The following is a 288,358-nucleotide window of genomic DNA, read 5'->3' on the forward strand; positions in this document are numbered from 1 at the left end:
ATTGCCACAGCAATAATTCACATAGAACCAGTTTTCTTTCAAAACACTTCAGAATAGCAAGGAGTTGGGGGGAGGGAATTTATCAGGATGCTGGAAAGCATTAATACAATTTATTAGACAAACCCTGTGTGGATGCAATGGCAGGTCTGCTATCAAAGGCAAAAACCTTCAGGCATTTTACATCCCATAATCCCAATGAAAGCCTGTTTTTGCAGATACCCTGCAGTTCATGAATCACTGGCTGTAGCATACAAAATCCCCTATTTAAGTAATTACAGTACAATACACAAATCTGCACAGTGGCTGATGTTATATAAAATATTCCAAGGCAGTCTCAAAACTGCAACATAAAAAAAAAAAAAATCCCAACTGGAAACAAGTGTCTTGCAGTAAGCATATATTGTGAAGTAGGGGATGCTCTGATCTAATCATAGTAGGTCTGGCAATAGGGGACCCAAGCAAGCCATGGACAGAGAATGGCTCCTGTCTCCAGACATTGTTTTCCATTTGTTTTCACTTGGGCTTCAGTAGACCCTCAAGCTCCCCCTTTTTACATAGTTGGATGGTCTTGTTATCACCACCTTAGTTTTCAAACATCAAAGACCACAGAAAGATCTCACATCTCAATCCCGGCCTTGGCCATGCATTGTCCCAATAATGGGTCTGGCTTCCATTTCTTCAGCAGAATGAACCAAAAGCCTGGTATTTTAGGAAGATACCTAAATTCCACCAGGCGGTATGAAGTCTCATCTCTATACTCAGTTCTGATTTATCTCCACACCTGAGCAGTTCAGCTTCTACGTTCAGCAATAGGGAAAATAGGCTTTCTTTCATGAAGAGCCCTTATTTACCTAACTTTGGTTTCATCTACAGACTGCATATTTCACCAAAGCTTGTACTCTTTAGATGCTATATAAATCAGACTTGGAAAGACAAGCAGGTGGCATTTTGCCAAGTCACCTCCAGATCAGACCAGCAACTCTCAGTCATACCCACATAACCAGAGCACCAACGAAAAAGGATAAAAAAGGGCAGAACTGCATTATGATTTACAGAGCATGATGAATGTGTTCAATTCGGATTAATTAGAAAATATGTTCTACTCCTCTACTTACAATTTAAGATCTGGCAAAGGTCACAGCAGAAAAAAATCTGAACTGGAAAACAAGCATTACTTTTATTGTAAGGGTTTTCTGACTTCCTTTTTCAGAGGAAGTACACAGTCCTTCAGTGGAAGTCATGGTTTTAGAAATGTTGGTCTGAATCAGATGTAGCATTTTCAGAGATGTCCTGTACCTCCCACAAGGTCCAGCTCTTCAGTATGGACTTTATCTTCTTGTTCTTGGTGCAAGGAATCTGCAGAACAATTGGAACTTGGTTTACAAAGAGAAAAATGATAATGGCCCACAAAACATAAGGTCAATTGACGTTTTGGAAGTGGTTTATGAACTGGAAATCTTTCTCTGAAGTATTTCACTACAGCCCAATAAAACATTACATGCTGGCAGAATTTTATCCTGTTAAAGTTGGCAAAGGTTTCTTCACCAAAGAGTAAGTTTTGTTCAGGCTTAACTTACTTTCATACTCCCCCCAAAATCAATGTAATTGCTCAGGTGCAGGTTGACAGGTTCCTGAGACAGTCTAAATTAAGTGACCCACAGCAACCGAGGCACAAATGCTAACTACACAGTGAAAACAGGTAGGAACAGCACTTATCATCTCATGCAAGGGCTGTCTGCGTTAGGTTTGTGTGGAGCTCCCAAGGCAGGCTGTTTAATTGGACATAAGTTTTTGTTTGAAGGAAGGCAGAGCCATGATGCATAAGGCTTTCCCGGGTTACGTCTGCCTTTTGCTACAAGCATCAGTCACAAAGAGTGCAAGCAGTTTGAGTTAAAGACATAGTGAAGAGTCTGGCAGAAATTTGGACTGCTCTGTATGTGGGATGTTGCGATTCCTCCAGCTGCAATTCCCTAGGATGCATGTCACCTAGCCAACACCTGACAGGAAATATTTAGGAGGTCATAAGTCTTCTTTAGAAGAAAATTACAGCAGAAAGAGGTCCGATATAACAACTAAAACACGAGAAAAAGGTTTCTCACAGTTTGTGTGCTAGGTGCTCGGCTGAAGTCCTGGCTCCATAAAAAGTCTTTTGCTGTGCACTTCTAGGAGGCCAAGTTTGTAAAAGTCTAGCTAGCTTTCATATATATTTGACTTGCTATGTTGCTTAACATCATAGTCAAAGAAGAGTAGATTCACTCTCACTGTGAAGAACAAACATAGTGCCCACTGTTCGGTTTGCATAGCCCTGTGCACCTCAGCAGGCAGCCATATAATAATATGAAGAAGGTGTCCCCATCCTTCTCATTTATTGGATTTATTTGCCAGAGACAGTGAGGCAGAACTTTGAGACCATTTTTTGACATAGTTGATGTCTTGATGCTGATTTTATTTTTCTCTAAAGAGTTTTATTGACTCAACAGAATACCAAGATTTTTGATTCAGGGATCATATTGCTACAGCTTGACAACTGATTTGTCTGCTACAACTGAGATAAAGTTGTACCACAGTATCTAATTATGCCTTTTCATATACATATAGGTTGTTTTATGGCTTTAATTTGAAGAATAGAGCAAAAGATTCAGCCTTATGAAACGGGGTAGTTGTGGCTGTCATACAGATGTTTTGCTAAAAAAAACACTCTGACTCACAGTCAAAGTAAATCAAAGAGGTGGGAAAGAAAGGGTGCAGCCTATTCACTCCTACCATTTTATGTCAGCTTAGCAAACCCATTGCTGTCAAAATTGCAGCAGTAACCTAACAGACAAGATAGCCAGTATCTTCTCCTCATCTTCTCAGCATCTAAACACAAAAACCAAGAAACAGAAACAGAAGTTAAAAAAGCAGGCAATTTTTTCATGAGGCATGTCCAATGCCTAATACCTGCCTTTTTCCTGTGTTCATGGTCAAACTATCAATGTGAATGAGCACCGAAATGAGTGTACATCCTGGTAGGGTGGATGAGCTCATGATTTATGAATGAGATTAGACCAGATCTTCCAGAAAAAACAGGTATTAATCTATACCCATTTTCTTGTACTTCCCCTTAGCAGCCATCCTTCCAAAATGATAATCAGAAGAAAATAGCATTAAAAAGAAAGATAAAACGCCCACAACTCTGCTAATCACTTGGAATAGTCTGTATACCCACCAACTGAAGCAGGGATCTTTGGTCTATTGTGGTGTATTATGTGACTTCAAGAAAATGAGATGGGAAGGTAAATATACAAAGTAGGATTTAGCAGGGCGCTGGGTGAAGAGGGACAAAAACCCTTCTTATGGTTGTCAGTAAAAAGGAGGGTGACACTTTTACAGAGTTAGAGGAGGTCAATAAATCACCATCCTTATCTTGCAAACAGAGCCTGTGACTTCAAAAATTAGCTCATTTATTCTGCACAATTAAATTTATTGAAGTGTGACAGAAAAAGTTTAGCAGTCGCTGATGCAGAAAGGCAGCAACAACAGAGGCAGGCAACTGACTGAATGACACAATTAGTTGATTTTCATTTTATTTATCAATATAATTATTGAATTGTATTTATCCTATTTCACAGATTTTTACCATTATTAGAGCCTGAGTCTCAAGGGAAAGAATTAGTTCAAATTTTCAGTCTAACTTAATGTGATTATAGAGCTGCTAGTAAAAGAAAAGTTCTATAAAGTGCTATACAATCTTGTATTCAATGTCACCCCACCATCAGGCTCTGAAATCCAGAATCCTTTCACGTAAAGGCAGTAAATTGAATATGAATTGTGAATTCCCTAGATGGCCACCGAACCTATGTTTGCAGGATCCCACCTTGATATGCTGCTTCAAAGGAGCCAAGATTTCTTCTGAGTCTTAAACTCAGGGATACATTTCTTTCTTAAAAAAAAAAAAAAAAAAAAAAAAAACACCAAAAAACCCCCCCCCAAAAAAACCCACCCCAGAAAACCCCACTACACCCTCTTTGTCCCCGACCCCTACTTCAAGCTTCAGTAAACTTATTTGGAAATGTTGTGAAAAGAGTGCAGGAATACCGGAGAAAGGCTGCTGTGGCAGAGGAGCAGTGGATGAGTATGGTTCTTACACAAAATTATAACATTGACCATTTTGGTACACACTGAAAAAATATAACTCCAAAGCTTCTGACGAGATTTTTTAAAACAAAATAAAAGCTATTGACAAATTAGAAAGGTATCTGTTAGCAAAAGTCACTTTTCTTCTTGTCCAGTCCAGTTTAGAAGCATCTAGACTACTCCGGCTAGAGTTGCTCCGGCTCACTTCTTGGCATGCCTTTTTGTCATTCACAATGTCTGCTTTGGTTTTGAACTTGTAAGAGACAGAATGAGAAATGCTGGACCTGACTCATGCACATATTCCACCCTTGCCTTCTACATACATGAGGAAGCAAGCATATATTCAGCAGTAAGCTACATAATAATTCATGTCCTTTCTCACAGGTTCAGGAAATTAGACCACATGCTATTGCGAGTGTCTAACTTTTCCAATGTTTTGAAAGACTATTTCCATTGCAACTAGCTTATTCGGTTCTACCCTCCACTTCCATTCCATAAAAATTAATTTATTTGCTCTGAGAAAAAGAGCGTACAGGCCAGTTTTCTAAATGTTGGTCAAAGTGTCATGGAGCATTGCCTAAAACATTAAAAAATGGAGAGGGCCCAACATAATTCTATAGCCATAATTAATAAGAATTAATATTATTACTTACAATTAATAGCTGACTTTGGGTGATAAGATACTTCAAGAATTCCCACTGACTTAAACAACATATTCCAGTTACTGGGATCTTGATGTCTGCGTAGGCTCAGACTATATTTTGGGAATTCAGTATAGTGACTTCTGCAGGAATAGGCAAGAAGGGATTTTTATGTTTGTAAGACACATAAATTATTAGAGCTAATAAACTTGATCTCACTGGGACTATTCAAGTTAAATTTGACATGCACTATCTATGGAAAAAGGGATCAAAATAAAGAAAACCATATATCGTACATTTTCTTTTGTGTGTTTCCTTTGGGTAAAGCTTGGAAAGTTGCCTCCCCATTTATGGAGAATTATATACCCCACTGGGACCTGGAGTTGATGGAAACCATTCCATAGCAGCACCATGCAGTGATCTGCCAACCTCCAGACATGCAGAAGCAGAGGTGGACCTGTCTCCAAAGAGCCTTCACTTCAGCAGAAGAAAGGATATAACAAAGGGACAGATGGGAACAGAAAGGGATCAAAGAACAAAAGATAAATTTAATGGCTTAACTGAATGAAGGTGTTTCCACTTCAGCCAGGGCAAGCAGAATCTTCATTGCTTTCGCTTGTATTCAGTATCAGCAGAGGAGAATAGCATACCTTGAAGGACTAACTTCTTACAATCCCTGGGGAATTCAGCAAGGCTCTCATCATCAGGGAGAAGCTCCACATGAATGCAGGAAATGGGCTTCTAGACCTGCATGAGTATTCAGCAGTTCAATAACTATGATTTCACTCTTCCATGGTACTTTTCACTCCAAGAATCCCAAGTCATCTTGCAAAGAAAGAGCATCCTTGTGTTATGGGATCCCAATTTGGGAGGTAAACATCCCTTATCCAGAGGCCCTCAAAAGAGGTAAGAAAAGCTTTTGAATATAACTGGATTTTACTAGAATATAAGTTAGAATCCTTAACTTCTCAGAGCAAAGTGGACTGGCTAGGTCAAACACAATCACCATAAAATGGATAAAAATAAATTTTTCCCTGCCCACTGCATCCTTACAAGGATGCCTTCTAGCCTGGTTTCATTCAATTCAGTCACTATTTGGACCACAGCAAGCCATGCATAGCCCCTTCTTGTCCCTATGAAGCTGCTTCTTCCCATCCCAAAGACACTTGATTGTGAGTCTGCTTCTTGCTTATCTCTGCTATCTCCCAACCTGCCCACTGGGCTGGAGGCCTCTCTTACTGAGTGGTTTCTCCTTCCATGTCTGCCATACCCTACCTCTTCTGTGAAATCACCTCCTCCTTGACACTACTGCATGGATATAAAGGGTAGAAGGACCCATCTTCCTCTCACAAGGGTTGCAGTTGAGCCAACTATGTCTTTTTAAAAAGAAATCTAACCCATAAACTGAGAACAAATAAAGCAGACACTGTCCATCAGACCTTGGCATTATCTTCATTTTCCAATTGGGAAAGAGGAGCCAAGAAAGGGAGACATCCAAGATAATAAAGATTACCAGGAGACCTCTGCCTTCCAAGGTGCCCTGCCTGACTCTCCAACCCCACTTTGCTGGCTTACACAGCAGGCCATAAAAACTTAGATGAGTCCATTTTAAAGTCTTTCATGTGCTGGAAACTCTAGCAGAGCTTACACATTCATCACTCAAAAGGATATTGTTCATGTGCATATATAAAGCACTGGGCTTGATCCATCTGATGTACAAGATTTTGTGTCTTAAAAATGTCACAAGCCTGGAGGATGTTTTTCTCCACTTACAGCTATCAACATTGCTTTGTTTTTCCCTCTGTTTTCCAAAATAAAAAGTTAACCAGGGCAGTCTTGTTCAGGGATGAATTTGATTTTTGATTGACTTCACAACCTTCCCAGATTAACCCTGGGGACTGCTGTATAACCATCAGGCCTCTGAGCTGACTTTTCATTCCAAATCAATGTTTTCTAAATAATTACTTACCCATGAACAGGTCATAGAGGCCCTATGGCCCTATAGCAATATTTTCCTCCCCCTTCCATATGCAGAAATCATTACTCAAAAGGGCAATGTGCCTCAGGTTTCCAGACTACTCACCAATTCATCTTTTCTTTAAGCCATATTATGCATAAGTATTAATGTGCAGCACCAAAGCTGGAGAAAGCCTGTCCAGCTCTTCAGAGGAAACAAATTAATTGAATACAATCAATGAGAACAAAATGCAGAGGAACTCTGAGTGTATGAAGTTCCTGAGCCCTTCCTAAGCTTTTCGATTAACAGGGGCCCAGGCAACAGTAAATAGCAGTTCTACAAAGCACTGGGAACAGTACCATGTCATTTCATCTTTCTATATATCAGTTTTCTTATCCAAAAAGTGAAGATTTACCAGTCAGCCTGAAACACTCAGTACTTCAGTGCTACAGGAGGCTGCCAACAGGGATTATTCCAGGCCTGAAACTGGAAAAACTGAGGGAAAGGGAGAGGATCACAGAGGTGAGCCCACGGCATGGCGGAGTGCAGTCGAAGAGGTAGAGTTGTGCAACATTTTAGGGTGAGGGAACCCACTCCTCCATATGGTTTCTTCTGGATTGAACACCACCTCCACTTGGACCTGTCCCAAGTTCAAAAACAAAGCAAAATTCCTTTACAAGAAAGCTCAAATGCTACAAAAGCTGGCTCTGCTCTGTTAACTCCAGCTTCCCCACCAGTTTTCTCCACAGCACTTCCTTTGCAGCTTCACTCAAATTATTAATAGCTCTGCATGACAGATCTGACCTTCACCTAGGTTGAGCTTAGTTGGTGGAGGGGTAGGTTACTGCTTCTTCAAAGCTAGTGACATGGACATGACAGTGGGCTGTATGTCAGTTGCAAGGGACAATAATTGGAGCCAACACAACCAAGAGTGAACAGGTAGCAGGGCTGGGGCCTGAGTTCATGAGTCTTCTCCCATGGCTCTGATGAGACTATGCAGAGCAGGATGTGCTCAGGGCTTGTACCATCCTTACACAAAGTTTGACAATAAATGAGAAATATTAAAGGAATACAGCCTGAAACAGCCAAGTTAAAACTACAGATGATTATGGCTAGAAGTCAGATCCTAAAGGAAATGGAGAATAAACTGAGGAAAGCAGGACACTGAAAGCCTCCGTAGGAAGTGTTGTTTTTTCCTGTGCCTAATTGCAAACAAGATAAACCAATACAGATCAAACAAAATGTTCCCTCCCACCAACTCTCAGAATCTTTGAACAGTAGGAAACCTACCAGTCTGAGGTTGAACAAAAAAACATGCTTTGAAAGGAGTGATGTGACTGAGGGATTAGGCCAATACATAGACTTTGGAAGAGGAAACGCTGTATTTAACATCCATTACTTGCCTTTATATCATCTAAGATGTCAGAACACCGTCTGGGTCTCCTCTCTGCATCTCAGTCACCAGAAGCTGGCAGTCAGCAGAGCACCCTGTTGCTGAGCAAGGAGGTCATCAAGAAGACAGAGCCAAACTCTTCACAGTGGTGCACAGTGGGAAGACAAGGAATAAATTGAAACAAGAGAAGTTCAGACTGGCTATAAGGACCTTTTTTTTCCTGAGGACAATCAGGGTTGCCCAGAGGTTGTGAAAGCCTCCTTGGGGGGTTTCAAGGCCCACCTGGATAAAGCATGGGGAACTTGATCTCATCTCGTGGCTGATCCTGCTTAGAGCAGGACGTTGGACTAGAGACTCCTGAGGTGTTTTCCAACCTGATTTATCCTATGATCCTACTGCACTGAAATTGTTTGCCTACTGCATATTCTCTGATCCTGTATGAGAAAAGAAAGCAACTCTACATTTGGTAGCAAGGACACTCTCTTGGTATTGGATTATCTGGGTTCTGGTCCCTTTTGTAATGGCAAATAAAGTACCACTACAACTATGTTACAATTGAGATCAAATTTAGATGTGTAATACCTCTGTATTAATACCCAAGTTTGACTTCAGTGTGTCAACAAGCAAGTGATTTCCAGCACAGAAAAGTTTGCATACTGTACACTGCCGTATATACTACATACAGTATGGTGTTTTACTACAGTGACCTGTAAAAAGAAAAAATACATGCACACCGGAAATTAAGCTTCATCTCCTATGGCTGGAACTGTTCAAATATCCAAGGTTCCATCAGACTCTTCCAGCTCAGCGCCATCTTCCCTTGCATTTCTGGGGGATGAGAACATAAGGAAATGCCATTCCTTTTACAGCTAAATCATGCTATTACTCTAACTACTTCTGAGATATTGGTACTGTTTGTTCTAGCAGCAACTTTGAGGAACTCAAACAGTCACATATTGCTCAGAGAAAATACAGAAGAAAAACAAGCTGAAATTTTGGTGGAGACCTTAATTATGAACACAGAAGGTGAAGTACATTTTTCTTCTTTAAGTCCAGAATATCCAGCCTGTACAACACAGCAAGAATTTCTAACCCTTCTCAAGCAATGTCATTGATGCCAGATATTTAGTGCAATGATTTCAGCAACGAATGTCAAATCTCTCTCAAATATTTGCATGCTTCTTAGCTCCTAAACTGACAAGCCTTAATTTAAGCAGATATAAGTGAAATCTGCCACAGCACATGTTGGTTAAGATATTTAAATGATACAGGCCACAATGAGGAAGACACAGAGCACATGCAATCCTCATTAGAATCAGTGTGGCAGGGGCTCTTCTCATTGCAGTTACTTAAATAATAAATTAATTAAAAACTCCTCAAAAAGCCCAAGCCCAAAACTATTCAAGATGTGTGGGAAAAATGCCACACTCTTGCAATCTGCTCTTCATGGAAAAAATGGCAGTCCTCTCTTTTCATCTTTATTCCTCTTTTCCCTACAGAACCCACGTGGAGTATATAACACATAACTAAGCAAATGAGGCAATGGAAAGCGCGAGGATATTAATTCCTCCATTATACCTCTGAGCAAGCTCATGTCAATAGACCCCAGCAGCGTAGGTAGTGGCAAACTTAACTGCAGGTCTCATCAAGTTGCTAAAAGAATTCCCTGGTCTTTCTGACATGAGTCCTTAATATACCGTACCCCTCTCAGTCCATACTCTTGTGTTTCGCCCATCCTTTAGAGATACAGTAAGCTTCATAGGACAGACACTATGCCCTTTCTATTTTACTTTTCTCAGGAAAGCACTACATGTCAGCCTGTATCTATCTTCTCTCCCCACACCAAAGCCTTTTGAACCTGTTGGCACATTTCAAGTCAACCTAGAGGATTAACAGATAAAAGATGAAATTCCACAAATATTGTGAAAGTAAGAAGGCAGTACGGGAAATAATTGTAGTGCTCTTAACAAAAGAGACCTCTAAGAACTCCTCTTTTATTGTATTCATTAGTCACCAGAGAATCCCCAGAGGCAAGCACTTTGAGGAATTTCCCAAGCACAGCCAAACCTTGGAATAGAGCTCATACCTTCCTAGACACAGGATAATTCAGTCACAAGATCCAAAGCCATAAAAAAAACAGACTTCACGTGTACCGTTCATTAATTCCAGATATCAGACTCTGATTCCAGACCTGCATTTAAATAGAACTAATTGGTTATCTCCACCTGTCAGTTGAAGTCCATGGAGGACAAAAGACTGGATCTAAGCCTGCAGTTAGGTGCTCACAGTGCCACTCAGATGGAGTGGAGAGGCCTGACAGAAAGCAAGTGATCTTCTGTCCCTCCCCTAACCACTGGGTTCTCGTCCAGAGCACTTACTGAGGCACCTTTTTCTGCTGAGCATTTCCAGAAACACAACTGTCTTGACTATGTTGGGCCAAATGTCTTGGAGCCTTCATACCCGAGAAGCCATTTGGGATTTACGAACTAGGTCCTCTAGTGCTCACGTTGACTTACATGGCTGGTGGAAAGGGGATAGTCCTGTTGCATCTGTCTTGTTACACAACCAGCAACAGCCCAGTTCCTAGGGTTGAGCAAGACTGCACAGGTAGGATTCTCTTTTTTTGGATCTGGTCACTTCCTGCTCAAAGTGCCTACATCCCAGGTAGCTTTCAGAAATGTTCTCTTGATCTGAAGCTGAGGGAACTGGAATTGGCAGATGATGATAATGATTAACTACAGATGCCCTGTTAATGCCCTGCTGAGATGATGAACCAATAAATTCCCATCCAAAGATAAGTGCCTAAGAAAATGGAACGTATTTGGAACATGCCAATCTCTCTCCACTGACTGAAGAGGCAGCCTAGACCATTAAGCCTCTATCTGTTACACAGGTACCTTTACAATCTGTCCTTCAGACTCCTAAATGTCCAACTCACTTCTGAAATCCTTCGGACTGGAACCAGTTTTATCTTTAATGAACAACCCAGACAAACTTGTCAGATTCAGCTGGAATACCTTTCAGACTCTATAAATAATGTTCACATCTCTACATTATAAATTTAGTGCAGAATTTCAAGTCTTACTTTTCAGATGCCAAATCCTTTTAGTAGAAAGCTTTTTAGATAATAGGATCTTTCTTGTATAATGCATTCATAAATTTTCTTCAGTGATAGGGGTGCAGTTCAAAGATAATTTCAACACTGCTGATTAGTTTCTTAATTAAATTATTGTGTTTAAAAAGGGATAAATAAATACTGGTCACCGTTTAAAGGGAAGCAAAAGTGGGTCACAGAACTTGAAAAGGCTACCCAATTAAATAAAAACAACAAAACATTGCATTTTTCTCTCTGGAGAAGCGTGTTCACAAACAGCTAGTATGATCTGTCTCCCTCCCAGGAGGTGGACTAGAAACCCTGGGCTGATCTTTCATGAAAGAAGGGGTCAATCAAGGGTGTTTTGTAAGGTGGGGAATGAGATTTACAGCAACATAACCAGCTGGCCAGTTCATCATTACACACTACACATGTCCTAAATTAGGAGAGGATGAAGCGGGTGGATACATTACACTATTTCCCGAGAAGCATATTGGGTGAGTTGTTCTTGTTCCAGTTCTTTGAGACTCAACACCACATCTCCCAGGAATCTGTAAATCATCAGCAGGTGATATTTGTTGGCTGTCATACCACAGACAGTCAGAGCCACTTACAACTTTTACCAGGCGTTTTCTGTTCATGTTTTTAAAGTTCTCTTTTCCAGGAAGCTGCAAAACAAACCACAAACCAACAAGTAAAGTAGCACAGCACAAAACAAAATTCCAGAGATAAGAGGCATGCTGATAATATAGTCTTTGACATTTGTTTGGGAGCATTGCTGAGTTAAATATCAGTCCTTTACCAGATTAATAAATGTATGTCTGCTCTCTCTCTCTGTTCACCTATGTAGCCCCTGTCAGTGCAGTATCTGAACACTCCTGGAAACACCAGTGAACTTACCCTTATAGCATCCCTTTGAGGTAGCAACACACAGAGATTAACAGACTTGTCTGAGGTCAGATGGGAAATATGTGGTAGAGAAAGGGCCCCAGAATTCTGGGTCCTCATAACCGTGGCAGAAGCATCTACGTTATAGCGTCCCTCATCTATCTGATACATAAAAGGTTGTTACTGATTGCCTCTGTGGCGGGAACAAGATTTGCATCAAAGACAACCATGTTGGAGATCAGGGAAATCTTCTAACTGCAGAGAAATGAGGTATTGGGACAGGATATTCACAGCAATGCTGTGGCATGTCCTTCATATAGGTTTTTAAAAAAGGGCTGATAAATAATTCTCAGCCAGGGGTCTTTTGAAAGATTGAACTGGCCTGTTGTGTTCTACACTGCGGACATGACAGCCTAGGATATTACCTAGTTTGTTGCGCTATCTTTAGCTTTGCAGTGCATATCAGAACTTGAGTGGTAGAAAAGTAATGGCGACATTTATTATCACCACAGTAAAATAGGGATGGGTCTAATTCTGGTGTGTCAGAAGATGTACAAAATAATATACCTCATCAAAACAAATCAAGCAGCTACAAAGGACCAGGGACAGGCTCTCTCAGCAATGTTGAACCACAGTAAGTGGAGTGTGAGGGAACATCTCCATATAAAGAGACTAGGGCTTTGGCATGGACTATAGGTAGTATGTAAGATGTACTGAAAATTAAAGCAACTTTCAGGAATTCTCTCAGCAGCCGATCAGTCAAGAACCCACAAGATGAAAAAGCAAATGAAACTGCCACATCTGCATGGAAGATGAGATCTGTTATGGGTCCAGCCCAGCTCCTTTTGTAATTCAACAGAGCACTTCCATCTGACTTCAGGAGCTTGGACTTGGTTTCCCCCTTACAAAAAGTGACCCAAACTTCGTATTTTATAAGGGGCTGAATTCCTAGGGAGTGCCAAGAAGTTTAGCACCCTCCAATGGAGTCTCTTGTTACAGCACATTTGTGTGGGATTTCTGAATATCTGGAAGCCTGGACATGCAAAGTCATGGAGAAATAGCAACTGCACACATCCAACAAGTCAGATGCAGCCAGAGTGCACTCAACTTACTGTACATGCACTCAGCAACTCACAATGCAGAAGCACTAAAACGCAGGCATCACATTTCTGAGCTAGGCCTTCTAGTCAAAAAAAGTATCCTTGCATGTATTCTTGACTCACATGACCCAGCCATAATTTTGCAATGCATCTTCCTGCCCTTCCTTGTTTGGATGGGGCTTGCCTCTACCCTGTTTATAGAGATAAAATAGTAACAGTGAAACAGTTGACATAAAGCATGTGTTCTGAATTATTTATGTGTTTTCTGGTTTTTTTTGTTTGTGTTTTTTTTTTTTTTAAACTGGAACAGAAAAAAAAAAAAAAAAGAAAATAAAAAGAACAGAAATACCAAACATACCTGCCTAGCTATGCAGCAGAAATGGACTTGAGGATCCAGTAACAAATACAGCCTAGTGTAAAACCATGGTTTGCATTTTGTGGAGAAATACGTCATGTCATGTATGGGTATGTGAGTTTTCCATGCATTAAGCAAACATCACCATATGCTGCAGGTCAAAAAAAAAAAAAGTATGTGCGTGTGTAGAGATACAGATATCTATCTCTTTCTGCCATTTCTAACAGCATGCAGAGCTCAAGTTCATAGCAGGATCTGGCACTGAGGAACCAACACATGCATGTGAATGTGGCCCAGCAGAGATGGATACATTTGTTTGTATATTTCTACTGCATCAGGGGTGGAATATGTTGTTCGTTTCTTCTCTTTTGGCTAATTTGGGGAAGGCTCAATCCACTAAGCTCTAGCAGCATACCACCCGACAGGGCATTCCTGACCTAAGCCACAAAGTCCTCTGGGTAGCCAAGCTGCAGGTATATGCCTGAGAGTTTCCACAGCCCAGCTCACCACACTACAGGATCACAACTGTGATAACATGATCTTCCCTATTCTCTAGGGAGAAATCTAAACTAAAAGCTTTTCAGAGCTACAGGCCTCACTTTTCTGTTCATGGGAGAGACCATTTATCTGTGGTCATGGTATGCTGTGTTTATATGAAGATTATATTCAGCTGTTCCCTTTCCAAACCTTTTGATACAAGTGCCGGTAGATGTTCGCTAGCCTGTCAAGGATAAAATGAATACAGAGGAATGTTGGAAAGACATCAAGCAGAGAGGAACCTGGATCACAATAATGAGATATCAAGTGTGGATAAAGATCCAAACTTATCTAGGGCCTGGGGTTTAGTTGGCCCCTTTCTGTCCACAACGTTGATGCGTACAAAACTCTCTAAATTTTTAGACAAGCAACTTCTGTGATATTGGCCATTGAGGAATTCATGCTGGTTTTGGTAAATGCTGGGAAAATTGGCCTTTTTGGCATGGAGTTATTACTTTTGCCTCTGGGAAGTGAAGAAAGTAAAAATAGATCAGTAACTACAGCTTGAGAGAGAGGTTTACATAGCCCATGTAAATGAAAATTTTGGCCAGACTTCTATTCCCAGCTGTTTCATCTTCATACTATCTTTTCAGCTTTACATTAAAGATGGCTCTTATCAGAGAAATCAGACTCAAATCCAAGGCTAGATGTGGAATATTCTCCACCTGGGTCATCCCCTTTTAACCCGATGCCTGCCCATTACAGTGCTTAAGCCGTGGTTCCAAACCAGCCACAGCTTCCAAGCTGCCTTCTTTCAAAAAAATTTAAATCTCTTTCTAAACTTGCTGCCCATAAAGCATTCCTTAGCTTCAATTTAACCTGGCTCCCCGCAGGCCATCCCACAGTCACTTCAAGAGAATCTGTCCTATTTCTCCATACTTTCTGCCTCCTGGAGTTAGTATGTGCTGTTCAGGAAACAAAAGCAAACGCTAGTTTTCTAGCGTGACATGACCTTATAAGTCTCTTGCAAGCCCATCTCCTCCCCTTTCTCCCTGTAAGGCCAGAAACCTGTTGCTACAGATTTTTGGTACTCAAGGCTGGACTCAACCATCAGAGTGATGAGGGGGGTACGCAGCAACACAGCTGCTCTCTACTCACATGGCGAGTGCTAAAGGGGAGGGTACCGGCATCTCTCTCCCTACCTTGATAAACATTGCTGTCCAGATATTGAAACTAGTTGCAGATCTCCCCTTCGCTCCCACGATGAGTGGATCCAGACTCACTGACTTAAAATCTCCATGTTCCAGGATCCCTTTCTTGTTTTAACAAAGACAATTTCAAAATCTGGTAGCTTGGGAACGCCCAGGGCTCAATACAAATTACTTGAAGTCCCAGTGGAAAACAGATTCTTCCGTTTCAATAACATACAGTTTGTTTAGAGAGCTGGCAATTCAGACGAGACTGAACTATGGTTCCTGCCAAGCCTGGGCCTCACACCAGAGTAACTGGGGCAGTGAGTAAGGATTTATTTTTTCCCACAGTGGTGGAACAGAGACATCATTCATGTAGATATGTTTCCCTGTTTTAAATGATGGTCATTAAAAGATGCCCCCCACACTTCAGGAAGCTGAGAGCACCTCTTTGTCTAGTCACCTGCTCTTGAAAACTCCGATCAGGTCATGTACTTCCAGCAGTCTCTTGGTTCGGATACCTCTGCTGGCCTTTAAAACACAAAACAAAGTTCTCCTAAGGTTATGTAAAAGAGAAGCTCAATAAACATTATAGATGGAAAAACATTTCTTCTCCGCCTTCAATTAGCACCTGGCAGCCTCTTCACTAGTTTCATCCATCCTCACAGATAAGCCCCACACTTATAACAGTCCATTGCTCTCTCAGAGACCTTCTCCTCAGTCTGCTAGAGGCTTATGCTAAATACTGACCTAGCCTCAATCCCATCCAACCATCACTACCTTTAAACACCTTGCTCACTTGCTAACTGCATGGAAAGGGGGATTATTCCTTGCCATCCTCAGCCCAGCAAAGACCACCCTTGTTAGTCACATGAGTCCGACACCATACAATGTCTCAGGTCTTCCTTATATGCAGTGGTTGCTGTTGCAGCCCTTACAGGAACGAAACGTATTCCCTCTCTCCTCAGGGAAAATGCCAGCACCACAAAAAGCCTACCTTCCCAAACCACTCAGGAGTTAGCCCAGCAATCAGCAAGAGCCAGAAGCTCTCTACAGAGCCCCAGAGCCAGGACTGCCACTAGGATTTCACAGTGTACAACACAGGCAGATGTGGCCAAAAAAGTCCAGCTGCTGCCAAGCTGGTTGCATTTTGGGTACAACTGGGTCTCAAGCTGGCCAGCACTTTGAGGTGGTCTTCTCACACCTTTTCCTTAATGTGAGCAGCCCAAGCATGCCAGAGGGGTGAGGATCTGCACAGATGTGAATCCAGGCTACTCAAAACAGAGAGAACACAGATCTGAGAACAGAAAAAAAATCCAGTCCCCTCCACTCCTTCCCCACTGCACCTTCCTGGCTGCTGTGTGTTCACATGCTAGGGAGCTCCCAGTCCTTCTCTCAGTCCAACAGTCTTCAGTGCGCTCTGCTCAGCTCCAAGCCCTGCACCATTCCCGCTGGTTCCCAGGAGACGTCCTGTGAGGACCACGTGGAGATGTTGTGGCCCACTGTCACGCTCAGGACTTTCCCATGCGCTCTGCTTCATGTTTGGGGGTGTCAGGGAGAACGGGATGCCCCACACTGCCCTCTGTAAAAACTCTTCTGCCCTCCCCAAAGCCTTCTGAGAAGCAGACGTTCTCCTCTCTCTTCAGAACTGAAGCAGGCAGAATAAAACAGCCTTCCTCTTTGCTGCTCACCCACAGCTTTTATAACAAAACAAAATATGCACTACCTGCAAACAGAGTAGCTAACTCCCCCTTCACAGCAAATTATACAGCTTTCCCTGGCATATTTTTCCACTCAAACCATCCCAAGAATGAAAGCAGTAAGTGGGCACCATCAGGAGGCTGGGGACAAGTACCAGAACAGGTTCCACCACAAATCACTTGTGTAGCCACAGATACACATACAACGATGAGGACACAGAAACACCCATGAGGAAATCGACCATTTTGTCATGGGAGCAGGGCTTGAATATTGTGTAGTAAATAAGGCTAGGGGCCACACACTGAGCAGTAAGGAAAAAACTAAATATTAAGTTGCTGCTCAGTAATTGAGCACAGCCCATTCTGTACACGAAATAAGGCAGGGATGAAAGAGAGGGAAAATAGCAGAAGCATATGTAATTAAAGGCTACAGCAGAAAAACATTCACAAGGGGACTAACTGAAGATACCAGGGGTAACAAGAGTTCTGGCATTCGCTCACTTGGAAGTGTCATGCACATGCGTATGTGAGAGTGTGTGCGTATGTACGCTGTGCACATTTGATTACCCCATGCACAGGTAGTCCACACAAAATCAGTGGCCGAGTCCCTTGAGAGGCTTCTACAGGGAAGGGAACTTAGGTTGGAGGAACAAGTATCAGAGCTCCAGCAGCAAAAAGTTATGCAGAATGTCAGAGTAACTTTATACTGCTCCTGCACATATATAATTCCCACTACTGCAGAATTTAGGTGAGTAAGGTGCAATTACAGTCAAGTTGTAGATTATCTGCCAGAAAACAGCAGCCTTGCCTTTGCAACTCTGAAGGCATCCTTTAACTAATTTCTTTTTTAATGTGTATGTGTTCAGCTTCAGTGTGAGCAATGGCTGGAATAGGAGAAATTCACGATACCTAACTTCTAGTGATAATCTTTAGTGGGAAGCTAGACACCTACCCATCATTTATACCTTTACAAAACTTCCTCCAGAATGCTGTTTGCCTGCAGATCATGCACTTCAGCTGGCTTTGACGAAAACCAGTTGTTCCAATTTCTGGGACAGGCTAGAAAGAGAGTTAGTGTAGTTACTCTTCCCCGAGGCAAGGCCTGGGTAGAGCTGGAAGAAACAACAGCAGGCAGTGAATGGGAAGTGGAGGTAGCCCAGGCAGGAGAGGCAGTGGAAGCAAGTACTGGGGCAGCAGCTGGGATGAGAGGGGAAGTGGTCAGTTTTAGGGGAGAAGAGAAAATAGAGAGGTAATGCTGTTCTCTCTAGGCACTTTACTGCGAATTACAAAAAGGTGCATGGAAAAAGGAAATCAGAAGGCAGCCCTTGTTCCTCTCATTTTTGGCAACCTGGGAAGCCTTGTTCTGCTCGTTAAAAAGATGACCAGTCTATAGTACAGCGAGAGAAGGGGACCAGCCTGGCCATTTATTTGGGGTACCAGCCACCCCTCTTCCAAAACTCACCAACACTGCCAGAAATTTTCCTACTGGTTTGGGCCCACGGGGGCCAGAAAGCCAATTGCTAATCTCTAACACATGCGTTGTCTCAGCAGTTGCAGTGGGGTGAGGCACAGGGGTTTTAATTTCTGCTTTACATCCTTCCTGCTAACGCCTAGCATGCCTCTCCCTTCACCACATGACTTTGCTATCTCCATTCCTACCATTTTCTGCCTTCTGTTTCCAAAAGTCAGCTGCAGGGCCAGGGAAGGTGGTGAAGTGCTGTGCGGGAGCAAAGCCCAAACATGGCCACTTAAAGCAAATATTATTTTTCAACTGAAAGACTTTTAAAATTTTTTTCCCAGTTTATTTTTAGAACAATGGTAAAACATACAAATCCTGGAGGCCTCAAGCACTTTCCTGCTGTGGTAGTGACTTAATTTATTTCTTTAATTTGTTAAAACCTCACCAAAAAAAATGTTATTCTTTGGAGACTTTGCTAGCCCAAGTTTTGCATGTATTATTTGCTGCAAAAGATTAATGAGGTAGCAGAGGCAATTTTTAATGGATTCCCTTGGTTTTCTCTCACTCTCCCTCACTTTTTCTTTTTTTTCAACTCACACGGCAGTCCAGCTCCATGAATCTGCTAAGTGCTCTCCACAGACAGGATACAGGGTGCGGGAAGAAAGTAATGCAATCAAAAAGCCTCTTTCACAACTTCTCCCCTTCTCTTTCACCACCCAGAGATACCGTGTTAACCACCGTGCTGCACCAACCTCCTCCAGATCAAATGCCTCTGCAGCCCTTGTCCTTTGCAATGCTCTGAGGGAGCAGACGGAGCCGAACACCCTGAGTTTACTGGAAGGCTGCGCGTGTGACAACAGCTAATCCTACACATAGTTCAGAGGTGCTGTCAGCTAGCCAGGAGATGCACTGAGGCCCTTCTCTTGGCTCCGTTCGGAATCTGCTGACACTCCCAGAGACTCTTGGGGAGCATTTTGGAGCTCGGCCACAGAAACCTTCCCATTGACCTGCTCCTCTTACGGGAACCAAGCGCTGCCTGGAGTGTAGCAGCAGCACAGGCTTTGGTGGTGATGGCTAAGAATCAAATCTGGTTTTCTTTTCTTACCCAGAAAAACCAGGCTCTTTGTCAAGAAGATGCACTATGCTTAGAGGCGTCTAAATCCTTTCTCCTCTCTCAGCCCACCTGCAGCCTCTATTCCAGCACAGCTCTGTAGGGGAGATTTTTGCCTGACAGGAGTTGAAATGGAGAGAGAGATGAGGAAAACGAAAGTGAGGGAGCACAGGGAGAGTGGGTTAAGATGGGTCGGGGCAGAGAGAGATGTGACAAGGTGATGGGATAAGGGTATGTGAAAGGGAAAAGAAATCACAACTCCCTGCTGCAGAAATGAGGAAAAGGAAGGTGCAAGTCTCTTGAAAGGCAGCCAACAGAGGCCTCCACGCTTTGTCCAAATGCAAGGCTGATTTTTTAACCTGAATGAACCAAAGAGAAACTGTGAGCAACCACTCTTCTATCTTGCCTCCCTGCCTTTGGGGAGATCTGCTCACCGCTTTAGGGCTGGAGGCTCCTATTTGCAGAAGGACTGAACTACGAAAGCCCTTCAGCATGACTGCGGCCAGGCCACTCACCACATCACGGCGCTCAAACCACTTGGAGCAGTTTGGAAATCTGTCCAAACTGAACTACTAGAGAGAATACACACTAGGAACTGAGTCAGGGATACTAACTGTGGTATGATTTCATTCAAGCAGATCAGCTGGTGGCCCAAGAGACACGTAGGGTCTATAGGGCAAACTCATGCAGCTCAGTATCTTTTTTGCCACAGCCTCAACCCTGACACTGTCAAGACCATTGCCAAACGCTTCTGCATGTGCCACTGGTGTAGCACTGAGCTTCATAATCTGCATTTGTGCCTGTGTCAGAGTGTCTTGGTCACGATCAGCCAGATTTCTGCAGGCATTTGCATGCTCTGTTCCGCACACCTAACTGTCCTGCTTTGAGCATCGGTCCCACATAGGCACAAAAGTTCTTTAAGAAATCTGGCCCCTACAGCATGCCATTCAAGCAAAGTAGATTTTTCTCACCCTGTCTTTTTTTCCTCAAGTGGTAGATAACACCAGACAGAAACAACAAAGCAGAGCAACAGTGCAGGAATAAAGAAAGGACGTGAGAGTACCTGTCTGGAACAGCTGGCTCAAAGGCAATAACACACAATAAATAACCCTGAACACTGAAAGACAGGGCTGTCATTCTCTGTCACGCCAGAAATGTCATAAACCACAACAGAGACGTGCCAATGGTTTGAGGATACCACAGAAGAATTTTTATAGCACCATATTTCATAACTTCTTTCGCTATCTTGTGGGCCCAACTTCCTGATCTATGTCTGCCTCTACCTCCCCATTCACTGGCATTTACTCAGAAACTCACGGTCTCCACTGCAGGGGGTGTATTCAAGTTACTGGTTGTCCAGCCCCAGAGGCAACTACGTCACTCCAGTACACATAAAACAGAGGGCTTCATGCAACATGCTTAGTGCTGGGATCCAAAGGAAGGGCTGCTGAGGGAGACAAAAAAAAAAAAAAAAAAAAAAAAAAAAGATAGCTCAGTTCTGGTTCAGACTATGAAGCAAGCTCACCTGAGAGGAAACATCCCCTGTGTATTTATCAAGTGTCAGAGGCAAGACTTCTGCCCACACTAACTCTGTGCTATCAGACAAGGTAGCTTAGAGCTACTTCAGGCATTTCTAGATGAGCTGCAAGCACAGCTTATCCCCTCTAGGCTACCCTGAAAAAAAGTATAAACAATTACATCTACCAACAGAAGTTTGAAATGTACAGAGGTAGCCCTAACACCTTTGAATATCACTGACCGGATTCCCCAATATATCATTTTGATCAAAAAAACTTATCAGGATTCTCCTTCTGCATTTTCTTTGGGATTTTTTTGAATGGGATGACACACGATCAACAATAGCACATAGGTATAGTAATGGTACTTAAATAATCCCATACACAGCAAAGATTCCCATACGCATTCATTTAAAGTTGGCCTGCGGCAAGCCAAATATACAAACAATTAGAGATCTGTAGGCATGCCAAGAAATATTTGTGCAGCATATAGGCCCAAGAGAAAATATAATGAAGATTAAGAATATTATTAACACGTATATGGAGGTAATAGTATTTGATGGATTTCTATACGAGTGCCTCTGTGATCCTGGCAAACCCCAGAAAAAAGGACTGGATTGACATTTTCCACATTTACCAACAGCTGTCAAATCTGTAGCACTGCAGTAGCGCTAAGTATCTGAAATTTAAATGGCTGCTAAGCCATCTTCCTTTGTTTTGTTACACAGTAATTACGTCCACCTCATTCACTCAGTTCATGACAAATGTTTCTGTTTCGCTGACATCCCATTACAGTCTTTGGCACACAAAGCAGGTGGTATCAGAAGTGCAAATGCTTCCTTATTCTTTGAATTGCTCTAAACTGCTGTATGATTTTGTTCATTTTAAGTACCCAGTCTTTTGATATCCTGGCCAGTCCATTGCACGCTCGTGAGTTAACAAGACTATAGGCAGGGAGAGAGGCAAGGAAGGCCACCCAATTAAAGGGAGAAAATGAAGATCAAAACAGGCTACTGTGCTGTCGTATGGTCAGGTACAAAACTGTACCTGGTGCAGTCACTGATAACAGGCTAGTTAACACCGCACCTGTCACGTTGCCTTGACCTTCACCAGTCACCTGGCTCTAGCCTTATGAGAGCTGACTGTCTTTTAAGTTAAAAAGGCTTAGATTAAAAATATTAGTAACCCTGGAAGTCCTCAAACAGCTTCACTGAAAACAACAAGAAAAGGAACAACTTTGAAATTACAAGTCCTGTGGAAAGGACTCTGCATAATTTGATAACAGACACAGGTTATTTTCTTCTCCATTAAACCAGAAGGAGCTCAGCACTGAAAATCCATGCTTGCTTGAGAGATGGGGTGACTAACCCATGTTGCATTTAAGCGTGAGGTTACCCAGTGTTCAGATCAATCCTTGTAGCTTCTCAGGTGCAAGCTGCTCCACACAGCATGTACTCTTCTTCTGATTGTGCATCCAGAAACCACAGCATAAGCAGAAGGTCACAAGCAGGACTCTGAAATGAAGTACGTCATCAACATCCCAAAATGGACATGGGTCCCATTGCTCTAGGGGTTAATGCCATGGGGTGAGAGTTTCGAAACTCAGCGTTCCTTTTCCTTCACACAGTGTGTGTGAAGCGAGGGCAGGGAACTCACTGGTAAGCAGAGACATAGGCCTTCGTTAAAACATCATGATGAAAATCGTCTATATTTCAGAGAGAGCTCACACCTGAAAATTGCTAGGAAAAATAGGACACATCTTATTTTCAAAAATGAAAAAATTACTTCAATGGATTCTCCCTCAGGAGTATTAAAAGAAGGATTGCCTCTTCCTGAAAATGGAGGGAGCTGAGAAAGGTTCACCACACATCATAGCAAATAAAGGTCTTGTTAAAAACAGAAAACAAACCACAGAAATTATTTGTTGATGTGTTCTACCACTTTTGACCAAAATTCCTGTGTGTTCGACTGCCACCAGAGCATTCAGTGAAGGAGAAGAGGGAGCTTAAAGGGCTAACAGTCCACCCGCATCACTAGACATCCCAGTTCGCAAAGAACTCTGGCCACTTTACCGCCTGGTGAACTTGGTATTTTACATGATGAGCTGGAAGGAATCCACCTTAAATAAGATAGCTAGGAAAATCCAAATAACTGGAAGAAGAGTACAGGTAGGATTTTGTTACCTAACACATTAAATAGTTCCACAACTGGTCTCTCAAAAACAAAGGAAAAAAAACCCATTAAAATGCTGAATTTGGCTTCCACAATGCAAAGAACAGCTGGAGCATTTCTGCATGACTTAGCTTAATGCAGAAGATTGGAACTTTTAAGTTCCCAAGGAAAACAAACAAACAAAAAAAAAGCAGCAAAGTTGCTGTTCACTTTCTGCTATCTGTACCAGTTACCACCTGGATCCAACTATTTGCCACCTAGGATCCATCTATTCAAAAATCCACATAATTAATTAGTATCAAACCAAAGTGAAGGGTCAGCATCACAGCTGCACATATTAATGTTTCTGTCTGTGAAATATCTGTACTCTAGGAGTGACCTTTTGATGAGAGAAGACTGTTCCTTGACTCCCCAAGTCCTAAAGTTTAGACTCACTGGTTGAAAAAACTATTTCCCATGAGAAGCCTCTCATCAGCTCCACACCCCACAAGTCTGGCAGTGAAGTGCATGTAAGATATAAACAAACCCAGGGAAAAAGGAGAGATTTCTTAGGCGTTCTTGTAGGTTCAGCAGGTTTCACTAATTTGCCTATTCTGAAGATATTCAAGACCCCTTTTCCATTTCTTCTTTGATGTTTTCCTGAAACCTACAGCACAGCAAACAGCGCACTAGGGAGGACAGCTTTTGTGCCAGCAGAGTTAGCAAGGGTGGACATAGATCTTATCCCAGCGAGGGACCCGCACAGTCACAAGGCAACAGCAGGACAATGACGCAGGAATTACATACCTGGAATTATCAGCTGGAGCTCTCCAGGGGTCAGAAGAGCAAGTGCCCCAAATTTGCCCCCACGTTCCACGTTGCTTCCTATGGCGTCCTCTGACAGACCCAGACATGGGTATGGACACAGTGCGTACCGCTGGATACTATTCTTTCGGACACAAGTCACACCACCACTCATGGCCAGGCACTGGCACCTGTTCCTGATCTTACAGGGCTGTTTCACCTAACAGCTCCCAACCTGACTTCCCGAAGGCAGCAGGGGACAGATGCTGAAACCCCATCAATCCAGACAAAGTCAACGTGACCTGTGGATGCGGTCCAGCTCTGCCAGGAAGGGCCTAACAGTGAGTGTGGCTGAGGAAATATTATTGCAGCCTGGAGGCTCTCTCATGCAGGGTTCTATTTTGGTGTGCCATTTCTTGTTGCATGAGCATACCCTGGGTGTTTTGGGAACTCCAGCCACAGAACCACTTAGTTCTAGGTCAGGGTATTTTTACTGATACAGGTTTCACCATCCTGATTTGGGTGCAAATACTTGTGAACGTTGCAGTATTATATACTGTGTAATCACTTGCCATGGCCCAGAACATATAATGTGCCTACTGAAAAGCACAGTAAATAAAATAACAGTGTTTCTTGCCAGTCCAAACAAACATTTTTCCATCGCTAGCAGAGCAAGACAGTACTAATCTACAGAACTGCAGTGTTTTAGGACTTCATTTAATAGTAGCAAGAAAAAAGTCACACTGCGTGAAGTGACACAGAAACATGCATGACAATTTTGTCATCAACGCAAAAGCAGTGGTTATATACAAGGAAACGTTTATTTGATCCATTTGCTAACACACAAATCAACTTGGTCTAAAACTATTTCATAATACGTTTTCTCAAGCAATGACCCAATTTGAGGTACACTATTTGAGGTCATCACTGTATCTCTTCAGGCAAAGAGAGCCATTTGAAGAACCAACTGTAGCTTCTCTGTCCACAGACTGCGAAGTTTGCACCAGGAAGAGGACTGCAAGGAAAATAAATTAACCTGTTTTACTTGATCCATGTTAATTATTTTTGCTTGAAAAAAAAGAAAGAATCTCTGACTTAGCTAATGGGAAATCCTTAAGGGCTTGGATAAAGAAGTCATATGTATCCACTTGCCCTAACCTTTGTTTGGCCTTTTGCCTAAGTACAAGGGGCATATCAGTTAAGTATCTGATGTCTTCTCTCTGGGAAACTCAGTGAGTTAATAAGTCATTTCAAACTATTATGATTTTGATGCATGGAAAAAAAAAAAAAAAACAATAACCAAACAAACAACTTGGCTTTCCTCAGACAGTACAGCTGGGTAAGTACAGAATTTCCCGGCACTGTTTAAGCCTGGGTGGGGTGGGAAAAAGAAAGAAGAAAAAAAAAGAAACAAGTGAAGTTTATAAAGAAGAAAAAAAAAAAAAAAACACCAAAACCAAAACAACAAAACAACACAAAACCAGAACAGAAATCCTGCCAGGAACTCAAGAAATCTTTCCTTCCTTGTTTCGCTTATGGAGATCAAATAATCCAATTTAAACATGAATCCCGTTGCAAAATGCTGATGACTCTACTCAAACTAGGGTAGCTAAGGTGCTGAGAAGCCACAAAGCTCAGCTCTGGTCCTTCAGATATTCATATAAGAAAGAAGCTGATAAGTCTTGTGCCTGCAGGATCAGCACTCCAGACAGTCCCTTAAGGAGGAACTGACTCTTGTGTATGTCTATGGCCAAAATCAGCTATATCCAAGTCCTCACTGTAGGCCTCTAGGCACTTCTGCAGTACAAGCAGAAAACAGCAACTGTGGATGAGATCATATAATCACAGCAAAGCCGCTGCCATGTTCCAGGGAGATCTCACCCCCCAACAGAGGAACACACAGGGGATTTCTAGCATCTTTCCCAATCTGTTACACTGCAAAGTGAAATGGCATTACCGTCATGTAAATGGGATGAGACACTTCGCTTGATGCTGCAGTGGATGAGACTGTGCTTACAGCTATGCCTGGCCTTCAGGTGGGAGGATGGACTTCCAGTCTCAGGAAAGGACTTTCTTATTGCCTGTTAGCCTGTAGCCATACCCTCAAATCAAATCTACAATTTCATTGCATAAAATCACCTATTTTTCACCTGAGCACCTTAAAAAACAAAACAAAACAAACAAAAAAAATAAAAAACAAAAAAACAATCAGCACGTGCTTTGCAAGCCCTGCAAAAATCTACAAATCACACTGTCCCCACTTACAAAAAACAAGCAGTGCACAAAAAAATTAAGTCAACAGAAGGTGTGTGGCAGAAGTCAAACCCACTTTCTGAGTCCCATTCATGAAAAGACCAGCCTTCCTTCCTTTCACTTTCACTGTGGCTTCCCTAAGCTACAAGATTTTTCTACATAGGGTTTGCAAAAGACACAAATATCACTTAATATGCACAGGAACAAATTCAGGACCGTGCCTACACACAACATGTGTTTATGAATATTTGTTCCACATATTGATCTTACCAATATTAGTGACTCCTCTGACTTGCTTCCTGTGGCCAAGCAAGAGCAAATAATTTTTTAAGAGAAGTCTGAAGTTAGGAAATACATCATGCAGATGTACGCAAGCCAGTACCTCCTCCACACACCCAAGTTTAGCAGGCAGATCTTTCAGAACCAGCTTGCAGGAGGTGGCTCTGCAAACACAAAGACTTTTTAAAGCAACGCACAGGTACAGGGATGATTTTCATGTCAAGAAGACAATGCTAACTCCATTAAAAAAAAAAACCTGCTTAATGCAGTGGTTCACAGACCTGTGAAGTCAGAAGAGACCACTGGGATCACACCCAATGCAAAACACAGCCCAGGGGATTTAATCCAGTGATTCCTTCATTAAGCCCTTAACTTTCAACTAATCTCAAACCTGTCTTCCAGAATGAAAATCAACTCAAATTCAGAGGCTTCAAGGCTACATTGACACTGCCTTACGTAACACAGACCTGGAGGCAGGCCACTAGACCATGACTGTGCAGCCATATTGTTAACAACCTACTGCTCAGCCACCTCCAAATCCCACAGGGCTTCTTGTCACAGAGTAGGAACCTTTCCAGGAAAGAACTTGGCCAACCTACCTGTCAGGAGACATTTCTTCAGGTTTGCCAGGATGGGCATTGGCAGATTCAAGCCAAGCATGGTTGTATCTCAAGAAATACCCTATCCTGAGCCCAGCCTATTCATAGTGCAAGGATAAGTCTCTTTCCCAGATCATCGCAAAGCTGATCCAAAGCTAGTGTTCCATTTGGATGCGAGATGAACTGGAGAATGACTCCAAACTTGGAACCATGCTCAAAAGGCAGCCCAACCATAGCCCACACGCAGGAAAATCCATCATCACTCCTTTTATCGTGTTCCCTCTATCTGAAGCACTCCCATCAAAAAGCAAATGCATGAAATCCCTCCTCACTGAGGGCATAATTCTGCAGGTTAAGGAAATTATCAGTATAACGCTGTTTCGGGGGAAGGGGTGCAATTATGCAGTTCAGCTCTATTAAAATCAGCCATATAAACTGAACACTGACGTAAGTCATCGTAGTGTTTGGCCCACTTGCTCTAGCAAGTTTCTGCTTTGTACTCGACTCTGCAGCTGCCTTGCACCTCTCACTCCTCCTCCTTTATTGTCTTCATGTAAATCAAAAATCAATCAAACCTCATTTCATCAGCAATAAATCAATCACTTGGATCACTTGACTGTAAAACAATGACCTTGTGGCTGCAAAGGCAGAGTATGTGTGAGCACATGGATGACAGCAAGCAAAAGAGAGAAAGAAGTATTTTTATATATGTATTTGCTATAGTTCACAGAGGTGTTTTTTTTTTTTTCCTGGCCACATCTGAGCTCTCCAGAAGGGCTGTACTAATAGAAATTCTCATTTCTTGCTTGCCAGTCACCCCCAAACAAATCAAAGCCTTCCTATCCTCTTTCAGTGTTATTTTCTCAGATTGTATGCAGTATTCATACCTTTTTTCCTGAATACAAACAAGTACAAATGTCAGAGGCAAACTAGAAATGTTGGGGCACACACAGTACATTTGTGGCTTCTTCTAAAGATCAGATCATATCACCACTATAAAAAAAAATTAAAAAAAAATTTAAAAAGCACTGAACCTCCATCTACCCACTAACAAATCAAAATAAGGCAATATCTCAAACTTTCCACAAAGCCTCATATTACCTCCTATCGAAGCCAGGAGGCCTGAGAATCCCTCCTATTGTTTCCCTTGCTAGCACTGCATTCCTACAGAGCTTCTGCATTTGTTCAGAGCTTCTTGTTGTTGTTGTTATTGTAAAAGCGAAGCGTTACACAAGACAGAGAGCTTGACAGCTTTCCCACAATCCTCAGCATGTGGGAATAGCAAGTAACAAAGTGTAAACACCTGCCAACTGGTGGTTAGGTGTAAATGTCTCTGTTAACAACAAACACTGCTGCTAGCAGTCATCAGAGCAAAGCAGCAAATCTGTTCCCTTCTCCAATGTGGAAAACACCAAACAATAACAAAAAAGGCACCTAATTGCTTGATTAAGATGTATCAGTGTTGGAAACTGCTGATCTAGAACATTGAATCTCTGACATTTACTTCACTCTTGATTAAACAGAAATGCTTAAAGCTAGCTATTGTGCAGGCAGAAGCCCAGAGCACTGTGTACCATCCAGGGAATTGTGACAGCAAAACTTTTCACAAAGAAACAAAATCAGAGCCATCTCCTCTCTGCTGTTTCATAAAAGCATCAGCTGCTGAGACCTCTGGCTATTATGAAGAAGGGATAGAAGGTAACTCCTTGATTCCCTTCTCCCCATGTGGAACTTCCAGGGAAACCTTGTGAAAAAGTCCAGCTCCTGCTCTCGAGAACGCTGCTGAACAGGAAGGTCAGGACTGTTTCTTTATGGAGAGAAGGATTAGTTGTGTACTTTTATAAATCATGTTTTCAGCTGGTGATTTCCTAGGCAGTTTCATGAGCCAGGTGGCACTGATTTATGACTGATTTGCATGTGACTGACGTCTGAGACCTGAGGCTAAAAGCCTGCTTACTCTAGATTTGTCCTCAGTAGCCACCTTGCTTGTTTTATTGCCCTTTCCCAGTGACAAAAAGGTAAGGGAGAAGTGGGTCAACTCACTTGTCTCAAGTAAACTACAGATTGCCTTGTCAGAAGGTAAACTCCATTAATCTACACTACCCACAAAAGCCCAACAGTCCCTACTGCACACACAGGAACTCCAGCTCAACTGAGGAGGGACACTAATCCTAGTTTCCATCAGCCTGCGTTTCTTCAGTAATTGCTATTAGGAAAACAGATTATCCCATTCTTGCAGGGTATTTCACATTTATATCTTTTCCCTAAAGATACTATCTGAAATACTTCAGACAACCATGATTGTACCTGGTTAATCAGCTGGTGGCCAAGACAACAGATAATTTTAACCTACATCAGTTCCCCAGTCTAGGTCACAGGGGAGGAGGAGGGCGAGTGGAAGGCAATGGTCACTTCTTTTGGTGGCACTACCAATTTATGCCAGTGTTAATGATGCATGAAACAAAAGGCTTTCAATAGTCAGCACCTTGAAACAGGGGACAGGTGTTCTCCTTATTTCCTGAAGCATCAAGTATTTGAAAGTTCTACAAGTAATAGATGGTTAATTGGCTCACAAAAACTGGCAGAGCATTGTTCTGACTCTAAGCAACATCATTCACCAAATTGCTACGGTGAAGGCTCAAACATCATTCAATTAAAGTTTCCTGCAAATGGTTATAAGGGTAGAAAATGGACAAACAATTGTTTAGTTGGCCAAAAGTGGCTTTCTCCACTAGGAATGGGTGAATCAGGTAATAAACTTGCCTGCCAGCATGAATATTGAGCTATTTACTGGGCCAGATATTGCCAAACAACAGCTGGAAAGATTTTTTTTGCTGTAGGAGGTTTAGGATCACCTGCACCAGAAAAGTACTAGAGGAAAATTTCCAAGTTTCATGTGAATATTCAAGCCCCTCAGCAGCTGAATTTAGAGACTCAGCCACACGGTTTCTGTGACTCAGCCATTTGTTAGTCATCCTCTGGCCATGATATCTCAGGAAAGTTACAGATACCCATAATTAGAAAGGCATTCCCCCTCCTTCTGTCTCCTTTCTGCCTGCTCTCTAGATATCATGTCCTCTCACTCCCTTACTTACCACAGGTCATGTGCTATTTCATTCCCATTCCCTTCCCAACTAGATTTATTTCCTTACAGTCTCACCCATTTTACTCCCTTACAACAGTCTCTATATCTTACCCCACACGCAGCCTGCTCCAGATTAACTGATGCCCTCGCATCCCTTTTCTGAACCCAGCAGCCCCACCCTGGTCCTCACCTCTCTCTCTTGCACAGGTTGTTATCAACAGCTGCCCTGTGGGCTCTCACAGGCCATATTCAATTCAGTGCCATTCTTGCACAGTCTGGGAGCACAATGCGAGGGAACTCGGTTGCTTCTGTCTAAATCTATCCCGGACTAGTTTCTCTAATTTGTCCGAGTTGTTGATTTGTAGAGCTGGCACTTCTGTGCTTCCCTCAAATCAATGTTGCTGCCCTATGTGTTATTCCCACTCTTGCACAGTGTTCCCTCCATGCATCATTCTACCAGCTCTCCCTCCTTCACTGCATCAAACAGCTTTCTTGGTTTTGCCTCTCAACCCACTATCTTCTCTTCTTGCTGTTCAGACAGTCAACTCCCACCATCCCTCTGCCAGTGATAACTGCACTGATCACAAGCAAGTCTCGTTTTCCCTGTACTCCATAACAGATTTCGCAGTTTCGCAGTTTTTCCTTATTCTCCATTTGGTAAAGAACAGAGATCTCTGAACCAGCAAAGCCACAGGGACAGCCGTCCTTATTCAGACTGAGACAGCAAAGGTTCCGTTCACTAGGACAATCATTCAGGAGATGCTGGACTGAATTATCAATGTCTGATCTGGAGCAGGCAAAGGGGAAGACTTGAGTGTGCAGCCCTTAAATCTCAGATTTACACATCAGGTACTAAGGAAGCAGGAGAAGACTGGGATGGACAGGAACACGCATGCCCTTCTCACACTCAGCATACTCTGAATATGAGGATGAGAGTCTCTCTCACGCAAAACCCATCCCTTTTAAAACTAATGAGTAATCTTCCTCTAAGAAAAAAACCTTTCTGTGGAAAATTTCCAACCAGTGCTAATCTCTCATCTCCTTCAATGCCATAAACATCCCACACTGACAGCTGTAATGCCACTGCCAAATTCTTCCTGAGTTACCCCTTCTTTGGTGATAGAAGATACGAGCTTTGTTATTGGTTCATTCTCCCACTCTTTCCTCCCGAACACACACACATGTATTTTATCTGAGGATAACCCCATCTTCTTCAGGACAGGATATAACGTGACAGCCCCTTGCCCAGCAGCACCCCTGCCCCTTGCTGGCGTTGCTGGGCACTGCCAGTCTGCCAAGGCAGCAGTCTAGCTGAGATCCTATAGGTCTGAACTTCGTCCGTTGTGTTTCTTTTTCAGACAACCAGCTCCAAAGTAGAGGAAGAGTCTTTCTCTGTGTTCAGACACCTAGTAGTACCCTGAGACCACAATGCTAGAATACTCCAGAGACAGAAGAGCTAAATCTAAATGCAGAAAAACCAGCATGGCCTAGTTGTTAAAGCACAGAGCACACAGTCTGGATTCCTCTGTTGTCTTTGACATGGCATTTCTGTAGTACCTTGGCAAGGACACAAAGTAAACTACCCGGTAGCAGTTCCCCCCTCCCACAGACACACAAAAGCCTGTAAAAGTGTTGCAAATAATCGGCACCTTTGGAAGTCTCCTCCTCTCCTGTGCCCCAGTGCTCTTTCTGCAACACAGGGATAAAGCTGTATCCACCACACAGTCTGGCTCCATCCATCACTTTACCAGGTGCTGAGCATTCTGGCAAGCTCTGATTTGGTGTAGGTGGGGTTACATGCTTTCCCTACTGACACACGCACATTCCTATGTTTAGTTTTAACACTAACAGGTTAATGATGCTTTCTTCTCTAACTATATTCAAATGATGACTGAAAGCTACATATGCATAGCGTTTTCCCATTAGGTCAATAGCAGCCCATAGAGGAGCACTTGCCACTGGTTATTTACCTGAAACGGAGCAAACAACAATTGGTACAATATGAGCTCAAAGAGGGAGGAATATAGAGCACCTGAAACGTACTGCCAACAAAGCGATCATCAGCAGGGATGGAGTGGGCACCTGACTGCCTGCCCTGTTCATTGACCTCACTGAAGGACTCAGTTCCCATGTATTCAAAAGACGTCAGCAGAGCTAGCATTCAAAGTTGTGCATACAACTATCTTAGAAATAAATTACTCTCCCTGCACTTCAGTAAATAAATCCCTTACTTAGCAGTCTTTGAAAAAAAGAGATGAGTTATCCATTCTGTTCCACACCAATCTTATTAGTTTCCACTATAGGTTCTACCATGTTACTTAAAACTGGTACTGATTATTTGTCTAATTGAAGGGCAGCTGTGAAAGAAATAGTTCTGTTGGTGACGGGATGGAGGGCTGAAATGGACGAATTGGAACAACATAAAGACAACAAAAGCCATAAGCATGTGAAAAGTACTTCAACACCTACCTCCTCCTGAAGTCAGCGGTGTTGGCCAGCTTGGATGGTTCTTTGGAGGGTTTGAGGTCTTGGTGCTAGGCAAGGCTTGTTTCTGTTCCTGTAGATCAAGGCTCCAGCATTGCACTTTGATATCCAATAATGGGCACTGCTTGCCTTTCATCCTTCACCAGTGACATGCAACCTTTTCACCGTTGAAAATCAGATAATCAGAGGCTTAATGAAAAGGAATATTTTGGCGTGGTTCTAAGAATCACTCAAGTGAAAGGTGCATAGGTTTACTCTCCAGACTAAACGCAAAATCTCTCCAGTCTGGAGTAATCAAAGCAGTCTTGCAGAATCTTGCTACTGCTAGTCAGGTACTGAACACTGGAGTTGTCTTGACCGTAAGCACTAAAATCCAAAGAACAGACCTAGCAAGGGGCAAATACATAATCACATATCACCATCCCTTTGGGCTATACAGTTACCCAAAGGCTCTGCATTTAAGGCAGAGCTAAATTTGTCATCTGTGTGATCAGATCCTTTGTAAGAAAAGGACAGCATAGAAATAGTCATCTCTTATTTCTAGCTCTTTCTTTGGCTTCTACTCTTCAGCACACAAGATGATGTCTTTCTTACCCAAGGTTGCCTCAAGCATCAGTACAGACAGGGCAAGTCTCCAGATCCCTTTCTGTCCTGTGTCCCATGTTTTAGTTTTCTGCCTGTGAGAATGCAGCCATTTACAACACCAGAACTATGGGAATTCCAGCAGTGAACAAATGGCCCTGTAAACGAAGGGTCTTGGGGCTATTTGCATCTTTGGGGGATTTGGATGTACTGCAGGGTGAGGCTAGGCCTCGTTTTAAGAGAAGGCTCCAGCCCACACCAGTGCCAAGAGGCTGACTAATGTAATTATTTCCTTGCGAAGCAGCATTTTTCAAAGTGCTGATTCTTATTAAGAAAAAGGAACGGATTTGGAGCTCATATTTTGATCTGGTGCCCAGGATTATTTGGAAATTCTTTTTCCTGGAACGAGACTTTTTATTCCAAATTTCTCCATGGTGGGGAGAGAGGGTTTCCTGGGCAGAATTAGAATAATGATTACAGCCTGTATACAATCAGCTCTAACCACTGTGGAACTCCAAAAATGAATGTTATTGCTCAGTGGCTTCATTGAAAACAGAAGTATTATTTAACCAGAAGGATGGCAACACATGGAAATAGCTCATTATCATATTTTCTCCCTATTTGAAATGTCACATTGAGTATGTATCTTTCACGTCCACTACACTTTAATTAATTTGGACTGTGTTTAAATATATTACACAGCATGCTTTATTACAAAATTCTGACACATTCCCATTGATGAAACAGGGCTTTCTTTCAAATACATGTAAATGGCAGTGGGAGTTACCCTGCCTAAATATTGTTTTAAATACAATAAGAATACCACATCATCTCTGTCTCAGCCTATGTTTTTCTGTGGTATAGAACATATATAGCAAAACCAATGTAACATCCAAAGCTTGCTTTTATTAAAGGGACAATGATGTTAACATTATTATTCCAGGTCTAAATCTTAACCACTTACCTTATTTACATAATTGCAAGACAAACATATATTTTACTCAATGGCTGAATAAGATTCCAGCAGTGTGATTGCCTAGGAATTAAAAAGTAGAATTGCAGGGTGTATGCATGAGATGAAAATGGCTTGTTTTAACACAGCTGGTGTATCTTATCTTCTGTGCACTTTCAAACCCAGCTCTTACAAAGGATAGTTGTCCTCCTCCGCCCAGGTCTCCAGCAAAATGGAGGATTTATTTCATTTGCAGACCTTCCTCTGGAATGCAGTCACTCCAAAAGTTACTCCTGATTCATACTTGTATAAGCAACGGGGGGAATCAAAGCAGCTTTAAAAATCATGTAAATATAAGAGAGTTCACTCAAACTTTAGTGTTTCGTGGACTGAAATCTTATCGCAGATAGAACTCTATGTTGAATAGGATCAGGGATTTTGTAGAGGTATGACTAATATCTGACTGATAAGATATCATCTCTCTGCTATTGTCTCTGTTGAGGCACTCAAGAATTAGCTGCTGAACTGCTGTACGACCATCTTAGTTTCAATCGTCTTGGGTTCAGCAAACACCTAATGATATTCTCCCTTAAAACATCTCACCAGCTGCCTCCTCAAGGCAGTTCTATCCCACTCTATCGTGCCAGTCCCACTAGATGCCACCAAGTGCTGATGGTGCTTGTACCAGGGAGGTACTTGTGCACTGTTCAGCAACAACTCAGAGCTAAGGTTGGTGAAGGAGATCTGCTTCATTCACTGGGAGCCAACTGACTGGTGTGTCTCACACAACAACCTCTGCATGACATTACAGTCAATCCCAACAGCTGGTTCTAAAACGTGTTCCAGGGACAACTCTTTGGACCCTTGCTTCTTCATCCATCCTCGTAAGAGAGCAGTAATCAAAGCTTTATTCTCTGAATCATGTGGTTTTTAATTTTTTTTTTTCCCCAGCAGATGGTCTTTTTCCAAAATAATTCCTCAAGCAAAGATTCTTATCATGAGGAAGGTAATTCTGTTCTGAAACAAACTCCCAGATGGGGCCTTGTGGAACAGTACTCCTGGAACACACGTGTGTTGTTCCTTAAAGGGAAGCCGTTAGACTGCTGATCACTGTGCGGATGCTGCCATGAAGGAACAGCAGGAATTTGCTCTGTGCTGTTAGATACTCTGCTGCTACTTCTTCCATCCTGAGTGTTCTCTCCTCACCCCATGTAACCCTTTCCTCAGGAAACATTTACACGAAGAAGAAAAACGTATCCCAGCAATTGAACAACAACAAAAAAGTTGCGTTTAGATACAACACATAACGTCCGTCTTTAAAAATCTGGATTGGTTTTATATTTAATTCATTCAGTGAATTGTAATAAATGAATAAACATAATTTGGAGAAGAATAAAAAAATAAAAAAAATAAAAAAATTAACTGCATTGCTGGAGCCAAAAGCAATAACTGCAGCTCATTTTCTCCCACTTCTTCACTCCTTCGGACCCAAGCATTACCATTGCAATCCTTTTTTTTTTTTTATGTGTTTTGTTTTATTTGCTGTCTGCATTAAAGGAACACTCCAGTGTAATATAAAAAGATACTATAACCACCATGTCTAATTACAAAGAAGATCTAAGTGTCTAATACAAAAACATGCAATAAAAAAGAATAATTAACAATCAGATTGAAAGCCACCACAACATGGCAATCCGATGAGGCAGGCTAGGAAGCACTACTCAGCTTCTCCCCTTACAGTGTATGGGGAACCAGAATGCTTTGGCGTGTGAGAAGATGCTAGATAATCTCATCTAGGCTCCCTCTCCCACGAAAGGGAGAGCTTTTAAGCACAGCTTTTCCTCCTTGGTTTCTTTCTAACTTCAAGAGCTTGCTCTTACTGTTGCTCCGCCCGCCCCGCTGATTCCCCAGAGTAACAAATGTGAAATTTTATCCTTTTGACTGCTTTACACTTTTAGATTTTCCATCAAAATCATCAGGAACTTATCAAAACAAGCAGGCCAACTTCCACCTCTTGGCACAAGTCAATGAAGCATTTAGATGTACATGGAGCACAAGATTGAGTATACAATTGGCAGCTTCCAAAGAGGAGCAGATCATTTAAAAGTGTTCCTGAAGGAGCAGTATTTCTTTACCTGGCAACAACCCCGACTAAGAGCAACAGTAAAAATACACAGAGCCTTACCATCCACAGTTTCACTCGAATCAACAACCAATTTGGGTTTGTTTTGTAGACCTTTGAAAGCCCAAAGAGCGCCTTGTATTAAAGGCCATTCGTTACTCTCATCCATATGCAAGTGGATGGGAGTCTAATGGGCCAAATTCCAGCCTGAGAGACTGTTTAACTATAAATCCTCTCACCAGACAGAGGCATGAGTGACTTTGTTGGATTTGAAAATAGAAGAAACAAAGGGAACCATTTTTCAGAGGTTCTCCACATCATCAACCTGGAGAAACAACCATACTGATTTAGCAGAAGATACCCTCCAGAAAAAGAAAAAAAAAAAAAAAAAGATACTTTTCTTTGCATCTCATGTGTAGGACTTCATGTACACTTGTTTCTGTGTGACTTGGCAGTGCAGCAACAGCTTTTAGGGAAGATACCAACAGAAGATTCATCAGCAACCATATTGACACCTGAAGAGGCATATGCTCCCAGGTAGTATTTTGCCTATTCCCTTTAACCTGACATTTAAACCCACAAGGTATAGATATACCTTGGATAATGCCATTTTCCCTGTATACAGATTTGTGTGTTATCTGTGCATTTAAGATAATTTCAGCACTGGGCAGATGTTTACTAAAATCCAGATAATGATGCTATAATTATGAGATAGACAAACAGAAACATGCCAGACAGCACCAGTTGTTTTTGCTATCCTATTTCTATTCAGCTTTTGAAATAAGTATTTTTTTTAGCAGAGGACAAAAGGCAGGAGACAAATAATACTTCTTACAAAAGCATTCTCTATAGATCAGTTCCTGCTAAGTCATCTTTTTCTGTTCACAGATCTCATTCACTTTTCCATGTTGATCTTGCAGAAGTGACTAAATAGCTTCAACAATAGAATTACAAGTGTTCTGAGGAAGGGAGAAGCTTTTAGGCAGATACAATATGTTTTTTTCAGAGGCAAGTCTGTTACAATCAATTGGCTACAAAGATGACGTGAACATTCAAATCCTCCTGCAATTTCAAAATGTGTTGATTTAACAAAGGTTTAGGGAGCTTAAGTACATTGCTCAGGATAGATCCTAGTCCGGGAGAGTTCTGACTACATACGCCAGGGAATGATTTCCTCCAATATTTGCAACAGTGTTCATTTCTTTGCTCTAGTATTCCCATTCTGCATGCAACTTCCCTTGATTTTATCGTTATAGCAATTAATTGTCCTAAATGTAAAACTGTACTGGAAACAGAATTTAACTTGGACAAATCGGACTTAATTTGCAAGAGAGTCACTGCAACATAACCTCTGCTGAAATGTTTACAAACTGCCTGTAGAGGAGAACTAAAAGCCAAGAGAGATCACAGAAAGAAGTCTGCAGTAAAAACAAGTTTACCAAATGACATATGCCATGCTACACCATGATTGTACTCTTCTGTCTCCAGGGTCTCCAGTCCTACCAAGATGTACAGTATTTGATTTCAATTCTATACACTGCACCTTCCATTCAGAAGGAAAAAAAAAAAGTGGATTAATCTGCTATAAAGTGGTAGGTGTGCAAAATCTAATTGCTACCAGCAGCCTGATGCAAAACCTTGTGTAAGTCTAAGAAAACTTTATCCTTTGTTTCAGGCAGCTTTATCACTAAGATTTGTTTGCTCTTAGGGTTTTACCTCCAGTGCCCTAGTACCTGCATGCTCCACCTGTGTCTCTGAGACGACATGATTCTCCCTATGACTTTAAACTGCATGACTTACTGTAGCAAAACCTAATCCAAAGAAGAGATACAGATTTATCATAAATTCAGTCAGTGGGTGTGGTCCCCACAGTAGAACTTTCAGAAGCAGAAATCCTAGCTGCTACCAAATGAAGTGAAACACCTCGCCGTTTCTAGAAATATCAGAAAAAAAAAACAAACCAACAAAAAACCAACAAACCAACCTTTTCCTGCCTCCTCTTTGACAAAGCGTACAAGAAGTGAAAAGTGTGTCAAAGGTTAACAGATTATTACCTTGACAGGACAAGGTGCTTTTTTAGCTTTGAATAAGAGATTGAGCTATTAAAGTAAAAACCTTAGAAAATTTATATACTTATTTCTAGATGACTCTAGAGAATTCATGGCAAAGGGAGTCTGTGATGATGGGCTCTTGCTGTAGAGGGAAGCTACCGACCAACTCTGAGAATGTTCCAGGAATTCTGGTGTTCACTGGGTTCACAAAATAGAGACAACACTGCCAGGCACAATATCCTGTCTAATATTACTAAAAACTTTAAAAGCATGAAAATATGAACATGTTCTCTTACAGAAAGAACACACTGCTCTGGGCACACTAGACAGTACTTAAACCCAGCAGTATGCACGCACTTTTACAAACATAATATGGTCTTGCTCCCCAAAAGTTTTGGTTTTGTTTTTTTTGTTTGGTTGGTTTTTGTTTGTTTGTTTGTTTTGTTTGTTTGTTTTTTTAATCACCAACACAAAACTGAAGTGTTCTGAGAACGAGGAGGACATGGACAGGTTATTTTTCAGTAGAATTAATAATCTATTTATAAGTTGAATTGGTTTGTTGCTTATGGTTCCTGGACCAGCAAGAAACAGTGAAACTGCTGAGTGATGCTGCTAATGGTTTGGCAGGCTCCATGAATAAGAGGGGTACCTGCTCGTACAAAGAATCACTCTGCTTACTTGCAGGCACAAATCGGGCATCCAGTTAAGGACTTCATTTGGCATCCTAAAAGCTGTGTCTGGCTATCTGAAATTCTGAGGGTCAGTTCTGGAGGAAAAAAAACCCAAACAAATCGTAAGGCATTTTAAAGAGGCTACCAAATATAAACTATATAGTACAATAAAATACATATATAAATTGTAAATGAAAATATGTGACATACACATCTGAGGCTAGAAAGAATGGAAAAGGAGGGCTAGACTGGGAGAACAGAGCATGTGTCCAAGGTGGGTAGGTATGATCTAGGTTACTCTTCACTTTATAGAAGAATCAGAACGTTTCTGAGTAGAGGAAGACGACAAATAATGGCCTTAACAAGAGGGAGCACATGAAGGTCAAAAAACACATGGGTCTTATAGATACTAATTTACTGATTTAATCCAGCATTTTGAATTCACTAAAGCTTGAAAACTTAGATGCTGGAAGCCATTAAAGAAGAATGCTGTGAAAACCAATGTATGAAGAAACTTGAGATGTTCACTGATGACAGCATATGAGCAACAGAGACCTCCACCCAAATAATATGTTCCATTTTTACCTCATTAGGCTGGATGGAATGAGGAGGTGGCTAAGAGCTGAACACTAATGATCCCAGTAATCCGTAGGCAGAAAGATCCATAATTCTGATGGAACTCTGGGAAATTATAAAGAAAGCAGCTATTAAATTACGGCATCCTAGAGATCACAGGGAATTTGGGGCTAAACAATGGGGAAAATGGAAGGAGCAAAGAAAAAAATGAAAGTCTGAATGAATAAGATGACAGAATTCATCGGATGCCTAAAGGCATCCGATTTCTCAGTATCTCAGGAAAGCAATACGGTTGCAAGCAAATCCTATTGAAACCTTGATTATTGCTTTTGCTACTGAGCTCATGTCCCAGTAGGGCATTCTGCTTGAATCAGACTCTAATGTGAGACATTTTAATTGTGATTGCTGGGCCAGCAGGAAATGGTGAGCCTAATGGACTGGTAATATTTAAGTCAAGTCATCGAAGAGAGAGAACATGCAGAGCAGTGTGGAACACCGAAGAGGAAAAGAAGTGACAAGGTAATGAGTTACCTGGGGTCAAAGAGGAAGGAAGCTGCTGGTAGAAGCAGGGGGAAACATACCTTGGAGGAAAGGAGGGTGACCTCCTGCTTTTGGGTTGTTGGGATTTTTTTAAATATATTTCCCCAATCTGTTGTTGGTGGTGTGACCTGAGCTGTCTCAGTTTAAGTTCAGAGTGATTTTTTGGCTTCAGCGTGATTTCGTTATAGATGCATATATCTAGCAGAATCCACAACTAAATTCACCTTAAGTAGAGAATAGTGCAAAAATTATTGACACACAGAATCACTAAGGTGCAAAAGGAACCTCTGGAGATTGTCTAATACAACATCTCTGGTCATAGCAGGGGCAACTAGAGCAGGTTGGTCCAGTAAGGTTTTGAGTAACTCCGAGGATGGAGGCTCCTCAACCTCTCTGGGCAACTTGTTCCAGTGTTCAACCGCCTGTACAGTAAAAAAAAAAAAAAAAAAAAGTTTTCTTATATTTAAACGGAATTTCCTGTATTTCAGTTTGTGCCCTTTACCTCTTGTCCTTTCATTGGGCACTACTGAGAAGAGTCTGGCTCTGTCTTTTTTACCCTTGCCCCATAAGGTATTTATACACATTGAAAAGACCTGCCCTGAGTTCTCTTTTGTCTAGGGTGAACAGTCCCAGCTCTCTCTGCCTCTCCTCATGTGTCAGATGCTCCAGTACTTTAATCATCTTCATGGCCCTTTGCTGGACCCACTCCAGTATGTCCATGTCTCTCTTGCATGGGGGAGCCCAGAACTGGACCCAGAACTCCAGATGGGTGTCACCAGGACTGAACAGAGGGGAAAGATCGTCTCCTTCGACCTACTGGTGATGGTCTACCTAGTGCAGCCCAGGAAGCTGTTGACCTTCTTTGCTGCAAGAGTGCACTGCTGACTCTTGATTGATTTGTCCTGGTCAACACACTCTCTTCAAAGCTGCTTTCCAACTGATTGACTCTCAGCCTGTCCTGGTGCATGGCACTGTATCTCCCCAGGGGCAGGAACTGGCATTTCCCTTTGCTGAATTTTATGAGGTTCTTTTTGACTCATTTCCCCAGCCTGTTGAGGTCCCTCTGAATGGCAGCACACCCATCTGGACTATCAACAACTCCTCCCAAATTTGTATCATTTGCAGTCTTGCTGAGGATACCCTTTGTCACATCAATGAGATCATTAATAAAGATGTTAAACAGTGCTGGCCCTAGTATCTTTCCCTAGGGTACACCACTAGTGACTGGCCTCCGGCTGCTGATCACAACCCAGCAGTTCAGCCAGTTTTCAGTCCACCTCACTGTCTACTCATCTAGCCTGTACTTCTTGAGATTGTCTATAAGACTGTTGCGGGAGACACTATCAAAAGACTTACTGAAGACAAGATAAACAACATTAACTACTCTTGCATCCACTGAACCAATCGCCTCACTGTAGGAGGCCAGCAGTTGCTTAAGCATGACTTCCCCTTCATAAATCCATGCTGACTACTCCCCACCATCTTGCTGTCCTTCGTATGTTTGGAAATGGTTTCCATGATTATTTTCTCCACAGCCTTCTCAGGGACTGAGATGAGGCTGACTAGCCTATAGTTCCCTGGATCCTCCTTGTCCTTATTGATGATACCAGTGACATTTGCTTTCTTCCAGTCTTCAAGAACCTCCCCCAGTCTCCATGATCTTTCATGTATTATTGAGAGTGGCCTCACAGTGACATTGGCCAGCTTCCTCAGCACTCATGGGTGCATCCCATCAGGCCCCATGGACTTGGGTATGATCAATTTGTTTAAATGTTCCCCAAGATGATCCTCCTTCACAGAGGGCAAGTCCCCCTTGCTCCAGACTTTCCTACTTGTCTCAGAGATCCAGGATTTCTTGAGGAAAATCATACCAGTAAGGACTGAAGCAAAGGCGGCTTTCAGTACCTCGGCCTTCTCCATGTCTTTTGTCATCAGGTCCCCTGTGGGCCCACATTTTCCCTAGTCTTTCTTTTGCACCTGATATACCTGTAGAAGCTCCTCTAGTTGCCCTTCACATTCTTTACCAGATTCAACAGGTGGTATTTGGCTTTCCTAACCCCATCTCTGCATGCTCAGACAGTGTGCCTATATTTTTCCTGGGTCACCCATACCTGCTTCCACCTCTTATATTCCTCCTTCTTATGTTTGAGTCATAAGGTCCTTGTTCACCCATACCAGCCTCCTGGCACCTTTGCTTGACTTTCTGCATGTTTGGATGGACCAATCTCAAGCTTGCAGAAGTGATTCTTGAAAATCAACCAGCTTTCTTGGACCCTTCTCATCAATGCTGTCTAGAAACCTCCTGGATTGCTTTCATCTTGCTATGTTGTCCTTCCAGCAGATATCAGAGTGACTAAAGTCCCTCATGAGTACCAGGACTTGCAAACATGATGATTCTTCCAACTGTCTGAAGAAGACCTCATCTACTACTTCCTCCTGATCAGTCAAATCAGTAGCAGATACCCTCTGCGATGTCACCCATGTTGTTCTGCCCTCCAGTCATGATCCACAGGCTCTCAGCTGGCTTTGTCCATCCCTAGACATAGCTCCATGTGTTTTTGCTGCTCTCATGTATATAAATAAAAGATAACTCCCATCCTTGCTGTCTGGACCTGTCCTTACAAAAGAGACTGTATCCAGCCATGGTAGCACTCCAGTTGTGAGAGTTATCCCACCACATCTCTGTGATCCCAAGGAGATCACTGACCTATAACAGCATGCAGACCTGTAATTCTTCCTCTTCATTCCCCTGGCTGTGTATGTTAATGTAGAGGCATTTCAGACAGGCACCCAGTTGTGCTGATTTTCAAGATAAGGTACAAGTGCTTCCCCCCCTCAAGCTGTCCTGTAGGCACTTCCTTATTTGTGTGCATGCACTTGGGGTGAGCCTGCTTAGATTCTGTTTTGTTGGTTTCAACAGGTCTGTCTTGTCCACATCACCCTGCACCCTTTCCTTACCAGCCTGGATGACCACTTCCTCACTTGACTGTGGGTCATTCTGTCTCTCCCCTGTCATTCCCAGCTTAAAGCTTTCCCCACCAGGTTGGCCAGTCTGTTGGCAAGGATGCTTTTGCTCCACTTAGGTGGATCCTGCCTCTTCCTATCACTCATTGATCCTCAAAGAGGGTCCCATTGCAGCTTTTCTTTTCAAGCTCCAATTACCATCCCTTCTCCAGAACAGCAAATAAGACAACTATTGCAGAAGATCAGCAAAGGAAGACTCAGCCTATTACATTTGCAGAGAAGACTATGAGGGGAGCGGGGTGACTATGTTGTGTCAACAGTCCAACCTGGTTATATCAAAATATCTCACAGGGTTTCTCCAGTATAGACCATTCTCTCTTAAATATATTTTTCCCACTGACTATGGCAAAGACTTGGCTCCAAAAAAGCAACGTCCCAACTAAATTTAAAAAAATCCTTGATATTTTTTCAGGATTGTTTATCACAGTTGCTCACAAACTGTTACAAGACCTAGATTTGAACAGCAGCAGCATAAGAGGAGCTAGCATGATATAGTACAACTACAACAAAGAAACCTTTTTGCACATTAACTATCCCAGCTGATGAGAGGGAAATGCAGTACTTGTCAGAAGCTAGTCAGAAATCACCATACTGAAAAAATTTATTGTAAATTTTAGAAAAAAACTTCACATTTTTTCCAGGGGCAAGCTTAATAGCATGCATAAGCTGAGATACACATTTATAGCCCTCCTTTTCCTCTCTCATTATAGTGCACACCCTCCTGCCTGTGAACAAAGATCTCTGTAAGGTAAGAGTCACAACAGGTGGTAAACACTCCAACATTTAAGGGCTTGTTTAGATGGTAAATGAAACCAATCCAATTAAATCAGTTGTAAATCACACCCTTAGCATTTCAGCAGTAGTTAGCATGAGGCACAGATTTCAGAGCCATTTCATATAGCTTAATGTGATTTCTTTTATCAGCTTAAATTACATCAAAACCAGGGTCTACAAATAGACCTTGGTCAAAATATTATGAATTAGAATGCAGTTATTTCCTTTGGTTCTAGTTACCACATAGACTAATCCTAAGACTTTATAAACACATGCACACAGAACACTCACTGGTTCAGTGGGAAGACAGGTTACAAATTACTCAGTACTGCCAATTAGTGAACAAGCGGAAAAAAAAAATCTGCAAAAAGTAAAGCAGAATGCTTCACAAAGTGTATGCCATTTCTTTTATTTAATAAGTGTCGTAACTAATACTGTATAGCATCTGACCAAGAGAACCAGTGAACATCCTGTAATACTAGATATTTGAAAATATATAAGAATATATAACATATAGGAAAAAAATTCTTATCACAGCACTTTGTTAAATATTTAGCAAAGACCTGTGTCAGCTTGAGATACATATCAGCAAATGGCAAATGAGGGAGTTTTTATGCTGATATATTGACATGATTGCTCAGCAATACTGCAAACAAGTTTCTGCAGGACCCCCTAAAGCAAATCAGTGCTACTATAGACACAACCCCCTGTTAAGTTTTCTACCAGCATTTCTGTGGTCATGTTAAACCGGTGCAAATGGGCAAGAACAAGCAAATCTTTAACCCTGCATATTCTGTGGAAAGTTTTCAAATAACTTCCTGTGAGGATTCAACAGAAAATTTTGACCCACTAAGCTCATTCGGTCAGGGAAGAAAACCTGTGCCACGTGACCAATAACAAACAGGTAGCATGGCTTGAATTACCAATACTGAACACCTCCACAAACCACAGAGTAATTTACAACACATCATTCAGCTGCAAAGACTTTTGAGGAAACCATAGCCAACTGGGAGCTGTTGCGTAAAGAGACATGTAGGCAAGATTCATATAAGCAATTGATTAAGCTTTCACACATACATAGGTAATGCAGCATCTAGACTATTTCCACTCTCCTGTGGGCAAGTGGGACTGTTTTCCATGGAACACATACAGCCCACGCTCTGGCACGGAGCAGCTTTCTGTATCAGGGAATCCTATGCAATGCTCTGCAGGGGGAGACGGCCAATAAATGAATACAACTTTGCAAAATTAGCGTCACTGGCCTCCACTCGGAAACCAGTCCTCAAGGTACAAAATACTGCAGTCACAGTCAGGATGACTCCAGGTAGATGCCATATCCACTATGTCCCAGGGGTTAAATGTGAATCTCCAGGTGAGTTTTTGCCACTCCATAATGACCTTGTATTGTCAGATGCTGGCTCGGCAGCAAAAGACATGGAAAGGGATGTGACTACTCTGTAAATATACCAAAGGAGGAAGTATATGAGGGGAGGAAAGAAGAATGTAAAGACAATGTTGGCACAGCAATAGGGAGAAGTCATCCAGAAGTATGTTTAGATACTAGGAAAAAAAAGGTCATAATCTTCAGGAAAAAAAGTGACTCCAAGGCAGATTTTGCCTAAAAATAACAAGGAAAAAACCCCTTTCCTCATTTTTAACATGGAATTTCATCAGTTGATACCAAGCTTGATACAATGCAGTTACTTGTGACAGGAGGGGACAGGCCTGGGAAGGTCCCTCTACTCCTGCCTAAACACAGACAGACAGACATAGACATGGGTTTGTTATATATAGCAAAGTGACCCTCAGAAGAGTAAGATCACAAAGGCAAATTTATTTTCTCAAGGCAAAAAACCCAAACCAGCAGTGCGTAGCAAACATAAGCAACTGCGTTATAACGTTGGCCATCACTTTTTCAAAACATTGGCATGCTGTTGTAATGCAGCTATTATGAAGAAATCACACTGTGAAGCAAGAAGCCTTCCTGCAAACCAGGATGGGAAGCACAGAATCAGCTGCAGTTTTTTCACTGCAGGGGTTTCTCTAAAGAAGAAAAAAATCTGATCATTGGTTTTGCACGCACTAAGAAAAATTCAGTTTGCAAACAATGAACATCCTTTGTGTTCAGCGTTGACAAAGCAATTGATTCTAGTTTGAGATTGGACCTGTGCCACTGCAAAAGCAGCTCGTCTTTTCTGTTCTGAAAACTACCGTAATGAAGAGCTTCAACAGAGGGGATTTTTATCATTAGACTCGGGCTATGTTTTCTTTCAATTTCTCTCATTTCACAAAACAAAATGTATGGAATCCATGATTTCAGCATATTGAGAAATAAAGTAACTCTGAGATACTGCAGAAAATGTTAGGCCTTAACATATAACAAATAAATAACTTCCAATATGCTGTTATCTTCCTCCTTAACGGGGTTTTCCTTGCTTTCTCCACTAACATTCAGGAACACATTATGAGAATATGGCTTCCCATTGCATGAATACAAATGTTGATGCAAGAATTTGACTCTCTTAAAAGAAATCATCTCTTTTTTAATCAGAAGATTCAATGGATATTTCTTCCAACAGGTCTCAGTATGCATGCTATACACTTGGCGGAATAACAGAGAAAACCACATATAAGTATCAGGCAAGAAGCAGGGTCATACAAATGAAAAACATGCTTAGCATGCCAGAGAGCCTTTTTTTGGACCCTTATTTGTTCAAGTGTTCACGCTCTTTCTCAAAGGAGAGACCTTTGCATGTCCAAGCAAGCAGGATGTGTCCTCTTGGAAAAACTCTGGCCTTCAAATAGCATCTTTATGATAAAGTATGAGTAATTCCCTGTAAAAATGGGGACCTTGCTACTGGTTTCTGAGCCCAAAAGCTTCTTTTTTTCCTAACTGTGTCAGCATGTCTAATAAAAGATTTCACTTCTCCCTGCAAACCGTGCATCTCATATCCTCAGACCATCTTGACTAGAACAACCCCACTGCATTAAAAAAGACTCACAGCCTTAAAACTTGACAGACGTTTCTTTTTAACACCTTTTTATACAAAAGCAATAACAGCAGGTAGTAAACCAACACTGCCACACAGCATGGTGTAGGAAGGAAGTGCTATAAACCCTATCACAATTATTTCAGTGAAAGACAAGGCCATCATTAGTGCTGTATTGATCAATCTCCCCCTCCCATCTCCACTGTTTGGAAATTCATTCACATTATTATTGCTGTTCCAGACAGTATTATTATAACAGACCTGCATTATACAATAAAAGGCTTTGGTATAATTGACATCTGAAGCACCAGGGAGCTTGAATGTTTGCTACTGGTTAGAATGTGGTCTCCAGAGAGAGACTTTCCTTCTCACAAAAGGGGCTATCACATAGTCATTGCAGTATGTAAATCAAATCCTCAGTGACTGCTGTTTTTCCATTACTTGTCTGTGACCTGGAACTAAACCTTTGCAACACTGTGCTGCTGATTATCCACCTCTGGAACCCACAATAATGCACTGCAACGATGAACCAACACCTATAAAAGGAGTAAAGCAAACGACCTGCCTGGGTTAAAACAAGAGGAACCCGTTTACTTTTTAGCCTTGTTAAATAGGAAATTGAAAATATAATCCCAGCGTCTGGGCCCTAGGTGCTGTGGAAAATCTCTGATTTCCACACATAGCTGGGCACAGGCCAGACACAGGAAGCACAGGTAGATTTAAAGCATGCATTCCCCCCATCCCTCAACCAAATTAAGCTTTTGCCTGAGGTGGTCATTAAAAGACTCACATGTTGCACATTAAAGGCCATGTCAAAATAAAAGACAGCCATTTACATAGGGTTTCTGCTAAAAAAGCAACTGAGTGCAGTGTGAAAGCCCTTGCATGCCTGGGACCTCAGTCTGGCAGGAGGCTGAACACGGGAGCTGATGCAGGCAAGTAGGCATACAGCCCTATTGAACACCATCCCCCACTGGCGGCTATGCACTGAACAAAGCACATGAGCAAAATCAGGCCCTAGCCCCTAGACAACACATTAGAAAGACCAATTTTTAAAGTCTGTCCAGTGCCAGCTCCCACTAGTGGTAATGATTTATAAGGGGTAATTAAGCCCACAGCACTGTCCTCTACATTTACCATGACATGGGGAAATTCTGCTGCATACCCTAAAATACTCATAATTCACCAAGTTCATACTCTGTGTGAGCAGGCCTGAGGAAGAATTCCACCCACGCATCGTTTGCATGGCTTCACCAGCCCAAAGACCTCCAGATGACTATATAAACAGTGACTCCCTGTTCACATCAAGCTCCCTGGGTGACTGTCAGCTCCCCACACCGCGCATACCAGCTGTGTGGGGCACATCCAAAGAGCAATACATGGCTTCATTCCCTGTTGCTATCACAGCTTCATGGAAATACTACAAGCTGGCACAGGTCGCAACAACTTATTCTTAAGCCAGGACCTGAAACAGCTCTGCCAATACCAGAACTGAGGAGAAGGAAGAAGAGGGCAAGGGAGAAGGCTGAGCAAACAACTGCAGTTGTCTTAAAGGTAGCCAACCCTTGAACCCAATGAAAGGTAGCTTTCCTCGGGACACACGAGGGAGTGTGAGGTCCTTTACCCTCATGCCAGCCACTTCCAGCAAGGTACACTGAGTTCACATGGCAAGAGAAAGATCACACTACTGCATCCACAGCCTGCTCCCCTCCCTAAAAAGACTACTTTCGCCCTCAACTAGGCAGAAATGAAACAATTCTGCAGCATGGACCAGTGCCTCTTCCCCATGACAAACTGGATGCAAAGCCTGATACCATGCTAGTGGCTTGTCGCTGCTTGGCTTTGATTTACTGGGCTGGGGTGGTGGGGAAGCAGGAGGAGGAACTTCTTGACCTGGTATGGAGTGTGCTTCCTTACAGTCAAATGAAAACCTGGTGCTTTGTGAGCAGTGAATCAGGGAAAGGCAGGAGGGGGCTGCTTGCCATCCTGTTGGGTTAAACAGGCAGGGAAGCAAGAGGTGCTGGAATAGAGGCCAAATTCAGGAGAAACAGGATAAGTTTGCTGCTTGCATGCAAGCAGGGCACATGGATCTAATTCTGCCCACAAAAGCCAGCAGTGACCTAGCTAGTCCTGAACTTAAGAAAAAGAGGGGAGGTGACTAATGGAGTGCACTTAGGAGGAGGCAAGAGACCAAAAGGCCCAGCTGCCGCAAGGAAGGCACTGGTCTCAGTTTTGCCAATCACTGACAATCCCCTTGGCTCCCTCTGACAACAGTGGAAGATACGGGTGTACACCGAACTGAGTAGATGATCCAGCAACCCCCACACACCAAGGCAACAGTGCCAACATTTGTTTTCAATATTCAGGAAAGCCAAGCAAATAAGACTTAGCATTTAGTACTAAAACAAAACAACAGAAGTCATGTCCCTGAAACCTCAGTGGTGCTCTCCTGCAATTATTTCAAACAAGACCGATCTTATTCTCCTGTATTTGTACTCGGCAGGGGGAGGTGAACTGCCTGTGATGTCAGCTTAAGAGCTCTGCTTAGGACACTGTCATAATTCTTGTCTTTCTTTTTTGCTAATGGTTGCATACCTTTGATTAAAACCTGCATGGTGCATTAAAGGCTAAAACAGATGATGAATGCCACGTAGTACTTTGCGTTAGATCAGAGTTGATTAGAATTTTTGATGATCCAGCAGCTAGAAGAGGAAACTGCATGAGCAGTGAAAATATTCAGCTGTTACTGTTGTAGGAGGCAGTGTCTTTTGTTTGACACAAGATACAAAACAGTAACTAAATGGACAATGTACTCTCTTGGTCAATGAATGGCTTTATACCACAAAAGAGCTCTGTAAAGAAAAGCTGGTGAATTAATCAGTCCAAATATTTGTAAGACTTCTTGCTTGTTTTCAAGTGGGCAGCCCTCCCCCAAAAACAGTTTTGGAGTCGGATGCTAGTTAGTTTATTTTTCATCATTGCAAATATAACATTCAAGTATTTTAAACAAAGAAGCAAACAACAAAGCAGTGCAGTAAAAGTTAAAGATACTGACCTAAGTGCATATCACATCAGCATCCAGACAGATATCTTTAGTAATCTCTGCCAGCACACCAGTTAAGCAAAACACTATTGCTGCTTTGGGTGAAAAGATTTAGTTAAACAGGACAGACAAGTTGCAGAGAAGGAAGCTGCCTGATTAAACATATTACTGGCAGAAAGCTGGCAGTATGAGCAGACCAAACTTGCAGCAGAGGGAGGTTCACTTTCTAAGGTCATCCAAAATTTGGTAGAAGAGTGCATAGAACAAGCGCATTGAATAGGAACAGAAGGAAAGAGCCAGAGATGAAAAAGAAAGAGAGAAAAGAAAGAAAAAAAAAAAGGCAAACTGTTTTTATGGTGCTGTCTCCAAACAAGGAGAGTGGATTTCATGTTCTCTTTGGTGGTCTTATTAACTAAAGAACATCAGGATTTTTTTTATATGTAGCTTTTAAAGATCCCTTCCTCCATAAAACAATTTTCAAAGAAAGGCAGTTGATGCAGCTATTTTGCAAGACTGGGCACAAGTTATTACCTCACTATTTGTAAAAATGCTGCTAAGTATGATCAGTTACCTTTCTAGTTCAACTGAGTTTCAGTAACCTTTCCAGCACAGTACAATGATGTTGCAATCGTTTCTTTCGCAGTTAATGCCCTGCATTATACACTTCTAAGCTAGATCATGGCACTCTGATCAATGGATGGCTAAGGTTACAGAGTTGAAGAGAATTTAAATCCAGGACCTCCCTACTTCCACTACAGCTTTAGAGCAGAGCTGGATGCAGGAACACATAATTTTGAAGAAGTATCTGTACCTTCAGGTTGACAGGCCAGCTATTCTAGTGTTCAAGTTAGAGTTACCTTTAGAATCTGTTATATGTATGTAAATCTGGAATAAACCACCAAATCTCCTCTTAGATTCAAGAAGGGAGAGCTGGGTAGAAAGCACACTTTGAGAAGCCCAGAAGTAGTAGAGGAAAGCCACAAAGGCCACAAAGTGTAACACTTCTATCGGTATCACATAAAAAGCCACTTCCACAACTGCAAGAAAGCTGTAGGTTGCTCTTGCTCCAGGCTTTCCTAGGATGCAGGTTCCAGCGATCTGAACCCTCCTGGACAAATGCCCTGCTCACCACGTAGACAGCTACAAGTCCTTTCTCACGCAAGCTCGTGTTTGAATCCCATACAGAGGATGCTGACCAGACAGCAGTCACTCTCTCCTGTGTGTACTTCGGTAATCTTAGGTCCTTGCTTGGAGGATTCTCTCTGAGGCAAGAAACTTTCCTTGTGCATCCCATGAAGGCGTGGTTGCCCAAAGCAGAAGGAAGCCATCACAAGGCCTACTTATCTTAAATAATCCTTTGGCACATTGCAGAATGTCCTGTCACATCTAGGCCAGTGTGAGCTGGGAGATCTCCTGTCAGAGAGCATCATTACTGCTATCCAGACAGGCTTTTCCTAAAGTAGGCAGCTGTAATCAGAGAAAAAAAAAAAAAAAAACAAAAAACAAACAGCTGCATTTCTAGCTTCAAAGCATACCTAGTGCTATCTCCAAAGATGTATCCTTTTCCAGTTTTTGCTACCCACAGCTCCGTTGCAGCAGATTATGTGTTTAAGATGCGTAAGCAAAAAGGAAGTTGTCTTGGGGGGCAAGGAAGAAGGCAAAGTACTGCAAAGTATATCACAGACATCACTGACAGCTTCAAACAAAACTAGTACGACAAGCCAAAGAAGTAACTAAATAATCTCTTCTGTTACGGAGATAATGGGTTTTGATTCCCCAAAACTGTATCAAATTTTGTATGTATTTGCACTGTGTTATGATTAAGCACTCTTTCTTTCCCCTTAACGTTTGAAAGGGAACACACTCCAAAGGCACACTAGCTAGATTACATGGACACATTATAAGTTTCACAATCTTGAGAGCATCCTACTTTGATCTCAGAAGTTGATTGTTGGAGCCCCACAGAGCAAAAAGATAGCACAGGAGGGTCTTTTCACTGATATACACATAAGGAAAAAACTTATGAGATTTCTGTGAAATTGCTTTGGTTTAGAATTTTTCTCAAGTGTTTCATTTCAACTATAAATAGAAAATAGAATCTCATGACAAAGATGTAGTTGACATAGTGTGCAATTTATCATCTGTGAGCACATTTCAGAGTACTTGTCTCAAAGCTGACGTGCTGTGTGAACTGTGGAATATGACTATTTTAATATATTCCATGACAAATGCAAGCAAAAGTAGCTGGGATGCAAGCAATCGCCAAAGAAAATTCTCCATCGGCTCTTCTGATCTGGACTTCTTTGTGATAACAGATAACCTTGTAGAGCCAAAACTGTTCCAGCACAAACGGAAAAAGCATTGCTTCTCTGGCTCACTACCTACCATGCTTTTACCATGACTTGTAAAGACCTATTCCTGGAAGTGCACTGTTAAATATATTTGACTTCTTCCCCACATATAAAAATACCACAGACATGCAAATAATCATTAACATATATGTAGACAGCCACTGAAGTCAACAAACTAACATACACAAAAATGAAAGCATCTGATTCCAAGGTTGTCACTCCCTTTCACAGTATCTTTCTCCTGGGAACCATTTCTAGCAAGAATAAAACATAATGCTTTACAGTAGGTTGCTTATGCTAAAACATTCATGTTCTTCCACATCTCAGACAGCAGACCCATGGGTGTAAATCCATGTTTACTCCACTAGTACCAGCACAACTGAAAGAAGCAGCTGACCTCATCTGCTAAAACCCAATGTAACATGTCAAGGGCTGTCAGTGATTTAAGGCTACAGCACCTGGGAGGTGAGGTGTCCTACCTCAGAAAGCAGGTGGTGATTATTATAGGAGAGGGTTCTAGCTTCAGCCCACTTGAGTTTTGGCTTCAGTGACTATACAGTACTGAACGCACTTGGATTTTTAGTAAGATTTTTTTTTTTCTTTTTTGTGCTCTAAGAGGCTGCCCATGTGCTGCAAGGGCAAACTCATAACTTTACCATAGATTAATGGTCAAGTAGTTTAAAGGTTGTCCTGTCCCTCCGAGCCACTTTCCAACTCTATTTGCACAGGTATAAATCGAGAGTGATAAGTCTGGCTCCAGCAGAAGTCTCTGGATTTGCATGGCCATAACTGATAGCAGACCTTGGCCCATTGTTTTTGTTTTACAATTTTCATAATAAAATAAAGCAACAGCAGACAACAGCTCTTACAAAATAAGGCCCTGACCAGTATTTGCACAATTTTTCTCTGCTTCCTGTAGCACCTGCTTCTCTTACACAAACAGCACGTAACACAAGCAGCAACTGGTAACAGCAATAGCCTTATGCTCCAGTGGACACACCACCAGAGGGCAATGGAACACATCGGCTGTGTCAGCATCTTGTAGATAAAGCTTTTTGGCCCCAAGTCTGGGAGCTGAAAAGCTCCTGTGTTAGCCATAAACACACCTAGTTGCTGCCATGAGGAGACCTGGATCCATTTTAAGACCAGATCTGGTCTGTGCTCCTGCTCAACATTACAAGAGGAGGGTCAAGCTGCAACTTCGCTTCTTGTATTGGTCAAACCTTGCAAAGCTAGCAGCTTCCATAGTTGCAACAGACAAAAATTCACAGGTGACCTTAGAGTCTGAGGGAAGTACTTCCACTGGAGAAACCTTACCCAAAGCTGTCAACATGCCATCAGCCTCACGCTCATTCACACCCCTGCACCTCCACGCAGCTCAGGCAAGGGGGAGATCCGAGTTCTGCCTGAGCCCCACCAGCCAGGAAGTGGCTCCTTCAGACGAATTTGATGTCACTTGGGAGGGAATTATGATGTTCTTTGGCACATTATAAACTGTCATTGAGTAGTTTTCACTCGTCTGGGGTGGTTTTCACTCTTTTGTGTCTATTATTTGCAAATGCTGCTTTTGAAATCCAGTCAGAGGCTAAGAATTGGTTATACATTTTTTAGTGCTAAGAGATTATGCATAGAAATGTATGTAATATACCTCTGGTTTCAAGTCACCTTCCAGCATTTTATAACTTTGAAGAGCGCTACGTGGTCATTGATTCACTACAGATCAAAACCGAATCTTGCGTTTGTGGGCGAGTAATTTTCTAATGACACCATTTAAACATCATCCTCGGGCACCAGAAAATACTACCTGGAATTTTAAGCACCAGCTACAGGATTTGGGTGTCCTAAGTAAATTCAAATTGACCTAATCCAGAAACTAGTTACTTCCATTTATATGAGAGCACTCTGAATCAGCTGCCTATTTTGACAGTCCATATATTCAGAAAGCCAGATGTAGCCTGGTATAAGTTGTCCTACATGTATGACCTATGAGTAGCTGGCTGATAGCTCTTCAGCTCTGCTGGTCTCAGCTCTGGATTACACCAGAACAAGCTCAGAATCATGCCTGCAGCATCCAGGTATCGACAAAGTCTTCCCTGTTTTCCTTGCCACTAATCTGGGGTCTGATCAGGGAAGGTGTTGAAGTCTGTGGGAGCCCAGGTGATTTCACAACTTTACAGAATGAGCATCTTAATCACACTAAAATATTTCATTAATACAAAGCCAAGGAGTGAAGGCAAACATTTATCAGAAGTAATTAGAGCTTTAAAAAGCAAGTATGCTGTCTGCTAGACAGTACCAACCAGAGTGACTTTTGTCTTCCAGGCATGAGTCAGAAGGTTAGATTAACTTTCAGCACTACTATACTGGCATTAATGATTGATATCTCAAAGACTGGTACCATGGTGGAGTTTGCATGCTTACCAATGAAGGAGCACAACACCAACAGGTACAAAAATAGAATTCAAAAAGGTCTGAGAAAAATAAAGAGTTCAATAAAGTCTGAGAGTGCTTTGGTTTTAACAGAGGGGCTACGATAAGGCTTCTGTAGAAAGAAGGGAAGTAGTTGGGGCACGTAAAAGATTAAGAGATTTAAGAAGTAGGGTGGAAGGGGAAGTAGAGAAGAACTGAGACTGGGATTTGGAACAAGCTTCTGTAAATGTTGCTTTAACTTTTAATTGAAGAGTAAAGAGCCTATTAAATTCTTATGGAATATGTGCATGAAAAGCAGTAGCACAAGTCAGATCTGCCCCATGTGGATGCTGTTTATGAAGCGGCCTCCTTGGAAATGTTCCTCAGACTTTTGACAAATGAACTTTCTGTAGGTTGTACATTTGAACATGAAATGCCTATTGTTTCCATCTGCCTTTGGCTTGTACAGTTCCTTGGGGGCTTAATACAGAGACAGACATTTAGTGGAAAGAAGGGTTTACTGAGTGGCAAAAGCACATTCTAGGAGAATGCACTAGGAGGAAAAAAACAAAACAAAACAAAATAAAAACAACCCACACCCAATCACTGATTTCTACAGAAATGAAACTATTGCAGAAGAAAAACACTTAAAAAAATGCATAGATTTTTCATAGAGTGGGCCTAAAGCACTTATTTATATTTCATCTCTGTATGACATGGTTTTGCTCATCTAATTCCATTTAGAACATTACAATTTTTGTTTCAAATGTCTCTGTGCTGAAACATATTCTCTAAAGTGCCCTGGAGCTGCTGGTATTGTGAATGTTATCTAAATGACTCATTCGAATTTTTAAGGACAACTCAGCTTAGAAATACAGTATTCTGTTTTTCAATTATTTTTATTTTAAAGTTTTTAGTTTGGGGTGCAAAGAAGAAAGATGTCAAACAACAGATAGCATTTGAATGAAGTCACACAATGGCTGCTGTTTTCTAATTTGCAGGATGAAGCCAGACATGTGCAAATGGCACCGTTTCTCCTGATATGCACAGGGTGAATCTTGATTGCTTATGGCATTCCTGCAAAGGCCATTTCATGAAAAACACAAATCTTTCTCTTTGATCAGGAAGCAAAAGACAACTGTCAACACTGTTTCTATTGGGCTGCTACACATTCTATAAACAGCAGAACTTCAACTTAGCATTTCATGCACACATCATCTTTGCACACCTGCATATACCTGTATGGTGAAATTCTAGCTCCAGTGAAATGGAAGTTTTCTTAAAATGCATATTATATCATAATATTATACACACAAACATTCACAAATACTTGCCTGCATATAGAGCTGGTCAAGTTCCGCGTCACGTATATCACAGGGCCCCTGAGGCTGCAAAGCCTATATTTTGAAGGCAGGCTTTGTTATTTTGCTCAAGTAGACAGACTTAAGGGCTAAATTGCATGCTTTTTTGAAAAAGGGTTCAAACTCAGGGGTACCTTATTGACTTCACTGACATTGAAAAGTCACTGTAGAAATAATACTCCTATAGTACCAGCACACAGCAAGGCAGGAATTCATTGCCTATCTAGCTACTTTAACTACAAGAAGAACACTTTAAGTGAATTATCTTTTCATTCACACTGGTGGTTTCTGTACAGAGCCAGAAAGGTAATCGAAGGGGATATCCTTTCAGACAGCACAGATACCTAGTTGAGATCAATCTATAGGATCACATGTTTTTACATATGGAAATGCACAGCTTGAACTGTATTTGTTGACTGGTCTCTGCAATTAAATTAAAGCAAGTTGGACTTCCGCTCAGTAGAGATTAAGCTATTCTCAGGCTGCCAGGACAAGCCCTCTGAAGGAGTCAGGCCATTTTTCAGAACCGAAGAGCATGCTTTCCTAAATAACCACCCCAGCCTTAACCAATCAGACAGTATATAGATATCATTCCCTAAAAATTAAGGCCAAAAAGGATACCAGATGCACCTACTGTGTATTCACAGATCATTAACTTTAACCAAAACATCCTAGTTGATGCCCAAAGACTTTAGTGAGGGAAAAGCACTTCTGTGTTTAGAAAACCTATCTGCCACAGACACAGGGTTGGCAAGACCTGAGGAAGCCCTGCAATGGCAGGGAATTAATCATGTGAGATGTACATGAATGCTCCTAGCAGATGAACCACACCTCATGCTATATGAGGTGAAAGATCCACAGAGCCTGCCAACCTGACCCAGGGAAAATTCCCTCCCAAACCAACTAAGGCAATCCGTAATCACTCTCTATACCACCTACAAAGAGATCTCCTGCTGTGGCCAATCTCTAATGCTGCAGGGGAAAGCAATTAATAACAATGAAAAGAAGCAGCATACAGAAATCTTTGTTCATTGCGCAAGGGGGGACATGAAAAGAAATCTGGCCTGATCATCTTCAGACAGCTCACTGAAAATCTGAGCCATGACATTCAGGTCTGTTAATTTTCTTAACGTGGAGTTGCTGGCTATAAGCTTTTGAGTGCAATGCTTTCCCCTAAAGGAAAGAGATGAGCAAGGCTAGCTGCACAGGGACACAGCCATCCAGCCCAGGCTTATCAAAAGGCTTGAAATGATCACAACTCTCTCTCTGTCTCTTCCCCAGAGGGACACTCTCATGTTCAACAGAGCTCGCAGTCAGAAAGCAGCTTCTTGTTTCAAGACTGAATTAGCTGAACTTCAGCTTCTGTCAGGCAGGTGGAAAAGCCTCTGCCATCAGGTATCTTCTTCAGAGTGGTCTCTCACCCTGCTCTTAAATTAACTGAATACTCTGAATTCTTTAAGCCCCTCATCCCAATACTTGTCTTCCAGTCTTTAACTCATTTTATAGCCCAGCTTGGGCAGAACAGGACACATCATCCTAGAAGGAAGCTTACAAACAGTACTAAATGTTTCACTTCTTCATGGATCACGTCAGCTCTTTGCCACAGCACAGCAGCAAAAATTCAAGTCAAAAAACTATCTGTGATGCCACCTAAGTTCTTCCGCAAGCCACTGCTTTCCAAAATGTGATTTACTCGATTTGCCGTTCCAATATATACTAGCTAGGGCTTGACTGCATTAAAAAACACTGTTTCGTTGGAACAGAAGCATTAAACTAGGTCATCACTCTTTACCTGGCCTTATTGTTTACTTCCTTGCTAATTTTTGCATCAGACTTGACCAGCACATGTCATACACCACTGATTAGATCGCTGATCAAGATTTGCCTGCTCCACCCTTCCAGTGTATGGAGAATAAATTTACAGTAAAAGTACCTGAGAGCCCAAATAAATTATGAGGGGAGGATGCTTGCCTATAGAGACTGTCACAACTGGAAGCAGAGAAAGATTATTGAATGAGTATTTTAGGCAGTGGGTAAGCTATAAAGCCAAAGAATTTTTCTTCGCTCATACAGAGGAAAAAAAAAAAAAGTAGAGGAGAGATTTTGCTCAGGGGATGTCAACTGCATTGCTGATTGAGGTGGAAAATCTGTGAAGGAGCCCCTTGTTAGAACTGTTGGCAGTGTACCATCCAGCGCTGTACACGCTTTCTCTGCACCAGGCAGGGATTTTTCATTTCATATATCATTCACAACTTGCTGTAACCCTTCCAAAAGTCACATTACATTGTCATACACTCCCATTAACACAAACACCTTCACTTCATGAAGAAACTGGCTGCTCTGGAAGATGGACATAGGGAGCAGGCGCTACAGGTGGCCTTTTCACATTGAGATACTCCACTGACACGCTCAGCTGGGGAAGCAGTGTTTCTACTGAAGATGAATTGCATCTCCCCAGCTTTCATCACCTGTCTTCTGCATGGGGCTTTGTACCTGGGTGTTCTGCATCTTTCTAACATCCTTCTCCACCACCAGCCTATCCCATGCCAATCCTACTACTTACAACATTTGCAGCCAAAGTAAACACGAGTTGCTTCCAACAAATAACAAGATTTCTGAAACCTAAGAAAAGCTCAGCAACATATCTTAAACTATTGGCTACAACCTTATTCCCAAAAGAGAGGAAGGCCAGGCCATATCATATTTCTTTCATAGGAAGGAGATCAGTTTCCCCCTCAGCAAAAACACTACAAAGCTGTCAGAAGTAAATGCTGTACTGATGAAGACCTCACTTTTTAGATGAGTTATCAAAGGTCTGACCAATGGAATCAGAATATCCAACAGCAATTTTTGCTCCAGAATTTACACATAACTCTAGTATACTGGCCAAATACCAACCCAGGTAGCTCTATTCTGACACCTGAGGGGAAAAAAAAAAATCTTGCTGCTGACTCTATTGAATAAATTAGTTTTTACTATTGTGTACTAGTGACATATGATATTACACAGTTGCCACACGCTATCCTAGAAGTAGTCATCATGCATGCGTGAGCCTTCTTTGCATCACTCTTACATCAGCTCTTTAAATTCTTTGTACGTCCTGTGGGATGAGACAAAGGTGCTACATAATAGGAGATTAATTATGCTGTTATTTAGACACAATTTTGCTGATTCTTCCTCTGACTTCTATATCCAGTATCACTTGAAAATCAGTGCAATAAAGTAATAGAGCTCTGCATCAGCCCATACAAAACAGTAATTAAACTGAATTGAACTCACGCCTAATGTAAGCAAACAAATTTACAAGCCATTCACTGTCCACATTTACAACAGACAAGAACAAGGCTCAGCTGGGTTAGGAGAAACTGGAAAAGGGCATTTTAAGGTGTAGCTTTTTGCTTTTTGCCAATACTAAATGAAACATGTCACAGGACACACTACATGAGTCCAGCACTACGGTGCTGAATCTACTGCAGGTATAAACTAGTTGCTTTGCTTCCTAAAATCTAACCATTAAGCTGACAGCATTAACCTACCAATCTCATCTTGCTTCCTGCAAAAATGTCCCAATTACCTTTTCTTCCTCTTTCAGAACTGCTTCCTTTCCAAAATTTAGACGTGTCTGTCTATGGAAGCAGTGTTGGAGCCCAAGAAAGCCAATGACCAGGCAATGCCGAGGCATGTTGGCTCTATTACTCTCCTATTTTTCACTCATGTAGTAGCTAAAATAGTACTTTCAGTGGTCAGGAATGCCAGCACATCAGTTCTTCAAATTGCCATTCTAGAGTAGGAAAATGAAATAAACACAAGTCAGACTATGATTTCCAAATTTCAACACCTTCTGTGTTTTCGCCCACTGCCTCTACCTGAATCTGCTTGATAATCATCTTTCAAGGTCAAAGAAAAAAAGCAAAATTTAATTTGACCATTGTTTTCCTTTAATCTTTGCAGGTTCCACATGTCTGATCTTATCAAAGTACGAAAGTATTGCCCTGCTACAGAGACAGAAGTGACCAAGGAATCTGCATGAACATTGGATATGCTTTTTAGAATACAAATTAAGGAAAGGCTGATGGGGAAAGGATCAATTCAGCAACATAAGCTATGTAGTTTATTAAACACAGCACCACCACCCTCCACCCCAAAAACTTCGATATTTTAACAAGCTATCTATTAGTAATAAGGCAAAATGAGATCATACCCATCACTAGATCAATATTTACACAAAGAATAATTTAATTATAAATATCTAATGTTAAGAAGAGTTGTAAAACTGTATATGCCATCAGTATTCAGTTATGACTCACAGGTAAATATTACAACTTTAAATAGTAGTACCAAATATCTCTGGTTTAATAGCAGATTTCTTAACTTAATGTCCAGTTCCTGCAATCCTAAACCCACCTATTGGCTATATAGCCCATGAAATACTGTGTTCAAAGAATAGCTTTAACAGCAAATTGTAAACAGGCTGACAGAAATACATCAATGAAACCTAAAGACCAAAAGAGAAAACAAAGAAAAGTTGTATGACTTTGAGCCTTGGTGGCCCGGCTACTAGAAACTCTTGGATCTTTACCTTAGCCCTGGGAAAGTGGATTGAATCACTAACAAAAAATTTTTCCTCCCTCTAAAGATTTGTAAAGTTCGGGGTTATAGTTATTGTCTGGGCCAACCAGCATAGCCAGGACTGATCAGTGAGTGATATTAAACACCAATGCCAGTGGCATAAGGTGGTATAATGCTAAGATAGTCAAACCCTTTTAGAAAGGGCTCAAGTCATTTGAATGGGCAAACACATCCTGCTCTACTGCTTTACTCAGACATTGTTCCCTTTTACTTTGACGACAAATTTGCTTGAAAAAGTACACCAGGATTTGTACCTTTATAAACTTATTTATGCCTCTGTTTATTCTTTCAGGTTAAAAATCTTCTCCTGATGTTATTAATCACAATTAAGAAAAAAAAAAAAGGGGGGAAAAAAAGGTCTTTCTAAAGATCACGTATTACATAGAGCAACAATGGTTTTCATGTGCTTTCACCATGGGACTCTCAGTTTTGGAAAGACTCCTGAGAGATGGAGTAAAATTTGCACAAGCAGCTCAGAAACACTAACTGCATTCAAGACACAGCCAACTTCTTCTGTTTCATACACTGCTTACCCCCCAGTTGCTGTCAGCATTTGCTTCAGGTATTTTCTGTTGGAAATACTTGCCATTACAAACAGCTAAGAGGAGCACCTATGATTCCAGAAGCAGTGGTGGCATTCAGTTCCCCCAGATTCTCTTATTTGGCACTGTCCATGCTCTGGATGTTCACAGGTTACAAGGAAAGATCTCGGGGAAAAAAATTAAAATAATAATAAAAAAACCCCATCTTATAGGCAGAAAGAGAATTTCAGGAGAAAAAGTTAAATCACTAAAAACTCCACCTTCATCATGGACAGATGTTTTTTAATTTCTTTTCAAACATATTTATTCTATATGCTCTTTGACAACATACTAAAAAATGTCTTAAAGCCACAGACCTAATCAGAAACTTCAAGAGCTGAGAGTTGATGGCATACCGCACTTACTGTTTTGATGAGTTTACACTCCATGAAGAGGAAGGAAACATCCCCCTGCACAGCATATGGCATCACTACAGGAGATAGCAACAAGAAATGACCTTCAAGGGACCATCTGCCAGTTCTGCTCCAGTCACACCTCCTCCTTGCCCACAACATGACCCTTATACCAAGGAGACCAGCAAAGGATGCACATGGGAAACATCCTAAACAGTTAAAGCTCATGCTAGGCTTGCATCATTCACTTCACCTTTGTTAGAGTTTTTCCCATCAAATGCCAAGAGCATTTAACCTTTAACACTGTTGTCCAGGAGCATCTAAACATACCACTGAAACCATGGCCCAGAGGTGGTTATCCATTCCTCACTGCTTCCACATCTTCAAATATTGTTTCAAAGAATAACAAAGGGAGCAAACTGCTAAGACAAAATGTGATCTTTATGGCAGATGGTACCACAGGATAAATGGCTGTCGGTCTGCTGTAAATAATTCATCATTGTCAAGTGTGGTGCCCCAGTCATCTCAGCAGAAGTATATGATACTAAGAAAAATGTAACATTTGTCACAAGTACCACATACATCATGAGGCTTTCTTTTTAACCCAAGACAGGCACAAGAATATGATATACAGAGTCAAGCAAGACTTCAAAGATGCACAAGAACAACCTCCCTTGCACACACACCCCTGTGCAAGCTGAGTGGTCCTCAAACCAGAAAGGAGTAAGGTGAGCGGCACTGGCTTTCCATTCGCTTGTGAGAAGGCGAACAGAGAATGAGAGTAATGGGCAGAAGCCTTGTTCTGTTTCTCTCCTAAGCCCCCAGCATGGTAGCCAGTGCACACTGTGTTCCCTGCACATTTAGGCCACCAGCAATTTATTACGCCAGTCCTAGAGAAAAAGTGAAGTAGGGAGGCAGCTGGGACTCACAAGACATCGCTCAGGCCCACAGCTCCTAGCACAAAGCTTGTGACAGAGCAGCTCATGCCTCACCCCTCTACCACTGCATCCAGCCTCCTGTTTTGGGGTCATATGGGAACAGATGGGGAAACAGGCAGATGGCAAGTGGAAGACATGTTTCTGAATACCGCCCTTATGATGTAGCTGCGTTTCCCTTACACAGCTCTGAACAGTCCAGTGCTACAAAAACTATTATTCCCAAATTACAGGGAAGACCAGCCAAACAAGGAACAGCAGGAGTTGGTGCACAGGGGAAAATCCACAGGGGAAATCTTCAGAACTGTATACACAGAGTTGCGTATTCCCCACACTTGTCTCCCCAGTAACTGTATAGAGACCACAGGCTGCATAACCTGGAAGGGTGGCTTGAATCATCTATTAGTCTCCTACCAGAAAAGGTCCCTTAATCCATCTTAGGTTTGGCAGCACTGAATACGTCCTTAGGAGTCTCCTTCCTCTGCACCTCCTACAAAATACACAAGGCTGTTACAGCTCCCAGCTTGAGAGTATAGCTATTTAGCTCAAGATAAAGTAATTTTTTTTAATCTCCCAAGTTTCTGGCTGCTGTTGCTTGTGCACACCAAGCCACAATGAAAAAGGCTTCCCTAACAGCCATAATGGATGTGGCACAGGATCAGCCCAAAAGATCTCTGACGCTGCCTTAAAGGTTCTCTGACATCTGCCCTGGGCAGATACGTTACCCTTAACAGCAGGCACGGATGGGTTGCCAATGCTGTTCCAACCCGTACAAATAGCAGGTAGATCTGAGATATGGGATCAATATTGCATTCAATAAAATAAAAAAAATGTTTGTGCAATTTTGTGAGAGGATGTGGGCATAAATAGTTGTGTCCCCCCCTTTTTTTTTCCTCTTGTCACTTCTCTCCCATTTCTGCTCATTATACCCACATTACAGCTGTAGCTATATAAATGACAGGCTGTGGCCTAGCATCATGTGACAGATCATCCTACATCAGCTCTGAAAAATAGAGATGCTGTCAACTGTCTGGTTCTCCTCACATTCACTGTCAGCATCAGTGCATTCGGGCTGCATCTCACAGTCATCTGAACAAGATGAATACAGTACTGTGAACATCAGCTTGGGAACCAAGTCAATCAAACATGTGACCACAACCACACAGAAGCATTTGTGCTGAGAAACTGCCACAGAGAAAGGGTTTCCAGTGCTCTGCTATGTACCGCCACTGGTAGTTTTTAATTAGAATATCTGTTCAAGCTAGTTTAAAAAACAAAGAGGGATTTCTGTGGTGAGGCTTTTTATACAGAAGCTGGTAAAGAAAATCTCAGCAGCCCCTGGGGTTGAAGACAACCTCAACATGGACTAAAGCCATGAGGGACAAGTCTTGCTGTTCCTCATCTCACGGGACTAACCTCACTGACAGGCCCCACAGTGAACCAAGGGGATTGATTCTCCTGTGCTACCCACACGAGCTTCTAACAGAGGTGGGTCAGAGGAGATAATGTTGTCTCCTTTCCCCGCTGTTCAGTACAGCTAATCCAGAAAGGAGATGAAATTAAAGGGACCAAAGAGGAGACTGTTGTCATTTAATTTCCATTTGGAAAAGCAGAAATAGCAATGGGCCATGCCATGGTTCAGTGCTACTCTGTTCATGGGACAACATGGCCATGCACTGCCTCCTTTCCTACCACCCCCCCCTCCCTCAGGGTTCCTGGGCAGCATATCCCAGCCAGGACCATTGAAGGCCTTTCCCAAATAACAAGAAGCTGCACAGTGAAAAATAGTGTAGGGGATGAAATGGGAAAATTAACGTTTCTCCTGTTCCACTGTATTTCACCAGACAATACCCATAGTTTTTCCTCCTTGCCATCTTGCCTTTCCCTCTGTCCCTAAAATTTTCCTCTAAAAAACATGTGCAGGTCTTTATTATGTGTACCTCTTATAAAATGCCTATACTCTGTTGCCTGCTACAGGTTGGTCTCAGAGCTGCAATCACTACACAAACAAGCAGGAAAATGTTAACCCATTGTGCCTGTGCTGAAATTGGTTTCAACATCAACAAACCAAAGCAGCAGTCTGGGAAAACAACAGAAATGCCTTTAGCAATGCAGTGATAAAAAGCAGCATTCACCCAGCTGAAGTGGCATTTACGGGCAAATTTTTGAGCACTGTGTCAAAATGAAAAATGTGCAGTACATTAAAATGAGTATCATAAAAACATCGGGGAAAATGCCAAAACAGCAATGACCTTGTAGCAGTCAGAGAACAGTCCTATTCAAAGAGAACAGGACTTCAGCTCAGACAAAAAGAAGACTGTTTCAGCTGTGTTGGGAGGTTCTCCAACCAGAAGATCCATTTGAATTGTCAGTGGAAGTCTGGACTTTGTCCAGCAGCTAACACAAATGTTGAATCTCTTTCTGGGGTGGCAGAACCTCTGCTACATGGTCATGCTACCTACAGCACAGAGGCAGGGGAAGAGGAACTTTATTTTCAGTTGCAAAAGCACTTCTGTCTGTCTTCCTAACAGAAGGGGATGGGGTAAACTGTGAAAGAAAGACTGCACAACATGCCATTAACAGTAAAGTGACTTCAAGATTTCTGGGACTGCTTCTCAGCCTTGCCTAGATCGCCATCTCACTTAGTATCTTCATGAGATTACCATCTCATTCAGGACCTTATCTGAAAATGAAAATTTACCTGAGTCATTTTCAGAGAAGTCAGTCATCTGCACAGCTACACCCCTAATGCCTGTTCATACTCAAAATAGGAGCAGATCAATGATGGCTAACAACCATCTCCTTCCATGAGCATTCCTCCATGACTCTTCTGCCCCAATGTGGCTCCTGACAAAAGGAAAATGCTCCTTGCCTTCTAGACATAGCATGCACCTGCACCTGAGCTAGGCAATGTACATGGAATACGATACCCATTATTAAAAGCAGCAAAAATGAAGACAGTTTACTTAAGTTAGTACAAATTTTCCCCAAATTCCAAAAGATGGCCACTATAATTCCTGCAGGCTTCTCTACCATCCTTCTCCCAGTCAGCAGGGACAGCCACACAGAGGAGTTACGTTCATGTGCAACTGTGGATATGAATCAAATGAAGAGCCTACTCCTGAAATATATACCAAACTGTAGAAGCTACTACTGCTCTGTGATTTGCCTAAACAAACAGATACATTTATTTAAATAGCTCCCTGCACTGTCAGGGACCTCAAAACAGCTCAGTATCAGTGCATGAAAACTATAAAGTGAAACTAGCTCAGAGATGGGAGGGGATCATATAAATTGTGGAAAGTTTCTTCAGTTTGATATCATGTCCCCTGCCCCTGCCATACATATGTAAGAAAATAAGCAGTGAAGCTAGGCTGAGGTCATACCTGGTTCTGTAACATCCAGACCTCCAGACTTAGTCCATTTGGGAGATAAAACAATTCTATTTTAGTTCATGAAAGATAGAACAAAACTGAGTTTCTTCTTCCTACTAACAGGTTTTTTTACCAATAACACAGGGAACCTGCAAGAGATCTTACTTTGTGCTTAAGAAAACAATTATGTCTATTGAAACTTCAGAACAATCTATGTTAAGAGAACTAAGTCTTCAGGACCTAGAAAACTGGACTTTTATTTGCAATAAGGTACAGTTACCTGACATATTATCAAGTTGATGGATATTTTTTAAGTTAGATCTCATTCTAAAATGCAGGCTCTCTGCTGCCAGCATCTGAGTAATGTGTTGGCTCATTAACAGATCTCTTTGTACGAGACGAGGTAGAAGATTATCCCTAAGCTCACGTCTTCTAGCCAAATAGACACATTATTCTTGCTGTGCTCAAAGTTCTGAATGGTCATTTACAGTAAAGGCAACAGCTTTCACTGGAAAACAAGTAACTTGCCAAGAAATGATGAATTAAAAAAAAAAAAAAAAAAAAGCAGATCTATTGCAAATCTCCAAAAGATGAAGCTTTGTCAAGGAACAAACTTGAGAAACACGGTAACTTCATCATCTATCCCATACCTCAAGAGTCCTGCTATTTCTCTGGATTCTACCAAGAGACATACAGAAATGTAAGCATCAGAAGACATGAGACTTTTTTTGGGGGGGTGGGGAGGGGGTGTGGGATTGGAGAGGGAAGAGGGACAGGGAAAGAAGGAAAATGTGATAAAGGTATAGTGCCAAGTAATGCAGTATTAAGATGAGCTGACATTACTAGAACAGATATAATTCCTGGCCCTATTTGATGGAGCTTATTCACTGTGTTCATCACTTCTTATCCAAGCTGTCAGGAAAATTGTAGCACTTGCCATACACAGTCTTAACAAAAAACACACCTTTGAAAACTGTGTTAAACAAACTGAGATAATTCATGACAGTGTTGCTAAACTCACAGGAAACGGGTTTGTTTTCTGACCACTGAGCCAAAATCTTTAAGATTTTTCATGACAGGCACTTCTCATATAACCATTGCTTACGTTTTTCTTGTCAGGAAGCTTTCTCAAATCTCAGTCTTGTGGGGTAATTGCCAAGAAAGTAGACAACTTCACATTCTTCCAGATCTCAAGTGTTAACTGGTGGGTCAAATAGAATCTAGTAGGTCATCCGTGTGCCACATCACCACTCTAGTCAATAAGAAGTAGTACCTAATAGATGAAAAACATTTGGGATATTTGTTCGTGTTCTTTTAAATTAACATTGCATGTAAACCATTCTACATAATTGAGCTCTGGGATACCATTGTGATATTAGGGCCAGTCTCCACTGTCATTACTGCACTAGACTAGCATAAACACAATACCCAGTACGGAGTCTGATCACATTTGTTTGACAGTTGCATGCAGAGAGCATGCCTCTCTCATCATTTACATCTCTGCATGGGAATTAGAATTCTGTCAGTGTCAGTGGAGTCAGACCAACATACAGCCACAGTGAGGAAGAAGAGAAGAGCACCACCCTGCATCCCATACTAGCTAGATACAATAAGTAGAGCTAGTCAAACAGTGAACTAATTCAGAATTAAGTCATTAAATGAGTTAGTTCTGCTATTATTCACCGAGTTGCATTATTCATTCTATGCAGACAATTGCCAGGTCATTTGCAAAATACTTTTGGCTCATGATGATTTCACAAATTTTAACCATTGTTCCTTTCTTCAAAAAAAGCTTCAGTCACCCAATGATGAAACAGGGAAAAATAAAACCAAACATATGAACTGGATAATCCATTATATATCACAAGCATTGTCTAGCTGAAATGAACCTGTCATGAATAATCCATAGACCAAAATAGATGCACCTAATGCTTAAAACCAACACAGTCAGAGATAACAGGCTTGGTTTGCAAACAATAGAAAGTAGGTTGTTTATTGTATAATTTATTTGCAACACATAATTCAGGGTGCTGATCTCTTTCCTAGAACACATTTAAAATAATATCTATTTTGGTAGTAGCAAAAACGTAACAAAAATTAAACACACAAATTAGATATATTTTATAACAACTCAAAAAACTTGAAGGTTTACTTCAGACCTAACAAGGAAAAAGAGTGAGATTAACAAAAATTCTATTCATAGATTCTATATTGCTCTTTCTTCTGGATGATAGACAAGTGATATTCATCACAGTGTCAATAAACTCAAATTTGCTGAGAACATAATTGTCATTGCTGATTAAAAAAATAGCCCACTACTCTCCATCAGCCTCAAGACACCATCAGGCACTTTACTACATTCACAAGACCAGCCTGAGTACTACCTTCGGTAAGGTAGTTTTAGTAGTTAACATGTTATCAAGAGACAGTGTCAGAGAAAAGACAGTAGTGAAAAAAAAAAAAAAAATCTAAATTACTGCATCAATAATGCTTCACCACTATGGATAAAATAGGTCTTTACTCTTTTAAGGATGTATTTTTGCCACCTCCAGTTTTAATCTCCTCAAATGCCAAAGATTAATCAGAATTAGGTGTCATCAGTCGTTGAATGGGAGACTCCTCATGAGAAGTAAGAGCTTAAAGGACACAGGGCAAATGATTCAGACATTTTCTCCATGGAATTCTTAACACACTTTGAAATTTTTCCCCTTGAACTTCCAAATCTGGGTCTTCCCTTAATGATCCAGTTTCCTAGAAAATGGCCACAGCTTGCTTGTTTCATCTGTTTTACCATTAAGTACCTCCTTAAAAAGCTTTCTTAATTTTTTTGGAATTGGAATTACCAGGGTTGCTGGTGATGGGATTTCCAGCATCATGGAGATGGCATGCCTCCCCCCCCCCTTAAAACCTACAACATGGCCTGGACTTTATGTTCCACTAAAACACTTTTCCTCAATAAAAGGCATAAAAACATAGGGTGGAAGTATGTTCCAAATCAGACCATTCTAATCTGCTTCTCTCTTTTTCTCAGTATCTCAATTTACAAAATTTGTCAAACTTCATGTCTGAAACTCAGGGGCAGTTGGGGATGACCATTAAAGGGAGCTGTACCAGACTAAAAACAAGGAGCTGAAAATGTTAGGAGTGGACTGAACACTTAATCCTGCAACATCCTATTCAGGTAAGCAGTTCTTAATAATGTGAGTATCTTAACTTCATGTAAAATTTCACATGAGGAACAGTTTGCAAGACTGCATATTTTGCACATCTGGAATGTTTTCTGATGAAAACCAGGTGTGCAAATTTTCTTTTGGTGTTTTCACTGTAGTTAATAAAGGGGAATAATTCTCAAGGACAACAATGGCAAGTAAGTGCCTGGTGCCCAACAATCACTCTCAAAATACTTGAGGGACCAGGGCAGGGCTATTCACCCACTCTGATGTACAAGGAAGAAAGAATGTAATCACTTTGAATAACTTCCCTCAGGATGTTGGAGACAAACTGAGAAACAAATCTAAGGTCACTGTAGGCTAACACTGCAATTACCCTACCCTCATTTTTCCCAAGAGGTGTCCCTTGTGCCTTTATGAGTTTCAGAAGAGTACTCAGCAGATGCTTAACTTCCAAAATAAAGGCTTATGTCAAGGGTTTGCTCACATGCAAATCTGAAAAGTTAGGAGACAAGGACATGCTAAAGCATTTGCCTGATTTAAAGCTTGGATGAATAGACAAGTCTTCAGACTTTTTTCAAATCTCTTATTACTCTGCTCTGACTCTGAAATACTCAGTGACTCAAATCATGTTATGGACATTATGTTTTACATTATCCGCTCATAAGTACCTCTTCTACTTTTGGCCTAGCTTCTTCTGTTAGCCTGTACATTTTTACAGTTTCAGAAAAAAATCTGGAAAATGTGCTTGTCTTCTACATTTTTTTTTTTTATTTAAAGTTCAGTTTTTCATATTTACCTCCATGCTATGTCCCCTTGGGATATATGAGTCATATCCACAGCAATTAATGGCTGCAAATAATGCAATGTCATGTAACAATATGAAGATACGAAAGCCACACGTTAGAAAACTGTACTTGGAAACAGACAGCTTTCAGTAAAACATGACAATATTCTCAAACATGTACCTAATTCAGATTGGTAGTTTTACAAGGAATAGAAGATTTTGGTCTAAACCTCCTTTAATGTTGTCTGGACCCAAGCATAACCGTCTTTTCTTAGACATCTGTTTGGTTTTGGACCCATATAGAGTGCTTTTCATATACAGGGAGAAATAAAATGCAAAGGGAAAGAGGAAGAGAACAATTAATATGATTTATTAATATGAAATATGCATTAATCATTTGCAAACCATTCTACATTTATCACTTACAGGAAGGCTCATCATTCAAGCCATTTTTGGTACCAAAGTTAATTGCCTGATCTTGGGACTGATCTTCCTTCCCACTGAAGTCAACAAGACAACTTCCACTAACTTTTACAGGAAACCTACCCATTTTGCCAGATACATGCCCCTTCATAACAGCTGAAGAGCTACTCCCTCATCTTTCCTCCATTTCCAAATAAAGTACCTCCTAGGCCTCCTCTTTCATCCTCGTTTTCTCATCATGACATCTGTAGATTCACCCACTGGTTTAGCCTACAGCAATTGCTTCATCACTGAAGCTGCTGAGAACATCACAAGGTTTTCTCTGTAAATCACTTCACTACTTGCTCTTATGTTTGACTTGCACATGTGCAGCCACTACAAATGTAAGGTCTGATCTGAACATACACATTTAATGTTCACCTGCCACCAAAGTCACTACTTCGAATAGTGCAGCAGAGTAAAAATAACACACACTTCCACCAGGAAGCCTACTTAGTAGGAGGATAGTACATCATAGGCAGTACATAAAATACATCATCTATCTGTCATCGTAGCAGATGACATCTGCTATGTCATATCTTTATGTAAGACAAAGTCTTGCTTTGCTTTACCCATCAGACTGGTGACTTCAGAAAAGCTTCTGGTGGAATAAGGGTCAATTGACCATTACCTCCTCCAACAGACACCGGCTTGTACAGAAAAGCTCTTGTGGAGAAATTACAAATCCACAAGCATCTTGGGCCAGGCCAAATCTAGAAGTTCACAAAAGCCTGGGGTTCACTACAATCCAGAGCTTGTACATGAGCTACTTATTCAGGATAGTGGCTTTGACAGACTTGGGAAAAAAACTGGACAACAGGCAGCTAGATCCATGTGACTCATATTTCTTTAAAGGTATTATGCTACATGCATCAGAAAGCAAAGCAATCACACAATTCAACTCTGCGTCACAGAGGTTTTCCCTCCCCACACGCAGAGTACACATTTATCATTAAAATAGTCCCCACATTGTCACTGAAACAGCATTACTGGAAAATTGTAACTAATTCTTTTTTCATGTTTCAGAAGAAACGCTTCCCCACTATTTTATTTAAAATGTTCACATCACTTTGAAGCAATTTTCAAAATCACTGACATTTTTATTTCACCAGAAGCAGTCTTTTCTTAGCCTTCACTAAACAAGAATGTAACCCCTGCTGTTTTCTGTGAATTGGCATTTTCAAAAGTTATTTTGAAAATTATTCAAAAATTGTTTTTAGTCTAGTTTTCAGTGAAACACAGCATAGAAAAGTTGATTGGAGATGGATCCGCTTCAAATGGTGTGTTTTGGGTTATTTCAAACACACACGCACAAAAAAAAAAAAAATCTTTCCCGTACTTTCTGATTGTCTCATTAAACCTATGATAATTTCTATCAAGAGCTCCTGAATGTGCTAATGGACTTCAATTCCCTTGACTTCAATGGAAGCAACACACTTCAGCATCTCACAGGAGGTAACTTGCACCACATGACTAGATTTTCAAAGGACACAGTTTCTCAAACTACCTTTGTCCTGAAAGAATCCAATTTAGTCAGCCCCAAAGCCTGTCTCATTCATACAATACGTGTTTACAATAAAGCTATTTCACCCATTGTCCAGTGCACAAGTTTCAAAACCAGCTATTAAATGGCTGCCTCCTTCATCCACAATATCTTTAATTTGCAAAACTGCTCATCTCTTTACTGGAATGTCACCAGAGCACTTGACCATCGTCTGTTAGGGAGTCTCTAATTCTACCTAAAGTTTTAAGAGCAAACAAACAATAAAGACAGGTTGCTGACAAAAAATAAGCTGGTTATTGGTTGCACAATATAAAAGAGGTTTGAAGAATTCATGCCAAGTTAGAATGTTCTGGATTTGAAACAATGACAACAATAATAAAAATCACAGAAACTGAATTGACTAAATCAATTTTCTTGTAAAAGTGTCACAATTACAGATGGTAACAATCTAGAAATAGCTGCAAAGAGAAAATAATTACAAAGGGATGAAAATGTATTAATGCTCAATCGTACTGGATGTGTGGGAAAGTATATTCTGATATATTCCAGCTGCCCTTAATTCATCATCAGACTGTACTAAGCACCCACTTTTACAAACAAAAACATTGCCTCAGTTGTTGAAATCCTTTATTTAGTAATCTGTGTAGGCTGAAATGTTGAAAATGGTTTCTAAATTCCTGGCTTCTGAATCTGTCTTCAAAGTTTTCTTTGTCTATATTATCGTACAGCTGGAGGCTTTTATCAAAGGTCATTAGATTTACCAATTTCTGTCAAACATCCTAACGTCATTCCTTCCAAGGAAATACCTACTATTTTAGAACTTGCAAATTCAAGGAAATGCCACTTAATCCCCCATTTTTCCAAAATAAAGCGTCACATCAAGGATGCAAGGTAGGAAGAGAAAAACCTTGGAGTATTCTACAAAGTGGGTGTTAGTATGGCTTAAGAAGCTGGAAAATAGCAGAGCAGATTTAGCCAAAGATCCAAACAAAGTCAGCAGACTTTAGGCAACCATAACACCTGTGTCCTTTTTTAGGCACCTGCAATCAAGTAGTGACCCATGAACCACTGCTCAGCTGCTGCATAAACTGTTTGACTACCTCACTGTCAAAAGTTACCTAGGCTGTCAGTATCCTGTGCCTCACATGCTCGCAATTGCCCAGTATGATCTAGAAATTAAACTCAAGCTGTTTGAGAAGTCCAGTCCAGCAGGTGTGCTAGAAATTCACCTATGCATCCACAGGATCAGGCACCTTACAGAGTGGAGCACCACACCTCAAAAGTGCATGTCCTTGCCAGGAAGCAGACAGCAGTGCTTCATGCAGGTACCTGTACAGGCAACCTCCAGGTAATTCCATGTAAAGAGTTGGAAAAGGTAGTGTCATATTCACTCTCTTGGGTTAGATCTGCAATTCCATTCACATTAAATGCAGCCTTGGAAGAAGCATGACAATACGTATTTTCACTCATTTATAAATCACAAATGGCTAGTCTGATACATGCATGCTCGTAAGTGCAGGGAAGGCATTTGCGGTACCCTCTCTTTTGTAATCCCATAAAGGTACCAGGCTCAAAGGAAGTCCCTGACATTTAGGATATTTGAGAGCTGCCAGTATCACTAGAACAGGAAGAAAAAGGCAACACGTGTTGACAGGATGACAGGATGCACCACTCAACAACAATGAACAACTGCAGCTTCTCATGAGGTGACACAGCTACTTAATGTCCCTCGCTGAGATGATGTCTTTTAACCTCCAACAAGCCCTGAACAAGGACAGACAAAGGTTTCCAGAAATGGAATCATACTAATTATAATATTTTGGGGACTATTTGATACCTGTTTCTACAAATGACTACACCATAATGCACAGAGTAACAGATGCACAGACGTGCTACTGCCTGGACTGACAAAAGCAAACAGTACCACTGTATGGATCTGTCTCTCTACATGTGAAAAGAAAACAAAAACTTTATCATGTTTTTTATTTTTCTGCTCAGATCATAAGCTGATCTACTATAGACCATGGCCCAAATAGATTTTATGAGACTTTATGGACCTCACCAAAAATAGCCTGCTCCATTGAGCTCAGCCATAAAGCTAGGAACCACAGGAGACATGTTCCTCACCGTTCTCAGTGCTGTTTGCAATACCTGGCACCATCACAAACAGAATCGATAGAACAAAACTTAGTAAAAGAGCCAGGCTTGTGGAACACAAACAGCAGAGCCCTTCAAGTGTCACAATCAAAGAAAAGCAGAGAAGTTCCACCCTCAAGAAGTGGAACGATTTGTATTTTGTGAAGAGATACATTAAGGGATGAAGTTTTGAGCACACTCACAATGCACTGCATGTTTTCCAGCTGTCCAGGCATTACCGGACTAAGACAGATGTTTACACATGAAGAAGCTCAGCTTTCTTTCCAAGCAATGTACATTCAGAAGACCTGCTAAACACTGGATGCCTTTATGTCACTGCCAAGCAGTTGTAATGAATGAAGCACTTCTCAATCCCAGCTAAGATCAAAACATTACTGGTGAAGAAAAAGAAAGGTCCTTCTGTATTAAATAAACCAAAGCTTCTGCGCTGCCAAACAGTCCTTTGGGAAGTTCAAGTGGAGACTGAGAGGGACATGGTAGAGAACACAATACTCCCTCTTCTGCAGAAGCAAAAGAAGAGTGCTTTCTTCCTTTCTGGGTCTGAGAAAGCGATGTTACCCTCAGCTCCCACATTGTCTCAGCTGGTGTTATAAAAGGTTCCATCTGCTTCAGCCACGGACTCGGTTATCTTCCAACGCTTACTCTATGCAGGCACTCACACTGTTACTGAAGATCAGTGTTCATTAATGAAACTCTATTCAAAGGCAAAAAGCAATGAGTGTTTTAGTCTCAAAAGAATCCCAATGCATACATGCCCCCACCCTCACCATTACTCAGGTTTTTTCTCCGTATTATTTTGAGAACATGAGATCATCCAGATAGACTCTTATCCTGACAGTCTAACTGAACTGAGATCTGGCTTTCTGAATATCAGTAAAATGGGTTACAAGCAGAATATTATTTGCAACTATGCAACAGCATCAGTAACATGATGGTTTTTAATTTTCTCTAGGGTTTATGATCAAGAGTGTGGACTACTGTACAGAATAGTAAGACTTTGGTTACATTCAGTTTATTTATAAATGGGTTTGTTTTGCTTGCATTAGACAAAAGAATTTTATAGTCAGAGGGAAGTTTTAGTTACTGTAGTTGTTACTTGAGCAGAACTGTGCGTGGGTTAATGGATCTGTCCACAAAAGGTAAATAGCTTTAGCCACTTCAAACACAAACTGTGAAGAGTTGTTATACCCCAAATTGTAGCTGCAAAAGGCTCCTTAGCATCGTTTGCCTACACTATGAAACATGTTAGCTATGTAAACTCTACTTCTTCAGAAGATTAACACATGGATAACAAGTTACTGTCATGAGCAGCTCATAAATGGAGTTAAAAAAAAAAAAAAGGCACCAGAACATTAGTTTCAGCAAAACTGTAGCTTAGGTTCCTGCTGCTATTTCCCAACCAGCACTGGACTTCTCAGAACAGTAATCCGTCATAACTCCCTTGATATGTTTTTACTTTGTTGATCAAACTGAAATAAATAGAAATATATGAACAAAACCAAATAAAAATGTTTTTTTAAAGTTCAGTCTTTTGTTACTAATAAAAAGGACTTTAAAAAAAATATTGGTAATTGAACTCACAGTTTCGTGAGGGATTTAATTGTTAACACAAAATGAACATTAAGTTTACCCTTTCTTTAAGGAAAACTTAGATCGGACATTTATGCCAGGCCTTGTAATACCTGTGAAGCATACTTTTAATGTTAACAGCAATAACCATGCCAGGGTTCTCCAGGCAAAATTCTTGGTCTCTTAAGCAGGTGCTTTGAGTAAGTCCCTTTTCAAGTAACTTTTGTCTGCAAACTTCCACCTGAAACATTACTCATTTCCAGGTTTAAAAAAACAAATGTGAAACTTTCTGGTTATTTTCCCCATATACTCCTTCTTCATTCACCAAGTTCCCAAGAGATATTGGAAATATGGAAGAAAGAGTTCTTGAACTGAAGTAAACAAAAATTATTTAGTGAAAACTAAATAACAACACGTAAGATCCCACTCTCTCAGTGAAGCAGCATGATGGATATCTAAAGCTATAGAACAACAAGATCACTTCCTTTTAAAAATCCCAGTGGTACCAAACTGGCAAAGCAATTTCAGCACCTATGGAAAAATGTACAGTGAAACCAAGTCCAATGAAAAAAATAAACTCTTACACATACAGGCTAATTCACCAAAGCAGGCTTTCCCCAGTGCCAGCTGTTCAGAATGAATGCTTGCATTCCCCAGAAACCACCTCTCTAGCACAAGGCCTACCAACCAGCAGAAACACTCACCCTACTTGTCTTGTTTCCTTAACCCTAATTAACATGAACACACTAGCTGTTAAGTCAGGCTAACCTGCATTCTGCTGAGCATCTCCTTCACAGTTTAGGAGAAAGAGGTTGCTATTTTTTCCTAAAATCAGAATACAAAGAAAGGTTACACAACACAACATGCATCACTCCACAGAACAAAGCTCATATATGCTATTGCTGCATATATATACTGTACATAAATAATACTGTATGTAAATGAAGATTGTCAGTAGTTAGCTTTTGCCCTTTCTTCTTCAGGGCAAGCAGAGAGCTTCCTTGATATCTAACCTTTCTTACTCAGAGCTTGTGCATGAAAGAATGGTGAGGTGGTCTGTTCAGAAGATCCTGTTTCTTACAGTAACGCATTTCCCCAGGCCAGCTATTGACAAAAGGGTTGTACCAGATGTAGTCATGCTTTTAGTACACTTGAAGAGTCAAATACAACTAATGACAATACAGAATCCTTGAGCGCAACTCAAAACGCCTGCTTACTTTCCGGTGAATTTTACAGAGTTATGACTATTGCTATGTGGAAGGTGGCTAGCTGGCACAGGATCAAGCAATAAACCAACATTTTCAAACATCAAGTAAGGTACTAACTTTTGTAAGAGTGTGAGCTTCAACCTCCCAGCAGTAACTGCCTTTAAAAAGGGATGCATTTGAAAAAGAAGACAATCTTAAAAGTACAACTGAGCTTAGAACTGGGCTTGTTTTTTAAGCAAATAGAAAAATACCATTTGCATGTTAAAAAAAAAAAAAACTAACAAAAACCACAACTCTCTTTGCTGAGTGGACAAAGTCAATTTAAGCAGGCAAGATCTAGGCACTACTGCCTCTCCTTAAACAATGTAAATAACATACCTCTAACAGTCATTAGACTATCTGTAGATATTGAAATCTCCGGATTCCAGCTGCTACAAAGTTAACTTTTACTGTCATGCAAGAAGTCATACTCATACCAACAAGTGCTGGCTACTGACTTATCTGCTGTTTGAGAAGGAAAGTTCAGCTTGAACTTCCATCATCCTCAGGACCCTTTATCCTTTTTAAAGATTACTGTCAAGCAATGTTTGTGCTCAAAAAAACCTTTCCTCTGCTCTTGGTTCCTTAATTACTTACATATTACCTTAAGATAATCTTAAAACATTAGTAATCTTCCTTAAAGCAAACCCCTTTGGGTATAGGAACACAGAGAGATTCACAGCAAGTTTTTCTTCCCAATCATTTGTACCTGTCTTGCTAAGTACAGTACATCAACTAAGCCCACATCCTGGATTTAAATTTATAATGCTTAGCTCACCAGAGGGATTTACCTTTGCAGGCAGGAAAGAGGCCTGTTCAGATGCATTTTAATGCCTGAATCATTTTCAGAAAAACTGATTATGAAAATTAAGATGATTAGCATTAAGAAACGTATCTTAGAGTTCTGAGTTGTAGCAGGAAAAGGTTGGTTTAGTATGCTTCCCTTTATCTGTAGTTGAGCAATACCAGATACTGTGGGCTTGTCAGCACTGGCCACTCAAGACAACAACAGGGCAGCCCCTGCTACTGATGCGAGAGCAATTCTATAGTTTCTTCCTCTTTTCTTCCACTTCCCTTCCCTGTATCCATCCCCTCTCCCCTAAAACACCCTAAGAAAGAATAGCATTTGTTGGATTTGGATTATACCCGTGGTCTTACATTTTAATCTTCTGGACACTAAACACCACTCACAGGAAAACGCGTAATGTCCTCAAGAAGCTGTTTACCAAGCACAGCCTCATTGACCCAACTTAATTAATGAATATTAATCCAGACAATAACTCAGCAGACAGACAGGGATGCAGTGTCAGCACCCAGCAAGATGAAAACGGGATGCCGTTGTGTGTGCAAACACTTTCATATTAAAGGAATTTAAGGAAATGAAAACAGGAAAGGCTGGGGAGTTCAGCTGGAGGTAGGTTTGCACACTGTCAGATTTCTACTTCTGGACCAAGTTTTTACCTTTTTGGTTATAAAATGAAAAACTATGAGAGAACCTCATTATGTTCTAGTAAGTCTTAAAAGGTAGTAAAATGCAGCTTTCCAGATTTCCTGGTCAGGCAGCAAGAAGCGATTAAACTCCACGTTGCCCAAATTAGCAGTAGGTAACTGTATAATTTCAGTTACAGCACTGAAATGAAGACTGGGAGAACAATCCGTCTTCTTATGTCTCTGTGCTGGCTATGCCAAATCACAGGAGGAAACTAGAAACTGGGTTGTCTACCATACAGCCTCTCCAGTTCTTGCAATCTTATCCCTGGTCTCAGGGTATCTGATGCTTATTTAAAAGCCTAGCTCTTTGGATATACTGCTTAGATGTGACACTTGGTTTTATTTGAAGAGTTGCAGATGACTGTTCCCTGGGAAGGGAAGAAGCAACGCACCACAAATACACATCGGGTCACGGAAACCTACTACCGAGGTCCAGACTTATCTCTCTGCTCTATATGGGATTGTACTGAGCAGATTAAAGCCAATTCAGATTTTTTTCATTATACTGCTTTTCCAGAGAAAAAGTAATTCATGTTTTTCATGAAAGTTGTCTGCTTTTTTAGCTAAACTGACTTTATTTAGTGTGCAATTATACTGGAAAGTCATTGAGTTTTCACATAGGGAGCTATATAGCTCTTTTTTGAGGACAAATATAAGAGGATCAGAAAACATGAGCTAAAAATATAAATGTATTTTAAATACAATGCTAATTTTTCCAGAGCTATACAGACAAAAACATTACTTTGCTGAATAGGTGGTTATGGGATCTGTTGACATGTTTTTACTACTAACTCTCAGCAGTACAGAAGTTCCTTGAGAAGCAAAAACTAATGAAAACCGGATGGTTTCCTATCAATCAGGATGCCACAGCTTGACTCTCTCAGTCTAATACTGTTCATGCTCGAAGCACAGATTTTCCTCCACATTTGCGACATTCATAACATCACTCCTCTCTGCCGATCTCCACTGTCCAGCAATACATTTATGTTGTTGCCTTCATGTCAATGTGGGGATCAATAATGTATCTCCTCTACTTACTTTCATGAGTCATGCAGTTTTGTAAGCTCTGTAGGAACTAATTATCCTTAGAACTTCTGTCAAATTTGGTTAAAACTGGTGAAAGCACTGAGAAGTTAAGCGCAAAAGGAGACATGTATGCACAAATGCACAGAGCATGATCTTTTAAGCCAAGTTTCCTCAGGAAATCAAGCTAAAAAAGGAGTATGGCGGTAGTTTTTTCAAAGCTAGTTCAAATAAGGAGATACATTGTATATCCTGTTCAGCATGCCTTTTTTAAACTATTGGAATGCAGTTGCATTCATAAACAGCTATAAATACTTCCCATAGAAACAGCATATAGTTGCTGTTTCTCCCCGCTCCCAGCCAAACTTCATCTCTCCAAATGTAAGACAAGAGCCTATTTTGGAAACTGAACTCCAGCAATGTGTGTATTCCTGCAATTGGAAAAGGACAAGCTTTTTGAGAAACAAAAGCAACATAAAATGCCCTTCTATCATTAGATATACAGTTTGCCTTCACAGCTAAAAACAGCAGTAATTTTAATGTTGCAGAAGCTATCCCTCAGATAAAAATTTAGCAAAAAGGTGCTTTTATTCTCACCCTAAAATAAAGCAAATTCAACATCTCATACCTGCCTGAAGCTGTTGCTTGTAGATTTATCTCACAGTAAAACAAGAGCAGCTTGTTTTCATGGTGCTTTTGTCTTAGAAAAGTTGATCCATGCCTTTGCCACATCAAAAATAATACATTTTTCTATAATGGCAGGGAAGGCTTCAGGAAACAGGCCATGACAAGCACAGTACAGATTCATAAGGGTGCACAATCCACATTTTCAAGAGATTATTGATTTGAGAGGACTTTTGTCACTAAACTGCAAGCTTGCAATTGCAAAGCAAGAGGCAGGCCCAGCAACACGACTCCACATTTTCTGTTCAAGCAGCAACAGTAGTCCAGGATCTGCTTCAGTGGCACAACTCATGAGGATAAGGCCAGCAGTATACAGCAATGGCTTTCAGTTTTATGTTCACACAGAAGCTCAGAGCACATGACGAGGCCAAGTACTTGTAAAATCATTTAGCTCTTTTCCAGTACTCCCTGAACTCCAATTTCAAGTTTGCAAGGCTGACGTTTAATTGATTAAGTTTAGCCACATACTCCCAGTGTAAAAATCCTGCTTGAGGGAGGGACAACCAAACTGTATACATGGCTCCTGCAAGCACTTAGATGTGCCTGCAAGACCACAGGCTAGTACTATCACTGTAAGCAAAATAATCCACAGGTAATAAGCAAAATAATCCACACCTTCCCAATGCCCTTATGCAGGGAGTGAACCAGACACAGCTAACTGCAAGAAACCCAGTTTAAAGAACACGAGTAGTACAAGCCTGCTCACAAAACCCCTGACTTGCTGCACTTCCACAAGTGGCAAGAGAAGGGGAAAACCCCTTTGAAAACTGAAGAGAGCACAGGTCTTCCCACAAGCTTTAACTCCTACGACTAACAACACTTGGTCGGAGCTTCTGACCAAGGCCACTCTTCCAATACAGCACAAAATTTGGTTTTAAGGCAATCTGTGCCGGATCAAACCCATCAGCAAAGTACTGAACTATGGCCAATTCACTTCCACACAAATGTGTTCAAAGAGAAAAAAAAATTGAAGGGGTTCTAATTTCTAGCATACTTTATGCTGGATTAGGTATTGTCTGTCCTCCCGCATCTGGCACAAACCCAGTATAAATTCCACACTGTGTTCTGCTTAATGTGACACTTGATCCAGATCATATTTATGCTGCTTGGTGACTTGGTACTAATGAATGAGAATCTGATTTAGGAAGATTCTTCCATCTTAAGGTCAATCAGGATAATTATGATCACTTAGCTTTTTATTCCTGCATTACAGAGATTATTTCTGCTAAAACAATGCAGGCCCACAAATTTAAAAATGCTTATCAGCCATAGTTCAGCCCTCTCCCAGTAATCTTTAGAGATTACCGAATTTCACAAATTACAAAAACCATAGCATCAGAACTGTCAGTTTTGTAAGCTTTCTCTCAACTCTTTAGTTCTTCTCTCCACCTAATGAGGATACTCATCCAAACACGCGTGAGGGAAAACAACAGCTCTATAAAAATAACGACTGTAACCAAGTTCAGAGTGCTTATTCATTAATATGCCATTGATAACTTGCAGCAGGGCTGCGTGGAGAAGGCTTATGTTGATTTTCCTCTAAACAAGGTCTTCTGTCACTGCTACCCTCTCCTCTGGGAGCTGTGCACATGTGCTTAGACTGGCAGGTTACTCTTTCCCAGTTGGGGTCATTCCCAGAAATCCCTGCATCCCAAATGAAGGGTAACTCATTCCAGCTCACTGCCTGCTCTCCAGATCTATCCTTGGCCCAGCCCCACACTGAGTGGTGCCTTCCCCTGCAAGAATTTCCTCCAGCAACAAATCCCAGATTTGCAGAACCACAAGACAGCAGGAATTATCCTTTTGAGACCCACATTAGGTCAGGAGTTTCATTTATACATACATATCTGTTCCTATGCAAGAGTTCAAACAAATGGTTTAATCAAAACAGTTCAGTCAAATAAAAAGATTTAGAAGTTAGCCAATTCTTCTTTAGCTTAGCAGAGAACACCACCATTATGTCCAAAGTCCTCACCTAGGCAACTTTAGCACTGACTTCTACTTTATAGGCTTGATCTCTCATTAATGCATCAAATTCATACATATAGCAATGAATATATGACTGAACTGTATTTTTATAGTCTTAGATCTCAACTTGTAAGGTGGATTTGGGTATAAGTTATTAATTCAGTGACCTGCAAGAGCTGGCAATCAACCATAACCTTTTCACTATAGCAACTAGATGATTTATATAACAAAGAGTAGTACATCAAGTCTGATGGGTTTATGATTATATATTGAGCTATTCATCAAAACAGTTTCTCAAAGATCTAGACTCAGTCTATTTTTGTTTAGAGTTGATTTCAGATATGGTAAGTGAGAAATAAGTAACATTTACAGCTTGTCTTCATGGCAGATAAATAATTGAAATCTTCATTTATTATGTGCCATCTCCATATCTGTAAAGAAGAATTTTAAAAGCAGCTAAAAGAGCTGAACAAAACATAGATGCATGCACTGTGCTTACTAAACCAATGAGCCATAACAACCACAAACTAAACCAAACTTACTTATGCACCCATTTCCAAGACAGCCACAGAACGTATTTATTACTGTAAAACCTTGCCATTGGAGATCAAATTTTTCAGATGAGGTGTTCAATTCATAATTTGATATCCAGCGAGTATAACACGTGGTGAGGTTAGTTATTTCACTGAGCAGAGGTATCACTGCTGTATTTCTATGTAAGGGAAAAAACAAACAAAAACACCCCCAACTTATTCTACTTGTCTGTTTTCTTCCAAACCATTTCGGTCAATTATGGCAATGTTCTCAACTACTGCATAACACTGCCACCAAACAGGCAGGTGTTCCAGCATAGAACAGGCTGAGTTTTCATGCCCCGTGCTCTAGTGGAGGTATCTGAGGATTACAGTAAGAACTTCACTCATGCCCCCACCACTTCAACACAGTTTGAGGAAGAGGACTCCTTTTTGACTCTCAGTGTCACCATCAAACTTGAGAATGAAACAATGAAGTCAACTGCAAAGCACCCAGAGCAATCCAGCAAGCTCCCTTGATCCTATACTTGCTGAAGGAAGATGCATCAGAATAGTAAGAGAGTCGAATTGCTGGACCTACAGTGAATTTCTCAGCCTTCCTGTGGATCCCAGAACAGCAGCATTCACTGTCTCTACCCCACAACTCTTAACAGTGACAGAACTTGGCAGGAAGTCCTGGGACTGCTCCCCTCCTTGGGACCAGACTACTTGCCAAAGGGAAGTGCTACAACCACCAGGAGGCTATTCAGACATACTGAAAAGCAAGTAAACCTGTTTGAGGAAGACTGCATAGGTGCTGGTTTACCTAGTGCTTATTATTATTTCTCTTTAACTCCTATCTTCAGTTTCACTGCCTATATTGTGGTTAAAATGCCATTATGTAAAAAGACACTGCACACAAGATAATTGCCTTCAGGTAGCTGGTTTATTTCAGAAATAATGTACCCAAAACATACGTTGGACTGTAAGTCAGCAGCCACCAAATTTCTACTGAAGGCTAATGCATTACACACAAACTCATTAAACCATTACATAAACCTGTCAGAGATTTCCAGCCATTACCTACCACTGAACAAAGGTAAGTAATACCTATTATTCATCCAGCTACTTGCATTGAAACAGGACATAATGCCTTTCCACACTGGCTGCACTGTCTGTATTTTTAAACACCCAAGATATATGTATGTACAAATGCACATGAAAGAACAAGAAAATGTAAATGTGCCTGCCCGCCCCCCCCCCCCCGCCCCGTGTACATATCAAGGGTGGAGAATTTCCTCATTTTGAAGGCCAGAGTGGCATCTGAGAGTTTAACCTGACAGCCTCCATAAAACAGGACACTGATCTTCACCCACATGCATTGTATCCATAACTTGTCATAGTGTTTAGGAACCGCAGGCAAAGAGAAGGACCCTACTGTTCCAAGCGCTGCACAGTCCCAGAATTAAAACTGCCCCAAGCAGTTTGTCCACACCAATCTACCCATCATTTTTAGAACAAATAGAAAAATCCTCCTCTACAGACCTGGCAGCCACAGCACTCTTGCCATGAACTGCCTGTGCTTCAGCCTCAACTTCTTCTCTTGTCCCCTCTGTTCATACTGACCAAGTAGTCCTACGATCTGAGCTGGCACCTCTTTGGCAGTTTTGGACACAGGAGCCAGGCTGAAAGAGAGCCACCCTTGAGAAAACTATTCTCCAGTTCATGAATCTCAGCCTATCTCCGCTCTCCTAATAACGGCAGGTTTCCCATGCACAAATAAAACCTCTTCTGTCAGTACTCCTGATTGACTTCAGTTGATGGAGAATTCCCTTAATGCCAAAAGAGAACATCTCCCCAGCTTTCCCAGGGAACTGCGTTTGCCTTTGAAAATACAAACCTCATTAAGGATTTCAAATCCTGGAGAAAGGGAGAGTTCTCAGGATACTTAATGAGGGAGTCAAACAGAATAGTAGCCCCAAGGAGTACAGGCCTCTGCAAACGGTCTAAAACCAGGCCTTCAAAGCCGCAACACAGCAGAAATTCCTAGAAGGCTCTTCTGCTGGTAAAAGGATGCTGCACACTTATAATTAATGTAAAACTTAATTAGAATCTCTGGAAAAAAATAAATCCATTTGGAGGCAATTATAAAAAGGAGGCAGTTATAACAATTATTTATCATCTCTATTTCTGGAAGAGAAATCAAGGGCCTCATTCTTGGAGGCATTCAACAAATGTAACAAGCAGTCAGGTTCTGCTCGCCAGCACAGAAACACTGAAGGGTTTGCACCCACTCTTATCACCTCCACCCAGTCAGCATTACTGATGTATAACCAGCTGAGTCATACCACAACACAGCTGCTATTTCAGGATCTCTACCTATTGCCTCTCTCTGTGCGTTAGCGTGACTCTTCTGCACCACCATCACCATGTAACCAGGAGACCAGACTGCTTAATACACGGCATGTGTCGTCTGTATTGCCTCGTGGCCACAGGACAATGCCATGGGCCTGTCGACAGACATCCTGATGCTGTGCAAACTTCAGTTGATACGTCATGGAGCACTGGAGGTAATCAGTGCGCCAAAACTCCGCTTCGCATGCATTGGAAAAATATCCTATAGACAATGCTCTTGGGAGCCATCTACTGGCAATTAGGAATTAACCATTTGCATGACTGCAGAGACATCTAAGAGCCACTTATGACTCCACCATGTCAGGCCACCTTCTAAACTCCTGCATTCATAACTGGAATCTTTTGAGGGATCATCTGTAAACTAGTTATTTAACCATAGCTAAGCATTATAGCCCTATTCAGTAGTGATTCCTAGCACTTCACATGCTTAGCATGCTACCTAAACATTATCTTCTTTCCTAACATGTTTGGACTCTAAAAGGTGGAAAGCACTGTAGAAGTCATGTATTATATTAACGTTAAATGCAAGGCCCTAGTAAGCACATGTGGGAAAAGCGGCAGAAAAATCCAGGCCACACAGCAAACTAAAGTGCCATGCTTTGAAGACCCAAATCTATGACTGGAAATACTAGGTAAAGAAGCCAAATTAATTCCCAGGAGCTAGGTGGGAAGAGGACAGCTGGAGGTCACACTGGAACGTTGCCATTGGGACAAGAATGTGCAAGATGCATGTGGACAACCACCCAGAGGAGAACTGGTCTTGCCTTACCGCAGCATGGCTGTGTGAACACAGCCCCTTGGGCTACTGCAGATACATTGCAGGTGGCAAAATGGAAGAGAGCAGATGCTGATTATGCTGCATTTCATGCTTGGATGGTTTAAATTGCTTCCCTACTAAGTGCAGGTCCAAAGGCAAGGACAGGCTTCCAGCGGTATCGTTGAAAGAGCTGAGGGGTAATTAGAAGGAAAAATACGTGTTCAGAAAAAGGGGTTACTTTTCCAGGAAAGAAGGATTTTCTGGTACAGGGACACACTGGCAACACACATCAGTTCCCCAGCCCGAGGGCACAAACTGATCGTATCCATATTATACAAAAGACAGACCGCCCACACACATCACACGTCCACAGTGCAGGCAATAGCATGGCCAGTACATGCAGGTCTCCACCCTCAGTGCCCAGGATTTCCCGTGGAGGGAGCAGAACACACACTCCAAATGGGAGCCCTGGCACCTACTGACTCATGCACAGTGTGGATAACCAGTGGATTAAGAAAAAAAAGTCTGGAGCAGTCTCCCAGGACACGAAGTACAGCGAGACACAAACTAATTCAGAAATAACATGGGAGACAATGCCTACCAGGAAGGTCTTAAAACCAGTGTCTGGGGACTCACAACAAAATATCAGGAAACCAGAACAGAGGAAATGATACTACATTTTGCATGGCAGAAGGTTTCCAGGGCATTCCAAGAGCCTAGCAGACACAGCAGAGGTGGGTACCAAAGTAGGAACCGCCCCCATTTATCATAGTTCTAGAGGATACTGCACTGTAAATGCATAAACCAAAGAATGAAGATAAGAGCCATGAAGTAATGTCATTGCACCTCACGTGCAATATTTTATTAGCCAGAAGGACAAGAAGTTTGTTTACATACACACAGATGAAAAGGTCTCACTTTTCACACCATCTGCTAGCTACAAAGGAGAGGATGGTAGCCTAAATGTCTATGTCCTATTGTGTGTTTCGTACTTAGTTTTAGATTTAAAGCTACATTGTTTTAAAATTAAAAGTAGACCCCAAAAAGGTCCTGTTCATATATCATCTCTACATCAATGCTCAGGTTTCAGTCAGACATCATTAAAGCACCAACTCTGCATTAAGACCTAAAATGCTGCCAATTTTCTGTGTCCTTGGTCAAGGTCCAGTTAGTTTCTTGGTGTGAAGTGGTACTGTTTCTCAGCCCAGTAGTAGTAATGCTCCACGTATTTTTTTTTCCCTCCTCTCTCTTCATGTTCTTCTAGTATTCCATGCCAACATGTCTTAGTGAGGCTGTCTGGCATACTTCTCCGTTCTTTTTAATGGTTTAAAGAAAACATTTTTCATCAAATGAAAGCACTTTGAACAGAATCTATTATGAAGGAGAGCAAAATATTTTTTTTCTCCTCCTGAGTGGCAGTTTTGTTGGGCACTAAATTCATAATTAGAGGTGTCTAAAATTGCTAAATTTAGAAAGTCAAGTAATAGCAGTCCTATGTGGGCCAAAGGATGATCTAAGGATGAGGGAAGCAATATATCTTTTTAACAATTGAAAGAGTTGGGAACGTTCCCACAGTGAGAACATGATTAGCAAATTTCTCTGCGCGCGGGACACTTGGATGCATGGAATATTTCAGCTACAGCAGTAATCCCGCAGTGTTCTGTGCTGAAAGCAGAGGTCAGCCTTAAGGGTATTATATTAGACACACAGTCAGACAAGGCAAGCACCTCAGGGAATAGCTCCTTGCACTAGTATAAACACACCAGCTGCATGCAAGTTATTGCTTCTAAGAGGCCACAGCTACCCCTCCCCTTCTCTCTACCTATCTTTTATAAAACCAGAATTTGATGCCATGCTATTTTAAAACATCAACAACTTTCCTTCCTGCGCAAGCATCATTCCATGTTCAAGTAAACATGGAGCAGATGGGACAACCATTCTCAAAACAAACCACTGTGGGCTCAGCCAGGCCGTTGAGGCACAGGTCTGCATTCAGGACTATGTTGTCTAGCCCTGTCACATAGGGAACTGCCAGGAGGAGGGAACTCCATGCCAGATATTCTCAAAGGATGTGGAAATCTCCCTCCTCATTCTCTGGTTAGTTATGCTGGCCCATGGGTCCTGCTCTGATCTGTTCTCCTTGCCTGTGTGGCTTGAGGAAGGCAAGGAAGAACCCCGACTGTGGTTTATTGCTATGTTAGAAGTCAAGGAAAGGAGAAAGCCACACACTCGTCAAGCAGTCGGGCACGTGCTGACCCCTATGTAAGTAGCAGAGAAACAAGAGGTAGTTTAGAAACTATTTTCTGCTGTAACTTTAAATCGGTTTGCTATTGTAGCTGAGGACCAGAAAGAAGTGTCATTACTGATAATTAGAGATGACCCCAAGCCACAGACATCCAGATGCAAGCTTCTTTGAAGCGCGCTCTGGATCCAAGACTAGGTCCTCAGCCAGTAACTGCACTGCAGTTGCTGGAGCAATGAAACTGTTTTGAGTACAGCACAACAGGTTTCAGAAGATGAAGAAAGGCTGACTGTGGGCCAGGTAGAGTTTGTGGCATGCCCCCCTCCAGGAGCTGTTATTTACCCCTCTCCCTTTTACCAGGTGCATTACTGTTAACTGAAAGAGAATTAAAACACCAGTATGCTGGCAGGGTGCGTGTCTGCCTCTCAGAGCAGCTACGTGATATTACTCACCCCTTTTTCTCACTTCCCTCACAATTGCATTCCTCTTTGTAAATCTGTTTATTACCCTAGGTTGCAGACTCATGTTAGAACTTTGACTCTGATCGTTCATCTGGCTCCACGCATATGAATACTGGACATCTAGACTGAATCCTGCCGATTTCCAAAGTAGTTCTGGGAGGGAGATCCATACAAGGTATGTTCCATGCCTAACCTGGGTGACCAAATATGCTTTAGGCTCACTTGAGAGAGGGCAGTTCCTCCAGCAGGTGATTTGAAGCCGTGGCCTGACTCACCGTCTCTCACCACAACCCACAGAGAGAGACCACCCTCCAAGTGCGATCGCCCATCTTGGATGACTCAAGTTCAGTACTGTGAGTCCCTCCCCTACCCAGGCAGGCAGCGAGTGATTCATCTGCGGAGCTCTGAACAGATCAGCTCAGGACTTGAGATGGAAACTTCTGTGTGCGGGGCCCAGCTGTTTTGGTACAATGACCACTGCTTTTAAAAAACCCAAAAATGCAACCCCACTGCAGCTTTTTGGAGAGCCCAGCAAAAGCTGTAAGTCTCCACCCTGAAGACAGGCGCAAGGCCAGCTGAGTTCCCCAGGGAGAGAGAATGAGACAGAAACACCGTGGCCAAGTCCAGACTGGAGCACGTTCCGGGGTTTTTTCCATTCTCAGCTGAGTGGCAACATATTTGAAAAAGCAGCCTGAACCAGTCATTATTCTGGGATCCAGGGAGCACCACACACACATACCTCACTTTAGTTCCCCTCCCAGTGCAAGCTCTTATATTATGAAATCTAACCACAATTACTCTCTTATAAATAGTGCAGTGTCAAGATCCTGCTGAGTCCCAAGTCTGAAATTTTAAAAAAAGAACATTTACAACTAGTCTTGCTCATTTTGAGCACAACCACAGAGCAGGACTAAGAAGAATTGATTTATAGCAACCAAGGAGTTGATACAACTAGAATAATTCCAGACTGATGAAGGACCTCAGCTGCAAATTACTACTGTTTTGTCCACTCTGTCTTAAAAACTGCTACTTTCCAGAAATGTAGCTCATGTAGAGACAGCTTTTGGGGGGGGCAAGGTGTCTTGTTCTTATATATATTCTCAGCATGATTTAATATACATACACAAACTCAGCTTGGATTTCAAACCAAAATCCAACTCACCTTTTTTTCTTGGTGGCACTGGACAGTGAACACCAGGAATTTAGCAACACCTTATTGACTGTATGCTTCCCTTTTTTTTTAAGCTATAATACATTTGTGTATATTATTACAAAAACAAAGAATAACAACACAATAGCAGAAGTTAGAGCATGGACATTTGCAGCCTATTCTTGGCTGTGTACAGAAATTGTTGTCTTACCTTGGATGAGCTAGCCTATTGCCCTCCAGCTGAGCTACTTCTAAAATAGATGCCTTAAGTATCTGTTTCAGAAGGTGTTGTGAATTAAGGTCTCCGAGTGCTTTGAGATCTTGAGAAGAATAGCAATGTACCAAGTGTAAAATATTTAATAACTAGGAGCCAGAAACAGAAGGGTGAGCTAATTACAAGAGTTGCATAGACATTTGTAAGAGTGGAGAAGAGGGAAAACCAAGAAGAGAGCCTGGGCTTAGTTTACTAAGTACTGCTTGGTGATGTGTACCTCTGAATATCTAAGCCAGCAGTTTCAATTCCAGGCTGAGCACCAGTTTGCCTGCAAACTGCAATGAGGTACAGCTGTTCATTGGGCCAGGAAATCCAAAGGATGATTCTCGCCAGGAATCTTGGGTTTTTATTAGGCACTCAGTGGTGACAGCACCTCTGGATGCTGGAAACATATGGAGACCTGCAGACACGTGACTGCACTGAACAAAAGAAAGATGGTTTCACTTCTGAACTCCCTGAGCCTCCAGACAAAAGGCTGTGCAAATGTTCCAGCAAGATATCCTGGACCAAATGCATTCAATTCATTGGAACAGACAGTAACATTTTAAGTTACTTTCACAGAATGTACCTAATTATGTCATCACAAACTATAAAGGCTGTAAGAACACATGCTAGAGCCAATATCTTGACATCATGCACACATGCTTAATGTCTTACTAAATCTTACAAGTGCAAGAATAACATCTTTGTTGTTAAACAAAGAAGCAATGCTGGGTGTACTTGTCTTAATCACCTTATGTATAAGATTATTTTTTCTAGAAATCTTTACTGTCATGAATGAGTGCATTTATTGCAATGTCACTAAAGCAGCACTATCCTTCCATTTACTGTTTATCTTTCTTTTTTCTAGAAGAAGGTTCTCAATGTGCTTCATAGACACTGGACCAGGTATAGTCTCTGTTTTTCTAATTATTCATGTAAAAATAGGACCATGATTAACTGAAATAGTGTAATATCTCCAAAATAACTACAGTAGTAACAACTAGCAAATATTTTCAGCTGCTTCTGTGAAGAGTTAAGCAAGCAAACCCATTGGCAGGAACAATCTGAATGTTAGGAAATGTTTGTGGAAATCAAATTTGGGACTTGAAATTGTAAGTATCTGCACCCAAATACTGATTCCAAGCACTAGTTTAATCCAATCAAAGTAACCAACACAGCTCAAATTTTGTATCCTGTGTAGTCATAAAAAGCTGCTTGAGAATAACCTACAGATCAAGACGATTTCAAATAATGAATATATTCATGAAAACCTGACACTGTTCAGAGATCATTTGAACACAGGGAAATGAGGTTAAAAGCATCAAATGTACTATTTTTAAAAACTACTTTTGAAGATAATAGTGATGTTAAAATATTAACAAGATTTGCTAAAATACTTGAAAAACATGAGCACTAGAAACATAGTGAATATAAACAATGTTCCAATACGCACATTCACCTCCTATCCCAACACTTCCATGTCTTACCAGATCTCCAACTCTTAGTTGGATGGATTCACCCATTTCCATGTTTTTTATACATCTGGATTGTAGACAAACTCCACATATTCAGTCTTGGGTTAAATGCTAATATTTGCTGGGTATATGCTTCAAACAGTAGAGAAAACTTAATTAACAGAGCAAATAATTTAGGGCAGGCCCTTAGTATTTAAACCCACCATCCCTGCAAAGCTCCCCATGTTTATCAGCATTGTGATTAATGCATGAGTGGTTTTTACTTGCCAGTGTAAAAGATAGGGTCTAAACTCAATGGACAGATGAAGAGATTATACATCACATTTTATATAGTCCCCTCCATCACATCAAATAAATCACTGACCTCTGAGAATCTGCTACAAGCAGGGTGAGCGTAAGAATCTGAAAGCTCTCCATTTTCTAAACAGAAGGGATGAAAGGTAAATCCCCCACTTAGATATGTCCTCAGGAACTGAAAAGTCATGGATAAGGCAGTGAGGTGAAGAAATGCACTACACCTGGAGAGCAGTGTCCAGGGCCACATCTGGAAAATGATCAGAAGTAAAGAAGAATGTTCAAGAAGAGTATTTATGGCAAATATGAGCTAGATCCAAGAACATGAAGTACTGCTTAGTGCATACGGCCCCAAAAGCAAGCACAAATCTTCAGCCTCAAACCTTTCTTTAGGCCCACTAAACTATCATGTAAGACGTGCTAGAAAGGGACATGCCTCCACTGCAGACTTCCGTAAGGCAGATAAAACACAAGGTCTTGGCAGACCAGTGAGGCACAAACATGCACAATAAGACATGTCCCAAGGGCAGCAGCAAGGCCAAGATTGTTTCTTCTAGAACCCCCCAGCTGTCTGGCCTCCAGGCACTCACCTCTACAACCTTTAGGCACACCAACAAATGGAAGATGACAGCTATACTCTTCCTTTTCATTCTTTAATATTGGGAGCACAAGGCAAGAGAGTTGGGCCAAAGCAGCAGTCGCTGTGGCTGAAAACTGCAATTCTGTTGGATCTCATGATGGCAAGGTTACTGTCTCTATGGCTATATGCTTCTCAAGCTTCATCTCTGCTTTCTGGCATGCTACATTTGCTCCCAACTCTATGCTGCCTGTTATGCATTAAACCCACCTAACAAGGCAGGTTTTTACCCTTTTTCTCTGTACCTACTTGACATGGGCCTTCAGCCCAGCCAATGAACATTGTCTTGGCCAATAAGCTCAGAAAAAAGTCCCTACAGCAATTATGTTGTCAGCTTTCTTAACCACTTCAAGCAATCAGTTGTGAGGATTTTCTGACTAAACACATCCTTCCTTCCTATTCATTTTTCATCCTCTAGATTAGAGATCATGGCAACACAGAGATACTGGAAAGCACATTATGCCTCCAGCATGCTCTCTAGGAAGTTTGAGAGCAGCAAGTTCCTAGCTTCCCTGGTCACGCTCAGATGAATCTGCATACCAATGTAAGAAGAATCAATTACAGATTGCTATTTGTCATCATAAACTTCACAGAACAGTTCACAAAAAGGTTTTTGGAAGCCTTTAATTTTGAATTTGAAGCCTTGAAGAAAAAAAAAAAAAATCAATTCTGAACTGGCATAACATACCAGAAGATTTAATATATCACAAGCTAAAGAAGTACACAGGCGTTGTTTTAAGTTGCATACAATTAAATGCTTGTCTGATTGTAATTACTACTTCTAATCCTTCAAAGGCTTAATTCAGTTTTGGTATGTCTGTCTTAGTCCCCACCTCATTTAACCAAGATACTTTGAATTGGAATACACCACAACAACCAAGAGTCTAGCTCTCAGAGTTCCAGTTCTGTCAGTGGCAGTATCCTGCAGAAGCGTGTGAGGGAGCCTCATTCTGCTTCACTTAGCAGTCATGGTCAAAGATGTCATAGCTGTGCATATATTTTGAAAAGTACAGCAGAGAACAGAGAACGCTTGATACCAGTTCATGCACCTTGAAATACCATATATACCATACTATCTGAACTACAGGATGTGTTACCCAGAGAAGTCTGATATTGCATGCAAGGTTCATGAAAACTGGCTAGCAATTTTAGCACCATAAACTACAAAAGAACATATCTGCTAAAGTATTCAACCGAGCGGGAAAGTTTATTACTTATTATATAATCTAATGAACGGTAGTAAAGGCATAAAACTGCCCATGGACTTAGTATCATGTTCTATTATAAAAGAGTTGTGGACCTTTTGGCTTAGGATATGTCCACACTGCACAGGAAAGACCAGGACAGAGATCCTTGCATGTGGATGAGTTCTGAAACTGGAAGCGTGACTGCCAGGCCACACTGAACCACACCTGCACTAGACAGGCTAGTTCATGCAGGAGAAAAGACTAAGAAGCTGCTGCCCTGACTCTTACCTGCCTTCATCACCTCACTGGAGGGGTTCTCTTGGACACCTGTAAACACAGACATGCCACATCAGTGTGACCTGGATCCAGCAAATTAAACCCTTGACAGAGCTCTTGCAGACACTTCTGAAGAAAAGGAAGAAAGAGGTTTTCAGAAAGCTACAGCCTCTGAAATCTGAAATGAACATGAAACTGGGAATGGCACTGGACATTAGCAACAGAGACAAAAGATGACTCTGATGCACTAGAGTCCAACTGTCCAATTAGGAAACCATTTCTACCCTTTTATTAGCTAACATCACTCCACCAGCTACATGGACAATTAGAAAACGTGCACAAAACATGCTCTAGCTACAATGCTCCTAGCCATGTTTGCATATGAAATAAAATAAAGTCAGCACTTGATTTCCTACTTCAGAAGCAGTTCAACTGGACAGAAGAAATTGCCTACTTTTGCGTTATCTTTCAGCTGCTAATCCCAGCATCATTCTGCAAGTGGGATGCTCCCCTTACTTCCAGCAATGCAGTTAACTGGGAGCCTTGGGCCCATTAATGAATCTGCACAAAAGAAAAATGTTTCCATTATTTGCCATTTTTACTAGAATGAGTATCTCCTAGAACAAAGGCTGAAATCAAGGCAAAATAGCTTTTCATATGAGTAACAGAACAAAGTCATTAGCTATCCCAGAGAGTGCATTTGTGTGCTGTCCCACAGGGTTTAAAATTCCTGACCTGTAAAAGGAGGGAAGTATGCATTCCCTTCTCAAGCAGAGGGAGCAGACAAAGATGACAGGAATAAGTAGGTATGCTTACAAAGAGCCACATTAAAGGAAATATGCTTAGATCTCAATGGATGTCCCTTTTGGCACTGAAGATATACTTTAATGTGTAGTAGCATGCATTGTAGCAAAATAAAAAAAAAAAAAAAGTCTTGCTAAAGTTCCTCAAGCCTTTGCTCTGAGCAGAGATAGCTAAAGGAATTACAATAAACAGAAGATTTTGCTTCGGAGCTTTTTATCTGAGTGTTGTTTAACTATGTGACTGTCATGGACACCTAACCACAGATCTCAGTGGACGAGAGACAAAGAAAGGAGCGTGACATTTGCAGTTGTGGTGTAGCAGAACAAGCAGCAGCGTAAAGTAAGCAGCTTTTGCAGGCAGGTAGAACTGTTCCATATATATTACACATTGCAATATCCTTGCTTTCTCATTCGCAAGAATAGAAGAGGAGGAAAAAATATGCCTGGACCCACTCTTCTGTCTTATACAGACAAAGCTATGACTGAAGTCAGAGTTTTAGCAAGAATCACAGCATTTCACTTGCTTGGCACTTTCCAGAGCACTTTCTAACCTCAAAGCATCCTTCATTAAATGAAGGATGAAGAAATGCAGCAACTTATACCAGGCATAATAAAGTTGCAACTTGCAGTGACAGTGCCTCTGTAATTCTTTCTGTTTAAATCATTGGTTATGTAGGATCTGGCAAGTCAATGAGCCTTGTTCAGACTACAGAATCTCATTAATTCTGCCTTTTATGAGTCCTTTTCCACCTAGTTTGAGGACATTTGGCCCACGTTCACAGCTCAGGAGCTAGTAGAACCATCTCTCAAAGAACCAGATGTTTACTTTAACTGATTAAAAGCACAAAACCTGTTTGGCAATCCTATAAAGTGCATGTTTTTGTGATACTTTAGTACTTCTACAATGAATCCTAGCTCAAAAGAAGTTCACAAGAAACAAGCAAAACATGAAGAAATAGAACAGGGAGCCCATTTGCACGTATGAAATCCTGAAGAACTTTGCTTCTTTCTTTTAAGGGCAGCAGGCTGTAACAGTCACAGCCCTACTACCAACTCCACTTCTAGCCTACTCGGGGGTCTCCAGCAGGTCCTTTCCCTGGGTGTGCTCAGTTTCCCACCCATAAACTGGGAAAGGGATGATGGAAAGTTTTCAGTTGCACCACAGATCAGAACTGGGCACCACTAACTACAGCCCATTTGCTTTCAAGGTCTGTGCATTCTCTTGTTAAGCTCTTTAGGTCACAACTACTGACCTTTATTTTATGTGCTGCAATGCTATTGCAAGCAAAGCAACAGTTCTGTATGACACTCTTTTACTAACAGGGCTGGACAGAAAAGTGCCTGAGGTGACAATACTAGATGTTATTCAGGCACGGAGAATGAGTGCCTTTCCAGTATTTCCCTCAAGAATAAGCCTCTGGAGTGCTCATGCACCTGGCTTTGCCAGGGAGGTGTGGTACTACGGGTGTTCCTCATGCCTGAAAGCTGAGTCATAACTTCAGCCCACAGAAGCAAACCTAATGAAAGGTGAGATTTTTGTTTTCCTTGCCACCCTTTGACATGTTTCTGTGAAGATGCCTGATTACTGGAACAACAAGTACAGCCAGTGAGCATCCACTGTTGCTGTCCAACTAATGAGAGGGGCTCATGCCAACATACACTTTACAAACATGCACGTCTCCTTAGTAATGCTGGATAATGCTTTGCAAATAAACAAATGTACCAAAATCACTTCTTAGTCTTCATGATGAGTAAGAGTAGAGGAAGCCATTGGAGACCGATAAACACTGACACAGAGAATCTTACCTGTGACCCACCTATTCTAACATGCTGCCTCTGGCCTGAGCCATGTACCAAGTGTCTTAGAAAAAGAAACAAGAAAACCTGTTAGAGATAAGATTTGGGATATGTCACCCCTTAGAAGGTTTTTCTGTCATGATCCCTAAAAGTTAAACCTTAAAGCGTGAGGTTTTTATATCCACCTAAAATGTTTGTTAGCATTAACAACTATAATTCTGGATATTCTGGTTATTTATACAGAAGCGTGCAATCCCTTGTTTAATCCTTCTAAATCCTCTGGCCTCAGCAATGCCTTATGGAAACGGTTTTCACAGTCAAATCACATCCATAGTCAGAGACTTCAGAGCTTGCAGGCTTCCTGCCATGGAGCTGGTAACAGAGCAGCTCTGCGGGCCTGAGGAGGCTCAGCGCTAACTAGGACTCTTTGCCTACAGGGCTCAATGAAGTACCAGAAGCAATGTGGTCTCACCAGCCCTGCTGGGAAGCAAGGTGCAAAAACCAAGGCAGAGATTGGCTTCTAGCCCCCAAATGAACTCAGTCAGAGCTAGTTTTCTGCCTGTCCTACACATCACTATATTTCTGTCCCCATTCTTGGCGCTACAGTAGAACCCAAAGCTCTATGACATCTCGCAACTGGCACAGATGATCCAGGACTTCTGGGTTCCCAAATCCTCTTTAGTTTGCAAGGCTGGCAAGTAGCCTGTACTTGGGAAATAGAGTTACTGCTGAACCAGGAGACTTACAGCTTGGGCTCTAAGGCTTTATTTCAAAGTGAAATCAGAACAGACCAAGAGCGAAGTACTTAATTTTCAAGTTACCATGGAAAATTTCTCCCCTCCGTGCCCCCCCCCCCCCTTTTAAACAGAGGAAGGGTTTTAACTTCTTTTCACAAAAGTTTTGCACCTGTGCCAAATGTACATTTGGAATTCATGCAGTCGTTCCTATAGTTAGTACAGGACCAGTGAAAGGTGCACACAGCTTGCCATAAGAAATGCAACTACAGCCAGATTTTTGTAGGATGGATTTTGGGAGGCTATCAAAACACAGGTCAAAATGAGAAGCTAGGGACAACAGAGTGCTATGTGATGTAACACACACAAAGGAAAAGGTTTATTCTCATTGTGATTTGTTATCACTGTCTCAGAGACAAAAGCAGCAAGTTGACTTCGATGCACTAGTTAACACTTGCTGCAGAGAGTCTGATGCAGTGCATAGAAACATCTTTGCTGAAAAAAGTCAGAATTGCTTTGCATTTGAATCACCCCTCTCTCCAGACATGCCACTACAGAACTTTATAACCACACGCCAGTCCCATTTATAAAAAGATTCACTACCTGGACACCTTGTGAAGGGGTCTATATTCTGTCAGCATGCTGCCTGCTCTAACATTATAAAAAAAAAAAATAAGCACAGATAAACATTATTGATGATAGCTTAGGAAGCATCAGGCCATTGTACACTTCGATAGTCTCACTCTAAATATGCAGAGGCTGACTATTAAAAATAGATCATGAACAAATTTGTGCTGTAGTCGATTCTCTCAACATATTAAAAGTCACACCTGCCTTCATCAAGGAGGATAAAAAATTATGTATAAATTGAAGAAACAAAAGTAATACTTTTGGCAAACAATTTGTGACATGACATATTTAGAAAGTCATCAGTGTAATATCTGAGCTGAATTGGCCACACTGAATTAAGACACCACAGACTACGTGAGCATAAGTATTTCTGCTGGCTTTGGTGCTCTGCAAGGTCTCAGAGGAAGCTGAAATTTGACAAATCTAGATTAAAAGAAAGAATAAAGTTTTTTTAAAAAAAAAAAAGAAATGAAAACCACTCAGGATTATTTTTGAAAGTTTTGTGACATTTAGGCCAATTTCAAGATATCGTAATAAAACAGGGAGAGAAAACTCATGAGCTTTGAATACTTGGATTTGGCAATGCTGGACAATTCCACTGGCTTTCACTTCATTATGGGATTCAGATCAAAACCGACTTCCTTGTTTTAAAAATGCTTCATGGGCTTACTCTTGCCAACCTGCGAACTATGGCCCCTGTATTCAACAAGTACTGGCTTTCTTTCTGTCCTTTCACACATTCTCACTTGTAACAGCGCAAAAACTCTCTCTCTCTCTCTCCCTCAACTCCCTACACCTGCTTAGTGATTCACCAGTCCACCCACACAAACAGAACTCAACAGCAGCAACAAAAAGCAAACTGCTGCTCCCACAAAATCTCTTTTCTCCACCTTATTTTCCCCTCGATTCCTCTCCCCTTCTGCTATTGTTGGCTCTTTGCCTTGCTACCTCTGTTGTTGTCCTGACTGCAAAAGGCGACTCAGACAGGGAAGCATGAAGTGCTCCACTTTCACTCCACTTTCCATTTCCTACTCAATATAGTTGCCTCTACACCAGACTACATATGCTATCCTATTTATCCCTGGAGTGGTGGCAGATACTATGTGAGGGATGCTTTACAAAATAAAACAGATCACCCAGCTGTAATAAGAGTATAAAAAAAAAAAAGACAGACATGATATACTAGAGACTGCTAAGGTGGGGAAAGATAGTTATAAAATAGATAGGTTTCAGTGCTTCCAGGAAACAGATTTGTAATATCTTCTTCTGTTGACAAAACATCACCCACAGCAACATTTTTGTATGGGAACAGTAAACCCTTGGTGGCTCTGCTTTGGTAACAGCACTAGACTTCAAATTCTCCCTGAGCACACTTATATTTAGTAGTTGAACAAAGCCCTGGAAGAGCACAATAAAGACTAGATCCATATTTACACATACCTAATGTGAAAATAACTTATAAACTTTAGTGACTTTAGAAGATGGGGCCAGATATCTCAAGTGTTTCCCAATTCAAAACATTTCCTTGCAAAGTTCTTTCATGACAGCACTATGGGGTTTAAAAATATATATATTTGAGTAGACAGATTTTGACTCAAAGGAAGACCTGCACCAACATCACCTCTGTAGCCACCTGGAGAATGGAAAAAACACATACAGGTGGAAAGCTGTAACTTTTTCTTGGGTTGCTTACAGTAGGAAGCCAATAGACAGTAACTCTATGTACATACTCTGGGTGCATGTTCATCACGTATGGGATACTTGCAGCAGGTGGAGAGAAAGAGCATCTCTCTTCAAAAGAAGCAGGGTATGGTTGGCGATGGAAAGAATCCTACCCAGATGTACTTAGATCCAGATCCTGGAGGAATTCAGCAGAAAACCTGCGTTTCATGGAATTATTCTCCTGGTAATGAAGAGAAAGAGGAGTGCCAAAACACAGGCTGCAGGAAAGGACACTGTCTTCTTTCTCTTGCTCTATGACGTTTTGCTCATTTGCTCTGCCTGCTTGTAAATCCATCAGCCAAAAATCAGACTTTTCAACAGCCCATTCTCCCCTCTTCCTTCACCTTTTTGTAGTGTGCTCTTCTGACCTTTCACTGAGAAATTTTTCCAGTTTGTGCCACAACTCAGGGGGGTTTTGTCCTTCAGACCACACTCCTCAGAATAATATCCTCAGCAACAAGGAGTCTGAGATAAAACCTTTGATGTGATTACCCGTGGTCTTACATGACTTTCACATGCAGACCAGTTCAGTGTAAGTACAATAAAGTAGAAATATTCAATAAATATAACTGAGTTACTTTTTTGCATGGAAGCACATATTCAGCAAGTACCAATTATCACAAGCCTGAACAAGACTCTGCATATCCAACGGCTCATCCAGAAAGCAAAGACAAGCCTGCATCTCAATACAGCTCTGCCCTCAGTTTGGTCTATCCAAAATTTATTTTCTTCCTTCCAAATTTGTGACACTACTCTGTGCATATACAGTTGCTAAAGAGAAAGAAGAAACCAGACATTAGAAAACAGGAGCCCTGCCAACAAACAAGGACGACTAGCACTTAGTTAAGGCAGTAAAGTAGCAGTCAGTCCCAGAGCAAGAAAGAACAGATGGCATTTTGTCCTGCGGTGAAAATGGAGCTAAGAGATAAACTTAAATAGCACCGGGTAAATGAGGCACTGGACACAGGAGTGCATTCAGATCCATATTTAACAAAGGAACTCCATATGATGCACTTCCTACTATCCATAGTCAAGTCACAACAAACTTCAGCAAGCCTCAAGGCAGCATCTCAGTACTTCCCCAACATAGGATACAATAATTAATTGAGGATGCTTAGAGGACATTGGGTCCTGCACCGTTTCAGGTGTGGTGTTGTCATACACGATCATGTCATTTTGTGAGTCTAGGAACAGCAAAGAGATTGTTCCTTACAAAGTGAAGCTTCATGAACAAGCATAATATGAGGATGGGGAAGCAGCCCTCTTTCCATTCCCCATCTTCCCCTCCCTGCTTCATTTTACTCCCTCTCCACCATCTGCTTAGAGATCATCCCACAGACCAAAACCAACTGGCACTCTCGTATAGTCATGCCCATGCTTCCAGAGAGGCTATGGCAGCACAGCTTTTGTCCACTCTCTGTTCCTACAGGTCAGTGTGCATGTGTGTGTATGTGTTGGGTAAAGGAAGGGCAAAGGAAAGCGGTGACTTCTGACCACCACCCCACCCCCTTCAAAACCTGATACAAAATCCACACTAGGATTTCAGTTATTGCGAGGAGTCAGGTTTCTTCCTCCTATGTGTCATGCCCATGGACCCAAAAGAACTCTGCTTCTGCAGTGGGATGCCTGGCTTGCTCAGCTGTTCCTGTGCTGAGCAGGGACTTAAGATATTCCAGGGCCTGCTGGGAAGCAGATCCTACTTCCCCAGCCTGCAGAGATGTTAAGAGTCTCTGATTCTGCACCTTTAAATTGAATTGGGTGCAAAGACCAATGGAAACAGCTCACAAGTAACTTGCAAACTTCCTTTGCACACTGGAGACCAGGTATCGGGGGGGAGGGGAATCCCATTTATCCTTTGCATCTCTCCAAGAAAAAGGAAATCATCATTAACCAAACACCACACAAGTATTTGGCCAAAAAAAAAAAATTAGAAAACAAAACCAAAAGTAGGTCACGATCACTACATTATGTGTTGGCCCATCTTATCTAAGCCCCATGAAACAAACCCCTTGCTGGTTTTTTTTCCACTGTTGGAATTTTGGAATTATGTGTTTTATTTGCCATTCTGAAAAAAAATAAAGCTAATACCAATACAAACGACCCAGATACTCTCCCTTAAACCACCAACAAATCATTAACTGAGCTCAGAGTTAATAGCTTAAGAATATAAAGTATAATATATTGTAACAGCAGCGATAGAAAGAAAAAGATTTAAGGAGCATGGAACTATTACAACTAGTTTTGAGAGAGCTCAATGTGAAATCAACCAGAAAATGATCATTCCACAACTATAAATACAGAGTACTAAAACCAAAACAAAGTCTCTAGCTTTGTGAAAAAAAATCCATAAATAAAAAAAACACACCCCTAAACCATTTTAGGGGAAAGTATTTAATGCAGCTATAAAACAGAGAATTTGTTTTCTTTATATTAAGTGTAGCTTTGATTGAGTCTGTAGAATTAAACACTAATGTTATTGTAAGTAAAACACAAGGAACTGGAATTTGTGTTTGGCATATAATCAAGAAATAAGTGAGTCACAAAGTCGAAGGATGTGATATGCCTTTATATGGCTTAGTTAGGGTTACTTTTGATGCACTGTAAAATAAAAGTATTCCTTATGCAAAGAAACAAAAATCTTTTCTCTTCAAATATGCACAGAGAGCTCACGCTCTAATACTCTGCATATATACACTCTCTTTGCAAATACAAACAGATTAACATGTATAACATTTGAGGTTTGGCTTCACATGTTCAATAGGTATAGCTGATTGACAGCATGTTCTCCTTTGTAACAGACTGAAGGAATATATAATTTAATTTTATTTTTTACAGCATTTTAGATGACCTACTACAGTCGATCATGTCTATGAAATAAACTGGCAATCAGAAAGCCCATTTTTGCCAGCTCCGATGACTTCAATCATAAGTGTTAGAATATTTGATGCCTTGGTTAAAGTTCCAGCTCCCAAAAGTTAGCAGTTATGAGATTCAAAACTTCTCTTTAAAACTAACAGTGGTATTAAAAAAAACCAAACCAAACCAAACCAAAAACAAAAAAAACAACAACAAAACCACTTAAAATCATGACCCAGTCGGCACCTTGAAACTCAAAGCCAGAAGAGACTTTAAAAGAGAACATAAACCAACCTTATCAGTAATTTTCTTTGTTTTTCTGCATCTCACACATAAACCTTTTGGAGAATTAACTTAAGATCTTTTAAATATCTGGGACTGGTTGCACTAGCACCCAGACAAGACATTAAATACCAGCCCACTGACTCTACCTAGAGACCTCACCCTGCAAGGTTTCCATCTCTCCTCTCTCTGTCAAAGCCAACAGAATCCTCGGTACTTGTACCACTGCAGTGGCAAACTGGGACATTATAGTTACTGTGAACTGTATAATCTTGATCTACTCAAAACTCTCTGCCTAGACTTCCCTGCTGTATCTCCCATCAGAAATCGATAAATTAGACAGGACTCACGTAAGGAATCTATGTGACAGAAATCCAATTGTACCAAACCTCAGACAAAAAAAAAAAAAGCGTAGTAAAGCATATTTACAGGTGTCCAACAGGCTAAAGACATATTAGAGCAGTGAGAAGCAGAGGAAAGGTTATCTAAATGATGAAACAGCCAGCCAGGGCATCAAAGGTACTGCAATGCACCCACATTGCTACTAAACAGCTAAACGTCTGATCCTGGAGTCACTGTGAGTTGCGTGCTTGATAACCCAAACCTTAATTGACTGGGGTTAAAATAAGGACAGCATTCGCTATTAGCTGCATTAACATGACAGTAAAGACAGCAAAGAGGGAAAAGCCAAGTATCATTAAGTAACAGAGATGAAAGGAGAGCTGTAAGAGTAAAAAAGCACCTTTGGTTTGTGTGGAGGACTTGCACTCTATCTTTCTAATGAAACCATCTTTGAACTCAATACAAATAATGGACAAGCTGTGATGGCTCAGGAGAGCCACACCCAATCCAGCATACAACTGTACTGTAGCTGCTCCATGTACCGTTCTGATATCTGCATTCCTTTTCCTTGCTAGCTATCCAATTGCATTTTATTTTTCTACAGGGAGAATCTAGTCTGCACCTGTTGCTACTAATTATAATTTAAAATGTAAAATGCAGAGGACCAGAATATATTGGTAGAAAGCCGACTGTTAAGCCTACCGTTAAAGATTTAATATCTAGTATATGTGTATTAGCGCAAATCAATATGCACTAGTACTCTACTGCATATTTGGTCACATTGCATGTGGAGCTTTATGAATCTGAGTGGACTTGGGATAAGTCTGTGAAATCAAATTGGAAACCAAAGGACTGTGGAGAAGATTACGCTTAATTAAGTAGTTTCTGTTTTTGGTTTAAGGATATACAAATGATCATATTATCACTGCAAGGAATAGTGTAGAGTATACTGTAGGCAAAGAGCATTCCTGCCTAGTTCATCAGCATGCCAAATTACATACCCAGAGAAGGACAAGTCTGTAGAAAGCAGGGTGCATTACTATTTACACCTCAGATTTAACTGCATGACATTGCTCTATCTGGCCAGATAGAGATTGAAAGTTGAACTCTCCCTGTTAAAAAGACTCAGTGGGAAACTAAAATACAGCCAGGGATAAGACATTTCCGGGTTAACAATACAAAAGCATTTAGAACAACAGTGGCTATGTCATTAATTGGGAAGATGCTCTTTCCCAAGCCTCAGTCAGAACTTACACAAGGCGAAGTTAACCAAGTCATCATAAGAAGATCTCCTGAAGAAGAGGAAGGGGGTGGGGGAGAAAAGAGAAGAACAAAGAGAGTGTTTGTTTGCATCAGGGCAGACGACTAACACTTTAGACATGCCCAATTCCTGGGTATATTAAGTTTTTCTACATTGTCAACCTTTTTCTGCCCATTTTTTCTAAGAGCCTTGACAAATAAATGATAGTTTCATTTGGAAAGTACTACTGAGAGTAATTCAATCTAGGAAAAAAAAAAAACAAACTGAGGGAAGATAATGTAACAAAGGCCCGTAAAATCACAAGCACTACAGAAGGGACAGGAATAACTGATGTTTTCTTTCTCTCCCATTCTCTCATTAGAAAAATACAGGTAGAAAAAAAATAAAGTTAATAAAAGCTAGGTTCAACATATGAAGATGCGGTTCCCACACCATGGAGAGGAAACACATACAACTCCTTGCCAAAGGATTCTGCAGACACTAAAAGCTGGCAGGGCAATTTGGTAAGTTTGTGGACGATAAATCCAATGAGGGCCAGTAAGGCCACAGGAAACGTTTCCAGCTAAGGGAAAGCCAGACAGAGATGGGGGAGTATTACGGTGAAGTATCACGCACACACATCCCTGCACTCTTCTTACTCTGTTACACAACCCACCTGCAGCCACAACTGGAGAGAGTCTACTGAGACAGGTGGACCTTTGCTTGAAGCCAGTATGACCACTACTTTGTCCTTATAAACCTAATCAGGCACACATTGCAGGCTCCCAAGGAAAGCTTCTAGCAGGTCTCAAGTATAGTTAAGCCTATCACTAACTCAGTTGTGAATGGTGGTGGGATGAGGGAGAGAGAATGATTAACCTGTGATATGGAGAATGTGAAGCTGAATCCAGAGAGTGAAAGTAGAGAAATCTGCAGGGGTATGTGCACACTAGGGGACTGCAGAGTAGGGAGCAAGGCATACTTCTCTCCACGGTGAGAGATTGGAACGGCAGCTATCATCACGCAAAGATCCAAACCTCTCACTGGGATACACCCAAATAGCCCCATACTGGCAGCTGTGACACTTGGAAAGAGTGATCAGAGACATCACAGGTACAGCTTTCTCCTGTGCCTTCACCTAAGGACCTACTTTACAAAAAAAAAAAAAAAAAAAAAAAAATCGCTAACAGGACTGATAGAGAACCAAGGACCTGCCGAGTACATTTCAACTGCTTGCCAATGCTTTGATCCCAAGCACCTCCTGCAGAAAAAAGGAGGAAGTATGTTGATAAGATGAATACAGATACTGCTTACTACCTTCTGCAGATAACCAAGAGGCGGGGGGGAAGAGAACTAAATTCCCTTTGGCTGAGAGGTCTGGCACATATGACGTGAATTCAATCTCAACAGCAACGATCTTCATGTCACAGAATGGCTGAGGTTGGCAGGGACCTCTGGAGGTCATCTGGTCCAACCCCCCTGCTCAAGCAGGGTCACCTAGAGCGAGTTGCTCAGGACTACATCCATGCGGTTTCTGAATATCTCTAAGGAAGGAGACTCCACCACCTCCCTGGGCAATCTGTGCCAGTGCACAGTCACCCTCACAGTGAAAAAGTGTTTCCTGATGTTCATAGGGAACCTCCTGTGTTTCAGTCTGTGCCTGTTGCCTGTCACTGGGCAGCGCTGAAAAGAGCCTGGCTCCATTCTCTTTGCACCCTCCCTTCAGGTATTTATATACATTGATGTGATCCCCCCTGAGCCTTCTCTTCTCAGTCTAACAGACGTCTCAACAATCTTTCTTTCTTCCAAGAAAACCAAGGCTGGGTGTAGGCCAACAGACATCTATGCTACCTACACACATATACCTATTTGGAAGTGAACGGGGACTGATTCATTTACTCTTTCGTCCAACAAATGTGATCCTGATCCAGATCGGTGACTTCGCTGGCTTATCTGCAGGACCCTTTGCAATTCAGACTGCCAATGGCTATTTAATACAGGAGATACTGGGAGCTGCTTAAAGGGAACAGATTCATTTGTTGGATTGCTTATGCGCAAACGTGAATATTGCCATTTCAACACTAGTTCTACTTGCTAAAATTAGCAGAGTATAATTACAGGTCTTTCATGCAAAGTTATCCTAAAATATCTGTTAGTACACAGTGAGGAAGAGATATCACATGATGATTATGTACCAAAGCAGACCTTGACCCCAGCAGGCCTGGGACAAAAATGCTCGTCTAGTCACCTATGGCAAGACAGAGTTTTCCATGTGAAAATATTTCAGCTAAAACCTGATTCTAAGACTTTGTTAATGGAAGAGAAAACGTAAGTACAGAGTCTTTATGATTGCAAAAATAATTTTCAAAATACAAAATGCTACAGCACTGGCTTTATAAATCTATTGCTAATACCATTGTCTGCCTTTACTCACAATTGTGCAGGCCTCTGAACTGCAGATCTCAATCCCTTGCGGGCTGCCTCATAGCATTCTATCAGTGTCTTCTGTATGGTTTTAAAAATACCATACAACTCTTCTGAAATGGTTGCCAGTTCTTTAAATGAAGTAAATTCAAGCAAGAGTCTGCAAAGAGTCTATATTTAGAGTTTGATTACAGTTTTACCCTGGTAAATTTAAACCAATTTAGTTAGCAAGACATTTACAAATAAGTGCTCATTTCAGTTGTGAGCAGGGTTTTTTTCAGTTTACCCTACAGCACCCTGAAGCAAATTTGAACTAAAATAAAAGTGGCCATTCCCAAAGTGAACATCCACTACCCAAATCCCAAATTTAAAGCTGCTTAGAGCTCAACAAGTGTCATTATCTTATGGAGGCATGACTTTCCTTCTGCCCCTTAGACTACACATCAGATGAATCTGTTCGTCTTTGATTCCACAAATGCAGTCAAGTAACTACCTGAATTTACAAAAGCACCTAATGCCAACAGCTGTGGGTTTGTGTGTCCCACTGGGACCACACTTTAAACTATTTGCTCTGTAGAAGGCATTAGTGTTTTTCAGGAATCCCTGGAGTTCCCACAGGAATACCTGGTGGAATAGTAACCCACATTCTGTGTGGCCAGAGCAACTCCTGCCTTGGAGGTGAAGGATTAGCTTATACCGGGGCAGCTAATTCCACTCAGGGCTGGTACATCATCTTAGCCACAAGCGCAGAAACACAGGACAGACAAGTATTTCAACACTTCTGGCTAGGGGATCTTGCCCTCAACACACATGCTGATGCTTGTACATGGTCTCCTGGCTGTCTATACTCCTGTCCATCTGTTGGGATGGCATTACGCCAGCTAACAAGGTAGCACGCCAGCATCGCTAGCACAAATGTGCCAAATAAAGATAGGTTGTTTTGAATGCACTGCTTTCAGAAGCCTGCAAAAGCCAGGTAGAAATTGTCCCCACTAAAGAAAAAAATCCAGAAACTTCTGCACATCCCCAGCTCTCCTGCAGTTATTTCAGGTTTGATCTCAGCTTCGTTTTCAATATTCAAGCACCTTCCCAAACATGGAAATCTGAACAAAGTTGTTGAATATCAGAGATTGCCAGGCAAAGCAGGTGGTATTTTAACAGACTCACTGGGAAGACCATTACATGCCTGCAGGAGGTCCTATCTCTCTTCTCTATACATCCCACTAATATCCTTAGGAGAGAGCTTTCCCATCTAAATCTGCACATTTCTTCACTGTTTTCCTTCTAATTGGTTCTACTCCTTCATATTTTAAGAGCAGCTCTTCTCATAGAACAAAACTATAGTTTTTCAAAATACCTATTAGCCTCTTAAACAGAACCACAGTTCTTGCTGCTGGAGCAAGTATATAGGAAACCCTTCACATCCAGTAGTACCCAGTTAACTTCAATTTTACTGTGAGCTTGAAAATTACAGAACCAGCTCAAGAATCTGTGATGCTGTTGTATTCATAACAGCAAGAACTTCCCTATAAGCACTAATTTCAAAGTCTAGAGAAACGCAGGCTCCTTTTCAGAAGTTTCCCTGTGCTCGCAAAATATACAGCCTCAGTCCCCGAGACCAACAAGTCTGAAAAGCCACGATACATAGGGTTTAAGAAGCCAGATGACAACTTGCCAGCTCTAGATGTTATTGAGCACTCTGGAAATACTGGAAATTCTCTCCTGTAAAGTTTTAAGCCTAAGCTGTGTACTTGCCATATAAAAAGAGTCAGCCAGAACTACAAGTTTGGGGGGGGGGGGGGGGGGTGGGGTGGAGAGAGAAGAAAAAGAATTTATGTAAGAAACATTGTTGAGAGAAACCAGGAAACTGGAAAACACAGTAAAGGCCTAAACAAAGCAAACAAGCAACAGGGACTGACTCTGGGTTTAATATTAAAGCCATCATAAAGCTGCCATAGCAGCCATAGATAAATAAGTACAGGAAAGCTGGTTTTCATTTAAGAAGCAAAACTCGGACAAGGCTACCTGCATGCCTCCAAAAGCCTTTCCTCAGGAGTTATTTCTCCGAGCAGTACACGCTTAGTTCACTGATAAGCACGTCATTAGTGTGCCCACCTTTCACGTTCCAACACAAGCGCTGGCACCACGTTCCCCAGCAGCCTGGCCAACGGTGCTGCAGAGGGACAGGGACAAAGAAAGGTGTGTGTCTCTCAAAACAGTTGACTGACAATCCAAGGGTCCTGCCTGCCTATATTTGTATCAAGTTCCCAGAAACATTACATCAACAGGATACAGTCATCCATCATTTTCTAAAGTCGTCACAGTAGCGGGACCTTTTCTTCTCAGGTCAGTTTAGTCCAGTTACTGAACTGCGCTGTCATTCAGATCCCACTGCCTTTGATACTGGCACATTGCTGCACTGGGCTGAAGCAGAGCCAGCATTATGTGCTTCATGACTCCAAAGCCAAAGAACAAGCAATTGTTCCACCCTACCCCTTCCTTTCTCCCGCAGAGATTCTGCCCTCTGAACAGAAATAAGAGATCGTAGCTCAATCTACGTGATCCGGTTTCTAGCTTTTGGTGCAGCTTGTCACTAACATCCCTAAACAGGGATCATACTCAGAAGCATCCTTTTTGACAGCAATAGAGTACAGCATGCTGGTGGGGGGAAACATGGGGTGTGGAGACAAGCAGATCTGGGAAATGTTTGTGATAGTAAACACAGCCAGCATGAAGGTAACCATCTGCTGGGAGGTGATTCTGACATGTAAAATATTGAGCAAGCATGAATGAAGAACAGCACACCCCACCCATGCACCAGACACAATCAAATCTGACCCCCTTGAAATTTTTATTTGAATTAACATTACCTTTTAATAACCTTTCACTGCTCTCTGCAAAGATAACAGGTGTCATTAAAACAGCTGTCACCGTGCCAGTCTTCCCTGAGACACCTATTTATTTGAATCTTTCAAGAGAAACATAAATGAAATCAGTCATTCTATATTAGAGGGTTCCTAGGGACAGTTAGTTGATTGGCATCTCACACTAGTGGGCAAGTCACCGCAAGACACTTGTAGAAGAGAGCATTTTCCCTGAAGTCTTAATGCTTTAACATCTGACAGGAATATGTATATATGTATAGATTGATTTTTTTTGATGAACGATACTCTGAAATATCACAGAGAAAAATGTCAGACATACATTGCATAGCAATCGAGGGCTAATGAAGATCCAGGTATTAAATCAATTAAGAAGTATCAAAAGCTACCTAATCATCAAGGAACAAAATTGGCACCACAATATGTAGTGAGTATGGGAAAGCCTAATTTACTAAACATACCCTGCAGTCACATAATTGCATGTAATTTTACCAGCATAATTAACTAATTTAATTACCACTTCTCAAGTGCATCAATTATTGACATTACAGAGTTTTCAGACAGCAGAATTACTGTGTGGTACATTCAGAGAATGCAAAATGCTTCGTACGCCTATTTTCCAGTCACAGTCAACAACTGAGAGGGAACACAAGCAGCAAAAGGGGAAAAATTGCAAGTGCACCACACAGAGCACAGTTTAGCGGTCAGGTTTAAGAGATGAACCAAACAAAACCATGTTTACATAGGACTGAAAAGTCAACAGCAAACAACTAGAGAGACAAAAAGAGACAAAAGCTAAGCGTGATGCTAAAACAGGCAACTCTTATTTCTGAACAAGGTCTATTTTAAATGAAATCTATCCAGAAGGTGATAAGCTCTTTGAGATCTACCAGCCACCCTTACCTCTTAACCAAGGGCTTGATCTTACAGTGAGATCTGCAAGGACATACAGATACCTGCCCCAAGCTCCACTGGCCTCACTAAAAAGTCATAAAGGTGTCAGGTCTGTCTGCACAAGTCTCAAAGCAGAATCAGAGCCCAAGGAGACTCAGGCTAGTGTGTGATAAGAAACAGGGATGTGCTTGAAGAAACCCTGGACACACTGTTTCCCTCCAAGACAGGGAAAAAAAAAAAAAGTACAAAGATGAAGTATGGATGCATTCTTATTAATTAAAATGTAGCTTTGCCATGTGGGACCATTACTCAGACTTGAAGAACTATTGATTCCCTGCTTAATGTTTAGACACTGTATGTAAATCTTTGCATAAAACCATTTTGTTTCAGCAATGAGCTTTTCAAAGTCAAGAGAGATGTCAGCATCTACTCCCTATGGAGTCTTAAGAGTCAGTGTCAGTAAAAAATGGGCAGCGTCAGTAAAAATTATGCCCTGTGTCAGTAAATTTGTTAACAGGGTGGTTGGAAACCCTGGGAGCTGTGGTGTCATTTTCTTTTCCCATTGCCCTCTTGTACTTGACCTTTGCACAGCTGTTTCACAGTATCTGGAGATGGCTGAACTGTGAAATAGTGACTACAGGAAAGGGGGCATTTTAATGAGACAATACAACCTAGAACAAGAAGAGGGCATTCTTTCATATGCCAGCTGAGATCTTTAAAGTCTTTTTTGACTTTCAGATTCAATTAAGAACAATCACGACAACCTCCCCTTTTAAATCTAATGCCAATGTTCATTTACCTTTTTTAAGGTCACGAAAGCCGGGAGGCATCCGGAAAAGAATAGGAAGACCCATCTCATTAACACGTGGCTCAGAGGCTGGTGCCAGCGGTGGAATTTTAGGTTTTTCGATCATGGGGCAGTTTAAATGGCACCGGGCCTGCTGGAGTCAGATGGGGTTCACCTGTCGTGAAGTGGGAAAAGGATTCTGGCTCAGGAGCTAGCAGGCCTCATTGAGAGAGCTTTAAACTAGATGCGAAGGGGGAAGGGGATAAAACCAGGCTTGCTAGGGATGAGCCTCAGGGTGGCATGCCTGTGTTGGAGGAGAGATCTATAGCCCAACTGAAGTGCATTTACACCAATGCATGCAGCATGGGCAATAAGCAGGAGGAGCTGGAAGCCATTGCGCGGCAGGAAAGCTATGATGTGGTCGCCATCATGGAAACATGGTGGGATGACTCACACAACTGGAATGCTGAAATCGATGGCTACAAGCTCTTTAGAAGGGACAGGCAAGGAAGGAGAGGTGGTGGGGTAGACTTGTACATTAGAGAGTGTTTTGACTGTCTAGAACTCAACGATGGTAATAAGGTTGAGTGCTTATGGGTAAAGATCAGGGGGAAGGCTAATAAGGCAGATATCCTGGTGGGAGTCTGTTATAGACCACCCAACCAGGACGAGGAAACACATGAAGTATTCTACAAGCGGTTGCCTGAAGTCTCACAATCTCTTAGCCCTTGTTCTCGTGGGAGACTTCAACTTACCAGATCTCTGCTGTAAATAAAACACAGAAGAGAGTAAGCAGTCTTGGAGGTTCCTGGAGTGTGTGGAAGATAACTTTCTGACGCGGCTGGTAAGCGAGCTGACCAGGGGAGGTGCCCCGCTGGACCTGCTGTTTGCAAACCTGGTGGGCGATGTGGTGGTCGGAGGCTGTCTTGGGCCCAGTGACCACAACATGAGAGAGTTTTCGATTCTTGGAGAAGAAAGGGGATCAGCAAAACCGCTACCCTGAACTTTAGAAGGGCAGACTTTGGATTGTTTAGGAGTCTGGTTATGAGAGTCCCTTGGGAGGCAGTCCTGAAGGGCAAAGGAGTCCAGGAAGGCTGGATGTTATTCAAGAAGTAAGTCTCAAAGGCACAGGAGCAGGCTGTCCCCACGTGCCGCAAGTCGAGCGGGCAAAGGAGAAGACCAGCCTGGGCTGGAACTCAAGAAAAAAAAGGAGAGCCTACCACCTTTGGAAGAAGGGGCAGGTGACTCAGGAGGACTACAAGGATGTTGTGAGGTTATGCAGGGAGAAGACGAGAAAGGTGAAGGCCCAGCTAGAACTTAAACTGGCCACCACCGTTAAAGATAAAAAATGTTTTTACAAATGTATCAGTGACACAAGGAAGGCCAGGGAGAATCTCCCTCCTTTGTTGGATGCAGAGGGAAACATTGCCACAAAGGATGAGGAGAAGGCTAAAGTACTTAATGCCTTCTTTGCCTCAGTCTTCAGTAGTCAGACTGGTCATCCTTGGGGTTTTCAGGCCCCTGAGCTGGGAGATGGAGATAGGATGCACAATGAAGCCCCAGTTGTCGAAGAGGTGGCAGTCACCAACCTGCTCCTCCACTTGAATGCTCACAAGGTCTATGGAGCCAGACGGGATCCACCCGAGGATACTGAGAGAGCTGGCAGAGGACCTTGCCAAGCCAGCCTCCATCATTTATCAGCAGTCCTGGTCAACCGGGGAGGTCCCAGATGACTGGAAGTTAGCAAATGTGATGCCCCTCTACAAGAAGGGTCGGAAGGAGGATCCCGGGAACCACAGGCCTGTCAGCCTGACCTCAGTGCTGGGGAAGGTCATGGAACAAATCATCTTGAGTGCCATTACGTGGCATGTGTGGGACAACCGAGGGATCAGGCTCAGCCAGCATGGGTTTATGAAAGGGAGATCCTGCTTCACTAACCTGGTCTCCTTCTATGACAAGGTAACCCGCTTAGTGGATGAGGGGAAGGCTGTGGATGTTGTCTACTTGGACTTTAGTAAGGCCTTTGACACTGTATCCCACAGCATTCTCCTGGAGAAGCTGGCTGCTCACAGCTTGGATAAGTGCACTCTGCACTGGGTTAAAAACTGGCTGGATGACTGAGCCCAGAGAGTAGTGGTGAATGGAGTCAAATCCAGTTGGCGGCCGGTCACGAGTGGTGTTCCCCAGGGCTCAGTGTTGGGGCCGGTCCTGTTCAACATCTTCATTGATGATCTGGATGAGGGGATTGAGTGCACCCTCAGTAAGTCTGCAGATGACACCAAGTTGGATGGAGGTGTCGAACTGCTGGAGGGTAAAAAGGCCCTACAGAGGGACCTGGACAGGCTGGATTGTTGGGCCAGGGCCAACTGCATGAGATTCAACAAGGCTAAGTACCAGGTCCTGCACTTGGGTCACAACAACCCCATGCAACGCTATAGGCTAGGGGAGGAGTGGCTGGAGAGCTGTCTGGCTGAAAATGACCTGGGGGTGTTGGTTGACAGCCACCTGAACATGAGCCAGCAGTGTGCCCAGGTGGTCAAGAGGGCCAACAGCATCCTGGCTTGTATCAGGAATAGTGTGGGCAGCAGGACCAGGGAGGTGATAGTGCCCCTGTACTCGGCACTGGTGAGGCCGCACCTCGAGTACTGTGTTCAGTTTTGGGCCCCTCACTACAAGAAGGACATTGAGGTGCTGGAGCATGTCCAAAGAAGGGCAAAGTTGGTGAAAGGTCTAGAACACAAGTCTTATGAGGAGCGGCTGAGGGAGCTGGGGTTGTTGAGTCTGGAGAAGAGGCAGGCTGAGGGGAGACCTTATTGCTCTCTACAACTACCTGCAAGGAGGTTGTAGCAAGGCGAGGGTCAGTCTCTTCTCCCAAGTAACAAGTGATAATATGAGAGGAAATGGCCTCAAGTTGCACCAGGGGAGGTTTAGATTGGATATTAGGAAAAACAACTTCACCAAAAGGGCAGTCAGGCATTGGAACAGGCTGCCCAGGGAAGTGGTTGAGTCTCCATCCCTGGAGGTATTTAAAAGACGGGTAGACATGGTGCTCAAGGACATAGTTTAGTGGTGGACTTGGCAGTGATAGGTTAACGGTTGGACTCTATGATCTTAAGGGTCTTTTCCAACCTTAGCAATTCTATAAGTCTATGAAAGCTTACTGGATTCATTGTGGTGATTATTCCAAGTAAACAGAGGCACTTTGTTAAAATAAAACAAAAGTCCAAATAAACCATAAATACCCAGAAGGAACTTAAAGTCACACAGAATAAAGCAAGTGCAGACTGGGTCCAATCAGTCACATCCTAGCCAAGTCTCTGGGCACAGTAACACGTGTTAAAGGCTCCTTCCTCTGAGACAGATGAATGATACACTTGAGAAGAAATTCTACCAGCGCAAAGCTACTGCTACCCTGTCCTTTTAAGGGGTAGACTTCATCCTCCAATGAGTAGCATTGCAGGGATGGGACTATGTACCTGTTGTTGTCTGTCCCTTTGAGGGCCTTGTGAGGTTCCAGCTCAGGCAAAACTTAAGCATGTGCTTAAATTTAAGCAACGGCTTAAGTTGAGCAACTGGCTTGAAGTATGCAGACAAGTACATCTTTGACTAGAGATGAATCAGACTGGTCTGGTGCATGTGGCAGTAATGAAGCTTCCTCCAAAAGCACAAAAGACTCCTTGAACCTTCTTCAAAGGTTCTATGCAACAGCAAGACACAAACAAGTCCCGTCTGGAGTACTGACTTGAAACCATGATGTGAAAAATCAAGACAGTGAGAAAAGCACATGTTGCAATTATGGGCAGTGGAAGGGGACCACAACATTGTCATGCTAACAGACAAAATGACTTCTTGTAAGCAAACCTGATGAACAATGCCCTTCATGCTGCTCATTCTACAGGCTGCTCTCTGTATACCTGCCACGTGGCTGCTATCAGTAAAAGCAATTCCAGTAACGACATTGATGTGTGAGGGGCCTGCACTTGTGAGACACCAGGCCTAAAACATTATTCACTGCCGTTGTAAGTGGGTGGTGGAACTTAACCAGTCAGCTGAGTAAGTGCATATAAATGAGCGTAAACAGACAGCAAAGAGGGGATGAGTCAGTAGCAGCAGGAAAGAAAAAAGATAAAACATAAAAATCCTTCTCATACACTGTCAGCCCTAGCAGAGATTGTCACACAACTCAAGCCTCTCAAGTGGCTGCAAAACCTGTAAGAGGGATGTGATTTTTTCAAGCACCAACAAGAGTTACCAAATCTGTGATGTATGTGTGCTACTAGCTCTATGTACTTCACAATCTAAAATACAAATTTTTAATAGTTTTGTGCAATGCACAACTTAGCAATTTGTGTTTCAAATTAAAAAGTTGTGTATTGCACAAACTACTAGAAGTCATCATCCCATACACATACCATAGACCATGAAAGTGGTGTGGCCTGTCATACTATGTGTGCAGTCACTGATCTAAGACTCTCTCATGATGGGAAAGTTTGAGGTTGGTCACAAATGAGGCTGTAACATGCTTCCCTCACAGCTTGCAAACAGAGCTGCCTAGTCTCCTATTTCACAGAGACTAAAGAGTGAAAGTGGAATCAGACATTCATGCTCATCAGTAGTGTAGCATCCCTTCTACCTGGGCCTACTGAACTAGAGACCAAGACAAATTAATTAAGATGCTTCCTAAGTTATCTTCTCTTTTCTCCTTTCCAAGACCTTCCCTGCAAAGCTTTTCCTCAGCCTCACTTCTCCAACAAATTAATTTGTATTAACCCTTTTCCTGCATATTCCATTACCCTTTGGAAGAGCCTGGGAGTTTGGTGACCTCTCTTGGGAGGCCTTACTACCAGTGGTAAGGGAAATCATCCTTCACAATTCACTAACTCACCCAGATACTATGACCTTCCAGATATCACTGAAGTTAAATCCTCTTCAGCCTTAATTCGAAATCTGGAATTGTGGACAAAACTGGGTTTTTGTCCTCTGTTGTGTTCCCATGCTTTCTAGATGCTTCAGCATTCCTTCAACGTGGAACGTAGCACTGCAGATACAGATGGGAACAAAGCAAGAAGGGCAGCACAACACTGTGAAAGGCGCATGACCAAGAACAGTTAACCATCTGGCTCTCCTCATTGGCATTCTCAGTATGACCGTTTTCCCTTGCCATTATATGAGGAGGGAAAACAGGTTGAATCTCCTGTCCTACCACACATTTGTGAACCAGATTGCAAAAATTGGCCCAAAGGGTAGCACATCTGGTTAATATCTCAGTACTCAGCTAATTGTTTAACACAGAAAATCTGTTCTGAGCTGCTCTGGATCTCTTTTAAATAGCTGGACTCTCATGTAATTGCTATCCATTCACCACACCAGGGTAGCTGAGAAAGAAGCAGTCTGCATACCACATGTGCTACCAACACACAGTAGACAGCAAGGAGGGCCAGTACTGGGCCTGACAGCTCTTCCAGAGCCCTTCAACTAACCCAAGCCACTGTGGAACTCCCAGGAAGATAAGCATCAATTATTAGCTTATTCTGTCAGTTCCACATTGGGGTGAATGGGTAGGAAACAACCAAAGGAAACAACCAAAGTCAATCACACTAATTTAGTGAAAATAAGGAGGGGGGGAGGGGGAGGTGTCTGGGTCTCACTGAGGACCTTTATCCCATGCTACATATCGTTTTGGCAGATGAGAAGGAATAGAACCAGAAGTTCAAACCAGTTACCTTTCCACTTGGTGCTCTTCAAGTGTCAGTTTCAAAAAGGTGAATACAATTAGGGGCAACTCATGATCCTTCCACTGTCTAGTTAAAATAGAAGAATAAAGCAAGATTTGACTACAGTTTGTAAGATTGTAAATGGGGAGCTAGAATTTAGTAGAGAAGTCTTCTATTCAGCAAAGGCAAAATAAGGCTTGACAGCTGCAGAAAATAAACCTCAAATAAAGCTGAGGTTCTTATTTTGAGTTTTGCAAGGATCTAACCCATTGGCTAGTTCACTGTTTTACAAATGCTTCACCATCCACATTCCCTGCTCTCAAAGGGCTGACAGACTAGCATGACCTGAGGAGAGATTACACTGCACATGCACATGTTGATTTATACCAGCAGGAAATTTGGCCCTCCAGGTTTTGGGAAGCACTGTGTTTTATTCCTATTTTTGTTCCTTTACAAAGATGAAAGACAAGAAGAATTCAGAACTGGTTCCAAAGGTGCAGGTGCTCTACACAGTTCTGCTGGGGGGTGGGCAATATTGGCAGGACCTCCTCACCACTGCTACATCAATACCACACCTTGGCTCATCAACCAGTGAGACCAGCTGCATGAGAGACAGTTAGGAAGCTTCCTTTTACACTAGTCCAGACATTTCCTTTCCACTACCAATTAACTACCCACAACACAGAAAAGCTTATCAGCAACATCAAAGAATGCATTCCTCACTAACACACAGTATGGCAGATAACGTCTCTGGCTGCATCAGATTTTCTAATTAAGCGTGTGGGAGTGGGGGAAAGAACAGGGGGGGCTAAAAAAAAAAAATCAAGCAGAGCACACTGTGTATGTTGTTAGCAGTCACTACAGTAAGCTGAAATACAGGTGCCATTAGCAATCTGCTGTCTGCTGAGCTGCACTGCTCTGGGGCCTCACTTCCCAGTTGGTCTTTTTTGTCTCTGTCTCATAGAAAACAATGTATAGAAGACTCCTTCAGTGTGGCAAGGTGAAGAAATAGCACAATGATTGTACATTTGCCTTAGATACCTGCCATCTCACAGTAAAAAATAAAGGGACTGGAACATGAAAGCCACTGATTTCATAAAAAGACCGTGTTGCTTTAAAAAAAAGCCAAATGGAAGCAGCAAATAACTAAAACATAATAGGTTGAATTACTTAAACAGTTGAACAAATAATTCACTATAAGGAATTTATTAGATTAATTCAGCTTCCACCCCCTGCCCCGCCAGCAATTTAAAATTCACTTGAGTATCCAATTGAGTTGAGGGCAAATCTCTGTTTCAACTCTCTGCAAGCACAGACAGTTCAATATTTTCTTTTTAGGCTCTATCAGTTAATTGAGAGTATTTACACATTTTTTTGTTTCCCGAATGACAGAGCACACATGCACTTCCAGCACAAATAATTGTGCACGTAGTTTAAAAAATTGGTGTCTTTACATATTTGTGCCAGCAAAACTTGACAGCAGGAACACTTGCAGGAAGCAAACACAAAGAAGACGTCACTACAGATGAAGCAAATTAATTTTCAGATTGAACATTCCCAAAAATATTGTCCAACTACAGACAGATCATTATGCTGAAGTATGAACTGTGAAAATTTAACAACAGAAAATATGCAGCGCCTACTTTGCAAGCCTCAAATTGGGTAAATCACCTTAGGCCTTGTGGCTGTAGTAGCTGCATTAATTGCTCAAGATCTGGTTCCTAGATAAACTTTTCCACATGGAAAACAAGTCTTTGTTTCATTATTAAATCCTAACACAAACTGATGGTGCTATACAAAACAATTTTCTCTTGCAATTCCAGTAGCAGCTCAATTGAGTTCAGCTTGAAACTGGCAACCTGCATTATTCTGTTTTAGATATAGGACCCTGTCACATGATGGGGTTTGTTGTGTTTAAAAAAAGAGTTAATATTTGGCTAATATGTTTATCTTTGCATAACATTACTGTCTATGCACAGGAAAGAAAGAAACAGCTGTTGCAAGCCTAACCCTTACTCATTAATCTTTCATCATCTTGGGACTTCCAGCATTGTATTCTCTATTACAGCATCAGCTTTCTAATTCAGCAATGGTATCTGAGAGCAAATTCCCTACAAAACTGCTGTTTAGACTTGCCAGATCCACTTGTACTGAACCTGGACACTGAGGCTCCACACACATCACGCAGCAGAGATGGGGGCACAAGGTAGGCAGCATTCCTACCTTACCCAGGCTTGCAGAATCCATCTTCTGGTGGCTGCTTGTTTCAAGGGGAACGGGAGGCATCCCAGGTGCAGTATTTCCTCCTGGTAACACAAGCAGCAATTTCAGCTCCCTTACATCAAACTGATAGTCTGAGGTCTGCTCTTACTCAAACACTTGGCAAATACCCTGAGTCTTGGAGTACCCAGGTTACACCCAGAAACTTACAGATTCAGCAGCAAAGGACTTTCTCCTCCTCCTGTTGCAATGGTCTCATCGTTGCCTGATTTTCTTCTCAGCCTCCTTTTGGATGCATGCCCATATCCACAGATGTGCACAGGAGGTAGATGGCACTAGAGGTGCCCTTAAGCACCTCAGCTGTTACTTCGCACTACCTCCCAGGTGTTATTAGCAGAAAACATGCATTGTAGAAACCACAGTAGGATTCTCTTTACACCATTCTTGTTTCTAATCTTTTCAAACTCTCAGGAAACGGAGTCAATGGGTATTTGGGAGTTGGAGCTGTGTGACTTCCTCCTCATTAGATTCTGTATTTATATAAACACGTAGTAAAGCATACATTGGTTTCAAACATCTGTTTGTACCATGTCAACATTCACTGCTGTAGTAAAGTCACCACTCTGGCCAGTAATCATAGTTTCACCCAGCTGAAGTAGCACCACACACAGCTTGGCTCTGCCCTCAGCCACCTATCTTTGGGCATTCAGGCCGCAGGCACCAGACAGAGGAAAGACTTTCATATCTGTGCTGCAGACAAACTTCATCCAACGCCTCACGGACTGCCACTAAGCAGTTCTGCATGGATCTATGCCTGACCTGTCACCATTGCACTGACTTACGTATGAGGTAAATACAGTGCATTTAATTCCTCAAGCCATGCTCTAATGCTAGGGAAGTAACTGTGGTATTACTGGTGCTGTTCCTCACCAGTTATCCATCACCACGCATGCATACGCTGGTACAAATATGGGCTGGGCCACATTTAAGAATAACATAAGCTAGTCAGGGCGAGAATTATGCAGTATTTCTTCTGGAAGGTGCCTGTAGAATTTTTGATACTTTCATAATACACATTATAAATTGAGGTTAATATCTGTCCTTCTTTTTATTTGGTTTACACGTCCTTCATACTATTTTTCCTTATGGTGATCGGCCTGATGAGAATCAAAAGGCAGTCTTACCTAGCACAGTAAATGCCAACTAGCTTTCGCACTATGAAGCGGAAAGAAAAAAGCACCAATAATTTCTTATTCTTTGTGCTAAGTTTGTTACTTATGCTTACCTCATCTGCGTTTAATAGGTTGCCTTCATACTCCCTCCACAGAGCTACAGATTTTCATGTTAAACAAGGACGCTCCTGACAGCTTTCTCTTTCCTACGGCAAGATTGCTCAACTAACAATAACTAAGATACCTTTTGACAAGTGCAGCTAAGAGCCAGTAAAGCTTAGTCAATCTGCATCAGTCTGTCTTGGCACCTTTCTTTCAGTTTCATATCTCAACGCTGGATGCCAAAGTCTCTTGCAATGATCATAGAAAATTATAAAAAGGTAAATGAATGCAAAAGCAGAAATCATATTAATCAGTTGAAGGAAAATAATTTTCCAACTACAATTGTGGCTGAAACCCATAAATTAGATGACTGGAGTAATAAGACATGTGAAATGGCTTTTAAGTCCACTACCAGCTCCATGCAATAAATTTCAAATGACATTCAGGCTTTTAGTGGAGGGGATGATTTATTGCAGTCTGCAGGAAGAGAGCTTTCATGGATTATCTCTAAAGTGGTAAAACTCTATTCTGAATTTTTCAAAATTAGTGCAGCTCAGTGAATGTTACTGACAAGCAAGTCCAAAAGCACTTTAAAAAAAACCTTTCTGTAAGAAAAATAGCAAACATACTTTAGAATATCCACAGATTTTGCTAAGGGAACTACATCTTGTCTTTTCATAAACCAGAAAAAAAAAATAGCAAGAGAATAACACTTGCTGCATGTGTTGTCCACTTGGGCTTCCTACAGTCAGAGATACTTCACTAGTGAATTTCTAAGGCAACATTACTCAGCTTTTGACGCTAAAAGTCTACAAAACAATTTGGCAGATAATGCAAATTTCTCCCAAAACCTATAAACCTAAACGTACTCTTTCTACTATTTTTGTCATTAGGCAACGCGAGTGAAGCACTGACCACAGAAATGCTCTCCAAATACAGCCTAGAGCCTACAGGGTCCTGTTTCCTTCAAGCATCCAGAAATGGGCTTATTTCCTCTTCTCTGGTAAAAGGAATCGGAGAAAACACGTCTCCACTGGAATCGCAGAGTGCCCTAATGTCGGCGTATGAGAGTTGCGATGCTCGCTGCAGGGCTTCCGCACTGCACCTGACCGGTGAAGCGTTGCGCAGTGTCCCAGTTCCGAGTCCTTTCCCTGGGGTGAATGTGGCTGGTGAGAGCCCTGGGATGTTGTCACGGTTGCATCCCTAGGTACACCCCTGCTCAATATCGTAAAAGTAATTGTGTCTAAGGAGAGGATGTTCCAGGGGACAGGCATAATCCTCTTCAAGAGGCACTGGTGTACCTTGGCTAAAAGCTGTTAGACACAGGCCCCTAATTCTGATTGCTTTACTGTCTAGTGATAGTAAATAACTCTGGTAATAACTCTGGTAAATCTGGTAATGGGATGCTGAATTTGTGTACCAATGGCAGTTAAAATTAGGGTATGTTTGTGTTAAGAAATGGAAATGTTATATATGGAAAACATCATCTTATGCTTTTCTGACACTTTTCATCCAGAATAGCTGTAAAATATTTTATGGACTGAGTAGAGATCTAATTTCACTGGCATTCAGAGTAGAAAGTGAAGATCTATGCTTTAGCCAATTAATTTATATAGAAAATGTACAATGGTGTGATTTAGTCCCCCAGGAGAGAACACAAGAGGATACCAAGACTAACAGCTCTGCTCTTACATGACTGTTAATGATGCTTTGGCTTTCATTAGAGTCTTTCCTACTAAAGACTAACCATTAGCCTTTTAAAGCATGAATTCAGCACTGACCTGGATTAAGAGCAATATTTCACTGACTCCACAGTACTTATAGCTCCAGGATTTCCCCTGCAAGTCATCTATCCAAAGTCTGATAGTAATACTTAGTTTATGGGGAGTTCTAGAAGCAATAAGGGATTCATGCAAACATCTTTTAAAAGGAAGTTCATCTTAACTTGAGACATAACCTACACTAAAACAGAGCTGGAAAAAAATAACAACTTTACCACCCAGCCCGTTCTCATCTGTTTTTTTTAATGAGTTGCTCACAGCATCTTTTATGAAGCTAGTCACAGACATTACCTTACTTTCATAGACAGAGAAACTGAGGCACAGCTCAGTGAAACTACTGACTTAAAGTTGTTGGTGGTCCAATGACAAAGCCCCAAGCAGAATTCAAAGTTTCTCACAGAACTGCTTTTAACAGATACTTTCTAATCAGTGCTCTCTGCAGTGTATGTGATGGAGAAGGTTTTTGAATTCAATATAAGATTTTTAAATCCTATCCCTACCTGTGCTCAAGTGAAGCCAGACACGTACTCTTCTTCATCCTTGGCTTAGGGTATTCAGATACATACTAAACATATGGCTTACTCTGTACTCCATGTAGCACAAGCCACACAAATACATTGAAATCCTTAAGTGATCACAAATTCTCTTCATTGTCAAGTATAGAGAAAATTCAGAAGAAATCTCTTTTGCTGTCATCACTTAATAATCACGTAATTTCCCAAATGCTCACAGTCAGAATTATGGGACTCAGTCTATCAAAGATCAGCTTGTATCTGCTTTGTTGTAGGTGCAAGACAAAAGACATTTGCTCTGACGAAGCAAATGTCATTCCTTGGATGATGGACACAACTGGACATACAATAAAAAACATCCCTTATAGGGCTTTAAATGCTAAAGACTATGTTAAACTGCAAATATTCATAAGAGGACCAAATGGACTTTATTATCCATGAACACATAAGCACACTGCTACTGTTCACTTAAAACATTTTAAGTAAATTGCAGGCTGAGTATCCAGCATTTTTCAGGTTTTGATCATGTATATATATTTTATGCAATGCAGAGTGACCATGTTTGCACATAGTGGCAAAGTGATGATAAATGACACAGTACTTAGCGCTATCGCAGCACAAACAAGCTTATGCATTTTTATGAAAACTAAATGGAGAAAAATAATTTTTATATTCTTTCCCCACATCTTAAAAAAAAAAAAAAATCTGTGTTTTTATGAAAGAAATGGCACAGGGAAGACAAACTGTTACATTAGTTATTTATAAATTCACATTGAAATGCATGCAGAAGTCTTCCCTTCTGACCTATGGATAGAGCTTCATTTGCACCTATTACTTCTGTAGAGCTCTACACCAGTTTAATCCTCCAAAACCAAAATCCCTACCTATAGCCTGACTTTATAGGTGGGACCATGTCTGGAGAAGAATTACAGATAACAGAAGGCTCTTGCCTGACATGTCTAACTCCCTTTCTCATTAACGGGCAATATGCCTGCACCGACAAGAAAATTTATCTCAAAGTCTGTGATAAATCAGTCAGATTTGATCTGCTCTATGTAAAATACACAGCCAACACTGATTAAATGAGCAGTGTAGTGCTCTTTCAATAGTGCATCAATGCTTTTCAGCACATAGGCATAGACAGACAGCTCATAGCTATAAATGAAGGAGAATCATGACTTATGTTTTCAGTCACTGGAAGAATTCATTGTAAAATATGAATAAAGTGATGTGGCTTCCTTTCCCATTCCTGTTTCACATGCCCATTAACATGTTTTACTGGTCCTTCATGTTATTATTATGTGTGACAATTTGGGGTGCAAAGAGTTTTATGCACATCGATGTGTCATTTTGAAACACTTTGTAAATGAACTTGGAATGTCGTGCAGTACCATAACACATTTTTAACAAAAGAATTTTTAAAAAATAACCACAGTTCTAATCCTCAGTCCTGTTATCTCTTTCCCTCCATCTTCCTCAACCCTTCCTTCCTCACTAAGAAAAAGAGTCTTCAATAAGGGCTGTCCAAGTATATTTCCTAAAAGACAAATCACAAAAATATCAAGAAATGTCCAAGTTGAGCCTACATTAGTGATCCAGAACAACGCCAATTCATATATCTGACCACCCAAACAAGAGAAGGAACCCACTGCTTTTGCTCTACAAGCAAATCTACAGAGAGCTTTGATCTACAAGCTCTCTTGCAGATCCAATGCATACAACCAATTTTTCTAGCTCTCCCCTAGGTTCTCTCTCAACCTGCCTGCCTCATCGCAGTAATAAGCAACACATCTGGTATAAGCAAGCTCCTGTGAGTCCTCATCAGCATAAGACCTCTCTTCCAGAAAGCCAAGCAAAGGCCTACAGCCTCGGCAGCACAGTTTGTGGCTCTGATATTCAGGGGACTCCTCTTCCCTCGCATTGTTGAAATCCAAGATCGGAAGGAAAAGAAACCAAAGAGGGAAAATTTCAAGCAAATGTGCCAGACAAATGATGCTTTCAGAACGATTTCTGAAGTTGCACATAACAGATGAATTCCCACACTTAGCAAAATTGTAGCCAAGACTCACCAAGACAGAGAGGTTCATGGCACGTTCATGAAGATTTATCACGTCCATCCCCGACAGAGCTTGATGGGTACTGGGGTAGGAGCAGGGTGAGAGGATTCCTACATTTCAGAAACATTCCCCTTATCATCCTGCTTGACACAGATGCTCTGGCTAGCACCTTACCCACAGGCTCCTTTCCCTCACTTACACCTTGTAAGCTTCCAAACTTGGTCTTGCAGCTTGGGGTGCATGAGCCCTGTTCATAGGCATCTCTGGTACAGACACTGCAAGAACAAACCCATACCAGTTTCAAGAGCCCCATCACAATAGGAAAGGAATAGCTGGCATCTGCCACCCCCTTGGAAACCACTCTTTAATAAGAGACAAACTCTGAAGTAGAACAATTTCTTCCACTGAGAAGCAATGGAAATGGAAATCAATCACAAAATCTGGAGGCAGAGAGAAATTAAATATTGTACCTTAACCTGTCCTTTGCTCAAGGATAGTCCTACATAATTTAAGGGTTCTCCTCAGCTAGGACTCTCAAGTCAAGGTAACACTGCAGACAAGGATCTTAATTCCTCAGACTTTTTCCCTTCCAGTACAGCTTTTAAGTGATTCCTCTTTCTCAACAGCGTTGCAGTTGAGTGCTTCCAGAGACTCTCTGTATTGATGATTCATTCAAGGCACTGACTCATGTCTTAAGCTAATGAGATCCTGCCTGTCACAGTATCAGTTAGTATCATAACACCTCTAAAATGCCACTGCAGGGGTCCCAGCCAGACTTAACCCTCTGTACTCAAGCAAAATCTCCTTCTGGAAGAGAAAGAAGTTAGTACACATAGTAGACACATTATGTATATTATGAAAAGTTTTATTCCAGAAATAGTCATTATAAAATCCCAAAGGAACAAACAATGGATAAGGCCTGTTACTACTGCTAAAGACAGGCAAAAGTTGGCAAACCAGCCTGAGGCAAATAAATGTTTGGACTGGAATGGCTGGAGACTATTCAGAGTATAGATATTTACCTCCTCAACAATAAGGGAAGAACCATAGGAAAGTTAGGAAAGTGCAAAAGAAAGGAGAAAGAAAATAAGTAAGGGTAGGGAAAATGAACCCTTTTGAAAAGCATGGCTAGAAGAAATGGTGTGAAATTGAGAAGGAGCAGAGTAGAATCAGGCCAAACAAACAAGTGTCCAGACAATGAGGTCCATTCACTGTGGAATAATCTCTCTCAGGAATTGAAGCAGAACCCCATTACCTGCAACGCTTTTGCTCAGATATCACTGTAATGAGCCAACTAACACTAGAACATCAAAATCTAAACTGAACCAAATGCTGGATAATGTAATGCAAGGAGAAAACATTGCATAGACTGAACAATACTTCCATTTCTATCACTGTAACAAGCCCTGAATGACTATGTCCATGTCCTAGTCTAGTTTAGAATGTTCTGTGAGGAAGGGAAAAAAGAAAAGGAGGATGAAGATGGGAAGAAAAAGGTTTAGGGAGAACAACTCATGTCACAGAGCAAAGCAGTAACCTTATTTTCTATTTGTAAATTCAAAATTGAAAATCTTTTTAAGCTAGTGAGATAGCCTTTGAGCTGAACACCAAGTACTACTCAGCAACAGGAGATCTTGCTTGCGTTTGTGAAGTATCTTATTTCTTACGGATGGTCTCCAATTTCCACTGAAAACAAAGGGATGTTCCCACATTAATTCTGATGGAAAATTGGATTAGGCCCTAGAATAAACTAGGAATCAACTCCTGAAATTATTTTGACAGCCTTGATAAATTGGAGGGAAGTTTAAAAAAAAGGGGTTGCTTTTGTTTATTTCCTTGCCCGACCCTTTGCCATCCAGCAAAAAAAAAAGATACAGAGTTGCACAAATTTTGATTCCGTTCTACTTATTCTGCCAAAAGACTATATGACCTCCAGAGCCCTGAACAAAACAGGATGTATGCCAAAGAATGAAAATCCTATAGAATCAGGCATGGCACTTTTCTTCACACAAATAAAACTACACACATACAAATAGGACTAAATCAAAGGGATAGCAAGCACCTTTACATCCATACACTGCATTCACCATATGAAACATGCCAGAGGACACTAAGTATTGATCCATTCCATGAAGAACCCACAAGCTTCAAGGTAAACTACTTTTGACATGTAGAATCAGACAAACGGTGTGTTTGAAGAATGCCCTACCAGACACAGCTCTCAATGGAATTCAAGAAAACAATCATAGAATGGTTTGGGTTGGAAGGGACCTTTAAAGATCATCTAGTCCAATCCCCCTGCCATGGGGGGGGACATCTTTCACTAGATCAGATTGCTCAAAGCCCCACCAACCTGTCCTTGAACAATTCTCCAATGATGGGGCATCCACAACTTCTCTGGGCAACCTGTTCCAGCGTCTCATCACCTTCATCATAAAAATTTTCTTCCTTATATCTAATCTAAATCTACCCTCTTTCATTTTAAAACCATTGTTCCTTGTCCTGTCACTGCAGGCCTTGGTAAAGAGTCTTTCTCCATCTTTCTTATAAGCCCCCTTTAAGTATTGAAAAGCTACGATATGGTCTCTCCAGAGCCTTCTCTTCTCCAGACTGAACACCACCAACTCCCTCAGCCTCTCCTCACAGGAAAGGTGTTCCAGCCCAGTCTTCAGAGAAGTAACAGCCACAGCATAACAGACCTGTTTTACGCTAAAAGGACACAGAATCCTCAAGCAGCCAGCTAAACTGGAAGCAAGAAGAAAATTGAATCCTGGCAACAAATAGATGCATGAATAGTAGCAGCAATACCAGAATACACCTCATTAGATGATCTTGCCTTCTCTTTAATTCTCCTTGCAACCCAAAGTCACCTGCCATTATCTCCTTATGACAACCTGTAATGGTATATGCACAACCTCTCAGCTATCAGGTATCCAGATAGCTTCAATCATCAATGGTCATTTCTTAAACTTGAATGAACACCAGGACAAGCACCCCAGCTACAAAAGCTTAGAGATTACTTTAGATATCAAACTGCAAAGGTGGTAATTATATAGAAACTATTGCATGGACTTTCTAAGTCTTTCAGAGTCTTGTTCTAGGAAGATCTTTGTTCAACTATGGCACTATACAAACATACTGGAAAAGAGATGGGTTTTAGCCCAAAGAGATTTCATTCTAAATAAATTAAAGAACAAAAAAAAAATGAGTGACACAGAAAGAGGAACCAGCAGATAATTCTAGTAAATATGAGAGGAGAGGAGAGGTCAGGACACCAGCAGACTAGCAGCTGACAAGCTAGCTTGCTCACTTTTTAATTATTTTTTTTTAATGGGCATCATGAAAAATGAAAGTATGAAGACAAACAGTGGATATGGTTATGAAGAACTCTTCCCAAATGGCACAGTGTGGAAGCAAACACAGGCATTTATTGAATCTTTAATATGAGGGATGCAGAATCTGACATTGTAGGCCATAGAAAAGCAAAAGTTGTATTTCAGTAGTGAATAAGAGATGGTTAAAAAACTGGCAGAAGCCCAAAACACCTTGGAAATTAAGACAAATAGCTTACATATGATACAACAGGAAAAGAAGAGACAGAGGAAATACACAGAAAAATGAATGACTTGGACAAAAATACAGGGTAGCAAAGTAATTTTTATATCAACTTTATGGGTGAATTTAAGTGGATTATGTTTTCTTGCATATGAGCTTTTATTATATATCTGCTATATTTGTCATTACTTTATAACAACAGAATCATAGAGTTTTAATTAAACAAGTACTCTGGAAGAAGAAAGCACAAGGTTGCATGTATTTATGCTCCCTCCACTATGAAAAATTCTACAGTCTAACTTTGGTAAATGTGTGCTTTTCTATGCTGAACATTCTACGTGTCTGACAGAGAAATGGGAAGTGAAGAGGGACAAATGTTTCTACTTCCAGCATCCCCCCCGGAATCTTCACCTACTTGCATATTATAGCAAGTGTTCCCATTTCCACAGGAACAAATATACTTTAAGAATTCCTCTTTGAAATCCATGCCTCAATTTTTCTTTGTTTAAGCAACATGAGGAATAAGCAGAAGTAGCTCCAATTTCTTTCATGAGTAAGGTCCTTCATTCATGCTTTTTGTGGTACAATATATGGAACTTCAAAAGTTTCAGTCAATAGCTTGGTCAAGCAACCAAATCTGAACTCTGATATTAACAACTCAACCTTCTGAAACTAATAAGTCATTATAACCAGCAGTAATTGTGGTTCACTTCCCATAACGAACCTCAGATTACATTTTTAAGTTGTTTAAAAATCAAAAAGCACAAATAAATGTATTTTACTGTTGCATATGAGTTTTTAAGCAAGATACACATGGAGCAGCTCAATTATCTAAAATATGCAAAGCCTGTTACGTGACGCAGTGTAACGGTCGCTATTATGCTTTCACACTATGCTGCTGCCTGTAAACGCAGTTTTGGTGTCTAAAGGAAGGAACATGGGGGACAAAAGTATAGGAAAGGTAGACTGAATAATGCTGTGAGCAAGTTAGGACTACTGTAACAGGAAAGCTTGCCCGCACATTTTGGTGCAAGTTGGAATAAATTTCATGCTTTCATACTTTACCAGTGGAATTACACACAAGTGAGTATCACTATTTTCAGTAAGAACACTCCAAATTGGGCAACAGCAAGAAATTCTACAAGCTTGTTCAAATTTCAACAGGATGCTTTTGTTTTTTAAAAACTCAAAAAATGCCATAAAAGCTAAAAACAATCAAGTAAATTATTTTTCATCTGTTTTAGTCTTATAAACACTTAAAGTTTCTTGAAAACTCAACAGAAAGTTTTATTTCCGGTGAGTCAAAGAACCATGTTCAAAACCTGACAGTTTCAGCCATTTTAAAGTTAAATTGACAAACATAAAACCTGTTCAATCCAGTCTAAAATAATTTTCGCTCTCCAAATTTTGGAACAGTGAACAAACAAAAAGAAACTCAGTTATTCAAATATCTGTGTTAGTCCGAAACATTCTGAATGAAGAACAGCCTACCCAAACTTAGCAGAGATCCCATTTACAGTATTTTTCTTTGCTTCTGAATCTGACTGTCTCCAGATACAAGCATCTGTATCTGCTTGTGGAAAATGGTGTAATACCACGGTTGAAACAACAGTCAGTGTTTCTACCGACTCTTTCCCTGGTGTGAATGGTTACACCAGGCTTTCTAAAATAAACAGCAGGATCATATTGTCTTTTACACTACTTTCATCGGACGCTCTACAAGAGGCAACTGTCTAATATCAATGGAAAAAAGAGCTAAGAATTATATTTTGGTATGGAAATGCAGTTCTCTGCATAAAAATTTTAGTGAAATTCACATCTCCTGGAATATGTTGAAAAGAGAGGGTAAGGACAGTAAGCTAATTTTATCTTGTTCAGTTCTGCCCCTGTTTGAGCATATTTCTTTTCTACAGGCAGGTTCTGCGTCTTATGTCTTATTGCTAAAGAAGTTTAGTATTTAGATGGCCAAATGTTCCTGCCCTTAAGAAAGTATTTGGGGCCACACATCACCTAAGGTACCAGTTTTAGAACTCAAATGTTCTTGCCATAGAAAGGGACTATGTGATGGCACAGCTACTCTCAGCAATAAAAAGAAGTTTCAAAACTAGAAGCATGCTGTGGCCTGTGATCCGCAACATTTCTGTCTACATTGCTAAATGTAGACAGTACCAAGTCAGAAATGCTTCTCCACACAGAGGACCATGCACTGGTAAGGGCATTAGTTCCTCTCACCAGGGAAGAGGGAGTTACCATCCAATAAGTTCTTGTTTTCTGCTGCGAGCCCCTGAAAAGGGCTCTGGGCATGTCCAACATCCTAATGGCTTCTCATTTCAAGCACATGAGAGTAGCGCAGTCAAATCCATGTTAAAAACTGAGAGGACTCGGGTATTGTGGGCTCTCCCAAGGAGTCTGGAAGTTTAGTTGTTTATAAACTTCCCATACCAAGACACCTCAGTCACAACAAGAGAAATCTGTTCAGATGAAGATGCCTTAATTCTTGTTTGTGGAAGGCCAGAACTGCAACTACCACACACAGGAATAAGCACACCAAATGTGAACAACAAAATGGATACCTGAACCAGCAAGTGTCATAACAGCTAATATTTAGGGTCATCAGCACTCAGCAGCAGCATTCACACACAAGGCGGCTGATTTATGACATCCGAATCAATATATTCACAACTCATAACAGCATGCCATTCATTCTTCTGAACTAGAGAATGATATTCAAAAAAGCTCAGATCCTTCTCCCATACTCAGCTGGAGACCATGAATTATTTAATTTCTTGGTTGCCTTTGTGTGTGTAGCGGGGGGACCTAGTTTTCGTTTGGCTTGACAGTTATATCATGCTGTATTTTTCTCTCCCAAAGCCTTCACACAGTTCTTGATGTGAAAGCTTAGCTTTCTGTAGACAACTGTTATTTCAAATTAAAAGCTGCACGAGTTTTTGTCAATATAAGACTTCATATTTAATTTTCCCTTCATAGTTCACAAACCTGCTATTTCTATAATTCATTCCATGTTACTTCATAGAGAAGATTACTATTGCAGCATATACCCATCAAAGTCATCTTTCTCATCAACAAAACGTTGTTTGTAGCAGCCACACATCAATGAAACTTCTTCAAGCCTGTGACTGTTGCTTTTCATAATTATATTTTCTAATCCCCCTTTACACACAAAAGCTCAATTCACTTCCTGGTACAATGCATTAGCATCCTCTTCAAATCCATTAGCAGTACCACAAGATTCACAGCATCTCTCCCTCTTCAAAATAGCGTGTTATTAAGTTACCGTACAGCAGGCTGAAGACTATGAATATTTTAAGTCCACTGTATGTAGCAAGTCAGAGAAATCAATCCTAGTCTTTTACCATATTAGCAATATTCTGAGAGATACTTACGGGCTTTGCTAAACTTGTGTTGCTGGCACAACAGTATGTGATGTATTTAATGTAGAGATTTAATATGTAATATGATGGTAACAGCATAATATCTCCAGTCATTTTCAGCCCATAGCACTCAGCAGTGGGTGACCTCAGTCAACTACCCGGCTAAGTCAGGCCCAATATCTCAAACATGTTTGGTAAAACAAAACTAATTAATCTAATGAGATGCTGTTAGGAATATCAGGTGTCAAAGATATTATCAAAACAACTAGTAGGATGTTTCAAAGCACTTCATAGCATCTAAAAGTGGGTTGGTTGACATACTACAGCTCTTTTGGGTTTTGTTTTGTCCTGTGCCCCCCAAAATGAACATTTATTTTGAAGCATTTGAGGCATTTTACTGAACTAGTTATCAAACATTCATACTAAAAATCATTTAGCCTTTTTGAATTAATAATAACATCTGCAGTTGAAATGAACAGGGCACAAAACATGGATTACCCTGGTTTGCCCCCTTTGCAAGTAAAGGTCCAAAACAAGGCTGGCAACCTCATGTCTGGCACAACTGCAGAAGTTGCAGATGACCTTAATTAATTCTCAGGTCTCACAGGCTCCACCAGCAAAAAATCTCACAGCTTTTTCAAAGGCATCAGCAAAAAAAGAGCCCTCTTCTAGAGATTTTTCCATGCCAGAGATCCAGGTGAGCTTACATATGGATTTAGAAATTCCTTAGGTGGCATATGGAGCCTCTAAGTTTCAATCTAAGGGCTTTGATTCAATAAAATACATGCAACAGCAGCTCAGCTTTTAATGCTATTCTAATGCATAGCCCTGCAATGAGTTTGGGGCATTCTGCTTGGCAGTGACCAGTCTCCCAGTGTTAAGAGTGCTGATGGGGCCACACTGGTCTCAAACTTCCATGTGAGCAACAGAGGGTATGTGAACAGAAAGCAGCACACAAACACATGCCACAGCATGAGTTTGTCCTTTCCTTTTTATCCTCTCTACTCCAAAGCCAAGGCAAATTTTGTTTCACCAGTTTTTCCAGCATGAGCTAGCCTTTATTTTTATTCATTCTTTTACTACTTTCACTATTTTAAAAGGCACATTTTGTCATTTTCCTGCTGCACCTGGGAAATGCTTCTAAAAAGCTTAAAATAACAACAGCAAAAACCCAACCAGTAAGTAGTTCTATATAAAATGTTTAAGCAAGATAACTCTCACCCTCAGACACAGAAACTCTTTTTCAGAGTGGTCTTCTTTTCTTCCCACTTTTACAGCTGACATGCTTGAAGCAAATTAAGGGTGAGCAATTTACCATCATTAGAATGTTTTCCTCAGACTGAATTTGAACCTTCAGGTTTCCAGCAGTTTGCAATATCCATTAAGCTACCGTTATGGGTCTGGCATGCCTTAGGTTCCTACAAAACAGCAATGCTTCTGCTGCACAAGATGACTGTTATCAAAACAGATGCTAACATACCAAAACCAGCAGGAATTCCTCAACTAAGAATAGCCAAATTCTCTCTCACAGGAAAGCTGCCTTTCTTGAGCTGTCTGCGTCCTTCTTTGGACCACAACCACGTAAAGGGCCCATAATATAAATAGGAAAAGTTATTTATTCATTCATTTTATTTAGACAGGAAAGTCATCTATATCATATTTGAAATCATATTAGTAGTTGCATCTGATACAGAAGTACTTTTGTAGCACTGTATGAAGGTCCTGTCCTATCATCAGCAAATTTGCAATCTACCAGTTGGGAAAATTAACCACAGGGTAAAGACATAAACCACAGAACAAATAAATGGAATAGAAATATGATGTCAGGGTTTAAGGGATGGAATCACTGTTCCATTAAATTTGAATTCATTTCCCCAAATACTGAGAGCACTGGATGCAAAGGGCTTCTATTTATCACCTCTAATTTACTATTACAAATTGCATGTGATTCAGGGGTGTCTGCTGAGAAAAAGAGAGTGCATAAGTAAGTAATCAGCAGTGCAGTTCCCAATAATCAGCCAGATCAGCCCCCATCAAAGTGCAGAAACTAGTGCTCCTCATCAAATTCCATGCTTTCCTCCCATTCCCCTTTTGCAAGGCCTGAATGAGACAGCAGCCACAGCAGGAGATATTAACCTCACTAGTTACTAGTAACAATAATATCTATGCACAAATAACCTCTCTTTCCCATCTTCTCAGTATAAGGCATACAGACTTCAAAGAAATTCCTGTTATTTAAGCCATGACACACTATACAAGAATAAAACAATGAAAGAGTTGGAAGCAGCATGGAACAATCCAGCAGTGACTGGCAGTGGGAGTTATCAAAGCTGCTTAGTAGCTGACCTGATAATCAGGTAACAGAGTTTGGTCAGAAAAAATCCTCATCTCATTATATCCAGGTACTGCAAGTATTCACACAGAATTTGGTAGAACACAAGTGTTAGAAGGTATACATACTGCCTTTATAGCTTTTGTGTGTTTACTCAGCACGTGTATTTGCTTTCACATGCAGGCATATCTTGATCTCAGAAGAGCAGTTGCTATTTTTATAGCTTTAAAATGTTTTGTGTCTCTTACTGACAAATGTAATGTGTGCTATGAAAAGAAGATTCCACTTAATGGGGTTGATAATTTAACAGACCGTCTCTGTAATAATTCATAACTTGCAGTGATTCGGCAGGAATCAAGACAATCACCCTAGAATTGAGTTTGGTCCATGGAACTTCATGACAGACTGTGTTTCACAATGTTGCAGTATCATGAATACTTGACTCCTTTACTCTGAGAACGCCACACTCTCTATAGACGCCTTTCTCCATTGCAATAAAACTGAGAAGTATGTCCCCATTTTACAAAGAGGGGAAAAATGAGGCCTGAAAGAGTCTTTCAGCATTTTAGGAATAAAAGAGCAAATGCTTTACAGAGAAGGTCAATAGAATTACCCTAATTTTACTAAGGTTACCGAACTGCCCACTTATCCTTAGACACACCTTTTACACCTAGCTGACCAGATGACTTTGACAGGCTACCACTATGATTTCACCTTTCAACTGCACAGTACCTGTACAACAAACCTCATGAGTGGACCAACTGTTCATGTGCTTCATGTGCCCAAGAAATCTGACTCATTCAGGGCATATCACGCATAGTACATGTGCTACAGACATCTGTGCAGCTTCAGATCCAGACACATCACTGGCATACCAGGCAGCGTAATTTTTTTTAGTGTTCAGTACACAAGCTTAGGAACTTCCAATCTTATAGGTGGAGCAGCAGATTCAAAATGCAGAGACTTACATTCTGCCCTGGTTTAATTGTTCACTCACTGTTTGGCCACCTTCACCTTTTCTACTCACTTCTCTTCTGGCCTTTCTATTTCGCTATGAGCTTCACAAAGCAGGAACCACCTGTTTGGCTTCCTGGTATGCAGGACAAGGAGCTATGGCTCATCTGAGCATTTTCTCAGCCCTCTTCTGACACAAATCAACAGTATGAACAAAGTACAAATCTGACAAAAATCACTTTGTCTTGTGATTGCCTAATAGGATTTAGAGGTCTCTTGTATTCTAAGCACAAGTTACACAGGGCGTCACTCAACTGCCTAAGTGCAGGTGTCTAGTGCTATTTTAGATGTCATACAAAGCTCTATTTTTAGGTGTAGTACAGTATCTTACATGACTTTTACCTACCTCTCCCAGTAGCATGCCTATCCCATACATCCAGTGTTGTATTTCACAGCCCCATGTGGATGGCTCAGATACCCGTGGACATCTAAAACGGCACTCACCATTCATGGTTAGGCAACAGAGGCTACTGGAATATTTGCTACACAGGTACATCAGAAAACTATGAGAGAGACTCTACAGTCTCCCTTCTAGTAGCGTGCACATAACTTCATTTCTCTTGCTTTCTCTACTTGGAATGCAAGTGAAATAGCGTTTCTTTAACACCACATTGTCAATGATTATTTAAGCCTCACCCATTAAGTCCTTTGAAGGAGAAAAGAACCGGGTGAGTATTAGTACCATCATTTCCTCCAGATCTTTTCAGTAGACCTTGCCTGTGGCAACCAAGAACTTTTGTACCTATTCTCACTCCTTCAGAACACAAAGGCAGACAGACATCAAGGTGCAGATCTTTTGAAAGTGTTTAGACACCCAACCGCTCTGTGTTCCATGCTCTGGAAGTCTGAGGCCCCCTGAAGTAGTGGTTATTGGCCGCCCATTGTGCTGACAAACGATTTGTAGACATGTGCTTCAAGTCAGATCAGGGTTAAAAATAAACACTCACTTTCAGAGGACTACTTAAACCAGCTCACTGAACAGATTAACAGTGCATGGCCCTACAAATAGTTGTATCAGCACAACTGACAGGGCAAGAGGCTGTGGTTTAGAAGTGCGACTGAGCAGCTGTTGCTAGAATGCCTTAAGTTTGAATCTCCTCTCCAAGTTACTTAAGCTTTGAGCATACCTAAGAAAGCCTGGCCCCTGGTTCTTTAAAAAATGTGCCGAGTTTTTTTCCAAATGAAATAGTGAATTATGAGACCAAAGAAAACTTGTCAGAGTGTCATTGCAGCAAATAGCATGAAAGCATTAACATGGTATTTCCAATGAAAAGGAACACTGTGATCAACAGCATGCTGCATGAATCAGAACAGTCTGGTAAAAGGGGAATTAATAAAATTAAAAGTCTCATGTTGCTTTCCCTCTCTCCCTCCTATACCCATATGATTCTCTCATACGAAAAGTAAAACACAAGAAAGCAGGAAATATTTAGTGAAGAAGGTAAATCTTACAAAGTAGCTGAAGTTTTTAGAAGATGATCATCCTCTTGCACATATTCTAGATCATAAACATTTAAGGAAATTCAAACTGCCTTTCTGTGCCCTTTGAACTTAATTGACACCAATAAGCATATCTATGCAGATACAATATAGGCAGATTAGTTTTCAGCAGGTTCATTTATTAGCAGCATGCTGCAATTATCAGCAAGGTGAATCAATAAGCATGAAGTACACTCAGCTGCCTATGCGTGACTGACTAATACAGAACAAGTTCTGTTGCACTCAGAGCCAAGGAATGCCATGCTGTTGCACAGGTCTTCTACTCTATGTCCTACATCAGTGCCAAAACCGTCCACTCCTTGCAAAATGAATGACTTATTCAAAAACAGTTTGTTAATAGGCAAATTCCCATGTCAGAGGGGGGAGCTTGCAAAGCAGAGCTAAGGATTCCATGCCTTTGCCAACAAACACTGTAGCAAATGGGAATTTTTCTCATTAATTTCAGGGGCTTTGTTTCAAGTCCTTAATGACTTATTCTATCTTCAGTTAAGATACACGTCACTTCAGTCATCATGATCTGGCTAAATGGTAAGAGCAATAATGAGTTAGCAGTGTGGTAGTTCACCCACTCATTTCACACCAGCAACAAGAAACAACCATTTTTACTAATGCAGAAAGCCACCACAAGATATTTCTCTGGAAACTGCCATACACACATGATTTGATCTTAGAATTGGTCCTAAAGGAGCAATGACAGTGACATTCAATAATTACTTTGTACTTCAGTCACAAACTCCAATAATGGTTAAAATGAGGACACAAGGAAATGGAATGAAGCTGTGTCAGGGAAAGTTCAGACTGGACATTAGGAGAAGGTTCCTTACTGAGAGGGTGGTGAGTCACTGGAACAGGCTCCCCAGGGAAGTGGTCATGGCACCAAGCCTGTCAGAGTTCAAGGAGCATCTGGATGATGCTCTTCATCATAGGATTTAGTTTTAGGAAGTCCTGTGAGGAGCAGGGAGTTGGACTCTATGATCCTTATGGGTCCCTTCCAACTTGAGGTATTCTATGATTAACTCAGGTGTCCTGATGTAACCTGTAAGTTTGTTCATTGACTACAGAAGATGACAAGCTTCTCTAGGCTAAGGTTAAGCATTGATAATAGCCTTAAACTATCTAATTTTCTCATTTGCATTTGGTACATGTTAAAATAAAGGAAATAATTATTTATTTTGATATTATTATTATATTATATATTATTTAATCACGAAGAATGTAGCAAAAAGAGGGTAAGACTGTCCTAAAATTTGTCCTTTGTTCATTGCAGCTCCTTCATCCTACTGGAAAGTATGCCGCAGTTGCTAAATGACACAGGTTTATAAATACTCACGGTCCTAATTGTGATCAAAAACCAAAACAAGTTACAGACATCCCCAAGTTATAAGAGATGTTTCCAAATAATGTTAGCTTCCTTCTTCCACAGAGCAAGGCATTTTCTGTAGCCTTCCCTACAAGTTCATAGGCAGTGGCAGCCAAACAACCAAAAGTTGACATCACCTTCTTTAAGAAAAGCTTTAACATCAAATTTAGATGTCAGTCAGTCGGCCTCTCAACTTTTATGTTGTGATGTTATTACAGCTGGGGCAAAATTCTCACACATGAAGGAACATATACACATTCTTGAACATCACAAAACAAATTAACAGTACCCCAGGCTACTACTTAGCTAACTAAAACCAAATCTCTTGGGACTACTTATTCCTCCTCCTCCTCAATTTTTTTTTAACGATACCAGGAAGGGAGTTAGACTTTGAGAAATGTTTGGGGTATTTTATGAAGAAGGAAAAAAATCACTGAATTTCTACCAAATGTAATATTACAGCAGATTTCCACAGAAGTCTAGCACATGTTAAGTTTAAGACCAGCCACTTATCACGTGTGAGTTACTCTGCTCCCAGAGGACATACTAGAGGAGGCATTGAGGCTAATTAAATATGCATTTGTTTGCAGCATTTGGTCCTTTACCTCTAAGTTCAAAAGCAAAAAGAGTTTTCTGGTAATGTATTGGCACTGGACCATGCTAGAGAACTCCTGAATGAATTCACATTTTTAAACTGCTGTTCCAATGCCTTTGCATTAATATGCTTGTTGCCTTGTAATAATCAATATAGGGTTTAATAAGTCCATATCACATTAGTTATCTTGAAAATGGAACAACTAGCTCTGTAGCATGTTCTTTTTTTAAAAAATGAACTTACAGCATCCTATCAAACACCAGCTAGTCCCATGAAAAGATAACGTTAGGAGTAACAAACAAAAACAAAAACCCCCACAAAAAACACCTGGTTAAGAAAGTATCTTAACCAGGATATCTGCAGCAGAACTTCAGATAAGAGGACTTGGAACACTTATGCAAAGCCCATTCAAGTTTTTGACCTTCTTGGTGGTCTGCTCTACTCTTCTGAGGCAGTCTTGTGCCAATATAGTTTAGCCTTTATTATTATTTTCTGTTGTCTTTGATAACTTTGCAATTTGCTCTGAAAAAATAATAAACTCCATATACATTTTCAGCATAATTCTACCTGCTTTGACCTTTATTATATCTCTAGCAAGTGAGTCACAAAAAAGAACCTGTGCTAGGAAAATTTGAGAATTAATAAATGCTCCTGACTTCAGTAAAGACAAAAGTCAAAATCAAAAAAGTCAAAATTATGAAGAAAAATCCTGACTAATAATCAACACATTTTCTTTTGGTTTTGACCATTTTAACTCTTTTTCAACCTCTACTGAGGTTATGTTTCCATAACTGAAGCTGGAACTTTCCATTACAAAAGTGTCAATATGAGATGTTTTGGCAGTTCGCAACCTTACCCTCACAAACACTCAAAAATTTTCAATTTGAAAAGGCTATCCAATAAGCCTGATCACAAAGCAATTCACAGTTTGTGAAAAAAGCCATTTTTGATTAAGCAAATTAATTTTTAGCATACAATGTGGGACCAAAAAGTCATATGTGCCAGACAAACACAAGGGCATATCGACTGCCCTTCACTTGCAGAGGAAGGCAACCTCAGAATACCTCGCCAAATCTAACAGGTATCCATATTTTTAAAAATGTAATCTGGGATGGAGTGTCTTTTACCACTTGCCTGGAAAGAAATGGTTGTCACTCAGACCCCTGTTATTCCCCATGCAATTGTAGTCTCAAATTTCTGGCAATGAAAAGCTTTTTAAATACCCACAGCATCCCATATTCTAGACACAGACCTATCGAGTTTCGCTCCTTACATATGAGACTCTTATCGTCTCCATCACACACCTCGCTGCTTTCCCTCCGACAGCTCCTAGACTCGCAGCACAATGCCACACTCCAGAATCAGGTGGCTGGATGCAGCTGCATGGCTCACAGAGCAGTTATGTTTGGTACAGGGTTTCCAGCGAGAGTAAGACACTGTACCAGGGAACACAAGCCTCCTAACAGCACTCTGCATATGCAGAGAGTCTTGACGAAAAGCAGACTCTTCCTGGCTGCAGCCCTCTCGTGTCACATAATCCGGTGCAGGAGAACAGGGAGAAAAGGATGGGACAGAGAAAGACCTTGTACAGTCATATGAGTTGGCATACAGAGCTTCACATGTCAGGTAAGAAAAATCTTGAGAGGCCTGTATATGGCTCCATCAGCCACATGTAAATGTGCAGGGTAGGTGAGGAATGCTACGCCTCCCTGCTGCAGATACTTAAGTAGGCAGTGTGAAACGCTCCCGCAGCGTTCCACACGTTCCATTTTATCCTCCTCTTAGTGTATCTGTACCCACCAGCTTTTAAATGCTGCTAGTTTACCATGCTTTCAATATCAACACACAGATTCTGACTGCAAAACTTCTAAGTTTGGGGTTGTTTTTGTTTTTTTTTTTAAAAGATAAAAAAGGTAAGAGCAAGTGTACATATGAATTAATTTCTGTGGAGAAGGTAACAAGTTAAATACTGCTGTGACTTTATTGTCACGGCTCAGCCTTGCACTCACTTCACAGACCTGACAAGAAAGCAGAGTCACTTTTTTAATGAATGCATTGCAATTCTTCCATCACTGCAGCGAGCTCATGAATTGTTTCAAAACGATGCACACAGAAAAGGCCAGAACCTTTCAGAAAATCGTGTTCTCTTTCTTAATGGATATAACAAAACACAGCAACTGCAAATCAGCCACAAACCCAAGTTTATCCTCCTTCCATTTTTGCATATACATCAGGCTTGCAAAAAGTTAACATCTAGCTGCAAAAAATAAAGTATTTTCAGACATTACTCCCAAACAAGAATCTACGTAGCCATGCTTTAATCTAGTTGCCAAGCTCACACCTATCTACACATACTAGGTGCATGCAACATCCGCATACAACTTAAACTGTCCCGGCCTTGCAACTGGCTAGAAAATTCCAGCAAGCAACACTGTAAACTATAGCCTGGCATGACCAGAAAATACTGTGAAAGGACAAATTAAGGAAAGACATTATTTCTGCCGTACCTGTTTAAGTGTTAATAAAGGCTTGTTGTAATGACACTTTCCTGTGTGTTCTGATCATGCTGTAAAGAAAATCGGAAACACACATTCTGGTACACGAAGCGTTATCAAAAGCATTGATTCTGAAAATGGAGGATAATGCAGTCTCTCCTGTGATGTAGTCAATGTTAAAAATTAAAAATTATAAGTACCTTAAAATGTCTGATAAACAGTATACAGCTCACACATGCTCAGACAGTAGGCTGGTTAATATTTTATAGTTTATCTGATAAAGTTAACAAAAGAATTTAAGTCAGAGTGGAGGCATACACTGAATATTTCATCACCTTCTTAATTGCAGAATACAGACAAGACAATTTTTTTCCCTTTGGGAAAAATAAATGTTAAAAGTTATTACTGATGGGAATCAGTTTGGCAATTAGGTTAAATCCAACTGAAACCAACCAGAATTGGAGTGCTGAAAACATCACAGAGCTAAAACATATTCAGCCGACTCTATTAATTTACATGATGAAGCAGAAATGTTGATAGCAAAGCTTGTGTAACTCAGCAAGCTGAGGTTACGTTAATGCAGAAGAAAACACTGCTTTGTGCTTTTTTCTTATAGTTAATTTGCAGTCTTCAGAAGCTGCTATTCTTTTGCACAGCAGACAATATGATATACCTAAGGCTTTTCATTCCGACTTCTGATTTAAAGGTCTTCAGCTTGTGCTACAGACCTTAGCCTTGAAGCCAAGTGCAAATTAGCTTTAAATCAATGAAGCTGATTAAAGCTTCATTGTGGCTGAGCCCTTTAATAGAAGGAGAAGGGGGGAGGGGAAAGACCCACTTGAACATGGCAAAAGAGCTGCCTCTCTCAACTTGGAACATATGTAATGCTTTTCAGCTCCACTTTACCCTGACAAAACCATGAAGGGTTTAAGGCCATTTACCTGCTGACAGGATGAAACCAAAGTCCCAGTTCAGTGAGAAAGGCCAAGAATCGGAGATGTTGCTATGAAAGCAGAAAGTAAAAGGTTGCTTTCAAAAATAGTGGGGGAAGAGAAGAGGGCAGAGGCAAGGCGATAGACACCAAAACATCTCTCCAGGATGGAACCAGGGAACAAACTTCCCACCCTGCTGTAGCAGCTTTTTTTATTATTTTTTTTTTTTAAAGTACAAAAGTTCCTATTTAGAGAAGTAAGCTGTAGTCAAGTTGCAGTGCTATGAAAGGAACTAGCTCTTTCATGGAGTTCCGTTCTCAAAACAAGCCACTTGTCTCCAGGGACTGTCTTTCACTTGGAATGCAGACAACCTGCCAGATTCACCTTTAAAAAACAATAACAGTACCAAATGAGAACAGGGGAAGATCCTTATGCTGCTTTGAATACCACCGTGGGAATCCACACTGCGCAAATGCTGGGACTGCTCTCCTTTCTTTCCTTATCCTTACGTTTAGTACAGCCCAAACATGTGCAACTTCAACAAAAAGGATGATGGGCTTCTTTTTTTTAACATACACATTTGGGAATCTTCACAAAAGGTTAAAATATAAAAATAAAGACATCGTATTCCAAGATACTGAAATTCACTTCTCCCACCAGAGTAGATAATGCTCAGTATATTGCTAAATTACACTCAGAGCACCAAGAAAAATTTCATCCCACTGTCCTGTTTGAAATCTTAGTCTTGAAGACAAATTCCTCCTCTGATGACAACTCAGTTACCCTGAGTCCCTCAATCTCTTACCTTTCACCTCCAGACATAAGAGACAACAATACTGAAATTCCTCAGCATATAAGATGCTGCAAAGGGGAAATCAGTCTGCAAGACATTGAAAAGATTAAAAAAAAAATATGAGTAGCAGCAATCACATTTAAGATAAACAACTGACTGTTAGAGCAGAGAAGAGGATTAACAATACAGCCTAGTGTTTGACAAATAGATGTTCGAATGTATGATTTGAAGAAATTATGAACTGATGTGAGGAAAATGATCCTGGATAGCTTGCTTGGTATGCAAAAGTTAATCTCTTTAATAGATCAGGGAAGAGTAAGTGAAGTACAGCTAACTTATACTATCATTCTGAGCAGATGGCAATTTAGCACTAGCACCATGCCCTACTAACTTCAAGTAAGTCACAATAGATGGTAGCGTGTGTTAAAGAATATTAAAAGCCTGCCACAAGGATTCATTCACCCAGAACTTATTTTTTGGAAGATAAAACAAGTCTCACAGATAAACTTAAACTTCAAGATTAAAAGTGGGAATTCTCTCAGAACAGAGCTCAACACATGGACGATCTACCAGTTGCAGTATCCAATTCCCTGATGTTACCACCTGTATTTTGTGCGCAGAAGTCCTTAAAGAAGATTATGTCATTGTCCATTTTCATGAGTTATCAAAAATATTTAGAAGCACATGAATGTTTCATTCCACTATGGCAACTCACTCATGAACTAGCTATGTTGATTACTCTGAAACATAAACATTCAGCAACTTTGATGAAAGATCATTTATTAGTGGACTTCAACATGGAGGATGAATACTCATATTGCCTCACTTTAGGCAAATACAGGAAGCTAGTCTGCAAAGGCTCTCATCTCTTGAGTCAAGGCAGTGTATTGTCCTGGGTCTCCACAGGTATATTATCAAGCTGACTATGTACAAGGCAAGGAGTTAAATCTGTACAAAGCTACATCACAGTATACTACCTCCTTCCTTCCTGGATTTTAGTAATAAGAGATCTACACTGCACAGGGAGAAGCAAATATTTGTTCTTCACGACACAGGGCTTTTCCTTAGCCAACCTACACATCATCCAGAACGAGAAGCAACTTTTCATGACAAAACTGGCCAAAATAAGATATATTTTGAATGACAGCAATGCAACTCTTACTGAGAGTTGCAGATGACAGTAATGACAGTAGTCACACACCTCATATATAAAGGCCCAATGACAAGGGACCCACTGAAGAAGCACTTACACTATAGATTTACAATTGTAAAGTGCTGGTCAGCAAGTTGGCGATTCACTTTTGGAGGCTTATGTGGTTTGGTTGCTTTCTTTTCATTCTGCTATAAAACATCAAGATTTGAAGCAAGGAGGTGTATTTGCTGCACCAACATTAACGCTTGTTATCTCATTTCTGTATTTTGTTAGTTGGCATCTCAAATGCCTCAAATACGGCAAGTTTCACATTACCATAGATTTGGCCAGATGAGCAATAAAAGGTTACTCTAAGTGAAGAGAAATCCTCTTCAATGGTAGATGTTTCCCCTTTGACACATTTCACACTTTGTTGTTTTTGGTGGGTTTTTTTTGGTTTTTTTTTTTTTTTTTAAACACACTAACATCAGTCATGCTGGTGTTCTGTGTGCTAACATTTCCCATATCCTTGAAAAACATTTAACAGAATTTGTCACCCAGATCTTCCCTAATTGGAACTCACTTTGTCTGCTACTTGTGGAATATATTTTGCTATTTGAGTAAAGTGATTGATTAAGCTTTTTCCGTCTTAACAACAGTAGGATTTGGGGGAATCAGGCTACCTTTCTATGCCTGTTAAAAGGTGGGAGCTGATGAGGGATTAATATTTTCTGTAGCATTAGCTAACCGGCAGGATGTAGCAGGGTTACGTGTAGTCACTATTCATGGCTCTCTGAAAATGCATTAGTTCGGAAATCTATGGTTAAGTTTTGTTTCTTCATGTAACAGCACTGATATTTACTTACCAAAATTGCAATAGACATCTCTTAAAGGCTTTCAGGATACTGGGCAAAAGTGACTACCCTATTTAATACTGATAGCAGTAGGTTAGACATCATAAATTGACAATTTGCTCTCAGTACTTCCTGTAATAGGAAACAGACAACCTTACAGGAGCCAGTTTTCAGATCAGACCCTAGGTCTTCTTGGTATAGGATTCAGAGACCTCATTTCACATCTAGCTGCACTTCATGCAAGTCTAGAAAGTGAGCACCATCATTCCTCCATTTCCAGTTTGGGAACGGCCTCTGGCATGGAGCAGTAGAGCAGGCAGAAGGACTGGTACAACCACAGTGCTCCAAGACAGTTTTTTTGCACTATCCCTTACAAGACAAACCTGTTATGCCACTTGGGGCCTCAGATCCAGCAGCCTGCTGATCCCTCTGTGCCAGGAGACATGGCATACTGCAGAACATCATTTTTAATGACTACACCAGAGCTCCTACAGACAGGACTTGTAGGCCATTGGTTAACAGCATCTTAACACTAGATATCCTAAATTAAAAGAAATATCAAGTGCCTATAATTAGAGGAACCCCAGACAATTACAGGAATACATTAAAGACCAAGAAAGGTCAAACGTTATTATATGTGACCTAACCCTTCACAACCACAAGCAGAACAAACGGAGTTTTGGAGAGCCTTCAATATAGACAACAACTAAACACTCCTAAACAGTACTTATCTGCTAACAAGGTAGGCACTGGCTAACATTATATTACAACAGTATTTGCTGGTGTGGGAGGAAAAGTGATCCAAACACTACAGTGTACCAAAGAGGTCTATATCATTTTCATCCATCTAATAGGGAGTACGGAGCCATTTCCCACTATTTTGACACAACAAAAGATACAAAAGAAATAGTAGAAATGACAAACATAATCAACTATCACACATCAAACCTCAGTTTTTCATTACTCCAGATAGGATTTGTCTGCAATAGGAGGTTTTTGGGAAATGTTTCCCTACATTATGAAAACATCTTAAGGATCAGGTTGATAAAACCCACCTATTGCAAGACAAGTAGGACACTGAAAGCTCCTCTTCCCTCTCGCAGTTTACAGTTTATGATCCAGATTCTTAAGTACATATCATTTTGCACTGCACAAAGTAGCTCTAAAACCAGAATCACCACTTAAAAACTTAAATATACATCACCTGGTTTTCAAAGCATAACAAGCTCACCTCTTTACCTACACAATTTTCCAAAATTAATAACTCTAAAAATCAAGACAAATGAAAAGAACATAAAACATCACACAGTTAGTATAACTGTTAGCATCACCTACTTAGTAGCCACAAAACTGACAGGGAGATGTAAGGTGACGAGAAAGGACAATACGCTTTCTGGTTCATTTGTAATCCTCAACTGGTGAAAAATAAACTGGGATTGCTATCTCCTGAAACATATTTCTACTTTTCCTAAGATTGTAGAAGTGCAAAATCAAAAGTCTGCTGTGGAATTTCTAAATGCAGCCAAAACATAGGCTTTTTTTTTTTTTTTTTTGGTTAGTTACTTAGTAGTGAGCATGAAGACAAAAGAAGCACCTAAAACAGGCCAACCACATTCACCTTTTTTTTTTTAATTTTATTTAATAAACCAGGATGAGATAAGAATTTGGCTCATATTCTCATCTCTCAGGCAAATGTCACAGTATACAAGCTCACATTACTATTGTTCACACAATCCTGGAAAATATAGCCCACACAATATTCTCACTATACAACAAGTACCAGAAACTAAAGGTAGTTGATGTGTCAAAAAACAGGTAAATGGATATAAATCTAATCTGAACAGAAGTGAGTTTGCGATTTTTTGCATACAATGCAGACAGCATAAGTTATTTCTCAGGTAGAAATAGCTTAGTTGGAAAATACAGCAACAGTTTCATTTTGCTTTGAAAAACACAAATTATCAATTTTAAAATTAACCAAGTCAATTGTGGGATGTCATATTTGATGACAGTAAAGGGAACAAAAAGAAAGCTGATCTTTCTGTTGATAATAAAACTCACCCTCCTCCCTGCAAGTCATGAAAAGAAGGAAAAACTCCAAAGAGTTTAGAGCTGGTATTACTACTGAGAAGCCAAAGGGGTGATAATATGAATTGCAAGAAAAGTGCAACAGGGCACCTATTTGAAATTTGTTTTTCACACAGTTAGTACAAAAACAACTGCTCCTGCAGCAGAGGTCAATCTACCCATGCATTAATCCCCAATCAAGCAGCACTCTGAGAATCAAAATGTGATTGCAAATCTCTTGCATGCCAAGATGAAGGAGTTTTTCATTTCAATCTATTACTACCAGCATTTTACATTCATTATGGTCAGGGGGTGAAGTGAGTAGTAGGTACTTGCTGGTTCTGAATGCCAGCACTTTCTTGATTACATTACTAGAGAATTAACATACAGAACCTGTATTAAAGCAGTACAAATGGGCTTACTTATAGCCACTTTCATAGCTAAAGCTTTCACAGCAGTCTTACTTTCCAACTCAGAAGGTTAAAAGGTTAAGAGGTTAAAAAATAGCTGTATAACCTATCCATTGCTACAAAGAAAGGTCTAAAAGACCAAGCTTTGAGCATTACAACGACATGAAGGCTATCTTTGCTTTTGTAACCGTTTCTTTAAAATACACTCAGTGGGCTAGCAACCCCTGGCTTTGAGGGTGGGGTTTTTTGGTTTTGTTTTTTTAAAGCTGTTATTGGGCAGATCAAAATAAAACTTACAAAAACTTTATATAACCTCCAGATCTACAAAAGTCTAGCACATGTACTAATGCTTCACAGTAGAAATTGCCACAATGACAAGTTACGATGACTCCTATAGGGTCATTACAATCTGCAAACCTTGGAGAAAATCCAGGAAAGAGCTCCTGAACGCATTAAAAGGAAAGAGGATCTTACCTACAGCAACAACTGGGATAAGCAGTCTTAAGAGAGTTTAAGACCTTAGTACACTTCTTGCAGAACTTCTTTTGCCATTTACATCATAAATGTACCCCAAGCACCCCAATCAGGGACCAAAGTAGTGAGTATTTCCATAGTGGAGATATGCATTAACTCATCCGTATTAGGAGCTTAGATGTCCAATAAATGTATCAAAGGATGAAAAGCAAGGAAACAGACAGTGACTTCAACAAATGAGGCAGTGTAATGTATATTATTAGCTGTTGTTAGCTGCGCAAGAGATTGTTTTGTTAATCTAATCATTCTTTGAGAGTGCAAGTTATATGCAGTGTATTATACAACGATATAACTTCTTTGAGTCTCATAGCATCATAAGGTTGCATATCTTTTTTTTTTTTTAAAGTTTACCTATTTTTTTTTTCCATTGGACTTAAACCACTTCAAAGAAAATCCTTTAAAAAAAGCTTCAGCATGGCACTGCATTAATGAAGATTTATTATTTCCAAATTCTACTGCACTTGCATATGGCCAGATCACATGGTGGGCAGAGCAAACTTCAGGGGCTACTAGGTGCAAGAAACAAGGAATGCTTGTCAGAGCTATATACTTTGGGGTCAGCAGCTGAGCTGACCCCATTCTTTGATCTACAGGATCAACCAAAACAATTTACCCATTAAAAAAGAACACAGAACAGTGTCATATTTAGTAGTACATCACACATACCTTGCTGTGAGCAATCAAATGCTAGATATGCTTGGATATTACGCACCAGTTCTGCTGCTAAAACAACTAAACAGAGATATAGCTGGATTACAGTGCTTTACATATAGAGCTGGATCTTTACTACTGCAGAGTCAAGGCATTCCTTGATGCATACTAATATGATCTTATGAGAATGGGAACCGGAAGAGAAAGTAAGTCCCTCCACCCAGAAATTAACCAGCTCCAAAGGATGAACAACAGACAATACCAGTTACAGCCACCTGAGAAATAATATTAGATAATTTTCTGGACAACAATCTGGTGGTTATTAATCCAGTAACAGTTATTCTAATACCAAGTTTCAGCCATCACCAACACTAAAATACAACATCACAGTTTTTCAATCAACCGATAAGTGGTATTGGAAGCCAAATACACACTCCCTTGCTAAAGAAACATACCTGCTTAGAGAATCAACAAATTCATTAGACTAAGTACAGACACTGAACCGGATAGAAATGGCCTCACAAGAAAAAAAGGTTCTCACACCCTAGTACTAATTCCATACTTCGCAGGTTTTTCTCAGTGGGAGGTTCCACTGAGGTTCACTCAAGCCTGTTTGCTGCTTTGCACTTGTTTCACTTTGCTCCTACTGATCAGTCTTGCTGTATTTGCTGCAGTTTCAAACAATATTTTCAAGGCAATTAATGAACTCAACAAATACAAGATGCATACAGTTGCATTAATTCTAGTTAGCCATCAAGGGAACCACTTATTTTACGTGGTCTGTTTCCGCAGGAGCGGACAAGTCAGGTGATCATTTAGGAGCTAGATTCTACCACTGTAAAATATTTTGTGGGTTCAGATGACGGGTTAGACAACTGTTTGTCAGGAAAGACATTGCTACAAGGTGATCTTGCCAGAGGATAGGGAGATGGACTGGATAGCCTATTGAGGGCCCCTCCAGCTATGCTTTCTAGGGTTATCTGTTTTCTATCCTCTTGAAAGCTTAGGGAGGATAAACCAACAAGTATTTGCTTCTCAATATATAGCTTATGGCACTAAGAACAGCACTGCAGGATTTTGTGCTGTTGTACAGTTTCTTGTGAGAGAAAGCAGCCACCTGGCTTGGAAACCAACCGCATTCTGAAAACCTTTTCTGAGGCTTTCCACAAAGAAAACTTCTCTCAGAGTGAAGACGCTAAAGCCTCCAAATATTTGGGACCAGTGGAAGCCCCTTCCCCATTTACATGAATGAACCCAAGCTAGAGTTTGCAGCAGGCAATGTATCTCAAAAAATGAGGTCTTGTTTGGTTTTAGCTGATGACATTGCCTTGGCACCTAGGCAAGAATATACTCCTCCCTTACTATCACTGGCCAAAGTCACCTCTGATGCATATAATCTGACTGCAGTCTTGTCTGGGATGAGAAGCAACAGCATCACATTGCTGCTATAACAACTTTATAAAGGAGAAATTCAGCAAAATACCCAAGGGATTTACAGGTACTTTGATGCTACTGAAAGTCAATGTGAACAGTGACAAAAGAGGCTTTTTGGGGAAGGTTCTAACCAACAAAAGAAATGGAAATATCTAGTTTTCAAGTACTGTTATACAGCATTAATATTATTTCAGGATTGTGGCATACTAAAAGCATAGCAATGGAGAAATATGAATCTGCTCACAACAAAAGTGCCTTAGAGCTCCCATGGAATGACTGTACCCCAAGAGTTGCCACTCCAGAGCATTTTACTAATTAAAAGTTCACTAAGAGTTTGCACTCCGAGAGTGAGCAACCAGGGAAGCAAGTTAAACAGAAACCAAGATAGGAAAATACATATTTGACAGGAGTTGTGCCCACCTGGAATTCACTCCTGAGCATCAGTAAAAGTTTTTGGACAGCCACCCACCTGGGTATTAATAAAACTGATTCCCCAGATCCTGCATGTCCCTTCTTCTGAGGGCACTGGGGAACAGTCATTAGCATCCAAGACATCTGGGGGCTCATTAAACACCAAGATGCAAAGGGTTGGGAGAGGGGGAAAGCAGGAGTTTATTTCAGTAACAGTCACCAAAAAAAAAAAAAAAAAAAAAAAAAAGAAAAAGCCACAAACCACCACGCCATCGTTTATAATGTAGAACTCCCTCCAAAATTAGCTTACACAGTGATATAAATTGGTTTTCTTTGTGGTCTAAAATTGACTTGCAGTTCACTACTTAGTCAGAAAATAGCTACTGAAAAGCCCTGGCCTCAGAGCTTTTGGACTGTGGACTCCTTTCATCGTGTAAACAAATGCTTCAGATTTAAAGCTTTCCCATAATTGTTATGCTAACCTTGGAGTGAAACCTCTCCATTTGCATTTGAAGGAGCTAAATATTAGGCAGGAAAGAAAGTGGTCTTTTTAAAGGCATGAGAAAATGTTCCTTCTTTTTGGTCCTCAACCATCTGGGCAGGCCCTGCTCCTCTCTCTCTCGGGCAAAGGCAGAGAGAAGGAAAAGGGGCACGGATGGTGGTAATCTTGCTGAAAGAGAATTAAGAAATTCCTTCAAAACATGAATGAATGAGACTTCCTATAGGGGAGAGGAGTCTGTGTTCCAAGGAGATGTAAGAGGTTGATAGGCAGGGGGGAGGGAACAGGGACACAAATACATCAGTGAGCTAGTGAGTGATGTAAGAAGCACCTATGTTTTATTATGTTTTTCTCTCAACATGTTCTGGAACCCAAAGCCAGATTTCTTTATAGACCCCGCATGTGAACCCTGCAGCTAATGGGATGTTAATGTTTCCTCATTTGCCCTTCTGAAGCTAAGAGGAGTATTTAACTGCATGTGCATGCACAGGCATACTCGTGTGTGCATATGTATACAGGTGAGTGAGCATAATTATGTCAAAAAAAAAAAAAAAAAAGAGACATGGATTTCAGTCCCAGGTTTGGGATGAGGGAATTTCATCAAATAATTCAGCAAGGGCAAAAAGGACAATACTTGCATGAAAACCCCACAGTTGAGATTTCTAGTAATATGGTTTAAATAAAGATTTTTCACAAGAGGAATCATTCTCATTTTCAAACAGCTCTATGAGGGGGGCTGTCTCTGTCACTGCACAGGTCAAGAGATTACTCCACTGAGTCTGTTTAGAGTTAAAGCTGTAATCAGTAGAATAAATATTTGATATTACCACAGTAAGCATGTAATAGAGAAAAACAAGACTGACAACCTTCTTAAAAATAATCTAGGCCAAATTATCTGCTGGCACAGCTCTGCTCTTGAAGTCATGCCAGCAGGGAGTTTGGTGTTACATTTTGAGCTGCTAAAGGAAGTTATCACAACACACTTTCTCATAACAAAAACAAACAAAAATAATTAATTGTACTGGAAGGAAATTGAGCAAGGATTACCAGATTATCACCAGCCAGAACAACAGGGCTTGTTTTAGCTGTGTTACTGGTTGCTATTTTCCATCCATTTCCTTACAGAGCAAAGGACCACCATTCTCATTGCATTTTCTGTTAGTATCAGGAGCAAACTGATGGCTGAACCAGCAAGCTAGATTCACTGCATCTTGGTCATCCACAACATGAGAAAAAGACTGAATTCCCTTGATGTTTTCCATTTCATATTAACATTCAAGATTGCATTTGAGTAAAGATTCCAGTTTCTAGAGGGAGGACAATTATGAAATATTGTTTGCCCATTTTACTCTGGGATGAAGTAATTTTCATATTTCGTTCCTGGGCTGCACAGTACCAAGCAAAAAATATAACTACCAGGAGGCCTCCACAGAAATTTCCTGAACCTACCGGGAATCCTTGTAAATATGAGTTAAGCCCAAGAAGAAACCAAGAGTCACAAAAACAGTAGCCCTGCATTCATAAGCATCATCTTTGTGCTTGAGTACACGAAGTGAAATTCATCCCATAAAGGCCAAGGTATATGGCGGGCTTTAAACTCTCTTCACTTCTAATTAGATAGGTCAAACAAGATACAAAAAGCAGTTAAGACCAAGCCTTGCCTTCATCTGCACAAGTATAGGTTGCGTACTTAAAGTCTCCCACAAAACTTTAATCAGCAGGAGGGTGGACAGATGTGAAGAAAACTAAGAATCATATATCCTAAACAGAAATGCAGACATATTCACTGGGCCTTGTGAAAAGCTCCTCTTTTTGTTTACTAAAAAGTAAACTATTTCCTTGCTCTGTCCCAATAAATAGAACAAGATGGAAAAAAATGACATTGGATTAGATTTAATTGCCATGTATGTTTTCCCTACTGACACGTTGAAAAGGGTGCATAACAAGCTCCAAGCTCTTCTTTACTGTGAGAGAGAGTATAACACAATTTTTACTGCATACATTAGACTGTAGCAGCAAATTTTACAATTACTAAGAAATTACATTTAAACCCTGATTTTCTGTATTTATTTTATTCGGAGAGCAATACCAGAATGTAGAAACATAGTTTGCATTTATATAGATTGTGTTGCCTGTATTAAGCAGCATAAATGCACTCAAGCTACTGTTTTTTTTCAGTTGTACTCTCTATCAGCTGCAGACCCTCCATTTTCTTGGATAGGGCAGGGATGTAAAGTCAGGTCTGTCTCATTCATGTTTCACAAACTTACTGCCGGGGAAGCAGGGGAGGGAGGGAGGCAAAAAACGCATATCATAACAGTTGGGATCGACCATACACCAGTACCTAATTCTGATGCACCTGAGCTTCAGAGTTTATGGGGATGACATGAGCTTTCTTTTCTATGCAAAAGGTCCCTTTCAGACTGACACAAATTCTAGCAATGCCTCCAAAAAGGTAAACATTCTAAAAAAGCTAACAGGTATTACCCATTTTTGACAATAGCCTAGAAACCGGTTATAATTAATTCAATATTTATTAGCTGAATGATTTGAGGTTTTGGTTCCCAAACTGTTAAACTATCACAAGCCCAAGAAGGAGGAAGCTAGTAACTCACTTATCATTTGTTCTCAATTCCCATTTCTTCCCAACTCTGTTTCTGATGGTTCTTGCCAGTTCTAGATCAAGATGTTGGCAGTTCACTGCCCACCTGGTCATTAATAAAACCTTTGTTGTATTTGTTGGCATCCAATTCCAGGCAAAATGGAAATTCTTTATCTCTTGCACCAAATACAGAAGAGTACTCTTCCACTGGACGTACTGTAATGAATCCATGGCTGCATATATACAGAAACTATGGTCACTGGCCAAAAAGCAAGGCCATTGGCTCCAAAAGCAGATGCTTCTGCAGTAGCTCTGGCAGTCAGCATCACAGTCACTTCAACTGTCCTCTCTGTGCTCACCAGGCTTCTTACCCGACCCACCACAGTATGGCTTTGGACAGAGACCAGGCTCCCCAGTGGCAGTGAGCTGTTCCTCAGGCAGTTAACCATTCCATCCTCCACCTCTCTCCACATCCAGGGATAGTTTTTCCCAGATGCACTAGCCAGCTGCTCACAAACATAACAGATACTCAGTTTAAACTGGTTTTAACCCAAAAGATGTAATTAGTGGCAGTTTAACAAACACCAAAGAATAAAATTTTTAACAAGATTGTGTTCAACTATCATAGATAAACACTGATGCTGAACACACAGGAGTATGTATGGTTGAAACCTGAATCTGCAACAGGCTTAAAGTTGTCTGATTTTCAAAACTGTCTCATCCTCTTTCCCCAATAGCAAGAGAAGGATCATCTCCCTCAGGGAGAAAAAAACCAAACAAGCCAACCAACCCACCCCACAACCTGTCCTTATCAGGAAAGAAAGACTCTCTGCATAGTCCTTTCATAGACATCACTGATTTTTGCTGCATGGCTATACCCTTGATATAATATCTACTTGCTAACAAAGAGTCAAAGAACATTACTCCATTTTTGGGACTAATTTCTTTTCAGAGCATCAGTTATGCAGCCAACACATACAGCTATTTGGACAAATCCTGAAATCTAGCATCGCGTGCTTTCCCATGTAACTCTTTGTTTTCTTTCTCAGTATGTTGTACAGTTGCAACCTGACATCTTACAGGATTTCATTAGTGTATAGATTTAGGCTATTCTGTGAAACATCTGATGAAACAAGGAAACTCCAGTCAAAGCTGTCAAACATTACTGCCTCAAGTTAGGCTCCAAGCTCTTTATCTTGACACCTAAATCAGACATTCAATTTCCAGAGAGGATGAGTGACCCTGTCATAAACTTCTTTTGCAGTCCCAGGTTTAAGCAACCAGAATATGATAGTCTTGTATAGATCCTAATTAAGAATGAAGTTAACAACAGACTCTGGAATGTATTTAGAGCTTTCAGATGAAATTGTTAGACATGCTTGATGCCAGGTGCTCAGTGTGGCACGACACACCCAATAGGACTTAGTATCTTTAAACTCACACATTTCTGAAAACAACATGGATGCACTTCTGAATTTAAGCCTGACATCCATCATCTTTTACAGAGCGTGTTCCTACAGGGTTCTTAATATACAGAGCAAATGGCAGATAAGAGACAAAATCCCTATTGCTGTTATAGGTGACAGACTCTTGCTATCAAGCTCTTGGCAGCTATCATAGAAGGAAGGGGACATAATTACACACACTTGAGGCTTCATTTCCTTCACAAGCACACTTCATTAGTACTCACTGGTAAATATACTTGCACATCTTCAGAAAGACAAACACTGTTTTTGCAGGATGCCTCATCAATGCACTAATTTGTGGTGGCAAAACACATAGCAAATAATTTATCAACATTTCTGTGGTCTTTCCATACACTGAAGAATCCACGAGCTATCTCTGCATTATCTGTTCATACATGATTTCATATAGCTTGGTCTGCTTTGTTTCCTGCATATCACGTTTAAAAACAGCCATGTACGCCCTTGGAATAGAAAGGTAGGATATCAGCATAAGCTATATGACAACTACCTTGTAATACGGTGCTACCTGAGTGCCATTCAAAACTGTAGGTAAGGTGGCAAGAGATACACAGGTCTCCTGGCTGTGTCAACTTGGGAGATGCCATTTGGAAATCAATATGCTTGAGTTCCACAGAGTGGTCTCATTGCTGTCAGTACTGGGTAACCTGCAGCTCTGCAGTGACAGCAAGGTCAGCTGCAGAAGGAGCTGAAAGAAGCGGAAGGCAGCAGGATGGCCTTCCCAAGGAAGGCCGCCTACCCTTCCCACCCTCCTACTGCCAGACTACTATACTGCAATACCCCATGCTATCACGTATTTACCACCATAAGACTAAGTACTGATGTACATGATGTATCCCGTTTTCTTTTTCATTTGTTTGGGATTTTTGTTTGTTTCTTTACAAAAAAAAAATAAACCCCCAAACTCTGCTACTGGCTTTCCTTTTTCTTTGGGCAAGGCATTTCACACCCTTCTCCTCACATCTAGTCTGTATGTTCTTTGGAGCAGGAATATTTCTATATGGCACTTCCCACAAGGGATTTTGTTGTAAGTGTCTCAGGGAGCCAGCTCTGAACTCCTGGCTTAATTTCCCTGTCTGCTGCAGACTTCTTATGTGACAATAGGCAAGTCAGTAAAGCCATCCACACCTCCTTTGAACACCTCTAAAATGGACATAGAGTAATGCTGTGCATATTGTCCCATTAGTAATAGAATTCACGAAGATTACTTGTTTGCTGAGGCTTCTTGGAGACTGGTAAAGCTCAGGTGATAAAATCCCATTCATATTAACGTTTCACACAATAGTTCCTCCCCAGCCCTTTCTAAAGCTTCAAATCAGATTTTTATGATGCTACTAACTTACAGGTTTCTACTTTTTAGACTGTGTTGCCAAGGTGTAACAGAGTAAGATTTCAGGGAGACATCCTATCATCCCATGCATTCTCTGATCTCTCCAAAATCCTACACACATGTAAAATGTAGGTACTGCCCCTCTCCCTCTCACACACAAGGAGCATTGACATTTTCAGACAGTAATTTTATTTCCTCTTCTTACCCTTTCCTCCAATTTTCCTTCTAAAGCCTCTGTAAAGTTTTGGGACATCACCAGGCTTACAGAAGCAGCAGCTACCTTCCCTCTCTGTTCACGTTCTCAGTTCATTCATAAATTCAGAAGTACCCTGCACAAAGCAAAACCTTTTTGTGGGTAACATGATGTACATATCATTGCATTAGCCATATTTACAAAGCTATAAGCAAATTATGTTTTGCATCATAGCCGTGAAGACAAATATAGTAATAGAATCAGGTACCTCTCCAACCAGATGGAAATTTGCTAATGCAATAGGAAGTTGCTTATTAAATACAATAAACTTCTGGTGTCAGGAAATACAAACTGCAAGCACGATCAGGTGAAGGGAAAATGGCTACTTTAACGATCCTACACACAGATACATAAATTTCTCCTGATTAGAAAAAAATCCTGTCAATACTCTTACCTCTCTTAACCGGGGTTGTTAGGTTTTTTTTGCTTTTTTTTTTTTTAAATACACATCACAATATACTGCTAAAGAAAAGGCTGTTGTCATCTTTTCACAAGTGAAAAAAGAAGCTGCTGGGCAAGTCCTGACTTCAGACCAATACTGAAATGCAAAATAAATCCTTTAAAGTACTTTAACACTAACCTTTTATGCAGACGTTCTAGACCTTTCAAGCAGTGATATGGTCTGAGACGTGCTGTACCAATATCTTTAACAAGCAACACCTAGAACAAGAGAATGGTGCTCTCACCTAATTTGTGAGAAATCACATGAAGAAGAACATGTGAGCTGCAAACAAGGAGAGCAAGAGAATTAGCAACACATTTATTAGTATACTTTGACACTGCTTACCCACAGCATTCTCCTGGAGAAACTGGCTGCTCATGGCTTGGACAGGCATACTCCTTATTGGGTAAAAAACCTGGCTGGATGGCCAGGCCCAGAGTGTGGTGGTGAATGGAGTTAAATCCAGTTGGCGGCCAGTCACAACTGGTGTTCCCCAGGGCTCAGTACTGGGGCCAGTTCTGTTCAATATCTTTATCCATGATCTGGATGAGGGGATCGAGTGCACCCTCGGTAAGTTTGCAGATGACACCAAGCTGGGTGAGACTGTTGATCTGCTGGAGGGTAGGAAGGCTCTACAGAGGGACCTGGACAGGCTGGATCGATGGGCCAGGGCCAACTGCATGAGATTCAACAAGGCTAAGCACCAGGTCCTGCACTTGGGTCACAACAACCCCATGCAACGCTACACGCTTGGGGAAGAGTGGCTGGAGAGCCGCCTGGCAGAAAACGACCTGGAGGTGTTGGTTGACAGCCAGCTGAATATGAGCCAGCAGTGTGCCCAGGTGGTCAAGAGGGCCAATAGCATCCTGGCTTGCACCAGAAACAGTGTGACCAGCAGAACTAGGGAAGTGATTGTCCCCCTGTGCTCTGCACTGGTGAGGCCGCACCTCAAATAGTGTTCGGTTTTGGGCCCCTCACTACAAGAAGGACGTCAAGGTACTGGAGCATGTCCAAAGAAGGGAATGAAGCTGGTGAAGGGTCTAGAACACAAGTCATACAAGAAGTGGCTGAGGGAGCTGGGGTTGTTGAGTCTGGAGAAGAGGAGGCTGAGGGGAGACCTAATTGCTCTCTACAACTACCTGAAAGGAGGTTGTAGCAAGGCGAGGGTCAGTCTCTTCTCCCAAGTAACAAGTGATAATATGAGAGGAAATGGCCTCAAGTTGCACCAGGGGAGGTTTAGATTGGATATTAGGAAAAACAACTTCACCAAAAGGGCAGTCAGGCATTGGAACAGGCTGCCCAGGGAAGTGGTTGAGTCTCCATCCCTGGAGGTATTTGAAAGACACGTAGATGTAGTGCTTAGGGACATGGTTTAATGGAGGACTTGGCAGTGCCAGGTTAATGGTTGGACTTGATGATCTTAAAGGTCTTTTCCAACCTAAATGATTCTATGATATCAGAAGAACAGTTCTTTCAATAGCCATAATCAAATCCAGGATGACAATTAATGAACAGCCTATCTTGTTACTTCTGTGCAAAACACATGGGTCACTGAGCAGTTACTGAATAGTTCCAGTTCGCTATGCCTTGCAAGGACAGGTGAGCACACAGCCTCTATGCACTATACATGGGTCAGGGAGTGGACTTCATAAGGGAGTCAGAAAATAGTTTCAGAAATAGTTTATAAAGACAGGGTGGTGAACATCCTAATCATGTCTGAGATATTATATCATGCTGTTTAATTAGAAGATGCAATTTTGATAAGGTTCTCGCTAAGGAATCCGCTTTCTAGAATATAGGTCAAAATTGCTGAAGATTTTTTTTTAAATCACCCTCTGCTATCACCCATCCAGAAAAACTATCGATGCCAGCCTTCTTTTCTGCTCATATTAGGCCTACAGTCATCATGGCAAAACTCACACCAACACCACAAAACCTAAAATTTCACCTTCACCTGTAAGGCACATCATCTGCAAAATTGACTCAACACAACAAGGCTACACAAAATGTGTACATTCAAAACATACAACTATGACAGAGCTCCAGAGGAGCAAGTTACTTTTATTTAGGTGCACAGAACTGATTCCCTGGAAAATGCCTGGATGAGAGCATCTGGGCTTAAACTACCTGAAGAACTGTTTGCCACAGCTAGGCACCGAGAGAGTTAAGTAATTCCTGTTAGAATAGTCCTCCTAGGTGCCTGGATAAAGGGCACTATGCAATACAAACTAGCACAGAGGTGCCAATAGATGTTCCATAATTAAGGATCTACCCGTCTTTTCTTCTTAATGGGTACTTGACAATTTTCTAATTCTCTTCCACCTTGAATATTTTGTTTCAGCAGTGCTCTAAACAGAAAATTTTTCTAGTGTGGATTTTCTAAGGGTACTTCTGGGGTTTAGAGGCTAAACTAAGCAAGAGAATTTTTGTTCTGGGTTGCAAACAACAGCACACAGGCCATTCAGCATTTGTGCACAATAACCCACCTACTTTCTTCACAAAACAAATTAGTGTCACAGATCAATATTCAGAGGGGGCTTTGTTTTGTGCTGGTTTTAAGTGGCAAAACTGCTTGCTTTTCCTGTCGGAAGACTTCTACCAGAAGCACGCATTTTCAGTCCAAGAAGCTGTCACATCAACATAGTTCAGGGAGACGATAGATGTTAGTTCATACGCCTTCTCATCCTTCTCTCGGAACTCAACACAACAGCCTGCCACCCACCATACTAACCCAAGAGATAAAACACAGAATCATACTTATAGAATGAGAGGGGCTTGTAAGCAAAGCCAAATTAAAAAGACATACACACTAAGGCTATAGCTGACTATCAAAATGCAGCATCATAGCAGGTAACAGCTCAGAAAACAACATCCTGCTAATGCAACTATACCTCTCCTATACGCAGGTGAACCTAACCTACGTAACACAATACCGATCAGACCTGCTGTAGAAGGTTCAGGCTCAAAGACTCATTTCCTTATATCAAAATTGTCATTAGTAAGTGTACAGCATTTGCCAACTTAACCGCCTAGGAACTGTGGCCTAAAGAATGCATAAACCTGAGGCTACAAAAACGCCACACAGTACTGTCATAGGAAGTAAGAGGTGCCTGTTGCATTCACTTATGTGATCGTTGGGGTGGACTAAATGGGATCCACTGAGGATTAAAAGGGATCAAAATAGAAGTGAAACTCAATAGTATGAAATGCAAGGTCATACATTTAAGGGCTAATGCCATTCTTGAGAGTATGGGTTTATCACTAGAAAAGGACAAGAAAGAGAACCTAGGAAAAACAGGTGATCACAGGATGAAAATGAGCAACCAATGTCACAGGGCAGCAAAAAGGAAAGGAAATCCTAGGGTGTATTAATGGGAAAAAAAAATAATCAGTGACACATCTCAAATGCTAATCTCCAATTTTACCTGTTCAAGAAAGGAGAATTAAAATAAAACAACTGTGATAATGGGTTATAAAAATTTCACTGTAGAAATGGATTGCTACAAGGAATACTTTGGGGAAGAGGCCAGAATGCATTGGTAACCACTGCAACAACCTCGAAGTGATGCATCTCGATGAAGTTAAGCTATGAGACCACCAGTGAACTGTCCTGCACTGCATGGACAAGTCTTGCCTTTTAAGGACTTCACTTTCAAGAAATGCCAACACAGACACATGTCCACTAAAACAAGCATTCTTCGCATACCCATTAATACCAGACTGACTCACATTACTGGCTGGGTGTACAAGACATACACAGTTTCCCTCTGGGCACGAGATTCAGGCATTGCCAACACCTATATATCACAGAGGCTTCAAACCTTCTACAAAACACAGTACCATGCCTCTATTTCCTCTTAGCAAATATTTTCCTAAAGCAGGCATAATACATTTCTTTGTGTTAGTTTATGCCCACCTTTAACTGAGGAAGTATGTTTGTGCAGGAAGAGAAAAGACTTCTGTGGAAAAACACATTTAGTTTTTCCTTATTGACCAAGTCCATTAAAATTATCCAAAAGGTGAACATTTTGTTCTACTACTGAAAGATTATTGGGCCAGGGTTTCAAATCCAGCCTTATCATTACGTAAAGAAATTCCAGAAAGCTAGCAAGAAAATAGTTTCACCAAGCGAGGTTTCTTTTCCTTATAATTGCAAAAGCAGTAACGGAGAAAAGGAAAACAACCCTGAAGTCAGCCTTCTGTATGTCATGCTGTTCTCTTTTCTTTTTTTAAGCTAGCAAAAGATGCAATAAATTAAAAAAAAAGTTCCTTTTCATTACTACAGCATTAAAGAAATATATTTCGTTTTGTATGGATTGAAATTTTGACATCATTCTTGGCTTCAGTATCATCCCCAATTAGAAACCCCTAGAAAAGCGAGAACGACAAGAACCATTAAACATGTCACAACATGGGGTGAAGGGAAGACGTGCTGGAAGTGGAGGTCTTTTCAAAGAAAGCATAGGAAATTGTGCTGCACAATGAGTGCAGAATATGTTTTTTCTCCCCCCCCCCCCCCCCCCCCAGCCTCCACCTCCTGCCCCCCTCCTCATGACAGAAACACACATTTTATGGCCTAAAAGCCAACGCAAAAGGGTGTGTTCTTTCAGGTTTATAGCCTTGACTAATGGAATTGCTCTAAATAACATTTTGATCTTGTAAGGTCACGCAGAGTGCTATACCTTTCCTTTAATGATTCAGGTCTGGACCAAGCATTTCCCAGAATTGAGATGGTAATGAAGTCATTAGTTTCTTCCTACTTGAAGCTCTGGCTAGGAAAGGGAATTCTATGGGTAAAGTCTGAGAGGGTCTTTTTCATAAAGCTCATACCCAGCTGAGCTGTAACACCTGTTACATTTTCCCAGGAGCCTGAGCTGCAGAGCATTTCCAATCTATTTGCTCTTCTTCTCCTATAGCACATTGACAAAAGCTGGGGGAATGGGTTTTCTAAGGGAGTGCTAATTGAAAAAAAAAATCTAAGGCTGGTGCAAATGTTAACTCACATCCCAGCTAAGGCACTGATGATTATTTCCTTGTCATCTTTGAAAATACAAGCAGTTCCAGACCGCATTTAAATTAAAAATACACATTTGAAACAGGTTCCTTAATAATTCCTCACCTTCTATGCATGATATAAAGGAAGAACAATGACTCCAAAAAAAACTATTGAAAATAAGCCTTTATGCTAACAGTTTTGATACTAAAATATAGTCACTGCTCAGTAGAGAAACACAGCACTAAGCATATGCCGGTAAATATAGAACTAACAACCATATATAAATTCTTACAAAGACAAATAATATTTCTTGGAGAAACATTTTTAAAACATGGTTTCTCAAGCAAAGAGAGCAATAAGCCTGGAAGATCAAGTTCTAGCTCTGAGTATCTTTGGGGAGGGGTGTGTCATTTGTTCATTTGAAGCAGCAATACATATGATTTAAGGAAATTCCAATTAACTAAAGAACAACATATTCACAAGTTAGACTCAAAACTGAAATACATTCAGCAACCAGCAAATATCTTGTTTTGCCACTGGTACCCTCTCAGATCTCCCTCCAAAGTGAACCCATTCATAAGCTATGTTTTATAGAGTAGACTCAGGTATTTCAATACATTTTAGTCTCACCACCTAATTAGCACACATATAGAGTAATAGAGATCATTAGAAAGGAAGCTAGTACGAGGACATTCCTTGACTTAGGAATTTGTTCCTCCTACCAGATCAAAATAACCCAGACTTACTGAACCCCAGAACATGCCACAGAAATCAGCTCTTCTCTGTGGTGAAGGTACAGTCTAAAGGTAGGACGCTTCTTTACTCTTTTTGCTGCAGACCTAGCTGGCTGTTGCTGTGATCATTAAGGCTTTATAATCAGAGATAGAATGAGATTCTGAAGAAACGTCTGACTAGGTAGTATCCCCAGTGTCTTAAACATAACATTGAAGCTTCAGTACACCTAATTATTGGAGTCAAAACATTTTGCTGCATTGCACTTTGGTTCCTCACTTTTATCACTTTAAAGCAGTTCTGAAAAGCCTCCAAAAATGAAAATAACTGGGGCTTTTCTGTTGTGTTTTTTTTTGGGTTTTTTTTGGGTTTTTTTTGTTTTTTATTTCTACACCATATTGCACAAACATATAGTATAAACAAGTGGAATATGGTGTGGCAATTTTTGAGCATCTTTGTAACAGTTAGGAAGTCCATATGCAAGAAAGAAGGGGCATACTACTAAAGTATAAAATTAATCTCGCATTTTTAAGAAAACAGTGTGCATTCAAGAAAGAATATTGCAGTCCTCATTTTTATGATTGTTATGCTAAAATATTATACTAGAAATAAGTAAAGCATTCATGATGACAGGCTAAAGTAGCGGTTTTCTCTCTTACCTTTCCCCCAGAAATATCAAACCACATTATTGTTGTTTTTCTTTTAGTATTACAAATCTTAATGAAAGATCTTGCTCATTTACAAAGTAGGGAATTATTATAGACTAATTTCTGATCATTTTGCTCACAGACCACAGCATACCTACGTTCCTGATTTGCTGAGTCTATTCTACACAGCTGAGAGAAGTAACCTTGCTGCCAAGCTATACTACAAGGTTTTGTTAATTTCCCAATAAAATGAAGTAGAACCGCTTTCTGTCTGTGTTTGTATCCCCAAAATCACTGGATACAATCACGCTAACGTAACACATCAGAAAATGGCCTACACAATGAAGAATATCTGAAAGTTTATAGTACAAGCATACTTTTACTTTCCTTTGCCTTTGCTTTTGGTCAATGCCAGCCAGGCAGTGAATCATGCCATGTCATCCCAATGGAGGAAGTATCTGCAGGCAATCAGGAGACAGCACCTCCCAAGCATTTAATCCTAATTCTGATCAGCTAAAAATAGGAGCTTAAAATTTTCCCTTGTAAGCTCAGCCTTAATTCTTCACTGTAATGCGTAAGTTTGCTATCTAATGCACCTGAAACATACCTACTCCCACATTTTAGCCATGTCCCACTGGCTACAAACTGCCCCTTCATTCAGCATGCAGTGTCCTCCCTGTACAAAACTATTCCACTTCTTTAACCTATTCAGCCAAGTGAACTGCATAAAGTCAAGTTCATCCCTTTCTAAACCCTTCACAAGCATCTTTGTATATTCTTGCTTTACACTGGTTACCTCTGCATATTAGTACCCACTTCTGAAAACAAGTAACAGGATCTACTGGTACTCCACGCAGCGCAACATGCCCCAGTTGGACAACCATATTCTCTATCCAGTGCTAAGCCTTCCCAGAAAGAGGCGGTTCCTGCACCACCCACAATCAAAACCTGCGGATGGTAAGTTTACAGAGCTCCTATTACCTTTCCTTTTGGAGAACAAAGGCAGACCCTGGGAAATAACTGTTTGGAAATGACTATGTGGTAAAGACTCCAGAACCTTTAACCTTTTAGTTGCAACTTTCTCCATATTTACACATGATCTGGCGATGGCCTGACAAAATGGCAAGACTGGAAACCTGGGATTCAGATACCTGACCTGTACTCTGGAATTTGAATCAGAAGAAGAAAGAACGAATCAGAAAACTGATTCGTTTAACCTTCACACTTGGCATAAATTGCTTTCTACACTGCACTACAAACTGTTAAGTAACGGTGATTTGTTGAAAGTAAAAAATAGCCTTCAGCATTTCTTGCCTGTCCACAGAAGGTGAACAGCAGCAGTCCAGCAAAAGCTTCTGTTCCACATGCTCTGCTGCTCAGTCAGGAGCACAAACTGAAAGGTATTGCTCAGTGGGACTGGGGCCTCCTGTGGCATAAACAGGCCATAAATCTGACTATATATTTGAATAACGTCAAGAACTATCACAATACAAGCTGCATATAAACATTAAATAAAAATTAAATAACTTGAATTATAATCAACTACAACCAGCCCACCAATAAACGCCACACACAAATACCTATTGAGGCCTAATAATCTTACATATTTTTGCCATCTGGAATGACTCACTTCATTGCACTTTTCCCAAAAATAAGAAGATCAACAGCAGTGCATGACTTCAGGTTGCCTCTGGAAGAAAACTTCAGCAAGTCCTATTAAACAGAAAGATATCACCCGTAGCTCAGGACTATCCAAGAGCATGAAATCACTGAAGGCTAAGGGAGTATTCTGGGAAAGTATCACTGCATGCCTGCCCTGTTCTCATACCGCTCCCAGACACCTGCAGCTAGTCACTGCTGGAGACTAAGCAATGAGGAAGATGGATGTTCAGACACTCTTATGTCAGAACTCTGCAACAGAGAAACCACCACTCTCAAATGCTGATAGAGCTCCCAGCAGGACAACATCCAAACTTTCCATACTCATCTAAGTTGAAGAAATGCGATTAACCTGGTTTTACAAGTGGGGAACTGAGGCACAGAGCAATTAAGCAAGTTCTCCAAAACACCAACGGAAGTTTGAGGGCACCGTTTGAGCCATAGTTCTGAGGTTAGATCATGGTCATGATTCTTCTAGTGCATGAATACAGCCAACATCTTTGCTTCCAGAAGAGGTCATGAGGGATATGATTTTGTAATCTTGTTTTCATTTCTCAAAAATCTTACTAAAATTCTGACCCTGCAAGCTGAATTTAGGTGGATTCAATACAGATGGTAGATCAGAGAAAAGGTTTCTTCTCAACTGCAAGCAAAACCAGGTGAGCTGGTTTTGAATGTGAAGAAAACAGATTAAAAATAACAATTTATTTCTTCAAGAACGTTCTTGAATATATCTATATAAATGCAAAATTACATGTTTTATTTACACATGTACATGTTTTATACTTCACTTTCACAACAATATTATACACAAGTTTATAAAGTCATTCCCTGCCAGAGATTTGGTTTGAGAAAAAAAAAAAAAAAAAAATCCCATTTTGCAACCTTGTTTAGTTACTGTAAGAATTCTCTCATAGAACAATTCAGCCTACAGCCTCTCTTTTGCCAAATAGTAATTCTGACTTTGAACTAACCTAACAAACTGTTATGATCAAGTCATCGTAAACATCTCAATCTTTTCACAAAGTTAACTGACACCTGCCAATGAAGTGCAGTATTTCAGGTTAAGGCAATACTGGTCACTTGCTGTATACATCCAGAATGAAAACCATGCAAAAACTACCCTCGGACATCAAAATCCATGGAAATTAATATAAAGAATTCTAAAGATTTTTAATTTAATAATACAATTGAATTACTACAAGCTTTCCCATGTTTAAAACTAACATTCATATTTAAAATTTTCCTTTTTATTTTAAAGCAAAAAGTTTGGGGTCTGTCACCTGAGTACTGACACTTTAAGAGCAGGGGAAAGAGAGGAAAGGTACCAGTTGCTCTCAGCTACATCATAAAAATCAAAATAAAATCAGAACCAGCAACACTGAACATGGCAGAGATTTAAAGCTGAAATGGAACAGCCTTTGAATGCTCCAAAAGAAATTTGTTTTGAGTAAGTTAACAGCCTTTGAAATATCAAATACTGAGCAGCACATTTTCAACTTTTTTCCCCTCTCTGCTATTCAAAGTGCATAGCTAAGGAAGAAGAGAAGAATGGAAAGGAACTCAAGCCTGACTGCTGTTCACACTTTAAGTTATGTTATGTACACAGAGTTTTGCTGTGAACTGACTTGGAACAGAGCTTGTGCGAAATTTTCTTACTAAACTCACATTTTTCATTCAACAAAATGCAGAGTTACTTGGAAGGTATCCCATGTCCAGATGCCATTCCTAGTCAGTGATCTTCCCTCCCACCCCAATCTCATGAGAGCCTAGCGATTAGGAAACTCATCTGGGGTAGATATCCAAGTGCCCAGCCTAGCTGTTTCACAGCAACGAGAAGACCTAACCACCAAGTATCTCCCCTTTCAAGTGCTCCTGTTGGAGCTGTTATGTCTTGTAACAGGCAATGTACCACAAAACAGGAAAAAAGTGGTAGGCTTGGTCACCTCCCTAGGGTTATGGAAGGCGCCAAACATGACAAGTCACCTCCCTTAAGCCAGTATCCTGACCACGGACTCTTCTACAGTTTTGTGCTCCCTCCATCCTACTCAGCTGCAAGAGTTTGATACAAAAGGTCAGCATATTCAGAACAGTGAGGTAGAGACCTCAAGTTGCAGGTAGCAGTCTTGCTGGCTTTACAAGCTAGAGTCCAAAGTCAAAGGGAATTCAGTAACACTTAAACCACTTCAGTGTCCTTGAAAAATCCCCATAAGTGCTTATCCTTACGTGTCTTTCTACACTTCACAACTGTGCCTGAGTGCCTTATATAGGTTCTATAAATGAGGGGGAGAGAGAAGCACCTCACGGGCACTGTAGAGAAGACAGCAAACAGATTCTCCGAGGAAACCTGTACAGTGTTTACTGACAATAAAGCATCACCACATGGCATTTTCTCAAAGTGGTAGGTGTCTGAGATTCTGGGAATGACATTCCTGGGAGTTCTTCCCATGTCTTCTCCTTTAAACAGTATTAGAAAACTCCATACGTAAGATTTTATGTTAAAATACTGGTATGGCACATTCACTTCTCAAATTTTATGTCACAATCACAGGATTATTCTGCCTCTTAAGTATTTACTATGAAAAAATAGTTAATGGCAGAATGAGATAATATGCCCCAAAGAAAATCCACCTCACTCAAAAGCCTCCTTAAATTTATTACTGACTGGAGATGAAAAAAAACAAAACAAAAAAAACACACAAAAAACCCCACACCAAACATATAAGCTGAAACTTAAGTTACCAGAACCAACAGCACGTGTCCCTACCTGTCTTAACAGACACATGATCTTTAGCTGTGACTGCACATTACTATTCCAACAATGACAGATCTGGTTTAAGTTTGTATATCCTTTACTTTTGAGGTTTGGACTCCTGTTGTGGGCTACTATTCTTCAGTTGTGCTGACTCTAGTGTTTACCTAGCTGTATCCTTGGTAGGATTCTGTTAATATTATTAAAAAAAATAAAATCAAACAAATAATAAAAAAACCCCAACCAAACCCAACCACAACAACTTTGTTGTTTTTTGGGGGTTTTTGTTTGTTTTTTGTGTTTGTTTTTTTTTTATATATTTTTCAAAACACCCCAAACAGGTTATCTTAACAGATCTTCTTTAAACTACACAGTACAAACACTTGAATTGTGCAACAAAGAGAAAGCAACTTCTGTTTTGTTTGGGTTTTTTGTTGTTTTTTGTTTGTTTTTAAAGTGGACTGTTAAGTGTGAATTGCAATGTAACCTCCCAACACCACAAGGTAAGCCAGTTGTTTCCAGAAATTACTATGCAAATGCTGACTCTGGTTATGGTGAGAAGAGTGCTTCACCTGATGAATATACATGCAATGACACTGAAGATGTAGAGGGAAGAGACAAAATATCATTGAAACCCATGATGATACTAAGGAAGAGCTAGGGCAGAGTAAAAGTAGAGAACAGAGATGCAGCGTGTTATCATGAAATTACAAGACAAATGTTCTTGTCTACCAGGACATTGCTTCTCAGTTGTTTGGTGATGGCTGCCTACTTCCTCAGCAATTTCTGGGGAGGAAGATAGCCTGAACAATGCTTACCAATCCTCCCACATTGTTGCACAAACAAAAAAGAAATAGTCAGAGGCAGCTGGCTCCATCTCAAAGATATCTAAAAGGAAAGTTGGGGTGGATAGAACATCATCACAGTGGGAAGACTCATAACCACTTTGAATCAAAACAAAAAAAGATGCTGTACACCACTACTCTTCTTACCAAATGATATAAGAGGGGAAAATGAAGAAGAGTGGTCCATCATAAGGTAAAAGACTTCCAGAATAGGGGAGGCAGGTCAGTGTCACGTCACAAACCACACAAATGCTTTTGGTGGGAGATAAGTGACTACATCCTGACAGCAAATACACATGCAATCAGACACACTGCATGGCTTACTTCATGCTATCAGGCGTCAAATACATCTAACCCCAGCAGTCACAAAGGGCAGGATAAGACTTGAAATGGGTACTCTAGACTGGAAATAGGTCACAGATAAGTATCTATGCAGTTTAGCAATGGATGAATTCCCTGGAAATCACTGAATTGAAATTGGATGTTTCTGAAAGATATTCAGTAGTTAGCCTACAGTTATTGGCTCTGAACTGGAATTACCAAGAGCGATCTAACAGCCTTTGTTGCAGAGGTAGTTGGATGAAGAGTGGTCAAAATAGTCCATTCTTGCCTTAAAATCTACTACATGGTCCCTGTGGTCCTCCTCACCTCTGGCCACATAAACAGTGTCAGAGGAAAAATACATTTCACATTGTAGAAAAAAAAGCATAAATCCACTCAAGATATTGCGAGGCCCTATGAAAAAAACCACAAAATTGAGAAGAACATGTAATGCACTTGAGGAATGAGGAAGGATTTGGCACTACCTCACATTCAGAGGAGGTAAGAGATGGAGAAAGTGGGAGAGGGGAAGAAAACCAAAATCCTTCCTGTGATATGGCAAATCCTCAGATTACTAGACATGGGAGCAGGGAAGAGTTTAGGCAGAAGCTGACAGAACAGCCCTTCCACCCCCTCAAAAGTCTAATTGTCCATGAGGATACTCAGCTTCAGTTTACATTTGTTATCAGGTCAGCTTTATATGCAGCCTAACAATAAAAGACATGCAGGAGACGGGGAGGAGGGCAGACTGAATGCATTCTAATTTATCACTTAAAGCAGGGACAGACTAATTCATGCACTATTCCTACCCTCATTCACACAGGTAAGAAAGAGGAAAAGGGAGGAAAAACTCCTGGGGGGGGTGGGGGAGGGAGCGCCTTTTTATTTTGCTAAAGGACCGCAGGGAAGGGCCCCTGATGCAGAGGCCCTGCTCTTACAAATGCTTCCCTTTCCTTACACGGTTCCTTTAATACGAGTAAAAATTCCAAATTCCTCATTTGTTTAGCCTGAAATCCCTTGCACATTTCCCACAAACTACTTCCTTTTCTCTCTTTTTAGCTGGACTCCCTCTCTTTTTAATGAAGAGAAGTTCAGAGAGTTTTTCCCATGAATAGATGGCGGGCACCTGGGAGTTATGAATTTTAAAGTGATCATTTTCTTTCAGCCCCGCCGGACAATGGGGATCTCCTTTTGACTCACTTTCACAGCTTTGAGAGGCTCTCAGATCAGCCACATTCCAATCAGACTGGAGTCAGATCAGAGCCAGGCTGGACTGCATCAAGGTCTCTCGCACAGAAAGACGAGGAGCAGATGGCCAACACTGAGCTCTCCTCCCCTTTTCAGAGTGCAATGGAAGGCAATGTGGGAAAGCGTTCCCCCAGCATTGCCTATTGATTTCTGAATAGGACCACCACATGCCACCAGCCTGTAGGTATGAACCTCTGTTAACAGATGGTGAGATCATTATGAGCAATTAATTCCTTTAATGTATCAGTGGGAACATGCTGGAAAGGGTGATGCAAGCACAGAGTGAATAGTGAACTTCTCATTCCTCGGGGAGAGCTGCAGCTACATCACTGAAGGATGGGAACAGTCTTTCAAGAGACTCTGTATGTACTGAGAACCAGAGTTAGCCATTTGGTCCACAGAAACAAGGCATGGTTTTTATTAACTAATCATCCCTCCCTCGTTGATATGTGATTAACAACAGATTTCTTTCTAGGTCATTTTTGGAGAGACAAACAATTCAAAACAATGGGAAAAAAATCCCAAACTATCAACATGACAGGAACACAGGGAATTCGGTCCTAAAGATGATGAGGGAATATTGCTACCAAACTTTTGGTTACATAAAATTTAATTTAGACTGACTATAAATTAATAAGGAAACAGACTATTTTGAACACAACTATGTGTATATATGAGAGGAATTCATAATAGTTCTTAGCACTGAAAATAGAAGCATACAAAATAAGCCCTTAGCAGACTTGTCAGAGTTACTACCAAAGGATCTTACACAGAAGTTATAGATGCTACTATTTAAATATACATATCATATTGAAATGCAGAGAAATCCACAGAAAAATACTGCATATTTACTGCTATTCATTGTGATCTGGGTAAATTAAAATTCACTGTGCTAATAACAACTGTACAAGGAGGACATTCCCGCATCATCTGCTTTACATGCATTTATATGACAGGCTTTGTTGTGTTGGTGTGTTTTTTTTTTTTTTTTTTTTTTTTTTTTTCTTTTAGAGACATAAGGAAAAACTGAAAGCACAATATAGATGGCTAGTTAGCTCTTGGTCTTAAAGATGACAGCAGAATGTGAACAGGAAATACAGGCAACTATTCACCTATTCATATTTAAATGACACTTTTTGCTTGTAATTAAGACACTCAAGTCGTGTCTCTGTTCATGAAATTTACATAACCATACAATAGCTTGCCTAAGTGAACAGCAAATGGTAGTTAACCTTGAAGTGTATTATCTTAATTGAATAAATCTGGCTATAGTTCAATAAATTTAAACAGAAAGATATCTTTAAACTACTAAAATAATTTTTAAAAACACATTTGCTTTTACATGTTAAGATGGCTCACTTTTTCTTCTAGATTTTTATTTCTGCTGCAACATTCGTCCTTTAAAAAAAAGGAAATCATTGCAGAACACCAAAGACATTGATACATGTTTGCTGTTTTCTCCTTATTGTTTGCAGTTTGAGTCAGTGTCACATTCTGGAAAGCCTTGATAAGAATATCAGAATATTGAATCAAAATGTATAACTTGCCTGTTTGAGATAGTCCCTTACCTACTTTCTCTGTCCTTACTGGACTTGTGTTTTTCCCCTCACTCACCATGTACCAGCTGAGTATCCCATCACACAGTGAGAAACCTAGGTGGGAGAATATAGATTTTTGCATAGGTTAAATAGGAAAGCCACATTCCACCACTCTCCCATTTAAATCAGATTTACATGGGGTGTAAATCCCCTCAGAATAGAGCCATTCACAAAGGGCTCAGAATGTTCCCCTCACAACACTGATTACATTAAATCAGTAACAATCATGTTTCTTGGATTATATAGTTACAGCAAGAGAAACTGTGCAGCATATTTATATTTGTGTGAAATAAGTTAATGAGAAGCCACCTGTGCCTCATATCAGTTTACAAGAAAAAACAGAGGAACACAGGTGTTTGAGCAGTATAGCTATGTATTTTTATATGAATTTGCAAACACTAAAAATGAACATATTGTTACTGAATTCAGCCACATACACACTTTGAAGGACAATATTTTGGATTTTGTTTGGGCTGTCTTCATCTTAAAAAAATACAAAAGGCTAGTTTCTTGGCCATCAGCAAGAGCTATAATTTGGGCTTTTCTCCTTCTCACAATGTTCACCATTGTACCTTATGCAACATAGATTGTACATGCTCAGTTCTAACCCACATTGCTGGCGAGAAGCATTCACACTGTGAATTACCATTTTTCCCAGCATCTAGCGCTACTCAAAAGACAGCACAATAATACACTAGAAGTGCCTTTGTCTGTTAAAACATTGTTCTTCATTACTACGTGAAAAGCAAATTGTCTTTCTATAGAGGAAGAGTGGCACACAGTAGCTCTGGGAGCAGGGAGAAGGAATTTGTATTACTAGCTGACCACCTCATAGATACACATGCCAGTTTCTTCCTCAGTAGCAGACACATTGATGTTTCGGATAACATTTTGGCTGTACCTTTTTTAATTATTAGTTGTATTAGAATAACTCCAAAGGGATCATTTGCTTTTGCCCTTAAGGAGAACATCCAAGCTCTCCCATAAATAGTTTTTGTTTTTTTGCCTGGGGTTTGGAGGGGAAGGGTGTACATTAACAAAAAGTGCTTAATGTCTTGACTTGATGCACCACATCTAAAATGAAAGCAAATCAGAAAACCTCATCCTTTCATTGGGATCAATTCAGAAAGTACATCAAATGATGAATTATGCAAATTCAAGAACATCATTTATTTTTGCAATACAGCTGAACAACTGTACTCCAAACTGATGTGTTCTAATAAGGATTTTGCAAAATGTATTACTGTGGTCTTGAAGTCAGGCAAGTTATGGGACAAATATGCTTCAAAGGCTACTCTCAATTCCCTTATGTTTTCTTTTTCCTTTAAAAGAAAAATTAGTATGTACAAAAAAAGATTCTGGTCAACAAATCTAAAAACAAATACTTAAAGGTCTAGAGAAGGATGCAGCCTAATACAACAGTTCCAGATGTTGATGGATTGCGAGAGGAATGGGCATCAGAAAGTGGACAGGTTCACATGTTGTCCCTAAACAGCATTGCTTTCTGCTGCCGTCAGACACAGAACACTGGATTCGACAGACCATTGATAAGAGCCATGGACATTTCCTATATTCTTACGTTCTCCATGGGAAGAAGTTTCTTCCTTTTGGGAACAATCTACAAACCACATAGATCATTCCTGGTCCACATAGGAGCTGTGAAATCTCATGTCATCTACTTGGGAACTTAAAATGTGTGATTGACTCTTTACTCTGGCCTCCTGGTCACAGTGCTCCAGCGCTTCCACCTACACCTGCTCTGCAGAGCATCCTTCCGCAGTTCAGGGACAGGGATTATAAGGAAGGGCTGAGGCCCAGACCACCTTGGCTCCTCTCCATCAAGGGACCTCAAATTCCACAATCTTTGTATGGGATAAAGAAACCTGGCCAGCAATTCAACAATTACTCATTCTAGGATAAGAATCTACTGGCTTCCTTTCTCTCTCTCTCTCCAAAAATGCAGGTAATAAAATCTACTCATTTTGCTCCTGACAAAGATTATAATTGTAGTTTGCAACCAAGACAGCTGAAATCATTAGTCCTCCCCTAGCAAACTGAAGTGACTCTGCCTGTCTTGGCACAGCCAAATGTATTTAGTCTAGATAAATCATATTTTAGAGGCTTATGAATTCTAGTTAATTGAGCAATTCTACACACTCATTGGGCTGGTTTGCCAGCACAAGCAGAACAGTACTTCATAACACTCAAGCAGAGGCTGAGTAGGAGAACCTCCACTGAGCATGTGCCCACAGAACCTGCATTCCTCTACCTTCCAGGATGGATTTGGATCTGATTTTTAGGGTTTGAGATTTTTTTTCCAACTGTTGATAGCTTACAGTTCAGTACTTACCTATATGGACAGCTTTCCAAAATTAACACGTATATAAGAGCTCCCCATAAAGTCACAACAACACATGCTGAACTTCAGACCACTCAAGGTAGGAAGTTCTTTCCCATACATTTCTCATACTAAAAGTAATTGGACCACTTATGAGTCTTATTTATTTCTAGGGAAGCAAAAAAGTATATCTTGGATCTCTCAAAAATTAATGATTTCCAAAGGGTTTTAATTACCTTCCTTAATAGACAGTTTCTGTTCTCTATTAATATGTAGGCTCTTTTTAATTATCATGTCTTTAATAGCACTTTTCCATTACATGGGCACAGACATGACATACAATTAGAAATATGAATTACTTTCATTTAAGGGAAGTGAATCAGTTTGAATCTGAAAACAGAGAACATTCTGGCGGTGGCAGTTTTGCAGATGGGGAGACACTACAGCAAGCTCCAGGATGTATGAGCACTTGATTCTGGAGACAAACCGCCTCCATTGCCAAGAGCTAAGCTCTGGTCATGGCACAATGCTATGCCACTGCACCAAAAACTGACACAGAACCAATATGCCCGCTCACAATTTAACTCCTTTTAGAAGTGCTGGACACTATCTGGCACAACAGAGAAAATGCAAACCGAGTTTTGTTGCAATCACACCAGCCCCAATCTGCTGTTTGATTAGAGTAACTGACATAGATTGCACACAGGTCCTTCCAGGAGAATACTGCATTACTGCTTCCACCAATAATTTTAAATGGAAAATAAATAGGAGAGTGAAGTCATGCTTCAAGTTCATATTACTTAGTTGTTAAAAAAAAAAAGTTTGCAAGAGTGGATTGCTAGTCTAACCAGAACATACCAAGCTATACTGTTCAACTTGAACAGTCACATATAAATCAAGTCATAACAGCATTCAGCACCAAAATCTTTGGCAACAGATTGGTCTGTTGCTTGCATACCACACACATTAAGTACTTGCAAACACTCTAAGTTTTTGTTCATTTTTAACAGCATGTAAATATCTTGTCTAACATAATATGGGTGTTTGCAGCTTAATCTCTTCTCCAGGATCAGCTGAAACACACCAATCAAACTATAGGAAAGAAGAAACTAAGATCTGGGACATTCAGCGTTCAGGAATATTTGCACAGGTATTCTCAGTATGACCATTTCAGAGTTCAGAGTTGGACTGGTGACACAGAATTTTTGTTTAATCTTATCTGTCATAAATACAGAGGTCAAAGTGGAAGAGCAGCCCTTCATATCAGGGCTACACAGCTAAGATTCACTTAGGAAAACCTTAGTAAATTCTCCCTACTTACATATTGACTAAAAAGCACTACCAATGCTAAAAGGGCATACATGCAAGCTCTGAAAACTTAAGCATTGAATTACTGTTCAAGAGGCACAGAGAGTATAGAACAGGCATATGTGCAAGAGCAAAAACCTCCAAATAACAAAGTTCTCAAAAAAACACAAGCAAAAGCCAAACCATCCATATCTAAGTGAGATTAAGAGGTGGGGCTTCTGGGGAGAAAGGACAGTTTGTTTGTTTTTTTAAATTCTGAAAGTTTGCTTGGTCAGGACACTGACAAACCTAACTCCTTAAATTAGCTCCTATTACCAACATGAATATCTATGGACACAAACCTGGTTGAGGTCTCCCTAGTCAAAAATGCAAATGCTTCCACACAGGAATGCAGGTAATTTGTAAGCTTCCCTATGTCTTACTACGTTCCAGTCTCCAGACAGGTATGACTTCTGGGTTCAGATTCTCTTTGTCCGATAACAATTCCCAAGGAAACAGGGCTTCAGGACTCCATCATTAGACCAGTTTTACCCAAGTGATAAAATTCCAGCCTTTCTATCAGTAAAGTGGATTCACAGCCTGGTTAGCAACCCATTTTGCAAAACCAGTTTAGTCACTTCCTTCAGCGCATGCATTGACCTGTAAGCATATTTTTAGGCGGAGGGTCTTGATAGCTATCCACTCAATCCCAGCAATTTTTTTTAACCACGTGCTAGTCATTTAACTGGCTATTTCCAACTCCCAGAAAGCATTCCTGCAAAGCAGCTGGGGTTTTCTCATGCTACCGGAATAGGTCCTTCAACACAGAAATAACAACTCCCAGGTAGACAGGGAGAAAAGGAAACCAAAAGCCAAATCACAACATGCGGCAACCTGCCACCATGGCCTCAAACAGAGTAGCAGTAGCAATTCCAAGATAATTTTTTTCTCTCCAAGCCTGTCCTGCCTGGATGGCAAACAGCATGCAAATTTTGTCTTACCTTTCTCACAGAAGCAGCACCCTGCAAGCAGTGCACCTGAACATGCTTTCTTCACTACTTGCTTTCAGGGCACCTAAAGATCTTAATTTAATTTTTATCATGCATCACTGTGCATATATATTGTGGAGCTCTTATTCTCCAGTCTCTTTGATGCTGCCTCTCTGTGAATTTGTGTTTGAAGGTACCAATTCTTTCAATTGGAAAGCTACCCTGTTTGCGAAAATTCAAAAATATACAAGCATGTTTCTCAAAGAGACCCATTAAGGTTCCTGTTAGACCCAATGAAAGCATTAGTGATGAAAATGTATTTGAAGTTTAAGATGACTTCAGGGACCTCAAAAAAAAAAAGCCAACACAGAAAGCATGCATCTGCACGTCTTTCTAGTCTGCAGTTGCCATTGCTGATACTGAGTCACGTTAGAAACACAGATAGCTACAAGAATAGCTATGCTATGCTGGCAAAGTGCCCTGTGAGCTCATTGCCCAGGTTTCATCAGGGCATTATCTATCATTCTCTGAAAGACAATAAAAATTTGGAGTTGCTTAGTAGCATCTTCCCTGACTTGCATGAAGAGATGCCAAGCAACTACTGATGATAAAAGGTATACTCTTACAGAAGTTAAATCATAGCAGAAGTTTAAAACCAGGCTCTAATTACCTGAGCCTGTTGCAATTTTTGTTGTTTGGTAAGTCTTGAAGAAATCATAGCCTCACTTAAACCAACAGATGTTTTAATAGCAACTTCAGGGTCCAAAATTTCACCTTTAAGATATGGCTGGGTTTTTAAAGAAAGCTACAGAACACGGTTCCTAAAAGACCACAGGGCATTTAAAGTCACAGATGTATAACTGACAAGTCCTTGCAACAGAGTCTGCCCATTGTCACACTACTTTTATGCCTCAAGCCCAATACAGGTGCAGTACAAAAGGTATAAACCACATTATTATGTGAGGATTAACCTAATAGCTTTGATATTAATAGGAGTTTGACCCTGCTGGAAAGCAATAGGTTTGATGAAAGTAGTCTTCATCAGAGCTCTTCAATAATGTGTTGGTCATCTGCCAACTGTTCATCAGAAGGAAGTCAGTCTCATCCAATTCTACTTCAGCAAAGGTATGGATGGTTAAAATAAAGAAGGGAGATTTTGTCTGACCTCTTCCAGTTGTCACCACTCGTGCACCTTGTTTCCTGTTATAGCAAAAGAAAATGTTGCAGAGAAACATCTCTCTGCAAATGCCTATTACACATTCCCATAATTTCAACCCAGCCCGCATTGAATCAGCCTGCCAAGAACCCCACAAGACAGTCTTCCTTTGTCACGTGGATAAGGTTCAAAGTAAGGAAGCAAGAAAGCTAGGTGCAAGCCTGGAAAAATGCTTCTTGACTGAGTGAGGAGGCATGTGAATCTGAACTGCTGACACAATAGTCTGATCCTCTACAGAGTAAGATTTTCACAGCATGGATAAGGATTCAAGACTCTGCTGGGGTTTTTTTTCCTTTCCTCCTCCCCCCCCCCCCCCCCCCCCCCGCATCCTTAAATTTCTAAGCACCCACCATCTCTGTAGGTATACTGGTAGTCCTGATTTCTAAATTCAGTGCAGACTGTCAAAAAAGACATGCCATATGCTCTGTAAGGGTCATGTAATTCTCTACCCCCGAAATAAAATTTTCCAACTGAAAGTGCCAGATAGCAAAGGATTCTTTATCTTCATTGGCCACATGAGTACCTTTTGCACATCTGAATTTGTCTAGTGTCAGCTGTTAGCTACTTGCTTGTTATGTTTCACACCATAATTCCATAATCCATTTAATCTGTCATTGCTCAGTGCTGCTGATTAAAGGGGCCAGTCCCATCTTCCTCCTCCATATTATAGCCATTCATTCCCACTATCTCCATTGCATCAGTACTATTGTTTGTGTGAGGAACCAAACCAAAGAACTGAGTAAGCTGAAAACCAAATATTTTTTTGGTTTCTGCAGGTTAGGAAATTCATCTGGCAACAAACTATCTCAGTTTCACCCAGGAAGCACAAAAAACAGAGCTGGCACAAGGGAGGGGCAGAAACAAGCAACTAGATGACAGTGGGAATGCCCTTTTCAGCAGTCACGTTAAATTATGCCAGATAAAGCAGATCAAGGAACTACAGTACTAATCTGCTAAATTAATCAGTGTAACACCTCACTTAGGGAAGGATGTAGAGGATTCTCTGTTAATAGAAGACTAAGTCAAGACTACATCTCCAAAACCATATCCTTAGCTTCTTCCAAAGATACAAGCTAACTGAAGAAACACCTGGGTAAAACACTATAGTTTCCATTATACTGCAGTGATAGGATTCTAATGATCTCTTCTGCCTTTAAAATCTATGCAATTTATGTGAGAATAGCCTTACCCTTCTTCAAATACACTAGCATATTAGAAATTTATCAACCTCCTAACAAACGATCTACATTTCTTAAGAAAGAATTTGCACCTTTTATCTGTTGGTTTAACCCCTGCCATGAATACCTTGAGAACAGTTGTTAGCCCTCTGCATTTACTGGCAGCCAATCCTCTTCCTTCCGTGGGGGGGGCGGGGGGGGAGGAAAAAAAGATTACCTACAATTATAACATTGTTCTTAACTGTTCCCAGTGCATACAATATCCTAACTGAAGCCACAAGTCCATTTTTTCCCCACTTCAGAACATGATGAACTTTTCATTAAATCAAAAGACTCCCTCAATACATGATGGATGGGGTCTGCATAAACATTGATAAGACCTCCACACTTGTACACCCAGTCTGATGGTGAAAGCAGGTGTGTGGGCTACTTTATTCCAATACCACAGATCTTCAGTCAAAAAAGGTGCCTAAATGTCTTTGGAATCTAAGGTTTTCTATACTGAACTTCACACTTCTTCCTGTACTGTTTTACTAAGATTCTAAAATATACTATTATGAAAAGCTGATTAAAAGGACAAGGTTTACAGACATCTTGCCACTGAGGAGGAAAAAAAAAATAAAATCAAGAACAATGAAGAGATGTTTTACAGGTTTTCACTGCCTCTAGCTGGCCTTGAAGCCAATGTTTTTGCAGGCATAGGGTGCCAGGGTATCTGCCATTATTTTGCTCACTTTGCCACCAAGACAGATTCTCACAGTTGAGCCCACAGAGAAAGAGCCACGGAGTGTGCTTCCAGCTCATGGGCTCAGCACTGAGGAATATGCAACAAGGTGCAGTGCTGTTGATCTCATCTGCTAAGCTCATGGCTGGATGATCAAACAGACCTTTGATCCAGCTGCTTTTGGCACTTCAAGTTTGAAAGCAGGATAAAGGCTGCAGAGCTACTCCCACAGCTCAGGAGCCATTATCTAGTCGTGTTTCAGAACTCCTGTGACTTCTGCTCTGGTGCAGCCTCCCAGTCTGACATCCCTTGGCAGCCATGGTCCCTCTCTCAAGAGGTGGCCTGAAGTGCCACTGAGGAACTGGCACAATGGTGACATTATGAGCAGCCTGTTCTTAGCTGGGCTAACTAGCCGGAGTACACCACGGTATTAATGCAGCCCTATTTCTTGCAATGCACAAGCTCTTTTTTCTGAAGTTAGCTCAGACCTTTGCACACCACCACATTATCCTGTGGTGACATACAACAAAAATTCAGGGAAAACAAATTTTTAGCACTCTCTCTCATACACCCTCCCTTTCAGCAGGTAGACCACAGGCACGGTTGCTACACAAGAAGATTCAGGTTCCTAAATTCCAAAGAATTCACAGCCAATGTTTAGCACACATCATCACAAGCATTGGTTCTTAATGTCTCATTTCAAAGGTCTTAAATGTTAAATTCTGCTATAAATCATCCCCTCTGGCAAACTTCAAACATCAGCAGACTCCTCAAAAGCATCTAGTTAGGTTATGGGCAGAGCAGAAAGGTTCATTCAAACCACAGAGGCCTATAGGAAAAGGAGAATTTAAAAAAAAAAAAAGGGAAAAATATAACACAGCACACCAAAAAACAACCAACCAAACCCTTTCATTGATTAGCTTTGCCACCTGCGCATAAATCCTAAGGAGTTCAGCAGGAATACCTAGTAGTTCCTCACAAAACATTCGGGATTGTAGTTCCAATTTGAAAGTTCATGATGCCAATGCCATTTGGAGGCTGCGTTTAAGTTATTCAGCTCATTTATTTTTTGACGCTGCAACCATTAATGTGCCACTCACCTCTAAAAACCCTTAAAGAATCTGACCGGGAGAAGATATCTGCTGCTTTATTACATATCTTAAGAAACATGTGGGGTGGTCCTGTGAGGCATGAGGAAATCTGCAAAAACAACATGGAGTTTCTTCCCCATTGTGCAACTTCCCTCTAGAACTCAGCCCTCCAACCAACTATTTTCTCTTGCACACATACAAACACCTTCCAAACTCTCCGAGAAATGCAAGTCCAATCTTTGAGTTTCTGAAAAGTCAGTAAGAGCAGAGCAGACCTGGTATTTCCCTTCTTGACTCTGTAAAGTAAAATAACTAACCCTGAGAATTTCAATGTTTCTAACAAAAGTGGAACTCCCACTTTCTACAGCCGCAGAGTTCTACCACCCCTCTCCCCATGATGGTGAATCAGGACTTCAGTGAACAGCATCACAGCCAGAAGACCATTGGGTCATTTCTCTTGTCTTGGACATCCTCTTCTTTTCCAGATCCTGCTTTCTCAAGTTGTAATACCATCAAGAAGTATTCTTTTTTGTTTGTTTGTTTTTGGTTGGTTGGTTTTTTTTTGTTTGGGTGTTTTGGTGTTTGGTTGTGGTTTTGTTTGGTTTTTTTGTTTGTTGTTTTTTTTTTTTTTTTTTTTTTTTGGGGGGGGGGGGGGGTGGTTTTTTGTTTTTAAATAGAGAAACAAGCCCTGGAGAAATTCCAACAGTTTTGCTAAGGCAGTTGTTGCTGTAAGTACATTTTAGAGTACACAGATATCATTTATGACCACTCATGAATTAGAGGCCTATGAAACTAAATGATACATTCTCTTTTCTCAAACTAACTCATCTGAGGCTGGTGGGACAAAACAGCAAGGTATGCAAATATTTCATATTAAGCATATATATGCATGTATTTTAATATGTAAGTCTGTGCATTACATGATTAATTCTAGGGGTCTAAGTCTTCTCCAGTTATGAAAGTGTAAGACAGTTTAACAGGTCTCCCTGACATTACAGTCACATATTACTTCAAAACACTGAATACAACGCATTGCTTTGAATCAGGACAGTTGACTGAAGATACACAAATAGCAACACACACCAAAACATACTCAAGTCTTGCAGTGCTCACACACTATTATATGTACAAAGGAAAGATTGTAGACTGGCTTTTCTGTAGAGAAAAAGGAGCTTCAAAAGCTGCACTTGGCAAAAGCAACCTTGTGGATTGCGTTTGCAGGGCTTCTCATATTTGTTGATGTTTGATCAGTGTGCATTTTATTTTTTAGCTCCAATAGTCTGGATGGATAATTTGTTTTCAAACCACTGAGCTGAGTTAAACTCTGCTCTAATTATGCTCCTCCCCCAAGGAATCAATGCAGTCCTTTAAAATTAATCTTTTATCATGTCTGATTAATCATAAGGCAAATCCTGCTATTTACAAAAGATCAAGCAGAACTCAAAGTTCTGTTTGAGACTGTAGCAAGTGCTTGTTCTTTCCAAGAGCATCCCAGCAAACAGGGCAGATGGAGAGCACAAGAGCTCTTGCACATCAACCAGGGCATAAATCCTCCCAATGCAAGTTACTTAAACTCAGTAAACTTAATTTTAGGATCAGAATTTACATACATTGTGCCTACTTGTAGATTACAATGTTGCTCTGCTCATACAGGGCAGTTTTCTCTGCAGTATATCGTGCTAGTTCTAAGTGTACAGAGACTTCTAAATCTTAATACCTCACATAATTTTTTTAAACATTTAGGAAAAAACTCTAAGTATTACATAAAATGCAGAGACTTTACCTCAAAAGACTAATTTGATCAGGCATGCTACACAGAGGATACTATGCAATCTATTTGCAGTATCTCTAACTCATAGCTGCAAGCATATGATCCCCTCCCAACACAAAGGCAAAGATCTGGAAACTAAAAATAGAAGTCCACTCTAGAAGAAAGGGTTATATATACAGCCTTTTTTTTCCACCTTGATTCTGGGTTTTATCCAAAAGAGAAAGATCAGTCCCTCATTTCTTATTTATTACGATCCTGCAGGAACAAGATCCCCTGTGGCATGTGGGTATACACTCCAAGCACAAAGAGGAAATAGTCCAGAGAATTTCATTCATCTCAGTATCTTTAGCTGTCTAAAAGTCAGGCATCTAATCTAAACTAGACATCTAGGCTGCCTCAACGGAGAGAGAAGCATCTCCAGACAGTGATTCATCTCACCCTAAAAATAATATTTCAGTTAGGGGGAGGGGGACCTGCACAGGTACCTGAGGAGTATGATCACTCTCCCCTGACCAGAAAAGGGGCCTTCCTGATGAGCATTCACAGACTTTTAAACAGCTGAAGTCACAGAATTGCCATGTCTCCAGGTGTCTCTACATCACAGCACAAGATATTTGCATCCAAGCAAGCTTAAAACTAGGTAGCGGAGGGGCTGACACCAACCGCCCTATGGCAATAGAACACCACACACAGGCACTATAAAACCAGCCCCAAGAGCTCATACTGTCAGTCCATGTGGTGCTCTACCAATAGCTGGATTGCTGCTTCTTTGTAAGATAGTTTAGGACTGTTGCCTAGGCCACCATCACCACTGCCACGTCTAACAGAGAGGTTACAAAACCTTGTTCACAGAGCTTTATAAAGCAGCAGAGCTCTGTGGTTGTTCAATTATTTGGCTTTCCCTCTGCAGAAGAGCACGAATACAATGGATCACTGCTGACCGATAAACAGGCTTCTCATCTGCCATTTGTGGGCTGGTCTTCAGGGGCATTAAGAACCTGGAACTGCCGGAGCAGCACTCTCAGGCATCCTCCGACCATCCGGTTGCAAAGGGACCTCCTGTTTAAGGTGCGCTCTTCTGGTAGGTTCCTTTTCCACACCACATTCAGTCACCTGTAGCCTGGACTGATCGTTTTTCCTCCAATGAACTCATTTCATATAAAGAACAGGAATTTTATTTCCTATCAGAGCGTGCAATTATGGCAACATTTTTGCTAAATGGGTAAGCAAATACTTCTTTGTAGGAGACAAAAGAGATTATCTCCAAATATCACCTTCCCATCCTGAAACCCTATTACTAAAACTGCTGTTAAGATCTGTAATTAGCAAATGCCTGTATCTGCTGAGGGACTGGTTGCACAAACTGTCACAAATACAGACAGCAAACAGGAGTGTTCTTAAGGACGTTTAAATAAATCTGTGAGCATGGGGTAAACTTGACCTCTCAGAAGAAAAGCAATGGAAAATAAAGCTTTACACCACAGGTCACAGTTCAAAATCGGCACAGCTCAATAGCAACTGGAAGCTGTTGCCAAACTGAAGCTTTCATTTTCACCTACAGAAGCATGCTGATTCCACAGTGTAGAATTAGTCTTTTACAACAGCATCTGACAGCTGCTTGATAGTTCAGCCTCTTAAAAACAATCTAAACACCAAGAATCTCCATCATCTAAGAGGACTTGATGCAACAAAGACTCTGACATGCCCCCAGGAGGGGTACAGTGGGGTTGAGATAGATCAGTGGTGAAAATGGAACTTTCAGCAGCTTGTGCTGCTGCTGTTGCTGAAAACTTTGTCTTTCAGCTCTATGAAGGTGACATGTTTCACAAGCACAGTGTTCAGATTTAACAAAATATGGAACAAGAAACAAAAAAAAAAAAAAAAGAAATTTTGAACATGTAGATAAGGTTTCCAAGGGATCCTTGAAGATCAAAGGCAGAAATCAGCTGGACCAGTTGTGCAGCACACTTAGTACAGGCTTCAAAGCTCAAAAAGCCAGAAGTTGCACAACTGGAAGTTAAATTTGATTTATTCAGCAGCATTGGACTGGGAGGGGCACAGCAGCTTCTCAGTGTTTCACAATGGGGACTCTTTTTTATTCATCCTGCCTAATTACATACTGACACTGGAAAATTACATTACGAGGGCAGTAACTTCTCTAAATAATTGTCACTCAAAGACATTCTGCAATGCTTTGTGATGTCTTCCAAAGCAGGCTATTCAAAAACTGGAAACAGAGTTTCATGTCAGAACAATTGGTTCATATACAATTGTCTGAGGCATTTTGTTTTCTTCAGCTTTGTGTTACAAAAGCAGCTGCAACACCTGTTGGCCTAAGACATCTCATGTGTGTTTCATTTATCTTTTTGGATCAGCCACTGGAAACCTGGCCCCAACATTAAAACTGAGATTATGAAAACTGGCCAGAGTTAAGAGTGTTTGTGCTTGGCTTGGTTGGAGTTAACAGAATGTTTTCTTTCTCTAAGAAAATAGATGAAAGTTGCATTTGAGGTCTCAAACGCTTAGGTCTTATTTTGCAGTTTAACCCCTGAACAGAACTAATGCAGACTCAGTACACTGCTGGGAACATTGGGGACTGGGCTTCAAGAGCTGGCCACATGATTCTCATGATTCACTGGTCAGACAGGAGAAGAGCAGGAGGTTGGGTGGGTTCACGCATCTGAGAAAACATGGGATTGAGGAATGGACACAGGTAACCACCGAGGTCCCGAAGTCTATTAGCAGTATAGCAATTAAATGAATTAACTAAGAAGTTTCAAGCTTTACACGTTCAAGAGAGACTCTGACATAGCCAAATTTTCAAGGTTATCCATCATTAGATATTCTGATCTCTACTATGAATGGAGGAATGAACACAGAGTGATGACCTTGAAATCTCACCTGCATGTCTGTATACTCTGATTTTTCAAGATCAGCCCTTAATCTTGGAAAGCATCAGGCAAGAATCTAAAGAACAGAAGAGTCAACCACCCTCAATCTACCAAATCAATGAAAGAGATGTTCCACAGAATTAGATCTAATAGGCCTTGCCAGGCCTGGTTCTAGTTACAGTCACTTGCTCTAACATTTCTGTGGTAGCGAACAGCATGTTATCTAGACATGCACTAGTATATATAGCAACTACTCTGTCAAGGCTGCTTTGAAATGCGCTTTCAAAGGAAAGGAGAAGTAAAAATCCTGCACTTACTTTTGCTTGAAATACTATCCAAGATGTTATTCCGAGATGTTATTCCAGATTTGAAGGTGAAAAAAGTGTATCTGAAAAGTTGCGGACAAACATAAGCATGGTCATTTAAAAGCAAATAAACAAGCAGTTGCCTTTTTTTCTAGTGCTCATAATCTATTCAGTTATAGACTCCTCCAAAACAATACTGCACAAGTGAACACTGTTAACCTTGCTGACAGAGACAGCAGGATTTATTTGTGTCTATATATATAAATAAAGTTTGTGTATAGGCATGCACACACACACACTCTTTTAATAAGCCTCGACTTCTTTTAGAGTAAGATTTCCAGGTCCTAATTATTGCCTCAAATGTTAAAATAAGCATGCATGTAATGTTCTTACTCAAGTTGATATTCTCATTTTCCCCTCATGAAATCATCCTTTAAATAAAACCTTTTCATCACATTCTCCACAGCACACCTGTTCAATTCTCCTTGGTCTCCATGACACACAATGATGCTCCAGCAATACTTTGGGGATGATGTGACAATATATTGGCATAAGTCCTTGAAAGAAAAATAAATTGGGGTAAGTATGCTTTCTGTTTACTTGAATGGGAAGATTAGCTCTATACTAGATCTTCTGGATGTGCTGACTAATTGTGGTTTGCTCATCTGTGCAGATTTGCTAAGAAAGTTCCTAGTATGCACTGCATATTGGAATTGCTTAACACCAAACATCAACTGAGATTATTCCAGTATGTTGTTTGATCCCATATGATCTCATGCAGACTAAACTCCTAGCGATTTCAAATGGAAGTTTACCTCAATTGCACATTTCTGGCCAATGCTTGTGCTCAAGCACAATTGTAAAACATAGTAAAAATGAAGTTGCAAAGGACATAGGCTAAAGAGGAAGACAATTCTATCAACCTTTATTTCGTAACTTTTTTTTTTGCAAAAGATAAAAGTGGTCCCACAGATAAGAGAAAGAAAGACTAATCAAACCTGCAGACCAAAATATTTTACTTACCCACACCTTTTTGAAGATAGCTTACTGATAGTCATTTCAGTCATTGCCTTCTCCTTGTAATATTCCCTGGTTTAATTACTGAGAATAGAAAACTTCTGAGTACCCTGCACTAGGGGAATCACACCAAAATGCAGCTGCTTTATGGTCAGTTTTCCATTTCTATCATCTCTCTGAGCATCTGTGCACAATGTTTGTGATTACAAGTTGTAGCATTCATTCCCCAGCAGAAGAAACAATGCCAGAAATTCTGCTGTGTGTTTTGCTTGGCAAAAAAATAGAAGTCCCTCTGGAAAAAGAAGAGGGAAGGAGAATGGAAAGAAAAGAAGGTACCAAAGTCTGTTACATTTTTTGTCCTTGTTCAGAACAAATTTCCAAGTGCTAGCAGGTGAGAACAAGTCCTATACAGTCCTAACTTTAAGACAGAACAATAGGAGAATTTAACTGTGGCCATACACTGTGTTATGGCATAACTATAACAAGCTGACAGACAACATTTCTGGTTAATTTTATTTTTTTCCCCAATCTTCAAAATACTTGAACATTGGAGTAGAAATTAAAGAACATATGTTTTTCTATCAGACTTATAGTTTTGGAAAGATCTGAGGATTCATTTTAAATTTTTGTCAGAGAATTTCAAGCAAATAAAACATTTTTGGACCACAGTGCCTAGCAATGAAACTACCTAGCAACAGATAATGGAAAAAATATCTTTTTTTTTTTTAAATGAAAGCAAGACAGTGATCACGTAACAGTTACTTATGCTACTTTTCATATTAATTGGAAAGATCTTCCTGTAAAAACAGCCTGTAATTTCTTCTATTTTGTTAGAGTCCAAATTTTCAGAAGATTTTGTGGAAAGAAGATTTTCAGAGACGCTATACTTTCATTTGTGAGTTTACAAGTACCCTCTACTGTCTTCCTAAAGCCAATCACATTCCTTCAATTTAAAAATGCAGTAAGATCCCTATGGTGACAGGTGTAGCATACAGCAATAGAGCCGATCCTTCCTTTATGTAATACGAAAGAATTTCCAATAGAAATTAAAGCTCCCTGTGTACAGCTCTCTGATGAAGTACCCCACCAATGAACATATTTCTTCCAGCCAGCAACAATTTTAGATTACCTTATAGTGTATTATCTTTCTTAAAGGTTTCTGTTTGCTTGTTTTTATGCTGCCGTTCAAACACATGGCATCAATGGGACAACAGATTTCAAACCTGCACACCTTGGATAACCTAGTCTGTCCTCATAGGATCTTTACAGTAAAAAGTTAATTTGTTAAGAACGCTGTTCAATGGAGTCCACCTCTGCTGCTGTAGAAGGAGAGTAAAGCCACCAGGGAGTGTCAGGCCAGCATGGCCAGGCAGCAATCCCATGGGTATGAGGGTGCATAGGGAACCATGGTTGCCCTGAGTTGCACTTGGATTCAAAGGACCATTCACATAGGTTTAAAACAGGGCAACTGAAATGTCAGTGTAAAGACACAATTGACTTCTGGCCTCCCCACAGGAAAAGTCTGGCCAGCCTAAACAGTCCGAGGACTCCGTGTTTAGTCTTTTTAATTAGCTGTTTTTCCTCAGTACCCTTTTAATTATTTTTACATGGCACCCGCTAGGGAGGCTGCATGGAATTCGTTTTTCTTTAGGGAAGAGAGATCTTGGGGCCCCTGGCAGCATCCCCCTAGTTTGCTTTCTCTGAGACTGGTCTCTTTACTGGTAGAATCAGGCAAGACCATGGGAGTTAATAAGCAGTTGGCCAGATGGTGCCTGTCCAAAGGTGTTGGCTTTGTAGACAACTGGAACTTCTCTTTGGGAATAAATCAATGATACAGGAGACCCAGGCTGCATTTCAATCAAGCACAAGCAGACAGACTATTAGCAGAGATAATTACCTTTGCTCCCCCCTGCCCCTTCTTTCTCCTTTCCTCCTCCCCTCTGCTGGCATCTTCCCCAAAACCACTAGATGCAGACCTGGGAAACGAGAAACAAAGGATCCCCAGGGCTAAAAAGAACATTCTTCCAAACACTACAAGCAGAAAGCGAAGTGTTATTTATTCAGATGCTATCAGCACTTACACCCCCACCGCTGAGTTAATACCTATGTAATAATAAAATGGCATGCAACAATAAAAGCTTTTGATATCGTAACTTAAAGACAACTTAAAGGCATTCGCTATTGGTCTTGTGTTAACGAGGCCACTCTTGTGGCCTTGTGACCATTATCATAAGGCACTTGAAGTGCTGATGATGCAGCCTTGGACCATAGCAGCAACTATGTTACTACTGTCTCAACTAACTTCACGTTCATGTTCCAATACGGAAAATGTTTTGGTGCAGCTCAGGCCCAAAGGAGGGATCTGCTGACACATCCAAACATACAATGTCCCTGAGTGTTAACAGAAAAACATCTATATGGCTACAAAAGAACATTTCTGCCAACAGAGTATGAAGTAAATAGGATAAGTCTAAAGATTTTTTTCCTCAGAGAAAAAATGACAGTTAAGATAATAACTAGGAGTCTGTTTTCCTTTTTGACCACAGACATCACACTACCATGAACCAGTCACTTCTTCTATAGCCCCTGCTCTACCTCTCTAAAAAGGCATAATGCAGGTTATCTTAATGTGGTGTCTTTGGGCTACAGACCTTAAGGATCCTCAGGAGTTACAATAATTGGAGCTACCAAGAAACTCAATACTAGCGTGCTGATACAGAGTCAAAATAAGGACTTGCATGAACTTTTTTTACCCATTCCTTGAAACAATCTGGAACCATTTTGGTATTCCAGAAAGTTCCCTCTGCCTGTAAACACATGCCTTCTTTCAGAAGGCTCCCTTTTTAGGTAGCACTCAGATCTCTTCCAGCTATCCCACTGACACCACTCCACAAAAGGTGTTTGCGCTTGAAGAGATGATGGGTGAGTTCCTTCAGAGCTGCAGCCATCGAATCCCACAGTACATAAGCCCCTTCCCTCCATCCCATAGCACAACCATGTAAGCCTGCTATACTTTTACTGTCATTAAGAAAATAGATCAATTAAGTAGTCCAAGGGCAGCATATTTGTTCCTCTCAAATAGTGGGAAGTGATTAACTGCTCTTTAGTGTCTACAAGGACTTCTGGAGTCACAGGCTTCTGGGCAAGAGCAGGTTCTTTGAAAACAGACTGCTCTGACAGTATCGAGGCCGACAGAGGAACGCAATGGCTCTGATGCATTCCAAATCCACATTGTTCCCTGCTGCATCATGTATTTAGGTTCCCACATGCAGAGCCTAACTGCAGTGCACACATCTTTGCAGAAGAAAAAAGACAAAAATAAAAGGCTCTTCCTCAAGTACCTTGGCAAACAGCTTCATTCCACAGAGTCAGTGCGAAGACTGAACTCCATATTAGTTATAAATCCTAATTTAAAAGGAATCTTTTTTTTTATGCAGTACTAGGCTAGTATGAATAGCCTTTTCAGAATCTTCAGTGAGGAGTGCAAACTGAAAGCTGCTTTGTAGTCCCCACATTTATACTTCTGAAAAAGCATCTCTCTCATCTAAGAAACTAGAGTGACACTATTTTCAGTTCAAGCTGTCTTCACTTGAGTTTCTCATGCAAGATTCATACTAGGTAAACAATTAAATTATCAGCATTGCATTATGTCCAAAACTTCTATCAGCTAGATTAGAGTTACAGAGAATGTTCCTAAACTGAATGCAGAAAACATTTTCTGCAATGTCAAGTAAATCCTCCATGCAGATGACCTATGAATAGCACCATTTGTGAAAAGCACAAAACCAGAAAACCCACTAGCACACTTTTCTATGCTTTCATGCCCTGACACTTCTCTGATCATATTATCCCCTTTTCCCATCTGTGTAATGCCAATCACACTATAAAAATTCAACTGTAGATAGATCCTTGGAGTCCACATAACAGAAGTTTTGCATGACTGCATTAATTTCTAAGCTACAAATCTGTGATTTGTCTTCCTCCTTCCCAACTCTGACAAATGGACATGTCATATGTTCATTAATGCCATTTGCTCCATTTAAAAATCCCATATAGATTTATCTGCTGTCTTTCTGTTTGCAATTATCTCTCTAACACACTGTGGGCCTTTAAATAACAAAATTCAAACAAGGGGGGGGAGGCAGGGGGATCACACAAAATCACATAGAGAAAAGTATTAGACAAAAGACCCTGCAACAAGACTTGTGTTCCTCAGTTTCTCATCACCTGCAGTTTTCTTTTCCTAATAGCACTTGAGTAACTCCAACTTAAACAAAGCAGAGGCATTACTGCAATTACATGAAGATGCAAGCCTGATGGTCTGCATCTATACTGCTGTTTATTTACTCTGCCATACCATACATACAAACAGCACAACAACAGGATTATTCTGCCCACCCTTGACATCTTATGTATTATAGAATCACTGAATCACAGACTCATTCAGGTGGGAAGGGACCTCAAGAGGCTCCTAGTCCTACCACCTACTCAAAAGGTCAGCTAGAATCAGACCAGCTTAGTCAAGGCTTTATCCAGTCGAGTCTTGAAAACCTCCAGGGATGAAGGCTCCACATTCCTTCCAAGCAACCTATTCCACTTCCTGACTGTTCTCAGAGGGAAAGAGATTTTCCTCAGAGCCAGTCCATGCTGATGGTTCCCAATCACCTCCTCCTACATCTGTGCATAGATGTGCTCCAAGAGGACTCCGTCCTCCATGCTTTTCCCACAGAGCGAAGAGAGGCTGATGAGCCTGCAGTTCTCTATATTGCACTTTTAACCTTTTCTGAAGATTGGTATAATGTCTGCCTTTCTCCAGCCATTGGGCCTCCTCCCCAATCTCCACAACCATTCAAAGATGATAGAAAGCAGCCTTGTATGGACATGAACCAGCTCGCTCAGCAGGCTTGGATGCAGCCCGTTTTGTCCCACTGACTTGCATGGGCCAAGTTCTCTCAAGTAATCCCCAACTCAGTCCTTGTCTTCTGATGGGACTCCTTGTCCTTCTTGAGTCCTTTCATTAAGTACAGAGACCTGTGAGGCCTCATTAAGTGAGAACTGAGGCAAAGGAGGCACAAGTACCTCAGGCTTATCTGTCCCCCTTGCCACTAATTCACCCACCCCGCTCAGCAACAAGCCCACAATTTCCTTGTTCAGCCTTTTCCTATGAGTGAGCAGCTGTGTGGTGCTTGGCTGCTGGCCAGGGTTAAACCACAACACTTCTCCAGCAGATTTCAGAGAGGTTCAGCCTGTGAGCTAGAGACTTCTTCAAGCTGTTTAAAGACTTTGTATGCCTCCTCATCATCATATGATGATCTGTAACAAACTCCCATCATGATGTGCCCCATACTGGCCTATCCCCTTATCATGACCCACAAGCTCTCAACTTGCCTGTCGCCTGTCCCACAAAGAGTTTCGTATATTCAAACTGTTCCTTCACTTAGAGGGAAACTCTCTCAATCCTTGCCTTCCCATCTTTTCTGAAGAACCTGTATCCATTCATTGCAGCACTCATCACGCAAGCTGTCCCACCATACTGAAGTTATTCCAAGCGTGTTGTAGCTGCATGACCACACACAGAATTCTAGTTCCTCTTTTCACCATGCATAACCATTCCTGAGATCATTCTTGTAACTGTCACCCTCCATCATTTGCTTCTCAGCCCTGTCCACCATTTCCTCACTGTTTACAGCTCTCTTCACCAGGCTTTCCAGCCTGTTGGCAGAGATGCTCTTGCCCCATTTAGTAGGGTGGATCTCATCCTTTCCCAGCAGTTTTCAACCCTCAGAGGTTTCCACAACTGCAAAAGCCAAATCCCTCTCAAAAACCACAGCTCCGCAGCCAGATGTTGACTCACAGGATCCATCAACCCCTTCCCAAGCCTTTTGGCAAAAACATGGAGCCCACACACTCCACCCTTGCCCCACAGCCACATTGTGGCCATTCTTGGTACACTCAGCATCTCCCTGGCAGTATCACTGGTGCTCACATAGATAAGCAGGAGGAGGTGACAGTCCAAAAGACAGACAAGCCTCAGCAGACTCTCTGCAAAATCCCGGGCCTAAGCACCTGGTAAGCAGCAAACCCCCTAAGACTTCAGGTCAGTATGGTAGATGGGTGCCTCCATCCCACACACGAGAGATTCTCCAACAGCTATCACCGTCCTCTTGCCCTTTGTGCAGAAACATATTTGAAGCTCAGCTGTCTCTGACACCTCCCCTGAAGGGAGGTCACCTTCCTCCCCTGTTTCCAGGGCACTGCAGCATAAGCCTGCTGTGGGTGCAGAATTGCAGGGCTTTGGGAGAGCATTCCAGAACAGTGCAGAAGATAAGCAACCAATTACATGAAAGAACTATCTCCCTAATACAATTTTTGTTTAAAAAAAAAAAAAAAAAGATATTATGTGTATAAGGAGCTCAAAGGATAAAAGTATAAATGTATTTACTCAGTTAGAAGACAAAACATTTGCAGCTTCCAAGAGCATGCACAAATCTCACCCAATGAGTGACTCTGCAAGAGCAGTAATATAAGATTCCCCCATCTGAAAAAAGTTTTAGCAATCACTGTTCATCAAGTCCCAAGCTTTGTACACCCATTTAGGAAAAGCATTCTCCCCATCTTGCAACAAGTCATAAATAATTGGTTTGTTCCACCTCAACAGCCACATTATCTTCAAAATATGTTCTGGGTAACACCAGTATAATCATATTGTCTGTAATGAATTCCCATGGGTAAAACAGACTGGAACAGAGCAAACACTCTGCTGATGGAAACAGGGAATGAACCCTACAGCTCACTCCACCATGGTCACATTTAGTACTGAAGCTGCAGCCAGAAGAGCAGTGGATACCTCACACAGCCACTACCACCATTAACCATGACCAAACTATGTAGAAACAAATGATTAAAAACATGCCATTTTACACCAGACCACAGATGTTGGAATTTTATACCAGATCTGGTCACGTTATAGACTAGAACTAATTTCCAAAAGTCTAGGAATGAAAGTTTAACAGAACTATACTTTTACAGCCTTTACTTCAGACAACAATAACCACCATATTACCTCCCAATGATGTTGAATTATTACTTATGCTTTCTGACTAGCCATAGTGATCTGTGAAAACCAGATTTCATTACAAGTTCCTTCATCAGACTGTGTAACTGTTAACAAGCTCAGCTACATAAGCAATGCAATTTTAACGTACTTCTTGGCTGCATGTTATCCAAGGTATAGATGACATTTTTAGTGCAAAATAATTACATGCAATTGAGCCCTTATTCATACACCTATTCTGATGATCATTTAGTAGATAATATTAACTTATATAGCATCACTTTAATAGTTTTATATTCTACTTATGCAGCCAAAAATTACGTAGGTCACAGGCATCTGAAATGCTCATAGTAAACCAGCAGAATGGTCCAAAAGGTCAAAGACCTGGTCTGAGACTGGAGGCCATATAAGACAATAATTGGCATGGCTTTTTGCAGCTAGAGCACAAACTAGAAGCATTCTGCTAATCTGTTTGTATATCAGTTTCAACCTGTACAGGAATATCAATTACTTTCCAAGGATAGCCCTCACCTTGTTTCAAAAGTGAGCAGTGATAACAGCATATGTTGATTTTCTTATCTTTCTCACAAAAACAGTCACAATTTAAAATAAACACTAACCTTGCATCTCACAGAGAAAAGGGCATTTATTTACCAGAATATTTTGAAGGTGTGAAATTCAATTTAATAACAACAACAGGTATATTAAGTAACAAAGCTTTAGAAAATATATGTAATTAGATGACAACATAGTCATTTAAGCAGATATTTCTATTGAATCTTTGCTAGACTCCATGCTTGTCACCAAATTAGATGTTGTCCCATGGTATGCATTATAAATGAGGTGATTCATTTCATGAGGTTTGTAACCAGTGACTGGAATTATAATCAACAATATACATTCGTGTCTTCTAATATTTACAATATTTTGGAGCCTATTTTGATCTCATGCTAGTTTCATATGACAGTAACTCCCATATTTGTACAGACTCCTGATTTATGCTGGGGTAGGTTAGAATAGAACCTCTAATTTTATATGAAGATTTATGGGGCTCAGATATGTTTTTAAGGTACACACTAGTGTCAGACTATTTGCACACTACAAGGCATTCTCCAAAACCAGAAAAGTTTTTGTTTGTTTGTTTGTTTTGGGTTTTTGTTTGTTTTTTTACTGGCTACCATCATTAACAAATTGCAATCCTTCCACTTAGCTAAAGCTGCAGGTCATTTACTCCCTTAGCCCCCCAGAAACAGCAAAGGAATGAGACTATTTCTTTTCCTTTTTGAAGCTACATGCTGCAATAAATACTGCAATCCTGGCTCTCTTCTGTAAGTTTGATAAAAAAAAAATAGATGTATTTTCTTACATCTACCATTGAATCCTACCAAGAAGTTTCTCCATTTCAGCAGGAAATGTCCCCACCTCCAACACCTGTAATTATTTAAAATGCAAAGGAACCTTATCCTATAGGTACCTACAGAAGTTTTCTACCATACACATCAGGTGTATTCTGTTTACATGTCAAAGACACAGTAAAATTATATCTAAAGTTCCATAAAAGTAACAAGAAAGAACTTCTGCAAAGTCTGCATCCCTACGGAAACTTGGCGAAAAAACTGTCTCGTGCAACGCATTCAGACACTGGGTTGCATCCGGAGTAACTGAAAAGGAGGGTTTCTTGTCCACAGGAAATGCTAGACTTCAGCATGAGCAAGACTAAAATCTGGGTGTATTAACCTCTCTACAAACCAGAAACGTAAAGAAAAATTCAGTCATATTGCCCAGTGGAGACTTCCTGCACTCTGCAGAGTCTCAGTGAAATGAAGCCTTGTTAATTTTCCTTCTCCTCCTTAAATATCCGCTATCACATTAAATATTTATTCTCAGTTTTCATGATCAGCTACGTCGGCTCCCAATATCTACAGCTTTCAATCAGCCCCATCAGGCATACTGTCCCAGAATCACTGACCTTAGGGACACTTCCCAGGTTTGCCATTCCTCAAATCCTGCCTCTGAGACCCGTGGACCTCTAAGCAACCTTCTACAGAGACAAGGCCAAGCCTATGCGAGAATCAATCTCTTTTGGCTCCTGGCATGGAAGCAGAAAGTATGGAAATTCTAGTTGAGCTATCCAATCTGATAGCTCTGCAAAGGTTTGCCATCCCTAAGGAAGTCTGCTTAGCAGGTTTGCTGCACAGCAACAAAATCTGGAATCCTAACAAGCAGAGTGCCACAAGACTGATGACGCAAGACTTTCAAGACCCTCAGCTCAAAAGTAGAACTAAGAGGACAATTCTGACCTTAACGCCACAAGAGTTCATGCCAACCCTATCTCAGATCCTGCTGAACTGAAATCCCACTGATCTAAAAATGTTGCAAAGAAAACATTCCGGGCTTAAGAAGGTGACGCTCTTCTGACCGCATCCAGTTTCACCTGTTTATCTCCAGATATTCATCCACACTCAGCAGCATCTCATCTCAGTGTGTCATTTTCTGCACATTGATCCTCTATGCTGAGTAGAGGAGAGAAGGAAATAAACCCTTGCAAACAGGAAAAAGTTTTCGAACAAATAACCATGGATTAAGCTGAGCTACATAACACTGTTCAACTCAGTTCCAGTCAAAGCTATCAAGTATAGGACTGATTATTACACACAGCTGGGAGACAGGGAACAACAAGAACAACATTCAAATGTTATTTGGGGATTATAATAAATCCAATGTATGCCACTTATTAAACTAATTGAGAGTGAACCATAATCTTGCTAAGATTGCCAATGCAACACGTTATTGTGGAAGCTGGAAGTGGAAGGAAGCATTCTAACCTCTGAAGAGTCCTTTAACTTGATGGGATAAAAAAATAGCTTCACAAGTACAAAAAGGAAGTATAGCAGAACCATATGTACTCCAAAAAATTTGAAATGTTTATACTATTACAAGTAGTGATATTGTCTAGGGCACTGAAATATCGTGTTGAAACATTTAGCTAGAGAAAGACATTGGTTGTGTTTCTCTTGTTGTTACCATAAGCATAAATCTTGAGTATTTCCACTGAAGTCAGAGTTTCTGCATAGCAGTGCCAAAAGAGCACACGAGTACCACTATCTTCTCAAAATTCTTTACCTTCTCCTGAGTTGAAAGATATAGTTGAGAAAGAAATAATAAAAAAACCCCACATAATCACACAGTAGAAATCCATGATGATGTCAACATTTTATAATCAGAATATTAAGGGCAAGAATGACTCAGCATGAAGACACAAAGACAGAAAAAACCATACTTGCAGTTACTATAAAGGAAGAGATCCACAAGACAGAAGAAGCCATAAGCTTCTGATAAGCCATAAGCCAACTCAGAACATCCATTTCATACTCGGGGGCCAATGTGAAGAAATAATAAATATTGCTGCTTTTAAAGAATGCTTTGCAGCAAACCCATGACCAGTCTGAAACAGGATGAATATAAAAAACACTCAAACTTCATACTTAAAATAAACGTAGAAGGTCAGTTGATCAGAAAAATGCAGACGCTCTTAAGCCATAAGCCAAGTAAAACACCCTCTCCTTTAGAAATGTAGGGGAAAGGAGAAAAAAAATATGATTTGGTGGCTCGCCATTGTAAAAAGTGAACAGCAACACAAAATGGTAAGATGTCTTGGCCTTAAAAAGAAGGCTTTACAGCACAGTCGCTGGCATTCAGCAAAAGGAAAAAACAAACATTTGACAATGTAGGGTTGTAAATAAATTGCCAAGACATCAACTAAGGTGAAGACCTTTTTGAAGGATATGAAAAAGGCTGAAAGCTATAGTCTAGTCACATCAAAACAAGGAAAATGAGTTTCCTAGAATATGGACCAATAAATGATAAGTGAAGCAAAGGCTATGGAGGCATGAGCTGGAATCTTTCACATGACTGGCAGACTTGGACAGGGACGCCAAAGGACTTAAAGGAAAGAAAAAGGATTTAATTCTTTGCTGACCAATATGATTGGACAACTCTGATGTCTCCTTGTTTGCTTTCTCCTTGAAACCTCCCATCTCCAATTTGTATTATTTATCTTAGCCCACAATGATATCTGTCAGCGGGGTTCTCAGAGCCATTTAAGTTAAACTGGTATATCCTCACTCAGTAGTCATGCTCAAAAGGACACTACTGTTTTCTATGTTCCTCAGCTATTCCCTATGCACAAAACCAGCTCTTCACTTACCACACTCATATGCAGCTTCTACTGCACTGTGCTTGATTCTCCACTACAGATTTCCAAGAAGCAATGCCACAATCGAGCAGTCCAGACTCCCCGTGCAATTAAGTGTCACACTTTGTTCCCTTCAACAGATAGTGTCTCCTCTATAGCATCTAGAGAACAAGCAAAGATGCTCTTTACATAAAGTATGCATAGAGGGATGGATCATCAATGCATGCCCTAGAACCTGTATTTTTGAAGCTTTATTAATCATCCCTTAAAACAGAAACAAACAGAAACAGTATTTAACAGCATCTGAAACATGAGGAGTAGCAGATTTTATAAGGTATGCAGAAGTCACAGAAATGCAGATATTTTGCCTTATGCAGCATATAGGTTTGTGCAAAAAAAGCTACAGCACGAGTTAGTCTCAAAATGTATGTCTAAAGCAAGTTTGCTGGTTTCAGTGACTGGCAGACCCTACAAATGGGATTCTACTGTTGATACCTGGAATTGAAAATACAAGCCACCGTAAGACTTATAGTCACAGGAAGAGAGCATAGGAGAGGGGACTGGTGTTCTGGCAAAGGTACCCAATATGCAACCTCAAAGATTAGTAAGGGAATCCAAGTCACACCATACAGTAAAATAGCATTCAGAATGCTCCCATAAGCAAAACTGTAGACAGTGAACTACTTTTGACTGTACAAGAAGAGAGCTTCTCTGTAAACTTCTTTTACAAAACATCTTTTCTTCTGAAATCCCTTTCAAGATACTCTTGGGCTGGTTAAGAATCCTCCTCAAGTCCCAGATGCAGAGAGTTAATATAGGAGACTTTCTCTTCAGCTATTATAATGCAGCATATAAGGGCCCAGGTAACATTTTCAACCTTTCCATGGAACATGAGTGTCTATCGGTCTCTATCTATTTCAGTGGGATGATTCTGCAAATAAGCCTGTGAATGCCTACCTTCACTCACATGAACAGTTACAGCGAAGTCCTGCAACACATGAAGGTATGTCTTTTTAAACCATGCAGGGGAAATAGACTTACTACAGTCACCAGATTTACTTGCCTTGAATCTTCTGAATAAAAGACAAGACTGCATTGAGACACACTTTTTATAACTACATTCAAAGAACTGCTGCTTTCATCTACCCCTCTCCTGTACAGTTCCCACTACTTGCATATCCAAGTTCCTCGCACACCAATGCCCTCATGATGCGTGGAAACAGCACTGTCCTCCTTCCACATGGCAGACTCAGATGATCTGCTTTTCAAGGTGGTGGATCACAGCAGCATTCTTCACCAGATACTCACTCTCCTCCACAAACGAGGATCTTTTTGTTTTCTACAGCATCAGGAAAGGGTTTAACACAACCAGCGTTTCTTAAGCCGGAGTGCCCTGTGCTCTCCCTGTTTCAAACAGTCAGGTCACTCGTCTCTCAGGTATTTGTGTATCCCCAGAAGAGGAGGGTTTCTGATTTTATTAGCCCAGGCACAGGGTCCAGAGTTCATCAGTGGGTGTAGGGCAAAACCATACATTTTTAAATGAAGGCCTAAACACTGATTCTGCTCTCACTAGAATCAAAGAAAGAAATCTTCATTGATTTCACTGTGTTGCTGCCAGATTATACCCTTTCATTCTATTATCTGCCTCCTGTACCCAGAACTCTGCCAATCACATTCGATAGCATCTCTACAAAGTAGTAAGAGCTGCAGAGACTTTTCTGCTGATTTTCAGATACACATTTGCAATGAACACAGGCAATCAGCTCTCCTTGAGTTCAGCCAACTGAGCTCTCTGATATTACTGCGGTATTGTGGTGCTATCACCAGAAGCAGGGCTGGGGCCTGGAAAAGAGACTTGGGGATTTTATCAGTTTCCAAAAATACTTTCAGAAATATTGTCATAGCTTCATATTTTACTACCATAATCTGAATTTGGAATAACCAGGAGTAATGGAATATCTACAAAATTACTATATGCTACATACCATGCTGACAATTATAGTGCCTCCCTCACAAGAAGATTAACTTTCTAGATATATCTAGCATAACACAAAATCATACACATTTCAAAACCTAAGTAAACCCCAAATCAGTTATAAAAGATGCATATTCCAATGCTTAGCAGCTAATATGAAACAAGCATTTACAATACTTGGCTTTTTAAGTCTATGTATACGGATTGCAGAATTAGGAGGTATTTTATATATCAAATACTGCCAAATGTAAAGGAATAATTTTTAGAAATACAATAAAAGAAAGTTTAACAGCTTCAAAACTGGAAGAACCAGGGGCCCCTCCCTTAAAAATTAGCTTTTTTGCAATAGAAAAGGTTGTGCTACATTATGAAAAAACAAATCCAGGTTTTGCAAACCAATATATTACGAAATTTATTGCTTACCTTCTTTTTCATGCAATTATATGCTGGAGTATCTAAAATGCCTGTTATTCCACTGCTGTAGTACTGAGGACTCCTATTTGTGCATAAAGGTCTGAACATCACAGTTTTCGCACAACTACTGCTCAGATAAATCCTTGACTGAATAGAACTTCTGCTACAGTAAGAAAAAGCAGAATCTATCCCAGGAAGTAATAGAAATTAAAATAGAACTAATTTAAGGAGACAACAGAGAGGGGAATCACAAAGGTGCTTAGAACACTGGTTTGCCCTTCACTGTGTTTGGTGAACTGTGTTGCAGAGGTTTTTAATGAGGATTGATGACCAGCTGGGGTTAATGGCCCTCAGCTGCACCTCAGGCCATTAACTCCTCCCTATCAGTTATTAATCCCCAGGAAATACCCTGTACCTCTCTCTTTATTGCTTAATCATAAGTAGCAAGAGATGATCAACCAGGCAAGATCCTGGCATGGTGTGAATGCTCCTGTTCCTGCCTCTTCACACAGCATGTCTTATGCTGTAGAACAAACTATTTAGCTATTACCACATTGAGGTCACAAAAGGATGAAGAAACACATGTGAACAGAGAGAAAATAAACATTTTGTCTGGTGACTGCATTTCATATTTCTTCTTTAGAATAAACATAATATTTATAGCTTGTATATTTTGGAATTATACAAACCGGTTTGGAATCCCACTGCTATTAGACTACTGGGGGCTCTTTTCTTTGCAGTTCTAGAGCATATAATGGGGCTAGTGTTCTTATTACTGCCGTTTTTAAAGCAAGAAAGTACCAAGCAGATGTTATAACATATAGCCTGAGAAGTACAAGCACCATGGTCAGCCTAAGACACTGCACCCAAGAGGTGCATGGAAGCATAGAATCACAAGGCTGGAACCCTGTGCTTTCCTTTGGAAAGAGCAGACCTCAAAGGAGAGTCAGTCTACCCCCACCCCTGACTTTCCCCACCCAGTGAAACAGCTGGTTTGGCCCAGTCTCAAGCCTGTACGTTAGCAGAGGATGATCAGCCAGTTTGTGCATGGAGTTAATATAAGAGTAAGAACACAACTTTTATGTTTTAATTTTGTTGCAGAGAAAGACTGTACTGGAAATTGGTTTGGCTGAAGAAGGGAAATGGCATTTATATGATACAGCATCCTACAGACAAAAACTGTTTCATCTTTCTTGAATATCTCCACTCCGGAATCAAAATTTCTGAGAACATGTCTATTGATCAGGACATATCTAAGTTACATACTTTAATTCATACCTACTAAGTTCACCCACTCTGAAACATGACATACAAGTACACTAATAAGTGATCTGAAGGTCATCTATCTTGACTGCATCTTCTGTAACTCTACATCCTCTAGCAGTGTCATTTTATCTCAGTCTCACAAAAATTGCAAAAAGGGATTACTTTTCCATTTCATTCTTTCCCTTTCCAGTGTATTTGGACTGCCCGTGTGGTGAGGCTTGTGGGGCACTGACATTTTTTAAATGGATCAATAAATTATGTCGTCATGTCTTTGTGAAAACTCTTACAGGTAAAAGAAATCGTAACTTCCATCCCACGCACAATCCCATTTATTTCAATGGGAACATCAGTGTCAATAAATGCTTGAATAACTCCAATCTTTAGGGGCAGACAGTACCTTAATCGTCAAAGGCTACAAGACATTGATTACTATTATTCTCTTTAAAGGGAATAAGATCACATTGAGCTTCAGACCAAAATATAGATCCTTTCAGGTCACATTTACCAATGATCCATGGTGATATAAATTAAATCAATTACATCTTTTATTTGTATACAAATCATAAGTTAAATGAATGCTTTGCTGCCCTACTTAAACGTAATTATCTATAAACACACACAACACTTTTTGTGCTCCTTCTTCTGACAATGTCATGTTTTTCTTAGTTACAGGCAGGACACATTTTGAACACTCAGTAGAATAACCCCCATTTAGAAAGTCGCATCTAAAAATCAACATTTGCTCAATGAAAGTTCTTCCAAGAGCTGGGTGCTGTCAAAATTAGCAGAAGAATCAAGAAAAAGGTTGTAAAAAGAGGTAGTATATTTCATTTCAGAACAGCTTGTTTAAGTCCTTACACCACCTCAGCTGTAACAACATTTTCACCAGCTTCAATAGGCTTTGGATCAGGCTCTGAGTTGGAATGGAAGTTGATGATAATAGTAAGAGTGCACTGACTGATGCCAACGGGCTTTGAATTGGCCCATTATTATAAAAGCTGTTTACAAAGAATGAACAAGTAATCCACACTGTGCTATATACACTACCTCTCTGCTCAGAATAATTAGGCTAGTGTGGCTTACTGACTCACTGTTTTTATCATTTGCACAGCCACTTGATGTCTTGGTGAACACTTTCTAAAGCAAATTTTTAAATCTTTTTAAATTTGAAAATCCAGAGATTTTCAGCACATTTATTAAAAAAAAAATATGGTGGGACCTCTCTTCCTCCTACACTAGTTTCTTTTAACCTAACAGCCAAACTAATCCTTATGAAACATCTTTACATCAACTGCTCATGTTTTACAGAATGTTTTTTCCCTAATTAATTGAATCATATACATCATAGTCACATTTATTAAATTTTGTTAATTATTAGGTACATTCTCACACATAAGATTTTAAAGATTTGTTTAATGTCATATCTATATATAGTAGACAATTAAATCATTATATTCATTAAAGTTACTCATTTAATTCCTTTGCTTGGCAGTAGGAGACAGAACTATGAATACATGTTTCTGTTGACTTTAATACTAAAAGCACACATTGCAGGCAGCAACAAGGGTATGTTTTTAAGGATCACTTGTGAAATGTGCTGGACTTACAGTGTCAGATTATGAACCCTTCTGTTCCTATAAAAGATTTATAGAATATAAGAGACTCCTACCCAGCTATTGTGCTTGCGTCTTAGAATGGGGATTAAATAAGCAGTTATATCCACCTTAACTTTTGCACTACATTTTTTGTAAAATACATACTTCAACTGAACTGATCATCAGAATGGGCTTCTGCAGAGACTGATGACTAACATTTCTTGGTTTATGTTATTTAATAGCGGTTCACAATAGTCTCTCCTGTCCTTAAAGGATATAAATATATTATGAAAACAGTGCTACTGATTAACAACTATAATATAAACAAGTTTTTTTTCATGTCATTGTAACGATCATACACACTCATGAGCGAATTGTTCATGCAGACATCTATCAAACATATAATAGATGGTGATCACAAACTACTGCATATGGTCTTTCAGAAACCTCTCTGGAGGGGGTTTTCGTCAATAGCATTCATAATTCACAAACCAGCCAACCCAGGCATTCAAGTTAGCAGCTAAGAGAGATTAAGTTCTAGAAGATAAGTCTGCTTGTAGTTCATGGCAAAAGATGGACATAGGGGGAGTTCAGCCCACTGAAGATCTTTGGACAACGGTCTGTATACTTGGAATGGTTCCTAACTCCCAGTTTCAGATGCCATGATCCCATGTTCCAACTCTGTATCGGGTCGAAATCAGGCACGCGTGATCTCTTCTCCCATTCTGCCCTGATTAGTACAAGAAGGAAACCTGACCTTCTTGGCCAGAGAGGCACCACAATATGCTCCCATCAGATCCCTAAATTGGACAAATCAATTTTATGGCTTGGACACAGGCCACGCCATATACTCAGAGGCTGGCTAGATGCAGCCTTTCTCCTATACCTCCCATATGTTATATGTATATGTTATCTGCACATTATCTATATATATCTCTCTATATAGGTACATGTATATCTATGTATATATATCCGTATATGTTATCTATACAGCCTATAGATAACACACTTCCAAATAGATCCCTTAGGTAAATGCTTGCAACTGGTTGGGATGAATCCAGTCTAGCTACTTTGTTAATATAGTTACTTATTAATAGCAAAGATTAAGACATACTCATCACTAATTCTCTGAAATAAAAACCTTAACCTTTGGTATAGTCTAATGCTTTTCTATCATTCTACAGATGACAGTGACAAAACAGAACAAAATACAACAGTAATATAAAGCAGCACTATAAACAAGATGTATTTTCAACTACAAAACTTGTATGCATTTTTAGCACTACAAAAATGGATCTATATTCAATTCTTTAGAACCCAGCTTGCATTTTGAACATAAATTTGCTTCGCCTTACTCATGGGGAGAAGGAAGAAATCTAATCAAATTCTACTGAGTGTTTTCTCTGCTATAATTTAGTGGTAAAACTGGCAGGCTGCCTAACCACGTCAAAAAGGGATACATTTGAAATGCTGTAACTATAAAATAACAAGGAAGCTTTTAGCCACATTCATGTAGTGGAGACTATGAAAATGTTTACTTGTAATGTGGTTAGCATATGAAAAGATTAATCTAACAGGAAAATACATTTTAAAGTTGTGAAATTGTCTTGCTTGATGTATAAATATTTTATGTAAATAAAAGCGGATTTGAGATTCATATAACATTTATATATTTTTAAAACTAAAGGCATAGCAACTGACTCTGCAAAACATTTTTCAGTAATACGCTCACTCTGCTATCTACACTAACGCCTTTATTTGTTTATATTAGCTTTTACCCTAATGAAGATGGCGCCGGTGGTTCTGTCTGGCTAAGCTGCTGACAGGACACCATCAGCTTCGATGGAAGGCATCACTGAGGGAGAGCAGGCGGTTTTTCAGCTCAGTGACTCTGATTGCAGGCTATAGTGAAAGAAAATTGATGCCAATGGCAGGAATAAGGAAAGGTGACTTTTTCTCAAGACTGTGACTGGAGAAGTTTGAGAAAACTGGGGTGACATATCGGATGCTGTTCTAAGTACTTTGAGTGTCTGAGCTCATTTCCTCGAGCTGTTTTCATTTTTATTATTTTTGTTATTTGGGACAATTAACAAATTGTCCCCCATTCAAGAAACAAAACAGAATGGCCTGGCAGACTAATGGCCAACTAACAATACCAAGTAATTTTTGTAAGATGCAGACAGCTGCTACCGCAACCATTACTTCTGCAATATAAGGGTGGGATTACTTTGTGGAAAAACCAACACTTTCTACCAAACTTCAAAGCATTTTCAAAAGTTGTGACAGACAATGAATGTCTGAGTCAAGACTCAAAGCAAAGACCAAAAATTTTACTGCTTTGGTGGCTCAAATTCACAAGCCCATAGAGAACAAGAATTGTGTTCTTTAAAGCATCTACAAAATGACACTTAATTTCTTCGGAAGCCAGATAGCATTAAAACACAACTGAAGAACAAGATAGTCTATATCTGGGTATTGAGGAATGTGATGAGTTGCTGCATCTGAAATCATAATTATGGCATTAGAAATTTTTCTATTAACTGTTGTTGAAAAAGGAAAACTTCTGTGATCCATATAGCTGTTTGATATACTGGTGGATTTAAAAAAGACTCATTCTAACTTAGCATCATAGTATAAATTATTTCTCTGTTGTTAAATCTAAATAAAACTGGAAGTGATAAATACAGTGAAGTCTATACGGTGATAAATACAGTGAAGTCTCTGGATTTGTGTCACCAAGTTAATCAAATCAAAGGTGTTACGTTGAAATCAAAATATATTTTCCTGGATGGCAGCACAGCCAAGTTTACATAGTGCAGATTTGTGGATCATTCTGCCATTGTAAATGCTTGCGAATTTTTGGGGCAGGGGAGAGGGCTGGTGGGTTGACACTAATACACACAAAGAACTGGATGATTCAAGCACTTTTACAAACCTAACTTGGACCACTGGCTTGACCCGTCTCCTAATGCACAATCAGAAGCATTGTGCACCAAGTTCCTGGTTTTTTAAAGGCATATATGTGAGCCAGTACTGAACTCCACTGGGATGCCTCTGAAAATCAGGTAATGACCTGCCACATATGACTCTGAAAATCTCTCTTAAGCAGTAAGAAAAGCATGGGTTCCAGCTGGGATACAGAAAGTGTACCCTGAGAAAGATCCAGCAAATAGCATCAAGCAGAAAACTTCAAAATCTCTTGAAGATTCCTACAATAATTTTACCAAAAGGCATACTGTACACAAAATAGATGCTCATGGGGTGGAGCTTAACACTTGAAGCAGCAATAGATTAACACCAACACTTTCACCCATTATACACAATCTGAAAGCGGGGGGGGGGAACAACCACCTAAACAAATAACCCAATTCCCAAGTATAGATCTGCATCAGTCAAACCAAAGATTGTTTTGTTATTAATCAGAATAAGAGAATCAAAAATGAAGTAATTTCTTTCTTTTAAATATCAAATGCATTGAAGCAGCAGTAATTTATTTTTATGTCATTATTTCTTTTGATACTATGCAAAATATCATTTCTAAATGCTGGTTTTCTAAAAACATAACCATTAGGATAGTTGTTACATATTTAATTTCATGCTCCACTCAGCATAAAGCAGTTGAGAGACTGCCAGCCAGAGCAAATTAAGTAACCGGTTAGATAATTTCCTGTTTAATTGAAAGCAGGTAGTTTTTAAAAGTAATAATTGATTTTGTTTCTAATGAGTACGTAGATACTTCTTCCTTTTTCTATTCCTGTTATTAAACAAGATTGCACTAAACCTTTGTACACTATTAACGACAGACACAGGAGGGAAAAGAACTGGAGAATACTGTTTATTTAATATTTTAGATTCCAATTGCAGTAAAAAACCCCAGCGGAATGGCATCTCAACATTGTCCTTCACTTCAAGATTGTTGCTTCAAGATCTCATCCAGGCCAACAGTTCTTACCTTCATGCTCTTCAAGGACAAGAAGTGAGCCAGCAATCTCAGCTTAGTTCAAAGCGAAGACGCATCAATCATCCTAGCAGACAATAACTGACCTCAGTGAAAAAAAAAAAAAGTGTTCTGGAGTTACTACTTTCCTTTTACTTTTAGGAATGGTCACTTCAACAGAAAGCTGTGATGCCTAAAGACAACAGATAAAGAAATCTTTGACTGACACTGTTATATGATTTGGTAAAAAAGGACTTAATTCTCCACAACTGTTGAAAAAGCACCTGTCACACACAGTTGATTCACTTGAAAATTATATTTAAAAAGAAAAGAATAATTGTTCTATTAAAATGTTTGAACAAAATATTACATTTTCTGATCTAAAGAAAAAATTAAGATGACTGTGTCCATCTTTTTTTCTTCCACTTCTTTGAAAATTAACAAAAGGGGAAGCACATTCTACATGTGTAGAAAGTACTCCTGCAAGCTTTGTATTACAATCCAATGTTTTGACAAGTTAATATAAGAAATAGTCAAATTCCAGTGTGACTCATTTTAGACTCTATCTTCATAACTGTTGAGCACCTGACTGCTTCCCTTCCACAGGTGCATATATATAAGCAACAATTCCCTGAAGTGAGTGATACAAAACAACCTGGAGTCCAAAACCAGTAATGCATCTTTATAAAAATCAGAAGCTATAGCATCATATATACATATAGATGTAGTAGATTTATAACCACCACAAAATGCTGAGATGATTCTCCCAAAGGAAAATCACTGCTGATTTCGGGCTGGTAGGTATTTCCCATATTGCTATCACTGATTAGTGCACTGAGACAATTAAGACCTGCACCAGGCAGAGCAAGCAAGAGTTCTGCAGCCTGTCAGCAGCTTGATCCATGCATTAGTGAAAGTATTATGTGCAGTTTTAAGTATTTAAATCTGGTATTTAGTATACAAATCCTTCTTCTGAATTTACAGTCTTACATGCAAAGATTTAAAGAAAAGCGCTCTATCCTCACAGAACATAATAAAGAGGTATGCAAGGGTATCATAAGATTTGGGGTTATCTTCTTTAGTTTGTGCTAAGAAAGTACAGTCACTAGCATTTGCTAGTATGCCAAATGACAAGAGGTTTTTTGGTTTATACACACTGACAAATCTCTAAAGCAGTTAATAATCTTAACAGCAACGCTCTGATTTTTTTTTGGAAAATCATGGTTGCTACCCATAATGAATTCTCCTTTTATTTAAAAGTCATCAATACAGTACTTGGATTTTGCCTGTTCACGCTCAATGACACTAAATCATGCCTGTATTCTTCATAACACTCTCCCCTTTTTCACATGTGAATACGTATGTACAAATAGAGCTTAAACTTATTTACATGTAGACATCTATGTACGCACCTCAATCTGTAATAGCGTGGTCTAGAATGGTTGGGGAGGGAAGTTAATGAGCTCAAAACAGGTATTTTATTCAAAGAAGAAAAAATACGAATAAGCCATGCAGTTTGTCCTAAGCAAGTACCTGAAGAACACTGCGTCATCACACACTGCCTTTGTAACATAATCATCACTGGGGCAAAACAACTCTAAAACTTCCAGAGTTTCTTTACTCTGGATTAGGAGTGCTTCCAGTATCTCACCACTTCTGAAGCTAAATGCTGTTGTTCCTATCAGTTCAAGTTTTCAGTTCTCAAAGAAATTAAACCCAACACACACAAAAATACTGCAAATTCTGACATTAAGTAGTATGTCTCACGCAATGAGGTCACACATTTCATGTTTACTGTTATAGTCGTTTTCAGTGCAGCAACAGGATTAGGGCGGATTTACAATCTCCCCTTCCAATATTTATAGCATTTCATAGTTCTCCTTTTGTCTCCTTAGGGATCAAAGAAAATGACCATTAAAACTGCAAATTGTTAGGCTGTCCATCACAGACCTTAGGCCAGGGTCATTTACAGATCAAATGTGTACAAACAGAAGTTGCAGGAAAGGAAGACAGAAAAAGGGGAAATAGAAATATGACGTGGATACATGAAAACTGGAGGTAGGAGAGGGGGAAATGCTTTACTTCATAATATCCAAATGAATACTTTATGAATGGTCACTCCAGTGGAAAGCTGTGATGCCTAAGGACAGTGGAAAAACTTCTGGCAGACGTTTCTCCCCACTCCCTCCAGTAAAAAAAGGACTTCATTCTTTATACTTATCCAAATATCACTTACTTAGCAGACTTCCAAATTCTGCTTGAAGTTATCAAGACTTTGTATCAAGTGACTTGGTCTTGTTGGTCCAGTGGACAAAAGCTAGCCAATGCTAAAAAGGATCAAAGATACACGATAAATACTTTCAGTATGTGACTGCACTTTTACTATACTGTACGTACACACGTACAGCGTAAGTATGCATATATGTAACTCATACAAATACACTCCACTTATGTTTAGATTCTCCAGTCTGAAAGAATGCAAATAGAGTACTAAACGCATGCTTTAATTCTGATACCTCCACCAGTCCTTCCACTGTGGAAGACAATGGATGTTTTGCTATTAGGACAGACGTTAGAGCACTAGATTGAATAATGATCACAGGTCGCAACTACTTGAGCTGTAGTTGGCCACAACAACTGCATGAGCTATTTTTAAAATCGTTCCTAATTGACCCCAACTTACAGGTTCTCAGCTTTCCACTAAACTTGCGCCAAGATCTCATGGCCAATTAATCTGTAAATATCATCTTATGAGTAAATCTAATTTCTGAATGACTTTCTGTAAGTACTTAAGTGCAGCTTTAGAAAGAAAAGAGGTCATTAAAGACTACAAATTTATAACTATAGATTAAGATCTAATAAATCATAATGATACTGAGTAGGAACTCGTATTCAAAACATTCATAATTATAAGAAAATGTTAACTGATCTAAAATACATGGAGGAGCACTGTGAAATCTGTTCTATGGAACAGAGACAATACTGCATAACCAAATAGGTAAAAAGTTTTGGGGGAAATTAGAGACAAATAGCATAAACCGGTGTCCTTCAGAAGTATATTTATGTATGTGCAGACACACACTAATTCCAAGTTCTATCTTCTTTGCAGTTTCAGACTGCAGATAATTGGCTCCTGAGAAGGCTGGGCTACAAGAGCAAGAGTTTATAGACAAAAGCATAGTTCTAAGCTTCTCTTATCCAAATGACCTCAACCAGAATTTTACCATCAACTGAAGTAAGAATTCTGTCAAGTTCTTAGGAAATACAAAGTCATAGCAGCAAAGAATGATCTCTCCTTTATGAAATAAGGTATTTGAAGAGGGCAGCCTGGCCAATGGAAGGTCTTTAACAGATCCAGAGTGCCCATCCAGAGGGACCTGGACAAGCTTGAGAAGTGGGCCTGTGTGAACCTCATCAGGTTCAACAAGGCCAAGTGCAAGGTCCTGCACCTGAGTTGGGAAAATCTCCAGTATGAATACAGGCTGGGGGATGAAGGGGTTGAGAGCAGCCCTGAGGAGAAGGACTTGGGGGTACTGATAGATGAAAAGCTGGACATGAGCCAGTAATGTGCACTTGCAGCCCAGAAAGCCAATCGTATCCTGGGCCGCATCAAAAGAAGTATGGCCAGCAGGTCGAGGGAGGTCATTCTGCCCCTCTACTCTGCTCTGGTGAGACCCCACCTGGAGTCCTGCGTCCAGCTCTGGGGTCCTCAGTACAAGAAGGATGTAGACCTGTTGGAGAGGGTCCAGAGGAGGGCCACAAGAATGATTGGAGGGATGGAGCACCTCTCCTATGAGGAAAGGCTGAAAGAGCTGGGGCTGTTCAGCCTGGAGAAGAGAAGGCTGCAGGGAGACCTTATTGCAGCCTTTCAATACTTAAAGGGGGCCTACAAGAAAGATGGGGAGAGTCTTTTTAGCAAGGCCTGCTGTGACAGGACAAGGGGTAATGGTTTTAAACTAAACACAAAGAAAAAATTTTTCACAATGAGGGTGGTGAAACACTGGAACGGATTGCCCAGAGCGGTGGTAGATGCCCCATCCTTGGAAACATTCAAGGCCAGGCTGGATGGGGCTCTGAGCAACCTGATCTGGTTGTAGATGTCCCTGCCAATTGCAGGGGGGTTGGACTAGATGGCCTTTAAAGGTCCCTTCCATCCCAAAGCATTCTATGATTCTATGATCAAGATTAATTACAACTCATAGGAAAGAGAATAGTCCTCTGTTCTTGCTCCAGTCTTAAGAACAAACTAGCTTGGAGAAGTCTGCACAAAAGCAAGAGTAAAGGTTGAGATGCCTCTTGGAACACACCATGCTTAGTCCTACCTTTTTCTGAGAGTTTATAGTTCTGATCAGGTGACCCTCTGTATCATCTAGACTCATCTGTCAGTCAGCCTGGAATCGCAGTTGCCACATCTGAAAGGAAGATAGAGAAGGATAATACTGCTCATTTTCTATAGAAACTGTGGCCAAATCAAACAAACTCCTTTAAGATGTTAAATACAGGTTTTAGTCTAATAGCTAGAAAAACAGAACTTAACTTCGGACAGTTAAAAGCTTCATGAAAATCCAGAGCAAGTTCCACACAAAGGCTCTGATCTTACAACTTGATTTGTGTGCAAGGTCATATTTAAGGATAACTCAATTTAAAATTAAGCACTATGGGTAGACCTACTTTCTCAAAGGTTATTAACCTCAAACCATCTGCCCTAACCACCCTTATGAATGTGTCCCCCCCAGGAAAGAGAAATGGGGAGAGGGGCAGTGAGCCAGGAGAAGAGTACATTAGAGAAGACATGAACTCCAGCACACCATTTATCATACAGTAAGGTAACCAGCTACATAGTTTTCACTTTAGTATTTTACATCTGCACTGGAAATAGTGGTTCCTAGGAAAAAATTGTGCAAAATGGATTGGCGAAACAACAAAAAAAAGTCTATATATATGCTATTAGATCCCTGAGGGCTTAAAGAAAAGTATCTTTTATCCCCTGGAGTGAGAGCAGAAATGTTTATAAGAACCCAAACAAACAAATCCTAGTGAATAAAATATAGCTGTACTGTGAAAAATTTATCTATTCTCCCTTCTCTCTCAAATAGCAACACTGCTAATGGTCTCAGCATTTAAGGGCCCCACTGGCAGGAGCAGCTACGACTCTCTTAAGACGGGACCATAGTTACTAGCTAGGCTTTGCTGCAGAGGCTATAATTCCTCATGGTCCCGCAGGATGCCCTTCAGGGTAACCACATTAGCCTCTGCCCCAGTGTTATACGGAGCTCCTCCCTATCAGCGGGCTTCACCGACCACTCAATAATTTTCTCTTTGTTGAAATGAAATTTTGGCAATCTGTTATATGGATCAGTGCCCAGAGTCTGTGCCCACGGGTACTGTTGGGCAGAGTCAGGCAGGTGTCCAGGGGACCGCTTGCCTGGCTTTTGTCTGCCCCTACTTTATGTACGACACTGATGGGTTTTATTGACTTGTGCTGCAACACAGCATTTGAGGGTACCATATGTTGTGACAGACTGGAGGAAGACGAAATGGATCTTGCAGGACTGAGTTTCTAACTCAGAATGCATTGAACTGAATGGTGCCATCCTTCCTCCAGGACTGACTCTTTGGTCAGGTTACAGGGAGCAATCTCCTCTCTCCTTGACCTTGGCCAGTACTTTCATATTGCCACTGACCTCTATCTCAGTCACCAAGGCAGGAATTTCCAGAGAGTAGTGCTCCAGCTGTTGACAGTCCTAGACAGGAATCCATCACCAGAGAGAACCTCCGGCTGGTAGTGCTCTGATTGTGAACATCCTGGATGGGATTTTCTTGCTGGGGGAACCTCCAGCTGGTTGTGCCCCAGAGGTGAAGGTCCCAGACAGCTATCCAACGTGTCCATGGTACGGTAACTGGATAGGAAGAATGTCAGGAGTGGTGGAACATCCAAAGGCTCAGCAGCAGAAAGTAGCTTGGCTCTTCCTCTGAAGAGCCCTATTAACATTGGTAGCCATTTTCCATAATTTGCAAGCCACACGGACTATTACTATTTTTGACTATATGTAAACTATATCTGCAGGGCTGTCCATGACCTGGGGAAAAGGAGGCCTGTGCCAACCCAGTAGGAATGACAGTAGGTAGGACATAAAAAGGGAGCTCTCTAGTTATGGCATGTCATCTCAACTGGCTGACAATAACATACCAGCTTTACTTAGGTGGACAGGCCACCTTACCTAACCCGGAAAAGTAACATGAAAATTATGTGTGTTCAGCAAATAGACCGGAATTTCATGGTTACAATACTTAGTTTCCTGTTGCTGTTCATTCCAGGAAAATGTACATTATTTAGTAATGGGACTTTTGCACAAATTAATTCATTTTAATTACATCATTAGTAATCAAATTTGGGGGTTTTGGATATTTTATATATACATACACTCACACACCTGTGACGGATATGCTTGACCCCTTGACCTGACTGGTGGTGGTTTGATGCAGGCCCCGAAAGAGATAAAGGCCTGAGCTGTAGATGGGTCATGAATTCCTCTAGTTTCAGTCTGTTCTCTGAAAACCCACAAAGGAACAGAGCGACTCCTTTATCAAGGAACAAAGAAAGCTGTGGGTACAAGGAATCTCCTGCATACTTTTTCTATTGCATGTAATTTGACTACAGGCCAACCACTTTATCCTATAAACATGACAGTCTAAGTGAGCCTTTTCGGAGCTCTCCCTGCTAGGCAGTGTGGCTGTATGGCAGTGATCTCCCCTTGAGCTGGGACACCTCTCAAGGTTGCTCCTCAAGGCAGCGAGAACTTTTACCAACGACAGATCTTTGGTAAGCGACCGATATCATGCATAACCTTTTGTCTTGGTAACTTTGACTGCATGCTGAACTGATGCTAATGAAATATTACATAAACTTTGCATATATAATCCTTCAGACAGAAACCGTTGACCCAGTCTGAGACTAGGACTGGATCCAGCCGCACCTAGACTCCTGTCTGAAGACGAAGTTTAGAAAGCAAGGGGGTCCTTTCTGAACCTCACGACTCAAAAGGCGGGTCTTACTTACTCTTTGCCTTTCTTCCATTAGACATAAACCATTGTCCAAGTTTGAGACTAAGACTGGACCTGGCCACACCTAAGCTCCATCAGGAGTTTAGAAAGCAAGGGGGTCTACTCTGAACCTCGTGACTCAACACAAGGGTCTTCCTTACTCTTTGCATCTCCGGTCTCTCTGTGAATCACTCTAACTCGAGTGTAACTCAGTTTTCCTTGGTATGACTCTTCCATGCAGTAATTAATACAGAGAACCTTGCCATCAAACTTTGTTAGGTCACACTTTTACAACATCGTGTTAAAACCACCGTTGCTAATACCTTTGTCAGTGATTCCTTAAGTGTCGTAAATCACCCACTCACAACACCACCACACAAAAACCATTTTTTCACACAGTTAACACAGTTCATAAAGTTAATAAGAACCCTCTCGTGACCAAGCCCACTCATTGGGAAACTCTAGGGATACAATGACACATAATAAAAATGTGTTATTTTTCATTTCTTATCCCAGTTTAAAGCCTGGAATATAACTCTCAGCCCTGGACCTCCTTTCATCTCCTTACTCGCAATCAACAACAGAGAGATCTAAAATCCTGCCCATTTCATAGATTCTCTCCAGCGCTACCTTCTCTAAGACCACCTCAGAAAACGGTGTTCACGCAGACTATGTGGAGCCAAACACAAGAGTTCTATGTTTGTGGCACTACATACAACCATCCCAAATTACTAACTGCATCTCTGACAAGCAAATTTCTTTTGCATTCTGAAAAATCTGAAGCAAATATATTTTGAGTAAACAACGGTAAGAGTCTCTGAACTGAGACTATTGTGTCTTCCATGAAAAAGGCAGATCCCGCACTACCCTATGGGTGACATGGGTCTCAGGCAGAGACTGAAACAGTCCCCAAGATATCCAAGGGAAGAGGCTTGTACAGGTTACTTGGCTTGTCAGCAGGCCTGCCACTGGGAAGCACAGCCAAGTCCTCAACTCATGCACCTTGCGGAGAGAGTTATGTTTTCTCTGTGAACCCTCCACTGGAGTTTCTTCCTCCATACTATAGCTCATAGCATAGGCTGCCTGAAAATAGATACTGTAGCCCTCTACCTTCTTGAATGGGCATAGAAGGCTCATGATAATCTAACCCCACAAAACAGGGTAAGAACTTTTGACTTACTGGCACCCAGCATTCCTTGGCCTCTAAGCAAAAATGAAGAGAAAAACTGGTTCAGAGTAAGACAGCATGTTTGAATATATTCCAGTTATCAAAAGCATGAGCCATGAAGCCCCAGTAATGCAAACAAACTCCAAAGATGAAAAGAAATTTCTAACTTAGACAGCTGTCACGGCTGTACCCAGGTAACCGTTTTGCACTACTGACAAAGAAAGCATATCAAAGACTGTTTACAAATCAATAAACAGTTTCTAGCACATAAAAAACTTTCAATATAATGATTTATTTTATTGGTACACTAAGGGATTCTTTCCTTCTTGGATAAAGCACTTTCTATAGAGGTAACTGAAGACTACGCTTCCCATATTTCCTCATCGAGTTGCTGCCACCACCACAATATACAGCTAGTCCTGTTTTGGAAAATGGGAATTGTTTGTTTGTATTTCAAATGGATGAGAAAAGCATAAAAAGCTTTGAACATGTCTCATAGGCATGTTGGCCCACACTACTTCACCAAAAGAAGTCCTCCAAGTTCAAAACTGACTGCCAAGGCTGCATACATGACATTTGCTATTTCAGTTCCTATGGGAGGGTCCAGATAAGATCCTTATGGGTAAGGAATAAAGCTAGACAATCTCTAGCCAAAGATTTCAGAGAATGTTTTAGGCTTTACTTTTTGGAAGTACTGACAATGGCCCTGATCCAGTAAAGCTCTAAAGAACATAATTTAAACACTTTGCTAGATCAGAACTGTAGCATGCAATAGAAGAGAACACAAATATCTATTACAAACACTGAAGGAGGGAACACACAAGCACAGTTAAAGTTTAGTACTACAGCCAGTTTTTCCTGTAGTAAATCCCATGTTCCCATGGATCTGCTCCCTTACCCATAAGAAAAAATAACGGCGAAGTGTCAGGGCATGGACCTAGTCTTAAACACAATCCCCTTGTGCTACTGAGTCTCTCTATAAACTCTCCTCTTAATGCTTTTAGTGGTATTTTCTGCCCAATCACATTTTAGCTTATCCATCTACACATACACCAGATAAAGTCAATCTGCAGCTATATCACAGGTGATGAGTTGCAGATCAAGAAAGCTGGAGCAACAGAGACACCAGGGTGAGCTCCATGCAGAGCCAATTCGGGTCTGATTGAGTTCATTAGCTCAGGCTCCATCCCAGACCACTGCAGATTCACAGCCATACAAGTACTTTTATGCGGCATGGAATATAAATGCATCTCGCAGAGCTTGCCCAGTTTATCCCTACGCTGTGCTCCCAGGAGAGCTAGGCAGCAAAGTCCAGATGGATTTGAGAGGCTCTGGGATGGAGTTGGTGCTATTAACCCCACAGTGAACTCAGTCTAAGCCCTTGGTTGGGCACAGCACAAATCCAGCCTGGACCCAGGACTGTAGCTGAGCTCATCTCTGCGCACCACGGAGCACAGCGCGCAGGCTCCAAGTGGTGCTGCAGTATTCAGGCTGAATCAGTACCTCCAGTTCAGCACCATCCACGCTGGTGCAGGGTCAGGCCTCTGTGCGGACGCTGGCTGTGCTGGGTTCCCCAGCACTCCTGATAACAGGCACACAGTGTAGACACACCCGAAAAACAGGCACAGATCTGGTTCAGCAAGACTTAACACTTTGATTCTATAGGGGAAGAAAAGCAGCTGGACTGCATCCAGGCTCATGCTCCGTGCTAGATGTTCCAGACTCACACTGGCTCCCGATGAACTAATCAGACATCGTTGCAACATACTCTGCAGCTCACATCAGAGTTTCCACAGAGCTCCCCTCCCCAGCATCACTTACGCTAGTTTGCTGTGCTTCCTTTGTACAAGATCCAGCTCTCCCGGCTGTCCTGAGTCTAGGTGCAGCTCCTTAACAAAACACATTATAGCAAGGTAAGCTGTGAAGACGTAAAAGACTGAGCCTGAGATATAAAAGCATCACAATACTGATGCAAAAGAAACCCCAAAATTAGCGTAAGTTACTCCAAGTAAATCAGAATGGATACGCTATGATTGCATTACACATAGACCATCTTTATATCAAGATGCTAGCATACCAGCCTGGTTCTTTCACATCTAAAGCATTTGGTTACAATGAGTTATAATATGTTGTAACAATGTTAATAAATGAAAAGCACAAAGGGGCAATTACAATCACATTAAAACATTCCGTAATTCTGGAAAATTAATGTTTCACTAAGTCTTCATTTTTATGGATAAATTGAGTCAGAACTGTGCTGTTCCTACACTGTGCTAACTAGTACCAGTGTTAAGCTTTTTGGAACCATATGGAAAGCTATCAATTTTTTTCTTAAGTAGGATTCTCATCACTTTGTTTAATATCACTACAAATTACACAGGCTAATATTTACAGATGGTTTCATGTAGGAACTGTGAATCAACAAACTGCAAGGCAATAGGTAGTCACTATTCATTCTCAAAGGAAGTGTTGCGAGCTACCTGCCAGAGGGCTGTACAGAAAAACAGGAGGTTCTCTCACCTCTAATCCCCTGTTTGACTCAGTGTCCCTTTGGGACTTCGGGACGTCACATGGGGCCAAACTGCAGCAATATCAAACTGAAGCATGAGTAGTTTCTGAATCACATAAAAAAAAAAATCACACGATTGGCTTCAAAAGTCACAATCTTATAATGTTACACTGTAGATTCATTTTATTTGTTCTCCTGGTGCTTCAAGTTTCAGTCAACTCAGACTTTAAAAGTTTTCATTATGGGCACTAAATATAGAAAAATATTTATTTGATCAATAGAAAAGGGATATTCACAAAGTTTGACATCAGCCCTAGGTCTTTCACAGAGACATCGAGTGTTTTAAGTTTCTCAGATGAGTTTACAAAGCCTAGAGCTTTTAAGCTTTCAAAATGTTTAGTATCAGATTTTTGTGTACTTGACCACACTACCGGGGCAAAACTGGTTCACGCTTAGGCAGCTAAAGAGAAAACAGATTTCAAAAGTACTCAGCAGTCTCATATGCTGTTTCCATGCAATCCATCTCCCACCATCGCAAAAAGGGTATCACACACCTACAGAGGTGCAGAGAAGAGCAGCAGAACGATCAGAGTCAGAATGGATTCTGCATGGCAGAGATTAAAGGAACGTATTTTCTCCAGCACCAAAAAAAAAAAAAAAAAAAAAAGCAACTAGGGAGAATATGGTAGAGATCAGCAAAATCAGTAATCGTGTCAGAAAGGTGAATATGGAAGTTATTCACTCCCTCATAACACAAGAATTAGGAGGTGCCAGTTATAATCATCAGCTGACAGATTTTTAGAGCAGTTGAAGTGAATTTTTTGTTCATGTAACACCCAATGAAACTGCAGAACTCATTGCCACCAGATGCCACAGACACCAAAAAATAAGAGAACGTAAGTACAGAAAGGCCCATGGATAGTTATTCAACACAATGGCTGCCACCTGCGAGCCACGAAGTCCTTTCACCACCCAGCCCTACAGATGTTGGACCAGGGGTGAGCCACGCCAAGCTCCTCTAGGCTCTCTCTGGGCAGCCGGCCCGCGGGGCGCAGGGCAGGCGGGCCCGCCCGGCCGCTCCTGAGGGAAGACCGTTAACGGGACCCCGCAAGCCCCGGCGGTCAGCTGCAGGCCAGCCCCCGCTCACCGCGAAAACCACCCCTTCTTCTTAGCCGTCCTGTTCAAGACCCGGCGGGGTAAATAAGGGGGGGGGGGAGCGGGGACGGGGGGACGACAGGGGACACGGACGACGCGCGACCGTTATCACCACAGCGGCACGCGAGGAACCCCTGCGGCGGGAAACGGAGCAGGGCGCGGGGGGGAGGGGGGGGGGGAGGGAGGCGAGGGCGCGCGCGCGGCAGGCAGCTGGAAGTCATTGCCCGGAGATTGGCGTCCGCGTTGCCACGGCGACCGCCCCGGCGGCGCCAGCTGGGCCGCAGTGTGAATGGGTGATGTCACGCGCGCGGCGCCGGCCAGTCTGGGCCGCCCGGGCCCAGCCGTCAGCTGGGAGGGGCGCGGTGGGGGGGGCCTGGGGGGGGCGGCAGCGGCGCGCGGAAGCCGGCGGGAGCGCGCGCGCTCGCCGTGCCCACCGACTGCCCGCCCGCCGACCGGGTGTCCGTGTGTCCGTGTGTCCGTCCAACACCACCACCACCACCCCCCCCCAAGCGTTTTGTGGTGGCGGCGGGTGCCGGCGGCGGCGGGAAGGTGGCGCTTCCGGCTTCCCCTTGGCCCCCGCTGAAGGCCGGGGCCCGCGCGTTTCGGTCGGGCCTTGCCAGCGCTCCATTGTTTGGCTGGAGATGTCCCCGTTGCCACCCTCAATTCATCCGCAGGCACTTTAGAAAAAGTTCTTTCCTGCAGGAATGAGGGAGCTTTTCACTGCGCTCCAGCGAGGTCTGCGATCCGTGCCAGCGCTCCCAAACTTCCCTCATTCAGCCGCGAAGTTTCCCACTGCTTTCAGCAACCAGATTCCCACACTGCAGAATACCTGATCATGTTTATTTCGCCCGCTCCAGTAAAACAGCCACTCAAACTTGCAATGAACGGTTGACGTCACGTACGAAATTCTTCCTTACTTTCTCACTGCAGCTCTTCATGAGAGGATGCATTCCTAATTGAGTGGCTTAGGCTCAGAATGGGAAAATCAGATTGTTCCTTCATGTAGGTTGTTATTTATGTAGATCCACTCTTTACATTAGTTCCAGTGGGTTCAGGGCAAAGACCACTCGGCAAAAGCCGGCGTACCTGTTTTGTGACCCGGCAGGCAACGCAGGTTGGGTTTAAACATGAACTTCTCTCAGTAAAGACATTAAACTGTTGCAGAACGCAGGTGGTGTTGCAGTGACTGACATGGCCCCCCGTCCATCAGTGGGAAGCTACAGCTCCTCTGTATTTTATCTCATCTTCATCACACAGCACCTCTAGCTGTGGGCCTCAGAGCCAGCACCCACGAGAGCTCTTCCAGGCTGAGGAGGAGGAGATGTGACGTTAGGTTCCCCTAGCAGTGAAATCTTGGAGCAACTTGAATTAATTACACAGTTTTCTGTTTTAATTCACTTGGCATTTGCTGAGTAGCTGTTTGCCGCCAGGCAGGTGGGACGCTTGCAATGGTTTTCATTGCAATTCTGCTTATTTTAATTCTTCTGTTAATAAATTGGTTTGGTGTATAAGTTCTCAGGGAAGAAAAGGAGGTTGAGTCCCAAAACTTTAGGAATCATTACAAACATTTGCAGTCATACAGAAGCCTTCAAAGGCAGCAAAACCTGTTGCTGAAATGTCACCCGTCGGCTTGCAGACCCTTTATCTGAACCTCGTCACAGCAGAGGCTCAGCCACCCGAAGGAGCAAGAGCAGCGGCATGAGAGGGGGCGCGTGGGGAGCAGCAGGGCCGAGGCGGGCGAAGCGCCCTGCCGGGACAGGACGGGGCGCGGGGTCCCCTGGGGCCAGCCTCGGACGGGGGGGCTGGGGAGGAGGGAGGACAGCGAGGGGACCCACGCATCTCGCCGGCGGCTCAGCCCTAACGCTGAGGATGGATTTTTAAATCAATTCAAGCGGTGCAGATTCGGTCTGCGGGCAAGGTGAAAGCTAACCCCCTGCAAAGGTCGGCATGCGAAAGGACCTCGCCATCAGCGTAACGTGTTAGAAGCGATGGCATCATTCACAGGTGTACAGCTGGGCACTACGACAGGCACGTACGCAGGACTCCCCCTGCAAACACTGGTTTATCTGAGGTCAGCCAGTACACACGCATGTTGCAGGATCAAACACTCATCTTTCTTTAGTTTGCTGGAGACTTTGGAAATTTGAGGATGGCCAATAAGCTGAGTTTATGTAAACATTATTTTAGTGTGAGGTTCCAGTTAAGTCTTTCTGATTTTAACTGCTCGATATGATGTTTAAGTGACCTGTAACCATTGAAATCTTACTGGGATTTTAACGCTGCATGCTTTTGATGACTGCTTAAGGGAAATTAATCTGAGAACAATCATTGACAGTCAGCCGTCTCCATCAGGTAACTTTGCACTAAACGAAATAAATTCCAGCTGGTGGGGGAAGGGAGAGAGCATCCTGAGAAACTCACTCCTCCGCTCCCATTGATCATCACCTGCACTGGACTTCATACAGCAGTTTAATCCTATTCTCTCCCTCAAAGGTTTCAAGCCTCTGCAAGATCCTGACTGCTAGGGAACAAAGACTGGTATGTGGTTCCCTCAAAGGTCAGTCATTAACCTGCCCCAACAACAGTTTTAGGAAGATCAAGGCAATGAAGAAAAACTAAGAAAAAGCACTTTCACTTTGGAATGAATTGTTCAAAATGCCCTTATACATTCAGTTTTATTCCCTTTCAGTTCTGCACTTTTTAGTTCCTGCACGTATTTATTTCTCATCAGGAATAATGGCAAGATTTGGTCTCCCAGAGATTTGACCTTAAGTTTATTCTAGCCACAACACTATAGACCATTTCATCAATTATGAATGTACTCGTGTATAGAGGAACTGGTAAGCCAGCTCAGTAATGCTACCTTGTTCTGGAGACTTACCCTTATAAATAAATTAGGGACATATCTTTATGAAATACCAGAAAGAAACAGAAGATGAAGGAAAAAGAGAAAAGAAGAAATAAATAAAAGACAAGAAAAGAAAAGAAAGGAAAAAAGAAAAGAAAGAAAGGAAGGACCAAAAGAAAGAAAGAGTGAAAGAAGGAAGGAAGGAAGGAAAGAAAAAAAAAAGAGAAAAAGTAAGAAAGGAAAGGGAAAGAAAAGGAAGAAAGAGGGAAGTAGAAATAAGATGAAAAGGAAACAAAATCTAGAAAGCCGCATTTTTCTAAAGGTAAAAGGACAAGGGCTAGTATCAAAAGTGGTTTCTCTGTGATTTGTATTTTATGTGTCTGTGTGTCTGTATGTGAGACAATATACTGGACTTGCAGTAGCCAGACTATCAATGAGACATTTATTTCCGTAAGTTATTGATGACCATTTAGCTCACAAGTGATAGGCCAAAGTAGAGCCACAAGCAACTTCTGAAAGGTCATCAATAACAACTGAGAATAAATGTTTTATCCAGTGCCTGCCCATTGTGTGGTCTGTTTATGCAATGCCAGTTTAAGTTTCATCTGGCATAGTTTTCAATGGGCTGTAACTACCTTAGTTCCTGTCCGAAGCAATGAGGACTTCCAGCAACAGAGGAAGGAGGACACACACACACATCCCCACTTGCTTGCTCACACACTTCTTATGTCAGATGCAGAGGTAAAAGCATGCATCTCTCAGCACATCAGGACGAAGCAGTACCCTAAGGAGTGAAAGGAGAGACTGCCACCTTACTAAAACATTAAACACCATGGAGAATCCGCATGCTGCACATGTAAGACCGTTCAGAAGAAAGAAGATACAGACGGGACAGGGAGAAAAAAACAAAGGAGAAGCTGAGATGCAAGGTTGTAAATAAATCATGCTAAGATTACAAATACATAATATTCTATTAATGTATTTCTAATAATAATTCATACCATACTGCAGGGAAGATTGATGCATTGTGTGTGTTAAGGAGTTCCTGGAGGCAAAAGAAAACTCTTTATGTCCATAAGGAGTCTCTTACTCCCAGTGGAAAAAGACTGCAATGGACACTGGATACAACCCAGTGCAGACCAAAAATTTGCTTTGACTAGCCATCACCACTAACCACAACATCCTTTAATTAAACTTTTGTATTTAAAATTTCAATTTTTCTTAATTTTTTGCATTTGCATTTTCACATTTTAAAAAATATTTGTTTGAGAATCAGTTCTCGGGAGCTCAATGTAAAATAACTATTTCAAGAGGCTGGTCTGAAATAAGCTAATGACTTTGCATCCAGTTGTGAAAGTTCTACTCACTTGAGCAGTCCTTATACCCACATCCTTACTCGGGCAAATAAACTCATTAACTTCAAGACAAACTTTCTATATAAGCAAGGATTTGTGCTGCTTTTCAAGTCAATTTCTCCATTGAGGTAAATTAAGAGATTTGCCTAAGTAAAATATATCAGTGCTTTAAAGTGTTGAAAGAGCATGTTAGTGGAGTAAAAATTACCAAAATAAATGTCGTTAACACTTCAAGGTAAGTATGTGGAAACATACTAGTATTGAAGACAGCTTGAAAAAGTTACTTAGCATAAGCTGTGTGATTACCCAAAATATTCTTATATATGCACATCATTTAGCTTTAAGAAAACAAAGTCAAAACTGTAAAAAAATTTGCATGTTGAAGCATTTTTAACAGCAATTTTGAATATGTCTTTAAAATGCTTTTGCATAGTTTGCCCCCTGTACAAGAAGCAAAACCATGAAGAATTGCTATACAATTATTCTAAAACGGAAAATAACGTTCATTCCCATTTCTTATAAGGGAAAATTAGTAAGTCACAGAATATATTTAACTGTGAAGAATTGCAGTTCATGGATCATTGTCCAATATTCTCCTTACATCCATCTTTCTTTTTTCTGAATCTCCAGCCATTGGCACTCTGCAACGTATACCTTGATTTAAATTCACGGTGCTACACAGTGATTTTCAGTAGACGATCCCGTTGTTCTAATAAACATATAAGGTCATTTTAGTATATACTATTGCTGGAATTAAAACCCATGAGTGTGACCCTATCTGCCTAAAGAAGACATTACCTGTCTTTGCTTTTTTTTCTTCCTCTCTAAACATGAAGTCCTTCAAGAGCTGTTTTCTGTCAACAAAACCTGAGGGCTCTTGTTTTCTTAAGTGACAACTTTCTCAGAAGCCATGCAGGCTATAAAGAATGATCACAGAAAGCATCCTACCACAAATTAATACAAAACTCATCTTTTCAGCAGACTGCTTTTTCAAACACACACAAGTATGTAACCAAATTAAAGTGGTGCTATGATCCTATAAATAATCTCCTGCTATTCTACTATTTCTTCTGCAGGATGGGAAAGAAGCCTTTTGCTTCTGTTACTAAGCACTTGGTAGATCCTCACATGTTATGGCAACAGGAACTCTATAGCAGGTAAATAAACAGATAATAAGGTTACACAGAATTCGGCATGCATCGGAAGTGCATGGCGTGGCCCATAAACAACTGCGGTCAGGGAATTTGAAGACACATTGAAAAGCTGCCCCTCCACACAACCAACCACCAGACTTGAATTTCTAGTTCTTTCTAACTTCTGTTCCTAGCGATGACACCAATGTGACCTGAACCAAATCAACAAACAGCATTTTCTATAGTGCTTTAAATATTGGTCAGGCTGTCACTAGCATGAAGCAAGATGCAGAATTGTAAATTAATATTTGGCAAACAGGTGGTATCTGAAAGTGACACCGACCCATAAAAGTACTTTGAGAACCAACTGACTGCAGTCACAGAAAACATCGATGCATTTGCATCAACGCAGAGGAAGCAAAGGTCTCTCCGTCTACCTTGATGTCCCTCCGCTGTGGGAAAGGCTGTCTTCACAGTCAGGGAGAGAGCGGTGAATTCTTCTTTTAATTTAAACAAATGAAAAAAGATAAACCCCAAAGATTTTGAAGAATTCCTTAAAACACTCATGGAGAACAAATAACAAACATGTTAATACTAGCTTTCAAAATGTAAAATGTTGTATTACTGCGAAGTATTGGTATTGTTTCTGCAGGGTTTTTTTTGTGGCATGAACTTAGACTGCTTTTGCTGATGAAGCTTTTCAGGTCCCCTGAAAATAAATACCAGTATCATTGGTATAATGATAACATATGCAGATGAGCATGTACACATCCAGATACTTATTTAATTTAGGTCGATTTGCTCATTGTCCCTGTAGGCTGTATTATTTGTGTGATTATAGAGCTCTTAATGCAAACTCGTAACAAACATGAAAATAATATGAGGCGGTATCATACCATCAGTTTTCAGGCAGATTGGCTGAGGATTTCTGTCTACAAACAAAGGGCATGACATTGCACATAAATCTGATCTAAATCTACACAAAATAAAATTAAAGTTAAAGTTAAGACTCCAAATTCAATCTGTTACTATGTAACTCAGTTTAATGTAGTGTTCCTCAGGAAGCTGCTCCAAATACTCCTAAATTATTTTCCCCTTCCCCAGAATAAGCATCTTGATTGCTTATATTTGGACCACACTGCAGAAGGTTGTCAACACGAGTTATCTTTCTTGCCACAAGCTTGCTTTAGTCAATGCAGAAGTCTGACATTACCCAACAAACCCAGTGTTTCTGGTCACCTGAACAAAGCAACCTTCTTAAATGACATTAGCCTTCAGCCGACATACAACCACCAGCAAAATGCCAGAGCATCTGTCAGTGACATACCAATGTTGTCTGCTGCCGCAGCCTCTCGAAGGGAGGAGGTGGGTTTGCACAAATTTCTACAACGCAGCCATGCTGGAGGCAGCACAGCAAGAAAAGCTCTTGTAGATACTAACCCCGTTACAGTCTTTTTTGGTTCTCTCCACTAATTGAGGTAAAATATTTCTTTATGCATTTATTTCCATGTTCCTGTAAAAAAAGAGCTTACATAAGCATCAAGCCATGGAGAAAGGGTTTTTTTAATCTGTTTCTCATCTCTCTGAAATTTTTTGTTTCTGTCACATACAAAGCTGAAGGAAAGCATTAAGAGGTGGGTAGAAGTATGCTCCTGTCATGAGAAGGATGCTCGAAACTGGGCAAGTATGTGAACGTGTAAAAAAAAAATTAAAATTCTCTTTTGTCTGTGAAGAGCTGTTGTGAGCTATCAACAAACATTTTTTTATTTATATTATATTAAATTTCATGCACGGGGGGCAATGGGGAAGTGAAGATATTGAGAATCTTTTAGCTTTTCTCATTAAACAGAAAATTCTCTCACGACCATAACCAGAGAACAAGAAAAAAACCTACCACATCAAGTGAAGTTTGTGAGTTGTATTTAGATTTTGGATTTGAGGAAAATAGGGAGAACAGTACAGAAAATGACTCGTGCTATTTGAGGAAAAGATTTGCATTAAAAAGAGTTTGGAAGAGCTCTGACAATGAATCGTCCCTGCTGAGGAGCTGGACCAGAAGACCGATGGATTTTGGTCTGTTGGTAGTCTGCAGAGTGAGGTGACTTCTCTGTGCTCCCCAAATGCCCAATGAATCTTCCCTGACCCATTCTGAGGACCTGTGGGATGGCACGGCAAAGGAGCCTACAGTCTCACATCCAGCCTGCTGTCCAAGGGGACATAGGCATGTAGGAATAATAATCCAATAAAAAGGTTTACATATTCCTTCCTCCACCTCACTCCTCCACCCTGTTTTTCATTTCATATCACTATCCCCTGTTGCCAAGAGGAGTTTATCTATGGTGTTTGGTAAGGGAGCACTAAACACATTATAGTGCTATTTTAAATGACATCACAACTAACTAGATATTTTAATTGAAGGTAAATAACCAACATTATTGCCATTTGAATGATAGCAATAATGGAGAGTAATGGCACCACTGAGGAATCAATTGCTATTTCCCTCATAAACCATAAACCATTCAGAGATTTATAATGCTTTTTTAATGATCAGCCCTTCTAGATGTTGAGCAGCTCCTCCGAGATCCTGAGTCTTCTGGCTGCCTGCTGAAGTCAACAGGAATGGGGGGCAGGGGGTCTCAGTATCACGTATCTTTGTGCCCACCAGGACGAAGCTTGTCACACCAGTTATCAGCCTCAAGCAAAGGAAAGCTTGGGATTTTACCGCACTGCTCCGATACAGTGTGCCCCAAGCCCCAAAACAGGGACACTTGACTCAACCACTGTTTCATAACCTGCTTAAGAATAAAAATGCATTGTGCATTTGTGTGCATTTCATGCCCTCTTAAGGTAGGTATAGCAAGTAACCTTGTGTAAGAAACCACGTTGACTGCTTGCTTCCCTCTGCATACCTAAATGTGTTCCCTTCGAATTTTATCTGTCCTGAGACTATTTTAGCTAATGCGGTACTATCCCGTGCACCAGTTGGTTCAGTGGCATCATATCACGCACAAACATCTGTGGATCCAGAGTGCTGGAGGAAACGTCCCCTGTGTTCTGCGCTTGGAAGGACCGTCCCCCTCCCCTGGTGCCATGGCCCAGAGGCAGTGTCAATGTCTCAGGTTTATTTTTTCAGCTGGAGTCAATGGCGTTTTCCTATATACAGACCTGTGCCGACAAATTCCACCTCCTTTACTCCTGAGAGTATTCTCATTGAGTTCAATGGGGTTATCCTCATCACAAAGAGGATACAAAACCAGTCATTACATTTTCATTTTTAGCTTGCTCTACTTTGGTTTTGAATCAAAAGCAGCCTTTTTAAGCTCCAGAGAGCACCTACGATGTGATCTGAACTCATCAATTCTCTTTTAATAGACCAAACTGGTCCATTCAAGCACTACCAAGGATCTTGTGATAATATTGCAAGAGCTGGTTACAATGGCAATGAATCTTGACTCAGGATGTGGGAAGAGAGCAGAGAAAAACCCAGCCAAGACAGATGAACTCCTCCAGCCAGCCAGGAAGGGACCACATGCTTAAAGATGCACAGAATTTATTTTAAAAATCCAGACTTGGTCTGGTGAAAAACAGGAGCGTTAATCCCTATATATTCATGTCATGAAAAATATTGCTGTTAATAGGACAAAAGCATGAACAGCAGCCACTGCCCCTCTCTCTTGTGTAGGTCTTCAGGGATCAGGAGTTTCACTAGGCCTACCTCCATGGCTAACATTCTGGGGTTTCCAACCCGTTTCTAGAGCAATTTACTTAGCATCTGGTGCACATCCAATCTAAGTTTTGAAAAAGCAGCCGGCCCAACCTGCTCCCACTTAAGTCAATAACAAAACTCCCATTGACTTCAAGGAGAGCAAAAGCAGGCCAGTTGTTAACAGGGAATTGGTGCCTATTGTTCAGCAGAGCATGTCGGACTAGCGTGTATCAACTCCATGTATCAAAGGGAGTTACTAGAGGAAATCCCCTGAATATTTATGCCATAGTTGGAGGGGAGGGCTGTTTTTCCCTCTCCCACATACCTCTACCGTGATACGTTAGCTATGCGAATGCACACAGTCCTCGTCGCAAGTTCAACAATCCTTACAGACCCTCGGATTTCCCTTCGTTCCCTCTGCGGTGGAAGTAGCCCGATGGAAAAAGAGGTCTGCGGCATATCGTGGTTCTTCACGGGTTTCCAGAAATCCTGAATCATCTTCAAGAGCCAATGTGGCCTCAGTGGATTTGCTATAGTGCTGCTACAGTGTGTGTGTGTGTGTGTCTGAGTTTGTGTGTGTGTACAGAAATAATATGTCCAAATTAGCTTTGGGAGAGCTAAAGGGGAACCAGTTACATACTGGGGTTTCCCAGAGATTTCCAGTGAGATCAGACGAGCTCCCCGGCAGGATTCAGTACAAACGGAACAACGCAATATTACAGTGTATCTAGTTTCACGCAGATTTTAATTAAATGGGACCAGCAAGATTTGAGCCTGCATGCTCACTATAATTAACAAATAATATTTTTTTAGACAGCACATCAACACTATCCATATTACCAGGAAACAAAGTGTAACCATAATGTATGCTTTAAGGCCCATATATATTTCCACCTCGTGAGACTTGGAGGCTGCAGGGAGTGGAGTTTCACAGAATAAAAGCAATGAGTGCAGCAGAATTGGGGTCATCCAACCTGTAGCTAATGGAAATACGTCTTCCCATCATGTCGTCATGATGTAGCATACAAATCTAGACCTCAGTCAGACAAACATTTACACCACGCGCTTAGTTTTTGTGCCTAGAGGAGCCCAACTGCCATGGATGGCACCGGTAAATATGGGACAAAATAAGGAAAACAAGAATGTGAGTATTTGTAAGCAGAGCCTCAAAACATATGTTTTTAAAGGGTGAGAGAGAATGAAAGTGTGCTTCACTATACACTTCAGATGATCCAGTCTCACTGCTCATTCAAGTTCTGGGTTTGACAGCTTCCCACTGTATCCTTTATATACCACCCGTTGTGAGTAAGCATTGAGGGGACATGCAACCATTAATCACCATTATGGATTTCCTCCCTTCTGTTGGCTTTGACCTACAAGCTTAGGGGCAGATCCTGCAGCCTTTACTCCTTCCTGCAGTCCTTTGCCCAAGCGATCAGCCCTACTTCACTCAGAGAGAGCTCGAAGCGCTGCAGCATCTGTAGGATCGGGCGCTCAGTTTCTTCCACCAGCCTCCCATTCAAATATGCAATGGCTCTTAATCCTTAGCAGGAATGAACAGAAAGTTTGAACACTGCATTATTAAATTAAAAGGTTACAATCTGCCACAAGATGACTTAAGCAGGACTCGGGAGTATGTGTCTGTTAATTTTAATGCTCTGTCTCAAAGTACAGAACTCTGGACATTTCCAGCATCATATTTAAAACATGGTACATCTACTAATACGTGATCTGGTGCATTAATGGACCAAATTAAGTTACAGGTATGAATTTTACATAAAACGGATTAATATTATATGTCATGGAGGAATTTTAAATACTCCATCTCCATGCATTTTTAATAGTTATGTGCTCTAATTTAATGTTCCCAGGCACTGCTTTCCTTGAAGTCCCTAAACCCTCCTCCTTCCCCCTCTCCCCCCCCCCTCCCTCCCCCCCCCCCTCAAGTTTTGCTTAGGATTTTCCCTGCCTTTATACCGGCGTCCCGAAGTCCCTCAAAATACGTGTGAAGCCGGGCTGGGTCTCCGACACCGAGAGGATAACAACGCGTTTCACGACCCGAGGAGACGCCACCCGCCTCCCCGGGGCGGGGGCGGCCGCCTGCCTGCGGGCGGGCGGCGGGGAGCGGCGCCGGTCGCTCGGGGCTGCGCTCGCCCCCGCGGAGCAGCGCGCCGGACCGCGGGGGCGGCGCCGGGAGCCGCTGGGCGGCGGGTCCCGCCCGCATTCCCGCAGTCCTTCCTCCCCGGCACCGCCTTCCTCCGCCTCCTCCTCCTCCTCCTCCTCCTCCTCCTCCTCCTCCTCCCCCCCCGCCGCCTCCTCCCCGCGGGGGTCAGCGCCAGCCGCCCGCCCCCTCCAGCAGGGCCGCCGTCCCCCCGGCCCCGCCGCCATTGGCCGGCGCCGCGTTCCAGGGGGGACGCGGCGCCCTGATTGGCTGCGGCGCGGCGCCGCGGCGCCCCCCCTCGCTCCCCGCGCCGCGCTCGCCTTGCCCCGCCGCGGCACCGCCCGCCGCGCCCCGCCCGCGCCCCGCGCTATATAAGGGGCGGCGCGGCCAGCGGCGGTGGCAGAGGCGGTCGCAGCTGCGGAAGGAGAGGTGTTTTGGCGGTGCTGGTGTTGTCGCACGGCCCTGCGAGCACCTCTTCTCACATCCCCCGGGGGGTGGGGAGTCCGCCGGTAACGCCAGCGAGGCTGCGGCCGTGCCCCACTCCCGTTGCGTTGCGGGCGGTGCGTGTGCGGCTGCCCGAGGTCGCGGGAGGCGGCAGCGGTGGTGGAGAGGGAGGTCTCCCTCCCTCCCTCCCTGCGGCACCATGAAAGCCGTGAGTCCCGTCCGGCACCCCAGCCGCAAGGCGCAGCCCGGCGTGGCGGGCGGCGGCGGGGGACACCCGGCCCTGCGGTGCCTGGCCGAGCACAGCGGCTGCAAGGGGGGCCCGCCGTCGGGCGAGGAGCCGGCGGCGCTCTGCCTGCAGTGCGATATGAATGACTGTTACAGCCGGCTGAGGAAGCTGGTGCCCACCATCCCGCCCAACAAGAGGGTCAGCAAAGTGGAGATCCTGCAGCATGTCATCGACTACATCCTCGACCTGCAGCTGGCTCTGGAGACGCACCCGGCGCTGCTCCGGCAGCAGCAGCAGCCGCCCGCCCTGCACCCGGGCAGCTGTCCCGCGGGCACCCCCAGGACCCCGCTGACAGCCCTCAACACTGACCCGGTAAGAGGTGCGTGCCACGCCAGCCCGCAGTTCGGGGTGCGGAGCGGGGAGGAGGGCAGCGGCATGGCCCGGCGGTCGGCGCCGGCCGCCGCGGGAGCGCCCCGGTGCTGCCTCGCCGCCGCCGCCGGCCCCGTGGCTCTGCCGAGGGGCCGCAGCCCCCGGAGGGGACGGGGCCGACGGGCGCAGAAGTGCCCCGGCGCTGCGCGGTGGGTGCCTGCATCCCCTCGGTGCAGGCAGGCACCCGCACGGTGTTTACCGTGTAATTGCAGCCTCTCGAGGGAGTAGCTGCAATCGGCGTGTTCGCACACACCGGAGCAGACGCGGGCGCTCTGCGCTTCCCAGCCCTCCGCGGAGCGGAGCGAGTATGAGCGGGTTTGGGGGCTGTGCACATTTAACGCCCTCGGCGCAGCTTCCTTTGGGGAGGGGAAACGGGGAGCGTCTCCCCGCCGCGGGACCCCCCGCGGCAGCCCGGGGGCGCTTGCAGCCGAGGCGCGGGGAGCGGCGTGCACCGGCAGCCCCGTGCCCCCGGGGCTCCCCCCCGCGCCCGGGCGCGCCGGGCCCGGCGCTGGGCGCCCGCCCGCCGGCAGCGCTGCCCCGGCCCCCTCTGCTCGGTCCCCCCGGGCTGGTGCCCGCCCGGCCACCCCCTGCGGCCGGGGGTTCCCGTGAGCGCTCCCCGGCAGGGCTGTGGCAGTGCCCTGTACGCGGGCGGGGGGGTCTGGGGGGCGATCTCCGTCTCTTTTCTTTTTTAACCCCCACCTCTAACTTGCCGCGTTCCGTTGCTGCGCAGGCTGGCTCTGTTAACAAGCCGGGGGACAGCATCCTCTGCCGCTGACCGCCGCTCCCCAGGTGAGTGCCGGGCGTCTGCGGGCGGGGGGGCGGGGGGGAGCGCAGCGCCCGGGCTCGGCGGGGCCGCACCGCATCCCGCCGGGAAGCCTGCTGGAGGGGGACCTGAGCTCGGCGAGAAGTATTTGCAGGAGGCTTGGGGTTTTATTTTTAATTACCGGGTGGTTATCTTATTTTCTTTAATTACCAGGGTTGGTTTTTTTTTTTAAATCATCCCCCCCCCCCTTCCCCCCCGAAGCGCTTCTGGCTGCGGCGTGCAGCTGCGCATCCCTCCGCCTGGCCCAGCCTGGGAGCTGCGGTTGTTGTTTGACCTGGTTTGTTTTGGGTTGTTGATCAAGCATGTCTTGTGTTGTGTTGGTGGCGCCAGCCGGTCTGGAGCGGAGCGGTTCACACACCCCCTCTATTCATTCCTCTCCCACAGGTGTGCGGCGGCGGCGCCGCGCAGAGGCACCGCGGGGGGCGGGCGGCGGCGAGGGCGGGGGGGGCCGGCCCGGCCCCGCCGCCCCGGAGGAAGGAGCCATCCAACCCCCCCCGAGCCGTTCCCATGCTTCATCCCGGCGAAGCCAGCCTTTTCACCGTTTTGCACGTCCGTAGCGGTCCCCTCCCCCCACCCCCCACCCCCCGCCCCCCATCTCTTCTCTTCGTTTCCGACCAGATGCGAGCGGTGTCCCCCGCGGTGGCAGGAGGGTCTCGGACTCGAGCAGGAAAAGTGGCGACTCTGCCCCGGGATAGAGGACCCGAGCCTAAACCAGACTTTAGAAGCGCGTTGTAACTCTTTTAAGGGACCGAGCAGCTGGATCTTGAAGCTTTACTAATCTACCAGAGCATTTGTAGATATATTTGACATCTATTGTTTAAAATAGATGGATTTTATTGGGGCCCAGGGAACTTTCTTCTCCCTGCAGGAATGTTACATATTGTATAGATAAATGAGTGACATTTCATACTGTGTATATATAGAGATGTTCTATAAGTGTGAAAAAAGTATATGCTTTAATAGACTACTGTAATTATAAAATATTTTTAATTAAATATTTTTTGTAAATATTATAAAGGTGTGTATGTTTTTTTTTTTAAATCTGTGGGAATATCTCTTTAGAAAACTATGGCTCCAGTACGGAGCTGCTAATATGGAAATATCTTGAATGTTTAGGGCTTTTTTGTCCCCAAATGTTGTTTAGAGTTGGAAGTTACAGCTATAGCTAGTAGTCCTGCATGATTGCATGAGATGTCTAATTGCAAATAAACTTGTTTGGAGTCCATACAAACATGTTTTCCTCAATCTAGACTTAAAATGTTTGTAAGTGTATTATAATACATTTTGAGAGTACACTTTTGTCATTTAGGCACAGGCGTTTTTAGTGCATTCTATAAAAGTAGCAGTAAGATGTAGTGGTTTTTTTACTGAGAATAGAAAAACAAATTCTATCTAGTTTTTGCATTATGGGGGCAATGCTTTAGATCTTTAATCAGCTTTTTTAAAAATCTGCTGTTGCATCAGATCAAGAAATTTGTGCTGGAACTTCATTTAACACCAAAAGGTTTTACTGCAAACTTGTGTTCCTACAGCCTATTAATTGCTTAAAAAGTGAAAACAGTTCTCTGCTTGCAACCAAAGGGCAAACCATTAACAAAAACAGTTGCTGTTTCCTTCGTCCAAAGAGTATTAATACCGAACTGCAGAAAGGTGCAAGGGCAAAGTCATTACGATCAGTGATGTAAATTCATCTTAAAATGAACTTAAGTAGACCAAAAATCTGATAACTGCTTCAAGATTATTTTTCTAGTACAAAATGACTTTCATTTCACTGCAGCTATGTTACAGTTAAAATCCTGTTTAATCTCTGTGATGTGTAACTACTACATGTGAACATTAAACTAGATTTACCTGTCTTTAACTGTGATTCTTCAGCTTATTTCTTCAATCCTCTGAATTTGTGCATTCTCTTCACTTTTTTTGTACATGCCATTTGATGGGCGAATTCATTTTACAGCAGGCTTTTGTACAACCAAGTCTTAAAGACTGTAAACTCGCATCCAGGCTCAGTGAAAGGTGCTCATCTTGTGTGATCAGTAGCCTGTGCACTAGTGAAACGGGATTTTCAGAGTGGGGGAATTAAGTAGGATTTAATTGGGTGCTTTGTAAATAGCTAGCCAACTGTGTGTGTGACATGGTCTGTTTGACTAAAAAAAGAGAGGATTTGTTTCAGATTATGCAAGTGTCAAAAGTACTATAACCCAAGGGATGACTTCTACGAAGTTAAATATTTATAAGGAAATTAACTACTGGGGTCATTAGCTATTGACTACAGCGATAATGTCAACAAGATGAACATTTTATTAATCAAAATAATTGTGTAAAGATCAAATCAAAAAGTGGCTAACACATCTGCAAACCATAAAGCCTCCTGCCACTGCAAATGCGTTGAAGGCAGGGGCATTTCACAGGCTGAGCCCTGACTTGCGGGATGGGGAGTGGGGTCCCTGTGTTGTTTTCCCTCAGCTTGGATGTTATAGTAGTAGCAGTTTAACCAGCAAAATACATGTTCTTGTAAAATTAAGTCGTGAACCTCTCATCCTGCATCTCCAGCTAATTCGATGACAGTAAGAATGCTATCAGTAGGATTTTTTTACTGCAGTTTGGGAATTGTTACGGTGTTTAAAAAAAGAAAAGCAACATTTTTTCAAAGGAATAGTTTAAATTTACATTCGTTTTCTTTGTTTATCCTATTAATATTTGTAGTCTCAAGCTTACTTTAGGTTGTATAGCTCAGCTTATTTTGTATACAGCTTTTCAGTAACATTAGTTCTCAATACCCTCATTTGCGTCTATCCACTGTTGCCAAATCACAGTATTCTGTTACACAGCAGAGGAAGCGAGCAAAAGGTGCTGTCTTAAAATATGAAACTAGCTTGCAGAATTTCTACATATCAAAGCTGGTGTATCCTGGGCGAGCTGATAAATCGCTGAACTACTCTTCAAGGGAGAGCGTATCAAATCCCGCATTGTTTCGGGTCGGGGCAATCTCCCATTGAGTTTAGCGGCTTGAGGATTTGGTTTTGTTTTTTAAAAAACTGTTGCGGTGCAACAAGTTGGGGCCTTTAGAAAATGAAGTCTTATTAAAGAGCTGTGAAAATTCTTCCTCTTATGCCGTATTCTTGAGAAATGTGAAAGCCTGCATATAACACTCAAAAAAGCTCTATCAGAGCCTAGTAGCTGCTGGTCTTGATTTATTCCTTATGCTATGTATGAAACTGTAAGCAAGGAATACCTAATCGCTCGCTTCCTAATGGCTGGAATCAGTACAGTCCTAAACACAGCCGTACTTACTTTTGTTTGTCGAAGATTTCAGAGTCTTTCATCGTATTTTAATCCCATATCTTGTTTAAATCATGTTTTCCATATAACAAAATGCGTGAACATTTGAACAAAGGCAAATTAAAAGGACTTTTTCCTCTAATGCCTTGGGTTTTCTCTTAGTCACAAAAGCATTCCTTAAAAGGAGCTTTTTGATTGCGTGATGAGAGTTGTGGTGAGGCTGCCAGATTAGGAATTAGGATACCAAATTCTGTTCCCAGCTCTGCTACTGAGGCTCTTTTGTGACCTTGAGCAAGTCACCGGCTGTCAATCAAACTTGCAGTTTTCCATTCGTAATGTACCAGTGGCAACATGTTCTCATCTTTATAGAAGCAGGGAGATGAAGCAGGCAAAACGCGTTCGTGTTTTTTACTTCATCTTTGTTAGGGGGATTATGGTTTGGGTAAGAAAGGAAGCGTAGGGAAAGCTGGGGTGATTATCAGGAAAGCCTTCCTAAGGAGGAGCCGATTCGGAAACACATTGCTAGTAGAGGCTGCAAGGACTCTCTTGCTTGGGCTGCTGAAATTGTAAAGGACTAGAAAGTGGTCTCGAGGAGGAATAGATGAGCGATCTAGGTGTTTTCCGTCCCCAGCTCGTATGCTGTCTGCAGAGCGCAGCGATGGATACTGCTAATGCTGCATGTTCGTTTTGGTGAGCGGCGGTGCGGAGGTCCCAGTCCTTGCAGATGCTGAGACTCCCCTCTGAAATTTCCAAACGATAGGAGGTGTTCATTCCACGTAAAAGCCAAATGCCAGCTCTTGCAGTGATAGCTACATTTTCCCCGCTGTTTCACGTGGGAATGGTATTTATTTTCACTTTCTAAACCATGCGGTGTTGCTTTTAAGCAGTTCTTGTGTTTTCAGCCACAAGCAAAGCGGTCATAAGGAATGCCATAGCTGTCCTGCTGGTTGTTCTGAGAGTTAATGAATAAACCATGTATAGGATAAACAGGTTTATGCAAATGCAGAGCAGCACTTTACCATTATTTGTATTTTCAGTGCTTCTGTAGCTGTAGAAGTCACATTTTTGTAAAACCTTTGCAGTTGGAAAGAAGAAACCACAGTAGAAGCTATTCAAGTAATTGTTCTAGATGCAACGCAATTTACTGGCTTCTCCAATAGTAAGGCTTGCAATACTAAATAGCGTGCTTCCAAAACAGTATTGAAAATGTTTTGCTCTCCAGTCCCAGAACATGTGATCTGAAAACACAGGCTAAATATATTCCCCCCGTACAACTGCTTGCTCTCTTGCATTAGAAAATCCATCCTTTACTCTTATTCCTGCATAAGAGAAAACTTGCATGCTCTGCCTACCAGGAGAGCCTGCTTTCCCAAACGCCCAAAGCAGGCCTGCACGCAGCAGCCCTCGGAGCACATCTGAGTTGAGCTGGGGACCGGGTGCCCCGGGGCTCCGCAGCGCTCGGGAGCTCGACTGCAGGCAGCTGCCGGCTGAGCGCCAGCATCACATGGGCCAGAGCCGGTCCCTCAGCCACCATGTCCTGGCCATGCCTCCTTGACAAAAAACCTTTTCCCCTTCACGGCCTGGTAAAAAAATTCACAGGGGCCAGGCTACGGTGTAGACTGCCGTGCGATCACAGCAACGTGGACAGGAGTGGGGATTTTCTAAGTTGGCATCCCTCCTCCTCAGCAAAACATCTGCCGGGAAAGCGCCGTGTCACCCACAGAGCACTGGGGAAGGAGCGGTGCCAACCCTGCCGAGTGCTGCGCTCAGGCACAAGCACAAAGCTGAAGTCATTGGAAAGATGCTGGTGAGCGATGGGCCCGGCTGCCGGGCGCCCTAAGTATTGCAAGGCAATGTTTCCCCCCTGTTTTGCCCCTCTTGAAGGTGCGTGAGGGGAGGCAAGACCATTTGCAACCAGCGCTTGGCTGCGCTGACGCAGTTGAGGACTTGTAAGAAGAGCCATAAAAAGCACCTCCCCGTACACCAAGGTGGAAACAGTGCTGGTGGGCTGTGGTACCCCGGCTGTCCCCCACCACCATCAGAGGGACATGGGCGGGGAAAGCAGAGCACTCTTCTGGCAGCTTATTTCAAAGTAGAGGACATGGCAGTGGCTGGAACGAATTAGTCCCCATTTGTCATTTCTTGGCCTGTAGGGAGAAGAGCTGGCGCCCAGGACTTTGGCACACAGAGACACGAGCAGCCCCTCCGCAAGAGCCCTGGGCGTGCAGCCCTCCCCGCGCGAAGTGCGACCGATGGCAGAGCTGAGCGGGACGCGGGGCAGGGCAGCTCGGGCTTTTCTTCCTTTGATGGGCATGGAACACACTTTGACATGGTACGAGGGTTGGTTTTTATTTTCTTCCCCCTTTTTTTTTCCCTTTTCTGTCTTAACCTTCTTTTAGCCTTGGGTTTGCTTGCCTTTTTTTTTTTTTAAAGATAATGTGTTTATCAACTGACAGGATACACTCGTTTCTGGTAAAAGAAGCACTTTGACAATTTTCACAACATGTATAATTTACTTAAGGACCATAATGGCTTCTTCTGAGCCGTGTGTCATGTAAATAAATATTCCAATGATTTTTAACATGCACATTATGTACTCCATAGATCAATGGCTCCTTTGAAGCTGTTACAGTTTATCCTGTAAGTTCCTATTCAGACATTTTTTAATATGTATTATTTATTCAACAGGCTATCGCTTCATTCAGAGATGACGGTGTCTATATTTGTAGCAGGCTAACATCTATACCTTGTTTAGAATATTTCAAAACTAATATTGCTCAGCCTTTTCAGCAGGTTGGAAAGATCTCCGTGAAAATGTGGAAACAGGAAAGAATAGTTCAAATGCGTGAGAGTGTAACACACATCCATTTCGGATCTGGTTTTTAAGACTCCTTCCTCTGCTCCCCTCTACCTTCTCCACCAGCCCTGGAAACACACACGTCCAGAAACTGGTTATGTGTGTGGGCTGCAGTGCACGTAACGAATCCTCGGGGGGGTTTGGGAGAGCAGCAGTGCCTGGCCTCAGAGGGGCAGGAGGACAGGGTGCCACGGGCCAAGCATTTCCCTTTGACTTCTGCTGTGGCCGCCCAGAGGCTGGGGGATCCCTGCAGGAGCATCGCAGTGCTGGGAGAGCAATGGTGCAAAACGACATTGCCTTCTCCGGCTTTAACGAGGAAGCAGTTTCTTGGTCCATATACAGGACAGGCTCAGCAGGTAAGTAGGAGCAGCACTAGTTTGTGAGCTGCCCCAGGGCTTCAAGTGCCAGCAGGGGTTTTTGGGGGTTTGGGTTTTTTTTTGGGTGCAGCTCTGGGGGCTCCATGCCAGGCAGCGAGCGCAGCCGGGGGCAGGTGTGAAGGTGCAGGACACATGGAAATGAAGGCATGCACACAGATGACTTCATGCCTCTGCAGCTATTAGTCAGGGAAAATCCTTTCCTATTCTCAGAGGGTGGGGGAGCAGGCAAGAGTTATATCCCCACCTCAACAGAAAGCTGCAAGGGGAACTCGGCAGAGCTCCCAGGCCCTTGCAGGAGTAGCCCACGAGATAAGAGGGCCTGTGACCTCAGTGCAGGCTAATGAAGGAGGAGAACCTGGGCCGAGAAAGATAAAGTTCCTATTTAAATGCAGACGTCTGCAACAATAGAGGTGGAAACATAAAAAAATTGCTATCAAAGTAATTTGCTTGTAGTATGAAGGCTTTTGTCTCACCTTGTTTAAACAGCCCCACTCCTGTGTTTAGTTTACTTGTGTTAATACCCCCCAGAGGCTTCATCATTTGCTATTGATGAGCATACAAAAAAAAAAAAAAAAAAAAGAAGGGGGAAAATGTTGCTGTCCATGCAATTAATTCACTTTCCAAGTGCTTAAAATTCAGCATGTCCCTTCAGTTCCAAAGGTGCTAGATCTTCAAAACCAGCAAGCTGCTCACAGTCAGCTGGGAAACCCCAAGTTGTTTTGGAGCACATAAAAACATTCAGTGCTGATAAATACCCACACTGTGTTTTGTATCTTCATAATTTGGGATTCCATTTACTTGGCATATGCAATAAATAAAACAATAAATAAAACATGCTCCCTGCCTCAAGGACATTTCTCTACATAAGTTGCAGCCCAGTATACAAACTCTTTCCAAACCAGCTGGCGCTATGCATCTACCACACTTCCTAAATGCAGGGACACCTTCTTACAGCTGACTACAAACAGCGCTGTTTAAACCATAATGGAAGCAGCAATGGATAAGGCTTTTAATACGAATGTAAAGCAACAGAAACAGAGCACTGCTTTAGCTGGAAAATGGGCAAATTGTTCTCGTTAGCCCTTTTTGGTGAAAAATGCTTCTACCTAAAGCGTTGGAAACTCCAGTGACTCAGCTCTTGATCAAATGCCCACCAAAGTCTTTCCATCACCTTCAGCAGATGTCGAATGGCAAATTCATATAAATGAATGGGTACATTTAGGGCTCTGTGGTGCTCTGCTCTGCATGGACAAAATCCTATTATTCCTTGTCCAGGCCTCCGTTGGGAGCTAGGTTTTACCATTTTTTACCAATTTACCCCAGACCTACACTGTCGTCACTGGCGTAAGAAGTTGGGTGCAGCCTTCGACCAAGCAGAACGGCACCAGGGCTCGGCACTTTTAACTTTCCCTTATTCTAAAACCATGATGACTCTCTATGCGAAGAGTTACATGCGAGTCAATAGCAGCAGCAGCTCCGGCAGAGCTGAACGGTGAAGGAAGTAAATGGTGAGGCCAAACCCGTCCCCATCTTGGCTTTGGGCTCAGTCTTCTGTTCATCTCGGTGAGTTTGGGATTAAGGCCTGGCATAAACACCTGGAGAGTTATAAAATCCTCTTTCGTGTTGCAAGATGGGGTTTGAGTTGAGTTTTGCCATGAGTTTGGCCATGAGTTTAGCAGGTACAGCAGGGTCAGATGCTCACTGTCATCAATTGCTGGGGGCACTTGCGTTGTGTTTAGCTTGAACACTAAATGTAAACAGGGATATCTGTCTGTGTTTGCTGGGATTCACTGAAATATTAAAACAAATGCTTGTGTCTGTGTTGCAGGGCAAGGTCTTCTTTATTTTGCTGGGGCAATAGCCATATTGAAACAAACTATATTTTGTTTTCTTTCAGACAGGTGTGATGGCACACCTGTGGAGCTCAGGCTTGAATAGCAACTCGTAACCTTTTGTGGGTGAGATGGGGGGCAAATCCTGCTTAACAAGGATGTCAAACTGATCTTTGTTCCCTTCTCCCGACCAAGTATCTGTGGCAACAAACTGGAGACAGGTAAACAATCGGCTTCTGCTACTGCAAGCTTTCCATTTACAGTTCACCAGGAGCTCTTATTATATGAAAGGAAAGGGTGGATGTGGTGTCAACACAAGGTAATAGTAATATTATTTGAACAGGTGTGTGGGGTGTTGCTAAAGTGAGAGAACGGGCGAGCGGTAGGGAGCAGTTAGTACAGGGCCGTGCATGTAATAACCAGAGCTCACCCGCGTTTATTATCATAACAATCATGTGCGGTGATACGTTTCACAATGAGCTGGTCTGATTTACCTGGTGCATTAAACCAGTTTTGTTGTTTCTCGCTTTCTAACTCCCTGCTGGAAAAGACCCTGAGAAGTTACGCACGCTAAAAATTCGGTGAGCGGACCCACTGTACACGCAGCTCCAGATAGATTACCAGCCAGCCCACAATTATCCCCCAGCCTCCGCTCCTCCGCAGACAACTTTGCTGCTGATTTGCATTGGTGGAAGAGAGAAAGCAGGTTAGATATCTCAGGACTGCATTACAAAGGGATGGCAGGTTTGCGGCGAGTGTTAAGGCACCTTGGAATAGGGAGAGTCGAGTACCTCAGCAGTTTTGTCTATACATCTAACCTCTGTAATGCAGTTAATTTTAATAATGTATTTCCAGTCTGTGATGTGTGTTATATTGATATGTATCTATGATTCCAGTGTGTATTCATCTGTGTGTGTGTAGAGTTAGATGGATATCCTTTCAGCAAGAAAACTGTATGCCACAATAGAGAATGGAAACAGTAAAAATAATGTTTGGGATTCTACTTTTAAAGGGCTGACTGGAATTGCATCAAAAAGGATTAATGCAGTAGGTACATACCTTGCTGAAATTTGCATGTTTCCACTGTGGGAAAGTGGGAAACAAAGGGAAAAATCATACCCTGATATGCTCTCGGAGTAGAGATATACGCTATGATTCACTGAAGACAGCTATGGAGGTTACAAAACAGAAATTAAGAGATGATATAAATTACGTGAGGGTGTTCTAGACAATTAGACAACTCATTGGTCCATTTACAATACTGCTCGTAGCTTTATATTAAATCTGATGAAAAAGTGGCAAATTGTAAGCAAGGAAATTCTGCGCTCTCTCTCCCTGTCCTTACGCTCTACTTTGTTTAGTGACATCTTAATGCGTATCCTGAGTATTTTAATAAGAAACTATTGCATGCCACCAGTTTGTGCAAACAGTAGTTGTATTATTACAGGGGCTGAATTAATCTTCCAGGCGTCCATTTGTGTTACTCAGATCAGGCAGGGTTTATTTGCAAAGGGCTGACCCTGCTTCCTGGCAGGTTCGCTTGGATATGCCGTGCCAGATTCCCTCCGGCCGATGCGAAAGGCTTCGGCTGGCGCATCTCGGGGACCGTGGGGACAGCCACGTGGCAGGAGCTGCCACCCGAGGGGAAGCAGGGCGAGCGGCTGTGGGGACAGCGGCACCAAGTCCTGGGTTTGACAGGCTCCTTCGGGGATCCTTTAGTGGGTGTTTAAGGTGGATAGGAAGCAAGTATCCTCAAGCTTGGGTCTGCATCCTTCTGGTAATGCAGATTTAGCCTGAGATCACAGAAGAAACCTTTATTTCAAGCACCTTGCTCCTTCTTAAGCAGAATTGCCACAACTTCAACATTTCCCCGTGTACAGATTTCATTAAGTAAGTGCTTAATAGCAGGGTGGCTGTCATCGTAGGACAAATATTTTAGAAATCCCTTGCTAGTCACATCAGGTGTGCGCCTTCAATCCTGCAACATCTGTTATTTGTTAGATGCAAACGGAGAAGGAAAATGGGTATTTGCCCTGTCCTGGGCTCTTCAGTGATTCAGGCAATCTGGCTGAATGTGGCAGAGACCGTGCTGACGGTACAGTTATTTCAGGAGGGTAACATTTCACCAAATGTTGAGTAGGGGGTGAACTAAAAAATGTTGTATTACGCTTGGGTGCCCTCTAAATTTTACAATCTAGCATGTACTTTAAATATATCTCGTTCCTTAGAATTTCCTTGTAAAAGTCAATGCTATGCTGCTGTTCAAGCAGAGCAAACGCTGGGTGGACTCTTCACAAACAGAAGGTAAGTCAAGGTCAGCTGAAAGAAGCATACTCTCGATCACGAAGGTCCAGGCTTCTGGATTAAAATGAGCAGTTGCATTTGGATCTTTCTTTGCATGTTTAATGTATTTTGGGGTTGCATCACAAAACTCTTTGCTTTGGATGGGCTTTGCCACGTTTAAGCAGATACTTAAGTAATCAAAGATAACAGCCTGGTAACATTTTAGGCATAGTTTGAAGAATTTCATTGAATCAGGACTTTAATGAGAGAGAAGTGGATTCTTTCATCACCTCAGGCACAGTTTAACACTTCATTCATATACAGTATTTATCCGTGATGCCTCAATCTACTATTAGTTGACTATCGCAGTGCAAAAGTTGGTGGCAAAATCATTGCCGTGTGCTGCAGAGACAGCATTACAGCTCCACGACAGACTGCGCGAAGAATCCCTTGAACACAGACGGTGTGTATACATTAATATTGTTGATCAATGAAGAGCTTTGTTGTTGTTGTTGTTTCTGTAAATACAAAGTCCTAGGAACACAGCATTTCTTCCATGAAACCAAGTTTTCCCGAACGTGATGCGTATGTTTTGTGACTGGCGGTTTTTACTCGCTGACATTCTTCTACAGCCTTGGAGTCGGCCCCTGCCTTTCAAGGAGCCTAAGTAAAATGCTGCCCTCTTTTGAATTCCAGGGCGCAGTGCACCCCCTGGCAGAGATGCTGCCCGGGGAGCGGAGGCCTCCCAGCCCGGAGGGTGCTAGGGACTCCTGCCGGGCTGACGAATGAGGAGAAAGGCACCGCCGCCTTTTATACTATTAGATAGAGTTAGGAGAGTTGTTCCGAAGAATGCAAAATCTCTAAAATATAAGTTCTCTCCTCTTTCAATTTTGAAAAATTGGAAAACAAGCAAAGATGCCCTACTCCGCTATGGAGATATCTTAGCCAGGGAAATTTCATTGTCTCCAGCGCCTGAATAGAGGGCAGACCAAGTCCTGAAATTCTTTGGACTACTTTAAATGAGTCTTCATTCAAATTGCAGTAATTTCTTTGACTACTGAAGTTGTGAGTTTTGCTGAATGCCTGTCTAGGTCTTGCAGTCGGAGGAAAACTTTTTTTCTGATAGGCCTTCTCTGAAGGAAAGAGGATGTGACTGGCTGCCGCTGGTCCTCTGCACCAGAAAAGAAACACTGAGGGTTACTCTAGTGTATAATAACCAACCCCCAAAGTTTGCCCATTGGTATGGGACCACTGATGAGGTGGCTGTAGGAACCAACGTGTCTCTGCCTTGAGCAGCTTGGTCGGGAGATGTGTCTCCAGCTGGAGGGAGGAGGATGTGTCTCCAGCTGTTTCTCCTCTTCACTGGCAAGCAGCTGCACGGATAGGGCATACTCTTGTGCATCTTCCTTCAAGGAGGGAATATAAAGGAGACCTTGTGGGAAAAGCTTATGCTGGAGTAGCTACCGCCTCCGTTTCTTCAAAAGAGGCATTAAAAAAAAAAAATAACGCTCTCCCTTTCTCCCATACACACCCCTGCTCAACACACCTTTCTGCTGGAGGCAAGGGGTGAAAAGGACCATTACATCATGTGTTGGGGGGACTGCCTATAAGGAGTCATACAAAAAACTAGCATCCCTATGAAGGCAGGCATGTGGGTTTTGGTCTGTAGTATCCCAGAAGATGCTGGTGCACGTGTGAGAAACAGATCTCCTGGATATCAGCTACTGCATGAGAGGAATGTGAAGGGGGGGCATGCATTGTGGAAGAAAGGGAGGAAAACATGCATGCACACCTAAACTCATAGTCCTTTTCTTCCCTGTTATTACTTAACAGTTTTTTTTCTGAAGATACGGCTCCCCACCAAGCCCTCTTACAGTTCCCAGAAGCTAAAAGGCAGGTAGGAAGCAAGGAGCAAGGTGCAGGCAAAACGACTGGGCTAACAATAGCTGTGCATCTTGTTAGTTACATGATTTGTGCAAAAAGGGCACGCTGCTTAATATTTATCTCATTTTTCTGCACCTACAGATTTTTTTTTTGACACAAGTGAGGGTGGTTAATCCAAAATACCATCTGAAACAGGATAAACAGAAGGGGACTGGGCATGTATATGTCACTGGTACTGTATACTATCTTATATATATTAAATATGAGACAAAGTAATAAAAATAAACAATACAGTATTGTGTCAGTTGCAACTCAGACAGTAACAAAGTATTGCCACATTTTTTCTTACAAAGCTGGCTGTGTGGTGGCTGGAAAGACCCCTAAAGCATACAAAGCTCTTATCTTCCTACATTTCCCAAAAGAATAATAGATCAGTCGGTGCTCTGATGTTGTTTTAATAATGTACAATTTACAATTCATTTGGTTACCAAGCACTCACAGTATAATTAATTTCACAGACCCTTTCTACACATTCGCATGGTTTACAACAGTATGGAGGGGCGATGGGGGAACTGTGTCCCCCCCACCGTTATAGGAAAGTGCCTGGATGGCACCATCACCTGGCAGGTCTGCAGGGAGTCCTGCCGCTGTGGGGGTGATGGGGATCAATTTCCCCTTTCCTTCTGCCTCCAGCTCCCGCCTGCCTTTCCCATTCCCGTACGTGAACATCTTCATGGGGGGGGTGTTGCCCCAGGGATGAGCTGCCCCATCCCTCCGGGATTCAGCAGGCATGTGGCCCACCCCACCGACCCTGAGGTGTCCTGCGAGTGCTGGAGCAAAAGCTAAGGTGAGCCAAAGGGAAGCCTCAAGGATGAAAGGCAGGTGACGAGCCTTCAGTGCCTCTCCCCAGTGCCTCCCGTCACCCTTGCGTCTGAGGACAGAGCGGTCTGGCAAGAATACAGGTATTGCTTCGGTCAGGAGCAAGTGCCCATCTGAGACTGTCGGCACATGCACCCAAGCCTAATATCATTTCACAGAATCAAGACATGAAAACTGGAGGGAAAGACTCCAGAAGCCAGCACAATACACATTGTTGAGGGTTTTATTTCCATGGTCCCGTTATTTTTCCCTTTATGGGGAATATGTACAATTGCCTGAGAGCCTTAAATAACGGACTCTCTCTGCAGCGAATGGAGCTGCTGTTCTGTGATGTCTTCACATCAAAGCAATTTTTTCAAATCTACATTTACCTCTTTGATAAAGACAACAGTGGGAGGAATTCAGCAACTGCAGCGAACCTGCGGGTCTGTGCATCCACCCAGAGCTTGCTTTGACAGGAGTATATGAATCGCTATTCAAGTGCTGGTTTTGTTTCCATTATCAAATAAACAGGGGTTTCCTCTTCTGAATTTCCTAAACATTCGTTTCCTTTTTGAAGTTCTCAATTCCTATACAGGTACAGTGTATGTATACACATATATGGATACTCTCGTGTATGTATACAAAAATATATATGTGTGTGTGTATATATATATATGTATGACCATATATGCCTGAGAGTTGACGTCCCAGTTTGTGAAGGTTCAGCACACAATCCTAGCTATAAACACACAAGTACTCATGCTGAAGTGCAGCTTAAAGCTAGGCTTACTAACTTGCTACCACTAGAGATGCAGTTTATTTCTTTTTTCCTAGATGTTTAAAAGCTGTGAAAGGTACCGTTTTCTTCTGGGGTCTAAAGAACTTTGTAAGTCAGAGCAGTAAATGTTTGATTAACCCCTGTGGGGGCCTGTGTGATTTTCACAAGGCATTAACTGTAAGAGGTACATCTCCTCTTGCGCTGCCTCTGCAGCTGGCTATTCAATCTTCTGGCATTCAGCCTATTGATTGGGTTTCCTGATCTCTTGAACAAAGATGTGGTGAGGCAGAGGCCATGAAATACTGCTTTCACATCTTGTTTCCATATCGGATTTGGCAGCCAATTTGCCAACATATTGAAGACCTGCAGCTTTTTTTTTTTTTTTACATCCATAGAAACTTGACTCTTCTGTGAATCAGGGCATATCTATAAACATAAGTGTAACCAAAAAACATGATTAAGGACATCATGTACGTATTTGTAAAAACAACAGCAACAAATGCTATTATTATCAATTATTCTTAATAATCATAATTAAAAGCTTGAGTGGTTCGTGTACTGCAAAGTTCACTTCACAACAGGGCTGAAAATCTCTCCCCCGCAGTCAGATTTGCAGGGGGTTTAAAGTAATGTCTGTGTTGCATGGGAAGGCTGATGGAGTCCCAGCGCTCCAGAAGAATGCTGGCCTCTCTTCTGTCTGAAAGAAAGCACCCAGGAAAACCTCCTGCAAACTCTTCCTAAGATGTGGGAAGTAGCGAATCTGAAAAACTTTGCTTTTAACTTTCGAATGTCAAAGGGTCAAATTCTAGCCTTCAGTCCGGGTGAATTTTGTCTGCGGTCAAGGAATAAACTAATGCCTGTCTAATTATCTATTATCTGCTTTTTCACCTGTCTCATTTTTCTCCCATACAATATTCCTCTCAGCATAATTTCTCTTTTCAGTTCAAAAATATTTTGTTTTGATTTAACATTGCTCAAGAAATGAACACAACTGTGTTCATAAAATTCTTGCAGGCACCAACCTGATTGCAAGACAAAGCTCTCTACTTTGAATTTCCAGGTCTGTATTTATCTAAGAAAAAAAAAAGCATAGCATTGCTAGGAATTATTATTTGCTTTATTTCAGCATTTTTTTGAATACTGAAATCAACCAAAAATTTCTCAGATGCAAAAGTAAAATCGAAAATATTTAAACCCACAATGGCTTAACAGCATTGCAGAAATGATAGCATTTATCAGAAATACATAGAAAGACATTTTAAAATTTGATCACCTATTCTTTTCTCTGAAAAAAAATTAATTATCTGGCAATCAAATCCAAACAATAGCTAAACCAAATCTCTTTCTTTTATGATCACTGGGGAAAGAAAGAGTCTCTTCTTGTTTCTTAGTCCACGTTGAATATGAGGTGGAAATGAGATGGCCTCTGCAGTGGAGAAGAAGTCAGGGATCCAGGCTGGTGTCCACATCATCCCTAGTTAGTCCTGTTGGACACCTTCCCTTGGATTCACTGCTTATGAACCCACGGGGACTATTGACAGTAGAAGGTTAAATGCGCTTTGACATGGAGGCCAGCTGGCACAAGGTGGCCCACATCCATTCTCCTAATCCTCCTTCTCTCCCAAAATGCCTGTTGGGAACCATCCCTGGCCAGTGTTAACACCTGAGCTGTGTCCAGGGATGGCTGGGGAGAATCGTACTAGACCCAAGCCAAAACCATGCCAGGGACCACTCTAACAATTTAACAACCTGGAAAATTGAGCTCCAGCACCTGGGAAACTTCCCTGGCGCTGTTTCTTTGACTATCTATCTGCACGTGGCCTCACAGAGCAAATCAATTCGATAAAATACCAATAGGATGGCACTTTCAGTGCAGGGTTGCACGGTGAAATACGCAACAGCAGACGCTTTCAACGTGCTGGCCAAAACATTACATTGAAGTTTTGCAAATCAGCAAATAAGTGTTGCAATTGTTTTTAAAAGAGAGCCTAAAATTTGCCAGAAAGGGAGTCAGATCCCCAAGTTGAAGGAAAGTCAAGATAATACTTAAGTGGCTTATCCATGAAGAGCTACCACTTGACTTTCCACAATGAACTTGCCAATGTAAGACTTCACGGAAGGAATGCAAAACAACTCAAAGCTCAAAGAAAAAAGTGTATTTTCCGTCAAGGACAAAATAATCATGTCATCTCGAGATGTGACAAGCCAACTTATACAGCTTTGATTTTACCAGCATAACTACCTGGCGTTTTCTGTGATCAAGATGCCCACAGCTGTAATCTAATGTGATCTGGAGCTTATTCACTGATCACAGCTGTGTAATTTCAGGTAACATGCTTCCCTTGTTTAGTTTTGTTTAACATTGTTAAATATATAGTCAGACCATCTGCACAGTATTTTTTTAAATTGGAAATTACAACCATAACTTCCTTTTTATATATCAATAAACTAAATAGCAAAATTTCAAAGGGATCCTTCTCTACCAAACACTGAAGCAGAATGTTTGTCCCACGCCACACCATTGCCTAATTGCACACTAATTGGACAAACGTGATTAAATATTTCAAGATCTTTACTAATTGCCTCTATTTTAGCTTTAAAATTTGCTTGCCACCAACAAATTTAATGACACTGGTGTCTAGTCATCAGCAAAAAGCCCAAGAGTTGCTCTTTAAAATGTACCTAGTCAGAATATTTACTGATTGTGCATTGTTGTTTCCAATGTAGCTTAATTAGAAATCCAATCAGTTCTCTAAGTCTAATTATACTTGATTTGTAGATTCAGACTATGATACATAATGAAGCTAAGCAGCTAACAGTAAACGTGCTTGAAATGTAACAATAAGAGAAATATTTTTAATGCATGCCTTGTTATCATTTTAGAAACTCCAAGTAATATATGAGATCAAACACAAAGGGAAATACAGAGATTTATGACTCAATAGATTTTAAGAAAAGCCCATGTTTTATCCTGCAGCAATATAATGGGTGTATGTTTAATGTTTAAAAATATTTCTTTTGTTTGTTTACTTATTTGTTTGGACAAAATAGCAGCATATATTTTGTGAATACTTTGATGTCTGTACTTGGTTGCATATATCTTACAACAGTTATTTTTGCCCTATATTTTAAATGGCATTATGCATCAGAAGCTGGAAACTGGGTTAGAGATGGTTACTAAGGCAGCAGTTCCCTTTAGCTGAGTCCCTACATCTTCAATGCACCCTTAATTTACTCTTCTCTGCGAGAAATATCCTTTAGGGGCCAAGGGCCAGATGTTTCTTTTTATTCCACACTGTGCAGGGAAACACATCTGCTCTGTTATTATTTTTTACCTCAGTCCTACAGTCTGAACATTGCAGCTGCATCCTTACACCCCTGTTGTAGGATGAAACTAATAGCATGTCACTTTTTGTAGGCCAGGCATTGCCTACAATGTCCTTTTATTAGTATTTTTGGGTAGTAGCAAACGTTTTGATCATGCTTAAGTAATGTGCAACACAAACATTTTCTAAAGACGAGGCAAAACTTGGAGCAAGCAGAGGAGGAGGAAGGAAGTCCATCAGCAAGTCACGCCAAGACCTGTGGTTGCTTCCGTGTGTTTCCAAGAGAGGAATCAACAGGCAGCCACACTTTTCCATTTAATAAACCATAGAGCTACCCAGGGGCTTGTCAGAAATCAGCCTTTTTCATTGCCACCTCTCTAGTTTGGGGGCTTTTAACATCATCTTCTGCAGACTTCTTGGGGACCACTTGTTGCTCCTAAAGAGTTCAGTGGAGGAGACAAAGCTTGCTGTTTGGGAACTTCAGTTTGCTGTAGAAGACACCCTTTCTCTAATAGAAAATTTTGAGGAGTCTACAGATTAGAAACAGTTAAAAACCACCTAGGTTATCTCATATGGAAAAAACAACCTCTAAACCTGTGACAGAAAGGATTATGATCCCAGACTCCATGTGAGGAGAGGAGGAGCAAGGTAGGTAGCAACCACCTTCAGCAGCATTGGGGCAGGATCTTCTGGAGGCTGCAGCAGAAGGAAATTTAGGCACCCTCACTCTTTCCTTTTAAGAGGGGACTCCTAGGGGCTTTATGCAGCTCAGGATTTTCTCTCCTTGCCTTTTTAATTCTAAGTCTCTTCTTAAATCAGAACCCAGTCTTTTGCTGCAAAGAAAAAGCATAACCAACTGGCGGGTCTTTGTGTGGGGCCTACAGAAGACAAATGTTGAAAGCTCACCCCGCTAATTGCTGCAGTTCTAGAATGAGCCAATTAATAAAGCAGTTCATGAATAAAAGTTGTTCCCCGAGTTGTGGCAACACCACTGAGAATACGAAGGATGGAGAGAGGGAGGAAGGGAAGGCAAGAGGTCAAAAATAAGGAAGTAAACAACGAGGTTACTGTTAACTTCTGCTCAGTAAGAAATGCAGGGCATAAAGTAAGCAGCCATGGAAAAAAAGTTAAAAAAAGTTCTTAGTGAAGCTGTATGGCTTAGCTATGGTCAATGCAATCATGCTACCACGTGGCATCATGGTTTTAAACGTTTAGGATGCCACCCCAATAGGGTAAGCCACCACGGGGCAGATCCCGGCTCGCTAGAAGCTCGGTCAGCTGTGGAGCCACAAGCTGGACAGAGGGACAGCCCAGCCTCCCCCATGGTCCCCCAGCTCTGGTCCTGGTGGCTGAACTGCCTGGCCACAATACGCTGACAGTCTGCCACTGGTTTTTGAGGTGTTTGTCAGGAAATACATCGAATGACTTCACCTGGTGGCAATGTGACCTCTTGGATGCAGCATGAAAGGCACCGATGGGTGATGTCGGCTTTCACGCTGGTTTCCTCCCCAGCCTTGCCGGCACAGGGGTATGGCCTTGGCGCTTTCTGCCCAAAACCCAATACTCGCCAGCTTCCCACAGCACTTGAGCTCTGTAGGTGAAGAGCACTGAACAGCAGCTGGCTATTATTTTCAGGCTTCCAGTATGATATTTTATACCGCATACAATGAGATAAATTTTATTTTTTTTTAAGTAACCACTGTGACAGTGTTCTTTAAAGAACAAAAACTGTGACGTGGAGTTTTTATTAAGAACTTGGCTCTTCTTTAACAGCAATGTTTGAAATATTTTTCTATGTTGTTCTACTTAATTTATTGAGTCCAGGGATTGCGTTCCCCCTCCCCTCTCTTTTCTTCTCTGTCCTTAAAATCGACAGCAGCAAGGACAAAATTTTTAAAAACGAGCGAAATAAAATATTTGAGACACATCCCCCACACTAACCAGTGTTCAATATTTTATCTTTCTTTCCTTTTTTTTTATTTTCATCTGAGTGCAATCAGCCTTGAAAATTTCCTTTGCCTTCAATTCTTTTACCTTTGATGGTATTCAGATTGCAGGCTCTGCCTTGGCCCCTCATGCCACACAGTCTTCTATTTATATTATTAAAATGCAACACTCGCTTTTTCATTTTACTCTGTTTACAGGGTATTGCTTTTATTGATTAATGTCTCAGACTCAAGTAAAATGCTAATCACACAGGGAAAAAATTGTAAAAAACTCAATATGCTGATCTGTGGTGCTTGGCATTGGAAGTAGCTCACTAACTTAGCTCTGATTTAAGCTTCAAATTGGAAGCAGGTCCACCCCACTAATGTGGTGGCTGAAAACCTAGACCTCTTTGGCCAAGGTGCACAACATGTTCCCATTTGTGCTTATATCATGGGGCACGTGAGTCCCAGAGAAGAAAGACTAGAAAAATTGCATATTTAGCTTAATTTGCCTAGAACTATGATTTTTCGGAGTCATTTATATTTATCTGTTTTCTGCCAAAATGGTGGCTGCCACATGCTCCCTTCTTAGGACAAGCCTGACATACGTGTGTGTGTTCTGGCAGCTGTGACAATAAATAGCAAGCTGGCTTGGAAAAACAAATCAAACCCAGAAATACAAACCTAGAGAAACAGCAAATCACCCTCTGCTTGTGCAACACCAGCAGGTGACTGGACTGGGCCATGTTGCTTCTGCAATGCCAACCGCTGAGTGTGTGTGTGCTCAAGGTCTCTCAGGATGGAGAGCACGACCGAATTTTGTTGCATCAAAGAGGAGGTGAGGTCTCCTTCAGTAGCCTTTTGACTACTGTTTCTGTGAGGAGCTCTTCCACGTCCCCTTCACCCTTTCCTAAGCAACACCACCAGCAGCAATACCATCTTTGGCACCCAAGCAAATCACAGGCAAAGAAAGTATAAATGTGAGCGAGAGCTGTCCCTTGCCCACTGCCGGCTGGGGAAAGAGCAAGCACTACGGCCTCCATCTCACAAAGATGCGCTTCTGCACACACCTGTATTTTCCTCGCATGCAGCCCACAAGAAGCTGATAAGACCGACTGTGTGCAAAGTGCTAATGTATCAGTCTCCGCAGGTTCAGGACCTGTGTGATTGAGACCCCAATTATGGTAAGCTCTCAAACGTGTTTTAAATCTGTTCTTCTCCTCAGCATGTGCTTACACCAGGTGCTTAGCTGGGAATAAATGCTTAAATTATATTCACTTCAGTGGGATATAAGCAAGAGCTTCAACTCAAATGTGGGTGTACATCCTAACTTAAACAGTGATGCTTTCCTGAAGCAGGATGTAAACCGTGACCCACATAAACAGTGTAACACATTTAATCACCAAAAATCCTTCTTGGTGGTGCAGTGTGATTGTGAGTGGTTTTTCTCTGCTTGAAATCTTTATATGTAATCTATATATCCTGTAGAAACAAAGCTAAGGTGACTTTAGAAAGTGTTCAGAGACTGGAAGAGGTTAACTGATGCTTTTATTTTTCTCCAAACCAGAAAGCTTTCTTTTTTTAAAAAATGTTATTTTATACTTTTCCCATTATACTCTCTTTTTTTCCCCCTTTTCCTCTTACTAATAAGGTCTGGCCCTCTTTAACATGCAACAAGAGCCTAATGAGCCATGCAGGCTTCTGTAATTTCTTCACTGTTGAAAATGCCTGACACTAATCTATGCCATTTATACTAATAAGAGGTGCATCAGCTGATATTTGGTGCAATGAAAACATTTTAAATATACTTTATGGAATTGCAGGTAGCAATTTCTCACAAAGTTTACTCTGCTGTGGAAATAGATGCCCTACAGGTATCACAGAGCTGTGTGTGTTGCACAGTACACACAGCTGAAAAAAAATCTGATGCCCAATGATATAGTAGCTTTATAATTTATGTAAACATGTCAAAGAGATACTACAGGAAAATAATATCCTCCATTTTTTTCTGTGCACTGTGTTTACAGTTTACATTAACAATGAAGTGCTGACCTAAAATATGATGTCACATTTTATACTAAGTGGACATTAATTAATGCTAAATTGCAAGAGAACACGTCAGGAGTTTATGCTTTACATATGTATGCATACCACAACAATTCAGCATGATTAATGATATTCCAGTGAATAGCCAGGATTTACATGTGGAAAAAGAGGGGGAAAGGGAAATGCATTCCTTAGAATTATTTTTCCCCTGTTCTTAATTGTGAGCTTTACGTGTGCATTTCTGCACTATCTCATCGATAGCACTTACCTCTGATAGAGCTCCACTAATTCCAGTTGCAGAAGTGCTGGTATAGCTATGACAGACGAAGGATATAAGTGAGGCAAGGTTCGTTGGGAGGGGCAGTATCTCTTATTAGAGCTGCAGATGCAGCTGGAAAAAGCGGACAAGCTTTTGGGCGCACAATCTTTTTCTCAGGTTTGAAGCAAAGGCTGCAAATAGCTTTCTATGCCAGGCCTGAAGAAAGGCTCTGTGCCTGAAACTTTTTCCAGTTAAATCAGTTAACCTAATAAAAACCACTCCCTTTAATTTCAAATCTCTCTTTATACACGTATTTTAGAAGGGCGGAAAGTATTATCATCTCTGCTTCAAAGATGCTGAAAAAGGGAAGCTGGGATGGACTGGGCTGAAACCCAGACGTGCTGCCTGCCCAGGTGGGAGAAGCCCAGCTTCCTTCCTCTGCCTGCTCTGCTGCCTGCTACGTGACGACAAAAACATCCAAGAGAGGGGACCACAGTGATTCACATTTCTGAAGAAATGCCCCAGGAGATTGTTACCCTGTGGTTTTGGAAATACAAATTCATACCTCTGATTTAATAGGAAATACAAGCACACACTGTGGTATCCTATTTAAGTGTCCTCCTATCTGCCAAGTGTGGGAAGTGGAGCTGGTGACTCCCCAGAGGCTGCAAACTCACTCTTTTCAAGAAAGAAGGAATAAAGGAGGGGAATATCAGGCCTGGGAGAATGGATATGGCACAAAAATCCCCAAACCACCCAGCCCCTGCATACGGAGAGGCGGAGCATGGCCAGTGGCCCTTTGCAGCACATGGATCAGGTGGTCCAGCTGCGAGGGATGCCACAAGGTGGTCTTTAGCTAGATTTAGAAACTAGGTGGGAGATTTTCTTATCTGAGCAGGATGTGACCTGTTAATGATACTGGTGTCAAGGTGTCCCCTCCAATTTAGCAAGCCCTGTCTAGAGGTCACCTCTCTCAGGCACACTGTCGTCCTCCAAGTTTCTTTGCTTGCCAACATGTCTATATCTCTGTTAAGAGAGGTGTGAAGAGGCATCCCAACACCAGTGTCAAGGACAGGTCACAAGGCACATCTCCTGAGCTGAGCTGCAAGGAGGGCTTTGAAGCTCAGTGACTGGGAGGTAAGGAGGCTTGCTGAGGTCCCTCACAACTGTGACAAAAGTGAAGAAAATTCATCATTATATTGAATAGGGCCCCTGGCATCTCCAGGCCAGGTTTCATTTCCAACAGCATCTGCAGTTTTACTGAAAGCTGTGTGAAGCTCTGTAGTGGACAGCTGCAGGATCTACTGCTGAAATGTCTTTCTGAGCACTAATGAAGCAGTGTCACTCAAAGCACAATTGTAGATGTCCTTCAGGAATATCCTTCCACCTCAGGCAGGAGCCCCGTGGATGTTCTCGATTTCCACCCATGGGACAAGACCTTGGTCAGATCTCGTACATCCTTCCTTCAGAGAGGTCCTGGGGAAGGGAACTCCAAGAACTTGTTACGCAGTGGGGGAAAAAAAAGGCCTATCTCTAGCTGTTGTAATCATAGGGTCTTTTTACAAAACCAAGCATACTGATGTCTGTAATATATTGAGAAGTGTTAATAACAGCACTTTTTTCAGCTTCTTTGTTGCTCTGTGAACATGCCCTCCTCTTGTGCTCATTTTCTCTATAAAGTAACCATCATAACCATGGCAATCAATCATCTTCCTCTGGAAAACTCTAGGTGCACTTTTTATTTATAATTAAATATTTTAATTAAATAATTACATATTTGCAATAATTTTAAAATAGAAAATTGTATTTTTACCCATCTCCCAGTCTGGAGGAAGGGTGGCAGTATCCAGGGGAGTCCAAAAAACCACAGTTATATTGTAAAAGGTCTGCATTATTGTTTCTTTTTGTCCTTTGTACTTTGCACTTTGAGCACAGATTTGCACTGCCCCCGGTCCTCAGACGCTCCCCAAAACAGCAGTCAGATCTCTTTCCTTGCTTATCGAGGCTAATTTAGAACGCAGCAATGCACACGAATAGTTTGAATATTTCTTTTAAAGTACATTGTTTTGCACTTGTTAAAACTGGATTTCCTGTGCCAGTGACCTGTCTGTTTGCCCTGTCCCCTCTGAAATTGTCCACTGCCTCACTAGTCTAGATGGTAGCCAGTAATTTCTCACTTGCTACTTTTTCCATCACCGCTGCTCTGGCTGTCTGCGTATCCTAGATCGTGCTGAAGAGACCAGCCGTGGTCTAAGGCCCTCCTTGCTGCCGAAGCTGTATGAATACACAGCAAGAAGACAACCCTTGCCCTGCATGCTTGTATTCCTCAGACATATCTACGTGGCCAGGGTGCCCTCCGTGCCCAGGCCATAGGCGAGGCAGCAGCCATGTGAAAGGGCCGGCTACCCGCTTTGCCAGCAGCGCTGGCTCACGTGGGCCAGCTCGGAGCAGGCTCGTGGCTGCCTGCACCTGACCCGCGGGCCCTTCACATCAGACAAAAGGATAATAACAAAGGCAAGCGAGCAGCCTAGCAGGCAGGAAATTCAGCTCCCTGCCTGCCATAGCGCTCCAAATTGCTGATGTTTTCCACTCAGTACATTCCCTTAAATATTCAGCGTAGGTCACGGTAATCTGTGTTGTAATGATCCCTCTCCTATCACTCGCTTTTACTGATGTTGCTGTAGCAATCCTGCTACTTCACTGGCCTTGAGAAAATGGATCTATAGTCCCTCTTCCCTTCCTCAAATCCAGAGAAATGCCCTTTGATTTATCCTCTCAGCGTTTGTAGCGCCGGGGGCAGATTGAATTGTGGGCTGTCTGGATCTGTAACTCATCCCCCGGACAATTACTGGACATACACGTTCCAGCACCGCTCTCCTCTTAACCTTCACCAGCCTAAGTGTGTTAACTCCCCAAAGATTATCAGGCTGTCTGAAGGTGTGATTGAAATGAGCTTGGCTCCTCTCGAGAAGACAGTGCCCTAGCCTGCTAAATCACTGGCTCTAATCTTGAGCACTTAAGCAAAAACAAACAAAATAATCTTCCAGGAAACACTAATAGCGCAATGTCAATACTCACATCATGTGTGTCAACTGCCCTATTAATTATTATCATTACCTGCCTTCATAAATTGAATGCAACTGGAGTTCTAGCACTGTGGGAAACCAACATTAATTGGGAAAAAGCCTGCAGAAGTGCATTTGCGTATTTGCGTGTTTCCCCTCTCTCCCTGCACGCATGTACAACAAAAAATGTGCCCGTTCACCTCTGCTACCTTGCATGCGTGTATGTAGACGCATGTATATTTTGTATGCACACGTATACACTCTGTGCAACCTACTAATTTAGCCAAATATGGCACACAGAGGTATGTGCCTTTTTCCCAAGCAGCTTATTTTGCAAATGTTGCTCTATATTCTTAGCCTGTTGTTCAAATGCATGCAAACATACATTCTGTGAGGATATGTCTTACGCCCTGCGTCTCGACATTTTCCGACAGATGTTGGCTAATGCGGTTGTGGAAGGTTCACTGTGGATGCAGTGAGCCCAATAAATCTTCCTCTTAAATGCAGACATTCCACCATCCCAGCATCTTATACCTATAATACATTTTAATTACTTGGCTATTCAAATTATACTAAATTAGATCTGCACGGAGCTGCATCACAGATTTCTCAATTCACATTTAATCCATGGCAAACAAAAAAAAATGGCAAGCGCACTTTTTATTGGAACTTGCAGGAGCTACTGAAGTCTGATACCTTTAAAATTATTAAGTGACAAAGATTACTAGCACTAAGGTTCTACTTTGCTTCCCCATTAGCCATTTAGGTGACAGCTGCTGTATTACACATAAAGATGAACCATTCCTTGAGGGATGATAGTGGTTCCGCTGTGACACTACTGGCATAAAGCATTATCAGACCATAGCTGTGCTTAGAGCCATCACAGTCTCCTAGGCACCTATCAGTACCCTCATTATCTGCATCACAGAGTGTCTAGAAAGAACACTGCCAGGCTTCACAGCTTTGCAGCTCATTTGAGAAGCGGAAATTAAACGTCCCAGGAGAAAAAACAGGCACATTGTAATAGCACCAGTGCTGTACACCAATAACATGTTGACTGCTGTTGCGCTGACTTCTGTCTCATTAATTTAATAGGCTCCTGGATTGGGGATGGGAAGGTGGAGAGGCAGCCTTTACAAGCAGATTACTGAGCAGGGCTCTCTGTGCTGATTGCGAATCCAGATCGGAGTGAGAACTTACACTGAGCACCACTGCACTTCAGATACCTGCCCTGACTTCTGCAGCTGCCGTGTGGTGAAATAAACCAGAGAGAGGCAGCAAAATTAGCTCATCACATCTGTGCTTAGATTATCCTCAACCCCTGTGTGAAGTAAAGGAAAGCAGCACAGGTGCCTTTGCAGGCAGCGACAGTAGCAGCGTGCCTGTGTGAGGGTTAATATGAGCACGTTAAATGGGGACCGCTGCATTCGGACTAGGTTGTGTTAGCAGAAGCGATCCTGCAGCAGCCGAACACGGCTCTGCTCTTCAGAAGGGGTGGGTTTGCTTTCTTCCTGTGAAAAAGTAACATTCACTCATGTGATGATGTCCAGCAAAAAGCATAGTCCTCTTCTGTAGGACCCGAGTGGAGCGTGCATCTTCTGACAGCCCAGGGCTGACTTGCTCCCTGAATCAATACCTTTAAACAGCTCTCACTTACACTGAAGCCAATGAGTGCACGTCAGGGAAGAAACATGGATGTGGGCTTCTATTCTATTCCCTTGCCAGATTTTATATCCAAGAGCACCTGAAGGAATTTGGAGATTTTAATATTTTCTGTTGCATTTTAGTTAGTTTCTGCAGGTGATTTCATGCTTTTCTGTACATTTAAGTTGATAAGGACATTATAGGAGACGTCAGTGGAAGCAGGACTGGTCTGCAAATGTATACGTTGTAAGAGACATTCATTAAAGCGATCTCTCTGCCAACAGTGTGCTTGGGTATTTGTGTACTTCTATGTCCTCTCTTTCTTTTTTTGTGTGGATGGGTGATAAAAGAGAAGATAGAAATAGAAAGAAGGTGAACTCATTTTTACAGTCTCTGTAAAGCCACTTCACCCATCACATAGGAACTGAATTCCTCGGACCCTACTGTTCTCTCGCCTTAGGTTGTGTAGGGGTTACTCAAGTGCTCCAGGGTGCATGCTCAGATATGGGACAGAAAAAGAAGCCTACAGTATGTATATACATGTGCCCTTATCTTGGCATTCAGTAACGGAGATTTTCTTCTGGATCATATAACAAAAATGCAGAAGCTGCATTATCTAGAAACACGTACAAACCAGTGACAGCATGAAGAGCAGGTGGGAACCTTGTTTTGAAGGCCGTGTGGGGAATATTGCCAAAGGAATTGCACTTTGTGGGCCTATCAGAAAAAAGACACATGCACACAGATGGTCTCTCTTTCTCTTAAATGCACCCTCAGCCCTTGGAAATGTTGTGGGTCCCTGAGTCTATACACTTTTTTGGGAGTCCCACAGCCAATAAGAAGGGAAACTTCCTTAAGTGTCTCACCTAACGTCATCCCAATAAGTATATTGAGATTTTTGAAACTGTGGAAATGAACAGAATAAGTACCCCAGGAAAACCTTTCCAGAATTTTTGATCAACAACTGATTCCTAGGAAGATTTCCCAAAAGTTGATAGCAATTACAGACACTACTCTTGCACACTTAAGATCTGATCTGGCTTAAAGAAGCATAGTGTTTTTTTTTCCCAGGTTCTTGTACATGCACTTATTGCAATAAGCGGTTGTCGTGGTTAACCCCAGCAAGCAACTAAGCACCACACAACCGCTCGCTCACTCCCACCTCGCCAGATGGAGGAGAGAATTGGAAGGGTAAAAGTGAGAAAACTCGTGGGCTGAGATAAGAACGGTTTAATAATTGAAGTAAAATAAAATAAAATAGAATAGTAGTAGTAGTAGTAGTAGTAGTAGTAGTAGTAGTAGTAGTAGTAGTAGTAGTAGTAGTAATAATAATAATAATGATGATGATGATGATGATGATGATGATGATAAAAGAGTACAATAATAATCTTCAAAGCAAGTGGTACACTACACAATTGCTCACCACCTGCCGACTGATGCCCAGCACGTCCTCAAGCAGCGATTGCTGCCCCCCGGCCAGCTCCCCCCAGTTTATATACTGGGCATGACGTCATATGGTATGGAATAGCCCTTTGGCCAGTCTGGGCCAGCTGTTCTGGCTGTGCCCCCTCCCAGCTTCTTTTGCACCAGACGGAGCAGGGGAAGCTGAAAAGTCCTTGACTAGTGTAAGCACTACTTAGCAACAACTAAAACATCAGTGTGTTATCAACATTATTCTCATACTAAATCCCAAACACAGCGCTATACCAGCTACTAGGCAGAAAATTAACTCTATCCCAGCCAAAACCAGGACAGCGGTGTACTTTCAGCTGCTTCTACATTGCTCCTGCATTCATCTTTTGGGCTGATATTCCCCAGATTTCCTTGGACAAGGACAAGGGTCTTCAGAGTTTGGGGCTGGGGTGAGGGTTGGTACAGTGTTTGGAAACATTTGAATTATCTAACCATTAAAAATGAACTTTCAGATGCTTGTCATATGTTTAAACACCTAAAACCAATTCTTAAAGCCCAAGAGCACTGGATGCCTTCCCCCTCATTATTCAACAACGCATGGAAGAGACAGGCATATATAAAGCTTTTATGTGAATGTGTAATAATTTCCTCATTCATGTAAGCACACATATGGTAATACCCTGGGTACCTAGAAGATGTTGGGTTCAGTGGTATCAGAAACAGGTACTTAATGGTAAAGCCAAGGGACCTGCATGAAGGGATTTGACTTGCTTGAATCTCACATTACACACTTCGATTTGGTGCTGATTGCTGTCTTAAATGGTGAGCCTAGTTTGGTTTCAAAACCACCTCTGGGCAAAGATAAGTGCATCACTCCCATGTAGCTGCTGCAAATTCACATACATGGGAGAAAGAAGATAATATGTTTCCATAAATACATGTTCATGAATGCACCTCGCCTTTACTTAGATGTGGGATCAAAATCCTCTTCTTTTTCCATATTGTTTTTTTTTTTTTAAGGGGTGAGGGAGGACCCTTTTTTAAACTAAAAAGATCACAAAAAGTTGTGTTAACTGAGTGTGACAACACGGGCAACAGGACAGCAGTGAGACCCACACTTTACCGGCTGTGTGAGTGATTTGCAGTTCACTACACCTTTTGCCACAAAGGTCTAAATTTTAAGGCTTACAAAACACTTTTTCACTTAGATGTACTCAACTGAGAGAAAGATTTGGCTGCAAGAAACCTGGGTAAGCCTCAATCCAGATAAAACAGCCGGAATCCCTTTGACCTTTGAAAAAAGATCAAAGCAGCTGAGGTACACGCAGGGACACAGGAGCAGAAGGCATCACCTGGGTCATTGAATTCCGTCTGTCACAGCCGAGCAAGCTGAATCCCAGAGCGCTCTGGGATCCAGGAGCGTTTCCCAGATCCCCAGTCTGGGAAAAAGATATTGTCTCCCACTGGTGATACCTGCTTCCAGTGGAAAGGAAACCTCAGGGCAGCAGGAGCACAGGCTCCCGGGCACTGCCAGCAGCTCCCCGGCCTGGCTGGCAGCCCTGGCACCCGATGCTCTGCCCACCTGCCCCTCCAGCACAGGCCGCCTCCACGACCCTGGTGCCACTCCTATGTAAGATACCACAAGCCAAGTCCCTCAGATAATAATCTGTGGTTGCTCCTAAGGCCTCCAGCAGCTTTACCCTGCTGAAGCATTGTCTCTCTCTCTCTTCAGCAGGACAAATCAAATGCATCTGCTGCTAACCCAGCTGGCTTGCATAGGACGTGTATGGGCAGCTTCTCAGTTGCGACACACCAGAGGGTCAGACCTCAGGACTTCAGGGATACCCTGAAACCTGCCGTCTTCACGGACAATATCTCCATGTCCAGGATACACTCTACCTCATTGCCTATTGACTGTAAGATGGAGAACAGAAAATTCGTTTTATTCCCATTAGGAATCTGGAAAACCTTGTAAGTCCAGTAACCAATGTTGGACCTGTTGCACCTTTGTGTTTTAGAGTTAAGCAAGGGAACATGAACTGAGGAAAGGTCCGGGTTCATGGAATAATGCTCCTTTCCCAGACACAGGGAAAAAACCTTGTTCTAAACCCATAAGCATGGATGTTGGAATAATAATATGAAATTGCCAATAGGTGGTCCTCCTTCAACCCAAAATATGGCAAGAAACATTTGTATTAACATACACAGTGTTACCTTGCATTCCTATCTCTTTTTACTCTGCTGTATCTATCCTCCCATCGGATAATTTTGGCCAATGCACACTGAGACAACCATGGGTGTAATACTGTCTAGGAATCTGTGCTCACATGGTGGACAAAGGTGTCTGGGGCAAGTGTACAGGCTAAAGGCCTCCTTGCACATATCTCTGCAGCTTCCAGACCATGCCTTTGTTGGGAAACCAATGTCTCCTAGCCATTCGGTGGGACTGGAATGCAAGGTATTGAGAATTGTTAATTCGTGCATTGAACTCTCAGTTTATAGCTTGTCCTTGGAAGAACTGATTCATTTAAAGCAGGGGCATAGCCACTTGTTTTCTCTGCCAGCATTTCAAATTCCAGGTCAGAAGGCTTAAGGATTTTGGAAACAGGGGATAAAGGTTTACGTAAGTCTAACTTATTCCTGTATGCCCTCAAGATATGCAAGGTGGCTTTCACTGATATCTGGCATCTGATTTGAGGTGCACAAGCATTGCTGCAGACCAATCCCCACTGATTTAGGTGGTGTTATGGAAGATTTACACAAGTATAATTGAAGGATTCTTTTTTATTTTGAAACTGTTCTGGGTCAAATCCTGGAAGAAAACATATAGGGATTAATATGAACTTATCACCCCTCCATTAATTTCCACTGACAGACCCATTTCTTTCTATTTCAGCTTGCTATTGCTCCCAAGGTAGTAAGTTAAAAAAGCCAGCTCTGCCCATCTCAGAGGTAATTGAAGTCATGTCTTCTTCACTCTTGGTGCTTCAGGCCCCCAAGGAAATGGACCATTATTTTGTCCACATTATCCAAGAAGACCATAGCAATTCTGATAGAAATTGAAATTGAAAATAATCTAGGCAATCTGTTTATATAGACTGCACTTTGCCTGCCTAACCAACTAGAATATAACCTGCCTAACCAGCTTGTTTTGAATACAAGCTCCATTTTGCAAGGCTTGCAGTAAAAGGAGAAAACTTGCTTTACCTATTTTTGCTTTTGAGTATGTCACCTGGAGCCCCAGATATTATTTTACTTTTTTTTTCCTGCCCCAATGAAATGGCTCTCTCTTTGAAGAATTTCTGCTATATGAGTTATGTTCTCTGCTGGGAGAATTAATGATTTTGTCAGTTTATAGCCAGTATCCTTATTAATGCTATCTAATTGTCTTATTTTAGAAACACTTATTAAACATATGCTTTAAAAAAACCCAAAACAAAAACTATGTACAAATCTTTCAGGAATGGGAAGAAAATATAGAAAAACAACAAACTTTGCAGTCATCTCTCGAATGCTGGATTCTTCCAGACTCACAGCTGCTCGAATGCCTTCTGCCAGCTGAGTGAAGAGTTTGATGTGATAACAAAAGAGCTTCCCTGGAAAAGCCAAAAATATGTGTGTAGCACAGCAGCTGACCAGCTCAGCAACACGGGTCACTGCAAGCACAAACCGCCTGTTTCTCTATTCATTCCTCTAGCTCCTGACTAAATGCTGAGTCAAGTTTAAGGGCACAGACCATATTCAGACCATTCATCACGAGTGCTGCAACCATTTCTATCCCTTGATTTTGCAGGAAACCCTGGGCAACAGATACCCTGGGTCACCCATAGCTCTCTTGAAATAAAACACCGCAGGGGCTGCAAAATCTGAATGCTTAGAGACACCGTAGAGGGCTTCTGAATATGGTCCTGCATCCTGTTAAGGGTCTTTGGTGGCCTGGGGCTCAGGGACCTCTTTGCAGGGACACCATCACTGGCTGCATTCCTGCAAGTGACAGCCACCGAGAGCTGTTTCGTTGAGGTCCAGGCCCTAAACGCATACCCTTGGCCCTGCTTTTCCCTGCTGTGTCAGCCAGCATTTATGAGAGACAGTGGGAAGAGTGTCTTGATTGACGTCCCCCTTAGGGAAGGAGAGGGGAGAAAGGGAAGGAGAGGGGAGAACCATATCATATCGAGGGTGAGTCATTCTGCTCAGATTATCTTCCCCTCCTAAGACGTGAAAGACACCTCGGTGATGTCAGCTCAGGCTGAATAAAATTCTAGGATGATGACAAGGATGGTCTTAAGCCTTCAACACTGGCCGAATGCATGAATTTTTCAAGCAATCAAGAGAAGACGTGGTGGGAAGGGTGGTCCCTGTGGGTGACTGTCCTTGCTCCGGGTCCTGTGCCTCCCTCATCATGCTCCCACGCCGGGGAGCGAAGCCTGCAGAGTCGGTGCAAGGCACGCAAAGGAGATCCACATGGAGGATAAGAGAGCGGCAGTGTGGATTGTAAAAGAAAATTATGCCCCAATAATAGAGAAACACGCAGGCTTTTTACTCGGTTCACAGGCTGCGGTGCTCTAATATTATTAAGCTGATTTATTTCAAGGAAAGGGTCATTTTATGAAGTGACTGTGTCTAAACTTTGTTCAGATAAAAGGCTGTTAACAAAAGGCAGGCTTTGGGAAAACAAGCAAAACTCGGGCTGTGCACTCAGTAAGCACATTTTCTAGTTTTCAGTCAAGAAGTCATTGGCAGTGTCAGTGCTTGAAAACTGCATGGCTCAGACATTTCTAAACCCTTTTAATCCATCACAAAGGGCTCCCTTGATTGTTGCTTTGTTTTTCTGCTGCTGCCCTACAGTATGGCTGCCAGTGTATATTCCTGATAAGCAGTGAGCTATGCAGATGCTGCTATGTTTCCCTGCCTTCGGTACCACGCAACCTGCCAATGCCTGTGTGAGGGACACAGTCATGTGTCACGAACAACCAGGAGAGATGACACTCCATCCTCCCCCTGTAGTCCAGGAAACTTAAAAGAATACAAGATTAATTTCCATAGGCTGTGTGGTGCCACCCATAAAAGTCCCTGTTGCAATAAATGGGAAGTTCTGCTTAAAAACCGAGGACGCAATGAAGCTCCCGCAGTATTAATGCCATTTTAATCCCCCCGGATTCAGAGTTTGGCATTACTAATGCAATTAATTGCGATAAAAGAGAGAGAGCACCAGCTCCATGCGTCTGAATATATACTTCAACACACAATCCATCCTGAGATGTATGGGGAAGCTATGTCTCTCTTCTCATATGACTGAAAGCCCAGCACAGCCTGTCCTACTCAAAAAAGCACCACAAAAGTCTAAGGGACATATTCAAAAGCATCAGGAGGAAAAAGAGTGCAGCAGGTAGCAGGGAGGGTCTCAGAACAGCAGCAAGGTGACCACCTGAGTAAAACAGCATGTGGATGCCCCGGGAGAGCATGGGCCACAACGTGTACAGGCGCCTCCTGGACCAAGCTACCAGGGAAACAAAGGAGACATCAGCATTTCCAGCAAGCAGAGCAATGGTCTCTCATTTTCACAGTTCTTCTTCACCTCTGCAACCTCTCTTAAATGCAATGCATTAGGGAATGTCCCCATGGGGATTTTGGAGGCTCAGAGGCCCCAGGGTTAGCCAGGCACCGTGCGGTGCCAGGCGTAATGTTAGCAGAGAAAACATCTGAAATGACAGACCGGCGTGACGGGAGCCCCACCAGCAATTCTGTGCACTTAACCGAAAAAGGAGCACAGATAAGGGAGGGCTACTGCTTCATCCCAGGTGCAAACCTTGGTCAGGAGTCTGGGAAACTGAGCTGTTGTTTAACTCAAAGCGCACCCTTCCCTTGCTGCACCCTGACAGTGAGCACATACGTATTTTCAGGATGCTTAGGTTGTCCTTTATTGCTGGCTGCAAAATGTTGTAGGTTTATCTGTAGGACACGAGCATCTGCTGAGATTGACCATGAACCAGTTATTCCTGCCCTTCAGCCCTGGGAAGAGAGAGATTACATTTTCACCTACAAATACATGGGTTTTTTTTCAAATTGTAGCTATACAAAGAGACAAAAAGCAGAGAGATGCTCTGTATAAACTAGGGTCCTTGCAAATGTTACCCTGAGCCCTGGGACATGGCACAGGCAGCACTGCTGTACTCATATCTGAGCTGCAGGACAGAGGACTGAGCAGGGAGTGCAGCAGGAAAGCAAATAGGGATACACAGAAGCAGGAGGAAGAGAAGAAGGGGGGCAGAAAAAGGAGAAAATGAAATGCAATCTGCTGATCTCTGAAGATCCTGGTGAAACACAAATGGGCCCTGGGTTAAGGAACATCTGTTCATGGTGAGGGCTGGGTGATACCGGGAACAAATGCAGCAAAGGAGATGAGAGTGAACACATGCCTTACGTTCAAAATATAAATGGAAAGACATTTTCATGTCACAATTTTAATACTAGATGTTAAATGTCCAACATTAGCAACGAGAAATTGCCATCCTATCAATTTTTAATAAATACTAATGACCGCTTAAATTAAATTTCTAAATTGAAAAATATCATCAATATCAAACATTTGTGAGACACGTGAAATCTTTACAAATATGTATTGAGGCCACTCATCGCAATACTTGATACCAACTTCTACAGACGTTGCTTCTTTGTTCGACCCCTCGCTGGCATTTGCACAGCTCAGCCCTGGCCACCCCTCCCCTGCAGCCGCTCCTTCTGCAACACCGTCATTCCCGCCCAGCCTAAAGCGCCAAACACCGAACACTGCAGAGGTGCTCGGGCCTGCACAGCGCTTCGCTGGACGACATCTCATAAGCGAGGAGGGAAAAGGGGGGGAGGGGAAGAAAACCCGACATGTTTTTAACAATCTCATGCAACTTTCTGAATGACTGCAGAGCAAAACACCAGATTTAGGAATAACAACTGGTCTTTACCTTTTTGTAACTACCAGCAGCCTCAGTCTTTAGTCCCTCTTTTGTCTTGAAACAGAAGGATGTATTAAAGAGGATGTAAAAACCTTATCAGCATCACTACAAGCAGCATGCAGAGAAGTTGAAGAGTGTCAAACCCCAAATCTTTATCTTCTCACGCCTTCAAATGCTCTGATCTTATTTTTCTGCTGAATGTGTTTGCCCCATTACAGCTGCAAGGTCTTTGAGACAGGGATTGAATCTTCTTCTGTTATACTTTTCTTTCAGAGACCCAGGGTGAGGTGGGTTGCCTAATTAATATGAAGTCATGATGATATGAAACAGCACAAGAAAAATATTTCTGTAAAGAATAGAAGACTTGGCAGAGTAAATCCACTAAGATGTAAGATTTGCAGAAGGGCTTGTTTTTCTGTTTTCAGAGGAATATTCTGTACCACAAGGTTTTCCCCAGCCTGACCAATGAGTATTAGGTGGAATAAAATGGTGTGTTAATTTCCCTTGCTAATAATTGGAGCAGCCTATGATCTTCGCAACCCGGTGGGTATATTCCTAAGGTCAGAACGACAGTATCACAGCCATGTTGCTCTTTTATGCCACTCCCTACCCATCTCCAGGAAAAGCTACTAAACCACTTAAACAATTACCTTTCAGAGGAAGAGACAGAGAACTTCATATGAGGTTACCTAATGAAAGACTCAGCCTGTGAAATATTTGAAAAGCTTGCAGAGTGAAGAAGTGGAATACAACTATTATCTGACATGTAGCACCAATGAATAAAATCGTCACCAGACTGAAACCGCACGGTATTTTTATTCATGTCTGCGCTCCAAAGTGGTTGAAGCCTAAAGCTAATGAAGGAAATAATACACAATTCATCATGGTGTCGAGAGAGAAAGACAGACAAACATAACTCTTGACTCATGTCATGTCAGTGCCTTTCAAACTTCTCTTTGCAGCAGCTTTCGGGAAGGAATCATGTTCTCTGTGCCAATTACCACCTCGCTTTCATCCTGTGAAAGAGCCATGTCCCAAAACCCCGCTCGGGCTGCGGACAGGAAATCCTCTCTGCTTCTTACTGCTTGCCTTGTACATGTATACAAAATAAGGAAAGATAATCAGTAATCATGCCTGACTTTAGGTTAATGGGGCATAATATTGGAGGCGAATAGCGAAGTCGCTGTTCCATGTACTGGGGACAGTGCGTACCGCAAGCTGCGCATCCACCACAGACCGCTGCTGTCCCTGGTAAGGGGTGACGGCACGGAGGGACAGCGCCTGCCTGCGCTGGGACCACACTGCCTCAGCCTGGCTTGCCTGGCTCTCCCAGAGAAATGCTGTCTCTGGGAAAAAAACCTCGCTTTTTGGTGGCCACCATGGACTTTCCATCTCTGCTAGTGAGTGAAAGCTCCTTCTGTCTTCCTGCATGGCACTGGGCAAGCACTGGAGGCAGGAGGGACTGTGACTCAGTCTGGGGCTGGCATTGCCTCTGCGTCATGCGCGGGGGGCCCGGAGGAGCAGCCTTTGCTCTTCCAGCCTTGGGACACTTATTTTCCCTTTAACTAATGCCAATGCTGATCTGGAGAGGGGCTACACTGCAGCCAGTCCTGAAATACTCAAAGTCACAGGGAAACCGCAGAAGGAAATAGCTTGCTTAAAGAAAAAGCAATGTGTGAATTTGGCTTTAAGAGCCCACTTGGTATATTTGCTGTCAAAAAACTCACAGAGCATGGATCTACCCCAAAACCTGGGACTTCATACCTGTTTCTGGTCAGCTCAGGCATCTCAATGAGGGAGTGTGCTTTGGGCATGGAGTGACCTCAGAGGACAAGGTCCCACACACAGCTCTACAAGTGCACCCCATGAACCCAGCCCCCGTCATGCTGGCCGGGCCGGGCTGGGCTGGGCTGGGCTGGGCTGGGCTGGGCTGGGCTGGGCTGGGCGGGGGGCAGCCATGAACACCTCACAGTCTCCACATAAAGCCTGGCAGGCTCATGCTGGACCCTGCGGAGAGCAGTTTAAAACAGCCCCATGTAGGGTGGTGCCTTCCTCCTGCCATCATGTAGCAATTGCCATCAGCTGAGCAGGGGCACTGCCCACCCCTACTGTGTGACCCCCTCCCAGGGGAAGGATCCCACCTGGGGACAGCAGCAAGTTGGAGCAGTGGGTTTGGTGCTGGTGGCAACTTTGCAGCAGACACGCATGCTTATTTTCAAATTTTTTTGTGTCTTTTAAATAGCTGGACCTGCTGCTTGCCTGGATATTTGGGGCACTGTCAGTGCGCTTGCAGCTGCAGATTGGCACCTCTAAAATTTTAGTCATAATTTCAGTCAATTTGCACATTTCCAAAATGGAGCAAAACCTCATAAAGCACAGATCTAATGCATATAATACCAATTTGCTGAATGTCAGTGTATACTGACCTTCTATTACAAACACTGGCAGATGGCCATTCCTTTAGTACTCAAGAGTTGCTTGAATAGAAAATCAAGCGATGGCTTAGCCTGCATTTTGCCTTTGCATCAGTGCCCATAGCAACACGCAGTGGTAGCCACCTGAATGCGATGCCGCTACCCACCACCAACTCCTTTCCAGCACAGCAAAGCCATTGGTGATCCCATGGCTACCATATCCAGTTCTGTCAGAGCTACAAAATAGCAAGAGGGACCTGCTGGGAAGAAGAGAGGAGCATGCGGGCTGCCCAGTGGAAAGCCTCAGCCCAGCCACAGCAAACTGCAGGCAGGAGCTGCGCGCTCCCTCTGAAAGCTGGAGCAGTGGTTATGCCTGTAGAGCAACCGCTGCTTTGCGGTGCCGCAAGGGGGAAGGAGAGCCAGTCAGCCTAGTCTGAATGTCATGCAAAAATGGACCATAAATGCAACCTAACAGCCGAGGAAAAAAACTGTTTGAGAAGCCAGGGAATGCAGGATCAGATCAGACACTTGCTCTACAACCTGGTGTGTGTGACAAGCCACTGCACAAGCACCAGCTTCCGCAGACTTTGTGTCCACAAAAACTTTGCAGCTATTTTGTAATAGCCCAGATCATCTGTGTTTGGGCTCTTTTTCCTGTCCACCCCACGAGGCCTATTTCCAGAGCTGAGAGCCTGGCAGTGCACAGGAACAGCATGTGTCCCCAGTACAGGTAATGCATACTGTGCATCGCTCTGAATTTGTTCATTCCCTTTTCAGAATCCCTCAGGTCTCGCATACCAGAGCATATGCAGCCTGCACATTTTGGACATTATAAATGTCTTGTGGCTGCTCTTGGAAACTGGAAGTGGTGTGGCAAGTCGCCAAATGCTACAGCATCCTGTACTCCTGACCTCTTTTCCTCTGGGACTATGCTTTCTCCCTCCAATGGGGAGGTCCTCAGAGGTTCGAGGCCAAACTGGGTGACGCTCCTGTGCGGCAAGGAGCAGTTCGCCAGCTGAATTCCCACCTCCCAGCTTGTGGGTGAAATCTGCTTGCAAAACAAACTGTGGGTTGAGGAGTTGCATTTCCACATACCGGACTGAACCTGTGATTGAGTTTGCGAGTCTGCTTGGCAGGGCCACCGCTGTCTTCCAAGTGTTTTTGGTTGGTTTGCAGAGATGCTCAGAATCTCAGGGATATTCCCTGCCAGACTCTTGCAGTTCTTTTAATAGGCTGTGAAATTTTGGAATCAAACTATTTAAGCCTTCTGACAACACAACACAGCTCCAGGTGCCTTACTCCACAATAAACATCCATTGTATGGCCTTCTCCCTGTACAATGCAGATTAATTTTAACCCTCACAACAGCCTAATGGAAAAGAGTGTGCTGCACTCCAAATGGCAAACACTTGCTGAAAGCTTTCTTTTGTTAGCGCCTCCCGGTTTAGTCACCACCAGCTTCTGAAAAGATTCCACAGAGTTAATGTTTCCATTTCTTTTAATTCGCTCGCCATGATGACACAGCCATAACACAGCTGTGTTCCAGCTCAAAGGAGCCGAGTGTGGATGCTGCCCACTGTTCCTCGGCCCCTGCTCCCTCCCTGGCTCACAAGCAGGGCTGGTGCTGTTGGGAGGATACGCTGACATTTTCCTATCTGGGGTGGAAAAGTTCTTTTAGAGGAAGCCTCTTTTTTTTTGTTTTTTTCCTTCCTTATTTCTTTTTTTTTTTTTAATTTGACATTTTCTCTGTGAAAAGCTGACCTAATTTTCTGGGAATAACGTAAATGGTTACACACTTGAAGCATTGCGCTGGAGAGTTTATAGATAAAGCTGAACTATTTTATGGTTCAATTATCCTAAGGTACGGGTGATCCCTGTTGCATTAACACTTCATGAAGATAGTACAGTGGGGGCTTCCTTGCTCTTTTCTGTGTGAATAGGTTAGGATTTGCCAGTCAGACCTTCGCTGCAGCTTTGTTACTACAATTGCCATTAGCACTGCTAGTTGTAAAAGACACATTAAAGATATTTTCCACAATGACTGTGTCTGGTGTTGGTATTCGTACCAATTCCCTGCCCCGTTCTGGAGGAAGTTTTAAATTCCCTGTTCTGATGCACAAAAGATAAGGTGGAAAAGAGTCATTCAGGGATGGGAAGAGGCAGAGAAAAGGGGAAGAAGCAGCGGCACAAGGGTTGGCAGTGGCAGAAATGCTGTAGCAACGGCTGGATGCCACTGGGCTGCCTGGACTGATACTGGGGAGATGTTAGGACGTGGGTGTCCAGATCATCCTGACGTGAGCAGTGCACAGCGAGCAGTCCCTTCCCACGGCAGGACGTGGGACAAGCCGTGCTGGCAGAGCCCTTCTCCCTATTGTATGGGCTGCGGAGACAGCCGTAGAAGACTGCCATCACCGTCAAACACTCCAGTACAAGCTGCTAGATTAGGTTGTGGTAATCCGTATTTTAGACTAAAATATGGAGCACTGAGTTCACCCCACCAAAGGGCCAAGGTAGTGTTTTTAGCTACAGCTACTGTGCACTAGACTGAAAATGTGGGACAAGAGGGAAAAGGTTGCCTGGCCTACTCTACCTATTTAAGAGTTCCCTCTTCGGTGAACTGGGCTGTAGAAATCATCAAAACCCTGCTTGGGTACACTTTGCTATTGACCCAAATAGGCGTGCAATTCCATGATATATTTGGGGTTTCAATGTCAGATTTTTCTGACATTTCTGTGTTTTTATTCCAAAAGAGCAGTTTTTTACATTTCTTACTTCACATATTCTGTAGGTCAATGCCTCCAGCAAGTTGGACTGTGCAAGCGGTTTGTGTAGGAATAGATGATGTACCACCGTCATCTCCCTTGCAGGTATCTGAACCAGCCATCTTAAGCGTGGCTCAGGTATGGCTCCCAGTTTTCCAGCCTTATCTGACTGCTGTAGAGATACAGCTCATATTCTTGAAGGAATTTGTTGTTCATTTGTTGTTGGTGTGCACTTTCATTTCTACAAGAACCTAATTAGGTTCAGTGATGAGGAGTGTTAATGGGCATAACAATCCCACAGAAATTTACCTTTCAGAAGAAAAAGGGCAGCAAAAATATCCAGCAAAACAAGAAAAAGAAAGAGAAGAAAAAAAAAACCCTACAATTTTATGCATGCTAAAATAAATAAATAAAGAAATAAATAGCCACTTTGCAAATGCCTCTACCTATCTATCAGAGATTGTTGTAAAGACAAATTAGTTAATTGCTGCAAAGTGCTTTGAAAATGAAAAGGGATGTATAAGAGGTGATTATTATTATTCACAACAATCTGGTAGATGAAGGCATCTGTCTATTTTGCTTTATATATCCCCAGAGCTTTCCCAAAGCAACATTAGAAGAAAGGAAAAGACCTAAAATAGGAGAAGAACAATCCCAAAAGCAAGAGAAAAGGCCTGTGACATTTGTGAATAATAAAAATAATAAGCCACAGATCAGATTAAAAAAATACCATCAGGAGTATAGTGTAAGAAAGCTACGCTGAGGTGCATTTGAACTGATCTTAATGGATATGGAGATCATTAGCAGTGTGCTGATACTGCTGAACTGACATGGAAAATATTAATTTAAATAGAAATATCTTACATTAAGCCTATAGCTGCACTACGATGCAAATAAGTCAAGCTTCTGTGCCCTATGCGTTGGCCCTTTTGGTGCTAACCAGAATGTCTGCTTTGTGTCCAAACTTCCAAAAATGATAAAGTTTTTACCCCACTACAGGATCTGATGCGGTTCTACAATCTAAAATGCTCAAGGATGATGTAATGAGATCTGTAATTTAGGCTATGACTGAATCACACATTTGTCTCTAGAAGCTGTAGGATAGCATCCAAGTCTCTGAACACTTATATTATGTGTTAACTCCCCGCACACCGGCAGTCCCACCAGACCCCAGGGAGCTAGTCATGTGCTTACGCTAAGCGCATGCAAAAGTGCTAGCAAGATCACTACACTAATTTTCAGCATCAGAAAGTAAAATAATGCCTATACTGAGGCAAGACTCCTGATGAGACTGTGGACTACAGCGTTTCATAGCTGTGGATTTCATAGTTGTAGAAGAATTAACTCATTTTTCCTTTTTTTTTCCCCTTCTTCTCAATATAGCAGCTAAATTATCACTTGCCCTAGCTATGAATTGCTTCAGAGCTCATTCCTTAAAGGTACCCAAAATTCCCTCAGGTGTTTTGACATAATTCTATTACATCTTATTCCTGTTTAATATTAAATTCTTTCCTGCATGTTTAAATAAACCTGGAAACCTTTTTAGGGAACACAGCTTAATGGGGAACTAAGAACATGTGCACCGAATGTCACTATCTTACATACATTTTATTATTAATGGTAATTCATGCAGAACCAGCCACTTCACAAGGAGAGACTAAACACTTACATAAAGCTAGGTGCTTCTCTCTGACCTTAATTTGTTTCTGTACTTGAACACTGGATTCCCTTTCAAAAAATAATTATTCCCATAAAGATTAAAAACCAATAACGCCGTCTCTTCCTGGGTGACAAACAAATGCAGGTTTTTGAGGGTGAATACTAGGAATACTTTCTTGATGGCTATTCCAATAAATTAGAGGGTAAGAGGTCTCCTCGTAGGTCGGGATGTGGGTGTCCTGAGACAAGGGAGATGGAGGATAGGACCTGTTTGTTCCCATGTATTTCGTGGCATTTTCTTCCCTGTCTGTAATACCCATTTTCTTACAGCTTCTGCTAACTACTAGTTCACTTGGAGGGACCAGACAACACCTTGGGGTTTTCTATGGTGTGATGGTTTTAAGTCTCTGGTGACAGTAATTACAGCATTTCCTCTTGATGGCCAGTTCATTTCCCTACATGAAATAGCTGAAGACTTTAGTCCAGCTCCCAACATCCCTCTTACAGCTGGCTTTTCTAAGTGAGCCTGGTATTTAGCACGCCAGAGACTAGATGGACCCAGAAACTGAAAAGAGCTTGATCGAAAGCTCATTAAATCCCATGGAAAAGCTCCCTCGCTAGGAGGAAGGACAGGACGCCTGTGGTGGTCTTCCAGGATGAGGAGTGGAAAGCTCCTGCTGTTTGGCATCTTCTGCCCAGACAAGGGAGATTTCAGTGTGGTCTCCCTCAGAGCTACACTTTTTTATGTAGCTACATATGTAGCTACACTACATTTCTGATGAGATGGCACATTCGTCCAGGCAGTGACACAACTCAGGGATTTCGTTTTCTGCCTGCCAGAACTGTAGACCCACAGGCACTTTTGGTAGCTCACAGTCTCTCAAAAGAGGTTTGCAATTTGCCCAGAGGAGCAGGGATAGCAGAGGGAAAAGGGACAGGTTAGCTGAAACAGGATTTCCACCCGACCTCTTTCAAAGTTGATGTTTGCTGAGGAGATTCCCTCTTTCTTCTGAGGGAACAGTGAAAACGCTGACTGGCGTGGTATGTGGTGTTTCCCACCAGCAGTCATGAATGATACATCATGTCAGACATACTGGGCTACACACACAGAAATGGAAGGCTTGGCAGTAAATCCAGATTTACCTTAGCTGAAGTATGTACGTATTTAACATTGCCATAAAAGCTGAATATGAACAGTTCTTAAAGTATTTCTTCCCCCCTACCTCTACCGTAAAGTGAAGGCAGGTTTTTTTCCCAGTTAACCAGCTAGCAGTCTAAGCCCAGATATCGTAGGGGACCTGGCCAAGTCAGTGGCAAAGGAGGGGTACCCAAATCGTAGGCCCGCATGGAGAGTATTTTTACACCATTTTTCCTCTCCTTTCAGAAAAGAGAGATATGTGCACCACGGGGAACAACTGTGGATGGAAGAATGTAAATTGACAAGGGTGCCAGAAAACAACAGGAAAGACAAAACCAAGATTCTTGGATTAAAACAGCCCTTCCACAAAAAAAAAAAAAAAAAAAAAAAATTTCAGAACAGTGCATGATGCCTTTTGCAGTGCTTTGGTATTACATAGCTGTTGGCATAAAAAGGAAAGCTGCCATATGAATCTGAAGCTGCTTGTCAAGATGCTGGAATATTATTCTAATAAGGCATCTACCATGATCCTTTTCAGAATCCAAAGACATCCATCAAAGCCACAGACTGAAAGAGATGGCTTGGAGTTTATATTGCTAGGCACTCTTTTGGAGAAAATACATTTTTTTTTTCCTCTCCCGGGGATGCAAAGCTGGAATTTGGACAAAAAAAGTCTGACACTTTCCGAGTACTGGAAGAAATGCCTGGAGATGTGCTTTGTATTTTCCATCTCATCTTTGACTGTGGCATAGTCATAGATATCTGCTCTTAGGATACAGTGGGTATTTCTTGGCTGGCTAGCAATTAATGAGCAGCACAACCAAATAGTGTTGAACCGACACTGTGCGCTGACATTTATGTCTCCAAAACTTTGCCCTCCCAGGTCCAAACTATGCACTTCAGGTGTAAGTAGTTTTTTTTGTGGGAAAAAAAAAAAACAAACAAGAAAACTGGAGGGCTGAGCCAACATGGATGCACTAAGGACAGTGACAACGCTCACTGAGGATGCTGCATGAACAGCGCAATCAAAAAAAAAAGTCTTCTGTGGCAAGCAAGTCCTCATCTAAAATACTTTGGAAACTGGGATAAGCATGACTAATTTCCCTGCCAATCGCAGAAATGGCTTTCAGCTGAGCTAGATTGCTGAGCCCCATAGCCCAGGTCCTCGTTCATCACCTGGGCTCTCTGTCTGTGAAGCTTAAGCAATGTTCTGCTTCGTGCCTCTGTTTTTTCACCTGCAAAAGTTGCACATTACCTATCTGCCTCACGATGACATTACGAGGCTAATTTGATCACAGCTATAGCGCCCTTCTGAGGCAGTTGGAGAAAAGGTGCTAAGCAGCCATCATGCCCTTCGTTATCATTAGAGGTGGCATTTGAGTGCCAGCTGAGTACTGCAGGAGTGGGATCCAGGCATCAGCTGTGGCTAGCCGTTGTAATGACCCAGATGATGAGAGTGGCTGAACCGGGAACAATTTTGGTGACCTGCAAAACAGCTCCATTAAAAATGCAAACTCCTGTGCAGCCAGAATTTAATTCAGTGCCTGGAGAAACCAAAATCTTCTCACATCTCTTTATGAAGAGGAAATTAATTAATGCTTTTCCTTCAGAAGCACTTTTGCTAAAATAAACCAAGAGAACAAAAGAGACTGATAAAGTTTCTTGGAGGATTTTGTTAGGACAGAAGGCAGCAGGGGTGACAGGGAGGCTTCCCACCAGCCGGGAAGGACGTAATGACTTTTTCTTTCGCTTCAGTCTCTTCACCCTTCTCCCACTCCTCTTGCTAGTGGGACAGCAGCATGCAGCCAGCCATGGCTCTGGCACAAAATCTTTAAGGTCAGCTTGTGAAAGTGGGTGGCCCTGCTATCCACCCACTGCAGCCCCGTTATCGCGCCCACTGCCTCCCACCCCACATTGTCCAGGGTATCTCCCATGCGGGAGTTTGCGTTAGGAAATGAGACAGCAAGGGGACCCATGCCTGTGACAGAGGCAGCTTGGAGGCACCTCCCTGCTCCCCTCCAGTTTATTCCACAGGATCTAACAGACAGAGCTGCGTGAATAAATATTTATACTAAACATAGTCAGGAATGAGAATTCATGATCTAAAATTACACAAATATTTGGGAATCTAGACACTGTAACTCAAGTGGCACTTAATCTTCAAGTGCAACCAAAAATATGTAACTTCTTGGTTTACTAGCAGTGTCAGCTCCCCAAGTGTGGAGCTGAATAATTTGGGGTGGAGGAGAAACAGAGAGTGGCTGAGCACAGAGTTTACTGGGGAGGAGAAGAGCTCCCCTCCAGCTTCACTGGTGACTTTTCCTGGCCAGGCAGGCAAGGGAGGCTCCAGGTCACCTTCAGGACAACCCCCATAAATACAGAGAAAAACCAGAACCACACACGCAAAACCAACGACCCCGCAGCCTCCTGCCTGCAGAAGAATGGGGGGCGCGCAGGGGCACACGGTGCTGGAGCCTTCCCGTGGCAGGGGAGGCTGCCCAACACCTGCCACCAGTGAGGCTCAAATCTGAGAACTACAGCTGTAGCATAAAGGCGGATTATCACCCATCCAAACCAAATTCAATTATCATATCTATGCTGCTTCTCTATTTCTGTAACTGGAAGGCTATTATTAGGCTCCCTCCCTCCCTCCCTCTCACTCCCTGTTTTTAATACATCTCCAAGTAATGCTGCTGTAAAACATTCAAAAAAGTAAACATTAGCTTTAGGCCATTTGATTATCAGTTTCCCAGAACACTTCGTTCTGCCCTGCTTTACTCCATATTCCTTTAATACTGAAAAAAAAAAAAAAAAAAAAAAAAAAAAAAAGAGATGGGCTGAGATGGGTTTAATGAATCCACACTATAGCGATTCCCCTCTCTGTCTCCAGCGCTGGCCCTGGCTCACTCTCACGATGGCAAAAAAAATACCAGTTTACGCTTGGATGGAAAAGAAGTAAGGAAATAGGTTTTCCCCGGAAAACAGGGATACTGTATTCCCTCCTGTCCTAATTGCTAAAATATGGCTTCACATCTGCACCCCCGTTAATGACTAGTCCATTTTCCATGCTAGAAATGGGCGGTGATCAGGCGGTGAAAGTACCTCTGAACGGCCGAGGATCACACAGCCTGTGAGATGGGGGAATCAGTTCTTGGCAGCCAAATGCACCGGGAGTCAACGTCCCAGAAACATCTTCGGTGCTGGTGTCCTTTCTGATGCTGCTTGTTTATTCCACAAAGCACATTGTTTTTCCCTCGAGGTCTCAGGATGGGGAGCACGTCACGCACGCTCGCCTCCTGCAGAGTGCTGTGCCCTCTGCACCAAGGGCTGACACTTTGATGTGATGGGAAGCTTATATCTTTTCTGTGGGACAGTGCTATGCTTTTTTCTTGTGTTAAACAAACACTCTGAAGAACTCCTGGGCTGGTATTGCCCCTCAAAGGCGTGGGGAAATAAAGCCTATGAGTGCTTTTTCAATGTACATGTGAGTTGTAGGAACGCAGGAATGAAAGTGTTGTTAGTAAGAGCTGACTTAGTCCTTTGGGACAAGCAATATGTCTTCGGATGGCTTTTAGCATGCCCACTCGTGAATAAAACACAAAAAGGCCCAAATCTTTGCTCAGCTCTTGCAGAGCTACCATAATATGCGTAATAAATCACAATATTATAGCCCAGCATTTTGGTTGTAATGGGGTAGTTTTAGCATCACGACTTTCATTTCAAAAGCTGCTGGTTGACTTAAACTCCTTTATCTCCGTCTTTCACACAAATCAGGGAGTTTCATAGGTAATAAAGCATTTGGAGCAAAATATAGAGATTGAAGAGGTAGGGTCTCAAGTCTTGGGAATTAGCCAGGAGCAAAGAGCAGAGGTCTGGCCTCTGAGCTATAGATTCAACCCCGTTAGCATCGCCCATTCAGGACATGCCCTGGGGCCACACTGGCTGCAGCAGGACCATAAGCCAGGTACGCTGAGGTCTGGAGTATTAGTCTACTTACAGAAACATCATTCCTTTGCTTCTTACATGTGCATAATTAAGAGAGCTGAGTTCACTGAATTTGCTCAGATGACTTGGCCCACAATCCTGTGCACAAAGATTGCTGCCTCTTGCAGTGGCTGGTACCAAATACCCCACATAAAGGCAGGCGTGAGCCTTCTGCTAGCATCCTGCCTTGCAAACGCAGAAACCTGCTCGGCCCTTCACCGCAATGGGCAGATCTAAGCTGATTTTGGTGGCTGTGCATTGAAACTGGGAAGCTGAAGATTTAGTTATTCCCTGCTTCATTCTGCTCAGCTGCAAATATTGTACAAATATTGTAGCCAGCCTTTTTTAAAATGAATTTTAAAAGCTTTTGGATAAGGTTCTTATTTACATCATTCTGATCGTGTAAAGGGACAGAAACGAGCCAAGTTTTTTTAATTAACGACTGATGTAGCAGTGAATTCAGCATTATATGCAGAAGTACTTCCTCTCTGGTTTTTTTGGCTATGTGCAACTGTAACACCACGTAATATTAATAAGAGCTGCGTGACTGCAGTACCACACACCAGAGCAAAACCTCCCGGGATGTTAAATGGCTTCTACAGTAGGTGCTTGCCATCCTGTTCATGTCTGTAAGCTAGGATAAGGCATGGGGTTTAGCCACACGTTATTCATTAAATACTGTGAGAGTTGCTTCATTTCCTTTGTTTCACTACCACTGATTAAAAATTTAGCAGTGATGCTGTGCAAAGGTAAGCCTACAGGCACTTTACTTGAGAGCCACCTTTGAAACCAGAGGCACGGGGAGAGGCTGGGGAGGGTCTGCGGGGGTGGATTGGGACGAGGACCAGGACCTCGGCAGTGGGGGAAAACACCCGAGGGAGACAGAGAAACCATCTCTCAGGGTGGGGAGGAAGAGAGAGAAAGGTGGCAGGCTTTGGAGGAGGAATGAAATAACTGAGAAATGAGCATTGTGAGCCGACCTGCCCCGCAGGCTGGGGGCCAAGGTGGGTGTAACCGCAGGGGCTGGGGTGTCTGTGTTGGTCCTGCCCTTCTCCTCCACTGCTGCCACCGGTGGGAGGGCATCGCCCGGACACCCCTCCATCGGCATCGGTGACCTCGGACTTAACCGAGTTTGGCTGGTGTGCTCCGGGCAAGGAAGAGCCTGCCCCCCAGATGTTGGGTGAATTCATGCTATTTTCCTTAAATCTCAGAGCTATTTTAATTTCATGCAACAGGAGAGTAACCGGAGAGGCCTAACAGCTGGCACAGTTTTTCACTTCAGCTGTTTAATGTGGTGGCTGCGTCTTTGTTTGCACCGGCAAAAATTAGGGTGAGGCCAGAATCAAACCATCCTTGTAAGTAACAGCTTCAGGTCACCCCCGAGCATCCCTGCCATGGGGAGGGCTCAGCCCTGCTAGAGCTGCTACTCCTCCACCTGGCAAACATACGTACTCCCCATCACGCCAAAGCATGCAGGTGACCTGCTAATGCAAAAAGGAAAAAAAAAAGGGGGGGGAGAAAAAAAAAGCAAAGGAGCTCAGCACTGTTGTTTTGCCATGGTGTTTAGTGTTGTCCAGTTTCCTCACTGAGAGCGACGAGTGATCACGAAATTGATAATTCTCAGCGGTATTTTCTCAGCAGCATTTCCCACAGAATGCGGACGTCTCTTTTCTTGCAGGCAGATGGACAGAGCCTGCAGGATCACATTTACTGGAGAGAAACCAGCTTTGAAAAGTTTCGACAGCCGGCATGGTATCTGGTCCATCTCTACCAAAATGAGTTCATTATCATTCATTTTTTGCCAACTGCCAATCAGTTCTTAAATCACTCTTCAAATTAGGATGTTGCAAAAAAAAATCAAAAAAGTCTCTGCAAATACAGTTTCAACATTTACAGGAATATTTTAGAAGTATTGTTCCAACAGCTGATGCTATATAATTAACGTATAAAATAAAGCAAAGAGACCACAGACCTTCTAAAAAAGTGGGTTTTTTCATTATGTGGGTGCAGAAAGAAAGCAGCAAAAGATCCCCAGTTCCTTCACCTACTCATTTACTAATGAATTGTATTTCAGAAAAGATGAAAATTTATTATTCGGAGAGACTGGTCCTCACTGCCCAGACATTTGGTTGGGTTTTGTTTTTTTTTTTTTTTTTTTCAAAGGGCTACACAGTTTTTCTGCAGAGATTCTGATTTTGCACTCAGAAATTTATCATCTTCCTAGTGCTGGTCCTCTTAAACAAGTGTTTGTCAACATATAGTGAAGAGACTCACATTCAGACTGTCATACTGTTCTACCAGATTAAGGTATTTGCATATTTTCCTGCAAAATAAACCCATTGTCACAGAGGATTAATAGGAAATAAAGAAGTCAGGAAAATGCCTCTTTTGGTGCAGATTTTCGCATGCAGTCCATGTCTTTCACCTATTGTATAATTGGTCTGTGTTTGCTGATTAGTGAGTGTGCTGTCATTGAAACACAGGGTTTTCTTACTTTTTTCCCCTTTTGATGGTAGTAAATACCACAATAAAATATAGGAATATCATCTCTTACGGCCCTTCCCATGAAAACAATAGTGCAGCAAAATCACAGCCCTTCAGCTTTCTAAAGTATCCTGAAACCTCAGAAAGAAAGATGTCAGATATGCGATGCTATTCTGCAGTGGTACAACCTGACCATTTGCCTGAGAAGAAGGAGGGAGGAGTGAACAAAATAGGAAAAAAAAAGCTTAAAATGTTTGTAATTAAGTGCATTAAAGGCAGACTAGTAAAAGCAGCATGTCTATGGATATATGGTCTCCAACTGTATTATTCCATGCAGACATTAATGAAGACATTAAGTGCATGGTTAAGATGTGGTACTTGTTCTTTGTTTTGAAAAAAATGAATGATGCAAAACCAGGTGTATCCCTGCATGGTGTACAGGGACCGTAGCGACTTCTTGGCAGACATTTGCTGCTGCCCAGCATTGCAGTGCCTCATGCCGGACACTGCCCTGTTTGCTTTGGCAGATCTGTGCTTGCGGTTCCCACTAGAGCCAGGGTCTTAGGGTGGGAGCAGAGAGGGGAATAGGCCCTCCTCTGCTAAGAGGTGGCTGCTGCCATTTGGGTTTGCACACCACGGGAGGCCTCTTCTAACTGTGTCTTTCTGGGGGCTTTTGGGCTGCTCCATGTCCCCTCCTAGCACATCTGTGAGTGCCCAGGTTCCAGCTCATGTTTGCCAACCGCTGTAGACCTCTGCGTGGCACTCCTGACGGACACGTGGGAGGTTCTGTCAAAGCAACTACAATTTTCTGGCCATGTCTAAATTCATCTTCTGAGTTTGTGCATGTGGGCTCAGTAACATCACCAATTTTTGGGGTGTATGTGTGTGCATATACACGGAGGCATCGGCATTTCCCTGATGGGAACCTAATTTCTCAGGTTTGTCCAGCCTGGCTTTCTGAGCCACAACAGGACACAAGCTGCAGCACAACTTTAAGTTAGATAACATGAATCACATGCCAATGTAGGAAAAAGCTGTGAAAATGCTTAAAGAGAAATTGATTGTACAAGGGACACCGGTGCCTGACTGAAGATGCTGTGATACATGGCTGAAATGACTACCTGGGCCAATTTAGATGCTGGAAGTATTGCTAGTAGCTGAAAATTTTCAAAATAAATGAGGTTAAAATGGCCTTTTTCCCAAGTGAGCAACCTCAGGCATTTTGCTTTTTGTTGGCTTCCTTCTCCCCCCACCTTAAAGTTATTATTTTCACAGGGTGCTCCCTTCTCCCACAGTCTCTGCAATATCTTTTTTTCTTCTTCTTCCACACCTCTCTGTTTTTTTCTTCTTTTGGTCTCAAGAAAAATAAAAGGAAGTAAACGGTTAAAATGGAGAGAAAAGTATAAAAATCAGGAGGAAGGTGTTGCTTATTTTTTCCCAGCCAGCTCAATACAGTTTGGAAGAAAAGAAGCCAAACACACTTTCTTTTAAAATACTTAAGAGGAAAAAAAACCATTGCTTTTCAATCAGCTCTAACGTTTGCACTGATTAACAAGAACATTTGCAAATGTGTTTAAAAGGCATAATGCAGGTTAACGTTGCATCTCCACGGTACTGGTGTTTCCAAAGTTGGAATGAGAGCCGCAGTCTCTTTCCCACGTACATTTTGCAACAAGACAAAATGGTTTCCCCCCCTCTGTGGTTTTCCTTCAGGTGTCACATCATTCTCCTTTGTTTTAATCCAGCACTACCTGCTCTCGCCTCGTGGCATGCCGCCTCGGTGCCATCCATAGTGTCATCTTCATTTCTTCGTTTGTGCTAATAAGGAATGTTTAGGAGCGGCTCCGACTCAGGCGCTGCATTAATGAAGTACTAACATTTGTTAGGAGAGAGATTCAGCAATGTTGACAAGTGAGTTAACTGATCAGAGAAGTGCGGTTGGGTTGGAGGGAACCTATGTTCTTGAAATGTGGGAGGTGAATTATCTCGGTATTCAAAAAAATAAACAGAGACAAGTTTGATGAGTTTAAATTCACAGAAGAGCTTTTTAATATTTCCTGAGGTCCTAATCAAAGCAGCATCTTAACTGGTCCCAAAGGGAAATGAAAGATGAAAGGAGCTGACACTGATGCCCACTCTACCTTGCCTGGCTGCTACTATTTTTTTTTTCTTCCTTTTTTGCTTGTTACTAAAAATATCTCAATGGGTAAGAATTAGGAGTAGGATATTAATGCAAAGTCACAAACAAAAATCCATCGCGAAACGTAGCCTACCTTTAAAATTTTAACATCTAGTAAATTAAAATTGGGAAAATTGACATAGATCGGATGAAAGAAGATACAGCACCTCTAGCTTATGCCAACTAAAAATAAGAATTATTAATGAACCTAGGCTTTCTTCTGCTGTGCACATTAATTATTTATGATAATAATACTCCGCACTGCCATATTAAAGAATTTTCTTCACCCAGCTTCCCAGAAAACTCCATCTTCTGAAACCCTCAACATGTTAAAAACCACAAAAGAATGAATTCCTTTCAGTGTATTTATTATACTGGAAGATGAATATAGTCTTGGGTTATTAAACTGGAATGAAAAACACATCTTATTAGAACTTACATGGTGATTTTTATTCTCACTAGTTTCATATAAACTTAATGATGCAGACTGCATTTTTATGCTCATCTATTTTAAAATGGTGCCTGGAGCAAAAAAAGCTTCCATTAATGCCAGTTTGGTATTTCAAATACAATTTGATGTAATTTACTTCAAATATATGTGAACAGAGAAGGATAATGTTGAGAGCATTTTCTGGATTCAGATCTGGGTTAGCTCATGGCAGTGATTTGTTAAAACACAAGTTTTATGCAACAGAAAAAAAAAGAAAAGGAAAACTAAACTGTTTTTCAAAAAATAGGGTAAAATTAATATCTTTAGACAAAGGTGGGTTTCTAAAAATTATTTTGAATTGGCAGAGTTTAAATAATTAGTCCGAAAATAACATTATTATTATTTACAAATCAACAACAAATGAACCCCATTTAATATGACTATTGGACCACATTTATTTAGAGCTGTTGTATTTGTTGTGATTAGTCTACGATAGATTGTGATTGATTTTTTTACATATATATATTTATTTATTTACAATCCAAGTTTCATGTAACTGTATCTTTTGTAGTGCCATACGAATATTTCCATCTCTTTTGGCCCTATTCCCGCAACACTTATATTTTTTTACTCTCACTGCTATTGGAGTTTGTTTTTCTTATTCCAAGAGTTCCACTGATAGAGACACTTGCACTTGAATGCACACAGCAGAATCTGTAGGACTGGTCCTGAGATATGACAGAGGCAGAGGTCTCATGCAAGGAAAAGTTTTTACACCCGAGGAATTCATAGCCCCAAAATACCCATTATGGTAAAAATGTGTGGTTAAAAATGGTAAGGGTCTGTGTGCGTGTAATATTATCCTATAAATTCGCACGAGTGTTACTGCATATACAGAGTGTCACACTTGCAGTGTATGTTTCTGTCTCGAGGAACAGCATCCTGAAGCAGAAACGATTCCAGTGGGTGCAAGGCACTGGTTTAGCTTTCCTCTTGCAGTCTTGGGATACTCTGGCTGGGGTTTGCATCCCCTGGTACACTGAGACACCTGCCATTTCCACAGGCAAGGAGAAAGCACAGTTACTGTTTCCCTGCTTTTACTGAATTTCTACTTGTTTGTTTGCTTGGGTTTTTTTCTTTTTTTTTGTCTGGGGGTTTGTGGGGAGGAAGGCTGAACCTGAGATCAAGTGGCTTAAGGGTAAGATTGTAAAAGCACTGGTGAGCTGTAGGTACATAACTCCTCTGCCAAGACTTTAAGCCTAATTCCCCTAGGGCATTTGTTAAAGCTTACTCCTCCTTGTGCTCCTCCCAGGCCTTTTTCCTGCTCCTTTCTCCTGAGGATAAATACTGCCCCTGCCAGAGCTCACTGCATCATAGCCCATCAGCAGGTGGTCACGGCTCTACAGGCCTGCTGTGGAAGACCCCAGAAAGCTTAGCCAGCACCAGCTTGCCCCGAGTGGGGCTTCTGGGCAGTGTAGCTGCTGAACAGCACCAGCAATGAGCTGCCATCCCCTGCGGGACAGTGCCTCTGAAAGGGGGGTAAAGGGTGGGCTCTACCGTGCAGGGTAGCTGGAGAAGACAACCTACCTGCTCCCCTCTGCTTGGGAGGCTGGAGAGAGCCCGCCCCAGGGCTAGGGCTCTCTTCCCAGGTGGATTAGAGCCCTTTCTGGATTATTTCCACCAAGGAAATAATCATCGAGGACATTTGTAAAGGAATCCAATGGAAGGTGTTCCTAATTGTTTTTTAGGCAAGGACTGCACAAAGAACTGTTTCTGGAGAAAATGTGTCAAACACCATTTCACAAAGCAACGCTAGCTTTATGAATGAGTTCATAAGTTCCACCGTACGCATTCAAATTGTTATAAGCAAGATGAATGCCTAATAAAATTAATGAGCATATTTAGTGTTTAGTAATGGACTCTCTTTCCTCTGCCTGTAACAATGGAGCGAACACCACACGTGATCTCATGAGTTATACCATTACAAAGATTAAAAATCATCAGCATTTCAAAGCTCCATGTTAGAATACTTTCTTTTTTTTTAAAATCCAGATGTTAGATCTCTCAAAACAGCCAAATCCGTGTCCTGAAATGCATATCTTTATTTGTGGAGTTCTTTACAGATGCCATACCTATACAATGGCAGAGGCACAGCCTGTGCCAGCGAGATGTTTGGTGTGCATTGGAAAGGATAGAGGCATTAAGATACATCACACTATTAAAAAAAATACTACCTGGTTGTTTAGTTTAAGATTTCATTTCTGTAGAAACTGTACCTGTTGTGACCCAAGGGTGCCCCTCATGAGTCAGTGACAGCACACACAGGCAAGGAGCAGGGGCTGGATTCTGTGCTGGGTCCCATCCTCTGTTTGCTTGTGTACCTGACAGCGTGGGTAAATCCAGATCAGCAAATAACCACTGAAGTGCAACAGTCTTTCTACATTCAGTGATTGCAGAGTCTTTTGGAACTCAAAAGGAGATCACGGCTTGGATGAAAATGCTGCTGGAGGCCAGCTGTATTATAGGGAATTATGTGTAAGTACCTCATAGCTCTTGCTGAAAACTGGGTAGTTGGCCTGAGGGATGTTTTGGCCTTTTCCAGTTTCCGTCTCTCTGTTTCTGATATAACAAACAGGATGACGTCTGCAGCACAGTCTTCTCAAGTTGATGTTAGACTGACATGGATATTGAAAGCAGGAGATTTCTCATTTCATCTTCTCAGAAATGGTCAGATTTTAGTATTGCTCTTGGAGAAAACCTTCTCTAGGGTGAACCTCATCATCACTTCTACATCTGATATTTAGAAAGCACTTATTCAGGCAGGGCAGACTAACAGACTTTGAGCTAGGTCACCTTTCAGCTACCATCAGCTGCAGTTCAGACATTTGGGTCCCAGAGCAGGTACAGCACACATAGCATGTAAAATATCTATTTTTTTGACAAACAGAAAAGCAGACAAAACCAGATAAAACAATGCAGCCGTGAAAACAGTCCGGCACTGTTCCACCTTAGATCAGCTATTGCTAAATTAGATCATAAATGTAATGGGTCAGTGTCTCGGCTGATGCAAATTAACTTCATTGCACTGTCTCATGCAAGTGAAGGTTCTGGTGCACTATCTACGCCAACATCACAAATACTTGCTGGATGTTTCCAGTACACTCAGCAGCTAGCACCTGCTGGGCCACAGAGCAAAACAAACCCACTGACGTTCAGCCGATTTCCGGAACAATGAAGGCAATAGTAAAGGAAACAAAAAAGCCATGTAGCATGTACATAAATAAATAATACTAAGCCTTATTTGCTCTACAAAACCACCTATACACAAAACACTTTATTCCTTCCATATACTTTTCTAGCTTATTCTGATCCTATGCGTTGTCCCATCCTTCCAATGAAACCCTCCATTGCCCACCAGTCTGGTGGCAGCAGGTGCACAAGCAGTTGCTCAGGCCCATATCGATGCTTTTGTCCCCTGGTAGGTGCCAACCACGTCCCAAGCTGGCATGGAGATGAGAGGCATAAGAGACTCTATGCACCAGGGCTTTCTGAGCTTGAAGCAAGTGGGAGACTCACACTCATATGTGAAGACGAATGTTGCAGTCTGGACTCATCTTCACTTTTTCCATCTCCTCTCCCCTAGCTGCGATGTTTTCAAATGAGCAGAGGGCAGTTGCCCTAGGAGCTCAGCAGAATCCAATGTCAAAGTACAGAAAAAGAGTTGAAACTTGTGACACTTCCTTCTGCCTGTATGGTTAAATCCTGTACAAGAAAGGGAAGAGGGTGACATTTGGGTACTGGAATATGGTTAGAAGTCTCTTCCTCCTTCCTGGAAGATAAGTGAAGGGAGAAGTAGCAATATATCACTGATAATTTACGGCACTTGAACATTCTGTTAAAAATAAATCTAATCTGTGATTTACTCATTTAAATGAAATTTCAGTTCACCTGTAATGTCTTCGCCTTCCCAATGGTAGTTATATATGGCATGTGGCATGGACAGAATGAACCTCTTGCAGATGTAGAAATGGGTTAAAAAATGGATGTTCTGTCCACCCTACTTTACTACTGCTGTGATTTAGTAAAAGACTAGTTGCTGTCAGATCCAGTAATTTGAGACTCATCTTAGAACGAAGTATATATGCTGATGAAAAGCTGCTTTAGCAGCAGAGAGACTGCTAATTGTTTGATTATACAGGTCTTCACATTAATGAAGCACTATTCCATGGATTTGGAGCATGGCGTGCAACCAAATTACCACCCCAGCACTCAAGCTGTGAAATCTGATTATTCATTAGCCAGTCAGTGAGTGGTACAAACATCTTTTCTTTTTTCAAACCGTCAAAGGAGAGTGACTGCTTTTTTTTCCCCACTCTTCCCTTTAAGAATATGAGGTTTTAGACTTTTATCAACGATAGGAGCTTACTCAAGATTTTAAGGAAAAGCGTGTTATATAAAGAGGGCCCTGTTTTTCTCCAAACTGTGTTCTTCTTGTATAATTTATCCTCCATGTTTACTTAGTCCTGGCCTCCCCTGAGCCTGTCACTAACTGACAATTGTGGTGCACTTAATGAATTGAAAGTAGACTATATCCTCACTAATTGACAAGAGTTACTAAAAGGCAAGAAATCAAACTGAGGAAAGCTCACAGTGTATCTGCCTTTACCACGCAGACCCGATTGAAGATGGATGGCTGTGAAAGTAATTTCCAAACTTCTTTTATTATTATCTGTTTATAAACCTTGATTTTTTTAAAGGGAAAATTCC

At 41.7% G+C, this 288,358-nt stretch overlaps 2 protein-coding genes and 1 long non-coding RNA gene across 11 annotated transcripts; 1 reads left to right on the forward strand and 2 right to left on the reverse strand.

Annotated features, from left to right (window-relative positions):
- Positions 1–32,677: 32,677 nt before the first annotated feature.
- On the reverse strand, positions 32,678–200,231 carry LOC148057514 (uncharacterized). Of its 6 annotated transcripts, none has more exons than XM_087737404.1 (7): positions 199,970–200,231; positions 185,777–185,862; positions 185,318–185,388; positions 171,486–171,569; positions 39,617–39,712; positions 39,039–39,126; positions 32,678–32,810 (listed from the first exon to the last, which is right to left on the reverse strand). In XM_087737404.1, the coding sequence occupies exons 1-5, from the start codon at positions 200,066–200,068 to the stop codon at positions 39,621–39,623; spliced, it is 432 nt and encodes a 143-aa protein (XP_087593530.1). In that variant the 5' UTR covers positions 200,069–200,231; the 3' UTR covers positions 32,678–32,810; positions 39,039–39,126; positions 39,617–39,620. The 6 variants fall into 6 exon arrangements, with proteins under 6 accessions (XP_087593530.1, XP_087593565.1, XP_087593552.1 ...); XM_087737439.1 differs by lacking the exon at positions 32,678–32,810 and adding an exon at positions 197,584–197,732 and having other exon boundaries at positions 38,587–39,126; XM_087737433.1 differs by lacking the exons at positions 32,678–32,810; positions 39,039–39,126; positions 39,617–39,712 and adding exons at positions 141,868–142,205; positions 142,627–142,701.
- Positions 200,232–228,402: 28,171 nt separating this feature from the next.
- On the reverse strand, positions 228,403–229,851 carry LOC148057515 (uncharacterized). Its single transcript, XR_015700007.1, has 2 exons — positions 229,646–229,851; positions 228,403–229,219 (listed from the first exon to the last, which is right to left on the reverse strand). It is a non-coding gene; the product is annotated as an uncharacterized LOC148057515 (long non-coding RNA).
- Positions 229,852–230,241: 390 nt separating this feature from the next.
- ID4 (inhibitor of DNA binding 4) lies at positions 230,242–233,620 on the forward strand. Of its 4 annotated transcripts, none has more exons than XM_087737491.1 (3): positions 230,242–230,886; positions 231,667–231,725; positions 232,378–233,620. In XM_087737491.1, the coding sequence occupies exons 1-2, from the start codon at positions 230,481–230,483 to the stop codon at positions 231,678–231,680; spliced, it is 420 nt and encodes a 139-aa protein (XP_087593617.1). In that variant the 5' UTR covers positions 230,242–230,480; the 3' UTR covers positions 231,681–231,725; positions 232,378–233,620. The 4 variants fall into 4 exon arrangements, with proteins under 4 accessions (XP_087593617.1, XP_087593595.1, XP_087593606.1 ...); XM_087737469.1 differs by having other exon boundaries at positions 230,242–230,879; XM_087737480.1 differs by lacking the exon at positions 232,378–233,620 and adding an exon at positions 232,144–232,317.
- Positions 233,621–288,358: the final 54,738 nt, after the last annotated feature.

This window comes from Nipponia nippon, unplaced genomic scaffold, assembly GCF_047370975.1.
Source record: "Nipponia nippon isolate SJK-2023a ecotype South Korea unplaced genomic scaffold, ASM4737097v1 scaffold_1, whole genome shotgun sequence".
NCBI lineage: Eukaryota > Metazoa > Chordata > Aves > Pelecaniformes > Threskiornithidae > Nipponia > Nipponia nippon.

Coding starts and splice junctions, on each gene's coding strand:
- LOC148057514 (XM_087737404.1), bottom strand. CDS start 200,068: ATGTTCAGACCTTTATGCACAAATAGGAGTCCTCAGTACTACAGCAGT. Junction 171,570..185,317: donor GGATAGTATTTCAAGCAAAA/GTAAGTGCAGGA, acceptor TCTCCCACCTAG/GTTTCTCACTGTGTGATGGG. Junction 39,713..171,485: donor AGTAAGGACAGAGAAAGTAG/GTAAGGGACTAT, acceptor ATAATTTCCCAG/AGTTCCATCAGAATTATGGA.
- ID4 (XM_087737469.1), top strand. CDS start 230,481: ATGAAAGCCGTGAGTCCCGTCCGGCACCCCAGCCGCAAGGCGCAGCCC. Junction 230,880..231,666: donor CAGCCCTCAACACTGACCCG/GTAAGAGGTGCG, acceptor GTTGCTGCGCAG/GCTGGCTCTGTTAACAAGCC.